The 281,319-nt window shown below is 41.5% G+C and overlaps 22 protein-coding genes across 41 annotated transcripts; 13 read left to right on the forward strand and 9 right to left on the reverse strand.

Annotated features, from left to right (window-relative positions):
* Positions 1–6,498: 6,498 nt before the first annotated feature.
* LOC128439652 (TRPM8 channel-associated factor homolog) lies at positions 6,499–16,444 on the reverse strand. Of its 4 annotated transcripts, none has more exons than XM_053422014.1 (13): positions 16,292–16,407; positions 13,419–13,462; positions 12,580–13,245; positions 12,026–12,242; positions 11,622–11,913; positions 10,581–10,882; positions 10,224–10,398; positions 9,802–9,893; positions 9,410–9,617; positions 8,563–8,799; positions 8,000–8,223; positions 7,745–7,858; positions 6,499–7,560 (listed from the first exon to the last, which is right to left on the reverse strand). In XM_053422014.1, exons 3-13 carry the CDS (start codon positions 13,224–13,226, stop codon positions 7,327–7,329), a joined length of 2,742 nt encoding a protein of 913 aa, XP_053277989.1. In that variant the 5' UTR covers positions 13,227–13,245; positions 13,419–13,462; positions 16,292–16,407; the 3' UTR covers positions 6,499–7,326. The 4 variants fall into 4 exon arrangements, with proteins under 4 accessions (XP_053277989.1, XP_053277992.1, XP_053277991.1 ...); XM_053422017.1 differs by having other exon boundaries at positions 13,392–13,462; positions 16,292–16,378; XM_053422016.1 differs by lacking the exon at positions 13,419–13,462 and having other exon boundaries at positions 16,292–16,444.
* On the forward strand, positions 15,831–24,591 carry pnkp (polynucleotide kinase 3'-phosphatase). 3 transcript variants are annotated; one of them, XM_053422023.1, is made up of 17 exons: positions 15,831–16,242; positions 17,795–17,841; positions 18,156–18,434; positions 18,574–18,879; positions 19,133–19,212; positions 19,645–19,702; positions 20,151–20,258; positions 20,337–20,408; positions 20,638–20,686; positions 20,937–21,007; positions 21,150–21,242; positions 21,887–21,983; positions 22,075–22,136; positions 22,434–22,543; positions 23,714–23,801; positions 23,886–23,953; positions 24,062–24,591. In XM_053422023.1, exons 1-17 carry the CDS (start codon positions 16,206–16,208, stop codon positions 24,180–24,182), a joined length of 1,746 nt encoding a protein of 581 aa, XP_053277998.1. In that variant the 5' UTR covers positions 15,831–16,205; the 3' UTR covers positions 24,183–24,591. The 3 variants fall into 3 exon arrangements, with proteins under 3 accessions (XP_053277998.1, XP_053277997.1, XP_053277999.1); XM_053422022.1 differs by lacking the exon at positions 15,831–16,242 and adding an exon at positions 16,608–16,728; XM_053422024.1 differs by lacking the exon at positions 15,831–16,242 and adding an exon at positions 16,777–16,826.
* si:ch1073-280e3.1 (complement C2) lies at positions 24,589–32,834 on the reverse strand. Of its 4 annotated transcripts, none has more exons than XM_053422019.1 (19): positions 32,668–32,834; positions 32,449–32,561; positions 31,631–31,778; positions 31,271–31,457; positions 29,572–29,765; positions 29,325–29,423; positions 29,040–29,179; positions 28,533–28,674; positions 28,259–28,393; positions 27,841–27,945; positions 27,553–27,690; positions 27,257–27,366; positions 27,040–27,166; positions 26,087–26,234; positions 25,853–25,926; positions 25,607–25,698; positions 25,363–25,495; positions 25,043–25,092; positions 24,589–24,968 (listed from the first exon to the last, which is right to left on the reverse strand). In XM_053422019.1, exons 1-19 carry the CDS (start codon positions 32,717–32,719, stop codon positions 24,783–24,785), a joined length of 2,373 nt encoding a protein of 790 aa, XP_053277994.1. In that variant the 5' UTR covers positions 32,720–32,834; the 3' UTR covers positions 24,589–24,782. The 4 variants fall into 4 exon arrangements, with proteins under 4 accessions (XP_053277994.1, XP_053277993.1, XP_053277996.1 ...); XM_053422018.1 differs by having other exon boundaries at positions 29,040–29,182; XM_053422021.1 differs by having other exon boundaries at positions 29,572–29,745; positions 31,272–31,457; positions 32,668–32,833.
* Positions 32,835–34,791: 1,957 nt separating this feature from the next.
* mfrp (membrane frizzled-related protein) lies at positions 34,792–40,908 on the forward strand. Its single transcript, XM_053423422.1, has 13 exons — positions 34,792–34,851; positions 35,939–36,047; positions 36,664–36,801; positions 36,933–37,100; positions 37,253–37,472; positions 38,395–38,525; positions 38,612–38,737; positions 38,817–38,893; positions 38,982–39,130; positions 39,350–39,480; positions 40,078–40,212; positions 40,466–40,593; positions 40,684–40,908. Exons 1-13 carry the CDS (start codon positions 34,792–34,794, stop codon positions 40,906–40,908), a joined length of 1,797 nt encoding a protein of 598 aa, XP_053279397.1.
* A 432-nt stretch (positions 40,909–41,340) lies between these two features.
* On the reverse strand, positions 41,341–46,120 carry nudt8 (nudix (nucleoside diphosphate linked moiety X)-type motif 8). Of its 2 annotated transcripts, none has more exons than XM_053423423.1 (5): positions 45,978–46,120; positions 44,495–45,394; positions 44,283–44,415; positions 43,242–43,319; positions 41,341–42,882 (listed from the first exon to the last, which is right to left on the reverse strand). In XM_053423423.1, the coding sequence occupies exons 2-5, from the start codon at positions 45,391–45,393 to the stop codon at positions 42,697–42,699; spliced, it is 1,296 nt and encodes a 431-aa protein (XP_053279398.1). In that variant the 5' UTR covers position 45,394; positions 45,978–46,120; the 3' UTR covers positions 41,341–42,696. The 2 variants fall into 2 exon arrangements, with proteins under 2 accessions (XP_053279398.1, XP_053279399.1); XM_053423424.1 differs by having other exon boundaries at positions 45,927–46,007.
* A 1,950-nt stretch (positions 46,121–48,070) lies between these two features.
* ftr86 (finTRIM family, member 86) lies at positions 48,071–52,813 on the forward strand. The gene is made up of 10 exons (XM_053422637.1): positions 48,071–48,763; positions 49,008–49,103; positions 49,247–49,480; positions 49,788–49,950; positions 50,066–50,158; positions 50,260–50,310; positions 50,409–50,459; positions 50,733–50,798; positions 50,885–51,087; positions 51,797–52,813. Exons 1-10 carry the CDS (start codon positions 48,131–48,133, stop codon positions 52,130–52,132), a joined length of 1,926 nt encoding a protein of 641 aa, XP_053278612.1. The 5' UTR covers positions 48,071–48,130; the 3' UTR covers positions 52,133–52,813.
* A 9,722-nt stretch (positions 52,814–62,535) lies between these two features.
* cbln20 (cerebellin 20) lies at positions 62,536–63,529 on the forward strand. Its single transcript, XM_053422133.1, has 3 exons — positions 62,536–62,542; positions 62,830–62,967; positions 63,099–63,529. Exons 1-3 carry the CDS (start codon positions 62,536–62,538, stop codon positions 63,527–63,529), a joined length of 576 nt encoding a protein of 191 aa, XP_053278108.1.
* Positions 63,530–69,842: 6,313 nt separating this feature from the next.
* cbln18 (cerebellin 18) lies at positions 69,843–71,975 on the forward strand. Its single transcript, XM_053422237.1, has 7 exons — positions 69,843–69,888; positions 70,442–70,541; positions 70,704–70,883; positions 70,970–71,116; positions 71,216–71,304; positions 71,393–71,473; positions 71,596–71,975. The coding sequence occupies exons 2-7, from the start codon at positions 70,442–70,444 to the stop codon at positions 71,725–71,727; spliced, it is 729 nt and encodes a 242-aa protein (XP_053278212.1). The 5' UTR covers positions 69,843–69,888; the 3' UTR covers positions 71,728–71,975.
* Positions 71,976–74,015: 2,040 nt separating this feature from the next.
* Positions 74,016–79,777, forward strand: tagln (transgelin). Its single transcript, XM_053422241.1, has 5 exons — positions 74,016–74,194; positions 78,145–78,333; positions 78,438–78,609; positions 78,768–78,870; positions 78,975–79,777. The coding sequence occupies exons 2-5, from the start codon at positions 78,154–78,156 to the stop codon at positions 79,111–79,113; spliced, it is 594 nt and encodes a 197-aa protein (XP_053278216.1). The 5' UTR covers positions 74,016–74,194; positions 78,145–78,153; the 3' UTR covers positions 79,114–79,777.
* Positions 79,778–81,303: 1,526 nt separating this feature from the next.
* Positions 81,304–96,301, reverse strand: pcsk7 (proprotein convertase subtilisin/kexin type 7). Of its 2 annotated transcripts, none has more exons than XM_053422238.1 (17): positions 96,213–96,301; positions 94,437–94,741; positions 93,818–94,060; positions 92,962–93,096; positions 90,649–90,814; positions 90,441–90,531; positions 90,245–90,299; positions 89,920–90,058; positions 89,724–89,824; positions 88,082–88,249; positions 87,465–87,569; positions 87,249–87,351; positions 84,472–84,628; positions 84,083–84,177; positions 83,830–83,935; positions 82,993–83,110; positions 81,304–82,521 (listed from the first exon to the last, which is right to left on the reverse strand). In XM_053422238.1, the coding sequence occupies exons 1-17, from the start codon at positions 96,247–96,249 to the stop codon at positions 82,249–82,251; spliced, it is 2,397 nt and encodes a 798-aa protein (XP_053278213.1). In that variant the 5' UTR covers positions 96,250–96,301; the 3' UTR covers positions 81,304–82,248. The 2 variants fall into 2 exon arrangements, with proteins under 2 accessions (XP_053278213.1, XP_053278215.1); XM_053422240.1 differs by having other exon boundaries at positions 96,185–96,282.
* A 282-nt stretch (positions 96,302–96,583) lies between these two features.
* Positions 96,584–109,604, reverse strand: bace1 (beta-secretase 1). The gene is made up of 9 exons (XM_053423528.1): positions 108,799–109,604; positions 103,826–103,914; positions 103,092–103,308; positions 100,379–100,516; positions 100,171–100,305; positions 99,977–100,078; positions 99,723–99,872; positions 98,260–98,431; positions 96,584–98,045 (listed from the first exon to the last, which is right to left on the reverse strand). The coding sequence occupies exons 1-9, from the start codon at positions 109,096–109,098 to the stop codon at positions 97,807–97,809; spliced, it is 1,542 nt and encodes a 513-aa protein (XP_053279503.1). The 5' UTR covers positions 109,099–109,604; the 3' UTR covers positions 96,584–97,806.
* A 1,333-nt stretch (positions 109,605–110,937) lies between these two features.
* On the reverse strand, positions 110,938–115,132 carry LOC128440223 (T-box transcription factor TBX1). Its single transcript, XM_053422874.1, has 7 exons — positions 113,320–115,132; positions 113,097–113,198; positions 112,815–112,986; positions 112,536–112,691; positions 112,307–112,374; positions 111,906–112,012; positions 110,938–111,422 (listed from the first exon to the last, which is right to left on the reverse strand). Exons 1-7 carry the CDS (start codon positions 113,382–113,384, stop codon positions 111,226–111,228), a joined length of 867 nt encoding a protein of 288 aa, XP_053278849.1. The 5' UTR covers positions 113,385–115,132; the 3' UTR covers positions 110,938–111,225.
* Positions 115,133–115,277: 145 nt separating this feature from the next.
* apoa1b (apolipoprotein A-Ib) lies at positions 115,278–117,587 on the reverse strand. Its single transcript, XM_053422875.1, has 4 exons — positions 117,491–117,587; positions 116,718–116,769; positions 116,432–116,576; positions 115,278–116,296 (listed from the first exon to the last, which is right to left on the reverse strand). The coding sequence occupies exons 2-4, from the start codon at positions 116,758–116,760 to the stop codon at positions 115,693–115,695; spliced, it is 792 nt and encodes a 263-aa protein (XP_053278850.1). The 5' UTR covers positions 116,761–116,769; positions 117,491–117,587; the 3' UTR covers positions 115,278–115,692.
* A 5,863-nt stretch (positions 117,588–123,450) lies between these two features.
* LOC128439810 (centrosomal protein of 164 kDa) lies at positions 123,451–139,779 on the forward strand. 2 transcript variants are annotated; one of them, XM_053422233.1, is made up of 26 exons: positions 123,451–123,668; positions 125,786–125,869; positions 126,081–126,192; positions 126,689–126,923; positions 127,337–127,495; positions 127,572–127,694; positions 127,777–127,857; positions 129,816–129,869; positions 129,988–130,103; positions 130,945–131,460; positions 131,761–131,892; positions 132,711–132,906; positions 133,888–133,965; positions 134,206–134,328; positions 134,854–134,997; positions 135,200–135,283; positions 135,368–135,436; positions 135,533–135,792; positions 136,027–136,212; positions 136,531–136,711; positions 136,849–136,956; positions 137,194–137,296; positions 137,472–137,858; positions 137,945–138,017; positions 138,118–138,237; positions 138,785–139,779. In XM_053422233.1, the coding sequence occupies exons 2-26, from the start codon at positions 125,791–125,793 to the stop codon at positions 138,879–138,881; spliced, it is 3,816 nt and encodes a 1,271-aa protein (XP_053278208.1). In that variant the 5' UTR covers positions 123,451–123,668; positions 125,786–125,790; the 3' UTR covers positions 138,882–139,779. The 2 variants fall into 2 exon arrangements, with proteins under 2 accessions (XP_053278208.1, XP_053278207.1); XM_053422232.1 differs by lacking the exon at positions 123,451–123,668 and adding an exon at positions 125,246–125,395.
* Positions 139,780–140,527: 748 nt separating this feature from the next.
* On the reverse strand, positions 140,528–156,276 carry sidt2 (SID1 transmembrane family, member 2). 3 transcript variants are annotated; one of them, XM_053422235.1, is made up of 27 exons: positions 155,880–156,276; positions 155,431–155,701; positions 155,216–155,337; positions 152,404–152,568; positions 152,203–152,248; positions 151,679–151,780; positions 150,989–151,072; positions 150,712–150,877; positions 149,234–149,327; positions 148,857–148,915; positions 148,603–148,629; positions 147,304–147,342; positions 147,143–147,220; positions 146,473–146,588; positions 146,261–146,334; positions 145,669–145,735; positions 145,480–145,553; positions 145,242–145,365; positions 144,789–144,906; positions 143,926–144,062; positions 143,701–143,809; positions 142,896–142,972; positions 141,778–141,824; positions 141,575–141,680; positions 141,357–141,467; positions 141,155–141,268; positions 140,528–140,755 (listed from the first exon to the last, which is right to left on the reverse strand). In XM_053422235.1, exons 2-27 carry the CDS (start codon positions 155,680–155,682, stop codon positions 140,693–140,695), a joined length of 2,571 nt encoding a protein of 856 aa, XP_053278210.1. In that variant the 5' UTR covers positions 155,683–155,701; positions 155,880–156,276; the 3' UTR covers positions 140,528–140,692. The 3 variants fall into 3 exon arrangements, with proteins under 3 accessions (XP_053278210.1, XP_053278209.1, XP_053278211.1); XM_053422234.1 differs by having other exon boundaries at positions 155,431–156,276; XM_053422236.1 differs by lacking the exon at positions 148,603–148,629 and having other exon boundaries at positions 155,431–156,276.
* Positions 156,277–158,428: 2,152 nt separating this feature from the next.
* On the forward strand, positions 158,429–196,651 carry sik3 (SIK family kinase 3). Of its 3 annotated transcripts, none has more exons than XM_053422217.1 (26): positions 158,429–158,699; positions 169,653–169,769; positions 170,364–170,427; positions 170,799–170,960; positions 171,139–171,263; positions 171,468–171,591; positions 172,312–172,430; positions 172,695–172,805; positions 172,908–173,042; positions 173,823–173,903; positions 174,808–174,917; positions 175,502–175,658; positions 175,817–175,966; positions 176,078–176,151; positions 177,238–177,372; positions 179,566–179,707; positions 182,253–182,372; positions 187,233–187,291; positions 187,495–187,604; positions 187,824–187,993; positions 188,111–188,238; positions 189,030–189,787; positions 189,965–190,119; positions 190,516–190,645; positions 192,116–192,242; positions 193,181–196,651. In XM_053422217.1, the coding sequence occupies exons 1-25, from the start codon at positions 158,490–158,492 to the stop codon at positions 192,235–192,237; spliced, it is 3,768 nt and encodes a 1,255-aa protein (XP_053278192.1). In that variant the 5' UTR covers positions 158,429–158,489; the 3' UTR covers positions 192,238–192,242; positions 193,181–196,651. The 3 variants fall into 3 exon arrangements, with proteins under 3 accessions (XP_053278192.1, XP_053278193.1, XP_053278194.1); XM_053422218.1 differs by having other exon boundaries at positions 173,826–173,903; XM_053422219.1 differs by lacking the exon at positions 177,238–177,372 and having other exon boundaries at positions 158,430–158,699.
* A 4,277-nt stretch (positions 196,652–200,928) lies between these two features.
* Positions 200,929–205,085, forward strand: LOC128440706 (transmembrane protein 25). Its single transcript, XM_053423506.1, has 8 exons — positions 200,929–201,007; positions 201,813–202,157; positions 202,248–202,538; positions 202,720–202,851; positions 202,944–202,977; positions 203,891–204,000; positions 204,813–204,902; positions 205,012–205,085. The coding sequence occupies exons 1-8, from the start codon at positions 200,929–200,931 to the stop codon at positions 205,083–205,085; spliced, it is 1,155 nt and encodes a 384-aa protein (XP_053279481.1).
* A 4,022-nt stretch (positions 205,086–209,107) lies between these two features.
* LOC128439976 (T-cell surface glycoprotein CD3 delta chain) lies at positions 209,108–213,821 on the forward strand. 5 transcript variants are annotated; one of them, XM_053422518.1, is made up of 6 exons: positions 209,108–209,167; positions 210,063–210,156; positions 210,452–210,652; positions 210,862–210,999; positions 213,206–213,264; positions 213,425–213,821. In XM_053422518.1, the coding sequence occupies exons 2-6, from the start codon at positions 210,102–210,104 to the stop codon at positions 213,485–213,487; spliced, it is 516 nt and encodes a 171-aa protein (XP_053278493.1). In that variant the 5' UTR covers positions 209,108–209,167; positions 210,063–210,101; the 3' UTR covers positions 213,488–213,821. The 5 variants fall into 5 exon arrangements, with proteins under 5 accessions (XP_053278493.1, XP_053278495.1, XP_053278490.1 ...); XM_053422520.1 differs by having other exon boundaries at positions 209,118–209,167; positions 210,060–210,156; XM_053422515.1 differs by lacking the exon at positions 209,108–209,167 and adding an exon at positions 209,711–209,865.
* A 2,688-nt stretch (positions 213,822–216,509) lies between these two features.
* LOC128440306 (T-cell surface glycoprotein CD3 epsilon chain) lies at positions 216,510–222,732 on the reverse strand. The gene is made up of 5 exons (XM_053422985.1): positions 222,458–222,732; positions 221,900–222,085; positions 221,668–221,811; positions 221,098–221,150; positions 216,510–218,399 (listed from the first exon to the last, which is right to left on the reverse strand). The coding sequence occupies exons 1-5, from the start codon at positions 222,549–222,551 to the stop codon at positions 218,340–218,342; spliced, it is 537 nt and encodes a 178-aa protein (XP_053278960.1). The 5' UTR covers positions 222,552–222,732; the 3' UTR covers positions 216,510–218,339.
* A 3,693-nt stretch (positions 222,733–226,425) lies between these two features.
* On the forward strand, positions 226,426–244,433 carry LOC128439892 (myelin protein zero-like protein 2). Its single transcript, XM_053422388.1, has 5 exons — positions 226,426–226,781; positions 239,990–240,159; positions 240,551–240,761; positions 241,139–241,310; positions 242,740–244,433. The coding sequence occupies exons 1-5, from the start codon at positions 226,727–226,729 to the stop codon at positions 242,900–242,902; spliced, it is 771 nt and encodes a 256-aa protein (XP_053278363.1). The 5' UTR covers positions 226,426–226,726; the 3' UTR covers positions 242,903–244,433.
* Positions 244,434–249,588: 5,155 nt separating this feature from the next.
* Positions 249,589–261,070, forward strand: mpzl3 (myelin protein zero-like 3). The gene is made up of 6 exons (XM_053422389.1): positions 249,589–250,019; positions 252,406–252,572; positions 256,115–256,328; positions 257,758–257,914; positions 259,761–259,830; positions 260,073–261,070. The coding sequence occupies exons 1-6, from the start codon at positions 249,950–249,952 to the stop codon at positions 260,151–260,153; spliced, it is 759 nt and encodes a 252-aa protein (XP_053278364.1). The 5' UTR covers positions 249,589–249,949; the 3' UTR covers positions 260,154–261,070.
* A 6,657-nt stretch (positions 261,071–267,727) lies between these two features.
* Positions 267,728–280,409, forward strand: gap43 (growth associated protein 43). The gene is made up of 3 exons (XM_053422390.1): positions 267,728–268,010; positions 275,119–275,767; positions 279,223–280,409. Exons 1-3 carry the CDS (start codon positions 267,981–267,983, stop codon positions 279,300–279,302), a joined length of 759 nt encoding a protein of 252 aa, XP_053278365.1. The 5' UTR covers positions 267,728–267,980; the 3' UTR covers positions 279,303–280,409.
* The last annotated feature ends 910 nt before the right edge of the window (positions 280,410–281,319 follow it).

Consider the following 281,319-nt stretch of genomic DNA (forward strand, 5'->3'; position numbering starts at 1 on the left):
GACAAATCTAAAAGAGGAGTGACTTCAGTGACACGCTATTAATGCCAGCAATGATAAGACATCAGCACCTGTCTGCTAACATTCTCATGTGTGAATAATAAACTTCATGGTGGTTTTGCATGGGCTGGTTGGACATGCTGAGAACGTTTAATTCTCTGAAGTCAGAGGGTGGAAGGCAGAAAAACAGGAAAAGAGTTGACTCAGATATAAGTAGTTCAGGTTAATTACACCTAGCTGTACTGTATGTCCAATCAGGCTGTCCGGAGGGAATACACAGACGAAAAACGAAATCACTGATGACTTTGTATAAATGCACATCTTTTTCATTACAATCAAGTTAGTCACAGTCAAATATAAATTTACAATTAATAGAAAGAAAAAAAAAGATTATCAGATACTCTCATTAACATATACAGTTTTATTTGCTTACCTGAAGTGAAGGTATTGTTCTGCTTCTATTATCAGACTGGAGTCAAGACAGGCAGTAGTAGCTATATTTGCCCCGACACACCGATATGAGTTAGACCAAGAAAAAAAGGAGTATTTCAGGGATATAACAAAAAGAGGAGGGACTTCAGTGACATAACTCACTGACAGGTTGTCGTCAATCAAGAGTTTATACCCATCTCTTAACATTCTCAGCATGTCAACACCTCTCTACTACATAGAAATGCATCCTTGCTGAGAATGTATAGCTTTCCTGTTTGGTAAGAGTCAATATGTAGATGTTGACAAAATAATATTGTGTAAAGAACCACCAAAGGCCTTTGTGTTTTTGTACAGTGCACCAACCACACCAAGGCAATTTCCTGTATGTGCAAATATACATGGCAATAAAAAGAATTCTGATTCTGATTCTGATAATTACACAAACATTTGACAAGATGAGCATGTTGAAACACCGTATATCATTTGATCTGTCTAACAGAAACCTATATTATAAATATTAGTCTGACTTAAATGTGAGAATTACCGGGAGCATTTTGATAATCAGTAATCACGTATCAAGTATTTTTTATCATTGTCATCTGAATATATTTGAGATTTCGACATTCCACTGTACTAGCTTTATGGTAGCTCTGCAGGCTCCAGTCAGAGAAATGTATGGAATCTGTCCAAAATCTTATCTAAGTCTTCAAACGTAAATTTGTAGCTGTAATTATGAAAGAGGATATTAGCAGTTATACAATAACTATATATGTTTAGTCTTTTTGTATATATATATATATATATATTATTCATGTATACTGTATATATTATGTGTTTGCATAATATATTTTCAATGGTTATTTATATTTGTTCTTGGTCATGATAGCATGCTCTGTTGTGTATATAGTCCAAGCATTGTCTCCTTCGTGTACATAAGGGCACAATTTGTTTTAGAACTTAGGATAAAATGGAGAATATCCCTTGAACGTTTGAAGGTCGTCCGCATCAGTTTGATGATAAGTTGCCAACCACTAGCAGATATTAGTGAACATTAGTGGACATTAGTGACATATCCTCAGTTGTGTACCCAAGCATCATCACCTAGTCCAATGAGCAACCCGATGGTGGATGTTGCGTTGAAAACCCTGCAGCCAACCTCCACAGCTAAGCTGCTCTGCCTCAAATGCCATGTTTGTATACCACAGCCTCTTCCTCTCATTCACTTCATCAACAGCATCCTCCCAGGGTACTTTCAATTCTACGAAGTAAACAACACGCAAGGTGTTGAACCAGAATATCTGGCCTGGTCTTTGGGTGGTAGTCACAGTTTGTGATAGGAATGTAAGCCGCTGGAATACATCCACCAGCATTTCTCAGTCATGGGCTTGCTCCAACTGACCACTCCTAGTCAAAGGAGGCCCTCTCTTTTCCTGTTCCCCACCCGGACAATTTTCAGTAATTGATTGTGTCTCCATGTGTACATAAGTTGGGAGAGACTTCGCATACAACAATTGAGGATGTGTCTGAGGGTAGCTCGAGTTAAGCATAGTTGGTGGGATAGATCTTCATTCAACCACTGCTGGAGGTTAGTGGGTGAAGGAAGGCTGTCAGTCGTTGCTCTACACCAGTGGTTCTCTAAGTTCTCAGAGTGTTCGCACCCCAGGGCGTCGCAAACACTCTCCAGGGGGGGCGCGATGTCACAGACGGAGAAAAAATTACAAAAAAAAAACGACCGCCGACCTGTCAGTGGTTAGAGAAAGCTCCCTCAGTGGTGAAATGCTAGGGGCTGGACTGACACAAACAAATCAAATCGTTCCTGATCCACCTATCAAAAGAGGGGTGTTATAATTTTAACGCGAGTTGCACGTACGCTTCCGAGTATAAAAGTAACTGCAGGCATGGTCAGCGCTAACCCTCACTGAGACGACACCCTGCAGAGTTTGTGCGATTGCTCTTGTTTCCTCTATCATTCAGATATTCATTGCTTTATAATCAGTATTTTTTTAAACTCACTCCTTTCTTAATAATACCTTCCTGCACTTGCAGTAGGCCTATTCGTAGCCTAAGCTTACGCCCGGTTCACACCGGACGCGGAAGTGACACCATAGCGTGGCGTAAGCGCTAATCCCTAGCGTGCCGGCGCTTGGCTGTTCACACCGGACGCTGAAGCCACGCTGAAGCGCCGGGCAGCGCTAATAATATCACCCATTGATCCAGTAGTATAAAAGCATATACTTACTTGTTGCTCCAGCATTAAGCAGCAGCGTCCCAACATTTGTCTTTTTTTGTGTTGTCTTTATAAAACATGTTCCGAGGATCATACAACTCACTGTACTTCTCCACTTCAATTATTAATTTAATGTCATGTCGCTGTTTGCTCCGTTAAATGTCGGGTGTCGAGGGTAAATTACGTATTCTCCACTAAAGCCTATGTGGAGAATACGTAGCCCCCCCCTCACTCTCTTTTTATCTTTATCACTGCTTGTGTGGCTGTAGAGGATGGGCAGAGGGGGACATTTAATAATGTGGTTGGTAAAAGTGGTAAAATTAAAACTCCAAGACAACAGAAGGTGAATACAAAGTATGGGATGCATATTTGATAATTTATATCATATAAAATATGTCATCAATATCGTTTAAAATAATTTTTCAGTGTGTTTCCTGTTGCGATACGCTCGCATCAAGCGAAAAAAATAGACTCGACGCCGAAACGATCGCTGCACTGCGCTAGGCAGCCGCAGCGCGGCACTTCAGTGTCCGGTGTGACCAGCACAAAGGTTTAACATGGGAGTGGATGGGAGCCAGCTGTTTTTTAAGGCTCTTCAATCCTCCACCGTGTTGCAAACAAATAAAACACCAGCACTTGAATACTATTCTGTGCGGTCCCTGTCTACATTGTGTAGCCTACTGTTCGTTTTGTTTGGAACCATTGCCTAGCACAGCCTTATTCATTATTCATGTGCAAGTCGCTCACAGCCACACATACAAACACACTCACAAGACCACGACGTTGCAATTAGAACTTCATTAACTTCACACACACTGTATCAGCAAACAAACACAACTATGGACAAGTTTCTGATCAATCTATCTATATCTCTATCTATCTATCTATCTATATATATATATATATATATATATAATGTGTTGTAGTTGAAGGTGGCCAGCTTTGGGGGGGCCCAGCTTGCAAAAGTTTGAGAACCACTGCTCTACGTAGTAAGCTGATCAGATGGACTTCATCTCCCACAGGTCTCTTCCATCTGATTTATTTTTGTCTATGCTCTCCAATTGCATCCTATTCATCTGAGTTGTCTGTGCGATAGCCTTAGCACATAGGTTTTTTCATTATATCATCAGGTTACAGAGAGACAATTAACCAGCTGGGTTTCTGTCCAAAGGATTTGCTAAAGTTACCCACATTTTAGAGAAACAGTAATGTATTATGCAAAGCATGTGAATATTCAATGTAGGTCAATATTTTGATAAAAACTTAACATTTCAGTTTGGGGCTATTGAACATTTACAAATAAGAGGGTACAACTGAAAGAGTACGAGTCATACTATGCAACATGTGGACTGGACACTTGGCTACAGTATCCTCATCTCCACACAGATGTAATCTGGCCCAGACATTGGTAAGGATATATTTCTACTATCCATTTCCAAATTTATTCCTAGAGGTGACAGATGGGAAACAGTTGTATACTGTAACTTAAAATAAAAAATTACTTTAAGAAAGATGGCGATTACAGTCCACCTTAGTCTCTGTCCCAGCTTTGCACATCTAGAGATGGAAAGGTTTGTCCATTCTTCTTGGCAAAAAAGATGAAGCTCATTCAGATTGGATGGAGACCGTCTGTGAATCGCAATCTTTAAGTCTTGCCATAGATTCTCTATTGGATTGAGGTCTGGGCTTTGACTGGGCCATTTTAAGACATTAACATTCTTTAATCCAAACCATTCCTTTGTAGCTCTGGCTGTATGTTTAGGGTCATTGTCCTGCTGGAAGATGAACCTCCGCCCCAGTCTCAAGTCTTTTGCAGACTGCATCAGATTTTCTTCAAGGATTTCCCTGTATTTGGCTCCATCCATCTTTCCCTCTATTCTGACCAGTTTCCCTGTACCTGCTGAAGAGAAGCATCCCCACAGCATGATGCTACCACCACCATGTTTCACTGTTGGGATGGTGTGCTCAGGGTGATGGGCAGTGTTGGGTTTTCGCTACACATAGCGTTTTGCATTGAGGCCAAAAAGTTCAATTTTGGTCTCATCTGACCAGAGCACCTTCTTCCACATGTTTGCTGTGTCTCCCACATGGCTTCTGGCAAACTCCAAACGGGATTTTTTATGGATCCCTTTCAACAATGGCTTTCTTCTTGCCACTCCTCCATAAAGGCCAGATTTGTGGAGTAGACGACTAATAGTTGTCCTGTGGACAGATTCTCCCACCTCAGCTGTGGATCTCTGCAACTCCTCCAGAGTAACCATGGGCCTCCTGGTTGCTTCTCTGATTAATTTTCTCCTTGTCCGACTCTTCAGTTTGGGTGGACGGCCTCCTCTTGGTAGGTTTGCGGTTGTGCCATATTCTTTCCATTTTCTTATGATGGATTTTATGGTGCTCAGAGAGATGTTCAAAGCTCTGGATATTTTTTTATAACCTAACCCTGCTTCATATTTCTCCACAACTTTATCCCTGACCTGTTTGGTGAGCTCCTTGGTCTTCATGATGCTGTTTGTTCAGTAATGATCTCCAACAAACTCTGAGTCCGTCACAGAACAGGTGTATTTATACTGAGATTAAATTGCAGACAGGTGGACCCTATTTACTAATTATGTGACTTGCAAATGTGACTTGTGAATGCAATTGGTCGCACCAGATCTTTGTTAGGGGTTTCACAGTAAAGGGGGTGAATACATATGCACTCAACACTTTTCAGATTTTTATTTGTAAATAATTGTGAAATCCATGTAATATTTCCCGCCACTTCCAAATGATGCACTATTTTGTGTTGGTCCATTACATAAACTCACGATGAAATAAATTTTAATCTGTGGTTATACCATGACAAAATGTAGAAAAGTCCAAAGGGGGTGAATACTTATGCAAGGCACTGTATATCCTGAACCCTCTGGTCCATAAGTTAAGATTTAGGCCCCGACTGTCAAGAATTGATGAAAGTATTGACAGACCAGCTAAAAAGAAAATATAGTATCATATTAGTACCCCTATTTAATTTTAATTTTTTTTGGTTGTAATTACTTGAGCATTGCTAGAAGAGAGCCTGTGACTCAAGCATTTCATTGCCAGCGTCTGCTTAATGTTATTGTTGTGCATTTGACAATAAAAATCTTTAATCTTGAATCTTGAATCTTGTTAGGGAGAGACTTTGCCATTTGTGGGTCTGGTCAGATTCACGTGTATCAACACACATTTTTCAGATGTGTGAATAGACTCATAGTTATGGAGGGTTTTCTGGGCCAAATCCAATACATATAAATACATAAATAATTATATGAATACAAAAATAAAAGGATGAATTAATAAAAGCTTGATCGAAGACAGCTGAATCGAACTGGTTGAGACTGTTGGGTCTGTCACACTTTTCACTCTAATCAGAAGCTGACCTCTGATGACTGAAGTTGAGTCTTATTTTGTTCTGACCAGCAGGTTACGCAAAGGATATATAAAAGTATACATAAAAGTATATATAAACAAATAAATGTATAAAAACATAAATAAAATTCGAAATAAATGTGTAAATAAATATATGAACAAAAATATATATATGTATAAATAAATGCATAAATACACATTAAGTCATTTATTGAGGCATTTAATTAAATAATTATGTATTTATCTAATAAGTTATCCTTTTTTTTATGTTTAAATTTTTTTTTATGTATTATTGTTTTTGCTTTGGCCCAGAAAACCCCTACATACATAATAATTTGGATGAGTGATAGTACAAAAAATACCACTACTACAGCCTGTTAACGTTTACATCATAAGAACATTCAGCAAGAAGGCAAATTAAAAGAATAGCTTAAACGCAACAGTTCCATCCTCAGTTTGGAGAAGTTTAGCCACATGTAGCCTTTTATTAACACCAGTAATACATATTATGGTCAACAGTAAACACCTTTCAAATCATCTTTATTTACATCTCACACCCTCAGTTTGCATGACATTTTAACTTTAGTTAAAACAATAAAGAAAAACCAAACCAATGCATCAGTCTAATATTTAATCACAAATTCACAACCTTTAATTAAGGTTATTTTTTAAATATATCCAGATTTAATTATTTAGTATACAAATTTGTAAAATTGTCTAATCAATAATCAACTGGCACAGCCATTTCACTAATAGCAACATTGTTAAGCAAATAATTAACTGCATTATAAACTTTGGTTACATGGTGGTTGAGCGGAATTATTGGATTTACATAGATTTGTCTTAATGAAGATGCTTTAGAAGGGCCGGCTTATTATGCATTTGTCTAATTGATCAACAACATCAGGAATAGCTTTTAGTGATCCAGCCATCATTAGACACAGTTGTATAAACTTGAAAAGTCTATTTTTTACATTAAATCCAGTGTGAGGGAGAAGGACCATCTCATTTAGTCAGACTGACTTATTGTTACTCAGTAAGAGGTTCAGATGAACCAAACTAATTCACCCAAGAGCTACTAAATAAAGGAGCTGTAAATATACCGTCAGCTATAAAACATTTTTCTCTTATAAAATATTATAGAGACATGGTCAAATACATCAAAAACAAAAAAGAAAACAAAGGCAGTTAATTATATATTCCCACCTAAATACCCAAACATTCATACTCTTAAGACCCATCTCTCTGCACTTCAATCAGCATCATACTGCAGCTCAGTCATACTAGACCATGGGGTGGTCGCTCCAAGAGGGCAGGTTGGAGAGTTTCTCTTCTGTGGCTGGTGTGATGGGCCAACCCCAGCTCTTGAAGAATCCAGTCAGGTTCAACTCCACAGTCCGGGAGAAAGTCTCAGCGTACAGGTTCATCTTTCCTTTGTTGTCATTGGGAAAGTCGCTCATCGTGTGGTAGGCAGCAAACACCTTCTTAAAGGCGTCCCAGCCAAACTTATCCTGGAGCTACATGCACGGAGGAACAAGTCAAGGAAATGTAAGAAAATTCCAGTGTTGATGCCTCAATGTGCTAACTTGGTTTAGAGACTTTCAGTACTATTAACATTTTTGGCAATTGGCCTGTGTGTGCGTGTGTGGTTTTGTTCAAATGGTATTTATAAGGGGTAATACAAAAATTATTCTCTCTTACCTGCATATATGTCTCCAGGGCCACCCACATGTGCCATTTGCCGAGTTGCCTGCCCTCCTTAACAAACTCCGCTGCTCGACAGTTTCGGTTTGCTAAAGTCATATTTGGGTGAGCCTGCAATGAAAAGATGATTAAGAAACAATATAATATCCATGGACACCTTAATACTTCTCTAAATGTAAGTGCTGCTTTTAGTTATTTCTATGAATATAAAATATATCATAAATACACTATAACAAAGCAGATCTACTCCACCTTTGCTCTGTCCATCCCAAGCACCTCTTCATGCACATACACTGACCAGAGGTTGCATGTACACTCAGTGGTATTGGGTGGGAACTCCCAGCACCCTCTCTGCTGGTTGTGTCCCAGTTCATGGATGAGCCCCCATATTCCTACATTCCTGATATGGTCAACACTGACCAGTTCACCCGCAACAGTGCTGTGTATCATTACAGGGTAACCTGCATGCATCCAACCTGAGCAGGACAAAATCAAAAAAAGCACAGAGTTTTGTATTATTGCTATGACGATTACTATCATAGGTATGGTAGAGAAACACTTTACAACTTGCTGTGCATGCAGTCTCACCAAACTACACGTCTCAATGTAGTATGTTCTGTTACAAAACTCAAATTAACATAATTAACACTCACTCTAACCCTAACTCTATTTGAATCTTTACAATTTTTTAAAAGGACAGTTTTTGCTCCATGATAGACTAATGATCTGTCCATGATGGACACTGCTTTTTTCAAGCATGAGTTGTTACTTGCTCAATTTCTCACAGAGTCCTTTACCATTTCAAATACACTTACCGTGGGAAATCTGCACGTCTGCTACATAGCGTTCTTTGCGGGGAAATTTGTGTGGTTTTGCAGCCAGGTCAGCAATGGCCCTCATCATTTCATTCCAGAGCGCTGCCAACTCGTCAGGGCGATCCAGGCCCCGAACCACATTTGATTGCACAGTAAGGATGATGTTTTCAAACTCCAACTCGGCCCAGGGTGAGGGAGCATTGCGCAACAAGGACCACTCTGCTGCTGTTGTCGCACCTGAAGGAAACAGACGGTGGGTATGTAAAATTTCGCATGCTAGGAATAGTATAAACCTGTTTTGTCAAAAAGAGATTAAACAAATAGGTCCTAAAAAACTGATGTTCATGATGTAAAGTCAGTCTGGCAGGAAATATAGGCCATCATCCAGAGAGCTTAAGTTTCATCTGCACCAAGTCCCAATCCCCTCTTTTGCCAGTTTTCCATGATCAAAGCCTTCAGTCTCCACAAACCCAAACCCTACCTTACTTCCTCTGCACAGGTTCACCTGCAAATAAACCTTTTGAACCTGACTGCTTTGCCAGCAAAACCTTTGTTAGAGTCAGCACTACTATATTAGTACAGTCCACTTAAGAAATTGAATTATCAAACATACTTATAAACTTGCATCTCTTGTATGGATTTCACCTTAAGAATCTGAAAATACCTAAGAAACATTAAACTTTATATTCAACATAACTACATTATCTTACTGTATGTCCCCTTGAATCTCAAAGCAACCATACTGATCCCATAATATAGGAGACGAAACATCTTACATTAACCCCAGGAACACATAGAGGCACACATCGGTAAACATAATGCACCTTTCAACCTCCTAAGTACTCACCAAATTTGTAATATGGCGCAGGTACAGCCATCTGCACTATGATCTGACCCTGTACTTGTGCTTTGGCAGGGGCCACCAGGTAGAGGAGTCCACCCCAGAGGTTGTACACCTGCATCATCTCTGTGGTTATGGGAAATTGTTCATGAACACTTGGTGCTCTCTTCAACTCTCCATGATTCAGCCTGTCTGTTTGACAGCCTATCTGGATCTGAGGAAGACAAGGAATAGGTTTTACCACTTTGAAGACGTGGACTATAGAGCAGTCACTATATTCTTTGATGCATGACTGCTAACAGTCATTAAAATGTCTACTGAGTAGGAAGCAAAAAGGTGATTTACTTGTATTAGCAAACTCATAACCCTTAATGTCTTAATGGATTTGTGGGCTGTACCTTCCATCCTTTGTTGACCATGTCTGCTGGTATGGCAATGTAGGTCTTCATGCCAGGAGCGAGGTAGAGACCTGTACTGATCCACTCCCAGGCTAACACACACACACACACACACACACAAATTACACACACACACAATTTTTTTTTAATGCTTTAAAAAATACAAAAATAAAGGAGGAAGTTGACCCCTTAAGATGTTAGTGGTTTTATTCGACCTTCCATTGTTACCAGGCTGAAATATTAAAAAATGTGCTATGCCTAATTCAATTTTTTAGCCTGTCTGGGCCTGGTCTAAGATTTGTAATCTCATCAGAACATTTCAGGTTCAGAAGGTGTCAAATTAACTAACGGCAAGGTCTGTACAATAGCGCATATACTGTACACAAGTTGAGCTCATAACATCTTCATATATTTGGTCTCACATGTTGTGTTAACGCTGATCTGGATCCTGTGGTTATAGATAACTGGCATCAAAGGATTATCCTTAATGAGGTAAGGCAGGAGAGCATCTGGATTTGGGTGAACCTTATATAACTCTGTGCCCACATTGAGGAGCAGGTGGTCTTTGGAGTTCTTCACAGGACAGGTGTCAGACACCTTGAAAGAAGATGAACAAAAGACAAAACATATCGTGCTGATTAATAAATGCTGATTAATCGTCATATACATATTATATGATCTTTTGCTTTGGCAAAGATCAGGATCACAAGAAGATCAAACAAAATAGCTTTTTTGCTGCTCTATTGGAAAATGTTAAGTTACGCATTTTGTTGACTCACCTGTGGCATGCCCACCCTCATTATGATATCAGTGAGGGCGGACAGGAGCTGTGCATAGAAGGAGCAATCATGAGCCTTCATGGTCAAGTAGGTGGAACAGTCCGTGCCCAGCTTTTTCAGACATTCCTCTTCATGCTTTGTGAGATCTGTTCCTGTGTTGACATGTCCAGCAAAGCGGTGAAGAAGGTGGCGGAAGTGGTAGGTGTCTTTGACGGCCTGGCTGGGTATAGGGGCCTTGTATACACCACCGCCGATTGTTGCTCCCAACAGGCTCAAGCCCATTTTAGTCAGGATCTTGTTCCCTGAAATACATTAGAACAACCATGAGTTGATATTCTGATGTGATTAGGATATTTGAAGCCCAAATATCAAGTAGTAGCCTATTAAAAAGAAATTTGTTTAACATCACAAGTCTTTTGATATTTTCTTTAGTGTGTTTCCAAGTGCTGCAAAGTAACTTGTTTTTTGTTGGGTAGTCCTCTTTGTTATTATGTTAAATCAATACTATGGAAGTTTCTGCTGTCTCTAGACTGCAGCAATTCAGTCCCCTACATTGTTGTATGGACCCACGCACTTTCATTTCCCTCTACCCAGGTTTTGTCTGAGCCCACCATTTTGTCAAGTTCAGCAGCCTTCATGAACAATTAGTACACCACTTACTTGGTGTATCTGTTGCTGCAGACAATTGACATGTTATCTTCAAAGTTTACTTAAACAATAAGTTCTCAGTTTTTCGGAACATCCTTGAGTGTGTGTGTGCGTGTGTGTGTGTGCGTGTGCGTATGTATGTTTTATGTTGTTATGTGTTTAGGACTGCAATTCTGTCTCGCTAAATGATGAATTCAATGTGTGGGGATATTTAACTTTATGCCTAATATGAGTTTATATTTAGTACATTACCATGTGGATTTGTTATTGTATGTCGCTTTGGATAAATACGTCAGCTAAATGAAATGTAACAATTTGTACAGCAGTACCTTTAACAGTGAGGATGCATTATGTTATGATATCATGAACTTTGCAGGTGGTGCATTATCGTACCTACGAATTCTGTTAATACGTTTTGTCCACAGTGTGTCTGTGCCCAGTACCAGGCATGTCCACCAATCAGAAGGCCTCCTCCCTCTGCCACAAAGTTCTGGATATCCTCCATGTGATCACCGCTGTATGCTGTGCACACGAATACACTCAGGTCTTTCCTGAAGTTTGTCTTCTCACACTTTAACCCTGACTTGCTGAGGATTCCTAAGGCTTGATCCTGCGATACCCCAATGACCCCATTCCGGCCTTCATCCAACCAGTGAACGGCATTACTCCAAAATTGCGTCAAAGGCTAGAATGAGAAGAATTATTTCAAAACAAAAACTGTAGTTAATCAACATTGATAAGAATTCTAGACATTAAACTTTTTTTTCTAAGTCAAATCATCAATATAGACTTTTTACCTCTCGGGAAAGAATTCCTTCATGTGAAATCAAAATGACCCGTCCCTGTCCATAGTAGGATCCTGCCAGGAACGCGTTTCCATTCGCTGTGGTCCCAATGGGAAAGGCAAGAGGGCCATGGACCAGAACCTCAGAAAGTAATGCTCCCTCTTGGATGTCGAACTCTGAAACCCCCTTGAGTAAGAACTCCAAGTCATCCTCAAAATCCTTTCCGTTTCTGTGTTTGAAAGGGGGAGAAGTAAACCAGATATATATGACATTTACAGTGAGTTATAGAACTTTAGGAAAGCACCAGTAACTGTTATAAATCTTGTTTTTCTTAACCAAAATTTTTAAAGTACAAATAATATTAATATTTTTTCACTATAAATAATATTTATTAAAAATAAATTGGTATTATAATATAATACAAACAATTCAGTGATAGCTTCAGTGTTAGCTTCACTATTGTTAATAATGTCATAATAGTGCAGAAAGTTTTCAAAAAGGAGTAGTCTCTTTATAAAAGTGAAATCTTTCTAAATGTGCAATAATCGATAAGTGTATTCACTCACACTACAGCCATCCAAGAGGATGGGATTTTAGGATAGACAGGCAGGTACTCTGCCTCAGCCTGATGATCAGAGAAGTAGATTCCTGCCACACCAGAAACCTTGTTCCCTTCAAACAGAAGCAGTGTGTTTTCTTTTGGGTAACTTGCAGCCCAGCTCCACGCCTGACCTGCTATCAACACTCCTCCTCCAGCTTTCATGAATGCCACTAGATCCTTCTTGTGTTCACCCACACTGTAGGCATCTGTCACATACACACCAACCCCCAGATTATCACTAAAGGCTCCCACCACTTTGGCTTGGAAGCTGGATTTGCTGAGGTTCTCAGCGACTGACATAACATTTTGATGGATCCCTACAGACAGGTTATCGGATCCATCTCCTCTCAGCCAGATCAGAGCATTCTCTACAAGAGCTGGGAGGGTCCACAGGTAACTCTCATGACCCAGAACTACAACCCTTCCACTGCCGTACAGAGACGCAGCCATCGGGACCTGGCCTTTGCTGTTCATTGCCAAAGGAAAGGCATGGTCTCCAGTCAGAACCAGGTCACTGGGAACACTTTGACCACGGAGGTCCAGCTCTTTCAAGCCTCTCATCAGAGACATGTAGACCCCTTCATGGTGGTTTTGCATGGGCTGGTTGGACATGGTGAGAAAGTTTGATGCTCTGAAAACCGACAGAAGGTGGAGGGCAGAAAAACAGGAAAAGAGTTGAGTCAGACACAATACTGACTTTGATAACATATGAGCCTAGTTAGTCTGTACTGTGGGAAAAAATAAATATGATCCATTACAAAGTCAATTTCAACTTACAACTGGAGACAAAAGGCTATAACGTACTTTTGACTTGGTTTCAACAGAGGCCAAAGAGTTTGCAATAATTACTGAAAAGAAAGAAGGAAAGAAAGAAAGAAAGAAAATAATCAAATTTCTTTTACCTGTAAAAAAGTTTCTGCTTGTATAATCAGACTGCTGTATACATCAGAAGGTTTTCAAGAGAGCCACTCTCATGCAACATATATCTTACCGAACACATGAGACAATATAAACGAGAGAAGCAGTATGGGCGTGGGTATTTAAGCGACAAAACTAAAAGAGGAGTGACTTCAGTGACACGCTATTAATGCCAGCAAGAATCAGACATCATGACCTGTCTGCTAACATTCTCAGTGTGTGAATAATAAACTGCTGGAGATACACCCTGAACGACAATACATAAGAAACCAGTTTTTCCTGTTTGGCATGATGAGGAAGCATAGGAGTGGATGTTGACACAACATTTAAATTTAGCTGTGAGAAGAACCACTCAGGGCATCTGTGTTTTTATCTCTTAAACAAACTTATGATGATTATATATTTGTAGATAATGGGATTTTGCATTTAGTGTGTGTATGTGTATGTGTGTGTGTGTGTGTGTGTGTGTGTGTGTGTGTGTGTGTGTGTGTGTGTGTGAGTACTTAAACCTTTGTGAGAACAATTTTAAGCATAGCTTACAGAGTAAGGACATTTTGACCAGTCCTCACTTTTTCAATGGTCTGTTTGAGGGTTAAGACTTGATTTTAGGGTTAGGTTCAGAATTAGGTTAAGGCAGTGGTTCTCAAACTTTTTTTGTCATGCCCCACTTTGGGTCTAGAATATTTTTCATTCCCCACCCCACAACAAAATGGGCCCAGTTTAACATGTGTATTTACATTACATACACATGAACATGTGTTCAAATAAAAACAACAACTTTTTGTGACCTCTGTCGCTTTTTTCAAAGAATAGTGCAATAACTTTACTTAAATTCAACTTAATTGAAGTTCTTTTGGGGACATTTATCACTACATTCCTCCATCAGTCTGTACTTTTTCAATAATAGAGAAAACATTTATTCAATTATAATCACTTTGTTACAAAGATGATAAAGCTCAACCAGAAAGAACACATGCATGTGATTGTGGTGTAATGTTTCTAAGTGTCATCTTAATTTGTTGGGTCTAATAGAGTTTTAAGACATAAAATCCCCACTGGTCTCTCCTCATGTCCTACCCCAGGGGTAGGTAACATTTACTATCCAAAGAGCCATTTTGCCCCCTCTTCCCCCATATTAAATCTGTCTGGAGCCGCCCTGATAACACAGGTTATAAAGTTATATAGTTATATAATATATATAAAAACTATAGTTAGTTGCATTTATTAAATTATAGAACGACAATAAAAAAAACTGCTATTTTTACCCATTACAAAAAAGGAAAACATCAAACTCTAATGAAGAGGAGAATAAAATACATGTGTAGGCCTACTTTGAAATAAATGAAGCACAGAACTATATGCTTTTTTTGCTCGTATCCAGCTTGGTACTTTTCAGCAGATGCTTTGTGCTTGCTCTGGAAATGTCTTTAAGCATCACATTTTTTTTGTTTGCTAATTCCTCGCCACATATCAAGCATACAGGTAAACCTGCATCGTTGGCAGTGATAGCAAATTAACCTGTCCACGCAGAATTAAACTTTCTATTTTCCTCCCTTTGTGCGTGTCCGCTATCTGGGAGCGCGCGCGCGCACACACACACACACACACCCGCTCCTGTTATTTCATGACGGCCTAATACGATGATGATTTAAAAAAATGAACGTGAACGGTACGTTCACTCACGTTCATCATATGAAAACTGATTCGTTAAGTTCACCGTTCGCGAAAAATATGCGCAACATTCACAGCACTGTACAGGGAGCCATTGCAGAGGGGCTGAAGAGCTGCAGGTCTCCGACCCCTGTCCTACCCCATTGACTGTGAACCCAAGAGCAAGACAGGCTTCTTCGTACTTTCTTCTCAACTTGGTTTTTGACCACCGTCTCTTGTTTGTCCCTGACGGGCTGCTGCACGTGAACGAGCTCTGATCTCCTGTGTGCGTCTCTGAGCGAGTGAGCGGGGTGGGGGGCGGAGCCCCGGGGCCTGAGAGTGTGCGCTGTACAGGGACATAGACTGTATATGGGAGCCACTCCAGAGGGGCTTTAGAGCCGCCCGCGGCATCAGAGCCCTGGCTACGGCGAAAGAACAATTTGTTTACTACTCCGGCGCCCACAACATTTTTGGTCGGGCAGTTCGAACTGCCCGACCAAAAATGTTGTGGGCGGGGCTAAATTCGTCTGGCATCCAGGCTAGCGGTAAAGTGATACGGACGTTTAAACATTGGTTCGGCTATAATATAAGTTCCGCCTCACATTTCCCCCTCCCGGTCGCGCGCCCCACCTGTTATGCGTCCACGCCCCACCAGTGGGGCGCGCCACACAGTTTGAGAATCACTGGGTTAAGGGTTGAACAGGAGTAAAACTTATAAAAAATATCATTGCAACATTCAGATTAGGCTCTACTAGAAAATAACACCTGCCTGTAGGCTACTATACATCTATAGGAAAAAACGAAGTACATATGTAAATAAAAGGAATCTCTCAAACAGGCATGCTATGAGGAAGACAGGAAAAAGAAACATGACACACATCACAATAACACGAAAAGAGGAGGAACAGGTGATTATACATATTCGAGGAGGCCGTTACACAAAGACACATTTAGTCCGGGAGTTTATCATCTTGTCCTGTTTTCCTCACATTGGATTTTTCCTCTTTAAAGCGTTCCTGTTCGATGCTACTTCAAACCCGGAACTCCTCAACATGTACAAGTAATAACATTTATTTCCAAAAACTAAATAAATAAAACAACTACTTTACCAAGCCGGTATCGTTTACATTCGTCGCACAGAGATGTCAGTCGCTGTCAGTCTGTGCTGGAGAGTAAATTATACAAGGAATACCGGAAAAGTAAGAGCGGAACCATCGAGCTGGGCCGGTTTCAGGTCGAGTGTATTTTTCAAATGGACCGCGGGTACAGCGCTTAAACGAATCCCTGCTTTAACACAAGAAGTTGTGATCAAAAGTAGTAACGCTGATTATATTAATATTTATAACACAGTCAGTGATTAGAGTGATTAACAGTGTGAGTCATAGCCCCCGTCAGGCTGAACGCGGAGCCGCTGCGGTCACTCGGATGTCGTGCACGCTAGTCGGCGCCTCCGGGGCTCGGGTCCCGCTGCTGGATGGCCGGGCTGTGCTACTGGGCCGGGGTCCGCAAACCGGAGTCACCGACAAGGCATGCTCCAGGCACCAGGGTGAGGCGGATCCCATCATACTGCAAACTGACGCTGCTGGTCGTCATCTGAATGCAAAGGGCTCTAATGGTTGGGAGGAATAGCTTTAATTCATAAAAGTTAGTCATTTTTCTGTTCTTCTGACACATTATAACTATGGGAAGAAAACGGAGTCCTCCCACTCCAGCTCACTGAGATTAGAAAACCATCATCCCTGATGGGTTAGTCTCAGAATTGAGGCCTTGTGTCTGTTACCAAAAATCTATTTGAATTCACAGGTGACTAGGATGAAGTGTCACATCAGCTTTCAAATAAAGAGGGCAGAGGCAGACTCAGAGCCTAAAATATGAGTTTATTAAACCATTAATGTAAATGGCTAAAAAATATATAATCAAAAGTTGTTTTGAGACCATTTTTAAGATTGCAAACTATTTGCATATGGTTTGCTTCTTACTCCTTTTTTTTACAGTCATCTTGACTTTTATCTTTGACTGCTGGTATCTTAGATGTGTGAAGATGAAACAATCCATTGAGAACATAACTGGTATAGTTCAATACAAAATATAAATGACACCGTGAGAAATGTATCATCTTTACCTTTTAAGGAAATAGCAGTTTTTTATACACTAAGGGGCCAGTTTGTTAGGTACTCCTTGATAAAAAAGATACAGTCTAATATAGTCCTGCAATAACAGGCAAGACGAGAAGCCTCAATAACATAAATATCCATCCTGTAAATTCAGATTTTTGTTTAAATTGTTTTAGGATGTGTTGATCCACCTATCATTTTTGAAGACACAGTTAGCTGTGTTGTTAAACAGTGTTTTATAAATACAGAGTGATGTTTCTGCCCTGATTGATATGCAACAACCCATGTTCACATATTGAGGTCCTATGCCACAATGTTTTTGGTTTGCCAAGACATGTAGAAAATAACAGTTAAATTGTTGCATAAATATGAAAAAGGGAAACTAATCTATTTTTCATACAGTACTTTGACTTTTCAATGAATATAAATGCCAAACTGTAAATGTTTCTGTGTGTGAATATATGTTTGTGGTGACACTTACCTTTGTGTTTTCTCCAGTGAAAGTGGTGGCTTGCTATCCAGACCAGGATGTGGTTGTTACTCAGGTATGTTTGTCACATGTTCACAGTTCATATTTATTTAGTTTCCCTGTGAAGTGCTTAAGCTAGAAACACCACTGCTAAAATACACTCCAAAATGCATTTAAATACAAATAAATTATAAAATGTTTTATATTGTTCATATTATATAGGGATTTCGACACTACACAATCAAAGTATCAGAAATGTATTTTTTCTATTCCAACCTGAACTCTCACTCTCGTGTCTTTACTGCCTAGACTCACCCAGGTTATTGTACAATCAAAACACCATAAAATGCCAAAGTTCAGTGTTGGTACGTGTCCTGTTTTGCTTCACAGCTTGGTGCCAATCCCAGTTTCCTAGATGGTGAGAAGCTTGGCCGAGGTCAGTCTGGTAAACTCACCCATGGAGGCGTTCTCTACCTGGTTAACAACAACCATCCATTTAAACTGCACTACTCCCTGAGCAACAAAGGTACAACCTCCAGTGCTGAACAGAAAGTGCTAAAAGCCAACGATAAGACAAAAGGAGGAAGGAACGGGAAAGAAAAAGAGACGCAGTCAAAGCTGGCACCGAAACGCAGTATAAAGGATTTCTTCCCTACCTCTCCCATGAAGGTAACACAGGTTTCACTGTTCGGTTATTGAGTTCTAATCTGAATGTCTTTTCCTGAGTCATGTTACAACACATATCATTCATGTATATCATCAATGATATGCAGTGGGGTTTTTTTCTTCTTTTTTTTCTTCTGTTCAGTCTTATAAAAGACAACTGAGCCCAGAGAGGGGACACCCTGACGTGAAGCGCCAAAGGACAGATGAGGAGGTGTCAGGTGGATGGATGAAGGAAGAAGAAGAAGAAGATGAAGAGGAGAGACTGGCAGAGGAAAAGCTCAAGCAGCTGCAGGAGTTGGCAGAGAAGTCTATGACAGAGATGAGTAACAGCCCCCACCCTTCATCATCATCATCATCATCATCGTCAAAGGCCTGTCTAAAAAGCAGCTGGCAGCAAATAGGCAACCTGATGCTATACACTGCTGCTGGAGTCAAAGGGAGTGACAAGGTGGGGACTGTTTCAATGCTAATGACGTTTTTCTTTATTCAAGTATTCATCTTTTTCACCACTGTGACGGCGCATTGTTATAGGCGAAATAAAAGCTGTGTGGCTTTAATATTGTATAAAAATCCCAATCAGTGAAGATCATGTGTTTCAAACATTGATGTTTTCCCCTTTTTGACGTTTGAATTACAAGTTAGGTTGAGCATATCATCCAGCGCCGGGGAAAATGACTGAATATTCCTCTTCTCGTCTCCAGATTGCTGGGTTTGACATAGATGGCTGCATCATCACCACCAAGTCTGGGAGAGTCTTTCCCACTTCACCAGATGACTGGAGGTATGTTTAACGTTTGCTACAGCTAAAAATAGGGATCATTAAGCGTCTGTTATGAGGGTTGGATAAAGGACTGTCTTACCTGGTGTTGGGTTAGTACCGAGGGGTTAGTTTTTAACTTTGACCGAGGTTTGTCTGTCAAAATGTTTGTGCAGACTCTCCTTTACCAAGTTTAATGAATACAGAACATTGGCTTGAGTGTGTACATATGTGTGGTTTAACCTTAGGGACGTTCACAATGATGCTTTCTTAGTTATAACTTCTCTTCTCTCTGCATTGTACACACACATGATACTTTTTACTCACTTGTGTGCTTGCTCCTGCATTCCAGTGTGCCCTGATATGTTATCCTATCATAGACAGTGACTTATATACCACAGATTATATCTCCCAACTACTTGCTTCGTTGTAATCATTCTTTTGTTTAAATCCCAGGATTCTGTTTCCAGAGATTCAGCCCAGACTGGCCACTTTGCTTAAAAGAGGATATAAGGTGAGAAGGAGAAACACAGCAGCTGCTAATAATATTTAGTGAACTTTGCAAGATTCAAGGCAAGGCAAATTTATTTTATAGCACATTTCAACAACAAGGCTCAGGAGGTAGAGCGGGTCGTCCACTAAGCAGAAGGCTGGCCATTGGATCTCCAGCATCCGCTTGCTGAAGTGTCCCTGGGCAAGAACTGGCATTGAACCTCTAATTGCCTGTATGAATGATGTATGATAAACAACTGCTGCACATAGATGCAGTGTATGAATATGTGCGTGTGAATGGGTGGATGGAAAAAACTATACTGTGGAGTGTATGAAGTGAGCAATTATATGATTTTACGAAAGGCCGTGTCAAAAAGGAATATCGTCCGCGTTGATTTTAAAGAACTAAGACTTGCAGTTGAATGTTAGTATTTACCACTTGAGCTACTGCTGTGGCTCTCCCTTTGTAGGTGGTGTTCTTCACAAACCAGATGGGGATCGCTAGAGGCAAACTGAGACCAGAAGCCTTTAAGTCTAAAGTGGAGGACATACTCGCCAAGCTGCAACTACCTGTGCAGGTTAGCTGGGCTGTATATAATTGAGTAGATATATTACGTAAAGCAGATATTTGGATGCTGCATGTTTCTTTGTTACAGGTGTTTGTAGCGAGCGGCCCTGGTATCTACAGGAAACCAGTTTTGGGAATGTGGAATCACCTGTGTGAGAAGGTAATTGTCAACTGACACACAGACACCAAGGTTTTGAAAGGTCCACACCTCATTCCATGTCTTTGAGAGGAGGCTGACAACACAAAATAAAAACAACACTGACAACACTGAGTCAAAGAAAGTGCCCTGTTGTCACTCCTCACAACATCGTGTACTGCTGTGCCTGCATGATGACACTGTGTGTCTGATATAATTGAAAGACATGGTTGCATGTTTGTCACCTGCTCAGGTTAATGATGGTGTCACCGTTGATAAGACAGCAAGTTTCTATGTGGGAGGTGAGTAGAGATATGGTCGTGACTGTGTGTGTTCTCAGTTATCTGATTTCACACAAAAACACATGTGTTACATAAGCTACATATATTATGTTTTTTCGGAAAAAATTCAGTTCTTTTCTCTTGAACCTAAAAATGTGCTCGGTAGGCTATTTGTTAATTTGAACTCTTAATCGCCTATTTTTTTACTTTTATTATTCTTTTATCTGTTATTTAACTAATCGTGAGCTTATGGCTTAACCTCTGTGCTCAGATGCCGCCGGGAGGCCTGAAAACTGGGCGCCAGGGAAGAAGAAGAAGGATTTTTCATGCAGTGACCGACTGGTAAGACATGAAATTCTTAGTCTGGTTAAGTTTGACCACTTTGTTCCACTTCTTTAACCACATTAAGCTAGTCCTCACTGATACATAAATCATCTAAAATCAATATGTGTAACAGTTATTATCTTATTTCTTGTTCTTGTAGTTTGCTCTAAACATGGGGTTGAAGTTCCAAACCCCAGAGGAGTACTTTTTGGGCTGGAAGAGCGCCCCCTACAGCCTGCCTGATTTTGACCCTGTAAGTCCAAAGACCAATTTGACATGAATAGTCTCTATTTTCTATATATATATATATATATGTATATATTGAATTGTGTTGGTACAATACAGTATTAGCTCCATGTTGAAAAAAAACGTGTTGTAAATTTATGAGGGAAAAAAGTCATAATCTAAAGAGAACTCATTTTAGAGTACGTGTTATGTACAGTGCTGCACCCTAACCCTAACCTGGGTAAAATGAGGAATGTGGAGCATCTTGTTAAGTTACACTTGAGTATAGATTTAGGAAATTACTAAATACTTCATCCTTTGGCACATCAGCACCACATTCTCATAAGTATTCAGGACCTTAGAAAGATTGTGCCATAAACTCAGCGAGAGGGCAAACACAGAGATGTGATTGAGTTCAGTGTGAGAATGATGGAGAACATCAAAGTTGCATTTTGTGCAAAGTTTTTGAAAAGTTTCAGAAGTTAAACAAACCTTTTGTCTTTACTGCAGAAGAAGAATAGACTGCACCTCTCAGTATCGCAATTAAAAGAACCACAAAGACTTGGTTGAAATGTCTTCTTTTGTGGAGGAGGAAATGTTTGATTGTGTTTCGGTAATGTTTTGTCTGTTTCTGCATTTTTTGTAAATGTTTTTCTTCGTGTGAATCGTCAGAGGAAGCTTGACTCGGCTGCCAGGCTGTACGACCCTCCATCGGCCTCCCTCACGTCCAGCAGGACAGAAGTCATTGTTGCCGTCGGTTTCCCTGCTTGTAAGTGAGCTTGGATGGTTTATCATGGGTTTTCTGGTCTGTCATTCGACAACGCCCTTATCATGTTGTTCTTTGTTCTCTTTGTCTGCAGCTGGTAAATCCACTTTCTTCCACACCCACATCATTCCACAAGGCTACTCGTACGTCAATAGGGTGAGTGGATATTTTAAGAACAGGACTCCAGACGCCTCTTTTGCCTGTGTATCTTTATTTTATTTCAATCTGGAGAGACTTTGATTCAACGCTTTAACAACATTAACTATATATATATATACAATTCCTTCTTTTTTCTCTTTTTTTTTTACAGTTATTTGTCAAGTCAATAAGATGTCAAGAAAATCGAAATACAGACAAAAAGAGATTCCTTGATTTAGAGTGAGATGCATACGTTTATGTTACACGGTAGAAGCAATATATTGATCCTTTCATTGGGTTTTATTTCTGTCTCAGGACACACTGGGTTCATGGCAGAGCTGTGTGTCGGCATGTGAGCGCTCTCTGAAGGAAGGCCGCAGTGTTGCCGTGGACAACACCAACCCGGACCCGGAGTCTCGGAAGCGGTAATGCAGCAGCGCTTCATCTCTATTTATTGTGAAGGCACTTTTATCTCTGTGTGTTTCCTCGACTGTTTGCATATCTAGCTCCACCTCACTGGCTACTCCTTTAGACAAACAAAAGCCTCAATAGACAGGCGTTCAAAAGTGGAGAATAAATATACACAAACAGTTGAGAATATTTACAGGCAGGGTGGAGGTTTGTATTGTTGTGTACACTGGCCTATGATTTAAGTCAGTGCTGTCTGCAGTTGTAGCACTCTACCAAGAAGGACATAGTAAATGGCAAAAAAAAATTGGCAACACATCGAGAAAAAACTGAGAAACTTCCCACAGACACAGAAAAATTTGTTACAAGAACGAAAAAGGTTTTAGTCCAATAGATGACGGATCCAACTGGAGACAGACCAGTACATTTCCAAGAAATGTTGTGACTTCACTCCCTGTCTTTTTTAAAGAAATCCTACTAAATGGGGCATTTAAGAATCTGTGTATTCACTCTGTGCTGCTTTTGCTGCACAGTTGCTTCTTCAAAAAATCTGAATAATGCGGAAATGTATGTTTTTTTTGTTGTTGTAATATAATTCAAAAAGTGAAACTCTCCTCCGCTTATGAAATAAACAAAATTCTATGTGTCAGAATATTTTACTTATTCCTAAAAGATTTATGTCCAACTTCTGAAAAGTCTTTTACTTTATGAAGTCAATACTTGGTCGTGGCTACTTTAGCACAAATGACTTTGGCCAACCTTATAACCCTGATAAGAAGCTTCTGATGCTCTCTTGTTAAAGAGTGGCTTGATACTAAGAATGCGACAGTTGTAGTCCATTTCCGTCTGTGTGCGGTGGCTCTTGATTCACTGGCACACCGTATTTATACTGAATTAAGAGTAATTTACTGTAAGAGTATTTTGAGATACATTTTTAATAATGTATATTTTGAGCTGTAGACCACAATCATGGAAATTAGGATTTAAAAAATGCGTGACACATTTTATGTCTGTGAGTAATGGGTCTAGATTAGAATATATAAAATGTTCACTTTCTTAAATGATATAATAGAAAGTTTTTGTAGATGCACCTGTACAGCATGCTGTCTGAGATATGTATATACTGCTGCTGCTTGCTTCTGCATATGGTTTTCTCTGTTTGTGTAACCAAATACTGCATTTGCTAGCTATGTGGACGTGGCCAAAGCAGCAGGAGTGTCCTGTCGCTGTTTCCACTTCTCCGCCTCTCTGGAGCAAGCCAAACACAACAACAAAGTAAGACTGTGCTCTGCACTCTGGTTTGTTTCGTCTGGTCACAAAGTGCGTGTTTGATGATTTTTTTTATACTGTTGTCCTCAGTTCCGTGAAATGGCTCCGTCCGAAAGCAAACATGCCAAGGTCAATGACATGATTTTCCACAGCTACAAGTAAGCATGACTCATTGGGCTTTGAATCATGCCAGTAATAACTAAACAGTGTAGACTTTAGTGTCAGCTGTGCAATGTTTTTCTAAATCTGTGTCTCCCTCTGGACAGGAAACACTTTGTGGCTCCTGCTCTCTCTGAGGGATTCGCCGAGATCCTCCAGATCCACTTCGTCCCAAAGTTCAAAGACAGCCAATCAGAGACCCTGTTCCGACAGTTTTCTGAGGGCTGATTGGACAGTTGGCTTTTAAAAGATCAGCCAACCGACCTGCATCTTGTCTGAGATCCCCACTGACCTATCCACCTTATACGCAATACCGTATGTCTCAATTCAGGGCACGCGTGGACTCGAAGGCTGAACTGAAAAGAGACAGTCTGGTTTACAGAGGTCTCTGTCTTTACTTGTTTGGTCTCGGTCTACAAATGCAGCCCCTGAAGGATGCAACCCCTGAATTGAGACACAGTTTGTATGACTGAGGCCACTTAGTGCACAGTTAGAACCGGGATGTAGTCTAGGCTTGTGGGACAATATCAGGAACTGTACTGGAATGTATGATATATTCATGTATGTGTCCCCGGACGTGGTTCATGCAAACGTTTTACATGTGTTGTTTAGAAAGAATAAAATGGATAAAAAACACTTTTAAATGGTACTTTTATTTAGTATGTTTGATTTGTTAAAGAAAAATTATTCTTTCCAAGTAAGCTTACAGTCAGGAAAATCATTGCTAGTCCATTTGATTTAGATTTTTGTTGTGATTATTCACATATATTGTATAGTAAGTAGTTATAAAGGCCCATGATCTCTGTTGAATTCTCCATTGCTCGGTTATTATTCCAAGTGTTCCAAGACGTCGGGCAGGAACTGAATCTGCTTGCCCAGATACTTTTTCAGCCACGGCACGATGTGGAACAGGTCGACGTGAAAGTCTCGAGCGCCAGGAGGCGGCTTGTCGCTGCTGAACCCTCTCATAGGTGGGTCACAAACGTCTATGGTACCCCAGCTCACTACTGCCACCTGGGGATGAAAGCAGTCGATCTGATAGTGATTCCACTTTGAATGATCAGGCTCTTATTAAATAGAACACTGACCTGAAAGTAGCGCTTTCTTTTTTGCAGAAACAGGGATCCACCAGAGTCACCTTTACAGAAAGAGGCAAAATGTAACTTTCATGTGAATATTTTGAACATGTCAAAAACCATGGGTCATATAACTGTTTTCAGACATGACCTCGTAAGGATGTGGTAGAACTGGGTCTGGAGTTTCCTCCTGAGTTTGCCTTTCACACTTGCACAACACAGCAGAAGATTCTGTGTTCACACATACAGCCCTTACAGAGATTGTCCAGAGGAAACCCGGGATTCAGTGCATGTTTGAAAGCAGCTACACAGTGAGTGTCCAGAGTCAAGACCTTTGCAGGAGACAGCATCCTGATATCCGGAGGTGCCTCCAGAGCAGAGGAATGAATCAGGGACATATTCTTCCAAAGTGACATCGGTGGGTTGTTTTAAGGTCTGCCTGGCCTTCTCCACACAGCCAGGCCTCTGCGGACAGACAAACAACACAGTGTAGATTTTAACTGATATATGTCCACCACATCTACATCTGACCATAAGCATGAAAGCAGCCAACAGTCTGATGATTGCAGCTCTCACCTGTCTCTTCGTGTGTATGTGTGTTTGTTTGCGTCCCGAGTTCTTATGGATGAAAAAGGCAACAGTCTGCTCATGTGACAGTAGTTCATTTCCTGTATACAGTACATACAGGCATTTAACTGAGCATCCAGGAGAACTTATTTTGATTTATATATTCAAACTTATCATATACAATCTATCTGATGTCATATATTCATAATATGAATTATTCTGCTAAACAGACTCATGAGTATAAAGGCCACATACTGTGCTGCTGACAGGTAGAGTTGATGGTTCTCATGGCTCTGCTGGCTGGTACAGTGCACGGCAAGCAGATAGGTCTGTTGTTTGAAATATGGCACATACACTGTTTGTTAGGTGTTTACGTTTTTCTCTTGTTTACATGTAGGTACACACAAGGATGGAAATACAAAAATACACAACTCGCACATCCTCCATGACCTAAATATATGTTGGCTGATAGTTCAAGACTTTTCTTACCTGGCCTTCGAGGAAAGAGGGATACTCTTGTTCACGTAGACTAGAGCAACATCGTAGTCGTAGAACTGGGACACATTTCTGTGTTCGAGTGCGTGGACGTTATACTTGGGGTGAATGAACACTGTGCTGGACCTCACTGTGCCATTACCTGGGAAGCAAAGAAGCTACTTGTTGCTACAGGCGTCAATTCAACACGAGGGTTAACCGTGTAATATTTCTGATGCAACTAGCATTGTCTCCATGTTGATACCTTAAAGGATAACATGCTAAAAACGTTATTTTCTTATCAAGATCCATGAATGGGGAAATGCTAAAAAAATTTAAAACCTCCCTATTTCTCAATGCTAAAGAAAGTAATAAAGACAAAAGTCCTGCTCCTGATCCACACCAATTATGAATTCTTCCCTAACCCATACCACATCCTTCCACCAAGTTTTTGGGAAATCTGATCAGTAGTAATCTTGCTTATAACACACACTCAAACTAGCCCACAAACTAGAATGGCCCTCGGGGAACGCATCCTTCAGCCAAAGCCCAACAGTCCTCTCATGGAATCACATTTAAATTCACTAAATCAGGATTTTTATTTGCATGTGCACCAAATTACACCGACTCATAAATATCTGTATGATATGTGTGGTATTAGTGTAATTTTTTCACCATCAAGATCAGTGAATTACAGTCTAGAAATTAGTTTAATATGTTGTTTTTGCATTATCCTGCTAACTAACTACAACTAGGTTAAAACTTTGAGTGTTAAACTTCCAGAACAAGGCATTTGTCATTAAACATGAAAATAAGCTACACGTACAGACAGGTCTGTAACAGAATATCACCAACCTTTTCAATCCAGAAAGAAAAACCCCAACACATGTTTTCTTTCATCAGCTCCAATTACCCACTTAAACTTTTTCTTCCAGTCTCCATCAATATTGTCCCACATTGACACTGACCGTGTTCTATGTCCACTTGGTAATTCACCCTCTCTGTGCTCGCTTTGACAAAACAGTGGGCAGCTGTCAGCACCCAGTTCTGGCTCAAGATGGATCCAAAACACGACTTCTTAGGCCCCCATACAGGCTGTAAGGGAAGATGATGTCACAGGTGAGTGGTGGTCAGCTTGAAATAAAAACCTGCTGTTTGATTTCAGTGAGTGTGCAAAGCCCTTACTGATTTCAGAGTGACGTGCCAGGGCTTGTTGTAGACTGTTGTCCCACCCTGCTCAAGGTCGCTGGAGATGTCTTCCTGAGCAACCCCACACATCGTCACACTCACGTCACCTGCGTCATGAAACATAGACGTTAGAATTTACTATTAATAGCAATTAACATCGGAAAAAATGTGTATGTTATGGTATTGTTGGAAAAAAATTACTGCCAGACTTTTTGGTTTCTTTTGTGCTACAACAGTCTCAGCCGCAGTTATGAAACACTGGCAGTTGGTGAGGGGTGAGAGCAGTCTCTTACTTATGATGCTGTTGAACACCTCTCCCAGGGTTTTGAAGTCTTTCAGGATGAAGACGTGTTGCTCGCCACGTTTCTGTGAGGTTAATGAGTTCAACTCCTCTTTGTTCAGCTTGTTCCCCACACCAAATACATAGACATCTGATAAAACACATGCAAAGTCACTCAATGTGTTTATGTTCAACACAAAGGCAAGCATGTCAAAACACAAGACGTCAGCACATTACACTTTGCTTTGTAAAAGTAATCTGCGACAGTTTTGTTGATTGCTTTTGAGTGACTTCTTGATACCCAGCATGGTCTCATGTGTGTGATCCTGAGCCGTGCCGCTGTAGCCCAGCAGTTCCCTGATCTGGGCCAGAGCGATCTGAGGCTTGATGCCTGTGTTGGAGAAACCTGTCGACAGAGCCACCCAAGACAAATAGGGATGGTTTTAAAGGAGCTCTTATTTTATCTTATCACTTGACAAAAAGAATCTGCTCTGTTCTTTCTCTGAATTAAAGAGATGGAATTAATGAGATAATAATCTGTTTTCATCAGGAAAAAGATTTCTGAATTAGTACAATTATTTTCATGAATTATCTAAATCATTTTCAGGTAGATTTTATTTTTCTCTACTGAAAAATTTAAATTATCTCATTATCTATTTTTTTCTCAAGTGTATGCAATATGCTTCTGAGCAAAAGTTCGAGCTTTTTTAGTTCTTCACCGTCTGTTTCTATGATGATGATGTTCTGAGTCTCATTAAAATGGTTCTTGGCGCTGTTCTGCCTGAAGAAGTTTATCACCTCACTGACACGGTGAAGCGCGGCGTGGAGGTTAGTGCCCGTCTTATGACCGTGGCCTGCAGATAGAACAAAGACAAAAGATTGAGTGATGGAAACTTAGAAGGACCAGAAATTAAATGAACTATCAAACATATTGGTTCATCCTGGATCTCGACTTCAGGCCTTGAATAAATAAAGATTGTAGCAGAGTCCTACTGTCGTAGCTGAACTGCTCCAGATTCCATATGACGTCCTCAATGCTAGTGCTTATATCCGTTTCTATGATGTTTACGATGTCTTTAGCCTCACTGGCAAATGACAACACGTGGAACTTCAGCTGTACCTCGTAACTGTCCAGCTAAAAAAGAAATAAAGAAGACATGTTAGTTTCACATGTAGACTATAATAATTTGGTCGACATGACGGCTCCTTATAAGTGAAACCAAAGCGTCTCGGTCTGCCCCTGGTGGCTTGCTGCAGTATGGTTCATAAACCCCGCCTCTTCCATATTAACATATGGGAGATGGACCAAACTGGTCAAAATACTCATTGAGTACATATTTGTAGTTTCTGTCATTCGGGATGATCTTGACATTAACGAATATTGTGTAGTTCCTGAAAAGTTAGGTTTTAATTAGTTGTCACAGGATTGCACAAAATACATATTGATGCATTACCCACATCTCTGTGATTCAAATCAAACTGAGCTCAACCGGTTCAGACCTTTCTGATGAGAGCAATGGTGGCATCCCTGGAAATGTCAAAGTCCTGCTTTGTGATGCTTCCTGAAGTGTCCAATAAAATGTAGATATTCATGCGACTGCCTTCAGACACACGGATGGTTCGGCCAAAGGATCTTGTTGCTGCTAACACACAAAAAGTGTTTTGTTTTTTAATTGGAGTTGGACTCCTCAGAGAATTTGCTCATGAAGTTTTTGTGCAATCACTTAAAATGTTATTTGTGCAGCAACATTCAAAACACTGGTTCAGGACACAGATACAAGATACTTTTCTTCTTGGAGTTTGGGGAGACTACGTCCATGACTCCAGCAAGTGAGCTCGCCATGGCTTGGGCCACAGCACTGGGCGAGTCAAAGGTGTTTGGACCTGCAGCAAAAACGCAAAGATAGCACACATTAATGTATATATTGATAGTGCACTGTTTTCTGTTACGGTACTGCTGTGATAATAACAATTGGGTCGGATCAGATTAGCTATATTTTGTACATCAAAAGACGTTATTCTTCTAAAACACCTTGGCAGCGTGGTGATGAGCCGCTCCATTCCCTATTCTCCAGGCAAACCCTTACAGCCGAGCCGAGCAGATTCAGACCGGCCTGACACTGGTAGAGCACCTTCTCTCCAGTGTGGAACAGGCCCCCTGACCTTTGGGCCCCCGGCGGGATCCCTGGGTCATCACAGTCGTCAGCTGCAATTAAAAACAGAGAGCCAACAAAAAACCAAAGAATAGTTATTTTTTAAGGTAACAACAACATTTTGGAATTGTGCCCCAGGTTCTAGAAATGTTCAGAATCTACCATATTCATTCTCCAAAAGCCTGTCTGTCTGTGTTTGGAGCACATATCTCGTGAAGTATTCGACTTATCAGCTCCACACTTGTCACTTGTAAGATTTTAGTAGGTTATTGAACAGCACTCTGTAGCAGTCAGTGGGGACTGGGCAGTGTGCTTTCAGTCTGTGGACCGAGATGAACATGTCTTCTTCTACCTCCTCTGGTAAACTACAGCAGCTTCTTGTTCACTGGGTCAGTTTTATAATTTTATTATTTTGATGTCACCATATAGGACTCAGACACAAGAGTACAGCAAACGTGCCGATCTACAACATGGCTACAACATTCATATAATCACGTCCTTTTTAAATTGCATTTTGTCTTCATAGTAAAAGCACACCATTAATTTTGTTGCTGCAATGCTTCATATCGAGCTGATTTTGAGAGTTTTATTTTGAAAAGTTGTGAACTTAGGACTGAACTTTGTGTTTCAGACTTCTGAAACATCCAAAATGCAATGTGTGTGGAAAAAAAGGCAGTAGAACAAACCACACAAGAACAGTAATAAAGCGCCAAGTGAAAGTATATTGTACAACAGTTTGAGGAGGACTCACTAATGACAAGGTATAATTCTGAAGTGGTTTTGGAGCTTTAACACGGATATCTGCAAACAGGCAGATGTAGAACGAGCACCTCACTAGTAGAACTTGCAACAGAAGATTATGTGGTGCTTTGAAATTATGCACACCAGCAGAAACACATTGTAAACACATGTCTGAAAGCACTGAAACATATAGCTAAGTAGAATAAATACAAATTTTGGTCACTGACCTGTTTCTGTCACAGTGAAGTACTGTGTCATGTTACAATCTGTTCATAGAGATCTTTTGTGTGTTCATGAAAAGCTGCTTTACATTGTAAAGCTCGGTTAGTGTGAGCTTAGTCAGTGCATGCTCCCTCTAAGTCTCTATATGCTCCAATACGTCTGACCAACTGGGCTCAGGGCAACATGGAGGTAGATACTCTCTCATTTACTCTCTACGGCATGAACTTAAGATGATCAAATTAAACATATATTACACTTAATGAAATACTTTATCAACGTTTGTAGTCCTTTCCTTCCTCACCAATCCAAACTTCTGATCATGTGTAATTATACCACTTTATCTTATGTACTTTAGTTTATATCTGCAGCTTTTTATGTATCTCAGGACTGCATTGTATTGTTTGGTTTTTGTAATGTAGTTTAATCATGGGTTATCTGCTTGTTTGTTTGGGTGTAGTTTTCATAGGTTTGTTTTACACTTATCATTTTATTTTAGGTTGGTAAAAACTGGTGAGGGACATTGGATGAAAATTAGCTCATACAGCTCACTCGCAATAATGGTCTGATGATCAATGAGCCCTGTCTGTATCAAATAAAAAAACAATATACAACATACCATGGTTGTCGCAGACGGGTGTGTTGCCTGTCCACTCTCCAGAGAGGGTGCAGTTCCTCTGGGCTGACCCGTACAGGGTGAACCCTTCCATGCAGGAGAAGCTCTGCACTGTTCCCACACGGAACCACTGATCTCTGGGCCAGAAGTCGCCGTGATCCAGCTGGAGCTGAGCCGGACACAACACATCTAAAAGAGGTGAAGAGCAGTTAGGAGGGAAAAGAGAACAGAGGATGCAAGGAAGAAAGGAAGGGGGAAGGACAGGAGGAGGAAATCACAGAGGGAAATATCAGTTTATGAACAGACAGCAAAGTCCTTTTGTGTACAAATGACACTGAATGCATCAGTAGTAACAATATTACCTTTGCATGTGGCCTGTGACACTTGTCTGCCACTGACTAATCTCATCAGTGACCATTCCCCATCAGCACCACAGATCCTGCTGCTGACTGGGAAAGGGTATTTTCCTAGGCCACATTGAAAGGTCAGCACACTGCCCTCCAGCCCCCCCTGTGGAGAATGATGGAAACACATGATCACTTTTGGAGTTACGTTAAGAATGCCTTTCCCTTTCTGACATGACCAGAAAATGACCTTCCTAAGTTGTTCCTCAATTTTACTTGCACAATTCATAGCATACTTTGTCTTACTTCATGATTTTATTATACGTATCGCATTACCTTTTTTGAACCATTAAAATTAATAGATTATTGCTAGTTGAGGAAACTGAACAATACCCACAATAAATATATATATTCATGTTTTGTCATTAAATGTCTAATTTGGTCTAGAAACAATCCAAATACGACAAGCACATTCAGTTTGAAATGACCGATCGGTGAAAAACAGGAAGTCCTCATTTTGGAAAAGTTGCGATACACAAAAGTTTTCTTTTCTATTTCAAAAAATATCTGCCTACTTCTTCCAAAACATCCAGCACAAAACAATACAAAGTGACAGTATATTGTAGAATGGTTTGAGGAGGACTCACTAATGACAAAGATAATTCTGAAGAATATTAACACAGAACAAGAGAACAGCCCAATCCAAACAGACATCTTTAGAATACGCACTGCACTATAGTATAATCAATTACCAATCATTTTAACTCTGAAATGAATCAACTGATCAGTTTATCAAGCAACAAATTCAGCTCTAATGTCCAGTTAATGTTTTTCACCTGAGTGTAGGTGACGTGTCCACCTTTGATTCTCTCTGTGGTGGAACAGTTCAGAGGCTGTGGATTCTCGAATGTGTCTCCATAATAATTATACTCTTCCTCCTGCGGGGACACTGATGCACAAACAGTAAAATGCACAGACTTATGTGCAGGCATGTGGCACAAACCTATACTCTCACAAAAACGTTCTGAGAATGCACACAGCGTTTAAATGCTCACCCTTCTCGACAGATATGAAGAGCAGGATCAACACTGTTGACTTGACGTACATGACCACACTCTCTGGCTGGGTTTGTGTCTATTAGTGACAAAAACAGCAGTAAGAGCGTTTGTATCAAAGTGCAGCGAGTTGCTTAATTCGATGAATGGTTACCCATTGACACAACAGCACCAAACACAGAAGAAGGGATTGAGAAATTTAGGAAAGAACACAGATTTGAGTTTACTTTCATTTCTGGTTGTGCTATTTTTGACTTTTTCTCTTCTCAGCAGTCTGATCTTTTTTATATTTTAAGGCTGCTTGTAAACATGTACTAGGACTCTCAGCAGCAGGAAGCCTGGCATCAGCTGACACAGTTTAAAATCTCACAATAGTACATCTTGCTATTGTTCTTCATAGTTCTCAAACCAAACCTCATCCCAGCAATGTTGTCATTGTGCAGTTCATCTCAGTCATTTACTGTCCCGCTGGTGTGAATTCAGCTTGCAGTAGAGCACAAATAAAAACACCACAATACAACCATACACAAAAACAACAACACTCACACAACAGCTCAATTATTTAAAGGTGACAGACTTCAGTTCTGTTCTGTTGCATATAATTCTCATGTCACATGTTTTGCATTTTTATGATCCCCAAGGAGGTTGTTTTCACCCATGTCCTCTTGTTTGTATGTGAATTTGTTTGTAAGTAAGATTCCGCAACAACTATGAAACCTGGTGAGAGGATCCAGTACAACAGGGTGAATTTAAGTGACGTCTAAAACTGACTTGTGATTAGTCCATCATGTTCAATGGCGGGATCTTGATGCTAAAGCTCCTCTCCATGATCAGACAACACAAAAACAACTGAATGTATTTCCAAGAGAATTGGTAAATTAATGCGGTCTGGGTCATGGAATAGAACATTACATTTTGGTGTGGATCCAGAATCAGAATCAGAATCAGAAAGTATTTATTGCCAAGTAGGTTTACACCTACAAGGAATTTGCTCTGGTTATTGGTGCATACAATGAACATAGAAACATAAAAACATAAAAACACAATAAATACAACACACATAAGAAAAGCAATAAAAAGAAACAATATATATTTACTCAATATTTACTTCTTATTTACTCCCTTTTTCTAATATTTATACAAAGTAACACTTATTTAGACATAAATATATCTAAATATATATAATAGATAAAAGATATAAAAAGTGAAGTAAAAAGTGAAATGCAAGATGAGAGACAGTGAACAGTGTCCAGGACCTTTGTATCACTTCTCCAACGTTGTGTTAACATTTTCCAAATTTTCGCCTGTTTCCAAGATAATAATTCATGAATCTTGATGGAAAAATCTGGTATATTTAGGGAACTGATAGCTTTGAGTTTGAAATTTGGTGCAGCTCGATTCAGTTTACGGGACCTGTTGGGCCTTGTATGTGCTCTACTGAGTCCCAAACGAGTTGTGTTTGTGTTCCTGATCGCTCTCGGTTTGTGCGTGCAAGCATTTGTGTGATAAACATTTTAGGAGCTTAAAAGATCATTACTGGGATTATCAAGATTTAAGCGGGGACCCAGACCTCCACCCTCACCCCTTCTCCCCCATTCCATGCCACCTCCCTCCTCCTCCTCCTCGGTGCTCAGTCCTCTCAGCTGACTCGGCTTTGTTCGACACTATGAAGTAGTTTCTGAAACTCTTTTGTAACCACTCACCCACCATCAGGGAACAAGAGAAATACAGGTTGATGCTGCTCATGCTGAACTGGGCAAAATGGATAAAAAGGAATAACTGCTAACATGGATTATTTTTAGAACTGCAGTTTGACAATTCTTGCGTGTGAATTGTGTTGAGTTTTTATTTTAATTTTTTCGATCCGGATTGGGTTGACAGATGTTTCACATTGGACGATATGCTGGAGGGTTGAAGGCTGTTAGCTTTCTACACCGCGGTGGAGGCATATAACCAGAGCAGAAAGTGGAGAATGTTGAGAAAACCCAGGAAAACCTCATCATCGCTCCCTCACAGAGAAATGTCTCTCTCCCACTGCCACCCTGGATGCTTTCGTCACAGCATCAGGCTCTTTGAGACGAGGGCGACTCACTAGATTTCCCTCTGAGGGGACAACAGATTAAGATGTCTGACCTCAGCCAAGTTGCTGTATACTCCGACTCCTCAGATATCTATAAGGTGAGTGTGAAGATGACAGGGTTGTAGAGAAACTCACATCAAAGTTAAACCTCTTTTAGACTACATCTGTGAAGAAAAAAAACTGATTGATATTACAGGCATTTTTACCTGAAGGTGAAGGTTCCCTCTCTTGACTGTTGCTAAATGATGCCACATCATATTAAATAGTTTCATTTCAAGCCACGCAAAGCTGAGACCATTCCACAGCAGTGTTACTTGTGAAGACCTCACAGTGGGACAGGATTAACACAGGGTCATAACCCCAGAGGCTCCAAAAGCAGAACATTGGTTATTTGTAAAAGTGTCTGATTTCGGTTGAAAAATTCAGTTAATATCTTTAAAAAAAAAAAGTTTTCTGATAATTCACGTACCTGTTTTGTTTCAAAATAAATAAATAAACTAAACAACTTTATTTACCTAAACCTTCTGGTTTTTATGTTACCTCTCTTACAGTATTTTCCAGAGTTTTCAGTCATTACCACATGGTCTACAGCTCCAGACTGTTGATGGATCTTTTTGGGACTGATATCATTTTATATGGTTGTACTTTATAACTTCTTTCCGTGATGAAAAGCATGTGATGTGGTTCAAATCCCAAGAGAAAGCCAGTGAGTGAACTGTTGAGGCCACCTACTTCCACTGCACATGTGTTATGCAATGGGCAGAGTGTTAATAACAGTATTTGGGTTATATGAGTGTACGTGCGTAGACGACAGACATGTTTGTATGTAAATTAGCATGTTACTGTTTTTAATATACAATTTCCTTCACTATAATATTCTTACTTTATTATTTTCCTATTATTTTGTTATAATGCATCATGGGGTCGGTCTGTCAGAAAATTCTTGGCTCAGGGCCCCTGATTGGTTGATTTAACCATGCTCATTCTACAAATCACAAACCTGCTTCCTCTGTGGTTTGAACCAGACGGCACAACTAGTTTGTATTTAAAGCCAGGATATTTAAAGGATTATCTTTCTCTTTCAAAGGTTCTACCCATAAATCAATGTTTTGTGAGTTACCATATGAGGTGTTTATGTTTTAAATATATTTAGATGTTGTCCTTTATTTCCCCCTGTTCTGCTTTCCACAGAATGTTTTCTGCAACCCTGCCTTTGAGCTGGAGGGGGAGCGAGAGGAGCGGGTGGAGGGCTTCAGGACGTCCTTGTCCACCCCTGAACCGATCAAACCACCAGCGGCTCGTGAGTCAATCATTCATTCAGTGTGTGCATATGCATGTATCACTTGGAGTCTGTCGAACAAACCATAACCAGTAAACTTTTCAAATTGGTGGATGGTTCAGTCAAAGGCACGGTTATCCATGACATCCAAGTTTAACACATAATGGTAGAAAAGCAGCTTCTGTGAGAAAACAACCAGTGTAATGAATCCTGGGAACATATAAGACCAAGTGCCTTCAGAGTTTTCCAGAGTCCATTGTGGAGGGTCAACAGGAGAAATCACTGAAGAATAACAAAAAACTTCTGTTCTTCTGCAAGGTCGCAAGAACTAGAGTCATCGTTTTACTTTAATTTTGATTCAATAGAAAAACTTTCACTAAACGGACTGAGAAATCATTCTCAATGGACTCCTGTAATACTAAATATGATATCAATAAAAGTAGGGAAAGAAAAATAACATCCAAATAAACAACACAAACCGTCTTGAATACTTCCTTCTTCACCTGTAAAGGTTTTACAAGATTTGAAATTTTCGATATCTTAAACAGTTGTGTTGAGGTCACAGCTGGTAATTTCATGCAAAAAGAGTGCGTATGAATCGTGTTAATATGGACAGGTATTGTGCTCTATCGTTCAGGCCCGGGCTGGGGTGTGCTTGGGGTGTGTGTCATGCGTCTGCGTGCTCCAGGTTGTGGCTGGGGGGTGGTGGTGGTCTCTGCTGCTGCTCTGCTCCTGTTAACCGCCCTCGGACTGGCGCTGGCCCTCATTCTTACACGTGAGTCGCTGTTGCACCTTGGACCATTCTTTGCAGTAAAATACAATACATGTAATAGAATGGGTTTTCACGTTGGGTGAGAGAGAGGTGACATCCTGTCATCCTGTGACTTTATTTTCTCCCTGCTTTAGAGATAAAAGGTCAGGCAGTGGAGGATCAGCTGTCGTCCACCAGCCCTTCAGACCTATTGAGAACAGCAGAGGGTGATTCCCATACTTTACCCACAAGCCCATTCAACAGAAGTCAATGGGATAGTACAGCACCACCACACACTACAAGGATCCCCTTGTCTGAAACACGTAGGGAGTTCAACTTATATCTAGTTTTGTCATGTGTTAGCCGGGTCCCATTTTATGTCTAACCTCATTGAGTTCAAATGGTATCATGTCTTTCTTTATCTGGAAGCCCGTTTCTTGTTTCTGAGAAAAGCTTTTTTGTTTATGTGTGTCAGGTTGTGGGGGTGTACTGACAGACTCTGAGGGCAGTTTCAGTTCCCCAAACCACCCCGGCCCCTACCTGCCCAACTCCCTGTGTGTGTGGGTGATCCGAGTCCCGCCCCCCTCCCTGGTTCAGATACACGTGTCCTCTTTGGCCGTGGAGGGGCCCTCTCCCTGTCTGTTTGACTGGCTGGAGGTGCAGGAGCAGACAGAGCTGAGCTCTGTGGTCACCAGGTTGGTCCGTCTCAAGTGACACGAACCCTTCAAAGACATATTTACCAGATTCTACTCATGACACAACTTAAATATGGGGACCTTCATATTTTGGTGCACTCAGAAGAGATGTCACAGAGACTTGCTAATGTTATATTTCTGAGTGTTGCAGGATTTCACCAAAAAAAGAGAGAGAAAATGTAAATGTATGTTCTGAATCACATCTGAGTATTAAAACATTACATAAAGTCCTGAAATTGAACTCAGATCAGCCTGCGTGTTAGTTTTCATTGGCTGATTATGAAAAAGATGACTTGGCAATGCAACAATATATATCGCAATATAAATTTCATTCATAACTATAAAAAAAAAGTTCAATGTATATCGATATATTGCTTTTCTACAGTGAGGAGGTATAACACAGTATATAAGGTTTAAAACCACAACCTTCGTTCAGGAAAAAAAAACATGTGATTAAACTTAAAACTAATAATAATGTACCATTGATCGTAAAAATTATCAATACCTACTGAAATTAACATTTTTATGTTGATATAATTTGTGGCCACCCATTTGGCCAGCCCATTTCATTTACACATGTTCTGCCCGAAGAAAATTATAAGGGGTTTATGTCATTACATTAATTTGTTGATAGATGGCGCTAAAGGTCTTTGCATGATTGTAAAGAACGTACTGGAACTCAGGGTTTCTGTGAAAGATTTCAACCCTAGAGAATACTTTGACCTGTGTGGTTATTTGCATTCTTGGAAAGTGTTGCAACATGATTCCCCAAACTGAGGAAATCTTGCAAAACTAACAAAGCTCCCAGTTGTTTTAAGAATTCACAGTGCAAAGTTGAAACTCCAGTGGAAACCCTAAAGCTGTCATATGAAGAGTAAAACTGATCATTCTGAAATAAAAGCTCTGTACTTCTCTCGTGCAGGTTCTGTGGTAACGTAGCTCCACCGACAGTCAACACAAACAGCAGCACAGTGTGGGTCACCTTCCGCTCTGACAGCAGCATCAGCGGGGCCGGCTTCACAGCTCAGTACAGGGCCCTGCAGCCTGGACACAGTCAGTAGTCTGCACATGGAAGTTACAAGTACATCCTTATATGCAATATTGTGCATCTGTGCATGTATTTATATATGTTTTCACAGAGAGCTGCTCCAGAGAAGAGTTCCTGTGTGACAGTGGACGCTGTCTGTTGCCCGTGTCCGTGTGCGACGGTCATCCAAACTGCCACGACCAAACAGATGAGGAAAACTGCAGCCATAAACACAAGGGTGAGAGAACTGAGATAAGGAAACCAGAAATGTAAATAAAAAAGACCATAAGAACAGTGGACACTGACTCTTCTTACAGAATGTGGCGGGCAGAAGTCAGGATCTCACGGTCACCTGTCAAGTCCCAACCACCCAAAGCCTTATCCTCACCAGCAGGTACACTCAAAACTGCCCCAGGTCGCTACACACACTCTGACTCTGGCTATTTTGTTACCTGACCACACATTCCTCTGTTTCCCATTAGTCGTGTATTTGGTATATATCCGTTGAGAAGGGCCACGTCATCACACTGAGTTTCAGGAACTTCAGCCTGGAGACTCAGGATGTGTGTGAGTTTGACTACGTGGAGGTGCACGACAGCGTGGACACCGGAGCTGGAAGAGTCCTGGGAAGGTGACACCCAGCACAGCTTAGACCTTTTATTCTCTGCAAATCAGATCTTATGTAGGATGTTGTTTGGGGGGGGGCCCTGACTCATGATATTATCAGCGGCCTCCGCAGTTACCGTAGCCTTCTTCATTGTGAAAATCCTCTATATTAATGGTAAATTTGGGACGTTACATGGCCACAATGCTATTAAGCTTCTCTTTGTCTGTTCTGCATTTGTCTCAGGTTTTGTGGCACCACCTTCCCACCTGACCTGACCTCCTCGGGCCCCCACATGACTGTGGTGTTCATGGCTGATGAGGGAGTGGCAGACAGTGGCTTCAACGCAACGTACCAGTCTGTGTCTGTACTGGACAGTGAGTTTTACAGTGCAGGATTACAGCAATATCACTCAACTGGTTTCCATTATATATTGTGGAGGGGTGGTGCATGACCCACGGAAGAACCCATTATATGTTGGTTTGGATCAGATCAGGGGGCAGATCCATAAATAGCTTTTCACTTTCTGTAACATTGTGAGTTTTTCAACATTTCAATTGATTTCTCAGAGAATAATTAATGGATCTTAATGAAAAAGTAAGATGAATTAAATAGATTTAAATGTGCTTTCATACGGGTACTGCTGTAGGTATGAGCTCCTTGGAGTGGTTTTTCTAGTTTCCTTTGCATCTGATCCTTTTTCTTCTTTCGTTTCACTTCCTGTCTCCTCTTTTTTTCTTTCTTTGGCCCTTCTTTCAAATCGTATTCAAAAAACATCAATCTTGTCTTTTACGATTTCTGTTCTTCTCCCTGCTTTATTAGTTCTACAAGGCCAGCATTTATTCAGCAAACCACATTTACATCTAACCTTTTGTTTAAGGGCCATAATTCTTCCCCATTGCTTTCTTTATTCCATTCTTCTTGCTTTCCTCTCGTCTTCAGCCTCTCTTATGTATTTTATTTTGAACCTGTAGGGACATGTGGTCCCAGCCAGTTTGTCTGCAGTACAGGGATGTGCCTCCAGCCGCAGTGGTTGTGTGATGGATGGAACGACTGCCCTGACGGAGCAGATGAACAGGGATGTGGAAACTCCACCTACCCTACCTTCAGTAAGTACACCTGTTATCTTTGACCTCGATCAGAGTCACAGATACACTGTTTACTGTCTCTAGAGCTCTGCTGTTGAAAGCGTTAATAAAAGAACAAGCCATCATAATAAAAGCATGCAGGATAGAGCTGGTTTGTCAGTTGCAAAGGTTTTATAAAAATGTTTGGGTGTTGACCTTCAATTATAACTTAATTGTCTATGTATTGGAGACAGTGTCTTATGATTCTCTGGGTGTTTGGTCTCATTATCCTCAGCTTCATCATGTGAGGTAATAGAGGTGGAGATGTGTCAGGGCCTCAGTTACAACCTCACCTCGTTCCCAAACATCTGGCTTTCTATTGCAGACCAGAGAGAAGCTGCCACAGTCCTGCGACAGTACCGGGTAAGAGCTGCATTCATCGAATTCACCTTTCTTTTCTTTTTGAATGCTTAATGATCTTCAAAACCTGGAGTCTCACGTGTTGTCATGCAGGTGCTTATGGAGCTGGCCTGCTTTGAGCCCCTGCAGAGGCTGGTTTGTGGGATGTTTCTGCCCCTGTGCAGCCCCCAGGGTGGCGTCCTCCAGCCCTGCCGCTCGGTTTGCTCCTCGGCTGAGCAGCAGTGCAGTCAGGCCCTGGATCTCCTCTCCTTCAGCTGGCCCTTCAACTGCCACCTCCTGCCCGACTCACAGGACCCTTTGGAGTGCTCGGTGCCTTGACGCTCATCTCAGCTCTTGTCGAGTTTTTTTCAAGAAACCTTTCACCGCATTGTGTAAGGACCAATATGCATTTTCCAAAATGCATTTTTTTTTCACAACTGGAAAAGTTTCTTCTGGACCCAGATCAGCTGTACCACAGCATTCAAGTGTGTTGCAAAAATGAGATGCAACATGACTGCAAACCTCACTGCACACTCCTGCCTATAAAGCATTTATGGTACATAGAGAAACAGGTGATAGTAGCCATTTTATATTTAAAAAATAACCTTAATGTACCTTGATGACACGTTTATCATGTTTTTGTTTGATTCACTGAACTAAATGAAAGGCTCCCTCGCTGATACGAAAATCCAACTGTTATAAACTAGCTTTTTGCACTATTTATTGCCTTAATGTGATGTACAGTAAATCATGTAAAACAAACGAGGCCAATTGAATACAGAACACCTTTATTGCATCATTCTTCAACAGAGCACATTTGTATGTGCCTCAATCATTTCAGTGCTCATAACAGTCCAGGCCTGATATGGTGAGAGATGCAATATGACACAGACATGAGTTGAGTCAAATCATGAACTACAGGACAAGTAAATGCAAACCTCATTTGAAACTAGTATGGAAAAGGTTATTCAAGTTAAAAACCCACATAATTGGTAACTGGAAGAAACCGAGATCTAAAAGGTGAACAAATTTAGAATTTATGAGCATTGACAATTTACATTTTATATAAATTATACCACTATCATACTTAATACTGATACTATTAAATAATACTAATGCTGAAATATGTAAAGCATTTTTCATAAAATAACACTATGTTTTTTACAGAGGAAAATGATCATAAATCATTCCTTTGCAAAGGACATGTAAACAAATACAAAATCATAACGATTAAAAACAAGTGTTTTCAATCATGTTAAACACTACTCAAAGGAAAACAAAAACTAAATAATAAAAAATGAATAAAAGTCAGAGACGTACATAAATAAATAACATGAATACAATTAATTCAAAGCCAGACTGAAAAGTAGGTCTTGAATTTGCTTTTAAAAGTATCCACATTCTCTGCTGCTTTGGGGTCTTTTGGCTGAAGTAATGAAAAGTTGTTTCACCATGGGTTTCAGTTCTGACTCTGAGTAGAATTAAAAAGGCCATTAAGGTACATAGAATAAAAGGCATTGAGAAATGTATAAACATGTAAAGTGATCTTAAAAAATTAATAAATTTGGAAGCAGACAAAGTAGCCAATGCAGGGACCTAAGAACTGGTGCAATGTGTGCTCTCTTATTGTTCTTGCTTAACACACGAGCAGCAGAGTATTAAAGTTGTAGGTGAGATATGTTCTTGTCAGGCAGACCAGAAAGTAGAGTGTGGGAATAGAAACGGTTGGAGCTGTAATGCAACTGTCACCATTTGATGAATTGATTGTAAGTTGCTGTTTGAGTGCCCTGATTGGTCCGAAAACCTAATTTAATTGACACAGAAAGCTTCTACAAGCTTACTTAAGAATGGTAGATTGGACATTGGTCTATAGATATTAAATATGGAGGCACCTAAATGATTTATCTTCTGAAGTGGCTAAACTATGCCAGTGTTTTGAACAGTAGAGAAGACACTCATTTAAAGAGAATAAGTGATATAGTTCGAAATAAATACAGACAGTATTCACATTGATTCCTGACATGGTTCTGCTACACAAAGTTTGATTGCACGTTTCTCATAATCACATCTTTGAGTCACAGTTTGTGCTATAGACATCTAAACTGTAAAGTAACAGTGAAAGAGCTGTTAAGGAGGAACAATAATTTTCAGGGTTTGGTCTAAAGCAATGGCAGTCAAACCCCACACTCGCTTTTTGTCATTGTGAAACACTGGGAGTGTGTATCCATACTTGTCACCGGAGCGAAAATGTGTGTAGCCACAGTTCCGGGGGTTGCACAAGTGGGACAGGGGCAAAGTGAAGATTTCCTCCACCTGTGTCAGAAAGAAACAAAAGAGGAACATTACATCTTTGGTCCAAAGCAACAATCCAGAAAAATATGTGTCTATGTTTTATGATTGTTTATGTTTTTTTTTTACAATAATAGTTTATAAATTCAGAAAAGATAACACAGACGAAACAGACAATAAAAGCAGAGGGATGAAATATATTTCAGATTTGAAATTGTGAATTAACTTGCTTCTGAAGGCCATTTGGTCCAAAGAGTAAACAGTGACTGTTGTGTTTAAATACAAAAGAGACACATCCAAAAACTAAATCTCCGGTGGTGTACACATGTGGAGCCCTGCCCATTTCAAGCAGATATAAAATGTAGGGAAGAGGACGGCTGTACCTCTTCAGGGTTTGGTTTGAACGACAACTCCTCTACAGGCCCGAGGTTAGCCAGCACAGGAACAATCATCATCCCTGTCTGGAGAGAGGGACAAAATGTGTAAACTCAACACATCCCTTTTTTACCATTCAATATGAACATGTTTCCAAAGAAGAATGAGACACTATGACAACTGCAATGAAATGTTTAAGTAACATGACACCATATAGCATTTTCTTTTGTAATGAGGAGAGATTTGTCTTTGACAAGGCAGTGTCCGTGCAGCAGTGGACATAGAAAGATAGAAGGCCTGATACTGGATTTATGGCTAGTCTGGGAATCATTTCTTGATATATCTGTGAGTTGATTATATATTTAATAATCCACAAACATGATAACAATTGTTACAGCTGCTGATCAAAGTTTATGAAAGGTTTTCAAGTCCATGCTTCTAAGATGGTCAAAAATGCAGCATTTTGGGGTTTTGAACGGCAGGGCAGAAGAAACCAGCATCTTTACAATATCAACTACAAGGCTTGGAATTAGCGATAACTATTTTTTCATATCTCACAAACATTTACAGAGTTATACAATGACAGATTAATCTATCACGATAATAATGTTTTAGTTATTTGCAGCACTATTTTAGGATTTTTTGAATTCTTCCATTTTTTCCCCAAAAGCTATGTGAATGATAACTAAATATAAAGAATACATTTTCAATCAGGAAAGATTGATGAAACAAATAAAAGCAAGGCGGCTGAGGCTCAGGAGGTAAAGCAGGTCCGGCTGTGAGTGACGCATGACAGAGAAAGTGCTGCAAATAAAAGCATTGTATGAATGTGTGTGTAAAGGGTGACTTCCAAAACTGTCCTGTAAAGCTCTTTGATTAGTCATCGAGACTTGAAAAGCACCATCTACCACTTGCATAATCACAATTTTGCCATGCTCACCATAGATTCGTGAACATATCAGTTCAGAAAATAAAAAGGGGAAGAATAATCAGAGCACTCTACTTAATCACCTGACCCAAATTCTTAAAAACTAAATTATCCAACTCACATTGTCCCTGAGAGGCTTCAGGACACCCCAGACCCTGTCTGCTGCCACATTAACACCGAGCTCCTCCCAGGTTTCCCTCAGCGCTGTGGCCACCACGTCTCTATCTGATGGATCACTCTTTCCTCCTGCAAAGCTACACACAAATGAAAATAAAGACACATACTCTACTGGCAGTCTAACACAATTTAAACAGTCTCAAACCAGCCACAAACCTGACATCTCCTTTGTTCCTGCCCAGTTTTAGGGAGCGCAGGGTGAAGAGAAACGACGGCTGCCCCTCAACAGTGCAGAGCGTGACCAGGACAGATGCGTATTTCAACTGCTTCTCTCCTTTGCTCTGACTTGCTGCTTTGCTCCACCTTGCTGTGTCATAGAGCTTCAGGTTGGCCCTAAGACTCTGTCGACACCTGTTTTCATTCTCCGGGGATAGACAGTCTCTCCAGTCATCCACCAAATGAGGGGAAGCCTGATGAATACCTCTTTTTTGCTGTAGAAAGTGGCTGGTGGCTCGGGATCTACTGTGAAAGTGGTTCAAGATCTGTGATGTAAGAGCTGATAAGCTGGCTATGTGCCACCTGTGATATAAATGGCTATGTGGGTTACACTGCGACTTGTTGGTGAAACTGAGTGAAAGATGGAAAAAGTCCAGAGGCCTCCTCCAGGGTAGGAGGCAGCATGTGTTGGTCAAACAGACCTGGTGAGGGCTCACAGCTTGAGGGTTCTGACCTGAAACTTTCAGCACAGTGGATTTCCATGAATCAGAAACTGGTTTAGTCGAGGTAGAAAGTTGAGAGGTCTGATGACGACTGGATACAATTGTTTTGGCTACAGAGTTATGAAATGAAACCTCTCTCAGATGATGATTATCACCCTCCCAGTTGAATACACGTGAATGGATTGAATGGGATACAGTCTCTTTGGATAACGATGATAACCCCTCATTGCTTCGTACTCCTCCAGGAATCCCTTCACACCGGTTTCCGCTCACATGTCTTGCACCCTGGCACACAGCAGCTGTGTGCTCAGAGAGCGCAGCCAGGGGACATGCTCTCAACAGCAGCCATGACCTGGTTGGACAGGACCATGTCAGGATTTGAGGGGCCCTGAACATCCTGTGAAAAAAAACCGACACGTCCAAAGACAAGTTCAGAAAGCATTTAAAGATTGTACCCGTCAGCTAACTAGACCACGTAGCTCTGGTAAACATGAGCATACCCATACCAGCAGAATGAGGAGGAATGATTAGCTCTTCTGTGAAGTGTTAGCATGAGCCAGTTTGAGCTTTGTCCATTCAAACCCTGGACCTTACATGGAGTCAAGTACTGGTACTATCAGGACTTTGGGTCAAACTTTGACTGTTAGCTACAGCTGTTTAGTTACTTGAGCTCTGACAGCGACCTCTGAGACAGAAAAAAACACCACACTGCGTTTGTTGACTCTATGATAACAACCTAAACTAACCCAGGCTGTTTTAAGAGCCGTCAATGTCTCCTTCGGGTAGTAAAAGCTGTCATTAAGCGCATGCTAACTAGCTAACGTAAACATTAGCATATCACGAGCAAAGTAGACAACTAACTAACGTCAAATAGCCAATGCTGTTAATGGTGAGGAGTCGTGCTGCCCCACAGGAAGTCGGACACACACCTGGCACTGACCCTCGTGTGGAGATGGAGTCTGGACGTGGAAAACACTCACCTTCAAAGTGAACAGCCGCTCTCTGCCTCAGCTAACCGGTCTTCTGCCCAAAGTCAATATGGCGCGGAGCAGCGTCACGCGCGTCACCTCTGCCTTGAGTGCGTTTACGCCAACCACGTGTTTCACAACCACCCCAGTCAGCTGCCGCGAACCGTGTGCAGAGCTGCCAACTTTTCAAAAAAACCTTGGAGTGAGATTTTGTCGGGGGTGACCAACATTTTGCCGCGCACACAGCCACACACGTTGGTGGCTCAAATATCAGGGAATTGTTGGAATTTGGCGTTGTATCCATGTTGTTCGCTGCATTCTGGTGGCCTTTGGGGCCCGAAGTCGTTGATAGGAGCGGCCGACTGGAGATGGACAACATTGGTTACATTCTGTGACGCAAAGACATAGCTGAAGGTCCACCCCCAGGAAATGTTGGTTTAAGTAGATGTTGTTTCCTGCATTCTAGTGGATTTTTGGGTGGTATGCTAAAGATGTGCAATACCTGAACTTCTTCTGATTCATGTTCCTCTGATCATGACTTGTAGGGCCTTCTAGCCTTGAGCTGAACATTCAACCAGAAAACTATTGTTGTGCCTCAATGACCACAATATAGCCTAATTAATAGACCTTTGTTTAAGATTTGACCAAGGTAGGTTGATTGACATTTTGATTACAATGGTTTTCAACTAATTCTGAACTGAAACCTAACCTATATTTTAAATAATTGTATTCTTAAGAGCAGTTAATGATTTATGTTCGCCTCCCACCACACTTTCCATCAGACAAAAAAGTGCAACAAATAAAGTGCTTAAACAGTAGCCTTTTTAAGCAACACAATGGACCCTCTTCCCCAAAATAAAATTTGTCTGGAGCCGCAAAACATATTTGATAACAAAGCTAATAAAGTTTTATATAAAGTTATACTATACTAAACTATGGTTTGTTGCATTTATGAAATTATCGAACAACAATTAAGAAAACTGTTGACATTTGATTGATATTTTTACCTGTTACAACAAAGGAAAAACCAAACGCTTATGAAGAGAAGAAAATACACAGGCAAGTGTCGGCCTACTTTGAAATAAATTAAACACAGACCTTTGTAGGGTTATTTGAGTCCTCCCCGTATTTGTGGAAAATGTATGAAATAAGAAGTACCCTATTTTTAAATAAATAAAAACATATAGCTGCAGCCTAATAGCTTAAAAATATATATTTTAGTTGGCGAAATATTTAAACGAAAAGTGAGAGCAGGTCAGGCTGGAGGCGGACACAGAAACTGCAGCTCGGTAGAAACCAACTGCAGCTTCTGCTCTGATCAAGATGCTGAGCTCTGATCAGCTGAGACCAGAGAAACTCTGTGTTTTCACTGTTTCCACTGAGCAGCCGGTGAATCAGTGACCAGCTCCTTCACGTGAAGGAGCTCTGGTCTTGTGTCTCTGAGCGAGTGCGCGGGGCGGGGGGCGGAGCCTCGGGACCGGTGCGCTATCTGGGGCACACACACACACACACACACACTCGCCCGCTCCTGGTACTTCATGACGGCCTGATACGATGATAAAAAATGATCGTGACTTAGTCAACCACCAACATTTTCGTCAACAAGTTAAAATAGATTTAGTCATGCGCTTCACTTAAAAGATCCAGGTTTTTTTTGGCGTGAGAAATTGGATGTGTGGCGTGAGTGCGTGTGAAAACATGCAAAAGCGTGTGTCACACGGCGGAAGCGTGAGAGTTGGCAGCTCTGCGTGTGTGTGCGTGTGAGCGTGCGTGTACTTTAACACAGATGACTTCATAGGGAAAAAACAGCCATTGTTGGACATTTCCATCACCATTCACGCCCCAGAGAGAAGAACCAGTCTAACCTCTTTGAATCCCTATGAGTTATTTCCTATTTCACTGGGTGACATAAAAACACATGTCCTCAGTTGTTTTAGTTGTTAAAGTGCTTAATATGATCAATTTCTTAATACACTATAATATGATTCTTTTGTTGGCTGTTTTCCAAGTGACGTGATGTTGCCCGGTGTGGATGAGGCCTCATCTGTAGGATTTCTCCAAGTTGGATCACCTATGACACAAGAGAGAAACTCCTCACCCCACCTGTTTTACCAGCTCAGCCTGAAACCTGGAGGTTGCTTCAGGTTTTGAGCAGCATGTGATTCATGTCATCTGGCATTTCAAACTTGCCATCTCTGTTCGTGTCACCTCACTTGAACAGGGAGCCGAGTGGTTGTCCGTATATATCCAGCTCTGATCTCCGTGAACTTCCTTCTTCAACCCAGGACCATATGGCTTCTGCGTGGACTGAGGAGGAGACCTTTGTCTGCTCAGTGTGCTTGGACACCCTGAAGGACCCAGCTACTCTACCCTGTGGACACTCGTACTGCCTGTCTTGTATCCAGAGCCACTGGGACAAGAGAGACAGTAAGGGTGAGTACAGCTGCCCCCAGTGTCGGCAGGTCTTCAGCCCTCGGCCCTCGCTGGCTAAGAGCACGGTCCTTGTGGAGGCCATGGAACAACTGAGAACCAACAGCTTCAAACACAGCTTCTCCCCCGCCTCCTCCGCCCCACCATCCATGCCCATCTACCTGGAGGTCCTACCACATTTAGGGCAGCGACAGGGCAGCATGTACCCCCAGCTTCCCACGGTGGACCCCAGATCCTGCCCTCAACACAACCAACCCCTGGTGCTGTTCTGCCGTGAAGACAAGGAGTTTATGTGTGAGTTGTGTGGCCAGCATGGACACAAAGGACATCAAGTGCTCAAACCAAAGAAAGAGAGGAAGGAGAGGGAGGTACGTAATGGAAAAGGACCACCCGGGTTAAATGTGTGCTGTTTTATAGTTTGCCATGATGCTCTGTGTGTGAAGAATGTGAAGCATTTTCCAAATGAACCTGAACATGATGTCCTTGTTAAACAACTGTCTTTAAGGTTTACTCCTGTCACATGTGGTGAATTTGAAGTGTTCTGGTCTCTTTTCTTTACTAAGCCATGGATCTTGTGTGCGTGTGTGCGTGTGTTTGTGTGTGTGTGTGTAGAAAGAGCTTGTTCACATGCAGGCAGAGGCCCAGAGGAGAATTCAGGAGACTGGAAAGAAACTAAAGGAGCTCCCACATCTTGCTCGCCAGCACAAGGTATTTGATCATGTCTGTGTTACGTCTCTGTTTCCGATATCATACACGTAGATCAGCTTAAGACATACAATACACGACTACTGCTTTAGTATTTTCATAATACCTCATCTGTGATCCCTGTCTTCCTCTCTCTTTACTCCCAGGCGTTGGTCCAGGCTCTGCAGCAAGAGAGCACAGATTTATTCACAGAGCTAGCCCAGACCGTGAGTCTATCAGGCACCCAGGCTGGCGAACTCCTCAGCACCCACGAGACCTCCATAGGCAGCCAGGTGGAGGTGCAGATCCACAGACTAGAGCAGGAGGTGGCACAGCTCGGCTGGAAGAGTGAAGAGCTGAGCAAGCTGGCCAGTATGCAGGACCACATCGGCTTCTTGAAGGTGTGAAGCAGGGTTATCCTGGAACTCAGAGTCTCACAGGATTAATGAATTGATGCAGGAGATTGACTTTATTGTCCAGCTTATCCTGGAAATTTATCTTTGGCTTCTAGTAAAATGCAATAAGAGTTAATAAAATACACACACGACACATCAATCAATACATACCATTAGTGCAAATGAACAGGTAGCAGCCAGTAAGTTATATAAATAACATAGCGGTATTATAAGATAACAGTATAAAATCATAAGATAACAGTATAACAGAGACAAGAATTGCTGTTGAAAGGTTATCTAATTTGTTCTCAAGAATTTCCTAACCCTGGAGCCACTGGGTAAGATGGGCGCCTCAGGAGAGTCAGTGCTGGGTCAGGAGGAAGCGGTGGTAGCCTCCATCCGCTCAGTCATGCAAGATTTACAGACATCGGTACAGGAGCTCTGCAAAGTCAGTCTGGCCAAGATCAACACATTAGGTCAGCATCTCCTCTCCTCTCCTCTCCTCTCCTCTCCTCTCCTCTCCTCTCCTCTCCTCTCCTCTCCTTTCCTCTCCTTGCCTTCAGACAGTAAAAACTTATCGTGTCTTTGTAGTGAATCATGTCCCCGTGGATTCAACACCCAGTGGAGAAATAGCAGGTGCAACAGTAACTGATAACTGTGGTCAGGATAAATCACAAAACACAGGTACGTAAACTTTATATCATGCAGTGTATTGATTATTATATGTGTACTTAAGAAAAGGACACCTGATGTATTGCTCACAACTCATCCTCTCGTTTCTGTAGTGTATGAAATGATGACAGACGCTCCACCTTTGCCGCCTCCAAGACCTCAAGGTAAGTCACTTTAGAAACTGTGTACATGTGTAACTCTTATAAAAAATTAATTTCCTAACATAATATTTGCTCCATGTAACCGTACTTTATTCTCCCAGAGCATGAGTCTTCAATAAAATACCCGGCTCTACATCCTGCATGTCCTGAAGGTAAGAATAAGAGGGCCTGCTACAATGTTAAAAGTGTGTTTTAAATGATATTAAACTTATTGGAGTTGAGGTGTTCATTATTTGCTTTACATGTTTTATTTCATCCCTTTCTCCTCCTTTCTGTGGACATGAAGCTTCAGCCCCTCCCCCACCCTTACAAAGGCTTTGTAAACTGCCTGCAGATAGTAATCTATTTACTTTACTTTGAGGATTTTGGAGATTTGGTGCAGATGAGTTTTAATCCTGATTTCATAAACTTTTGTTTACTCTTAGCACCTCCTGCAACAACAACAGGGCTTGTTAACCCAGAACCAAAGTCTAGAGGAGAATTGCTGAAATGTGAGTCCATCATCCTCCATAATATGAAACAGATCACATAGACCACAATGTCAAAGTTCTCACTTAAATACATCCTGTCCCTTCAGTTCGCTTCGAACCCACCATGGACCCTAACACGGTGTATCGCCACATCCAGTTGTTGGAAGGAGGTCATAAGGCCACGATGCGGGCTGAAAACCTGAACCCTCCAGACCACCCTGAGCGCTTCCACTTCTGGAGACAGGTTCTCTGCCGAGAGCCCCTGGCTGGGAGCCCCTACTACTGGGAGGTGGAGTGGACCGGCCAAAAGGTGGATTCTTTCGATTTCAGTCGTGACATGGATGGTTTCAGATATAAACATATGCCATATACAATATATGAATGGAAATCACATATCCCATTTGTCTGATTTAGTTAAAGGACATCTTTTTTTACATTACTCTAATTGAAAAGACATCACCCCCCTAAAAAATCTGGATCATTATCCAGATCCACACCAAATGTTACCTGTTCATAGATATAAGCACTCTACACACGCCTGCTTTTATATTTAACTAAAGATTGCTCATTTGAGAAATTAACTAGAAAACTGGTCATTATATCAATATTAGAATTATTTGCTCCCTAAATCAGCATTAGATCCATGGGCTGTTTCAATTGGATTTCATGTCCTCAGCCAGAATCACAATCACTGTAGGTTATGATGAGGTCTTAATGTTTTCAATGAGAGAAAGTGAGGATACCAGCTGTTGTTTGTGCACTGGACTCCTCTTAACAAAGCATTATACTTCAACATTCTGATCCTTTTTACCATACTAGCAGCGTGGTATAGGATTGGTTAGTTCATAACTGTTTATCATCTTAACAACGCCTGTGAGCATTGCAGTGAATATTTGTGGTTCATTTTTGGATGATTATTAATGAATATTAATTGGTGATCCTCTCATTTCTCCTCTGCAACCATCACCACCAGGAGTTGCTTCCTTTCCTAATCTAATTTTCCCTGTCTCACCATGCAGATCACCATTGGTGTGGCCTACAAGGAGATTGAACGCAAAAGTTCTGATGACAAAAGTCGTTTGGGCCATAATCCCCAGTCCTGGAGCCTGTACTGGACTGGCACTGGCTTCTCCTTCTGGCATGATGGACAGGAAAAGCTCCTCGGCTCAACTAAGGCCAAAAGGATTGGTGTGTATCTTGACCAACATGCAGGGACTCTGGCCTTTTACCGCATCACCAACAACCAGGTTGAGCTCATCCACCAGCACCAGACCCACTTCACTGGACCACTGTACCCAGGATTCAGATTCTGGGCAGGAATAGGGGCCACAGCGACGGTCTGCCTACTGGATTAAGTTGTTTATTTTTTTGATACAACCTTGGTTGAAATCATGACACTTTAACCCATCTTACATAAGAAACTTATTGTTTTCATAATATGTTTTTGAACCAACCTTTCATTGCCTGATGTAAAGTTTCTAAAACTGTCTATGTAAGTGAATAGAGGAGGAATATACACATATTATCATCATTCACACTTGTGTAAAAGTACCTAGTAATTCCACAAATTTCTGTCTGTATGTGGAACACATATCTTGCGAGCTGTCTAATTAGCTTCACACTTGGCATGTGTACTTTAATGGCCGAGGAAAGTGCAGGGTCAAATTTGGAGTAATTTGGACATGTGATACGTTCAATATTAAAAATCCTTTGAATGAACAGGCACCACGCGCTTTGTAGTGGGTTGCATAGTGGGTCAGTGGGAGTAAGCCGTCGTGCCTTCAGTCTGTGAATTGAGTTGAATATGTCCTTCCTGTCTGCTGATAAACTGCAGCACCGGTTGACAACTGTGTCAAACCACAGGTCAGAATCGCTGCCAGATCATTTTGATTAGTGGATTATTTTTATTGCAACATATGGAACTGGGACAAAGACACACAACACAGGTGCTGTTATTCATCATGGCAACAAAATTCATAGAAACACTTCCTGTTCGCAATTTGTCTTCAAAGTAAAAGAGTTGATTTATTACTTTATGTCGAGCTGATTTATTGAGTTTTTATTTTGAAATGTTATGAACTTGGGTCCAAAGATTGAGTTGATTTCTTAACAGAAGTAGAAGATATACAATGTATGAAAACCCTGTTAAATAAATAATTTAAATTTATAAATTGACCACACGTAAACACTAATAAGGCAGATTCAGTATAATTTCACAAAAACATTTACTACAACATCTTTGTTGCAGAAAAACCAGGAAGGATGAACACGTTTTCAAACTTTGTGTGATGTTCTGTCATTTAGTTTGTGGATTTCTGTCTCTTTGTGTTTTCTGTTTCCTGTTTTATTTTGTAGTCATGCCTTCCTTGTCTGTTATTTCCAGCTTCTCGGGTGTGTCACTTCCTGTCTTGGTGATTGTCTTTCCCAGTCCTCATGTGTTGCACCTGTGGCTAGTTACCCCAGCCTTCCCTGTGTCTCTATTTAAGCCTCTGTTTCCTTTTGCCCTTGGTCGGTTCGTTGCTCGTTTCTACACGTCGTCAGATATGGTTTGTCTTGTCCTGCTGTCTCGTCCAGCTTCCCCTGCTTATCCTTCCTTGTTCTCCGTGCGCCTTGTCGCCAGTGGTTACTTATAGTGTTCATGTTTTGTTTTTGTCTTGTTTAAAGACTCCCTTTATATTAAATAGCTTTTTTCGTTATAACCTCTGCATCCTGGGTCCATCTCCTTCCTCAAACCGTGACACTTTGCTCAGTAATAAAAACTATAAAAAGTGACAGTATATTGTAGAATGCTTGAGGAGGAGTCACAAAGACAAGCAATAATTCTGAAGTAGCTCCTTTCTTCCTTTGTTACTAAGGGAATACCAAGTCACCTGCTGATCTTATCAGTGACCCCACACCTCAATGACCTGGATCATTTGAAGCCCCCTTCCATTCTTAAGTTACCTCTAGTATCTTCAGTATTCCCACATGGATATGCAAAGATTCCTCTTACCTGCATTGTTCTTTGTTTCCCCTCCGATCTTTTCACTGGACACAGGATAGCTGTCATCCAATAACTTGCAATGGCAAGTCCACATTTGTGTTCAATGACATATGTATGATTTCTCAGAGCTGTCCTCTACCGGAAAACAAACTTTATGAATTTTTTTCAATCATTAATTCCAGGGACCCTAGTCACAAGCTTCTCCCACTTTCCACATGGAGACAACAAGTTGTGTCCTAGCATGGTTGAAGAAGTTAGGAAAATTTGAAAGATGTCACCTAACGAACACTGGACCTGTAGGTGCAAAATAACTACCTTGAATTTCAAAATATTTTATGTGAACAAAACCAGATGACAGATCCTTCTATTTTGGATGCACAATAAAGCTTGACCCACTTCCATAAACACAGAGGAAAGACACTATCTATGTATGTCGATGGAAACACTGAACCACTTGGACAAACTTCCTCAGAGGGTAGAAATGACACCTGACCTACATCTACAGAACAAAGATCTGGCGGGTGTATATGTATATCTGACATGTGAAGCCCCAAGGCATAAAGAAATGAGTATACAGGTATAGACGTTCGAATGGCTGAAAAAAGGGGGTGGACTGCTGAAGAAACAGGGAGGAGCCAGATGTATTGAGTTGATGGTGAAAGTATATAGCTGTGACTCTTGACCCTGCATCAGTCTATCACACCTTCTGCCCCTCTGACGCCAACATCACCTGCCAGCGTAACCATGCGAGGTGAGACAGCTCGTAATTAGAAGAAACTGTTAACAAGCTGCAAATATAAATGCAACAAGGAGACGGATGGAGACTAGATGCATAGGAGTAAAATGATCTTCTCTCCTAAGAGGCAATGTCGATTTTCTCTCTGTTGCTATATATTCCTTTGCTTCTTTCCTCCCAGCTATTGTACTGCTGTGTCTGCTGGGAACAGCTATGCCCTTAGAGGACAGTTTTACCTGGGGTGGACCTGGTGAGAATGTCGTTGATCCGACCAAGGACAACGGTGAGAGATTCCTCAGAAAACAAGTTAGAAAACATCTGCCCATAATGTGATTTACAAAGCTTCAAATTGGTGCAAATGTGTGTGTGTGTTTGTGTGTGTGTCTGTATACAGAGTGTCTCACGGACCAGGCGTCATGTGGCTGCTGTCTGATGCAGCAGCAGATAAACAGGATGGGGACGTTCCTCAACCTGACTCTCGACGAGCTGGAAAAGGAACTCATAAAAACAAAGACTGTCCTCAACAATGTCAGAGGTGAGGCTGGAGCATGTGTAACACACCATAATGCAACTGGACTTTTCAGTTGCGGCTTCAAAATAAGTCTATTTCTGTATCCCACTGCACATCCAGACAGCAGAAGCGCCTTCTCTGTCTCACTTACCAATCGAGTCAGTTTGAACTGCTTGGGTCCCTTCCGTGACGACAAGCTCATCGCCTACAAGCACGTCTTCATCAACCTCGGAGACAGCTACAGCGTGGACACCCTCTGTTGTTCATGTACCAACCTTTCTTACACCTGACCAACATCGCACATATATTATCTTTGTTCTTAAAACTGTATTCTTCCAGCGACTGATGTACTGTGATGGAAATTGTGATTGAAACGTGTGATCTGTTAAATTCCAAGAAAATAAACTGGATTTTGAACAAAACGGCAGCATTTTGAGATGTTTTCTTTTTTAGGTCCTGACAATAGCACACTTCAGAGTTAAAGGTTCAGTGTGTAGAATTTTGTGACAAAGTGGTGAAGTTGAATGTTTCAGCTGAACTCCCATCACCTCATCCTCCCCTTCCAAACATGAAAGAGAACCTGTGGTAAACTTCCGTTCTCATAAAAACTCAAAGGGTGTTTGATTTGTCCAGTTTGAGCTACTACAAGAAACATTGCGACCTCCATAGGACCCCCCCCCCCCCCCCCCCCCGACGTAAATTTAAAGTAGTTCAATATAAAGGGTCCATTCTAAGGCAAAGAAAACAAAAGTTTATATAATATCGATGAATCACACTCGTGAAAATATCATTAGGATTATTATATATAAAATGTCTGTCAATAGATCCCTTTAACCTAAATCCTACACAATGAACTTTTAAATGAGTTGACTATAGATTTGGCATTGCGCTCCTCTAGCACTGTCTGTGGAAAGTTGTGAAAGTGGTGAAAAATAAATGCAGCAAAACAATAAATCTTTATTTAATTATTTAGGTATTTTAGGTATATTTATTTCTTGACAAAACCTGAATCCTACATTACCCACAATGCAAATGCAGCCACAATAATTTTAGTTGGAGATTTTTGTCAGTTAGGCTAGTGTCAGTTAAACCTCAAACACAGCTGAGGACTCAACACTCTCTTTGTTTCAATTTCAAACTCGTAGTCTTAAGCCACAACTTGCTCGGACTCCATTTATCAGACATGCGGAAAAAATCTCTGTATGTTGTCCTGCGTTATGAAGACCTGTCCACGGTGTACCACGCCTCTTGTCCAGTGTCAGCTGGGATTGACTCCAGCTCCACCCTCACCACCATCATGGATGGCTGGATGAATGTCAGTTATCCCTTTTGGGATGTGATGCCCAAATATGAATGATTATTGGAAAACCACAGAGCAATCATTTTCAGGTCTGAACTTTCAATTTCATATTTTTTCATTAATACACAAAATTGTCTTTGAGCCCTAGAGTTATTCAATTAGGCACAAAGAAGAAGAACAGTGTTTGAGGTGGAACAAACAAAAGAAAAGATATATGTTTACCCTACTCTTGCTGAGGTCTAAGGGCAGATGATGTCATATGGGACCATTATTGCTGTAAAACTATTGACAAATCTGAATATTTTTCTGTCAATTGAATTTGAAAAAGTGTAAGGAAAACCAAATATGTAATAAGATCTGAAAGTGTAATTATATCTGTAAATGTGTAGAAAAATCTGTAAACGCATACATGTAGATTAATGGTCAGTCTAACAGTCTTAGTCTCAATTATTTTGAATGACCCTGACCATGTGTGAGCAGTTACAGCACCCACCCTTGACTGTTGCACATGCACTGCACAAAGGTCAAGTGTGTGGTAGCCACCACCTGATGAATGTATTGACCATTCCTCCTCAATGGACAGGATGGAGGAAAAATAGTTGCGGCTGTTCAAATGGGGTTTGATTAACGTAGTGAAACCAAAAGTAAATAAAAAATCCAACAACCTTTTTGCTTTTAGGACATACAGTTTGCTTTGATTGAAAGAAAAGATGAATCCCACATACACACAGATAATTGCAATATTGTTTTGCTTAGCTAACTGAAAGCGAAAGATAGTATAATGATATTATTATAGTGCAGTGTCTGTTCTAAACTTTCCTGTTTACTTGGCCTGTGGTAATACTGGTGGCAGTCTTCTTTCCGAAACTGTAATGGTGACCTGCAGTAATTGTACTGCAGAAAGCAAAGACCTGCTGCTGGACTCAGGCACCAGAACATGAAGCTGTAACACAACTGTTTCACAAAGAGCTGTTTTATTCAAAGTTCAGTAGCTCGACTCAGTTCGCAGAATCCTCAACTGGAGAATCGTTTTTTGTGAATGCACTGTTGTCATACAGCTCTTTTACAAAATACATGTGCATGCACAGAAGCAGGCAACAGCAAGTTGCAGAGAGCTCCTGTTTTTATACTCTTCCTCCAGGAGAGCTGATGAGATGATGGCTGATTGAAAGCAGCATCCACTGCACAGTGGAGGGAGAAAGGAATCCTGAGCTGAAGCCTGAAGGAGCAGCACAGTATATATATTAGGGCAAGTACGTTCTTCTTGAGGAAAGTAACACAGACAGAGATTATGCCAGCGGCATTAATTCGTATGGCAAACTTAGTGTTAGAATTTCAATTGCGGAGAGATGCTGTCCCTGTAGGTCATCTGATCGTCCTCGTTTTTCATCAAGGGGATTGAAAACACCTGATGCTGTGGGTCGTACGAGGTCACAGAAGAAGACAAGTTCAACTCGGCCCACAGAGAACCTGTTAGAAACACTGCCCTGCCCCCACCCACTGCTATAGAGCGCGGTTAGTCATCCTTCATCCCTTCTTTTGTTAACCCAAACTTTGTATTTATCTATCTGTGACCCGACAGTGATAAGACTGACAAATTTGTCTTTAAAAGAACCTTAGGGTCAGACTAGAGCCCAATGACCTCAGTGTGCATGGACAGAATCACATTTTGGGGGTTCAAGAAGAGCCAGAGACGTGCATTCAGTTCACATTAAATCTTTATTTAAATATGGGAGGACTAGAATGGAGGACCTGAGAAAGGAAAAAAGATAGCGGATCATAAGTAAATGTAAATAACTTTTAGCTAAAATCAGCTAAAATCACAAATACTGAGACCAGAGATATAACACACTTCAGGCCTACCAGACTGGATGTAAAGTGGTGTGCCTCCCCCCGACTATTCCCCGTAGCGGCCTAAAGCAAGTCAAAGAGTGAGACTCAGTTGGTTCAGGGTAACAATAAAATATCATAAAAAACAATTAATACAATTAAAGGTCAGCCCATCAGCAATGTAATGCATGAGAAGTCTGACAAACAGTATAAAACCAATGCAAAAAATCTATCTATCTATCTATCTATCTATCTATCTATCTATCTATCTATCTATCTATCTATCTATCTATCTATCTATCTATCTATCTATCTATCTATCTATCTATCTATCTATGCCAAAGTGTTGTGGGCTAAGACGCTGAACCCTAAATTGATGGTTATTCCATTACAGTGTTAATGTCTGATTGAAAAGTGCAGCATGTAGTGGTGCCATGTGAGTCTGAATGAATGGCTTGTAAGATAGAGCTCTTTGAGAGGTTGCTTAAATTTGAAAATTTGCTAAATATATGCAGTCCATTTACGATGTTAGCATTAACCTTGAAGCATGTCTGAGCCTTTACAGAGCTGCTAGTATGGCTGCATTCATTAATTGAATACTAATGAATGAGAAACTAACTAACTAAGTATTTCACGCTGTCAGGCATTATAGATAATGCCTGAAACAAGGAGTTACTGTAGTTTCTTCTTTTTATTCCAAGGAAAGAGTGTTATCAGTGGCACCTGTGGACCAGACACGGTGCATGACTAATAACAAAACAAAATGCAGCTCTGTGAACTGTAATACTCGATTTCTGATGAGAGCACTGAACTCCACACCTCATCTTAGGTGATAGATGATACCTGGGTGGCATCAACAACAAAGCCAGGAGGGTGTGTGTCTGCTTGAGAATGAAATTTAGGAAATGAGAGCCCCTAGTGATGAATGCATTTCCAGCTATAAAGTTATAAAGGGAAATGGGGCAGGCAATAAATAAAAATTGGGAGGAGCGATGTCAAAAGAGGAGGAATTAAACAGAGAGTTTTAAGGGGAGGGGCTCCTAGAATAATATATAACCACAGTTTATGTCTTGTGATAAGTCTACGGACTTTCCATCCTTGTGAAGCTTTTATCGCCGACCAGCATCAACATGAGAGGTGAGAACGGACACAAGTTGCACCTACAGTGGCATTATATTTAGTAAGGGGTAATGATTGGACCTTGGACACCAGTGAGATACTATCAAAGAAGTAGTTCAGAATAGAAGTCACTTGCCTGAAAGTTTCATTATTAGGGATTATAGTGTCAAAAACGTATATAATTTGGTCAGATTACATGGTTAAAGCTTTTTCATAAATATTAAAATTAAACATCATCAATAATAGAATAAAAGTAAGATTAAAACAAATGATGGGACACGGGAAGAATAGCGTGTTTATTTCTGATGGTCTTTATTGAGGCATACGCTTGTATTCCCTTCAAAATTAGAGGAAGGAGAAAGCACCTAAGATCTAACGCAGAGGCCTTCATTGATAAAAGCTTTTGCTCTTTTTCCCCCAGCTATTGTATTTTTGTGTCTGCTGCTGGAGGCTTTTTGTGACCAATCGAGTTACAGCTGGTCGGGTGCCGAAAATGCTGCCGACTCAAACTTGATTGGCACCGGTGAGAGATTGTAAAGAAAGTCTGTCTTCTTTGTTAATATATAGGTCTGCAACCTAATGTATGACTGTGTGTGTGTATGTGTGTATGTGTGTTTGTGTGTGTGCGTGCGTGCATGCAGAGTGTCTTTCGGCATCGTGTGGCTGCTGCTTGATTCAGAAACAGATGACCAGGATGAAGATTCAATTTGAACTTGTCACTGTTGAAATGAACAGGTACCTGACAGAATCAAAGACGGCCCTTAACCTGACAAGAGGTGAGCGATACATACATGAGTCACACAAAACCAACAGACAATCCTTTTATAACAAAAATTATCCATGTCATTTACCTCTAACTGTTTCGTCTTCTCTGCGTTTCCATCAGGTCGCAGCGCCTTCTCCGTCTCACTGACCAATACTATGTCCTGCACTGTCCCTGCCAGTAATGACCGGCGCATCATCTATGGCAACGTCCTCCTCAACCTGGGAGGCAGCTACAACGTGCAGACAGGTATCTTCACCGTTCCTCAATCTGGTGTCTACTGCCTCACCGTCACCATCCATGCCAAGGCTCCTTCTGGCACAAACGTGGCCAGCTGCGCTCGTCTGCAGGTTAATGGCAACACGGTGGTGGCTTTGCTCAGTGAGCAAAAGGGCAACGACCCTCAAGACAGCAGCAGCATTGTTGTTACCTTGAAACTGAAGGCTGAGGATGAGGTGGATGTCCTCCTGCCCAACGGATGTGTGGTCTGCAATGAAGACCAAGGCGAGCACTATAACACCTTCACTGGCTTCCTGCTCTATGCTGCAAGCTAAGTCTGCAATGTGTAGCTGCTCCGGCCTTCTGCTCGGTGAAAACGTTCATGGTGACAGTCATGTATCCAATAATCTCTGTCTGATTTCATGTAGTCTCATCCATCGTAACGCAATGCTGTCCTTCTTATTTTGTCCCGAGAACACGTCCCGTCCATTATCATCTTTTGAGAGACACTATGTTTTTAATCCATTTTATCTGCATTCAACCAGAAAAAGTTGATCAACCTTTTTCATGTCATTGTCACATATGTAACAGCTGTTGATCTTTCATTTGCTGAAACAGTGTCATGCAAGTTGTGATAGAAATATGAATTAAAAAAATCTGTGTATGAATGGTAACATAAAAAATAAACCATTCTTTTGAAGGAAATAATTGGTGTTGTGAATTATGTCCATCCCTGACAAATAAAAAGATGCAAACATGACAAGACTGCTGTTGGTATGAGTTAAATCTTTTTTCAGCCACATAATAATAACAATAATAATAAACTTTTGATTTATATAAAAATACTGGCAAACACTTGAGGGGTTTAAAACAGAGAAAATCAAACAACTAAGAATAGGAAACACACATCATTAATCACCCATTACAGCATATCAGAAGAGGTGGGTTTGGGGTATTGTCTTATGGATGGGTGGGCAGGTCGAAGCAGTCATGGGGGAGTCAGGACATTGACTGGATCCCCCTGTGTCATTGTTCATGCACAAAAAGAGGATAAAAAAAATGCTCTCCTCCAACATATGTCAAATTGTCTCTTTTGAACAAGTGAATAATTTGCATTTAAGTTTGTATATGTTTGGAAACATTTTTTTTGTTAGATTTGGTTTTGCTTTCCAGCCATTAGTGATGGTTACCAAACCCTATACATGTTTAACATTTAATTTAAGTATTTTATATTTATGTAAACTAAACTAAACCAAAAACTATGGAAGAGAAGAAGGATGTTGAATGAAGCCGCTGTGTGACTGGAAGCCAGTGAGGTTTGTGATGGACAGGGTGTTACGTGATCTTGGGAGGGAGAGCGGGTCGTCCACTATGAGGTTCAGCAGTTTGATCTCTGTTCTCCCCATCCAGCATGCCAAAGTGTCATTGGACAAGATACTGAACCCTGAAGTGCCTCTGATGGATGTGCAGAGTGAGCTAGAGAAAGTTCTACACTGTATGAACGTGTGTGAATGTGTAAATGTCAAAACTGTACTGCAAAGAGCTTTGAGTGATCATCAAGACTAGGACAATATGTAGGAGCAATATATTAATATATTTTGAATACACTGAACTTTAGAAAAAATGATCACAGTCTGTATTCAGGACACATCTGCAAAATGAAGTGAAGAAGATCTTGTCAGGGTTAAGTAAGATGTGACGTATTATGCATCTACAGTACATGATATCCCTATTTTTCTACAACCACTCTGAATATAATCTATTATTTAACACAACAACAGGATGTATGATGCGTGCAGCCAATATATATAACATATTTAAAATCAAGGTGCAACCAATGGAGATATTTTTGACCTATATGTTTCCAGAAAAATGATAAGGACTGAATGTAAAATATTTTAAACTGTAATGGACCGTTTCAAACTCTATCCTTGTTGGTTAATGAGAATGAACAGACACCGCTTCTCAGATAATAGATGATACCTGGCCTGCATCATCTACACAAAGCCCCGGAGGGTGTGTGTGTGTGTGTGTGTGTGTGTGTGTGCGTGCGTGTGTGTGTGTGTGTGTGTGTGCGTGTGTGTGTGTGGGTGGGTGTGGGTTTGTGTGTGTGTGTCCATTATACACTGACACAGGGCAAATTATAAATAATAAAAAAAACAAGGAGGTGCAATGTCAAAAGAAGACGGATAAAACTGAGAGGTAATGAGGGAGGAGCTCTAAGATAAATAAATATCCATGGCACTTCCTCTCTTGATCCAGTCTATCACACCTTCCATCCTTCAGAGGCCGTCATCATGAGAGGTGAGAATAAATACATTTGTAGGGGCAGCAATGGTTTGCATACATAACAATACAGGAACAGGAATGTAATGCAAAGGTCTTTTGGTGCTTCTTGACCTTTCTCCCCCCCCCCCCCCAGCTATTGTGTTGCTGTGTCTGCTGCATGCAGCTTTTGCTGAGTGGCCGTCTTTATGGCAATCGCTCAAATCAGTAGACGAACCAAAAAACGGTGAGGAATTGCTGGAACATGATCACGGTTTCCTGATATGTTCTTTTCTGCAAGTGTATTTATGTGTGTTTGTTCTCAGTGTGTGAGGAGCCCTACTCTTGTAGCTGCTGTCTCATCCTGCAGCAGGTGAGCAACCTGAGCTCGCACATCAACTCGACCCTGAATGAGCTGGACAAGGAGTACTCACAAACACTGCAACAGCTCAGCAAGTTTGAAGGTGAGTAACGTGCACTACACAGAGCAGGACAGACACAAACCCTTGCACAAGCAACTTAGACGTGTTTCAGTAATAATGAGATAACACTGATCTACTTTTTGTATTTCCTCTTCTTCCCTCTGCGTCTGCAGCCAGCCGCACTGCCTTCTCTGTCGCTCTTCAATATTCAAGCTTTAGGTGCAATGGCCCCCAGCCAGGAGACTTCACCGTCATCTACAAGGAAGTCTTCCTTAACCTGGGCGGTAGATACGACGTGGACACGGGTATCTTCACTGCCCTCTACCCCGGCGTCTACACCTTTGCTCTCACCATCCACAGTGACGCTGGGGCTGCTGGCTCTCTCCTGGCCGCCTGCGCCGAACTGCTCCTTAACAGCAACGTGGTGGCCAGTTTGAATGAGGTAAATAACCAAGACCAAGAGGATGGAGCCACTATTGCTGTTGTCCTGCAACTCAATGCTACAGACCAGGTGGCCGTCAACATGCCCAGAGGCTGTTCCCTCTGTGATGACAGCAACCACTATAACACTTTCAGTGGCTTTTTGCTGTTTGCTACTAATTAAGTTAGAGAGTTGTAAAATGCTGGGTTGTGTACTCTTGTCTCACTAACAAGTTTAGAGTCTAGATGAAATCTTTCTGTGGTGCCCGTCATCTCATCTCAGTCTGTCCTTTTCGATTGACCCCAGGTCTTAACTATCCATCACATCTGGATTCAGTGCATGTGATCTGAAAGCTTGCAAACCACTAGCCATGAGTATCTGTTGTTGTGGAAAAATGTTCATGCAGGTGTTATTCGTGATGTTGATGTCTGCATTGAATTGAATTAAAGTTTTGAAACATTACCTTAACGTTGACGTCTTTTTTAAATATATTTTTAAGATTTTGGATGCAACCCTCAGCCTCAGGAAAGCATTATATAAAAAATTGTGTTTACCACGGGTATGATCCCCTTGTTTAAAGATAATATGACTATTCAATTTATATAATTTCACTTGCCAGGTAAAAGAAAAGTTTATGATAAGTTGAAGGTTACAATACAATGCATATTGTAAACAAATAATTAAAAGCCTAGTGAGGCAGTAAACTTGTTTTACTTTTCTAATTTCTTTTTATCAGGTGCAATAAGCAGTAGAGTCCAAATTTAACCAGGGAGGTCCATGCATTTGGCCATTCTTCATAATGTCCAGTTCCCATTCTCAAAGTGCAACAAACATCCATGAACATTGACACGTTAAAAAGTAGTTAAAAGGTAATTTAAGGTCTTAATGCCACATGTTCAGTAATATCTGTAGAGTATAGAAGGAGGTTCAGCATACATAGTACATATCCTTCTGTATATAGTACAGTTTTAGCAAAAGTTCATCAAAAAATATGATTATTGTGCCAGTATGGATATTGAATCCAAACATTACACTTGATACACTGATATAGTGTATTTTTGTGGAACAACAGTGCAGCTATTGGAGGTTAAATAATTAATTTAACCCTTCTAGAGTGATTGTATTTACACATCAATGTCATAAACCCTGCCTCCTCCATATCATTGGATTGGACCAATTTAAAAAGTCAAAGTACAAAGATGGTTTCTGTCATTTTAGGTAGTTCATATCACATTGATGTTTGCCCAAGCCTTTATTTGTACAGTAAGTTTGGTTTTAAATAGTTATTTGATACTTGAAAACGAGTTGAAATGTAATGATTGACAGCTGAGAGTGACGTTCAAATCTGGGATATTTTAAGTTCATTTCTGGGTAGTTGGGGAAAGTGGAAATGTGTCGGTCTATGACATCATGTTTCGTCATTAGTTACTAAAGGCATAACCCACTTGAATCCACAAAAATAAGATGTTGGCAGTGAAGTTGCATTGTTTCAGATGTAACCATCAAGATTTGACAGGGAAAATGAAGGTGAGTGTAAAAAAAGATATTTAGACATAAAAACATGTTTAAAAAAAAGATATCTTTAAAAAAGATTGGACAAATAAATGATGGATGACATAATTTTTGCAAATTTTTTGTCTTCCGACGAGGTTCATGTGTGATCGCAAATGTCCAAGTGAGAGGCTTCACTGTACCGCCTGGCCTCCTAGTATAAAATTTGTGAAAAGTAAACTGTTAAAGTGGAACAAAAAGTCAACCAACTTAAAAGGGACTCTGTTCAATTAACATTGACTGTTAATTTGAAGGAGGACACAGTTCTCCCTCTGACCCACTTTTGCTCTGAATGGGCCTCAGTCTTCTCTCTGTTGATGCTCATGGCTGCTTTTTCATCATTTAATACAATCATTCAGATAAATCTGAAGTCTCTCTTGGTTTAGAAAGTGCCCCCCACTCGTCAATAGTGATTAAGTTATCAATCAATCAATCCAATTTTATTTGTATAGCCCATATTCACAAAACACAATTCGTCTCATAGGGCTTTAACATGGTGTGACATAAAACCCTTTTACAGGGTAAAAATACGTTGAAACCTCAGAGAACCACATGTGAGGATCCCTCTCCCAGGACGGACAGAAGTGCAATAGATGTCAAGTGTAGGAAAACTTCATCAAGATTAAAGTTTTTTAGCAGCATTGATGAGGGTAAAAATTTTGAAGGATAACTTCAATACAATATGTCAAGTAGTCAAGCTGCAATCATAGTCCATGGTCAGCAGCCAGCAAGATCATGATCCGCCATCAAGATCGGATCCACTATAGTCCACAGTCATTGTCCACTGCCGCTTATTAGGTTCCATCATCAGGCGCCGCCTCGTTCCTGGTCCACCGCCCGTATCTGATGCCAACACGACACAGGATCCTCCATTACCACTACGATCAGCAAGCACGATATAGAATCCGCCATACTGAATCCACCATTGCGACCTGTGATGCGCAATCCACAAATCGTAATCCATGGTGCGGCCACAGAGGCCCTGGATCTGCAGGTGATAAGGCAAAGGAATTCCGGGGAAGGGGGATAGGGATGGAGAAGAGGGAGGAGAAGCTGGAAAGAGAAGCTCCGTGTGTCATGTGTCATAAATTCCCTTTGCGTCTTAGCATCATCAGGGGTTTTTACCTTGTAATCAATGATACAATGATACAGGCCGAACTTGAGGCTACACTGAGGCTCAAGGTAAATCTGGATGGCTACTGGTTTGTATGGTAGTACGATGAATACCATGTGGCCCACTCAGTAGATAAGACATCAATACCTCCATGCCTTTTTAGACTAAACGCTTCCTATTTAAGAAAATAGAACAATTAACGTTCTGCCGCACTAATTAGCTCTAACTATAAGCTTTATCAAAAAGGAAGGTATTGAGCCTACTCTTAAACGAACAGATATTGTCTGCCTCCCGAACTGAAAGTGGTAGATTATTCCACAGCCGAGGGGCTTGATGGCTAAAAGCTCTGGCTCCTACTCTACTTTTAGAGACTTTAGGGACGACAGGTAGGCCTGAATTCTGGGAGCGGAGTGGGTTGATAAGGTACTAACAGCAGTTATGCACTCCGCTCCGGTCAACAAGTGATTCTGCTCTTTTCTAATCTCTCACATTTAGAACTGATCTTATTAACAACACTGTGTGTTTGTATTTATGCTTCTGGACAACCTGGCGTCGCTTCTTCTGAAACAGTGAAGTAAAAAACTCACCATGTTTTGTGATAATCGAAGGAAAGAACTTTTTCCTGTCGGCAGCTTGTGGGTTTGTGTGTGAGTGTGTGTGTGTGTGTGTGTGTGTATGTGTGTCGGCACATCATTGGTGTTTATTGTTAAAGGGTAAAGTGAGCACAGGTTAGTGGGAGGGAGCACACTTGAGACATCGACATGGTACAAAGCAAACCTATAACGTCTGTCCTAATGCTGAAACAGCGTCAGTAATAATAATGCAGCAATGGAACACCGCTACAAAATGAACGTGGTGGAAAACTTGAATCGATTATGTTCACTGCATCGATGCATCACAGTTGAGCGAACCGCAACACAGTCTTAAAACCAAACACAGTCATACCCATGCACTGTTGTGGTGTGGTCCATGCTAGTGAACTCATGGTTAATACATGTTGAATTGTTAATTGTTGCATCTTAAATGACAAACTAATAGATGCTCAGCTTTATTTTAAGGCAAACATAGAAACTGCTGAGTAAAGAACATGAAATGATAAACCAGCCTAAATTCACAAAGGAGAGGAGGCCAAGGACGGAACACAAATCCCTCTTGAATCAGCCACTAAAAAAAAAGAGGCCGAGCTTGAGGACAATGCTGTCACCTTAAATGACCGCTGAAAAGCAGCTTTGTCATGATTATGAAAACAAGAGTAGCAGTGGCAAACAACACCAGCCAGTGGTAACACATCCCATGACCAGTGGAGGTACATGGTCAGGTAAAAGTGGGAACTAAAAACTTTTTCACAGCTGATATTTTGACAAATGAAACACAGATATAACTTGTGACATTATTTAAATTTTTATTTACAGTCTCCAGCACTTTTCTGTTATTGATATTATATCAAAGATCTACTGCCATAAAGTAGCCTTGAATAATTTAATCCAGAGGGACAAACCAGCCATAGAGCTCAATGTTCATGTGCAAGCCCCCCAAATAATTAACCCCAATTTCCAGGAGTCCCGTGGTCGTTTTTTGGCTTCTCAAAAAAAGAACTGGATATTATTTTGCGCCTTGATACCTGTGTGCAATGCAGACCTCATACACCTGATACATCGTGGCCTCCATTTAGCAGATAACACTATGTGAAGAACTAGTTCAGGTGACTTGGGACTGAATACATGCAGGTGGAAAGCACAAAGCCCTGTCCCAGGAGCCATGACAGCTCTAAAGTAGCTGTCAACAAAGGAGACACTTTGTTATCTAATAGGACTAGAGGAGAAAACAACCTCCGGTGAAAAACATGTCACATAGATGAATGACAGTATGAGCAGTGGCACACACAGCTGACTGACATTTTGGTCTAGGCTTTGAAAATATGTAGATCGTCACGCAAAAGAAAACCTACAATAGTACTACGAAGATTTACAAGTGCGTTTGCTCCATCACAAAGTATTATGAATGCCAGCAGGGTGTTGTCACAGTAACATCTAAAAATGCTATTCAGAAATTGTATTTCCTCCAGTGAACTATTTTGTCATAATTGGTGGACAAATACAACTTTTGACGCACAAGATGGAAAGACAGAGGCAAGAGCACAATAACTGATTCTGAATGAATCCGACAGCTTCCTGCAGATCACTGGAGACACCTGTTGATTTAAGAACTTGTTTAAGTTTATTTTCACTAATTATTTAAACATGCCTATCGAGCAGTAGTACTATAACAGCCCACTTCATGCCCAGTTCAAAGTAAAAAACAATAAACTGATCCATGCTCCCGGATAAGATAAGTGGAAATGGAAGTCATGGTTCAGAAGGAGCCGAAGTAGAGAAGTATTGTGAGGCAACGCAAAAATAATCTTCAAAATGTTTTAATTGTCACCAGAACTAATAAGATTCATGAATTTGATTACCGTGAATGTCTTTAAGATGTTTTACCATGCCTAGTGCCAAGCCAGTGTAAGTGTTTCATAAACCCTAATTATCACCAGATTCTTTAGTTATCGGTCTAATTCTTCATCTATTCCATTTCCATTTTTTTTTCTCTCAGTATTCTGCTGTGACTCCAAGTTTATTGGCCATAACAGTTAAAAGTGGGCCCACTGTTTTTCAAATAACACCCAAGAACATCCAAAGCCTTTGCAGAGCCTGAGAGCCATATTCAGCAGCATTCTTTCAGTCAGCTAACAATAAATGTGGGACAACCGAGCCCCATGGTTTCTGAATCAGGATGAAGGTGGCTCCCAGGCTGTTTGTTTGACCTGTGCAACTTAATCTGCACGGATAGCTTGGATGTCTTTTCTTGAATCGATCCTTGAAAAACAAGATGAAAATCTATTTGTGATAGTTTCATTATGAACTACTTTGGACCTCAAAACAAGATCATTTCATTCACATGAAAGTGGGTTGAGTGTCAGCCTCAGCTCAGTATCACTCCTTTGTTCCTTTTGTCTCAGCATGAGAACTAGGCAATGATTTATAGCAGTGTCAGATCAAGGCCTTTATCGATGAACTGTTAACATTATCCTATCAGCTCCTTTTGTCATCTCATCTGTAGGCCATTCAATCATCAGGGAACTGACAACAATGTTCACCACATCAGCATTTGTGAGCTGCCGGTATCCCCTGGACTGAATGACAACCAGACACCTCTGTCCTAATTACAGGTATAATGGTCCCAACAATAGGGAGCTGAAAGGTTCAACATTCACACTAAAGGAAAACCATTGACTGCACCAGGGATGCACTTGCCTCTATTGGTGAAGGGAAGTAGAGTGTGATTGTTTGGCTGTGAAAACCTACCCCATGGGATTGTGGGTAGGGTCAAAATGAGGTTAAGTTCAGGGCTTGGGTTTGTTTTAGGCATTCAGATTGGAGGGATGAAGTTTCGGTAAGGGCCCTGGTGAGTGTCCCCCACGTGTGTGTGTGTGGTGTGTTTACTGTCCTTGTCTTCCTTTGGTTATGAGGACAAATTTGAGTTCCCAACCATCTTTGTGAGGCTAGTTCTCACAACTTCAATGGGCGTGGAAAGTATTGACTCAGTTTTAGGATTGTGATTAGAATTAGGTTTAGCTTAATGTGTGTGTGTTTGCGTGTGTTTGCGTGTGTGTGTGTGTTTGTGTGTGTGTGTGTGTGAGTGTGTGTGTGTGTGTGTGTGTTTGTGTGCATGCACCTGTGAGGCGGAGCTTCTGTCAGTCACCTCCTCAAAGGGGAGGAGGATCACCTGTAGCGCATGAATAAGATGCTAAAAACCATCCTCTGCTTCAAAACTTTTCATTTCACAAACTCACAAGAACCTGAGTCTTTAGGAACAAGGAGAGGGAGGAACAAAAACAGTAAGTCTTATGTTCTTACGTCATATACTATATTGTTCATATACCCATATTTACCCTGCTCATGATCAACCAGTGCAAAAGAGTCGGTAGAGATTTTGACAAATAACAGCTTTGGTGGGCTTTTGTCACACAAAAACACACTGGACAAGATGGCTCTGCAGGTGTTGTTACTTAGAGTCATTCTCTAACTGTGGTGAGCTAATGTTAGATTGTTTTGATCAAAGCACAATTATTTGATCTCTATATATAACTTTTAGTTGGATGTCATTTGCAGCTGCATTAAGTGACATTCGACCACTAGGGTTAACGTGTTTTAGCTGCTCTCTGTCTTTATTTCTTTAACAGCAGTCACCTAACTTTGACATTGAAAGCTGGGCCGATATCAAACCATATTTAGATTCGTGAGACAGAAGATGAGCTGGGTGATTTATGGAGCAAAAGTTGGCTCGAGTTTGAAAGTGTTTAATACTCAAATGTAGTTTTGTCCTTCAGCCTCTCTTGTCTGTGCGCTACTCTGTGACTGATCCATTACTGAGTACAACTGTTTTTGCAGATGGTGGTATTTCCAGTGTTGTTCCTGTTGGGGTCACTGATTCCCTATGGTCGTGGGGAAACTGAATCCACCATGATCGGCTCATTAAGAGAGGCTGCACGTAAGCCACAATAACTGCTTTGTATTATGTGTTCACACAGAAAATGAGAACACATTTCATGTTCATAGTTCAGACTGTCCTGTCTGTGAATGAACGTTGATTGATACTACAATCATGTTCGTCTGCAATTTCCCTCGTCACTGTTCTTCTATCCTATCCCAGTGAACTATCAGGGAAAGCTGGAGTGTGGCAACTGGGACTGCGACTGCGTTTTCAAACGAGCGCGCGGCTGCTGCTGTGGAGCGAATGACTTATACCAACTCGAAGACAATACCTTCCATAGGATGATGAATTTGTGGGAAAATCTTTCCCAACTGAACAGCAGAGTAAAGGCAGTCACAGGTGAAGACACTGATATTTCAGAATTCACAAAAAGTTGGGCACTAAGCTTTGTTGTGCAATTAATCTGTCCCTCTCTATTATCACAGGTAACCTCAAGATTGCCTTTAAAACATGTCTAAATATCACCCTCCCAAGATCTGCTCTCCCATGCTTCGGTCCTTTCAACACTGATGTGCCGATCCCCTTTGATTCTGTCTCTCTTAATGATGGCATGGGATACAACCCATCCTTGGGTAGGAAGCACACACACCAGAAGAGGAAGTGAACTGAAATAAAAGCTTTATGCATCTTTTTTAATGTTTTTCCCTTAAATGGCTCACCTTTCTCTCCAGGTGCCTTCACTGCCCCTTGTGCTGGTGTTTATGCCTTTTCCTTCACAATCTACTCATCTGTGGGAGCGGACGGGCGCCTCTACCACAAAGTAACCAAACCAGAGACACTTGGCATATCGCTGAGTTTAGAAAACATCCTTCTTCTTCATTCTTTGTTTTGTTTTCCTCTATGTGTAGGTCCAGCTACTTCTGAACAACGATGTAATAGTCAGTGTGTGGGAGGACAATCGGGAGGATGGTGAAGACAGTGCAAGTCAGGTAAGAAATAAAGCTACAAATGTGCGAGTGACGCAACAAACTAATATAGTGAAATAAAGGGGTTTCCCTGTGACTCTACAGGATTCTGTGAACATGACACTGTTGACTATGTATGTTCTTAGCTTGTGGTGCTGCAGTTGAACAAAGGGGATCAGGTCTACCTCGCCTTAACGACTGGGAGGAAGCTCTGTGGAAACCTGGCGTCCAACAGCTTTACTGGTTACATGTTATACCCTCTCAACAATGCACAATAAACCAGTTGGAGATCCAGGTGACTGAACCTTCATCACTCCGTGACTGAGATGAACAATCCTAGTGGTCACATGTTGACCTGCCTGATGTAGGTTCCAGGGACCAGCCCCCGATCCACAGCAATAGATAAAAACAAGAGAAGTCACACATTCATACAGTAGAATCATGCATGTGTATTGAAGCATTTATAATCAGATGCAAAGAAAGTAACACATATTTTTGCATTGCATTAAAAAAGCTGAAACATCGATGTCACATGATTGGAAATGTTTGCATCGTTTAAAAAACCGGATGTGCTTGTGAATAAAGTACTGCAAATTTGAAGAAATGTTCTGTGGATAGAGTAAGTGTGAAATTGTTTTAATGAGGGCACAATGAACGATTATTTTACACACACACCCACACAAATGATGTTCATGAATGGAAACAAGTAGCATTGAGAGGCTTTGGGAATCATAACAGTGCTGCTGCTGCTGCTGATGCTTGGCCTATGACAGTATTGTCTAACACTGTAAATAAATGCCTTTCATGGAAGCTCAGTACAGATGAATATAAACCACTGCCAAACTCAGTGAATTCCTTCAGTTAAGTAAACACATGATGTAGGAGTTTACACACACATGAGCAAATAGGAACACACACACAGACACGCTATGAGAGTCAAGAAAGGCATACCAGTCATTCTAGAAGGAATCTACTATATGGGTCCTTGTTGTTACTTTAAAGGAATAGTGGGACATTCTGGAACATACAAGATGTTTTTCCTACATGGCAGTTCAAATAATCTCCTTTCCTACACGTTGTTCCTTGACCCCGATGGAATACATAACAAGGTCAAAGAAAGATGTGTAGAGGAAGCCATAAGGAGGTCGGGAAGGAGAACCAGGATGCGGAGATAATCAGACTCCACTTACACTAGGGGTTTTAAAAAAACGCATTTATTTATTACTGATAATATTAGGCACAACATGTATTTTACTTTGTGCTGTATGCTGTGAACTGACAGTTATAAAAAAAAGCAGAGACATAAGAAACATTTAATCATCACCTAGTAAGAGGAACAAACAATAAAACAGATTTGATTGAAAATTTAAATTAAACAAACATGACTGAAATGTTGAAATAATAAAATAATGTGAGGAATAACGATGAGAAAACCTTATATAAGTGGAATCAACAAGGTACTTCTGAAATAAAGAGATCTGACAAGGTTAGATCTCCCACACTTGTAGTTAGGGATGTACAATACGTGGGACACTTGTATGCATTTATCATTATTGCAAAAATGCCTAGAAATGTCCCGACCAATCCGAATGAGCCGGCCACTTCTAGGCACTTATCCTTGAGGCAAAATGCCTAAAATGTCCCTCTCTTGTGGTTAGGGATCTGTAATACGTGGGACACTTGTAGGCACTTAACAATATAGCAAAATGCCTAAAAATGTCCCTCACTTGGTATTACGGAAGTACAATACGTAGGACACTTGTAGGCACTTAACATTATAGCCAAAATGCCTAGAACTGCCCACACTAATGGTTATGGCAGTGCAATACTTGGGAAACTATAGTTCAAACATCCCGTACATTCAAACAGGAGCACTGATGGAAATGTCACACACACAAATCCCACATCGTATTGACCGATTTCCTGGAGACTTACTTGTCAAACCCTAATCCTTACCTTAACCTACAGCTTAACCTCAACCTTAACATGACAACATCACACACAACATCACACACAACATCACGCACACACACACACACACACACACACACACACACACACACAGTGCAAGTATTGAAGAGCATCCAGGACTTACATGGAATTCTTTGTCTGAATAATGATGACTTTGTTACTCGTCCTAATTTCTCTGCCTCTCACCTCTCCTCTCCTCTCCTCTCCTCTCCTCTCCTCTCCTCTCCTCTCCTCTCCTCCTTCTTTCCTCTCCTCTTCCTTTCCTCTCCTCTCCTCATCATCACCCCACCTTCACTTCCTCCAGGCCCCAATCTACTCCTTCACCTCATCTCGTTTAGCAGCTTTGAATGAGTAAGGGATTTAGTGAAACTATTTGAAGAATTCCCGCTGACCAAACCTGGCGGCCGTCTCCCTCCTCTGCATGGAAAGACTCTACCCAAATAAGGCTTGGCTTTTTAAACTCGACGTGAGGGGAAGAGACGCACAGACAGGCAGAGGGAGCTGCTGAAAGGCCATGCCTTTTTAAGGATGAAGTTTCCTTTTTTTACCTTCCCCCCTCTTCCTCCTACTCCTCCTTCATTCTCCCTCCTCCCTTCCTGGGAGTCTGGTTCAGTAGGCTGTAGTGAAGTCATCTTGCCTCATCTGCTCCTTTTAAGCCGGCATTTTTAAGAGGGAGGTTCCTGGGAGGCATATACAAACACTCAGTGAAACAACCCACAGTCACCCATAAACTGCACTAGTGGCCAGCAGAGAAGTGACCTATTCTTTAACACAGTGAGTATACTTTTCTTTTATTCCGCTTTAAAGAATAAAACTGCTGGTGTGTCTTTGGGATGGACAGATAGACATATCAGCTGTGGCTATCACCTTTATAGGTCAATCAGTCCGTACTTTTTATTATTTAAAAAATGCTATGCTTATGTCTCCATTCGACAGAAATACATTTTTGAATCTAAAATAACCATAGCACTTTATATTCATGTGAAAAAAATCGCAATGTTCCAGGTAAAGGTTGATGAAGTTCTCTTTCTGCAAATGACACAGTTATTTACCATGAGTTTAACTGATGGTTACAATACACAGTATATCAAAGGTTGTTTTACATATGCAAATTTCAGGTCACTGAATTTTTTATTGCACAAGCTAATGATCCACTGCTGTCCATGGATTTTGGGAGCATGAAGGGACACCTGGATGAGGATACAGATGCAGATAGAGAGACGAGAGACGGCTCTATTTCCACAGACGACATTTCAGCCTGGCCAGTCTTTCATTCTCTGTATGTTAATGAGTATTTTATTAACAGAAAAATGCTGCAAAGTCTAAAAGCGGGTGGAGACATTTCTCTTATTATGTGGTTGCAGTAAAAGCAGGCCAGCAGTGGAAGAGGGGAAGGACCAGTGGGCAGCTGGGTTTCTATAGCAGCAGATAACGTTATCTACACTGCCAATCCTGTGGCTGCACATAAACACAGCCGAGCCCAGAGGCCCGGCAGTTTATAAAGCCAGGAACTAACCACGTCCATGTAACAATGCACCGACAGAACAGTCAGTTCAGCCCTCGGTCAGTAGAAAATGTAATTAAGAAGTTTGTCAGAATAATCAGAAGCATGAAGGCTCTTGGCAGCAGTTTGTGAAAATTCTTTGAGTGATAAGAAAAACTTGGCAGGTGAAGCAAAGCTGCAGTTTTCTGGTTAGCCAGCGTTAAGCAGAGCCACATAACAAAACAGCTCTGTCAAGGTAAAGTACATCAGCTGGCAGGGAGAATGTCCTTCAACCAGGTGACTCAAATAACATTAACACTGTTGATCTGTACTGCACCAAGATGTCAAGCTTTAACTATAATAATATAATACACTGATAATTATAAACTTTATTTTAATGGAACCTCTCAAAACCACAGATACATGGTGCTTTACAAAATAAGACATTAGTAAAAAGATGGCAAATCATCCTCAACCCCAACTCCTACCAAACTTATATTGGGGGATAAAATTATTATCACCATTATCTGAATAAGTCCCTATGCATTTCCATTTATTTCAAATCATTATATGGTGGTTAGCTGATACACTGGGGAGGAGGCAAGGCCACATGATGCCACTTCCCTTCAGGCCGCCCCAGCAGCCACGGCCCTCACACTGGTTTCCTGTTCTGGCGTTAGGCAGACTCACCATGGTAGCAGAGGAAAAAACACAACTGTGAGAGATGGATGGAAAGAGAGACTTATGAAGTCATGTTTGAGGGATACTTCTGAGAGGAGATGTTCCAGGCTTTCCTTTACTTTAATCTGTGGCTTTATCCCATTATGCCTCATTTGCCCATTGTCTTTTCAATTTAATCTTTGTGTTTCAGGTCATTTCTTTGGTTTCATTGCCCCTTCACATTTTAGTGATTCCTTTTTACCTGGTCAGGGTTGTAGTTGCAGGAATAAGATTTATTTTAGGAATGGTTTCTAATACAGGTAAAAGGGTTTTAAATTTGTACATATTTAAATAATAAAGATATTATAGAAAGTTTGTTAAAAAGTGCTTATATAATAAATGTCAAGTGAACTGTGACTTGAGTATTTGAGGAGATGCAGACAAACAGTACAGAAGGTTGTTTAGCAGATAATCCTGCGTTATTGGACCTGGGCCGGGTCCCAAGCATAACAGCTTGTCCCTAGATAAACATAAACCAAATATAGAGACCAGGTCCTAACTTCCCCAAATGTTATGTGATATTTGTACAGGTCTCATGCAATACACACATAGTGTGATACAGGACAAACGTTGTGGGAGAATTAGTACTTCTCTTCTCTTCTCTTCTCTTCTCTTCTCTAGTCTGAGAAGGCATTGAGTGCACAATGTGGTGGGCATAGCTTCTGTCTCCTTCCTTGCATAGATTGTAGCATGAACCATTTGCATTTGTGGTCCAGAGAGTAGTTTATGAGGCTAAAAACTAGAGGCCCATGGAAAACAAGAGAGCTTAAAGGCATACCAGACATGTGTTTAATGATTATGTAATGATGTACGTCAGTGAAAATAGCAAGGGAAATGAGTGTGTGTGTTTGCCAGAGCGAGAAAGAAAGGCAGACAGACAAAGTGAAAATATATGTGAACCCATGGTTGTGTATAAATGAGCGGGTTGCCAGCATGTGTGTTTGGTTTCCTGCGGTCTGAAAAAGGACTACAGGGAATGCAAAGAATTTATAATTAACAGGGTTGGTAATAATACTCTGCGGACAACTCTGGGCAGGAATCCATTAATGACATTGCCATGCACACTCTAATATGCAGACATGCAGTATATCATTTTGCAGTGGTGGTACGAATACTTTATTGAACAGTTTTAGGTACTACTGATAAGTAGTACCTAAAATGAACAGACAAGCCAAATTTATTTGATGTGTACTCAGAATTTTTTGTTTGGTTCATGTTCCATCGCCTAACGTTCAGGAGGTGGGATTTATGACTTTTACCGCAGCCAGCCACCAGGGGGCATCAAGATGCATTGACTTCACTTGTGGGGAACTGACATGTTATAAGGCTATAATCTCTCCATCTCTTCCTGTGTACCGGCGTTGAATAATGGCCAGAGTGTCAAGTGGACCACAAGGAAATCACAGCAAGGTTGACCTGTAACGTTTTGGAAATAAATATAAGAACGTTATGGTGGATGTTTGTGTATAATTATGTCATAATAAGCGAAAACATTATTAGCTAGCCAAAAAATGTGCTTTGCAACAGTGACCTTGACCTTCATCTCCTAAATCAAATCATGTCATCCTTGATTTCAAGTGAAAATTTGTATTCCTTCCCGAGGATGGTGAATTGATAAATAGACGATATGGTTGAGACTAAAACAAACCAAAAAAAGGTGTTGTTGTAGATTCACATTCATCAAGTTGGCCCGAGGTACTTCCCTGCCCTATGACAGAGAGGAGCCACTTACACTCGACTCTTGGCTTTAACCTTTAATATTTGAACTCCCCAGGAACAGGAAGTTGAAGTGACCTGACATCAAGATGGCTGCAAAGGTTGGATGGTGCAGAGAGCACTTTGATATGGGTTTTGCACTTGGCTGATGGCCCAAAGGCAATACAGAAGCATAAAACAAAAGAAAAAAAAGTGCTAGCAGTGATATGTGTGTATGCACTGACAGAGAAGTTTGTGCGTGTGTTTGAGTGCATAAAAAAAGAAACTATGCAAAAGAAAAGAAAATCGGGCTGAAACAGAGCTCCCATTGTATATCACTTGCCTCTGGTCCTGATGGGGCTTAATGGTGTGCAGTGGGAGACAACACTGTTAGTGCTACTGTTTTACAAAAGGTATTCAAATAAGTGCTGAGCATTAATGCTTATATACACACGCTTTTGACATGCATGTGGTCAATGTTTGTAGTGGTGTATGTATATACATGAAAAATCTACCTGTGTATGCAAGTAAGTATGATTTAGTGTAATATGTATATTCACATCCCATGCAGGCTGTGCATACAGGAAATGCTTTTTGTGCCGACAATTTTTTTGGACTGAAGGGGGATTGTACCTGGAAACTGTATGTTGTATGTCCATGAATACACAACGTGTGGTAAATTGTCCAGATGGGGGATGATACCAGTGAAAACCCAACTACTATCTTTCCTTATTTTGTTTACTTCTCCTGTTTGTCCCCTTATCCCTCCATATTTAAACCTCTGTCAACTTCCCCTTGTCTCCACCATTTCACCCTCACCTCTCAGGGAGTCGGCATGGCTAACAAAGGTCAATCGTATGGCATGAGCCGACAGGTTCAGGATAAAATTGACAGCAAGTATGACACTGAGCTGGAGCTGATCCTGGTGGAGTGGATTTGTCGTCAGTGTGGTTCTGGTGTGGCACGACCAGAGGCGGGAAAAATGGGCTTCCAGGCCTGGCTGAAAGATGGTTGTGTGAGTACTCTTTGTCTGTTTTGCTAGAATTTGCTTTAAGATTAACGATCTTTGTTTTTTCCTTCTTGTCTAAACTCTGTCACTCAATCTCGTCTTCTCTCCAGGTCCTGAGCGAGCTGATTAACAGTCTGTTTACTGGAGATAAACCTGTGAAGAAGATCCAGGGTTCAACCATGGCCTTCAAACAGATGGAGCAGATCTCCCAGTTCCTCAATGCTGCCGAGAAGTATGGTGTCACCAAGACCGATATGTTCCAGACCGTGGACCTCTGGGAAGGTCAGTGGGGTTCTTCTCCTTCTTTAGTAACTGCAAACAATAAACACAAGTAGATAAAACGCGGGTTTGGTTTGAAGAGCTTCGGGCAGATGATGATGTGACAGAAAATAGGATTGTTGAGAGGGATAATAATTGTGGCTGTATATGTATTGGGACAGCTAAGGACCTGGCAGCAGTGCAGAGGACCCTGTCAGCTCTGGGCAGCTTGGCCATCACCAAGGATGAAGGGACATATAATGGAGACCCTAGCTGGTTTTTCAAGTAAGTCTCAAACTTGAGTTGGAAATTTCTTTATCTATCTGAACACCATATTGATATAAAATGTCTTTTATCTGTTTAATGACATTTTCAATGACATGTTGCAGGAAAGCTCAGGAGAACAAGCGGGATTTCAGCGACGAGCAGATAAAGGCGGGAAAAAATGTTATTGGCCTTCAGATGGGATCCAATAAGGGAGCAAGTCAAGAGGGCATGAGCTATGGAAGACCCCGGCAGATCATGTAAATTCAATGAGCCGCGATGACCCAAAACCTCTGCATCCCCTAACACCCTCTTAGAGCCTGTAAGCGTCTGACTGGTCCACGACAACTTTCCTTTCATACTAAAACTGTCTCTGCTTTAGAGTTTAGTCACTTTCTAAAAAGTTCCCCCTCCTCCTGAGTTTTAACACGTACCCTGAACCCCCCGGTAGATGAACCACAGTGCTCACCATGCTTTGTTCCTCCCACTGCAGTTAGTTAGGTCCAGTACAACTCATTGTTTAAAGTCTTAGAAATTAGAAATCAGAAGTTTAAATTCTTTGCCATTGATTTAAAAATACCAAGATGTTGATGGAAACAGTCACAGCACTCATACGACAAATAACTGACCACTGTTCCATCTCTAATAGATAACAAATGTCTGAATTATGGCAGCAGTTTTCTTAAACTTTTCTTTTTTTGAAATATTGGCTCTTGATTCTGACTCGAAGACTGATTTGTTGTAACTAGTAATTTACAGAAGGGACAGTCTTTTCAATTTGTGAGGTGACAAAAATGACAAATCAGTACTCCTTAATTTTACTTTAAAAATATTGTTCTATACTTCCCACTTCCCACAATGCAACGCCTGCTGTATCAGCACCAATATTTTTGTACATTGTCTTATTAAATAATGACTTTGAAATACATCTCTGACTTGACTTCTGAATGATTCTGGGTATTTTACTTTTTTCTATGTCAGGAAATTAGAAGAAGGGTCTTGCAATGAAATATACATCTTATTAGAGAATGGCTTCAGTTTTTTCATGTGTGTTAATTATTCTCACATGCCCATAGATAGTCGACTGTATAAAACTAATGGGACAAAATCTTTGAGTCCTACCAGTACATTTGTACAAATATGCATTCCTATCTCTTTCATTGAAGATACTTTATAAGGGATTATAGAGCATAATCTTCCTGAGGTGTAAAAATATTTTCAAACATTACTTTTCCATTGTAGCTACTAAATGTGTGTGTTAAAAATGTGTCAGTACTTTACCTGAGGAAAGTTTCTGTCCCCCGTTACTAGCCACTTGTGTCTTGTGTTAACCCTTTTGTAGTGCTTCTACACGTTAATTTGGGTATCTGGCATGTCTACCATCCCAAAAACTCTGGGGAAAAAACAACTCCCGCGATTTGTTGTGGTTCCTCTATTTCAAAAACGGTACGCTAGAGTGCGTCAAAACAGGTCAATCTGAGGAGGGCTGTTTTAGACAGGGTAAAGGGGGTACTGTTTTAAATGATCCTTGTGGTATTTTGACCAAAATATGTTACAGACATTTCATTAAGACCCCAAGGAACCATATCAACTATTGTAAAATGGGCATACGATGGGTCCTTTAATGCTCAGTAGCATTCTTAAACCAGCTTAAAGACTGACCAAGACCATAGCTGTGTGTCAATCCAGCGGCCGCATCCTTCAGAGGCGGCATTTGAAGACTATTTGTGACTCAACTGTCTCAATTGAAATGTTCCTCCAAATGTTGCCACCAACACATCCTTCCATCCCCGAGAAACTAAAGCTCAAACGGATTGATCCTTCCCAGCGCAGCCTATCCTGGGGTTAATTTATCTTTGGTAAGGTTACGGTTTGCAAGGAGGTAATATCACAGGCAAGCAAGGAGATGTCCAGTTCTTTCGTATCACACTTCAACTTAACAAAGTAGTACACGTTAAAGAAACAAGGAGCATTAAACATAACAAGAGCGTGACTAGCTAGTGACGCCGATCACAAGAAGCCCCTGTAGACTACGGCTATACCACGATCCTGAAGGATACATTCCCTCATGCTCATCATGCTAAACAAGTTAGCATGGTGACATTAGCATTAGCTCCTAGCATCATGATGGATTAATACAGTATCACAGTTGCTGTCGCCTAGTCTGAGCCCTGTTAAAACCTTGTTTGGGTTTAAATGATTTATAATTTTTTGGGGCATTTTACCATCTTGTATTGACTGAATGAATTAACTTCTCATTGGCCACAGTGAAATCGCTAAATATTTCAGTGCTAGAGTTGTTACCATGGCTATAATGAATCTTTCCTTAAACTTTCTTGCTGTACAACGCACACACACCACAATCTTCCAAGACTATTATTAGCAGGAGTTATAAAATCATAGCATCAGTGATATCTGGTCAATCAAAATCCACATGAATAATCTAACAGCATATCCCTTTAAGTCTTTTAATGTCATTCACGTCATCTGTGACTTGCACAGCAAAACACAGTTTCCAACTCACTTCCTTACATAAAAAAATTAAACTCTTTTAATACATTCTTGAAAAAACACAATGTACAAATCCTTATAGTCGGTATACATCCGTACAGCAGACACACATTGTGTATATATTACAATTTGTAGAAAAAATACATATGCAAATCCCACACTTAAGAATACAACTTCAAGTTTCAGTAGTTGGGTCAATAGCCCTCAGATAATAACCCCAGTCTTAAAAATCAAAGACACCTCAGAAGATACAAAATCTTGATCTTAAAATACAGTACTCTCTATAAACCTCACATTTGAGGAAACTTTATGATGGAAGACTAAGAAGCACACACACACAAGGCAAACTCAAACAGTTTCTCACACACACACACACTCATGCACGCATAGCAGATTCGTACTATTTTGTAGTGCAAATGATGCATTTATATTTCTTATGATTGGTGCACTGTTAACTACGGACAACCCTGTATACACATTTCCCCACGTGCAAATACACTAGTTCTATTATGTAGTATTAGGTCCATCTCCAGGTCATGTCTGCTTTTACTCTAATTCAACCAATCTCTGAGGGGATGTTTTTACCTCAAAATATTTTATCTTAGGACATTTGTTAGATGGACAAATGTGCTAAACATACACACACCCACACACACAGTCACAGTTCCAACATATATTTTCATACAAGGCCACATGTTTGGTGAATGCAGAGAAAGACAGATTCCACTGTTGAGTCAAGTTTATCAGCATTCCACTCCGAGACATCACCACAGTTATTACTGACCGGTGACAGAACCGTACAGGAGGCTGGGTGGGTGGGGAGAAGGGAAAGAAGCCTGAGACGTCCTATGAGCACAGACAGTGAGAGACACATCGTTTGGCTCAGTGCTACGTTAACAGCCGCTCTCCACTGAACAACTGTGCTTTGGCCACTGGGTCCAGTACAGCGTGCAACTCCACCCCTGAGTCCACTTCCTCGTCCTCCCTGTCCTCTTCCATCGCTTCCTCCACTCCTCTTCCTAGGCGCACCCTCCTGGCACGGTGACCTCCGCGCCTCTTGCGCAGGCAAAGAAGGCCCTTGAGGTCCAGGTGGGACAGTGTGACCTCAAGTGTGTAGTAGATAGACCAAAAGAGAGCAAAGCATCCCAGCAACAACAGAAACTGCAAGGGAGAAGGAAATAAAAAGCAGGGTACAGAGAAGATCAGCTCCCGTAGCCAAGGACAACAATAATTTGCTTCATGAGAGGTTCACATTAGAAGCACCATAAATAATAGATTGTGAATGTTTATCGAAACATGGCATTTGTAGCTGCTGCAGGAGCCATGTATTTAATCAAACCGAATCCAATGTCACTGTATTTTAACATAGCACAAATTAAGGTCAAATCTTCCTGAGTGCACCTGGATGGAAAAACAACCATGAATGTTAGAGCATGTGCAGTAGCCTCACAGACACTTGAGTTGCTTTTAGACATGCCAAAATTATTTTCAAATTAAATAATTAAATTGTTATAGACTTAACTAGATAGATAGGAACGCAGTTGTAGCTACTTGTCAGATAGAGATGGCCAAAACAACACAAAGACAAATAGGCACCAACACGGTAATGGTGGTGCGTGTTGCCAACTTTACCTTGAGGTTGTTGGTGGTGAAGGGGCTGACGATCTCTTGAGGAATGTCGAGGCCTGGAGGGCAGGGCAGAGAGGAGCTGCTGTTCAGAAGTTCGCCACTCATAGCCTCATCCACAAGCCTGTCAATCAGTGCACAGCCAATCAGCATTCAGATCTATCCTTCAAGCCCACATGTTAGTCGCAACACTGAACACACAAAAGGGCGACGACCTACATGCAAATTGGTGAGCTGTTATTCAGTGGAGAGACCACTGGGAGTTGAGAAGAGGTTGCTCTGTTTCTGCTTGACAGTTGTGTAAAATTAAAGGGATAGTTCATCCAGTATTAAAAACGCACTCATTACTTACTCACCCCTATCGCGATGGGGGATTCCGGACACTTGGATGACATCACAAGAGCAGTATGGAGGCATGTTATGTTTTTTTTCTGTTGTTTTATTACATCTGAAGAAGGACTCCCCATTGACTTCCATTGTATTGGATTGCGCTCTAACAAAGAGACTCCAGAAGTGTTTTGTGGACTCAAACACTTCACCCACCACTCCATCAGCATAGGGGTAAGTAGATAATAAGTGCATTTTTGTTATTATTTGGAACTATCCCTTTAATATTCTTCTGCTCACATTTGGACAGTATTGTGTCATCTCATGTAGCTTATGAAGGTCCAATGAATTAAGGGGTGGGATTTAATTTTATAGAATCTGCTATACTATTAAAAAAAATGGTAACAATTAATTATAATGTGAATAAATCAGAGCACAATTCTAGTAAAGAAACAGGACCACCAGGAAAGAAAACGCATCTTTAAGCAGATCCCAACAAGGCCTGCAAGGTCTTACTTCTGTCTGTCCTTGACCTCACTGAAGGTCATAGAGGAACCGTACAGCGTCAGCTTCCACTGCTTCAACACTCCAAGAGCTGCATACTGCTTAGACGACAGCTCTTCTACGAGAGCAAAGAGAAGGTCAGTGTGGGTGGGTAACAAACACTATGAAACAACACAAACCCAAAGACATACAAACATAAAAGACATAGAAATGTGTGTATTTGTGCTTTAAAAGACATTTGTGTCCCTTTGTAGCAGCGTCTTACTGTGGTCAGATATCTTTAGTGTGTACAGGCCTTCGGCTCTCTCTCCCCAGCAGCGCACAGTGGAGAAAGTCCAGTCCTCGTAACCTGCAGGGTCTCTATAAGGACAAACACACATTCACAAATAGTTTGATGGGACAGCAGTCAAAGATACTGATATGAGGACAGTTTAACATATGAGCATAATTATAAAGATGAATAATGTACTTGATGAACAGTATGATCACTGCTCCCTCCATTAAGATTATTGGCCAATTTCTTTATTCAAGCATAGTAATATATGTATCGACACTCAACTAAGTGAATTTCACAAATTACAATCTCCTCTGTAAACAAATTCATATTTTAATGTATTTAACATAATACCAGAGCAATTCTATGTTTGTATGTACCTATCAATGGCACGGCGTGCCCCGATGACTGAGATCATACCGCTTGGACAGACCAACAAAATCTCCAAGTTGCCACGACAAGGGTGGGTTATTGTCATGGTAACAGCCACATGCTCGAGTGTCTCCATTCCGGACTGTCTCAGGTCAGCAGCAGAGACTGGGGAAGAGAGAACAGGGTGTTAGCATTTAGCTTAATATCCGTTAGCACCCAATCCTCAGCATTATTCAGGCGAGAGATGGAGCAGCCAGTGTCTTATCGCCACGAATTCTCTAGACATCTTCATCAGCATCTTCCACTATGACACCGCTTTTCCACCAGGAGACATTTTTTTCATTAAATTTTTTTTTCTATTCGTTTTAGTGTCTATCGCATGTTAGAAGCTTGTGTTCTCAGATCGAATTCTCCTGACTTTATACTAGGAGGCCAGGTTGAGTAAGTAACGTTAACATTAACATTAGAGTTCACACGACTGCAGAGTTAAGTGCATGTCTGAAAGCAACTCAAGTGTCCTTGGGCAATACACTGCAGGCTGTGCTGGCAGTGTGTGAGTGATCGAGAAAGTGCAAGAGGTATGCACTGTGTTAAGTTTGTGTAAATTGGTGCAAACCCATTTGAATGATTCACAAAGACACAAGCATAAAGCACTATATGAGAAATAATGGTACAATCTTGGCCAAGACACTTCTGTAAAACAGATTTTTCTTTTAAATAAGGTGAAATACAATATCTCACCTTAAACTGAGTTAGTTATAATGTAAGTAGGTGATATAATGTGAGAACTTTTCATGGTGCTTTCGGACCATGTAGGGCTGCACACATCCTCGAGGCAGGGAGGGACGCGAAAGGGACGAAGAGTGTAAACAGAGGTTTGGGCAGACAGAGTCGGGAGGACATTTCAAAAAAGGGGAAGGGTGGTAAGGAGAACAAAGCTGCAAAATGCAGTGTCGAATGAAAAATAAAAGAAAGCAACCACCCAAACTGTTGTCAAGGAGGAATATATGTAAGATATATGGGACTGTGTGGAAAAATACCTTCGGCCCCCATATCAGCTCCAGAAACAAGTAAAGCATCCTTGGGTCTCTTGAAAGGCACTTTATAATTATAAATAAGTTATTATTTTGGTTTTTAATATTATTATTATTATTATTATTATAATAAGGCAGCTACCCTAAAACATCAGCAGAAGAAAATGGTAAATTAGTTTGAGAAATTATGAGTGGAAGGTTGGACACTGTGAATGGCAAATTCACCAACAAAGAAAAGGCTGTTTGTTGAAATTATACAAAGCAACTGAGTGACTCTTGAATTACAACAAACCAGGAGCAACACTGGATAGATTTCCATCAAACTGAGGCAGCAGACGAGACAACACAGACGAGGGGAGCGTCATCAAGTGTTCAACCTCATCTAACTCTATGGAGAGGGAATCTAACACATTTAAATGAAGTGACTGTGATGATCTTGATTTATATAAAAAGTGAAAGCCCTACTCTGGAAATCACACAAACCTGTTGTTTTGATCTGCACTGGCGAATAAAACTATCACAAAAAATATTTTTGGATTAGAGGGGAATAAATAATTCAATGTGAGCTCATAAACACCAAGCATGTTCTGTTCACAAGAAAAAAGAGGTGTAGTGCTTTCACTAGCTGTACATTTCCTCCTTCCCCATGTGTTGTTCCCCTTTGAGAACCAATTCCAGCTGAAGCTTGTCACATTTTAACCAACATTTCCTTATATATATATACATATACATATATATATATACATATATAAGAAACACTTATTAACTGCCAGTTTAACCATCGGTACAGGAAAGCATACCAACACACTTGAGCGGCAGAGGTGTTCACACAAGAAACCAGCAGGCAACGAAAATGCATCAACATAAGAAAACAACCACTGCTAATGAGTGTGTCAGACATACTGAACAATCCCACTGATTCAACAGTAGGTCTGGGATTTATCCAAGACAGATTCAACTGAGGGGATGAAAACTTGTATTGTAGTAGTTTAATGTGACTCCATTACTTTTTTTAATGAAGCCCAGACAGACTTTTTCTGAGTCTGCTCTGTTACCATAAGCAAGTCCATGAGACCACATACACACACACACGAAACCTCGCACACAAACAACTTTATCATTCTTAGTCAGGACGCTTGTTGGCATAATGCATTCACTAGTCCCTTAACCCTTGCCAAAAAACCTTAACCCTCAGGGTCTTTGAGAAACTGACGACCAGCCAAAATGTCTTGACTCTGTCGTCTATGCTTATAATGGTCCTCACAATGATGTGTTTCTAAACTCTGGCTGAGCTCCTGACTCCTGGCTGTTAAGAGCTTTTATAGATACAGATCGAGAGAGGAGAAGAAATGTTTCAGCTGGTGTGAAGTCACCACCATATGTGAGAAAGTGTGTGTGTGTGTGAGAGAGAAAAAACCACAGATCACGTATACAGATAGAGAATTGGTGAGTAATGAAAAAAGAACAGAAAGTACTAAGAGCAGATGTAAAATGCAGAGACAGTTCAGGAAGGAAAAGTGAAGAAAAAAGAGAGGAAAAAAAAGAAATGGCAGCAATTTCACCCAGTATTTGAATGTAGACGTAGGAAGACACAAACAAGAGGACTTTACCTAATATGGACTGGGAATCTGACTGAGGAGCAGGCAGGGAGGGAAGCAGGGAGTCAGCTACAGAGAGCAGCGTTTAAACTCAACAAGCGTCTGTCCAACACAGACACACTGACAGAGGAGCCAACAAGCAGACATATTCACCTTTCCAGGTTCGAATCAGCTCATCTGGATAGTTCGGGATGGACGCCTCCTCTCCACTGGCTGAGCTCTGATAGGATACAAGGAACGGCACGGACTCCCACACCTGTGAAACAGAGAGCCCTTAGAGTTCTAGCGGTAACTTGTAGTATCTGAATTATGAAAAATATGAATAGTGACGACAGCTCAGCACTGATAGTGTGTACAGCATGCACATACATTTGCAGCATTGACTAGTCTCCATGCGTTGAGCAGACCGAAGCCGTGCTGGTGGCTGTGATGGAAACCTGCTCCGTTCACCCTCCAGTCTGCACTGTTGTCACACTGTTAACACAAACAAACATATACAAACATCAAATTAAACTGTGGGAATCCACAGGGATGACATTCTGTAGGATCGTGTCCATATTTAAATAATATGTCTGTTGTCCAAGATAAAGATAAAAAGAGGATCGGAAACAATTTCAAATCATGAATTGTTCTAAAGTCTTCTCTGGGAGCCTTGGAGAGCTCATATAGTGAAACAAATAATGTCATGTTTTTCATCGTCTTGGGAACTGCTGCCTTTTGACCTAAGTGGTTCAAAGATGAGCAGTCAAAACGAGACCATTGTAACCAGAGTAACACGCGTCAACTTTCAACTTAACCTAGACCTTTAGAATTCAATGGTTATTACGTGTTAGTTAAAGTTTTTTAAAGTTTTTTAATTTATTGTGGCGACCACAAACAAATCAAGGTTTGGACAATGAGAAGCGTAAAAATCCATCTGATTCATTGTGAGACTGTAGTTTAGAATTGCTAAGAAATGCTTTCACACAGCAAAAAGAATGTGCTACCTTGGTGGCAGTGAAGGTGATAATGTGCTGGATGTCCCTCCAACTGAGGCAGGGACGGACCTGCAGCATGAGGGCCACCATTCCAGCCGCCAGTGGGGCAGCAGCAGATGTGCCGGTGTGGCCTTCCGTGCAGCCTGTCCCCTTCTGCAGGGACCAGTCTGACGTCACCTACAGAGACAGACAAACGGGCTGAAATTCATCTACAAACAGTGTAACGGTAGTAACTTCTCTATGCTGTAATCAAAAGCCACTTACGTATGTACTACAGGTACACATTAACAGACACACACAGAAACCCATGTCTTTCATATACACATACTACTCCAATCATTAGTGACAGCTTGTCGGACAGGCGGACCACAGCAATGTTCAGAGAGGAGTTCCCAGCTCACTGTGCAGAGTACATGCAGACATGTGGGTCTTTTCCAACAGCTGTTGCAGCCATGTAGAGGGTTTTCAAGCGACTCCAAAGTGTTGTGCATGTACTTAATGGTACCAAGTTAGAAATAATGGTGAAAGAGGAACTCTAATCTGATATTGTGGCCGCCAAAATCTAAAGCAAGATGTACCCCGACGCACATCCGCCGCTCATTTGCCATCTTTGATACACTGCATTTGTGAAGGCAGCTGTTCTCAGCAGACTCTAAATGGCTTCTACAGAATGAATCCACTGATGAGCAGTGTGCGGTATGTACTGGGCCTGTGGGTACACTGTGGTCAGTGGTGGGTCATTCTTGTCCAGAGAGAACCCAATCCTGGCTCATTTTCTCTCCCACAGGCGATGACATTCTACTTCCAAACTGCGTTACCACAGTGACACCCCCAAACAGCAGCAAACAGAGGTCAGTAGCTTTCAGTGGGCCGTTACTCCCTCTTCAACATAGTCTCTGCTCCTCCTGATGTGGAGCAGCTCTTTAGTTTCTAAACAGCTGTAAACCACATTAATAACTGAAGCTTGCAGAACACAGAGGGTGTCACGGCACAACTTAGACACGGTGTCACACGCCATGCTTTGAAACATTGTATCTGCACACTTCAAGAGAAAGTAAAAGCAGCTGGATGACTTTCTTGGCATTTGGCAGCTCAACTATAACTGAAATAGCACAACTCCTTTCTTAACTTGAACCACAGAGAGACAGAATGTAGCAGTAATGTAATGTAGAAACTGATCCTTATAATCAGAAATGCATATAATACTCATTTGGACTATATCATTTAAATGTAAATATGAAATGATATGGACTGACAGCTTCATTAGCAGATACCTGCAGAATGGAGGGACATTTTTCATTTGTAGGGAATCCTATTACTGTATGTGAGTCACCTTCATGAGAATGGCAGAAGCCAAGCCTGGGCAGGTAGTGGACAGTAGTCAGAAACCAGGATAAGATGTATACATACAACAGTATCCCAGTTACTCACCAAGCACTCTACAAAAATCAAGTTTCCCAAAACCGAGATAAGGGCTTATCTAGGATACTGAGATGGGGATATTACGTTTACATTCTTAAAACACAAACATGGGATACTTCAAAAAGTCCCAAATGACTGCTTTTAAGTTGTTTGTTGTGATAAATGTCAAGTACTCTTTGAGTCTACTCATCATTTGTGTGCTGTGCCTGTGTGTTCCAGAAAAACCTACAATGCTCCTCAGCTTGCTGGCCCCACTGCTGAAAGTAACGGCCAGCATTGCTGCACACTCCTCAGCATAGAAAGGCATCCTGCCATTCTCATCAACTGCTCCTGTAACAAACACACACACACAATTTATGGCCACTTGTTCACACCCGAAACACATAATGCAGCACATACCTAAACACCCGACCCATTTGCCTTACCAACTGTGATGGTGTATATGGAGTTGGCATAGCCATCATAATTGCAGTTGTCGTTATATTGACCTCCGTTGCCACTGGCAACCACAAAGATGCTGCCGAATCCTCGTCTACCTGCGATCACCCCGTGCTGCAGCGCCGCCTGTGAAAAAAACAATTAATGCCATGAGGAAAAGAAAGAAGATACAATCAAGATGGGGAGAAAAATACACTGAATGAAAACAGTGTAGACACAGTTCTAAATCTACTCTTCAGTAACTGATCTGCTGCTGCCTACTGCCCTCTGCAGTGCAGAAGGAGTATCGCACACAGATGGTCTGGGTCTCACCTTGCCCAGGGGATGCGGTCCGTCCACAGTGTGCCCGTCATCATCTGGACCCCAACTGGATGAGAAAGTATTTGAATTAGAATCCAAACTCGCCTTTCACAATATGGTGTATTTTTAAGAAGTGCAGACTTTGCAAACACAAGGTCATGGGCTCACAGACATAACTAGCAGAGCCAGACAGAGATGTGTTTGTTACCTGCAGCTGTAGATGTCATTGACCTGGTAGTGCTTGTTGAAGGCTATGGCCTCCAGGCTATCTGTCAGAGGGCCATCCAGGACTCTGATACCTGATGACAGAACAAATGTTTGTTTTACCACACATATTTAACCAGTCCTTTTGTGTCAGAAGTTCTTAAATCTGAATTTTGATCAACAGTGCCAAAAATTAATTCTCCTGTCCAGACCTGCCACTTTGCTGCCGTAGGCCACCCCCACGGCACAGTAGCTGTTGTTGGGAACGGCTGCAATCTCTCCAGCACACCGAGTCCCATGGTGGTTGTCGCTGTGGATGTCAGGGTGGGGCATGGGGTCTGGGTCGTTAGAGTTCAGGTCATAACTGCCTTCAGGGCTCTAGAGGGACACAGAATTACTTTGAGTAAAAAGGTTTTTAAAAATTAAATAAAGCTTCATTGATTTAATAGGAAAAATAACATTAATACTAGTACTTGAGAATGTCACAATTGACTTAAGTGCATTGAGAAATGCACTGAACTAGCAAACTATAGATAAAGCCTGAATGAGCCCAAGTGCGAAAAAAAAACAATGACAATATCTCAGGATGAAAAAAGGAGCCACACACGTGGAAGACGCCGACAAAAATGACAACTTAGGAAAATAAAAGGTTTTGAGAGCTTCTGGAGAACAGGACAGATGCCTGTACCGACATGCTGTAAACAAAACATGTGATCCCTGCAGCGGTATTCAGGTTTCATCGTGGTTCCTGCATGCTGGGCCAACCCTCATCCAGTCTCTCTGGAGATTTTAGCTGTTGTGAAAGCGTGTGACGTCAATATCCTGTTACGCTGCAGACATTTTATGAAGTTCGTGTCAAAAATGACCTTGGAATCCACGTTCTGCAACATCGTCCCTTTTGTGCTACATTTGTTGAAAAACAAAAACACTCCAACTCAATATGTGATGTGAGAAATGTTTCGTTTTTTCAGAATGATTTCACAATCAGCTAAACTTATTCCACAAACATCAGCAAAAAAAAACACAACTCATTAATACCTATAAGTACTGGAGTGAAACTGGTCTCTTGATGCGAGTGTCATCTTCTATTATTAAGAACATTGCATTTCATTTACCCGATGCTTGCTTTTACAATACAATAAGTGTATTGAACCATGAGGGTACAAACCCAAAACAACAAGAATCAAGAAAAATACATTCTCTTCAAAGAAAGCCATTGGGGAGCTCGTTCCATCATTTAGGAGCTAGGACAGCAAACAGTCGTGATTTTTTATAGGGGTTAGCTCACAGTGAGGGAGCAACAAGCCAATGGCAGATGCAGAGCGGACTGAACAGGCTGGGGTATAAGGTTTGATTATGTTCTGGATGTAGACTGGACCCTGATCTGTTTGCAGAGCGTAACACAAGTACTAGTGTTTTGAAACGGATCTGGGAAGCCACTGGTAACCAGTGAAGGGAGCCGATGAGCGTAGTAGTGTGAGAGAACTTAAGCCTGAAACATGCTTCTGCGTTTTCACGGGCCCGTAAGCGCAAGAGCCCTTCCGGGTCCCTTACGTGCTTATGTATCCCTTCTTACGTGCTGACGGGCGTCGCCCCACTTTTCTAAAATTTACGGCAAAGCTCCGCAAGCTCACTCAGCCCGCAAGGCTGTGATTGGTCTGCTCTACATCCCTTCTGGAGCTGCATTTCCGGTTTCATGCCCCATAATACAGGCAGAAACAACGGGAGATTTAGAAGAATGAATATGGACCAAATAGAAGAGCGTTTGGCAGAAGAGATCCGAAAGTATGTCCACTTGTATAACCCGTCACTGACTGGCGGATTTGTCCGCCGGAAAAAGGCTACAAGGAGCCGCAGTAGCTATGTAAATAAACAATCGATGAAGAAGAAAGAAGGCGTCTCTCAGGTCGTCTTCGACAAAAAGCATTACTCCGCCTAGTGTTCTGGCGCGGAATTGCTTTGTAAGACGCGCAACAGTTGGGGAAGCATGAATGACAACAGGTCTTGCGCCACAGCGGCGTGAAAAGACGCAGACGCAGTCGCAGAAGCATGTTTCAGGCTTAAGGTTAAAGACCAGTCGAACTGCTGCATTCTGGATGAGCTGCAGGGAGGGAGTTACAATAGCCTAGGCATGAGGTGACCAGAGCCTGGAGCCGAACCTGTGCTGCCTTCTGAGTGAAAAGGGTACGTATTCTCCTGATGTTGTGCAGCATGAATCTACAGGAACGGGTTGTTGCAGTAATGTTGCCAGTCAGGGTCGGGGACATTTATCTGCTTTCACAGATGCAAACCTCTATCTGCTCACAGGAAAGACAGGTACAGCATTTTCTTCTCCGTAGTAGATGCTAGTTGATTATGGTATGAAAACCAACTGATGGAACAGAATGTAATGTAGTGTAGTAGACAATATCACTGGCAAAAAGTGACGACAACAACCAAACGGTTTCATTGATTTGTGATTAACACTTTCCATAAAAATTCATTATTTAGGACAAAACAAAGGTCATGGGTTGGCAATAACTTACATAGTTGGCCTGAATGTCCTGGTGTGTGTGCTCCACTCCGTCATCTACCACAACCACTGTGACTCCTTGGCCAGTAATGTTGCGCTCCCACACCCCTGTTAAGTTGATATCCATTCCTTTATTGATGTAATTGTGCTGTAAAGTAAAGAAAGAGTTTAACAGTTAAGAAGAGGAGAAGATTTATTGTTGGATTAAGCAACCTGTACCGAGCTCGAGAATATCAGGTGATCAATTCTGAAATCCATTTCTTTTAGATTATATCTTAATCTGTAGTTAATCAAACCTCAATTACCCTAAAATTCAAATCTGTGTGTTCTAACTACAGCTTCATGAGTGCTACAATCATCCACAGTGCTTATCTTGAGTAAATTGTGCACAACTACGGACAGGCTCTTTACAAAGAAAACACACTAATGGCTTTACTTTTGCAAAATATCAACAACTAAATCATGGCTACGTACTCTCTCTATTATTTGTTGTGAATCACTGGCTAAAAGAAACGTGACAACATTTTTAAACCAAGTGAACTGAGTAATTTCACCACACCCATAATGCAAACAAACAGGTGTAACTGGAAATTAACATGGTGGTTATGAAAGTTTGATTCTTTCTAAGCTGTTAAAATAGTACATGATTGTTTGTGACAGTTCTTAAACTTTGCCCCTGGTACGTACTATAATTAAAGCACAATAATGCTCTGTGTCAAAAACATGTTTAGATTATAAGAATGACGCTTACGCAAATAATGCATACTGATCAATTTATCAATTTAACATTTAACATTTTACTATCTATTAATATTAGAATGTGAATGGGCAAGGTGAGAATAAAAATAGACAGTAGTTTACATCCTCACCAAATGCCACTGCTTAGGATATTGGGGATCATTGAAGGCCATTGATCTCTTCGAGCGGCTGAGCAGTCTGTCTTTGGAGTACCACAGGACGTGAGGGTGGGCTGCTAGAATGGCCCCGGGCTGGAGACTTTTCCTCCAAATACCCCCCCCAGATCCAGCACTGGGCTTTACGGAACACAGCAGGTAGTGGCCTTGCAGCTGTCCGATCTGACCATGGTTCTGCAGCCCAGTCTGCTCTGCTACCTGGGATGGAAGATTTGAGAAGTGCAAACAGATCAGAAGAGACTTCAGTGACTTCTTCAGAGAAAGAGTAGTTGCAGTAGATGAGATATAAATGAAGATCATTATACATAAAGCATAAAACTAAAGCATGTTGAATTAAAAAGCTTAATGTCAATATTAGGGATACGAAGTGAAAAATTAAATTTTTTAAATGGACTATAGCTTTGTATGTAAAACCTTTTTATAACTAAAACCAAACAGTGATAAACACGTAAATACTAAATGTATCAGAGTAAAAGTAATTGTAGGGAGTAAACCTTTTGAAGCCTTCTAAGGAAATGTTGTTCTGAGAATTTGAATGAGCTTTGGAAAAGTCTGAAAGTCTGTTGCACTGTACCCTGTCAGCTATTACATCCAATGGCTCCAAGCCTTGTTCGCCATCCTCTTCCTCATGGTGTTGGCCAGCATGGAGCTGGACAGCCCAGGACTGACCTGAATCACATGAGTGCTGCGGCAAAGGTGAAGAAGAAGACGGACGAAAGGGAATCGATGGAGCAGCAGAGGGCAAGAGGGTCACCAGCACGAGGGTGAAGGTGCACAGCAAAAGGAGGAGTAGGAATTTGGGAAAATAGGACGTTGCCATAGCAACGGGGGGTGACACACACGGTTGACCGGGCAAGTCCTCCTCATCGGAACAGCAACCTGGATGCGGGACAAAGACAGGGAGAAAAGACGGTCTCGTTAGTAGTGAGGACAATCTGGGAACGAGTGGCTGGTTGCTTATCACTGGTGTGCTGCATTCAGAGGCCACTTGCTAGATTCACAGCATCACACTAACTAGATGTCAGTTCAAAGAGCTGTGGGCGCAGCACATTTAATTCACACTCTGGTTGTTTACATCAAAGTTCTCGCACTTGACAACTGGGAAGAAGAAGCTTTCATAAAGACTGCTTCTCTATTGGCACTACTGAAACCTAAACAAATGCCTTGAACTTGAAGCGAAGCATTAATGTTTTGACACGAGATGGTGGAGAATGCAGGCATACAATACACATCAACTAGGATTCTAATACAGCAGGAAAAAAATGTGATTAAAAAGGCACAACTGGATTATTTGTTTGGAGAAGCATTAATCTCCTGACTCCCAATAGAAGTGCACTCAGCAGATCACATATGGCAGGTTATGTAATTGTCAAAGCAAACAACTAGCTGACTAACATGTTATCAGTCAATCAACGTGCCAATGTAATTAAAAACAGATTTATTGCAGGCTACGTAGAGTGTGAGCCTATGGGTCTGGTGGCGTCCCAATACAGTTGCTGTGGCCACTTGTTAATCTGCTTGGTGTAAAATACAGACTCCTTCTATTCATTATACAAACTGGAATTCAAATAATAAAGAACTGAGTCAAGAGTCAACTCAATTACAAAGTCAGATAGATGTCAGCAACACAGAGCTCTAATCAAAACACACCCTACCAGGAAGGGACTTTCTGAAGGATTCATTGTGATTCTCATCGATGCATTTTAAATTTAACAATTTAAACAACCCCATATCAAACAGTTACAACTTCCTGAGTATTCTAGATATTTAAAATACAGCGAATGATCCTAGTCCTATGATATAAGCACAAATTAGATTCATGGATATGATTCTGCTCAGTAGCCAAATATACTGACTGCATTATGAATTATATTACATATAAACGGTCATAAATGAGGAACAAATAACGTTATCGACAATGTGCATTCACACCTGTGACTATCAACACAGCGACTGATCAAACCATGCTTCACTCAGCTAATGTTAGCTAGCTCACTATTTTGCTGATTGCTTAGTTTTTATTTGAACACTGGGTCAGCGAGCAACAAGCTAGCTCCAGCTAGTCAGTGAATGAGCTGTTCCTGGTTTGGTCAGTAGCTCTGGTAGAATAAACGAGCCCGTACGGGTGAAAACAAGAGTAACCCAACAGAAGAGGAGCTCGAGTTTCAGTCGGAGCCTTGTTGTTGTCATAGCTGAGTGAGTTAGCTCCTGTACTGACGCTAACTACTGACACCGCTGCTCTGCTTAAATACAACACGTTCGATAACACGGTACCATTCTCAGCTCGAGGTGGTTTGTGACTGGATCAGAAACATTTCATACCTGTGCACCGACTTCTTCTTCCTCTCACCTGATCGCTGGGAATTGTGTAACGTTGAGCTTGTCATCTCATTTCCGCAACCTGCGAGTCACAATGCGTCATACGTCACACAGTCGAGCGTGAACGTGTTCTGATTGGTCCAGAAGAACAGAGGCCAGTTCCTGTACCTGCCCAAAGGTCCTGATCATTGACTGTGGGCCCAGTACATTAAAGTCTCTTTACATGATTCAATATATCTTTATACAATACTTTATATGATACATGCATCCTGTATATATATTGACAGTGTCAGTGGTCATAGATCTAAGGATTCTCAGATGTCATAGAGTTGAAAAGGTGAAAGATTTCACCTTTTTTTTTTCAAGTAGAGACGTCTCTCTCTCTCTAAAAAAATAAAACTATTTGACAGTCACAATAAGTACTTTATTGGTTGAACAGTGCTGCCAGCGCCTGACAGATAAATATACAGTTTTAAGTTTTCTATATACAGCTTGCTGAGACACATTACAAACTGTCGCTCATAGACATACATATATTTCTTTAATGTTATAACATACTTTGGGCTGGTTTCCTGGTCCAAGCATACTGTGTATGGTCCCCATTGAAAGATGTGTTGAGTTAGGTTGTTTGTGTCTGTGAAAGAAGCCCTATTAAGTTAATGAGTGATGTTCAAATCATCAGATGGTGCAGCAGTTTGGTAAGCAATGTGTATTCTGTGTGTGAGTGTATGTGTATGTATGTATGTGTGTCTGCGCAAAACAGAAGACCTGGAATGCATTCTGTACAATAGATTTAAGATATCAATATAAGAAGAAAAAGTGACATCTGATGTTGACTCTGTCTCAGTAGTCTCATAAAACCGGCTTTATGTAATAAATGCTGTAACAATCGGATACTTCCATACATTAGCCTCTTTATGCTTACTTGATTTGCGTTGCGGAATTCTTTGCTGGCATTTGCAAAAGAGTTTAACTTCATAGATGCTAGTATCGTTTTTTTGTCTTAATTTTCATTAAATCTTTCTGTATACTCTTCAATGACAGTACAGCTGTGCACACTTACAGGCATGCTCACACTTATCAACTTGTTTCATTCACTCGTATGCCACAAAGAAAAGATTTATAAACTGTATGTTCAAATCATACCGTCCCTCATAACTGATGGTTTCACATTGTTGTATTCGGTCACATTCAGTTTATTCCTTAAGCCATGTTTGTAAATGAGGTTTTTGCTCCCATATGCTGTGTGGAGTTCTGCAATGCGGAGATAAATCTTTCAAGATTCCAAATCCAATTCTTCCCTGTGGTCCATTCATACACTATTTATAATAAAGACATAAATTGTTTATTTCACATCTGACTCAATTTTCACCATTCTGTTCCTCTAACCATGCAGATCTGCATAGGTGGCTCAAACAGGAAAAGTTTGAGGTCAGTTATGGATCCTTACATACTGTCACTCAGCATTTTCTGTACTTTATATATTATATTCCTGAAAAACCTTTTCTAAAGCTCTCCTTCAACAGAAAACACTTGTCATACATCCCCTGTTCCCAAGATCCATTTCTCTCCTGTGATTCAAGTTAAGGTCTCTATGACCACTTTTGTCCCCTTCTTCTCCCTCTTCACTTTAGGAGCGATATGTCATCAGCAAAGTCCCCGTGTGGGTGGAGGCAACGGGCGAAGCGCCACTGGCACACCATGAGACACAGCGGCAGCATGAAGAGAGCACAGATTCCGGCCATGATGTAGGCGATGGTCATGAGAGTGGACTCGTCCGTCTGAGGGATGTTGTAGCCGCAGTCCTCCAGGTCAACGCCGTGGAATGGGCCCTCCACAGAGGCTGTGCGAAACTCATCGTGCACTAGAAATGGGAGGTTGGGATAAAAGGTATTTTACAAACAGAAAGATCCACTGAGATACTTTTTCAACTGTAAATATTATTTTATTAGTCCCTCTATTCCAGGTCATCTATAATTCCGTATTCATGTTTATTTTTTCACACAAGAAAACTTTTTCATTCGGTTACTTGTCCCCTCCCTCCTCCCCTCATCATCCCTCCTTACTATCCTCCTCACCATGGCAAGTGCTAACAGCAAAGCCAATTCTCTTCTTCTCACGGTCAAAGACCACGTAAAAGCCCTCCATGATGACAGCCCCCATCACTGTTCCAGTGCTCGACTGGGAAACGGCAAATTTATAGCAGTCCTCCTGGGCTGAAGCCACATCCTCTACTGGCCTCAGGTATTGCTAAATATGAGCAGAAAGAGAAAAGGATCAGAGGGCGGTTGGATTAGAGAGGAGTCACAAACACACACTCTTGTTGAAGTCCTTACCTATATTAGAGTAACGACTAGTATGTTGTGCTTAATTATGAACAGGATTGTTTGAAAAATATATTTATTTTTATGAATAAATCATTAAATGGTTATAGACTCCACTTATATAGCACCTTTCTTAAAGCAATAGTTCACCCAAGGTGAAAAATCACTTATTATCTACTCACCACTATGCCGATGGAGATGTGGGTGAAGTGTTTCGAGTTTCAGGGGTAAACAGTGTTGCAGCCAAATCTAATACAATTGCAGTAAATGGTGAAAACTTATTCAAACATATGTATCATTATTTGGCACTGAAAAATGTAATACTAAAGTAGCAGAGCCTTAGAAAGAAGAAGTCTGAAAAAAAATGCCGAAAATCCCCCCAAAAAGGGGAAGAAAACAATGAATATTTCCTCTGTCCTTGCTTCTTTACTTTCTTCACGACTGACTGAAATTGACCTTTATAGCCTCACCTGCCTGGAACCTACCACCTACGCTGGTAACTATAGGGTGAGCTCAACAGAAAGACAAGTACAGAGACCACACTCAACTTGACGAACACATGACCAAGTTAGGAGTCTGACCTACTACTGACCTCACAATTCAATCTATCTGCAAAAATACAGAAAATAAAGCCCCTCCTTTCCCCGAAGCCTGGTCATGCAAACCTGCTCTCACTCTTCCTGATTGACCTGCTGATCTGACCCAACATATCTGGCAAAACAACATCCAAACAGGGCAACATCACAAACAGAACAAAATAAACTGTCAACTCATACTTGCTTTAAAATAATACAACACAAAACTCAAAAGGATTATCTACATAATCTAATTGATAAATCAAAATTCAAAAACTAATAAAATAACCAAAACTTTTAATGTAGGGAGACCGGGCCTGGTGAGACCATTAACTATTTACTTCAATTGTATTGGATTGAGCTGCAACGCTGTTTACCCCTGAAACTCTAAAAGTGTGTATGGTAATATATGGTAAATCTTTTTCATCTTCGGATATTTGTTTTCGTCTTGTTTTGTTTTTTCAGTTTTGAAATCTGTAATCTGTTGTGTGTTAAAAACATTAATGCCCCCCTTTCTCGCAGTGAATCTGTCTGACAATATCTGTTTTTGCATTGGGCTACTCTGGAATTCATCCAGATTTTGGACCTGGCATGTGAAACTCCTGTCCACTAACACTTAATTCCAGATAATCCGTATATTACCTGCGGTAGGATGGAGATTCGGAAGGACTGGTTGCGGTTTTCACTCATCAGGTAAAGGGAGATAACTGGGAAGATGTGCCAGGGTGTAGTGCCGACCTGCCAACATACCAGCTGCTCCCCCAGCCAGAATCCAGAGGGAAACTGTTCAGTCTGAAATACAGAGGCAGGAAGACAGATTCATTCAAAGATTCCAAATAATGATCAATTACTTAATATTGACTGAAAAAGGTCTGTGTGTTACTGTAAGGACTGACCGAAGAGGCAGCTTCAATAGCCTTGACTGCAGCCTGGAAGACTTTTCTAGGCAGCCGAAGGTTGGTGGTGCCACTGTCTACAATACTCTTATCATAGTTGTACTGTGAAAGACAGAGAAATAGTCACAAGTTACAAATGTCTTGGATGAAATCAATGACTGACCGTTAAATAATTCATATCAGTTACATCTCACCTCTTTACAGTCCATGTTGAGGTCCTGCCCATTAACCTCAATACGTACAATGATGACCTCATAATACCATTCCCTGCGGATAGGAGTGTACCAAAGATCTCCTACATACAGTGATTTGTCCACTCCACCGATGATCTGTTAGCACAAGGGGGAAATATTCAAATATGATACTGTATGCCGAATGTGCATTTGTGTGTGTGTGTCTTACCATGCTGCCACCAACAGCAGCGCTGCCGAGGACGTCGTTTTGGGTGGAGCCAGCTCCACACAGCTGGAGAGAGAAGAGGTTGGGGACCGGGGTCTGACGAACCAGAGAGTCAAAGAAAGGCTCCAATGTCTCATCAGGCTGGAGAGAAACAAAAAGGGTAATGATAGGATGATTCCCGTCTGAATGGTTTAACCAAGCTGCTGTTTATAGCGTCACCTTCAAATTTCTCCTCTAAAATAACATATCCTTGTTCCATCCGCATACATCCGCTCACCCTGCCTTCCTTTTTCCCATCTCTCTTTCCCAATGTTCACAGTTCAGTACTTTAGATCAGAACTAAGACTTGTAACTGGAAACACACAAAGTTTTGTTACACATTCAAAAATTACTATTACCCTACATGCCTCCACCAAGCAGTTGTTAAACACTCCGTCCTTTTCCTCTCTCATTTTCTCCCCCTTACACTGAGGTTGACTTAAGGGAGGCTGGAGAGTAGGAGCTCTCTTAAGATTCAGCAGCCTGGCACTGAGGCAAAATAAAGTGTTATTTTCCTAATAAAATTTTTCAGATGTCAGATGATTGAATTATTAAAGAACTGTATCCACTGCCCATCCCTAGATCCAATGCCATTATAGCATAGTAGCATCATCATAAAGGTATCATCCTCTTACACCAGATTAGGTATTCAGGCAGCTACAAAAAGGAGGTGAAGTATTCTCTGTAGCTTTTAACAAGCTCAGGGCTCATAGGGGCTACCCTATTTCACTGTCTCGATCATTCACAGGAGACTGAATGAACACAATTTTGAAACTATTCTAACTACCTATGTTTGGTATGCTGGAAAGAAGTAATGTTAGCAAATATGCACAGTAGCAAATTACTGCTACAGAGGCATTATGAATATCAAACCTTTTAACACAAAGCATTCGTTTTCACAGCAGACAGTAAACACAAGCACCCCCACATTCTTCCTTATATACTTTTATATTTTATATCTTTCACAAGAACAGAATCAGAAAAACATCACTGTTGCCCACTGAAAAGTAGTTTCGTTAAAGCACAATAAGCATTTAGGAAAGAGGGAAAAAAAACTGTGAAACAAATAAAATTACTATTAACTATGAATAATATATACAGACTACATGGATTGAAAGAGGCGCCCAAATGAAAATGTGTGAGGTACAATATCCAGGCCGGATTAACATGAGCATATACAGTAGCAGGTCACAGTTTCAGTCTCCTAAGGAAGTGAAAGTGGGGAGACCTTTGGCCAGTGGACGATCATGAAGAGAGCGCTGTGGTCAAGAGTCAAGAGTCTTGCGGTAACAGAGCAGATGACATTAAACACAGTTGCTGGGTTAACAGAGAAGCGGATGCAAACATAAAGCAAGATGGCGCGTGAGACCTCCCCTGCAATGTGATATGGACATATGGCAAAAAAGTTAAATTTATGGGCTTTAGACACGTTCCTCAAAGCCCTAGATGGCATTGATGGCACCTGGAGTATCTACTCTAGTATAGATACTACTAAAACTGTGTTTTCAAACCATCTCTGTCCAAACAAGTTTTGACTCTGTATCAGTTTTAATCCCCATCCATGCTAACACTCCTGACAATCAGTGTTAATTTTGGCAGCTATTTTTGATTTAGTCTTAGTCTTTTGACGAAAATGCATATTAGTTTTAGTCACATTTAGTCATTTTTATCCTCATTAGTTTTAGTCGACGAAAACGAATGACATTTTAGTCTAGTTTTAGTCACATTTATTAGCCACATTAAATCCTTTACTTTCAAAAGAGTAATTTTGCCCCTCTTCCCCCGAATAAAATTTGGGGCTATAAAAAAGGGCTATTTGAGTCCTCCCAATATTTGTGGAAAATATATGAAATAAGAAAAACCCTATTTTGAAATAAATAAAAACATATAGCTGCAGCCAAATAGCTTAAAATATATATTTAGTTTTAAATGTGAAAACAAAAATGAGAGCAGGTCAGACTGGAGGCGGACACAGAAACTGAAGCTCGGTACAAACCAACTGCAGCTTCTGCTCTGATCAAGAAGCTGCTGCGCTGATCTCTGAGCAGCTGAGACCAGAGAAACTCGGTGTTTTCACTGTTTCCATAGTTAAGAAGCAGTCAGTCACTGAGCGGCTGCTTCACGTGAACGTGCTGTGTTCTTTTGTCTCTGAGCGAGTGAGCGCGGCGGGGGGCAGAGCCTCGGGACCGGTGCGCTATCTGGGGCACACACACACACACTCACTCGCCCGCTCCTGATACTTCATGACGGCCTGATACGATGAATTTAAAAAAAAAATTTGTGACTTAGTCAACCACCAACATTTTCGTCTCGTCTCGTCAACGAAAGTTAAAATAGATTTAGTCATAGTTTTTATTTCCAAAAATCCGTTTTCGTTACGTCCTCGTCTCTACTTCGTCATGGAAAAAAGTTCGTTAACGAATATTTTTCTTCATAGTTTTCGTCAACGAAATGAACACAGCTGAGAACTCATATCAAGTGACCACTATCGTATGCATACGCGTGCTGGTATACATAGGAAGGCATGCGTGTTCTGCTGGACATGGGAATTGTCACAAATCGCCCTAATAACAGCACGTCTCATACACATGCAAGCAGTTGTATCATTGTAAAATACAGAGACAACAGGATCAGCAATGCTTGGAATTGATTATCCATGTGTGGTTGCTGCTCTCACCCGGGCTATGTCAGCGTAGGCCAGTCCCAGGATTCCCTCCCAGTTGGATCCATTGATGAAGAAGCGATCTGACTGGGTGATTGCAGCAATGTTGGCACGCAGGCTGGCGTTGGGGCCGTGTGGGACAGAGACTAGGTCCGTGCCCAGCTCCCCTTCCCAGCGGCCTTGGGTGTAAGGAACGTACACGCTCCTTCCGAGGTCATTGTATGACCCGGAGCTGTGAGTGTATATAGAAGACAACAGAGAGGAAGAAAAGAGTGAGAGGTGAGAAAATAGTAATACCTCTAGTAAAACAAAGTTAGTGGGTATACACAGGTTTTTTAAACAAAGGTAAATCTGTTTTAAAAAGGCGATTGACTCCCTTCGCAATGCCAGTAGAGGAGTTTGCCTCTGCTGCATAATCTACGATGTCCCAAATGCACCGACAAATTAACAAGTTCTGAACAGTTGTGGTATTCAAGTGAAAAAAGGAAAACAGGTAAATGACCACATTAAAATGCATTTATTCATTAATTCATCTTTATGTTTTCTCAATGATAAAATAAAGTAGAAAGAAATGAACCATTAGCAAGTATTCTATGGTAAATACTTTTTAGTACACAAAAAAGAATCTCCAAAGCATGCTACAGTTAAAAAAGAATAAATGTTCGGTTTGAACTTTTCCATAAAAATGAATTAGTGATGGAAACATTTTTTGTGGCTGTTTGTATACTTTTACATGTGTTTCTACTCACAGTGAGCGATGGTAGTATCTGTGCAGAAAGGGATGTGCAGCCGCTCCGACAGCAAAGTTACTGCTTCCTGTATCCACCAATATGTTCAGCTAATAAGATGGAGAGAGAAGGAGAAAGACATAGAGAAATTATTTTAACATATGCAGTGTACCTTTTGGGGAAATCAATAGATTGGTAAAACTGACGCTTGGCTGACACTGTAAATTTGATTACGCTCAATCCCCGAAGCCAAAGTGAAATCTCTAACTGCTCCCTCTCTGACAGACTTGGCCATGTGTAAAACAATAGTCTCTGCGTTTTATGTGTGTTATTGATTCATTTGATATTTTTTCAAAAGTTCGGGCTATTTGTTGGAGGCCTGTTGTCAGTTTCATCTCTCACTGTTTAAATTTCTCATATCAATCTATTTCTCTGTCCCTCTAGTGTCCTGTGGCATGTCCCTGTTGCCCTACATGTCCTTCAGCATCCCCTGCGCTTTCTCCTCTCTAGCTCTCCCCTCATCTTGGGTTGCCCCTCTTACTCCTCCTTTTCTCCCATCACCTCCTCTCCTATCTGCATCTCCATGTGAGTATCATATTTTGCAGTCCAAACAGTGAATGTGTAAATGGAGCACAATGACAGAAGACAAGACAGATGTATTGAATGACACTACTTAATATAACTGTGTCCCATTCATCAACTATTTAATTACATTTGTATGCATATGGCTCTAGAAAGCAACGTTGTGGTTGTTGCTTAAATTAAGATTCCTGATCTGGCAACACACTGGCAAAGGAAATAGATGGATAGAGGAAAGCCATAGAGCAAGGTGCTCAATAATGGATTGGCTCTTTAAACATTCACAGAACTGCAACTGTCTCAAGGGCTGTGCCTGAAGTCAAAGAATAAATACTAACTCTGTCTGCTTCCCCCTTCACCTCATGCATACCTATACTATGATATATATATATATACACACACATATGCAGTACTGTTCACACCAGTGCTAAGTGATAATGCTAGCTACACACACCACACTTTCCTCTGGAATAGTTTTTGCTGACTGCACAGGATAAATCAGTTTTTGGTTCTATCCACACACACACACACACACACACACACACACACACACACACACACACACACACACACACACACACACACACACACACACACACACACACACACACACACACACACACACACACACACACACACACACACACACAAGGCTGCATCCTGACAAAGTGAGACGTCAAGTCTTTCTCTCCTCTCTCTCCCTCTCTCTCTCTTCCTGTCCTCCATGGCAGAGTTCCTCTCTCCCACTGGCCATTATATTTGACCTTCACCCTCAATGATGGAGCAGGAATCATTCAGTGGATACCAGAACAGGACGCGACACAAATGAATGTTACTGAAAATGACTCGAGGTCATTTCGACAACTTGCCATTCATATGCATGGCGTTCTAAATGTGAGCCAAGTCATTGTTTAGATTTTTGCTTATTTTGCCAAAGCACAGTCAATCAAACATGATCAAACCACATCCCCACGGTCTGGACGAAGCAGATTCACCTTTTGAGTCTCAGAGGCTTCATAATGAATTTAAAAAAAATCCATTTATGAATATTTTGTTAATAAGAAATAACGAAAAGCTTTTTATGTGTGATTTTCCATCTTTATTTTTGCAGCCTAAAACCTTTGATTTTATGTATTATTAAATCAGGCTTCAAGCTAATAAGGACAAAAGACATTGATATGGTACTTACACCTTTGATATCCATTAAATATACGATTCTTACATTCAGATTACGAATACAATACGATGACGCTTCTAACACGCGAAAGACACAAAAATGAAAAAAACTAAAAGAAAACCAATATCTCCAGGTCTAAAAGCAGAGCAAGACACCAACAATGAGTTTGAGGCGATAAGAGCTGACACCGGTGTATGTCTGTTGTCAAGAAATCATGGGATCTGGGCAGTTGTATTAATAGGTCACTTCCTGCCTCTGTCTGCTGCACCCGGCTGCTCCAACTCTCACCTGAATAATGTGGAGGATTTGTTGCTGCTGTGAAGGTGTCTCTGCCTCACGCTGCATTGTGCATGTGTGAGAATCAAACTGCAGGTAAAGTCTTTGGCTTAATGTTGCACATCAACAGCAACACAAATGAATTGCATGAAACAGCTAATAATTCTGAGAAAAATTTGGAAATCCCTGACTATTCATACAGTGTGAAAACGAATGCTTCAGGTCATAGTTAGTGCCCGAGCACCGATGGCCCTATTGCTTTTCGCATTTTTGACAGCTTGAACGAACTCGAAAACTCACTATATTTCGCGGGCACGTCAGACCTGGTGAAATGTATGTATTCTGGAGTTATTGGAACTGGGCGTGGCAAAAGGGTTTCTCAGCGCCCCCTAAAACTTAACAATTCAGTCTAGTTTAGCCAAACTTCATTAAAATTTGTTTTATCTCAACATGTGTCATCTCAACAACGTGGAGATTAAAAAGGAGTTTTTTCTTCACACGGCGTGACCATGGCTGGGCGTAAAATTTTGATGAGTCCCCATCAAAAAACAAGGTTTATTATTATTAACTCAGGGTTATAGCAGCATCTACTGATTTGTTATGAGCAGAAAGTATTGTTTAGCTCCACTGTGCATTGTCCAATAAGCATCAACATTTTCACCTATGATCACAGTCAAGGCCTAAACGGCTCCATACGTCAAAATCAGCTCAGGGTCATAGAACTACCTACTGATCAGTGTGAAAATTAAGGTGTAACTCCACTGTGCATTGTTCTATCAGAAACTAAATACTCACCTATGATCCGAGTCCCGGTGTAACAGACCATTAACCTTTAAAGGGGCCTAGGCTAGATTATACCCCAGGTATATTATGGCCTAGGCCAATTTATACCCCCATGATATCAGTAGTGTTGAGTGATATACAGAAGAATTACTTAATTTTTCAACATTTTATTGGGGGATCAGCTTTGTCAGGTAAGTTAAGGGAGAAAACTAACTGACTTAAATCTTAAAACTCTAAAGCATAGACTTGTATCACTTCAACCAGAAAAAAATAGTTTCATGCATGCAAGTTTCAAAAAAATTATTAATAAAAAATGTTTTGTCCACTTGACCCACACTCGACCTATACCCATCAATGCGCTAGCATGTTCGGACAACACCTAGCCTGACGTTGTCATACTCATGATTCTAGTCAGAATATGAGTCTGATACCGCTCCATTGGGCTGTGATTATGGGGTGTGTTTCAACCGAACCAGGGAAAAAAAGCCTCTTCGCTCAATTGGATAGACCTACAACCAATCAGAGCACAAGTATGTGACGTATGTTAAGCAACGCATAGTTGTTGTCAACAGAACTCAACTGCACGCACGCTGGAAGAAGTAGAAGAAGAAGATCAGTTAATTTCCTGTGTTATTTCATTCATGGCTGGGTGTTTCTTTGTTATATTATTTTATACTAAGAAAGAAGAATAAGCTTTAAATGTATGGCTTATTCCTCCTTCTTCATTTAGGAGAAGGCTCCTTTGATGACATATTTTATAGTTTAACCATTAATTTAAATAAAAATCTAAATAATAAAAAAATTTAAATACAACCAATTATGTAGAACTTGAATTAAAAAATATGCATATTTTATATAAAAACTTATTTATTTGCTTTTTTACTTTGTTAATAATTGGAGTATAAAAGTTTTTATAACGTGCATATCAGCAAATAATGACTCCAACATCCAACAATAAATCCAAAACGTTTAAATGGTACCCAAGCCTCCAGCAGGGTGAATATCCGCTGACACCTGGTTAAAGGACACTTTAGCTTCAAAAACCTTGTGTTAGGGTTAGTCTGTCTTTGCTGATTGTCCCCAACTGGCTGGCCGTCAATGTGGTGTCTCCCTCCTTGATATACTGTAGGAAGCATCTGTCTCAGTGGCTTTGTGACACTTCCATTTTGCACCTTAGAGCCCTCCATCTCTCTCATCATCTCCTAATAGCCCATAGTCTACCTCCCACATCATCTCTCTGTCACACACTCTTGGTTTGTCTCTACCTCTCTCAGACTCACTGTCTCCCACACTTGCTCTTGCTCTAATGCACTCCTGGTTGCCCTCCCCGGTTGTCTCTCTTTTCTTGCCGTTAATTTCATTTCACGCTCTCTGTCACCTTTGTCCTCTCCTCCTTCTCCTCTTCGTCCACCTCATCACTTTCTCCCTCCTAAATCTATCCATCGCCCTCTGTGTGCCAGCCTGTACACCGCAGCTGCACACAGCTGGCACCCTTCACTCCACAGAATTAATGGTTCCATTATCTGTCTGTGTCATTCAGTCCTCTTTCTCACTTCCACACACACACAGACTCACACACAGACCATCTGTCACTGCAGGGACATCAACAGTATTGGACAATCGGACTATGTTCAAAGCAGGTTCTTATCAATTGTAATCCAAAAATAGGGTCTTGTGTATTCATTCCACTTTATCTTACGTGATTTAGTTTAAATATCTGTGGTTTTATATTGCATGTATTTTTATTTGTACAATGTATTTTAATAATGGGCTACTTTATTATGGTTGGGTGTAGTACTTTAGTCATTGGGTTTGTTGCACAGTTAACTTGAATGGTATATATAATAGTAAATAATTATCCATAGCCATATGTAATATATATAATAGATAATTATATTTTATTTCAGGGGGCTCAGAACAACAGTTGAAAATGATCTCATAAGACAAACTTTATTGTCCCCTGGGAGATTTGCTTTCTGCAGCCTGCAGTTTCAAATAAATAATACACATTGACCACTTCAACACATGCCAAAGTTCACACATCTGCTGACAATGACGACATATTGCATAACCTTTTTATACTACAAAATGATTTATAAATGACCCATCACGTGGTTATATTGGTACATGAAGCGTGCTTTTGACACCATATGGATCATGGTGTATATGCAACCTTTACCTTCTGCGGAGGAGAACCCACGGCCATCTCCACGTAGTATCCCTGTCCGGACTTCCCCCGCAGGTTATCGATCATATCCACGAAGCTGATGCCGCTCGCTGCCGCTCCTCTCCTGCGCCGCGCCGCGTGTATCCCCGCGGCAGGCGGCAGCGGCAGTAACGGCTCAGCTCGAGCGCCTTGCCGCAGTGGCACGCGGATGGCCCGAGGCAGGCCCGAGGCTTCAGGCGCCGAGTGACCGCAGCCGAGGCAGCACATAGCCGACAATATAACCAGAGCGCCCCGTAACGAGGGCGCCTCCATGACGAAGAGCTTGCGTTTGTCTCTGTGTGTGTTTTGCTTTGACTCCGTTCACTTTGACGCCCGCTCTGCCGCAGCGGCGCGGAGGAGATCCGTTGGCAACGATGCTAAAATGACGGCTACACTCATGCTGGTAGCTGAGCCGCGGAGGGGGACGCGCTCACTGCCGCTTCCACTGCGGGTTTCGTGACGACAGCTTATTCAGAAGAAAACACTATGCGACCACAAGGATACATCCAGCGCTGGAAGTCAGACCGCCCCCACGGTTAAGCCCTCGCTACCTCCACTCGCCATGTCTCATCAACCCACAGGCCCGCGCTGTTTCCTCCGCACATCCTCACGTCAAACGAGCCCAGCCATGGTTGTTGGGCAGGCTGTCCGGCGAGCGACCGCGATCCGCATCCTCCCTCTGTACTTTCCCGGCCCGGTCCTTCTGTTCGCCGCCTTCCAGTCTTTCACCTCCGCCTCCTCCTCCATCCACCCCGCTGCATCCTCCGGAGATGAGGCAGCGAGCATCACCGCCGTCAAGGTGAAGCGTCTCCCCACGTGACTTCCTGTCAAAGCTTTCAAAATAACACTAAAGGTCCAGTGTGGAAGATTTAGGTGAAAGGGATCGATTGGCAGAAATTAGATCTAAAAGAGTCGTACGGATTTTGTCACTGGTGTGGGATCATCCTACAAATTGTTGTTTTCTTTACCGTGGAATGAGCCCTTAACATTTAAATACTTCTAGAGCGGGTTCTCTCTGCAGAGGCCGCCATGATTTTTACAGGACAAACTCAACACCTTTTGAGTGTTTATGAAAACTGAAGGCTTCCACAGGTTCTCTTTGATGTTTGGAAGGGGATGGAGACGTGAGGGGTATTTAGCTGCAACACCGCATTTCACCACTAGATATCACTGAACTCTACACACTAAACCTTTAAAACAACCTCACTGTAGTGTCAGAGAGCACCATTAAAACCTAGAATGGCACTCAATCGAGTACTCTTTTTAAAAACTTCTCAGTAAAGCCACTTTTAGGATTTCAGTGTGTAATTTAATTCATATTGTTTTGTAATTTTGAGTCTAAATTGGAAAAATGTCATGTCATCTCAGCACACATCTCCGCCAAAGCCTAACAATCCCCTCATGAAACAAAATTTAAGTCACTGGATCTGGATTTTTATTTGAATCTACAAAAAATTTCACAAACTCATAAATATCATTTCCCCAAACATGCTTATTTTTATCTGATCCAGATCCATGATTATTTTATGAGAAATCAACAAATGTGTCAATAAATGCCATATCTCTCTTTTCTTTTTTTTTTATGGATTCTGTCTTAACTCATTCATAGCCTCTCCACAAGGTTTCATGGGTATCGATGAGTCCCCTTTTTTCATAATCCTGCTAAATAATAAATAAATGCGGATGAAAACATAACCGTGGTGGTAAAGTCGGTTGTAAAATGAAGCTAGTTTGCCTTGTTGGCTTAAATCCACATTTGAGCTCATATTAATATGTGTGATAAAATAGGCTTCTGTATGTTTCGTTAGGCATATACACCATCATCATTTAAAATCCAAATTGACATAAAAACACATTTCTCTCAAGATTCCTTGCACCAGCTCTAGCAGTGTGTATGTCTAATACAACCAACCCCAATACTCACAATTATTGACATTTTCGATTAGTTCTATTATTTTCTCTGGGATTACATGGTGGGTTCTCTCCCATTTTATATTTTTTTCTCATCGAGAACAAATAAAACCAATCTAAAGATATAAGAAAACGCCCACAATTTTGGGAAATGTTATTTTATTAATTCAGACAACAAACATATAAATTTCTGTTGCACAAATGACAGATTACAATTGAGCTTGTAGGGATTAATACAACTGTATGTTTTATGTTCTTTACTGTGACTCGGTAGTGCTCTAATTGGATATTATGTATTGGATATTATATATAGTGTACGGCGTCACTGCAGTACATCTGTCATGTTGTCATAGACATTATGCCCTTGATGTTAGACTGCAGAATTCTTAAAAATCTATTTGTTAAGGTTATCACAAACGTTTGCTATAAGCACACAAGCTGTATGATAATAAATAAGGTCACATTTAAGTCAAAGCTCAGTCACTTTGCTTAGTTTTCTCTATAGGGCGGATTGTCTCTGTCTTGAGATGATCCTGCACAGTCGCGGTAGGAAGTGAGAGGGAAGAATGAAGCAGGTGCTGATAAATTGTCCCCGTCTCTCCTCTCCACGGTCAGTTCTGCAGACTCTTTACAGTGGTGGAAGGGTCCATTCTGCTCCACCAGAAACAAAGCTGTTTCCTCCTGTCCTGTGGATGCAGAAGAATATGGTCGGACAGGTGCAATTGATCACCAATTATTTGTCTATTTGGCATTTAAATCTGAACCATTTTCTCACTGCTGACTCAAATAATTAATATTAATCCAACCAGCTGTTAGATGATTTTTCTATAATATTGTAAGGGCTCAGCCTTACTATGTATAGGCCTTGAGATAATGCATGTTGGACTGTTGTAATTATCTCAAGCCACTTAACATAGTATGGTCAGGCTTTATAAAATGATAGAGAAAACCAACAGTTCCCACATTAGTATATAGTTGTACAAGCATTGGTATTGAAATTGAAATAGGCATCTGCACAGCAAATAGATTTAAATAAAAATGCAGAAAATCATTGTCCAATTCAACCAACCTCAAACAAATGTTTTGTTAAGAGAGTAGTGTTAACTACATTAAAACTCAGTATTCTGAATTTGATTTGTATCTGAGTCATATATAACAGTGAGACTCACTGATTGATTTCGAGCCCCAGCTTCTCTGCTCTCCAGGTTTAGCGGCAAGGAGCTCTGTTCTGCCCTCTGGTGGACACCATACTGACGGGGGTCTGGAATTCCCCACCCTACACACGCACACACAAACACACACTCATAATCATTGTGGACATATAAATGCCTTAACCCACAAATGAACTGCATCCCTCACAGTTTACCTTACATGGTCTGCTGTGCTCCATACAAAGGTCGAAGTTTAGTTATCATCGAGACTGCTGCCATATGACTTTTTACCAGCTGATAATAGTAATAAAGATACACAGTGATCTAGTTGTGATTTCCAGTGGCCCATCAAAGGGAAATGTGTTTTTCAATCAGGCAAGCTGTATTCACATTTGACTGAGTGACAAATGGGCACTCACCAATCCTGAGGGTCTGCAGTCCTAAAGCCTTTAGCAAACGGGTTGCTTGCAATTTTTAGCTGGGTAATCTGAGAGAAGGTGGGATAATAAATGATGAAATTATTTTCTAAACATTTGCTCATTATATCATTTTAAGCACAAATAATCTGCTTGGTTGAAGTGAGTGGGATGAATGTCTGATGTGCTGGGGTTAAATTGATTTTGAAGCCGACTGATCCTGAGATCCTACCCGGTGGTTCTGATAGGCGGTGACGGCCATGAAGCGTGTCTCGTGGAAGGAGAAAGAGCTGAAGTTTCTGTAAGCATTTAGGTGGCTGTTGGGTGCCGGATCCACATACACCACATGGAAGCGTGGCTGGTAACGATGCATGGAGTTTAATATCATCTGCCAATGAGGAAATAGTAAAAAACACATGATTAGTAAATCCAAAAAGGGACATTTCTGCATGATATTTAACTATGAAATTAAAACCAAAACACTTTATCTTGTTTTTTAGGTTTAACTGACGTGTCCATTGTCATCCAGCAAGTTGTTGGTGAGTTTGAGAGTATCGAAGGACACCGTCTGCTTCATCCACTGGGCTCCACGGGCAGGTGAGTCCGGGTGGAAATGCATCCTGCTCGGAGCTGCAACATCTGCTCGCCCTGCCACCAACCACGAGGAACTATGGAATGCATATCTAACACACACATAAACACACAAATGATAAACCTTAGAAATAAGCAACGATCTCTGTTGCACAGTAAACACTGCAAACCCGTTCTTTGTATGTGTGTGTGTGTGTCTAACCTGTATCGTTTATCATCAACAGGGATGAAATCCATAAGCAAGACATATTCAGCAGTCGGATCCATCCCAGAGATTTGCACCTGGAATGTCGGAAACATCCTTCTGCAGCACATGAAGGCATAAAATTAAAATAATGGAGTAAACGAGAGAGATAGAGAAAAGGAGAAAGGATAAGCGCAAGAAAAGGTCAGCTGTTGATAGTGTAACAATGTGTTATTGTCACCTTCCAGTTTTGGTAACAATCATCTCCGTGCCCAGCTGGTCAAACTGCTGCCAAAGCGCATGCATCTCCAACTGAACTCTGACCCCACTGACTTGAGGGGCCTTGGTGCTCAATAGTGACCCCCCATCTGCACAGCAGGTTAGAGACAGTGCACAGCTTTGAGACAACACAGGACCTGAGGAGAGATAGGTGCTGATGTGAATAATTTGAAGACGAATCACCGATACATTTGCCGGTAATCATTATCATCAAATGAATGAATATCTGGTCTCCAGAGCTTGCATACATTTGAACAAATTACTTACCATCCATTCCTTGACTGTCTTCAAACAAAAGAAAAATAGTGAATTTTGCAGTTTTTTTTATATTCTTTTACTATTTTCTAAGTCCTGTCTGTTTCTCCTCTTCTGAACAGAATTAGTAACCCCTGTCATGACATTAGGACCAGCACAGAGTCAATCCAAAAATGTTGTTTTGCAATATAAAACTGAAAGCAAGAATATTGTATGTAGTCTCCCTCCCAGTTCTGTATGAGCCACTTGGATAGAGGTACATCCAAGCATTAAGCATGAAGAGTGGCTGTTGTGTGCAGGAAGACGCTGGTTTTATACACCACGAGTCTCTCACTGGGGACCTCCAAGCTGCCCTCATCCATTACAATACTCATAGTGCCCCTGACATGCACTGATCACAGCTGCACATGCATGCGTGCATGTGGCCCCAAGTGATGTGCACACGCACGTACACACCACCTTTTGGAGCATCTACAAATCCCTGCTTGCACTTGCTATTTTTTTAATAAAGTCTAACGCCTCAGGTCGAGCTTGTTTTGACCAATCAGTAGCACATTAATAACATCCTAATCAGCCCGGTGTTACTGGGTGTGGACAGCTGGAGACAGCAACCAACTGCTTTTATTATTCATAGCCTAATTTCTTGGAGCATAGTTTCAACACCATCCCAATTAGAGAAGCTTTCTCCCTAAAACTAATAATATATTAATACAATAATATTGTTTAATGGCGGTATTATATATCAAACTGGGTCAAAGATGCAATGATAACGTTTTGGATTTATTTTTGCTTGCTTCTAAAGCTGAGGTTTCATGCAATGTAAATGTATGTTTGAGTGTGCTCCAGGTATTAGTCATGTTGTGGGGACCAGCGTCTGTTTAAATCATAGTATGGGGACAAAAAGGAAGTCTACAATGTAACATCCCCCTGAAATGTGTGTTGCAAAATTACCTGACAATAATTAATTAGACCCAAAACAAGACCCAAATGATATGATATATGAGCTTGATAAATCAAAGCTGTCTAATTACTGAGGTAAGTGGAAGTATTTAGCGGTGTCATAGCAGATGTGAGCATGTGCGTGTGTGTGTGTGTGTGAGACTCCATCTACATCCTCATGTGGCTCTATGATAGGACAGTGTTGAAGGATTCTGTCCTGAAGAATCGAAAACAGATAGGGGGATTTTCCCGAACAAAGCACAACAAGACTTAAATTTATCAATAGGCCAATTTGCAGCCCTGATCGACTCATTAATCATGGGTTTCAGGATCACAGCAGAAATACTTCACATATTATTGGGTAACTGTCTGAAGTAGAACGGATGCATTAATATTGTTCTTCTCCAATGGACCTTTTAATCAATGATGACCTCTCAAAATGCTGTATGTGTGATATGACCTTAGCGGCTCACTGAGGCCAAGAACACCCCAATAAAACTAAATGTGTAGTGATTCATTTCTGAAAAGGAATGTCTTTGCTTTTAAGCTTATTTATTTTGACAGTTTGGATCAAATCTAATTCCGATCAGGCAGATGTGGATGTAATAACTCAGTGAACTGCAGTGCCTTACATATTGTTGTGCACATTTTCTTGTATCATTGGATACTGGGCATTTAGAGAGAGAATCCAAGTGTTCAAGTTAAGAGTCAGCGAGAAAAGTAGTATAAAGAGTCAGATGTTTATTGAGCTGTATTTCGTCAAAGCACAGTTTTGATCAAACAAGCATCATATCACAGAGGTTCAGGCATTTGTGATCATTCACATACAATTCCTACACAAAATGTAAGCAGCTGGCCTTGGCACATGAAGAGCAAAGCATGTTTGTGCTGAGTTATGTGAGATTCTGTGTATGTCTTCGCTTGTGCTTGAGCATGTGCGTATGAAGTTGTTTGCTTGGTGGAGAGAGTGAGAGCAAGAGTCCTGCCATTTGTTGCAGTGATGTGCATCAGTTAGGTATTGGCTTCATTTTGGTAGATGTTCTGTGTGTGCATGTGAAGAAAAAGGAATGGGGAGAAAGGTGGAATGGATCTATAACAGGCAGGCAGGTAATGTTAGTTACAGGAACACGGTGGAGAGGATTTAGCTCTTCTGGAAGGTAGCAGCGATGGCCTCGAACATTTCTGTGACCTTAACCTTGACTTCCTCAGCCATTGGTGAAATCTTTTCCTTCAGGGCAGTGAGGTCTTCGGGTTTGACTGCTTGTGCCTGGCTGTAGGCCTCCTTCAGCTGATCCTTGTATTCCTCGACGTAGGGAGTGGCCATCTCCTTCAGATTCTCAAGACGCTCTGAGAGCTTAGCACGCACAGATTCCAAAATGGGCATCAGGGCGGTCTTGGTCTCCTCCACATTGGCAGCAACACTGGTCTTCATTGCCTCCACCACAGGCTGCAGCTTGATCTTCAGGGCATCCATATCTTCGGTGTGCTTGGCATGGTACTCTTTGATGATGGGCTCCAGCTGACGACGGTATTCTTCAATGTGCTCGGTGATGACTCTCCTCAGCTCAACACGTTTGGGCTCGAGGTCGGCCTTCAGGGCCTGGATATCAGCATCGACAGAGGCACGGAACTCAGCGGTGGCCTCAGCAATGGTAGTGACAACATTGTTAGTGATGGGGATAACTGAGGACTGCAGAGCCTTGATCTGAGTGTATGTGTCATCCAGGCGCTGAGACAGGCTGGCCCTGAGTGCGAAAAAAGTTACATGAACGTTAGAGAGTAAATAATAACCAGAGAACTGTAAAAAGGGGCCAATGCAGAACGTTGAATGAACCAGTGACTGAAGTTGGGACTGAATGAGGAGTGTGACATAGCCTTACTTAAGTTCGCTGTACTCAGTTTGATCGAGCTGGTCCAGGACTTTGTGGGCACTGTCCTTCATCTGAGCCATGTAGAGATCCATGAGGGATCGGACATGCTCTAGCTGGCTAGGTGCATCAGGTTGCATGGACGCGGCATGAGAGCCTGACAAGGACAAGAAGAGAAATGAGGAGGAAGATAGTGGAGCAGAAAGAGAGATAATGGGAGGGAGAGACAGTACACAGTTAGAAAATTCTAAATGGAATTTTTTTTTTTCCTTAATGAAACAGCACATTGAGTACTTACCGACGGCCAGCAGAAGGGCAAGAGCAAGAGCTACGAATTTCATGATGGTGGTCTAGAGGAGAAAAAGAGGCAATAGTTGTTGATTATTCAGTGAAAATTTACACTCAAAGTAATAATGTTAATCAAAACCTTAGAATTTGCCGCTTTGTCCTTTGTATGAATATATATATATTTATATATATAAATGTTGTTTTGGGGATTTTTATGGGCTCAAATTAGTTTCAATAAAAAATACACAAAGAAATTAACACAAATCCAATTGACCATTGATCAAATAAATACCCCACCTAAAGCAATTTGAAGGCCAGATAAGTAGACTGAAGCTACACACTCATCCCTGCATTGGCCTGAATAAGTTCACACTGAACATATGGCTGTCAATTCAAAGAACCTGTAATCTCGGAAGATTAGACACACAGATGAAGCAGATTAGCCCTGGACTGCTATGTAATCCTGGTTTAACGATAAAACACAGTCGTAGAATTAGCAAATCAGCTCTTTTGATCCAAAATTATATTAACTCAGAGGCACTTCGGTTTTGAGCTAGTTTTTTCGATTTCCTTGAAGAGGGGTAACTCCTGGACTAAAAAGCATTAACCTAAACTTAAAAAGAAAATTCAGAAATAAAAGTTAACACCAGAGTGTATCTTCCTTCAAACTTATTTGAGGGACTAGCTCACAACATCGTCAAAAGTAACCCAGTGCACAAAGCTTTCTAACGAATACTCTCCACCCCAAGTTTCAGTGAGAGCCACAGCAGATTGTTTTCTTACCTGGAGGAGTTGTTGAGACTGAACAACTTCAGCAAGAGCAGACTTTTTATAGTGCTCAGATGAGGGATGAGCCCATGAGGGGTGGAGGGGGGTGGAGGTGCTAGGGCTGTGTGTCTCCGTGGAGGTGGACCTCACCCCCCAGCCATCTCCCTCAGCAGGGGGGACTGGGCTAAGAGTTCAATAGTCACCTGCTGAGAGATCACTCAGCAAGCAGACGCACACACACACACACACACACACACACAGTCTCTCACACACACACACACACACACACACACACACTCACACGCACGTGCACACACACACACACACACACACACACTGATCCACACAGCACCAGACTCACAATGGATTAGTGGCATCGAACCTTTACCGAAGTAAAAACTGTTCCTCGTCTAATGAGAGGACAGCAAAGAAAAAACTAATGATCCTCTAAATCCACCATAATATTTAAAACAATTTTAACTGGTCACACATCTAGGATGCTGCTTTTCTAACTTTTCTACCTTGTCCTGTGGCCGAGCCTGTGCATTTGTGTGGGAGACGTGAGAAGCACACATAAACAAAAGGCTGCGATCAAGACGATAGAGTGATTTTCTTGCACACCATTTTCCAGGAAAACCAAGTTATTTACAGTCTTAGTGCTTCCAAATGGCTTCAAAAGGAAACACGAGCAAACAGAAGATGGTGACTTAGTTAAATGTAATTCTATTTGACATTTATTCAGTAAACTGTAGATACAAAAATGCACGCACATGCACAAATTCATGTGCTAAAACTACCACAACATAATGCGTTAAGATAGATACAGATTTCATCAAAACTTATCTCAGGTAACGGTTACTAAAATGTGAGTCTGGTGTGTGTGCGATGATTAATGGGTCAAAGTGTGGTGTGTGCCATGCTGTTGTTTGTTGTCCTATCACCAGTGGACTTTGTCACCATGGCTTCATGGTGTTTGAGGACAGAATGATTATATTACACAGAGTTGTCTCTAATTATAAACATATATGTGCACATCATTGAAACTCTAATGTCTCCTGTCAAATAAATAGGACTCAAATACAATTATTGCCCATTTACAGGTTGATGTTTAGAGTCAATCACTACCAATTTTATTGGATTTTCAGATTTTACAAGATTTCAAGAGTCAAAACAGAGTGAAAGCAGTAGCAAATAATTCAGTAAAATGTTATCTACTTTGACATAAAACAGGGGTGATATTTGTTTTATTAACCCATGTGCTCTAGAAATATCAGCACAACTATCTGCATGAGAGGATAGTTGAACCATGATAGAAATAAATTATCTTCTCAAATGTCAGATCCAAGGTAACTCTAGAGTGAAATCTAGTCTAATAGTGCAGGGTTATTAGGTGCAAGGTTAATCATTGTCATCACTGGTCAGTGGCAATCAGCTGTAACCAACAGACAGGTCTGTACCTCTTGCATAAGGTAGTTCTGATAGCCTATACAGTATAATGCAATCAATACACGTTTCTCTGAATGCCGTCACAGTAGAATTCTGGTACTGTCAATAATTGCTCTGTTATTTCCACATGACCAGTTAGTGACAAGATACAATAGCAAGGGTCAACGCAGTATACATAGAACATATATATATATATATATATATATATATATATATATATATATATATAACAGATGTTAATAAAACAGATGAACAGTACATGAAAAGAATGGAGATGCTACATGTTCCAAACCTGCTCCCAGACCGACTTAAGTTTTTCAAGAACTGTGAGAATAGAGAACCTCTATTTAATGAATAGAGGTTCATATATTATGTTCCAGCCCTGTGAATAAATGGTGAAGACAGGGTTATTTTGTTTCTTGATTTGGAGCAAATGTTTAAAATTATTCAAAGTTCAGCTCAATCCGCAATTCCCCAATAATGTTTAGGATATTGACATATACCACATACATTACACATACATTTATTGACTACACCAAATACATTCCTTTGACCTCTTTATTACACTCTGCAGAACAGTCAACACTTTGTACCACACATCCCAGCTCCCTGTTTCAATTCACACACACACAAAGTAGAACACCAACAGCAGATAATGAGCAGACCTTGGCCTAAAATCTCTCTCCCCCACAACACACTAAGGCAGCTGCTTTGAGACAGGAACATTATGACCTCTGGTAGCCACGACAATGGAGTGCACGTACGATATCTTCATCACGCGACATTCCAAGAGGATGAGGCACTGCCCCGTCTAGATGCAGCGGCCTCCATCTAGTTTTGACCAATCCAAGACGAACCCCAGTCACGCCCAATATATCAATATATAACCTATGTGCGCACTCTGTTTAAGCACCTCTTTTTCTGTGTAGCCTTCTGCATAGAACTAGAGACCCATGCATGTCCAATTGCTGGACACCGCGTTTTCCTGACCTGTGACCTCTGAATAAACTTGCTTAATTTCAACTTGAGAATGACGACTCCTCTCCTTTGATTTCCACACGCAACAAGGACCATTGAAAAAAACGTTTCAAATTAAGATCAGTCATACACTAGTTCGATAAGGTATAATACAGTACAACATCCTGGAACTATACTAATGTGACTTAATGGGCAAGACAGAACCTGCCACTACAATCCATGATCATAATCCATGAACCATGTGGGGACTCTGGGGAAGAAGTCAAGTCAGTAACATGTATGAGACATTAATGTGATGAAGAGGAAGAGGAGGAAAGAGAACCTCCATGGGGCGTTTGTTCCCAGACAATCTGAGTCTTGACCTTTAGCAGCATAACAAAGAACTGGTGCCGGCAGACCTGAGCCAGCTCTATGAGCTTTATCATAAAGGAAGGTTTTAAGCTAACCCCTATAGGGGGTCGGCCTCCTGAATGAAAACTTAACAGGAGAAGAGTTTGAGAGCTTGATAGTTTTGTGATCGAGTCTGCAGCTTTTCCTCTAGGCCTACTTAAAAGCAAGATCACACTTTCCCCACTTCCATTTGCCATTGTTATTTATTATCTGACCCAGAGTTGTGTGTCCTCTCTCTCACGCCTGTACATCAAACTCATTCTCTCTCTCTCTCTATCTCATTTATGTGAGCAGGAGCCAAGCTGAGCCTTATGACCAAGTGAGGACAGAGAGGTGACAGAACAGCCACCTACGAGTCTCATCGACAGACGTCTGCAAGGTACAGAATGCAGATTCTAACTGCAGCTATTTGACTGACACCAGCTAGTAAAATACAGAAAACCAATGAGAATGGTGTAATGATGGAAGCGCTGAAATGCTTCCAATAAGTGCCTAATTTCGCCAAGCAGATTAAGAAAATGGCCCAGCAATAAATGTTAGATTACAAATATAAAGTAAGTATACTCTCCCTCCCATGTATATGGATCTTAATGCCTTACTTTAAAACAATACTAAGACTGAATAATTTGACAAATTAATAAACAAATAATTTGGAAAAATATTTTACAAGAAATTTAAATGAATGAGTTTTGGTCGGCCAAAACAAGCAACCTGAAGATGCTACTTTGGAAATGTGTTACTTTTTCTGACATCTTTCAGACCAAACAAGTAAGAATTATTTGTAGGCCTCAACTATACACACTCAGTAAGAGGCAGAACAAATCACAGGACATGGCCCCTCTCAATGGCTTCACCTTGTACTGTCATTGTACAGTAGTGATTAGGGCGTTTGAGATAAGAAATCTCAGAGAAAAGAATGACACTTATCGGGAACAGCAACCTTTGAGACTGCATGCATTGCACCACGTTGATTCAGCGTCCTCACTGAGCAATCCGTGGAGATTACTGCTGTCATAATTGTTATCAGGAGGACCTCAGAACTGTGAGCTGGCAAGAAGATTAATTGCTGGGGTTGCATGTTTTGCAAGACTTTACAGGCAACTGAGCAATCAACTCTTATGACAGGAGCTTTAAATGGGAGAAACTCAGAAAAATAGTTTATCACTTTGTCAACAGACGTAAGGCATGTTCCTACAATTTTAAAAGGGGGAAATTATCATATTATTTTGGGGTAATTCACAGAGGGCGGTGCCACTATTGGGTTTGCGGGCTTTATATGGACTGAATTTAAGACAAAATAAATTCTAAGTTGAAACAGTGGTGTCCTGAATGAAGAACTCATTTCAGTGGTTTCTGCTGCAGTTATGCAAAGTCAGCGAATATACATGATGGGATTAACTGACACTCCACTAAGAAAAGTAACTTCTTTGTTGATGATCAAAAACCAGTATTATTCAGTGAACACCAAACAGCAAGACAGATGTGGGGTAATTGCCTGGAGCTGATAAATATTTAATCAGTAAATTCACCATTTGATCAGGTGCTGACTGAGGTTCATAGGTCAAGTCATTGTTCCAGCTGCCTCCATGACAGAGCACTGTTCTCAAATCAGCAGGGGAGGTTATCTCAGCTGTAAGCAACACCGTGGAGCTCTCTCTGTCACACACACACGCACAAACTTCAGAATGCTATACCGCAGCCTACTTAACTGTCGTGATGTTGTTTTGCAAAGTCACATCTGTTGGGGTCGCTTCTGCTTTAATACAGATATTTGGACCGAAGCCCTGGTCATAGTGTGTCACTGTAGGTTGCATGACCCAGCGGGTTGTACAGCTCAACAACAAAGCAAGAGAATCAATCCTGAACTCAGATAACCTAAATCACTCGAGGAGCAAAATGAGGCTGATACACAACCTCCAGGAACTATTGTTTAATTTAGAAATAATCCACACGCTCTCACATACACTCACATAAGCAGACAATAACAAGGATGTGACTTCTGTGCCAACCAACGAGCACTGAACTGTTGTGCTGACCAGAGATACCTTACATTATCTTACAACGTTTATGAGGCTCTGGAGCAATCTGCTGCTCTTAAGACCTCTCCAAAGATAAGGCCGTTTATTAAAGTGCAGAGTTAAGTGCTGGCATAAAAAGTGCATTTTTCTGATGCAACAGCAAATCTTACATGAAAAAGATTGTGAACACACAATATTATGTTATTCTATTGAACAGGTCACAGTGCATGCTGTTCATGTTCCCTCAAACAGAATACTGCCAGAGGAGGATATGTTACAAATGATGGTAGAAATGAAAAGAGATTGAGACATATTGTGTTATGCTGGTCCCAAATTTTCAGAGAACAATATGTATTCTTCTTATCTGATTGCAGTATGTAGTGGAGTATTCATATACATTAACAGTATTTAAACTGTGCCAGTTTTATACTATAGAAGTGGGGTTTTTTCTTCTCCAGTAAAATTTGGTCTGCTTTTGTTTTACGTTCTAGCCTTTTAGATGTATTGTGGATTTACACAAGATTTAAAATTGGCAACCCTTTTCAAATATTAAAAAGGTCAAGTTTGGGTTATGAGGACCTTTCTCGAGACATATTCACTATAACATGACAAAGTGCTTGTCGAACACTTGAACACAGGCCATCAGTATTTTCAGCAAACACCAAATGAGGGAACATCTTTTTCACCCTTCACCCAGTAAAGAGTTCCACTACTGGATAATGTTTGCATGTTCTCAAACCTTTTTATTGTTATATGTAAGTGTCATACTGGACCTTATAGAGGGATTTTGTATACTATCGACCTAGGCTATCTTGCACTGTTTGGCTACATTTGGATGTACAATGACGATGTTTTGGGACATTTTGCATTTCATCAAATGGTCATTAACTGCATGTCAAATCTAAGGTTTTTTGACAACAGACATCAAGCATCCACCACCATCATAAATTAAAAAGGCAGAGTTGACTCAAACCTTTAACATTGAGAACCTAACATGCAGGGATTTCTATCATTTAGTTGAGTGCGTAGGTATTGAGTTGATCATCTGAGTTTCAAGGCCTGTTTGTAATTCTAAAGCTATCATTGCCCAAGATGTAGAGGTCTTTCACCCTGATACTAGAACCAAACCACCCACACATAGATCAAACAAGGACAGGATGGGGAGATAGATGATTCATACCTGATTCCAATCATTGGCAAAAAGCTACGCAGAATCCCCCGATATTTTTGGTGCCATTAGTCAGTGCAACATACTTACCATTAGATGATACATAAGACAAATGCTGTACATGAGAGAGTAGGGAAATATATGTTGAGTAATGAAGAAAATTTGGAAATCCACCAAACACCACATTAAGGCGGTGAGTAGAAAATCTTCCCTCAATTCTGGGCAGCTGATATTTCTCAGAAAGGTCAACTACTTGTTAAGTAAACTAATCATGTTGCCCTAGTTCTCCCCTCGTCTGCCCTCTTGTGGTTAAATCCCTGGATAAAGAGATCAGGACAGAAGCCAAACCAATATAATATACAATTGAAGCCATGTGATCTTACTCTGTGCACATATTCAACTTTATACCATTTTGTGAACGCTTGTAGACAAGTAAGATGTGTTAATTGACTTTGTCGTAGACAGCAGTCAACAAAGAAAGTCTGATAAGACACTGTGGCTCCGGGACTCAACAAAAGCATCATTTAGCAGCATGGTGCTAATGCAGCTCCCAGCTGTGAGGCCTGGGGGACAGAAAGTGTTATTTAACACACCACAGGGAGCCTCGCTTTACGATTACAAATGCAAAACACATGGGTTGTCAAAATAAACCCACTGCGACTAAAAGTTGTGAACACTCACTTTAACCAGAGGAGCTTACTGGAGTACAAGTCACAAAAAGAAACAATAATGTATAGTTTATAGGTATAAGTTACCTTGAGTTTAGCATTTTCTTTTGATAATAATTGACTATTTGATGATAGCTGCACAGCCTCCATTAATCTTGAGTGGTTTTCTTGTAGTGCGTGTGTTGAGCTACTGGATGTGTAAATTCGAAAAAGTATCTATCTACCCACATACCTCCCTCCCATCCATCTATCTAAATATTACATTTCTCTGTGACATATGCATGCAAATGGCTGTGTTGTTTCTACACAACAGTGTAAAACGCTTCCTCTTTAATGTACTGTAGACGGTGAGGGAGAGTTCAGGAACATCTCCTGCCAGCAGAACACTGACTGACAGAGATGCATGGTGCAAAGGAGAACAATTGAAGTTTATCGAAAAGGAATTCTAATCTAAGAAGCTTCCTTTTAAGTAGAGGTCACAGAAATTACTGTGACTTATAAGTTGTGGACAGAATGAGAGGTGGATCTATAACCGTCTTGAAGCCCGCGTTAAAAATGAATGCCCTGTAACGTACCTTGACAATTTTTCTGCTGTTGCGTAAAGCAAAAACAAGTGGACAGTGGTATTTTACAGTGATTTGTGCTTTTGAGTGCAATACAACATATTAGACACCTGGAGATTCACAAAGAGCTACCAAATCAAATGCACCGACACCTCATAGTGCACAAACTCCATTTGATATAAGCTGTCGTCGTCACTCCAGATGCTTGTTGATGGAAGTTAATAACGCATTAATATTGGAAAATCTAAAAATACATAAATTAAGTGTTTCATTGTTTCTGTTTTCCCCCCTCTTGTGGATTTTTTTCAGTACTTCAACATTGAAAGCAATATGTTTATACATATATATATATAATGATAAAAAATATATTTTCATATTGTATTATAGATATTATGATTTTTATCTGATCTCTGTGACGTTTTATTATCACACAAAAACCACTGAGAAAATATTTCTTCAAAGATTTGCGAGGGAAGTGAAACGTACGAGGAAACATGAACGCCACATCCGTGTCGGCCAATCAGAGCTGCGTGTTCATCGTCAACAGGAAGCGGGGGAAGCGTCCCTGGATATGTTGCTAGTGGAGAAACTCTTGCATCTTTCTGCCTACACAGTTTCGCTGACAAGCAATTATCAACTAATCCATAAAACCAAAAGGGCGAATGAGTAAACGATTAAAAGTGTGGAAGGTAAATACATTCACCAAGAAGTTATTACTCAACCATTTAGCAGCTGGAGCTAGCTAGACTGCGGCAAGCTAATGTTGAAGTGGCTTATATATTAGCTTCTTCCCGTCCCTCGCTTCCCCTCGCATAAATTACTGTAACACGATTTTCTAGTCCATTTGTTTCCTTTACAAATAATGTGAATGTTGGTTTTGCTGCCGCACAGGTTGTCACACATTCAGTCATGTGTAGAGTTTAATACGCCCTCGTTTATTTGTCGAGCCAAACACGAGAAGTTAATATGTTAATCTGATTAGCTGAGCACACTGGCAATCTTTGGTTTTTGCTCTCAGAAAGCTGGGCGCACATTGCACCTCCCGTTGTTTTGCCATTCATCCTCTTGTGTCTCTACAGCAACCATGACTGCAACCGCCCCCTTGGGAGGCCAGCTGATCCTTGAAGAGGAATACGATGAGAATTATACACCTTCTGAACAAGGTAATGTAGGGGTACAAGGCACAGATGATTGTACATATGTATGTATGTATGTATGTATGTAACATGTGTAGGAACTCTCCAGCCACAGCCAAAATCGCTATCACCTCATAGGTGTTACATTCACAAACCCACAACAGTGTATGCTATGTGATACTGTAGGGTTACACTTAGCTCTCCTCACATCCCTCCATTTCTTTTTCTCACTCATCAGAGATTCAAGAGTACGCAAGAGAGATTGGCATTGATCCTGGCAGTGAGCCGGAGCTCCTGTGGCTGGCCAGGGAAGGCATCGTTGCACCATTGCCTCCAGAGTGGAAGCCTTGGTAAGGAAGGCTGGGTAATGAAGTCCCAGCAACATGCTCATCTACAGAAGTGTCATTGTGTATGAGACAGAGAATGCTGCAGTAGTGAACCACTGTCTAAATCCGTATGGATATGGTTTGATGTTGCAAATGGTCCTGGTGATCCAAGAGGAGACAGCTGCAGTGAAAATCATAGTCTCTTACATTTTTTTATATTTATGATTCAATGAATTCACACTCAGGTTAAAATGGATTTTAAGGATGTAAACTCTAAATAGTTGCACATTCATTACATACAAAATAATTAAGCAGCTGTAATTCTTTATTAACCAATACATTTAACAGATATGATTATATAAAATTTGTATATAGAATTGGTTCAGCATTTAGTTTCATGTGATTTTGCAACCTCTAGTCTCACTGTTCACCTACCCATCTCCCCGGCGGTCCTGGGCCATTTGTCTTTGGAGGTGCTGAAATAACCCCCCCCCTTCTCCCCCCTCTTTCTCCCCCACAGTCAGGACGTGACAGGGGAAATCTACTATTTCAACTTCTCCTCAGGCCAATCCACCTGGGACCACCCCTGCGATGAGCACTACCGCCTCCTGGTGGCCCAGGAGCGTGAGCGCACTCAGCTCACTGCAGCTACAGGAAGCATGGGGGCAAAGAAGGACAACAAGAAAAAGAAAGAGAAGAAGGAGAAGAAGGAGAAAAAAGAGAAAAAGAAGAGAGAGCCAGTAAAGACTTCCGGAGTGAGTTGTTGTTGTATTTGTTCACAGTTTTAATATTTCAGTTTTTTCTGCTACTGCTACATGGGGAGAGCAGAAGAAACTTCGACATATGCAAAACATAAAATAGTGTAATATTAATAAGGTTTTGTTTATTATAAGACAGGGGGTTCATCTTTAATAAATATCAAAAGTAATGAAATCAGTTCAATATTTTTACACTGGTGAGTATTCATTGCTAACCTGATGCAAAATCTTTATTGGAAAGATGTTATGGGAAACAGTCTTAGTTCATCCCTGACTCAGACTTGCTTTCAACAATTCCATAATCAACCTCTGTTTGTAAATTGTATTAGTTATTTATTGTAACATTTTTTGCAGTTTGAAAACTCTTGATCGATTTGTTTACTTCTTTGGCTGTTTCTCTTTCCCTTTAGGCACCGACCTTGGGATCCTTACCTTCTCTCCTGGGGGGCCTGGCCCCTCTGAGAGGTCTGGACACCTCCGGCCCTGGCCCACTCTCCGGATCTGCCCCTCCTCTTCGAGGATCCCTCAGCAGCTCTGGTGGGCTGGAGCCCCTCAAGACTTCCCTAAGGGTAAGATCCTAGTTCTCTTTGACAGACCATTTGATTCAAAGTACATATACTGTACTTACATTGCCTACTCTGCTAGGGTCCTAGAGGTAGTGGGGTGCCTAGTGTTTTAGGCAGCAGGCAGAATGAGAGGGTCTCCCTTACTCTGCCCGATTTTGATGATGACGATGACAATAACAACGACAAATTCTCTGAAAATGAGGTACAGTGCATTCTGAAGATGATGAACATTTCTTGTTTATCTGCTTTCATATTTTAAACTTTTATAATCTTCTATTTTCCAGCTGAGTCCTCATGGTTCAGACAGGCTGTTGAAGAATATTCACCTGGACCAGGATGCCCTGGGAGGAGGCCTTCAGTATGAGGTAGAAAGAAATATTTGCTCTTTGCAGTACTCATCCTTTGTGACACATCATTGTAGAAGAAATCATATATGGAGAGAATTGGCTGAATAAGATTAACCTTGCTTGCACTGAATTACTTCGGTAGAAAATCCCCCATTCATTGCCTTCTACTTGTGATATGACTGATGATGATTCAGTTTGTATGATCATGTATTCATTCCAGAATTGTGCAGAAGTATTCAATGGTGTATCAGCCGCAGTGAAACATTTTTTTCTCCTGTTGCTGCTCTGCGGCTGGGACATGTCCAGGCTCTTACTTTGTCTTCCTCTCTGTCCTGCTGCCTTCTACTGTCACTGTTACTGCTTTGCTTTCTCAAACTAAATAGCAGAAACACCTTCAACTGTCCCCACTTGCGGGCATCCGAAACCATGTCAATGAGGAGGGTCCAGGTCCTATCAGCCCTGAACCTGGAGACTCGGCTGAACACTCAGCAGAGGATTTGAATGAAGTGGAGGAGGGTGAGGAGTTGGAAGATGGGGATGCTCAAGGAGAGAGGGGGGAATATGAAGGAACAGGCGAAGCGGAGGAGGGAGGCAGGAGGGGGCAAGGGGAGGAAGGACACCGGAAAAGCAGAGAGGAGGGGGATGAAATGGAGGAAGCTGTCAAAAAACAGAAAGAGGAGAAGGAGATAGGGAGTGATGAGGTAGAGGAGGAATGCTGTGAAGGTGAGGATAAAGAAAGAGATGAAGGAGATGGCAGAGTTACAGAAAATATGAGGTGCATTAAGAAGCAGAAGAGCAATGCGGGAGAGGAGGATGACAGCTTTGAGAAGGTAGAGAGGGGCCTCAAAAGCCAGGATGATCAGGCCAAAGACAGAGAGGAGAATATGGAGAGTTTCGTGGAGAAGAAAGAAGAGATGCAGGGAGAGGTGCAAAAAGTAGATGGAGAACAGGGTTTTAAAGAAGACAGCGACGCAAACGTGGAGAATTTCTTTAAAAGTGATAAGGATGAAGGGAACAAGGAAGAGGACAAAAATGACAAAGGCAGAAATGAGCTGGGTGGAAGCATCAATGATGAAGAGGGGCAGAGTGGAAGTAAGGAAGAAGAGTCAGAGGTGAATAGCGAAGGAGAGCAAGAGAAGGAAAAGGAGGAGGAGGGTCGTGAGAGCGAGGAAGCTTTAGAAAGATGGTCCCTGAACCTGACGGGGAGTGACAGGGACATAGAGAAGTGTGCACTGAGCGAAGGAGACACAGAGAGGGAAGGAATGAACGTTGAGGCTGAATCAGATGCTGAAAAATCCCCAGCCGCATCGGAGAGTGAGGCAGACGCTGTGGAGGTTTTGGAGACAGAAACGGCTCAAGTGCAACTGGAAAACCTAGGCCAGAGGATGATGTTGGGTGATGTCAAAGCGCTCACCCAAAAGAGAAAAACTATGAAGACTGAAAAATGCCTCCTTCCAGAAGAGGTATGGTTCGGTGTTGCCTCTGTGCCTGCTGACTACCGCTCCCATCTGTACCCAGTCACAACCTGGCTCTGCTTTGACCTCTTCAAAGCATGCATGGGTCCAGGGCAGATCCCAGAATCCAACCCCACTGCCTTAGGGGCTGTCTCGTCCTCTGCCTGGATGTCATCACCCACATACTGGAATATAAATTGGTCAAAGGGCAATCTATCAGAGCCCCTCAGGACTGGGTTGGACGGTTCTGATCCTTCTTCCCATTGGCAGTGCTGTCTGTTGTTGGTAGTCTATCTGCTTCTACACTGGCAATTGATATTACAGATTGCCTGCAAGCTTACCTGCCTTGTCTTTGTGTACATATACACGCCGCTTCTATCTCGTGCTGTGTGTGTTTCTGTGTCTATTTGCAAAAGACAGTGCGCTTTGATATTCAGTGTTACTGCAGTTTGGTCACTTTGTTGTTGTTCATTCACAGCTGTTTCCTTGTCGATGAATGTGTTTGTGTTTTTCTTACTTTAGGAGTCTGAGACGGATAAAAATGTTGAGGAGGATTCATCCTCCATTGATGTCAAGGTAGATATGTCAAGCAGTGTGACACCCATCCATCACCATTCATTCATTTTTTCATTTACTATTCATGCAGCTGTTGATTCTGTAATGTCTCGTAATGGTTCTGCCTTGTCTCCCAAAGCTTTTGGATATTGTGGACTTGTCTGGCGCTGTCAGTCCACTGGAAAAAGATGAGAGTCAGGGAACTAAAGGCAATGAGGAGGGGGCAGAGACGAAGGTTTCAGAAGCTGCCAACAGGTTTCTTATTGTTTAAGATTTTCTTTAGGTAGAAGTTCTTTCTCTTAAAGATGTTTTTATGTCTGACTGTAGAAATTATGTGGAGTTTTAACCATTGGGAATAGACTTGTGAAAACACCAGTGTTACTGTTTACCCTGGTATATTAGATTTCACAGTGAGCAGCTTTACTTGTTAGCTGCACTTGAAGTTGTGTGCAGTATTTAATTACCTAGACTGTGATGGTCCACTTCTCATATGAACATAGAAGTTGTGCACTGTTGCTTATGTACAGCGCTCTGCATTGCTCTCTCTCCCCCAACACACTGACCTGTCTGTGGGTGTCGGGGACCTTCAAAACATCCATTACGTTTTTACCATCTTTTAACACCAAATCCTCTTCATCTTCGTCGGCCAACTCTCCTCTGATTATGTAACAAGACCCTGTTACTCTGTAATGTGATGAGTGACTATCTCACTTTTTCTACTTTATAATTGCAGTTTCTTACTAAGTATTGATAACTGGCGATGTGGGTGCTACCACTGAAACATAATTAGAACAAAATTACTTTATGAATATAAAAAGTTAAACAGACTGTGTGGCTGGTGGGCAAGTTATATAATCATGGACACAATGTAACACAATGTAACCCAACAATCCTATCTTGGTGTCTATAGAAGAATAGTAAGTGTTTAAATTTAGATTTCCAAAAGGTGTGAAAATTTGATGAGCAAGTCAAAAGTAGTGGCAGTGGATAAAATACCCACAACTTTATAGATTAACATGGTAAATTAGTTTCCATATGTTTTAACATTGAGTTCTTCCTTGAACTACTATAACACTCCGTCTCGCTCTCTTTTTAGGTATATGCGGGCTAAAGATGGAGGAACCTCTTTAGCCATTAAAGTTGACCGACTCGTCCTCCACCAGTCCAGCCCTTCCAGCTCCTTCTCCAGCCCCTCCGACTCAGAGCGAAGTGGAGTCGAGCTCCGACCCAAAGCCTCTCTGGGGCTCCAGAGGCCTGGAACCGCTAGAGGTCGGACGATCCGCACTTCCAACACCAAACCTGGAAATGCTGAAACCCCCTTAAAAAACCGTGACAAACCACTGGATGAAGCGCCAAGCTTGAGAATCAGGAAAGACAGAGAGAATAAAGACAGAGAGGAAGATGAGGTGGAGAGTGAGTGGGAGGGGACGAGTCATAGAGAACAAAAAGAGAAAGAAGGAGAGAGGAGGAAGGCTGATCAGGAGGTAGAGGAGGAGAAAAAACAGTTGATGGGGGAGAAAGAGAAGAGGATGTGTCTCCTCCAGGAGGAGCTGAGTAGGGAGGAGGAGGAGGAGGAGAGGAAACTGAAGGAGGAGAGTGAGGAAAGACTGAGGTAGGCATCGGGAGCATGTTGTCGTCACCACACGTTCACTGCTTTATCAGATTACACCCCACCCACAAATCACATGTATCCTCACATAAGTCCACACTTTATTCAACAGAATTTCTGTTTATCAGAGTTTACCCATACAAAGATTGTATACTGTACTTCCCACTGTTATTATCATGCGTGATATGAGGCAAATACACATTAAAGTGATCAAATGTTAGGTAAATAAAGGCGCTTTAGTCAGGTCTCACCTAGGCACATCTTCATTTGACTAAAATGTGTGTACATAACATGTCTCCTCAGGGCTCTGCGGCAGCGTCTCCTGTTAAAGAGGAAAGAGGAGGAGGCCAAGCTCACTGAGGAGTCTGACAGGATGCTGGAGGAAACCAGAGAGTCTATCCAGAGGGAGAGAGAGACGCACAAGCACAAGCTCAGGTCAGACATGCACAATAAAAAATAAAATATGCACAATAACAAATAGAGCAAAGGTGCACTAGACTCTAGTTCACCTCTAGTGACTAGAGCATCCCTCCATCCATCCATTATCAATACAACTGTGGGTATTGAGGGTCGCAGGGGAATGGAGCCAATCCCTGCTGACACCTACAAACTTTTGTGTAACAGAGTTATTCGAATCTTGACTACGTAGACTGAGTCAGAATTGGATAAACTACTATCCCCTAGTTGCAAATGCCATCCATCCATCAATCCATCCATCCATCAATCCATCCATCAATCAATCCATCCATCAATAAATCCATCCATCCATCAATCCATCAATCAATGGTCTGTACAGTTTTGCTTGGGGAGTTGGAGCCTATCCCAGGTGACATTGGACAAGTCGTCAGTCAATTAAGTGTCTCCAATTAACCTAACCCCAATCTGCATGTCTTTGGACTGTGAGAGGAAGCTGTAGAACCTGGAGAAGGTGTTGTGAGGCGACAGTGTAAACCACTGCACCACTCTTCCACAGTGCACTATAGAGCAGGGGCTCCAAAACAGCAGATAAGTCAAAACAACACAATCTTGCGAACCCCTCCAGGGGTCCCGACCCCTAGTTTAACAACCACTGCACATGCACTGTCCAAATGGGTGTGTATGACTTAATTATGGTCTTATTTATTACTACACATGCAGTAATGAAACATTTGAGAATTTCGACTGAATAGAATAAAGCCTTTCGAAAACAGCTACAGTTTAATGAGTTCCCCAAAATAAATGTGTGTGTGTGTGTGTGTGTGTGTGTCTCTCAGGGAGGAGAGCGAAGCCATCCTGAAAGATTTGCAAATAACTCTAGAGGAAGAGCGAGCAGTGGAGCGAGACAGGCTGGAAGCCCAGAAGAGACAGGATGTTGAACTCCTTAAGGCTGAGCAGGGAGAGGAGCTGGAAGCAGAGAGGAGGAGACTCCAAAGAGAGCGAGAGGAGAAACTGAACTCTCTCAAACAGGAGGTAAAAGAGGATGATAACCTGACTCTTATTGTCATAAAAATTTTTTTGGGCTTTATACTTTCCTGCATGACTAATAATAATGGGACATTTCACTTTAACTATTTCAGCTAAACACAAATATTTGGAACAACAAACACAGAGCAAATAGCCTGACAAACATCAGAATGTGCTGTTGCTTCTGTAGAGGGAATCAATAGAATTAAAGCAGTGATTTTCAACCTTTTTTGAGCCGCGGCACATTTTTTACATTTACAAAATCCTGGGACACACCACCAACCAAAATGACACAAAATGACTGTCTATGGCCTAACACAGTACATATAATACATATAGTTAGTAATATAGTTTCTAAATGCATTTACACTCACACTGGTTGAAAATCACTGAATTAAAGTTCAGTAAATGTTCACAGGGGATTCATGGAGCGTCTTGATCACTGCTGGATGTTAGAAGGTTGGCATATTTACCTGGATCCCTCGTTTGAAGGGAAAGGTCTACAATACAACTCCTACACCAAAATTAGCGAGTATACGCAGGTTGTTCTCCTTTTAACTCAGCAACAATCGAGGGGCTCTCTCGCCTCACGTTTCGATCACTACAGATAGGAGCCAATAGAAACCTGCGTCTACTGCAGAGTCAATGATGAATTTATCCATTCCCATTGCAGACAAAACCCAGATGTTACTAGGTCTTAGTTTTTGACCAAATATCTTGTGTTACAGAAGTTTGTGAACAGTGTTGAAATTAAGTTGTGAAATCAGTAAATGATTTAGTTTATTCTACAAAGATGTTATAAAAATGGCTTGACATAATTATTGCTCACTTGGTGACAAGTTATATTTCCTCTTTCTAATATTTATATAAAAAACAGCTGTAACTACCGACATTTTGATGGTAAGTGGTGGCGCTTGACTTTAGGGACAATAAATGATCTGTCTAATTGTTTCTGTCTCTGTGTTTGCACCATTTTACTGTGTAAAGGTAAAAAGCAGAGATATGGGCAAGGAGCTTTTGATGAGCACACGATCTGAGCAGCACCTGACAGACTACCAACGAGATGTGAGAGAACACACACACACACACACACACACACACACACACACACACACACACACACACACACACACACACACACACACACACACACACACACACACTTACAAACACACAAACACTGCACAGAGTTACATCATCATCATGTGGAGCACTGTCTGAATAGGTTCTAAGGCTTTAATTATGAGTGAATCAGTGGAACATAATTTGTTCTGCTCTCAGCTGACCTCTTCTTCATCTGTGTAGCTCACTGGTCTGCTCAAGGAAGTGCGGGAGGCAGAGCAGCGCGATCACGAGAGGAAGCTGGAGAAGCTGAGGGAAGACCACAAGAGAGAAATGAACAACATCAGAGAGAAATACCTGGATGAGGTCAGAAGATGTTTTTTTGTTTTACAGTCAGCTGTTGCATTTACCTATCACATACAAGTGGCTATAACAGGAACCTTTAGATGTGTTGAAATAATTAATAGCTAAGCTAAAGGAGAAATGTCTATCCTGGCTCCCTACAAAGGCTGTGTGGTTTGTCCTCATCTCATATTTACACTCTGTTAAAATTTAACAAATTAAATATAAAGTGTTAATAATGAACTTAAAGCAGCCATGAAGTTGACACATTTATGCTTCCTGAGTATAGGAAAATATATGTTTTATTTGTTTGGGGGGTTAATGGATAAACAGATGAGCCGAGCAGCATGATTCCTAACTGAGTCCATAGAATGTTTGCCATATGGTAAATAAAAGAGAGGTGTGTGTGTGTGTGTGTGTGTGTGTGTGTGTGTGTGTGTGTGTGTGTGTGTGTGTGTGTGTGTGTGTGTGTGTGTGTGTGTGTGTGTGTGTGTGTGTGTGTGTGTGTGTGTGTGTGTGTGTGTGTGTGTGTGTGTGTGTGTTTTCCAGGAGACCATACAGCGAGAGCGCTTGCAGTCCACTCTGCAGGACGACAGAGAGCACCTCCAGGCCTCCCATGCTGTCCAGCTGGAGAAACTTCAGCTGCAGCTCAACACTCAGATACAAAAGATGCAGCTCACACACTCACGCAAGGTGAGGCGGCACAGACACGTATATTAACTTACGATGATGAGCCTTTGGGAACATAACGACACCTTTCAAAGTGCCAGTTGCTCAAAAAGGACTCCTCTTCATGTCTAGTCAGATCGAGGAATACATTTTTAGTCTTGCAAATGAAAGCATCAGTGAGAAATTAGTATTACAGAAAGAATAAATGTCTTATTCTGTTTTGTAGGAGTCTGAAATGCAGGATCTGGCAGATCAGTTGGAGCTGAAAGTCAAAGAGCTGAAGAGCCAGGAGGCTATGCTGCAGATCAAGGTCTTAGATCCCACACTTTCATGTACGATCAATCAGTGATACTCTTACCTGAACCACGTGGAATAATTAGCTCTTTCTTATCAGGTAGTAGATCTGAAGAGAAGGAGGAAGAAGCTCATAGACGAAGGAGAGGAGTTGGACACAGAGATAGAGGTGTGAGGCCCTACTTTTTCTCTCTATTTTATGCACCCAACCCCCCCCATCAAGAGTATCAACCTCTCGTGTGTGTGTGTGTCTGTGTGTGTGCAGGCCTTACCCCGGCTGAACCAGGAGAGAGACCAGCTAAAGGACCAGCTGGAGAGGATGAGAGAGGAGAAACATCAAGCCCGAGAACTCGTCCAGAGAGCCAGGGAGGAGCGGAGCGAGGCAATCAAGGAAAAGGAGAGGCTGAGAGGGGAGAGGGACAAAGCCAGAGATGAGAGCAGGAGAGTGAAGGAGGACAAGGAGAAACTGGAGAGAAAGGTGACGCTGCTACATGAGAGATGCGACAGTCTCAGCCGCAGAGTCAGGTACAGTTCACCTTCACGAGGAGGAACAAACAACAAACAAACAACTATCTTGACTTAATTTATTGTCCTGCTTTTCAGTTAGTGGGTTAACTACAATAGAAGTAAAATAGAACCCTTTTAAGACTCGATCAGATTTGAGTATTGTAGAAAAACATCATCATTCCTAAGAGTTCATTAACAGCAGACACGTGTGACTGATAACAATGCCGGCTTGTTTGCATTTTGTGTGTCCAGGGAGTTGGAGCAAGGTGAAGGTGCAAGTACTTCCACCAGACAGGAGCCAAGGCAGGTCAAAACTAAGGGAGAGAAAACCGAGATGACGGCGCCCTCCTGTGACAGGAGAGACTCATTACTGCATTTAGAGGACCTGAACGGACCTCCTCTCTCCCCTATACCCGACAGCCAGAGCAGCGTGGACGAGTAAGGAGAGATATAGAACAGAAAAGTAGTTATACGTGCTCATTTAGTATTTACAGGGTGAAACAATTCTGTTTTTGTCTCCGATCAAAACAGCTGTCTGATTATAGCTTTATTTAAAATTGAAAATAATTATTTATTGTGGGGTTGAATGTTGGAGGAGGTTTAAAAATAATGTCAAACATTACTTGTTTGCTAAATAAAAATTTTAAATAATAACTAGTTTATTGTACATAAGAACACTGTATTAATGAGAATCTATGAGCCAGCGTCACGCTGTATATCCACCTTAAGCCTACATTCATACTCCTCTGTGTCCAGGTTCCGACGCTACATCTCCTCACAAGGCACCTCCATCCAAAACACCAAACTCTTCCTGCAGAGGGAGAGCAGCCGGCTGACTGAGAGACAGGCAGCTCTGCGGGCGGCCCAGACCGGCTCCTCACAGGACCCGAACCACAACACCAGGGAGACTGAGGAGATGACTAGACGCCTCATGCAGGTGTGTGTGTGTGTCTGTGTGTTTGTGTGTGTGTGGGGGGGGGGTAACGCCCACCTTCTACAGAATGACAATTGGCGGGATTACTGGTGAGATGGGGTCCGTTAAATACTGGTCGCTTTTTTCCCTCACTTCGTCAGGATGCCCAAAATATGATGGAGCTGCAGCGGGCGGTTCAGACAGGGAACTCGCTCCTGAGGAGGAAAGAGGAGCAGCTTCAGCAGCTAGAGAGTTCGATTGCTGAAGAGGTCGGTGGCACAGTGTTCTTTGCTCTCTGTGTGGCAACATTTGTGCTTCTAGTAATTTACTGAGCTGAATTTAGGTGCACCAAAGTCAAATATGACTTTCAACTTCATCACTAAAACGAATGTGAAATTGTATGTATTCATTTTTGCTAATGTTTGTAAGATTTCCGGTCACTGCTAACAAAACCAGCTGGGTCACAGTGTCGAACCTTAAAACCTTCTCTCTTTTCTTTCCTTCAGCCTCTGTCAGAGGATGTGTCTCGGCTGGCGGGAGAGAGGAAGGTGACCTTCGATGTGACCGAGTCGGACCTCAGCAGCACTGTGGACCCACCGGTCGGGACAGGTAATACACACTGGTCACTGAGTGTAGAACACAGAAGCATTCATTTATTTACGCTATTTATATTCAGATCTCTGACGTTCCATACAACTGCCTTAGAGAGTAAACGTTTTTCAGCTGCAGCATTGTAGCGAGACCCTCTCTGTCATCTCACCTCTACACCTCTCTCTCTCAATAGGAGCTCATCCCACGGTCCCGGCCAAAGTCCAAGAGTTAGCAGACTCCCTGCAGCAGATCTCAGGCCAGCTCAACACTGTTCTCAGTGCACTAGTTTCATTAGCTCAGTGGCCACAGAGTGCCACACCTTACACAGCCTTCACTTTGCCTGTGTCACAGCCTCTCTCCGTGCCAGCTCCCACTCCCACCTATAATCCAGTCGCGTCCCACATGCACACCCTGGGCCACAGCTCTCTAGCCCCACCTCCCCCACTGAGGCACTTGAACCCTTCGTGGAGCTGGGCGACTGGGAGCTCTTCAGCCAACGCCGTCTACAATGCCCCCATCAGCAGCGGGCTGAAGGCCTCTGAGGATCTCTTCAACAGCCGGTGGAGCCAGATTTTTCCTGGTATGATCCATTCTGCTTATAAATGTATGGAGCAGCAATACATTTGTAATTGATTGTTAAACCTCAACTGTGGCTCTATTCTTCAGGAGCAGCTGTGGACCCAGTTGCGTCCAGCACCATGAGGACCAGCTCAGCCTACTCAGCTTACACTCCTGTTAGGTAACTTGCAATGCACCTTTCATCTTGATTACAGTGTCTATACACGTCCTCTCTTTCTCAAATCTACTTACTATACGTAACCTGTGTGTGTGTGTCTCAGTGAACACAGTCCCAGCCTGCGGTCCGTGCAGAAGTCAGCAGAGATCGATGGTAAGAGGCTGCAGGGGATGATCGACGGCAACAAGAGGTGGCTGGAGACGCGCAAGAAAGACCCCAGCATGTATCCTAGTGTCAAACATATACACACACAGTTGTGTCTCCATGACTTACATTGATTTCCTGGCGACTCTTACCTTCACTATGTTGTAAAATATATAAATATAAATATTTGATAAAAAAACTAAATTTAGATAGAAATAACTGAATACATTTTATTCTTGTATCCATTTTGCACAAGTTTATTTTAAAAGTCTCCCTATTATGGGACCTTGTCTTCCTTATGGGGACAAAAAGCTAGTCTTATTGTAAATCCCGTTTTTAGGTTCAGGGTTTGCGGGGGATTGTGTGTGTGGTCCAGGTATTACTCATATTGTGGTGAAATGTGTTCAGACTATCCTCTTATAAGTCCCCATTATGTCATTAAAAATCATTACATTTAAAGGTGAAGACATTTAAGCAGGTTATAGTCAGATTTCACCGTGTGTGAGAGAGTGTGTGTGAGAAAGATAAATAGATCAATTAAGATGAGAGAAATCTTTACATTGCATTTTTTGCTACATGTCAGATGATATTGTCACGGTCATTTGTCTTTAACGTCACTTTTCCAGACCTCTATTCACTCGCTATCAAGCTCCGTCCTCCAAGAGCAGCCTGGTCCAGCTGGGCCTGGACGATAACAACCAGATCAGAGTCTACCACTACTGAGGACATTACGCACTGTTCAGTCAGGTCGTTGTGTCTGCCACTGAGGACTTTGACTGACTTTAATGACTCTGTCGGCTCTGAGCTGTGACGTTTACATGCAGGGCTTCACATGAGTCGTGTCGCATCTGTGATTCATTCCTTTTTAAATAATAAAAAAACTACTTTCAGTGTAAAGGTTTTCAGGGAAGGTCCGGCCTCCTCTGCTTTGATTGGAGGAAGAGCTGACAGAAGAGGATGTGGTACGTTCAGGGAGCCACATGTCACGGAGGCCTGAGGACTTTTATCCCCCTGATTGGATATGGCTGTGTGCAACAGTCCACTTCTAACACCATGTTTACAGATTTGAGCTCCATGCCAGACCTGAACTTTAAAGAGATTGTACAAGAAAGAAGCACACAGACGTCGAGGAAATTGCGTCTTTGGTGGAGAAATATTTGTTAGTGCTCGATGTTGGTTTCATCTGTCGGATATTGTAAGTGGTTTCGTAGTTTCTCCAGAAACCTCAAGCAAGCTTAATATTTGTTTCTTTAATATGGCCCTAATACTCTGTTGTAGAAGTCAGACAGGAGTTGGTTACTTTATGTTGGACAATCAAAGATACTCATGTACATGTCTAAATATGAAAATGTCATGCGTCATCTTGAATATATTCATCAGCACTAAATAGAATGATTTTACAGATGCACCGAGGTCAAGTTTTATGGCATCAAATGTGACACCTTTTGTAATAATGCCGCTCACTTTGTAAATTACTTGTTTGAAAACTGAACATGTTTTTAAAATGTTTTGTCATTTCAGGTACATAGACAAAAAATACTTTGTGCATAAACAATATAGTGTAAATTCTGTATTTTTTTTATAAAGTATTTTAATAAATCTAGTTTTATATATATATGTACCTATAAATATCCTGTTTTATTGATTTTAAGCTAGTGCTATCGTTGGCCTCTGTTGTGAAGCTGCACATTCATGGATGAAGATTCAAAGGTCAAAGGTCATCGCTGAAGGGCAAAAACAGTAAAAGGAAAAAATTTATCTGAAAATGAAACTTTATTTAGTAACCGCTGATTGCACCGACATTGACATTAAAATCTGTTTTTCAAACAGGACAGTGCAAAATAAACCTTTGCAGTCGAGAAGTTAATACAATCATCGTCATCAATGTTCTCTAATGAGAAGGATGGCTAGCTCGAGCAACCGACCAATAGGAGCACAGTATGTGATTAGAACATTAAAGGCCACTGACAGAATTCATGTTGTCACAATGTTTGTAAACACATGCTCTCCAAACACACTCACGCACGCACACCAAACACACAGCATAGAAACAGTAATTTCAAAATGCATTGTTGATTTGTAAGTCAAATGTAATGTGGACAGTATAAAATAAGTTAATATTTCTCTCTTTTAGCAAGTGTGTACATTGTTATCTTAATCGTCAGCAGTAAGTAAACATCAAGTACTACATTTATATCGACGGTGACAGCAAGGGGACAAAACACGTCAGCATCGCTCCATGTGGATCCAGCCCTTTATTGGCTCTTCATTGGCACATTAGTGTCTGTATAAGTGGAAAGGGAGGGGCTACACCCCTGCCCTGACTGGCTGATTGGCCGTGGGGGGGGGTAGGGGGGGGGGGGGGGGGGGGGGGGGGGTAGGAGATACGCCCGTCGAAAAGCCTGGGAAAAACACAGGCTACTGGCTGTGCTCTTAGAGGACATGAAGGAGACGCAAACGGAGCGAGAGCGAGAGGGAGGAGGGCAGTAAGGCAGAGAAGACGAGCTGAGCTCCTCACCGGAGGACCGACAAATCTAGAAGACGAAGATCTTGTCTCTCGGGACGCGGTCGACGTCGTCATCCATAGTCAACAGAATCTGAGAAGGAACAGGAGACGTTACTCATAAGAGTTCAGGAGCCAAGATATTAAAGTGTAGTTCCACTGACACATTTGAACGTTTTAGTCATTTTTTACTTTTAGCACCTTTGAATGACTTTCAAAGTTTAATCAGTTAACCTCAATTCAAATGGAAGGACTACGACTCAATGGATTGACAACACAGCTCGTCTATAAACCAATCAATGTCGAGTACAAGTAGCCGCAGCCCACGTAGGTGTTGACAAGAGGATGTACACGTGTTTAGCACGCCCCCTTTAATTGCAATGTGAAACCCCAGCTAACTGGATCAAATGTGTTAGCTGTAGTAAGACAGGGCAAAATAAATGTCTGTTGTTCTTTATTTCTATTTGATTGTTAATATAAATTCCCCTCATACCAGGAAGGATCCAAACATGGCGATGGACGAGAGAAAGTGCCAAATGTCGTGGTCGTCAAAGAATGAAAGCAGGATGCAGTCTCTGTTGTGCTCACGAGACTCTGCTGGGGTTTTCTATGGCAGACGAGAGAAACACACAAAATGAACTGCTGTATAATGAAGTTTCTCCTCCTTTGTGTGCGTGTGTGTGCGTATTACTGACCTGCCAGGTGCTGAGACCCTGGAAGAAGAAAAAGAGTGCAAATCCCCACACCACAGCCGTGAAGAGAATCAACACCAATGCCAGACACTGGATTCTCTCACCACTCCGCAGCTAAACACACACATACAAAATAAATAAAACTAGCTTTAGATGTACAGAAGGTGTTTATAAAAACTAAATCTAAATAAACCTTAATGTATGGATACACTCCAGCACACCTTCATGATGATGTAGAAGGCAAAGTAGAGCAGCAGGTTGCAGATGGCGATGGCCAACAGGTAGGAGGCAAAGTCGTTGGGTCTTTCCAAGAGGCCGTAGGCAGCTCTGTGGAGAAAAAAAGATTGTATCTGTCCTTTTCTGCATCCTTCATTCGCATTTATATTGTTCCTACTTCATTTCCAGCGCATCAGTGTCGACTTACAGAGACCAGTTGACTATGTTCCCCATCACAAGTAGAACCATGCGGTCCTGAAAGACAGACACAAGCACCTCATCTGGACTTGTCCGTGATCCGTTCAATATGGATACAATTTTCCCACATGGGACGGGACTTGTGTAGAATGTATTTCAAATGGTGACTGTGAATTATCCTTATAAAACTCCAATAAAACAGAAAAAAAGAAGGAGCCATCTGTGTATACCAAACACGTACAAGTTGCGAACTGCTTTCTATTGTGTGTGCAATTTATGTTATGAAGATGGAGATTTTCTGCAGATCTTATAGATATCAAGTCAGTGTTCATTGTAGTGTTAAAGCCCAGAAGTGAGCTCTTAATCTGAAAACCTGTCAGTGAGTGGAAAATGTGTTTGAGACCAGGGACAATTTACTTGCTGTATAATGTGGCAATTCCAATATCCACAAATTTGTAATTTTATAAATTGGAAAAATCATGTTATTAATATTATTATTAATATAATTATCATTATTATTATTATACTTATCATTCTTTGCTCTAAATGTTTTTTTTTTCTCAACACATTAACTGTGATTATGCCTGCAATTGAAATGTGATACATGCTACATTGCTCCTCTAATTTACTTTATCATGAAATGTATGTTTAGCAAAAAAACAATAAAAAACAATAAAAAAAAGATAATGTTCAGTAAAGGCACATTTTTAATTTAGATGCTGCAGTGCTTTATAGTGAACAGATTTATAGAGCTTTTACTTTCAAAAAGTAAACTTGGGTCGGAGGATTTTGTATGTTGCTTAATAACAGACCTCTGAAATGGGTGATAAGCAATGCCTTGACAGTAGGTTGTAGAACAGTTTGAGGAGGACTCATTAATGACAAGGAATCCCTCTGAAGCATTAACACAGGTCACAAACAGCCCATTCCAGGGAGACAGGTTTATAACAGGTACTGCACTAGTTACAGAATCATTTCAATATTTTCATTTTCACCTTCACTTTTGCTGTATGGACTAACTAAAACAAATGTAATGATTCCTTGTAACGCAGGATGATGGGGGAAACTGCATCATTCTGTGTTACCATGAAAACTCTTCAGCATAATGATGCACAAGTTATTACTCACGATGTACATAGGTGTACTGCACTGCCTGATGAAATCTGTGTAGATGACATGCACCATCCTCCGCATGATCCCAGAGTCTGAGACACACACACAGAGAGATATTATAGCTGCAGTCAAATAAGCATGGGGATGAAACAGCCAACACTATCAATCTGCAGTTAATTTGTGTAGTTGGAGATTTCCATGACACACTCACAATTCTCCTCTTATGCTGAACATCTATTGTAAAGCCTTATGTTATTCAAATATTCCACTGATTCTAAAGCGATCTAAACAGATTTATTTAAGAATGAATGCATGGATTTCATTGTATATAATTAAAAGGAGAAAGATAAAGTAAGTACGTGTCAATGTACATGGAGATAGCAGTTTCCAGACATGAACTACGGAGAAAGTCGTGAAAATTTGGTTTGGATTTTCTACGGAGTTGCTACTAAGATACGTTCACAACAACACAGGCATCTCCAGAACATTCAGGGGAGAGGTGGAGCAGCAGGTAGAGGCAGGAGGTAAAACATAAATTCCCCTGCAGAGATCAAATGCTTTTGTCTCATCACCGAAAACCCTTCTGCATGTGTGGCACCTCTTCTTCATCTGAGATATTTCTTTTCTCTTCTTTTTTTTCAGTTTTGCTTCTATAAAGTGTTAGAAACGTCATCAACTCGCCCACTCACTCGCTGTGAATCCTCTGGAGGATTTCCTGCCATTTTCTTTTTAATATGGGGCTGGCCAGAGAAACTCTAGAGCCTCTCACTCAGACATTTGCGTTTCACATACAGCCCCTCTGGATAATGCCAGATCTTACCCAGCCTCCACCGGCCCATGTAGTAGAGCTGTGTGCTGAGGAGGAGAGTGGCCAGAATGTGGATCACTGAGAAAACGATCCAGAAGACTGTGTTTCCCCTCCCGAATACCTGCAAACAAGCCACAAACCATCATCATGAAATGTGTTGGTTTTGCACAATAACGACTATGAACAAAAAACAATAATTAAAAACAATTATAACTGTTTTGTGGTGTGTGTACCTACCACTCCAAGCACAGAGAAGAAGATGACTGCAGCCAGGCAGGCATAGGCCGTGTAAGCACTTGCATTGATGTCAGGGTGTCTCTTCTGATACAGCTTCAACATACACAGCCCGGCAATCATGTACATGAAGGAGGTGTCTGCAAAAACGTAAAAAGGGATATTACGACACACATTTACTGCTTAATCATCCGAAACCATAAAAGGATGAGAAGCAAGTCGTTGCAGATGGTTATCACTGAATCACAGCTCCGATTTATTGTCTTAATATCAAAGGAGCCGCTTTAACTTTCAGAGTCATTGTTTTACATTAACAGGCTGTCTGGTGAGAGGGATTCTCTGCATGTGAGCCAGAGCACAATAAATCAAAAGACTATTTCCGACGCCATATATCTTCATAGACAGCTCAGAGAAACTACACCTAGCACCCCCCACATCGTCTCTCAAAATGACAGTGCTTTCCCTCTGCAGTATGCAGAACTCTGTGGTGCAGTAGTATCCTGCAGGAGTGTCCTCCCTCCCCACTCCCCCACCGGCCTGCACTCACGTTGCACTCTAACATTAAACATACCACACTAATAAGAAGCTATTAGGACCTGCCCATTACTTGAAGTTTATTGTGTGTTTGTTTTATCCGCTCTAGAATTAATGAGGCACACATTTATTCATAAACACAAAAAAAGTCCATGATTTTGCGCAGTTCACCTGCCACGCACACCCTACATGAGACGTGCACAGCCAGGGAATTGGAGAAGGTACAGACAACACAGTGTTCCTTTGCCCCTACTGCTTAAACAAATTCTAGAGGAAACACTGCTAGTACTTGTTCTCTATTGTAAATAGAGGGAAGAGAGGCACACACTTACCAAACTGGAAGTTGGTGTAGTTGGGACAGACATGGTAGCAGGCACTGAGCAAGCCCTCCATCATGAGTGCAGTTCCCATGGCATAAAACAGACCAAAGTGTTTTGGGATACCACATTCCTGGGGAGGGTGAAAGAGAGGGACGTTGAAGTAATAAATGAGTCTCACTTGTTGATTCCAAAAGTACTGAGTGTATCTGGATGTGCCTGTTTCACATTTACTTATAAAATAAGCTTTGGTTTAGGAAGACAAGCAATAGAAGAAAATGAACCGAGGGGTTATTATAAACATCACGGTACCATCACAAATGAGGCAAACATTCATATGTTCAACCACTAATAATTAATATTCAGTATTGAAAATCCCTTGAAAATCATTCTTACTGTACAACAGAGTGTGAGCTCATAAATCTGATCCTTACAGTGTGTCTGTCTCCTTGTGTCCATGGGCCTTACCAGAGCATTGTGGTCGTTGCGGTCCAGAGCTCGATAGTGGACAATATCTCTCTTGAGGACAATAAGAAGGAAGAGGAGTCCCAGCATCACGTAACCAACGTTACTGAGTATGTTGTTGAATGCACTGTGTAGGACAATAAATGATGACATTAGCATGCCATCTATGAATCATTATGTGCTGTAATAAATCACTAATACATTTTCTACAGCCATGCTCAGCCAACAGCCAACTCCTTACCTTAGAGCTCCCAGAGGGTGGGCACACAGGAAGTTGTAGTAGCAAATGTCCTGGTTTCCTGTGACATTGACAACCTGCAGAGCAAAGAGTCGGTTTAACATCAACGTACAGTGTAGGTCAATGTGTCGATGTTTTCTTACCAAACATATGAAACGCACGCTAACAGGAGGAAGGGTTTACTTCTCTTACCGTTTGATAGGTGATGACCAACTGGACGACTGGCAGGGCGTAGAACACAGCAATGGTGGCAATGTTCCTGGAGAGAGGATCGATTGACGGTTAATAAAACGGTGATGACCGATTTGTTTAATTATTACAGACTCATGCAGGACCCGTTCTAAACCTGTCTGTTTGGAATGTTCTGTTCTCTTCTCCTATGTTAATACTGTGGAGCTTCTTCAGAATGATCCCTTGTCATTAGTGAGTCCTCCTCAAACTGTTCTACAATATACTGTCACATTTTATTGTTTTGTGCTGGATGTATAAATGTAATGAGTTTTTCAACTTATTTTTTGAATATTTCAGAGGTATGTTAAGGAATCAACACAATCTTCAGTCCCAGGTTCACCACTTTTTTTAAATAAAAGCTCTGTAATTCAGCTCAATACAAAGTATTGCTGCAACTAAACAAATGTCCTTTTACAATGTAGACAAATTGCTAAAAAGGAGGTAGGAGGAGATAATTGTAAACTGATATGTATATAGAAATAATGTGAGAGGACTCTTTGTTATTGATTGATTATTGACAATGTTATTTGTCGTTCTTGGTCTGTGTCCTCACCAGAAGTATATTTGATATTTCTTGCTGAGGACCCTCTTGTCTTTGCGGGACAGGTCAGACACGTACAGAAATTTCTAAAATCAGAAAAGGACTTCATATTACTGACAGTCAACAGGTCAGAACTGGCAACAGTGAGGAGAAGTAACATTCAAACATCAAATACAAGCAGAGCTGACTTTGCAATTACCAAACATTTGAGTTAGGTGCCTGACCTTGGTGCGGACTATGTTTTTGTCTGAATTGATGTCATCCAGTGTGTCATAGTCATCCTCCTCCACAGAGCTCAGAGACTCCCGCCTGCTTCGTCCAACACTGTCCAGTGATCGCTCTGAAGACGGGGGGAAGACAGAGGAGGAGGATGAGACCCAAACAATTAAAAAAAGGTTTGTGTTTAATGGAGAGACAATTTGAGCATTTATGATGGCTGTCTAGATTTAATAGAAATGTTTCAAAGAAGAAAAGGCAAACATGTCACACCACCAATCAAATTTTAAACATGTCAAAACAAAAGATCAGAACGATTCTGGGTTCTTTCATTTTTGCACAATCAATATTGTTTTGCTGTTCATTTCAGACTCATCAGATTAGGAATTCCTGGCAGAAAACATCTATCTGATATTATTTATGATTCACAGAGTGCTGATTTGTTTTGGTGTAAATCTTGGAACTGATTCAGCCAAATGCAAGCTGTGTGTCACCGATACGGATGGCTATGTGGTGAAGGTGACTGATGGTAGGTCAACGTCTCCTGTCCTGATGAACAAAGATCAAAGAGCCAGTGATCTGCCTGCAAAGAAGCCAAACGGCAAGCCAGGCTCTGTGGACGTGTTGCAGCATGACAGAGGTGGGCAAGAGACAAGCTGTGTCCATGTATGTGCATACCCATGTATCCGTAGTTATTATCAGTTGAGGTGGCGCTGTCAGTGATGGCCTCAGAGCTCAGAGTGCTGCCGTTGTCAGCTGTTGAGCAGCAAGAGAGAAACAGAGTATTTATGAAATGTCCACACAAATAAAGACTTCCAGGAAAATAATCCAAAACTCACCGATGGAGCCATATTCATACGGTGAGACTGGGGTCTTGCCTATAGAGATGTGATGAGACACATTTTAACTCCACGGTGAATAAATGTTGATGAATGCACATGCACAAACAAGCCATGATACTACCACTGATATCTTATTGCTGCATACTAACACAACTCTTTAGCTCAATTGTTAGTACATAAACACAGGAAGTCAAATTTGGAGTACAACGGTTTTTCCAGGCTCAAAATGATTAAAAACAGACATTTGAAATGGCGGTTTTAGTGAATGGGTGAAAATTTGAGTGCTAATGGCGCAGTAGTTGCCTCGTTGTGCAGTGTTAAATAAGTGTTCCTGCAGTTTAAATTCAAATCATATCAGCGTCGATGCAGATACATGCTGAGAGGCGGTCAGGAGCTGAAGAAACACTTCAACAGGTAGTGTACACATTTAACTTAATGATCATCAGACTACTTTTTCATGGAACAACAGCTTTTTCGGCCCATCATGCTGTTAACCTTATCAACTCAAATGAGTACACTTCATCAGTCAATTAACAGTATAACTGTGAGAGGAAGTATTAGGATGAGATTGTGATAAAAAACCTTGGTAAGAAGGAAAGTGAGATTCATTTGCAGACACTTCTGCTAAACGCGTGGGGCTCACTGGCTGCATGGTCGTGTCATGCTATCAGGTTAGAGTGGCCACACTGTGCCTCAGACGCACGTCTCAGGCGCATCTCACACGTGTGGGCCACACTGCTCTTGAAGAGAGTCGAGGTCTGTTTCAAAATAAAAGCATGCTAGCGTTTCTGTTGAATGAACTAAAAAAAGATAAGATTGAATTGAAATACATTAATTAGTTTTAACAAGGTTTTCATGGTTAATCTAGGAGCAGAATATGTATGACTTGAGTCCTGGCATTTAATTGAGTACATAGGCTACTTTTATTTGTTTTTATTAGAAACAGAAACCTCACGCAGCACACAGGCAGCAGGCAGTCTCCCTCTGTAAGACGCCGCAGATCGGCACCGCAGCCGTCATGTGATGGACACGCAGCCAGTGTGGCCCGTGTTTAACAATTGCTCAGCTGAGTCGTGTCTCTATGATGCAATCCATTAAACATTAACATACTGTCATAATACATTGCCACGTTATATAATTAGAAAGTCCATCAAAGCACTAGCCAAGAATATTACTCTTTCTCCTTCTCTAAAAAAAAAGAGCAATAGTATTCGAGCTAATGCATGCAGAGCATCAACAGACAAGTAACACAGAAAAGGCAGCAAGATCACATAAGGAGGAACAGTGTTGTTATACCATCTTCGTTCTTTCCAAGCAGAGAGGCTGAGCCACACATTAGCAAGAGGGAGAGAGAGAGTGAAAGAAACATTTAGTACACACAGGTAAACTCCATACAGAAAAATTAAGAGCATGTTAAGTGTAGTTGAACATCTTGCATAGTGTGTTATAGCATATAGTGAGTTCAGAATATTGGTATGCTCCACACATACCAATGGGTATGCTAAGGAAACCCTAATAGAACCTTCCATTATAGCTAGTTGCTGGGTTACCTGTCTCAGCAGGCGACATGTCAGCAGGATTCAGATAGTCTTCTCTTGTCTCTTTCATTCTGCAGAAACAGACAGGAAGAGATGCAAATGAACAGAATTTGTATTTAGTATAGTGTTGGTCTAAATAAATACATCAGTCAGAGATTTAAACCTCTGGGTTAAACTGGGCTAGAGATTTAAACAGCTGATGTAAACTTGTGTGAGCTTTTTCCATCGTAATGAGCAAAGTCAGGAGTGGAGACATGAGGACAGACACAAGAGATAAGTTCAGACACATGAAGACAAATATTTCAGCTGTGAGAGGAAACAGTGTACATGAAATGGATGCACTAACTAAATGTTTTTCGAGTTTGCTGATTAAAGCTGTGAAACCATACCGCTTTTTCTCCAGACAGGCCCCAATGAAGGTGAGCAGGTAGATGGAAAAGAAGATACCCAGACAGAACAGCATGCCCATCACATACACCTTTGCTGTGGAGTGAAGAGGAAGGAGACATATTTCAGGCTGTTCACATGCTGCATGACCTTGAGTCTTCCGCACAGTGCAACAATACTTAGGGCTGGGCAGTTCACCAGTGTCATCGTCATTCTTCTCCCTGAATTCCCGACTCACTTCAATATTGATTCAGTTATGGGATATAACACCAATTTTAATTTGTTTCAAAAAGAAATTCTCAAAGAACTAAAGCTGTAAAATGTGCAATGAAACCTCTAACTTGGTGCATTATTAAAAATATCATGGTAACATATTTTGTTCCAAAAATGATTGTGATAAATTGAAAAAATTTATATCACTGAAAAAATATATAATATTAGAGCAAAATCCTGCAAGAACATCCTTTTAAAGGGCAATGAAGTTTCAATTATTAAGAATATTCTGTCGATCATTTGAATTAGAATTTAAAATATTATAATATCATTAATAAATAAACCAAAAACACAACCAACACAATAAATAAAATGGACTCTCTGGCTCTGTTAACACAAATATTTGAATTGTAAAATAATAGAATAAATATTAAACATTTGGCACAAGTTATGTGTAACCAGCTCAGTAAACAGGGTGGGATTGTTATGATTTTAAATGACAAACTTGCCATCATGTATTTATCAACGGTGTTGGATCATAAATCTGGAACAGTCACTTTAATACTGATTCCTGGCTGCGTGCCACGTCTCGTGATGTACTGAGCGCACACAAACTGATGACGGCTTGTTGACGAATGTTTAAATGCAGCCTCATAAACTCTAGAGCGAATCGTGAGTAAACTTCAGGTACTGATCAGGTCCGATTATACTTGTGATGAGTGTTGGTGTTTATATGTGAATGCAAGTCAGCAGGAGAGTGGAGGGAGGAAACAGGAAACTCCAGCCAGTTCAAACTAACCGCTGCCTCTGCTCTGATCATGAAGCAGCGACGCTGATCATTGTGCGTGAGTGAGGGGGGGCGGGGCCCCCGGAACAATGACAGGACTGGCTTCTCCTGCCAAAACTTCATTATAAATGCCTTAATATAATGCCATCACTTTCCAAAAAGTGACAGACACTGTAATATTGGATCTAGGTCATATCGCCCACCCCTAAAAATACACCATTACAGAAAGCTTAGAAGTGAAACACACGTTAAAATTATGCATGAATTCTTTCTTTAAAGTCTTCCAGTTCTAGAGAACTTTTATCTGCTGCTTTTAAGAACCATGCGTTGGATAAAAATATTGTCCTGGGAAGATGCACCGTCAGGTTTGCAATCCTGAAACTGCAGACAAATTAAGAAAATAGTGCCTGACGCGTTAGCTTTTTACCTGAAGATTGTTTTCAAATGCACTTTTAATCCAGCAGTTCATATGCAACTTACAATCGATGGCAGGGGTGACCACCACATCGATGCGCTTGCTGCGGTTGCCGGCATCCATCAGCTCATCAGGACGCAGAGGGTAGAACCGCAGCGGACCGCCACATGCCTCGTCCTCTGTCTTTACCACGACCACCACATAGAAACTGTTGCTTGGAAAATCTTTTCGCTGAAAACAAACACCAAGAGATGTGGGAAGATATAATAAGATTCCGTTCATGTGGTTATGGCATCAACACTCTGGCTTGGTCACAGGAGCTTCCACATTGAGAAACACTACCTGCACAGTGATGGCACCTTTTTTGGTCATAGTCTGGTACATCCCAATGAAGGCCACGTTGTTGTCGAGGTCATATACAGGGCACTGATAAGATGCAGAGAGAAAAATAAGAGACAAATAGCATTAAAATATTTAAAGTAAGTGGAATTAAGATATTAACGAGAATACGACACTGACTGAAGTCGAGATCACACATGAACTCCAGAGAATGTCCAAACAACTGGGTCCTCTGAGCTTTCTCTGGCGTTTTCTTCTCACATACGAACAACACAGCAACAGATCCTCTGCTCAGACACAATCACAACACAGACATCTCTGGAGCTGCTTAGGTTATAGGTGGAGCAGCAGGCAGAAGCATGATGTAATGTATCAATTTGTGCGCATCACATTGACACCAGCGTTGGCTCTTATCCCCAAAAGCTCTCTTGACATTTATGAGATATTTCTATTATTTTTTGTCTTTTTTGTGTCAACACACCCACTAGCTTGCTGTGGTGAATCCTTTGGAAGATCTCATGCTGTGTTCAGTGCATGTCTGAAAGCAGCTTGTTTTTGCACTGCATTGTTGCAATGAACCCAAGAATGTCCTCGTGTGGTCCAAGAGTGGTTCTACATGCTGACCATTCTCATAAGGCCACTTGAGGACAGCAGACGTCTGGTTGAGGAAACAGGGACCAGAGTTATTTTTACCTGGATGTCCTGGACGGACATCACAGAGCAAGGGAAGGTCATGTCTGAGTTGACCTTGACGATCACAGTGTCCACCCCATCTCGAAAGACATACTTGAAGTACTGAGAGAAAGGACAAAAGGGGAAGGAAGGGGAAAAGAGGAAGACACAGAGGGAGGGAAGTAATTAGAGGGGAAATGATTAGAAAGGATGTGTTGTATTTGCAAAGGAGGTCACACTTTCTTTCTATCTATTATAGCGTGAGATAACTTCCAAGACTACATTACAAGGTTTACTTGAAAGGTCAAAAGAAAGCGAAAGTAATATACAGACAAATTATATAATTTTACAGACAAGCAGCGGAGGAAAAAAAAAGTCATTACATGTTGAAAAATTGTGTCAAATCAGAAATTCTCAACAGCCTTTTTCTTTTGTACTTTCTCACGCTTCTTTCACGTGTATCTATCATGTCATCTGTAACTTATGTTTTGTTAAGTAAAACTTATTATCATAAACACACAAAACAATGGCAACAAGCTGTATACCTGAGGTTGGGATGGTGATGCAGTAAAGCTGAATTTCTTGTCTGTCCTGTAATCGAATGTCACAATAACATGTTAGACATACCAGCAACATCACTTCACTTGTTGATCTCTTCAAAGCCCAACCTAAAGGCAGAAGCGTTGAGCTGATACTTAAAGCAGCCATTGCAGTGTGTTTGGGTAATTTGATCAAATATTACTCACAGAAGGGTGAAGCTTTCCACACGGCTGACCCTAAGCTGGTAGTTTGTACCCTGGCTGGATAGGGTAGAGACATCTACATAAAAGTACTGGGTTTCAGAGGCAGCCCGGGACGGAGGCTGGCACAATGTCCGGCCCACATGATCATAAGGGTACTTCCTCTGGTAGCTGGAGACAGAGAGACAGAGAAAAGGGTCGAAAAATTGGAGGACCTTGAATTTGTATCAACTGAAAATAAATTGTATTAAAGTATTGAATGATAACTATCTATTCAGTTCCTTTTATTTGTTGCTGCAATAACCAATCGATTATAATCTATTATCAAAATAGTTGCCGATCAATTTAGTAATCGATTAATCAGGTCCGATATAATACACGGCACACACGCCGATGTGGGGGCAGCAAACCAGCCAATGCAGTGCGTTGTGTAGCTCACGTGACGATGCTGTCTCCTCTCTTGAGTCAAAATGGCAGCGACAAATTCTGCTAATGATACAGCGGAGACATGTCGTCAAAAGTGTGGGAACACTTTACATTAAAGTCTTTAGATAAGACCATTAGCTGTCAATTGTGTAAAGCTGATTACGCATGGAACAGCAGCACAACATCACTGTGGAATGAACCTGAAGAGAAAATGTGTTGTATCCTCTTCTTCTCTCTGTTCACTGGTGGATCGTAAACAACTTGGAGTTCTTACCACAGTGATCCGGTGCTGCTGTGTCTTGTGAAATCATCTTTACACATGTTTTTCTCTGAGACTTAAATGAAAACTCACACACTATTCACCTATTGAGATAAACTTAAGACATGTTGAACTTGGATTATAACAAGTCAGATTTAAATTGTAGGCATCTGAAACTGGAATCATAGTCATAGTTAAATTGCAGATCCCTGTTATACATAGATAAACAGCATTGTACAAGAAGTCGAAAACCAAAAGTGGGCCTAACGTTAGCTCAATCAATTCTGTAGTTCCGTTGGCCACTGTTAACCGTGGTACGTTTTCTGAGCTACTTAGAACGATGCCGTATAAACAAGGGACTTTTTATTAACGTTACACAGCCTTACAGTTATTACGTAAATCTAGTCACGTTATTGCTGACTGAGGTAACATAACTAATACCTAACCCTTACAGTATTATCTTTATGAACACAGCAACATGCTACTTCTCTAACACAGATTCCCTTTCTGCAACAAACCCACTGGACTGCATCACTCACACTACTGCACTGTGTTCACAGGTAAAGCATGCATAGAGAAAACAAATATGGAAAGCAATAATGACATAAAGAATGTAAGCCCACAAGGTAGGGAAAACATTAAAGAATAGTCAAGCGTAAAATGTTGAGATAAGCCCACAGCATTGCTCAAAACAAGTAGACTGTCATTTCAAGAAAGCATGTGACCACGGCTAAATGAAACGGAAGTAGCTCCATTCAGATGAGTTTATGTCACCTCCGATTTGACCGGGTAGGATCTCAGAGGAGGAAGTGAAAGTCCAAGGTTGATTACAGATCTGGAGACTGTTTAAGCAAGACTCTATGGACTTTCTGATGTTGCACAGCCACAGAGTGTGGAAGATTCCGGTCAATTCACAGATACACTAGTAGCTAATGGCTAATTAACAGCTGAACTTCTTACCTGTTATGTAATACCACCTGATTAAGTCAGGTTGCAAAAGCTTCTTGCCCTGTAACTGCAAAGGTACAGTCGAGGGCATTTTGGAGACTATGATCTGATGATTCTATTTTATGTGATTGCAATTTTCACCAAAGTTACACTTGCTACATCTCCCTAAACCACACTGTGATAAGAGCACAGCTACCATTAAACATCTCCTTCTCTTATAGGGCTGTTCATTTCACACACACCAAACCAAACAAGGTTCATCGCATGAACTGGAGTCGTAATTATTTACAGTCTAAGCAAAAACAGCAGCAACACCAAGACGCACCCAAGGAGATTTTTTATGTCATTTGAGGTTACTGTGTGCACAGTAAAAACATACAGTCAAGGCCAATTAAAAACTAGGTTGGGGGGACACATGCCTTTTCGCTGTTGTGAATAATTAGTCCATTTAGAATCCATTTTTTTCAGTGAAGGCATTCTGACATAATGCCATGACACACGACTAATCTACAAGTACAGCTATTGTGTTCCCCTTGTTTTCTTGTTCTCTATGGTGGATGTGGAGATCAACCTTCTCCTTGCATTTCAGCAGCTGATTGTGTCATTGCTCCAGTTGACATACATAAACCACCGAACATGGATCGCTTGTGTATGTTCACCATATGCAGCAGTACCTACAAGACATTGGTGCTACTAGCTGCTTTGACACATACTGTGAATCAATCGCAAGTTTAACTGCATGCTCTACTCTTTTGGAGGTCTATTATATCTTTATTTATATAGTAAATATAGTAATACAATACAATTAACCGTAACAAATAAAAACTCAGCTATAAAAGTATGAATAAAAAAAATAAGAGAGATAGAAATTAAATGAGCAAAAACAGATCAAATCAGGGACTGAGGCTCACGCTTTGATTTAAAAGAAGCTAGTCACTCACTTATTGTATATTATTTACTGAGAGTAAAATGTTGGCTAATAAGCAGTTACTATGGCAGGTGGAGGGCTATGAAACATTATAGTGGCTATCTCATGTAATAAAACCATAAATATTGTTGGATAGTCAGAAAGACTAGGACACGCTGAATAGGAAAGGGTAGGTTTTACGAAGTGAGGAAACAAAACACCATCTTGTTTCTACTAAATGTTGAGTGCTAAATAAAGATATCTGGGGGGGAACTTACAGGCCTCTCAGGATGAGGGGGACTTGGAAGGAGAGCACAGCTTGCTTCTGCCGCACCACAAACAGAATAGGACTCTCCAAACCCTCTGACAGCACATCCACGGACACGCGTACTCCCTCCGTCTGAAACCGAAAGAAGGGACTGAGTTACACGCCGTGCTACTTGTCACCTGTACCCGAGACATAGGAGCCTCTGGTGCGGGCATGTGAACTCACCTTGTTCCTGGAGACGGTTTGGTTGAACGCGTAGATGGTCTGGTTCTCACTCGTGACCGTGTCATTGTAGGTGACATCAAACTCTGCATCCTTCTGCACCACGTTCTTGGTCACCCCCATGGCCACCCCGCCGCAGACGAAGTGGGTCACACACACCCAGAGCAGGGCGGCCAGTCCAGGTCGGGTCCAGCAGGCAGCAGCAGGTCCACAGCTGTTTTTATGTCGAGATTTCCAGCAACTCCTGAACAACATTTTGTCCGACACCGTCCTCCTGAACCGCCGACAGATTCCTCAGGTTACTCGAGCCTTTGCGGCAATACTAATTAAACCTGCTCCCCATTCAGCAACAAACACCCTGATAGCAAGCTGGCTAGTTCAGCTGTTCTACTTCCACCAGAGACAAACACACAGATGCTAACAGGCGAGCTAAGGACGCAGTGGCTGCTCACCCCAAGACGGACTCGTTCCACGTCCTGTTCACATCCGCAACAACGAACGGTCAACAGTGCAGCGGATGACGAAAGTTACAAGACCACACGATGATGGCGACACCCAGTTCCCCTTTATCTGCAACGCCGAAGCCCAGCAGGCTGCTAGCCAGCTAACGTTAGCATCGTCTGAATAACGTAGCTCCTTGTTTTGAAATCTCAGTTCAAGTCCACCATCGCGGACTGAGCGGAAAATAAATACAGTCTATCGTTGTTGTTTCTCTCAGGTCAGAGTGAAGGGCTGTCACGGCGTCTTGGCTTTGTTCAACAACATTTATCATGCTCAGTGTTTACAGTGTGGAAGAATCTGTGCGATTAGCGTCCCCCCCACCCAAGCACCACATTCAGACAGTAAACAAACCTAACGCGACGTCATGACGTCATGTGGCTGCCCTCTGCAGGTGCAGTACCTGTTGTAAACCTGCCTTTTCGTCCTGTCGTTGTTTCTCTGGAGCTGCATCACAATTACTCCCTGTCATTAGATAGATAGATAGATAGATAGATAGATAGATAGATAGAATGTTTGACTAACTTTCCATCTATCTTTCTATCTATCCATCTGTCTATCTAATTGGGTTGGTTTAAAACCTGTTAAACCGCTTTTCTTGTATGACACACTGAACAAACTGAACTCTGAAAAGACAATTTAAAGCCAAATCTATCCAACAATAGCTAGTAACACAAGCCAATTTATAAGAAATTGTACACAGTAAATCTGTTTATTGACTCAAGGACACTAAAAAAACTACTTGGTTGGTAGAAGTCAACAGCTGAAAATATTCTCTTTAATAATTTATAAGAAGGCATTAATACTAATTACTAATGTCTACAGAAACCCAATGTGTCCTTGTCTCAACTGTCACTCAGACAACGAAACATACATTACAGAGCCTTACTTTCCAATTAATGGTTGGAAGATAATGTAAACCTTTATTTATTGAATATATGATCAATAGGGCCTAATTTATCCTGCTGTTTAATAATGCAGGACCTGCCTTTAGAAATATAGGCTCATTTCATCCAATAGTGTTACTTCTAAATGCATTTACTAAATCAAGTTTGATTGACAAATGCCACCAATCACACTGAGAAGCTGCTATTTCTCACAGCACCTGTCTTATGTGCTTAGCTGGTAATTCATCTTGACGAAACAGGATGCAGCAATGCCTCTTGGACATGGAGTGGTGCTGTTTACATCCTGCTGAGAGGGCCATCGAATAAAATAGAATAGAAATCAGATTTACCCACATGGAGTCCAGTTATAAAAACAAGCCCCAGTCTAAAGCATTTTTGTGTAACAGACAAAACTGCTGTTTGGTATGAAATTCTTTTAATTTACATATTTTGTAATACATTTGTATTGTTGGTGAAGTATAGGTTACAAATATTTGGGGGTTTTGTGATGTTTCAACCCATATCTATTTCTTAATTTATTGCTGGTGTCTCTTTTGCTCTTTTTGTTCTTTCCAGAGGGGCTCATTAGCAAAATTTTTAAAAATACACAGAATTAGCTAATCAAGTTGAAAGTCCATTTCCTGATGAAAGCACAGTTTTATTGCTAAGTTGCTGAAATGCTTTGCGGAATTCTATTGAAAATGCATTAACATTTCGCTGAAGTTGAAGAAAAGGATATATGAGCTGAGTTTGCTGAAAAGCAAAGTTTAAGCCAACTTAATAGAAGTGTGATTTTTGGGGAAACAGTCCTCCAAATGTGCCCATAAACGTAAAATGAGTCAAAAATTAAAATACGTTGGAGATAAAATTAAGAAAATTGGCATATATATTTGCTTATTTGCAGCCTTTTTTCACAATATAAAAAAGTTGAATACATTTTAAGTAGCTGAAAGTCTTTGGAACCGAAATGGTTCGATAGGAGTTTCAACTCAATTCGACAATTTCTTTATTGTGAAAAACAGAGTCAGTCACGAGGTGATCCTTCAGGTAGTGTGACATTTCTCAGCACACCAAATTACATCTGAAGACATACAGTGAATCTACCGTAGCAGCAAACAGGACAAGGGTCGAAAATAAACAGTCTCAACGTTTCATTGAATGTAAATATAAAATACAACAGAACAACTGGTAAGATCTGCATAGACAACATTGTGGCAGTGTAGACTCAACCACAATAAACTGGGTAAATATAAATAATGTCACACATTTATTCGATGTAGGGGTGAACTTGAGAACGTCTGTATGGCTCAGCCTGAGCATTGTAAATGATCATAGTGGTTTTGCTGTGTGATCACACAGTGCAGCAGGAATCACTGAATCATGGGAACCACAGTGATAATGCGCACTTCTCTGTCGTCAAGGCAACCACAATACGTTACTGTGGATGAAGTCATTTGTTACGCTGATCGTTGCCGTGGTTACAACCTGGAGAGGGCGCTGCGGAGGAGCGTTTCACGTAAAATGACGCAGGGCGGGGGCGTGCCCGCGCTGCGCGCTGCGCAAGGCTGCTTGTTGTTCCCGCAGAGAGGCGAGAAGATGGCGGCCGTGTCAAGCGGAGGTGCTGCGGGGTCCGCTGCGGCCGGGATTACGCACTCTGCCCGACCGACCCACGCAGTCATGGGCTCCCAGAACCGAGCCCAGCCATCCTCAGGGATCAGCCACCCCAGTCGTACCAGCACGGCCCCCGGGTGCATCACCAATCCTGGCCACTCTTCGGCCACCAGGCCCCCCCCAGCCCGAGTGGGCCACTATGAAATCGAGCGGACCATCGGCAAGGGAAATTTCGCGGTTGTTAAACTCGCCACACACATAATTACCAAAGCAAAGGTAAGACAGCGCATGGCCGAGCGTTAGAGGTGAACAAGTAGAAGTTGTCATTGTTTTATTTCAAGTCTTTTCGACCATTTAGTCAGGATGACGCTGGGGCCTTTAGGCTCCGGGGAGACAACGGCCAGCCCGCTTTGGTGACACCGCTGCTTGGTGTTGGACGGGGGGGGGGGGCGTTCGACACGGGGCTTCTCTTCTAACTACAGGAGACACACACATTTAGCACCAGATGGTTTCACATACGTGAAGTCGTAGTGTTGTAAGAGAAGCCACAGAGGCCCGGGTGAATGTGTGGCAGAGGACGGAGAGAAGGGTATCGACGAAGATGAAAAAGGGGAGACTCAACGTTCCGACCGGAGTCGCTAGCTTAGCTTGGTAGCTAATTAGCTATTTGGTTAGTCAGAAATCTTCTAGAGGCAAGCCTCAAGGTTAAAAGTTTGCAGAACCCTGTTGGGTAACTAAACATCTATTAACAACACACCCCCGAAGCTAATATGTGTAAGTTGCCCAAGTATTTGAAACTATCTGTGAAATCCAGGCTAGGTGCACTATCTAAGACTGATTTAGCCCTTGAATTCGACGCTGACCAGTTGACACACACTCATTTTGAATAAACATGGAGCTTGTCTTGTTATCGCGGGGTCTTGTGAAAGTTGCTGACGTCTTTCTAAATTCAATTACGTGTCGTCTTAACATGGTGTCAGAGCTTTAGTTCACCGTCGTCTACCAGCTTCTTGTGCTAGCCAGATATCTCAGTTAATAGGCAGATGACAGTCTCACGAAGCCGGACAACAAAACAGTGACACTGCGAAAGTAGTGGTTTGAGAAAAGCCACAGCACGTTTTTATTGTGAGGAGAGGCTTTCACCAAGAGCTGGGAACTAGTCATCAGTACACTGTATGATGTGACACATTTACTAGTAGACACTATTATATAACAAAATATGTATGTGCTATTCAAAGAAGATAAATAATCCAAGAAAAAACAAAACGGGAAGACAATAGTGTGTATCCTGAAAAAGCATTCACTCTATATAAGTGCAAAATTCTCATATTCTTGATGAATATATGCGTTGTATTGGTGTCTGCCAGATGTCGCTTGTATTCTATAACATCTCTGATTGTGACACTTATCATGAATCCCAGGCTTCTTTCTAAATGGGCCTTTTAGTGTTTTTGGCAATTGGAAGGTTTGCATCTTGATGGCAGGTAGAGTTTGGGGCACTTCAAGAGGAATGAATTGCTCCAATATGCCAAGATGTGTTTTTTACTTTGTGGTGATCTATTTGATGAAGAGCCTCACTGGTTTAATGCTTTATTTGATTTCAAGCTGTCTGTTGTGACTTCAATATGTTGATTATGTCCGGGCCAAAATAAATAACTATTCCGAAAGCCTCACTTAGAGCACTTGGTAACAACAGCAGGTCGGCGCTTTGTTTTCCAGTCTGTTACAAATGCTTCTGCTGATGGCCACACTTTAACTATTGTGACATCAGAGGCATGGCTCTCTTGATTGTGTGCATCACTTATGACGGTTGAATTTGTTTAGCGCTCAAATAGTGGTCGCTGAAGTCTAAACTTACCGACTACTTCTGCAATAATTTAGTTTCATTACATGGTGAAGATCCTTTAATTCCAATGGCACTAATCAAGGTGTGTCAAGGCAGCTGAGTGTGCAGCTTTTCCTCTGTGCCCTTGTTGACATACACACAGACCGGCAGACGTGGGTCATTGTCTGCTTTGCCTAACGTAGCCCAGGGAAGCTTTCATTCAGTTTCAGAGAGACAAAATAAACAGGTAAGTAAATGCTATTGGGATTGGTTCCATGTATAAATTCTATTGGGTATGAGAGTGGATTGTTTAACCTTTTTTTTTAGGGGGAATAAATACATAGACAAAGAAACATGATAGTGACAGATTAATGAGCTGGTTATGAAGCTGTAGCACTTGTGTGTTTGTCAATGCATGTGTGTGTGTGCGGCTGTTTAACTGAGAGTGAGAGACGGGACAAAATTACAGTCAAACCTTGAATAACAGAATGAAAGAGACGCCTTGTTTGTTGTCTATTGGTGGTGGTCTCATACAGGCTCATGATTTTCATCATCTACTGCAGGGGTTTCGGCGGCATCACCAGTTGCTTTTGAATGCCTGTGGATGTCCTGAATATGGATACAATTACCAGTCATCAGAGGAAATGCACTTTGGAGCCTTGTTTTATTGCCTAGGTTTGATATCAATCCAATGAGAAATGACTCGACAAAAATAGATGCATGATACCCTGCAGCGCAGTCCCACTGACGAGAACCTGGTTATTTACTTTTGATTGCCTTAGAAGTCCAGAAAGGAACAGTGCCATTATGTTCTGTTGGATTGTTAAACCTAAAGCAATTTGTTTTAAGTTCATTTCCCCAACACACACACACACACACACACACAACCCTTTCAAGCATGTATTTCAACAATAATTGTTGACCAGGGCTGCTGGTGTATATTCTTACTAACATAGACGCACTCATACAACCAAATCATCAGTGTGTGCTGCACTTTTAATAGTGAAAGTTCATCTTCTCTCCACAAAGGTCAACTAGTGGAGTGGAAGTCAAAAGAGGAGTTTTTATTCTCACACACATGTTATATTAGTAAAGGTGTGGCCATGCATAAGGTGTGGCCATGCATTGCTTCCGTTTTCATTAATGTTGATTTCATTACACAGTCTCAAGGTGATGCTCAAAATAACTCCTTTAAGGAGTTCCTCTTATACTAATTACTGTCTGAATTTGGGAAGTCGATTGAGATTGAGCAAACATTCAATACTTTTGCTTTTCTATTATTATTTTCAATTATTGCAGCAGCAAACAATAGCCAATTATTTTTTGGGAAAAAGTGTTGATGAACATAGAGACGAACTTAGCTGAAGCTGTCAACACATAATGTTTAAATGAATTAATAAGTGTTTCCCATTAATTAACCTAGAATGTGACTTGTTTGATAATGTTATATTTTTTTTGTTGCATTTCTTAAAACATTAGTAGTTTCTGCAATGGTCATACTTTTCAGTGCAGGCAGGCAGACCGGGACATCACTCTTGCCCACCCATGTTACTTTTGGGTTTGCATGTGAGTGCACACACCCACATGCTCAATATATAATTATATATTTTACTATGATATATTCTGAGTATGTGTACATTCTGTGATTTAACCTAGTCAAGTCCTTTATAATGGAAAATGTCCTGGATAATGTCAAAACAAATTTCCAACCATTTTGAAATGTTATGGCATTGCACGCATTGATTCTAGGGAATTATAGAAAGATATCAAACTTGTTAAAAGAGTAACTTTTGTTTAACATTACTTTATGTGAAATGATAGTTCAAGTTTATTGTGATGCAATCAGTTGTGCAGATGTCTACTTGTTGACTTTACTTCTAGTATATTCTGCAGGTGAAATATTATTGCACTTGTCCACTGATAAATAATAAAACATTTATTTGTTGTAACTAAAAATAATAATAAAACTACGATATCCAACTATGGCGTGTGTGTGCGAGCCACTGAAATGTTAGTTGAGGAGAGGGAACTGACGTAACAGCCTTATTTCCACCAATGCTGGAGAGATTTTCCATCGGAGGAGTTCACATCCAGAGGAGAATCCTTGTTTACTTTCGGTTTCTGGCCAGCTCCGAAGCAGCTGCGGACAAATTTAGTTCATTAGCTATATATTGCTTGTTGTTTCTCTGCCTTCTATAGTACCGATAATCGTGAAAACATGATATTTCCTCTGACAATAAACGTGACACTAGAATTTCATATCGTGACATCCCTAGTCATTGGTAGTAATCACTAGAAATGCAGCTGACTAACGATCAAGTAAAGATTTGCTTTTGAAGAGCCCTCTATCTTTTTGTGCCCACAGCAAGGTGAGCATGATTGGTAAAAGATGGCACTGTGCGGCGTGTCCTGACCTGCCTCTGTGCGGAAAAATTGTTTCCCCCCTGTTGTTTGTCTGTCGTCTCCCCTTTCCTCTCGAGTGTTTTTCAGGCAAGAAAAGGATGAGCAGGAGGAAGAGGGCAGGCAGGATGGCAGGCGTTAGGTAACAGGCCTAATGTACTGTGTAACAATTTGACTCCCTCGCTCGGTCACACTCGCACACAGTTCCCTAACATACATCATCCCCTCTCTGTTTCTCAAAACCATGCAGAGGCATACTCGAGCGAGATTTTATCTAGGTAAATAATATGACAAAGGCTGTGTTTCTGCTTCACTTATCTCCTTGCCCTCTGGTTGTCTGTTCCTACACATCAGTTGTAAGAATTTGAAGCAAATACCACAGTCCAAACTGTGTGTGAGGACACTAAAGCCTTTATCAGTGTTATTCTGTAGTGCACCCATGGTTATATTACCCCCTCTTTAACAAAGTCTGATCAGTTCAGGGCTGACTGAGCATACACTGTTCAAAATCTCAACTCTGCTCCATCATCATCATCATCATCCGCACTATATGTTGTCAGAGGTGATTTGTGTTGCCTAGGCTCTTAGTTGGGGAAAGGTCGTTCCGTTGAAGTCTTGCTGGTTTCCATAGAGATCACGATAGTTGCAGACCCCAACCACCAATTCTGAATGGGAGAGACTTGCCATTGTCTGCCATTAAGTAAGTCTAGGTAGATTTGTTCACGAGCAAAAGATTCCAAGTAACGGTCCAAAAAGTTAAAGACAAGTTCTTGTGCGTGGAAGTTTACTTTTTGGAGTAGTACTGCACACAGCTATATAATGCAGCAACGAAGCAAAACACCAAGTTAGAGATGTGTAAAGAGAGTTTTTGGTTCATTATGAGAATGTTCATGTTATTTGCTAAATGAACATGTACATTGTCATGAGCATCCGATAAACAGAGAGGGCAGGTTTGTTGTGCCTGCTAGGAACTATAAGCTTGTTGTTGCAAGAAAGTGAATAGTCCCAGCAAGTTCACGAATGTTCAGAGACGGTTATAGAGAGTTTGTTCTGCTAAATGATCAAAAGGCAAGCCCTGAAATTTATATTCGACCCGAAAAAGGTCACATATCACTGAGTTTTAAGCCTTAAAGGGGACATATTATGAAAATTCCACTTTTGTAGTGCTTCTACACGCTAATTTGGGTATCTGTCATTTCTATCGTCCCAAAAATTCTGGACAAAACGTTAGCTCGCTAGCGTTAGCTCGCTGCTGCTACCCGTCATACATCTAAGTGGCCGCATAAAGATGCCGATTGTCACCTCTAAACGTTGACTCAACAGTGTGGAAGGATGCTGCTGCTGAGCCAGCTCCCACTGCGGGGCTGAGCTGGGGCGCTGGGGCTCTCTCAGCCAGGCTTCGGCCCACCTGACTCTGGTTCAAAACGATATGGTTGCAAGATTGTATCTTTTTCTCCAGTAGCCATATTTCTACAGAGGTAATGGATAGCTAAAAATCTGGGCGCTTGTATCTTGGAGGGCTGTTTTAGACAGGGTAAAAAGGGTTCTGTTTTAAATGATCCTTGTGGTATTTTGACAAAAATATGTTACAGACATTTCATTAAGACCCCAAGGAACCATATCAACTGTGGTAAAATGGGTATACGATGGATCCTTTAACATTTGTACAGTGATTTGGAGGAGATATCAAGATAAATCTATATATATACAAATATCGCAATATTTTGAGGCAATGTCTCTCTCTCTCTGTCTCTTTAGATATATATATATATATATATAGAGAGAGATATTGCCTCAAAATATTGCGATATTTGTTTTAGGCCATATGGCCAAGCCATACATCAAGGAAAAAATGCTAATTGCAGAAAAATGTGTGATGCCCAGTTTTGCCACTATATAACATGTCCCCAGTCTTGTACTTTCATCCTGACACAATCGACTGAGTCATTTCCACACAATCTCGTACACACAACAACATCTCTGAAAGGCATGGAGCTGACTCATACTGCATGTGCCCATGCATACTACAGTCATAAAGGAGTTGAGCTAGTGCTGACCTGCATTGGTCCTTTGTAGTGTGTGGTATTTCGTGACCTTTTCTCTCTCTATCATGCGCACGCACGCGTGCACACACACACACACACACACACACACACACACACACACACACACACACACACACACACACACACACACACACACACACACACACACACAATAACCTTTGTTTATTAAGAAAGTTCTTATTAGCTATTGTAAATAAAAGGTAGCCATAATCCCAGAACAAGTATATGTGTGCATGTGTGTACGCATGTGCACATTACATTCTCCCATGCTCTGATAAAGATTAAGCTCAAGTATTATACCTCTAGTGAGGTGTTATCTGTGTGACCTCTGGATGAAGGTTAACCTCATGCATTATGTCACAGCATCTGTGGGTGTATTCCTGTAACTATATATTTGTGAGGACCATTTTAAGCATAGACCCTACAGACGGAAGACATTATTGGAAAGTGAGGACATTTTTGTCAGGTCCTCAATTTTTCAATGGATTGTTTGAGGGTTAAGATTTGTTAGGTTTAGGTTAGGGTTGGGGTTAGGCATTTAGTGTGGATGGTTAGAGTAAGGGCCTAGGGAATGTGTTATGTCAATGAGTGTCCTCAATAAGATAGACAGACAAGTGTGTGTGCGTGTGTGCGTGCGTGTGTGCGTGCGTGTGTGCGTGTGTGACGATACACCAGAGACCTAATTCTCTATGTAGGATTAGCCACACTATAGTTATGTCATGAGAAGGTTTTCAAAATCTGGAGAGTTCTCAAGGTTCCAGGAAGCACCATGAACATTAAACATAAAATCTTAGTCAACTTTAAATAACATATATCATTTATTTGTACTTTTTGGCTGTGTTCCAATAATATATATCTACTTTCATTATTATTTCATCAGTGACTATTGGAATAAATGTTGCATCATCCAGAACTGTCATTATATTTATCAAATCAAGTCACTGATTTATGCACACATACATTAGCTACAACTAAATGTAAATACTTCATATTTGTTTTGTGCTTTTCTAGTCTTGATGACCAGTCAAAGCGCTTTACAATACAGTTTTTCCATTCACATATGCTGGAAAATTCATTCAGAGAGAGTGAGAGACTAATCAAAAGAAAGACTTCGTGCAGCTATGAAGAAAGTTTAGTAATTTAGGGAAAGGACCCATCATTATGTAGTGATCTGTGTTGATATTGTGGCTGTGGTTACAAGCAAATCAACGTTTAAACTGTAGTTGGTCAGAGACGCAAGCTGAGTTGGTGTGTGTTTGTGTGTCAGCGAGAGAGTAAGGTGCGTGATCTGCGTCAGAGTGAACTGAATGAATGAATGTGTGTGTGTGTGTTAGTTTGTATGCAATTTATACAGTTAAATGAATTATCTGAGGCAGACCGTTATATTAGCAAAATTAAATATCTCTCAAATAATCGCCCCACCTTCAGGAAGGAAATGATGATGTCTTTGTGAATTTTTTTTTACATGGGTCGAATCACCTTAATTGTTCATTTTGGGGCTGCTGCATGTTTTATTGTTTCATTGTACTATATTATACTGAGAGGGGCTTTGAATATTAAGTGTTATATTTGATATATATGTAATCGTTTTCAGCATGGCTCACTGAACCACATTCAGCTAGACGGGGGAATTTGAATTACAGATATTTCAACATGTGGTTAATACGTTCAGTTGAACTCTGAAAATCCACATTATGCTTTCCTCTGTAAATGGTTTCTTAAGAACAAGCAACATGGCGAAAGTTGTGCCCTTATCTGACGTGTTGGGATACACATTTAATAGGTCAGTTTAATGTTTGTCCAAAATAAAACTGGGCTGAAAATGCAGGTACTTTTTTTTACTCTGTGTTTGGTGTTAATTTAACAAGTACAGCTCAGTGTCTACCTCATCCAGTCAATGCTGTGTTGTGTCCATGTGCAGGGCATCAAGACAGTATTTTTGATATACGTTGAAACCTTAAATATCACTTTGACACAAGTATTAAGACCGTTTAATGCCACAATTTAATCAATCACCTGAAATCTTGTGATTACAATACATGTCATTTAGCTGACGCTTTTGTCCAAAGCGACTTACATTTTTAGTACACTCAACATTTATGAGGGGCCATTTAGGGGTTCAGTATCTTGCCAAGGACACTTAGGCATGCAGATGGGAAAGAGTGGGATTCGAATCGGCAACCTTCTTGTTGCAGAGCACCCGCTCTATCCACTCTATCCCCTAGGCCACGCTCTCCTTGTGATGTGTATACTGAAGGCCTGATACGTGTGTGTCAATGTACAGGAACTGGTTGAGACTCTTGTCACCAGCTACTCTGGTATGGTGCTATGTTGAGGTCATAGTCTTGTGATCTAAGGGCCTATGTGACACTTCACCTCATTACAGTCAGTTTCCCGTGTGTATGTGTGTGTGTGTGTGTGTGTGTGTGTCTGCGCGCATGCATGAGGGTGGGTGTTTGTACGTGCACGATCTTCTAAAATATTCCAGAGTCATTGACGGCAATGCAAAGCAGATGGCTATAAAGGTACTCACTCTCACTCACAACACATTAACTGTACCTATGCTGGTTTTAAAGCTCGGGGCTCAACCTGATCACTTGCTTGTTAGTAGAGTACAGTTTACAAGGTAGCATTACCACTGATCTAGTCAATCAGATCTAGTCAGGTCTGGGTTTATTACTTGATGTAGGGCTGGGCCATATGGCAGAAAACAAATATCACAATATTTTTGGGCTATATTTACTCGATACACAATATATATCTCGATATTTTGAAATCTCCTCCAAATCACTGTCAAATCGTCGGATCATGAATCTGAATCGTTCCGGTCACTTCAATCCTGATGTCCTGGCTTTGTGCGTCATGTTGCGTATGGAGTTGTGAGTAATCTGCGTGGGGGCCAAATGTTGGACTTTTTTTCAAAGCGAATCAAACAACGCAAAGTAAACTTCAAGTCCTGTATGTTTCCCAAATACAGATCAGCGGGGGGGGGGGTTGAGGAAAGACATGCTGTACAGTGATACAGCTCCCTTTCTGCCTTTGACACTGTCAAGACTTGATATTTACATCTGCCCTGAGTGATCTGATCACAAGTGGACCATGTTAACTAAGTACATGTGTGAATTCAGCAACATACGTCCTGAATGCTTCTTGAAATCTATCACTTTTGATCATGCTCAGTTTGACTTAGAACGCTTGGCTGTGTTTAGCGCGAATGATTTAGACACCGAGAGTATAAGAACATTACTGTCAGAGACGGTAAAAACTGAAAAAAAGAACATGTATGAAAAGACCCAAGTGGACTACTTGAGCTATAACTGAATTTTACTTTACTCTCGGCTTGAAAAACAGTGCAGATGCACTGCTGTAACTTTCACCAGCAGGAAAGCTAGAGAGAAAATCACAGTGATGAAGGTAAGTCAGTTACTTTGGTCAGAATCAGCACTACTGACTATTTATATGACCACATACAGGCAGTTTGACTAATTTTTATTTCTCTCTGTGAAACTTTCACTCTGATTTTCCTTCAAATTTTTTACATGGATGTAACCTGCAACATTCAACTGCAAAGCAGTAATTCTATGTATATTTATATATATATTTACCGATTGTCAGTACATACAAACAAATAAGACACTTAACACAATTTGTATTTGTGTAAAGTGTCACCAAACTTTTTCATGTTGAAGTGCAGATTTATTTCACACATAAATGTCCATTTAGAGGAAAATTAAATGTCGCTCCTCCGTGTCTGATACATTCAGGACAAGAAGTGCAACAAATAGTAAAACTAACATTTACGGGTACAAACACACAAAGTTAGAACACTTAAACTATAAAGCAAAAATATGGACTGTCTCCTCATCTTTTAAATTTAGAGTTCTTCTACAGAGTTCTGTATAAACTGTTCAAGAACCATTTTTGGTCAACTGACCTCTGTTTACCATTAACATAAAGGAAGACATGAACTAAACTAAAAGGCTTGTTTTCCAAAACTTTTGCACACTCCTCTGGATTAATGCCAGTTAGATGTGGCTCTGTGTTCTCCTAGGAGCCTCCTCTTTGCTCTCCCTCACTTCCCCTTCCTGTCTGCAACAGGAAGTCAGCCTTGTCGGGCTTCAGATAGACTCATCATCTTCATGTCTCTTATCAGGAAAAGGGGAGCTCAGGGTTGCACTCATGTATGTGTTTTGTTTGTGTGCGAGAATGTGTGTGTTGATGCAGGATGCATGCTTTTCATTTTTTTGACACAGACTGAGCTCGATCCGTCTATTTTTGGCAGGAGCTGTGTTTTGGGGCAGTCCCATTAGCTTCGCTTGATTAAGTCATTAAAGTCATCTACCCATTCCTAAGTGGTAGAGCAAAGCCCCTGTCACAAACCATCACTGTCCACACTGCCGAAGCCATTGTCGAGGGCTCGGCAGTTACACAATATTCTTTCTTGCAGTCGAAGGTCATGGCGTAGGTCAGGTTACCCAAACAAGCTGGAATGCAAAGAAAGCACTATGTTTGTATTTTTAGAGTTTGGCTGTTCATCTTAAAAGTGTAAGTGTGTAGTTCTAGTATGTTGCTGCTACTGTTGTTGTTCTTTTTCTTGTTGTATTTAGTGTAATTTGTTATATATGTGCTGTGCCAGGTCAGGTTAGACTGAGCCTGACTCTGTGATCATTGTGTCATCACAGCATTTACAGCTGTGTCCTGGAGTTACTGCCTGTAGTTTAGTATCATCTACATACCTCTACCCCAAACGTATTGTGTACTTTTGGATAGCTCAAGAGGACTTTACATGGTTAAAGCAGAATTTTTTCTTTTCTCTCTCCCCCTGTCACCTACAACTACTCCATCCCTCACCATTCCCATCGTAATCCTGCGCTTTCATTTCACCACTTCACCCTCTCTTATGATTCATCCTTTTCTCTCCCTTGTCTCTGTCTCAAGGTGGCTATAAAAATAGTGGATAAGACCCAGCTGGACGATGAGAACCTGAAAAAGATCTTCAGAGAGGTGCAAATCATGAAGTTGCTGAAGCACCCCCACATCATCCGCCTCTATCAGGTACACAACTCAGCCCACGAAGGCGACGAGGTATATGTACACTGCTCAGATCTTACACCTGAAACCTGTGGCCCAATAGACAATAAACAAGTAAAATGTGTGTTGGTTAAGGAGGACCTGATGTTACCTGCCCTTTTCTATTTTACTTATTTGCACGAAAATATTGGCTATAGCTGTAAAATAAAAGGAACAATTTTGTTTCACATTCACTGATGCAAAACTGTGGGCTGTGCAGTATAACCATATTCTTAAGGAAAACAGGGTTTTTTTTCTTCAGGTGTATGGAGACATTTCACAAAACGTGCCCGGCAACTTGTCTGCCGTCAGTGTTTCAAACATAATCTAATTAACCTGCCACTTAATCACAAGAACATGTTGTACTTAAAATTTGGATGATTAATGCTGACTGTAAATCCTCACACAAACATGTACTGAGCACCACACTGGCATTCTTATTCTAAATAAATCTGCCTGTTTTTATGCCAAAGAATGCTTACTCATTCTGTTGTGTAACGGGCGAACCACCAATCACTAGATGTTGGTCTGTCCAATGGTCTGTACGTCCTGTTTGATATCCTTTGTTTATGCCCTAAGGTGATGGAGACGGAGAGGATGATATATCTGGTAACAGAGTATGCGAGCGGTGGAGAGATATTTGGTAAGGGAGTTCCCCACTGTTGCCTTGTTTAGGACTTCTTTTTTGTTATTGCCTGTGCTTTTTAGTTTGCGTTTCGGTTGTTAATTTAGTGCTGTTCACATATGCAGTTTGTCCAATATGTCTTCAGAAAACTTGCAGGCCATCATCTTTCAAATATCTTTTAATGTTGCTAAACAAAATCTAAATCTAATTTGAATTTTGGTTATGAGATCATTTTTAATTTCTCTTAATTCCTTGTTCAATCTTGTATTACAGCAACATTTCTTTGATTGATACTGCTTTGTTTTTTTGTTTTACGGTTATCTTTATGCACTTTGGCCTGATACCACAAATCTCTGAGCTGTACTTTGTCTGTGTACCTGTGTGCGTAGACCACCTGGTGGCTCACGGGCGGATGGCGGAAAAGGATGCCAGAAAAAAGTTCAAGCAGATCGTGGCAGCAGTTCATTTCTGTCATTGCCGCAACATCGTCCACAGAGACTTGAAGGCTGAGAATCTGCTCCTGGACCACAACCTCAACATCAAAATCGCAGGTGTGTGTTTGTGTGTAAGAATGTAAGGGTGGTTAACTTTATTTAGTGGTTTTGGCCGTCCTAGTGAGTAGGTGTAGGCAAGAGACAGCATGTGCTTTGGGAGCTATTTCGTTATTTGATTCAATTTTCTCTGCTGAGGAGTGTGATAAGATTTAATAAACTTCTCTTCCCCTGTCAGATTTTGGCTTCAGTAACCTGTTTTCTCGAGGCCAGCTGTTGAAGACGTGGTGTGGCAGCCCTCCCTATGCCGCACCGGAACTCTTCGAGGGAAAGGAGTATGACGGGCCAAAAGTAGATATATGGGTGAGTAGACCTTTAGTAAGACATGAGGCCCTGCTTGGGTGCATTGCAGGATGTAGCTATTTAACTTGAACTTTCCAGAAAGAAAAGAAGAATCTTCAATAGGCTGTCAACATTTGATAATCAAATTTAACTAAAAATTATTTTTTGTTGAAGCCTGCCTAAAAACTAAACTCATACTTTTGTTTCCTGCTGTCTTTTCTATAGAGCTTAGGTGTGGTGTTATATGTATTGGTGTGTGGTGCCCTGCCTTTTGATGGCAGCACTCTACAAAATTTACGGGCACGTGTCCTCAGTGGCAAGTTCCGCATCCCCTTCTTCATGTCCACAGGTAGGACTTCTGTCAAACCTGACTCCCTCTGCCCACCTTCGCCAGCACAAATCCCTACTGCTTCACTATGTAACTAAGCAAATTCAAACACAACCAATAATCTATTTCTTTTTTGTGAAGCACTCCTCCTACTCAACATTTACATTTAATCCCAACAGGGACATGATATCACATTGGCAAAGAATACGTATCAAGCATTACCTGAAATAACTCCTGCAGAAATATAAAAAAGTGCAGAAAATATGGTTTTAAACAAAAGGAGAGAGTGGATACACAGAAGAGAATATGACTAATCTGCATTCAAGGGTTAACAAGTGTATGGGAGATTTGTATTTATGCTATTATATGATTTGATTGGACTCAACATTAACAACTTTTCTCTATACTTGATACTTTTTGTCACCACCATCTTTTTTAAAAGTTAGAATTTGGGCCTACATGGCTCAGTTTTTGATTAAACGATGGTTACTGCAGTTTTATTTTCAGTATACTTTAGATATTTTCTAAACAAATGGCATTAAGTTTTCATTATTATTACTAGTATAATGAAGCAAACAACTTGAAAATGGCTTTTCATTAATGATTTAAGCTGGTAAACACTTTTTCCTGGTTATTATCACTATCTCTTAAGCCGTAGTTTTTATAAACTATACTGTACACTCTACTATATTTATGTGTAAGTGGTCTTATGTGAGAATGCATGTTTCTGTGTTGCCACAGACTGTGAGTACTTGATCAGACACATGTTAGTTCTGGAGCCCAGCAGAAGGTTGTCCATGGAGCAGATCTGTAAGAACAAGTGGATGAGACAAGGAGACCCGGACCCTGACTTTGACAGGGTAAGGCCCCTATAGAATTATTTCGTGAAAAGAAATCTCTACCTGCCTAATTTTCCCCCTCACTATTAAGCAATTTTGATTTCTAACACACTGTTTTTGGTTTATCTTTTTTCTGGACTATTTCCTATTTTTTGGGGAATTTTACAAGTGGTTATATGTTTCAAATTGTGTTCGTAAGAAAGGCTTTGGATCTTTGCCACTGCCGTTCACAATTTTGCTCACAACCCCCCATCGACTCTTCTCCCCATTTCTTCTGTCTTCCAGTTGATAGCAGAGTGCGTGCAGGTGAAGACGGAAAGAGACACAGAGCTCATCAACGAGCAGGTGCTCATAGCCATGTCAGAGATCGGCCTGGACAGAGAACGCACACTTCAGGTTGGACACAAATACGCCGTTATGTATTTTAGGTTTTCAGCACTTCTCGTCTAAAGTCATCTTGAATTTAACATAATATGTTATTTTCTTTTTACTGCATAGTCTCTACAAACAGATGCATATGATCACTACAGTGCCATCTATAGTCTGCTGGCCGACCGCCTCAAGAAACACAAGACCCTGCGTGTTGCCCAGCCTCCGCCGCGCTCCATTAGCTATCCCCTTAATGCTGTGCAGGTGAGTCATTGTCCTTTGGTTGTGCCATTATATGATGGGGGGGGTTACAGCCCATTTATCCGTGTTGACACTACTTGACAGCATTGTTAATGAGTTTGGTTTATTCTGTGACATTTTTAATGACTGTGAACATGGTTTCTAGAGCCAGTGGGTCCCAGCATTGTCTAAACAACTTCTGCAGTCCACTGATCATGTGTTGATGGTGTGAATAGATTTTTATGTGTTAATCAATTATTTCTGTACATCAAGTCATTATGTTCATGGTTAATTGGTGTGACGTGAAACATGCGCAATTTGCTTGAGTTGTAATATTTGAGCTTGAACGATGTTGTGAAACCAGTCGGTGTTCAGAATGAAACTCACCAGAGACTAACTCTGCCACCAACCCGAACTAGCAGGTCATCAAACTGTCCCTTCATAGAGTAATCCTCTTCTCCTCTTTTCCGGAAGACAAATATTCATGGTTTGTGTTTAATGCTGTTAACGCAAGAGATTCCTGATTGGTATAAACGTAGAGTTTGATTTGTGAGACCCGAACGTACCATCAGACAGATTTATTCACTCTTTTTTTTTTATTAAAGAAGCACTTTTCTTTTTCTGAAGAGTGTAATGTTTCACATGACTGTTACATCAGCCTGACCTACAGTAGGCAACATGTCTGTCCACTGAGTGGAGGGGATTGACTTTAACCCACATCTGCCAATCCCACTGCACTAAGAAGATTATTGGCAAATTGGTGCAATCGTCACATCACCTGTGTGCTTGTGTGTGTCCGTCCAGCAGACAGATCCACAGGGTAATCCAGTTAGCATGACCGTTCCCCACGTCCAGCTCATCAACCCAGAGAACCAGATTGTTGAGGTAAGTTGACTATGGTGTCCACCGGCTTGGGTCCGCGTAGCTTCAGTGTGCGGGCAGCATTGATCCTGTCTGATACTAAGCTGAGATCATTCAGAAACGTTATTCATCGAGCCGAAAATCCCAATCATAATACTTAGACTTTGACAAGTAACAATTTGTCGGAACAGCTCTTTGCAGCATAAGTCAGTAAGTTTTTGAAGTCACTAGGGTTGGGTACTGAACTGTGGACTTTTAAGGGTACCGACTGATTTAACGTTGGTACTACCAGGTACCGATTAACTCTTAATATATCTGTGCCAAATGTCGGTACCTGTGAGTGTATCTGTGTAAGAGAGTGTGTAAACGTGAGTAAGAGTGAAAGAGAGAGTGTACATTAAGTAGAGAGAGAGAGAGAGCAAGATTATGTGGCTTACCCCTGAAACGTGATCATTTTCGATCAGGGCGCACAGTCGGAACAATGATTACGTGGTGGTCAGTTCAAACAAATCGACGATTAAATATAGCGGATCAGATATGCCAGCTGACATGGCTACCAGGCCCGGTACCGGTTTAGATGTGATCGGTACCTGACCCTATAGGTCACTTGCTGTATGTCCATTATTTAAGCTTTAGCAGTGGAGTGTACAACTGTTGGTGTAACCTGAAATTCATCTCAAGACTGGTCAGACACAATCACACATACGTGTACACATACAGAGCCTCACAACAGACTCACAAACGCTGTGAAACATAAGAATATGTCAGATTGCTGCATCGCAGCAGGGATTTTAATAGAAGACCTGGACTTTGAATCATGTATATTATATTCGGATTAGGTTTTACTTTAGATGAATTTTTTGCACTACAGACTTTACTGATGACAATATGTTTATATGTGGTCATTTTTATTTTTTTTTATGTTTAGCCTGATGGCAACATGGCACTGGACAGTGATGAAGGAGAGGAGCCATCTCCTGAGGCTATGGCTCGCTACCTCTCAATGAGGCGGCACACTGTGGGGGTACCAGACCAAAGGTAACACATTTTGTTTGCAAATAATCAAATTAATAGTATTAAATATTCAGTCACATATGGGAAATGTTAACCCTTTAAAACATAAGGTGCCCAAATTAAAACGACCTCTAAAACCTAAGCGAAACCCTGAGGGTTTTCTGAAGAGCTGACAGAAATGACCGTTTGATTTTATTTCTCAGACACTTAAGCAGATAGAGACCTTAAATAAAAATCTTTGACAATTAAACAATGACTTCTATCGTAAATCCTCATTGTTATTTTCATCATTGTTTTCATGAATAAAAAAATGAATGTACCCTGCTTCAATAACGCTCCTGTCGATAGATTGTCAGCCATCGTCTGAAATGCTACTTTACAATCTCACTAAAAATCCACTACATATCCCATAATGCTTTTCTCAATCTTGCATCTGATCTAAATGGGTTAGTTGATGGTACGTTGATACAAGGGTAGTGGCGTCTGGGTTATTTAAGATAGATTTGAGTAATTTGTCCCATATAAACCATCAACTCATGTATGAGCTTAGTTCTTGAACATAACTTAAACATTGACTAATCCTGTAATTATTTCTCCTCCTACCACAGGACAGAGATGCAGGAGGACCTACAGAAACTGCCACCGGGTTTCCCACGTGGTGCCGTGCCACAGCCCCCTTTCCCCCCACTGGCCCCCATTATGGGCCAGATGCACACTCTCATGCCCACACAGAGCATGCAGCCCACACAACAGCTGGAGTACAAGGTACAGTGAGTCAGGGTCTCTCGGTTAGCAATTAGAGGGTTACTGCTGTCAATCAGTTTACCTGCAGAAACCTCTTATGTATGTACTGGTTGAATCTAAATATCAAGTTCATTGATTTTTGCCTTTGTTTTAACTTCTTACGTCTGATGATCCCACAGGAGCAGTCATTGCTACAGCCACCCACTCTGCAACTGCTCAACGGCATGGGGCCTCTGGGTCGAAGAGCTTCCGATGGCGGGGCTAACATTCAACTACACGCTCAGCTCCTCAAGAGGCCCCGGGGGCCCTCGCCGCTTGTCGCTAGCCCGGTGAGTATTGGTGTTATTCCAAAGGGTCTGGATTTCAGTATTTGTGATTTTTGTTACTCTCCCATCATGGAAGCTGTAGGTGCTGACCAGTAAACTATTTGCCTCTCTCAGCACCCTATCCCTGCAGTAGCTCCCGTGGACGAGGAGGGTTCGGATGGAGAACCAGACCAGGAGGCAGTACAGAGGTAACCCACAGTGATGGTTTTGGGATATTCTTTACAAAGGTGCTGTCTCTACTGGATCCTCTGGAAGGCCCATAGCCTGTGACAATAGACTGATGGGCTCACTATGAATGTTAAGTTAAGGATTAGGATCTATAAATTTCATATTGCTAGTTAGATTTACATTTAAGCCTTGATCTCACATTATTTAAATATTTTTTTTAATAATTTACAAAGTGTACATCTAAATACACATCTGCATCATGTCTTTCTAGTTCGAGTTTAAGCTCTTACAGGTCTTAAATACAAAAGGGCAGTGACATGCAAACATACTTTTTACATACCAACAGCTTATCCTGATAAATTTTGATTACGGAAGCTTTTTCTGATATGCTGTGAAAAAGCTGTAATAGAATGAGCAGAAACTATAGTAAGGGTTGTTAAAGAACTGGTTTAACCATTGAAGAGCAAGCCACAGGTTTGTTCTATGGAGATAAGGCTTTGGATTCAGAAGTCCAGGTTAGGGTTTCCCAGTTGGTCCTCTTCAGACAGTAGCCTCTGCAGACTTCGCTGGTGTCCTGGGTTGCTGGGAGTGAGTACCTTTAGGCTGCTCTGCTTTTCCTACGGGAGGTGGCCACTCGGCCGTGGTGCTTATCCCATCTCTCCTCCTTTGTCCATCGCGCAAGTGCCTTCTGCAACAATTCCAAACTCAATCTGCCACCAAATCCAGCCCTCCTATCTCTCAAACTCTTTGGCCGAAAACTTCTTTATCTATTTCATAAAGTGCCAAATAATTTCTTGCTCTTTCTCTCACAGCTTTGCTAACTCTGAAGCTTGCAAAACCAGTGATTACAAAAGGCAACCCGACCAGTCCTTAAATTGGAAGCTGGGGGGTTGTGGGATAGCCTCAAGCTTAACATCCATCTATGGTGTAATTTAACTGTTTTTCTGATTGGCTAAGATGATATGAATGATGGCACCAATTGGCAGAGGTGGGAAGGGGCGGGCCTCTCCCCCCCTCCATCACCAGCCAATAAGGACAGAGAGCTGACCAGCGCTGCTTCCTGTCTTTCACCCTCAACCCCGTCCTCCCCCCTCCCTGCGGCCCAGGTACCTGGCGAACCGCTCCAAGCGGCACACGACGCATGCTCTCATGAGCACATCGCATGGCGAGCCCTCAGCAGAGTCACAGCGACCCCAGGGCCCCCGCCAGAGGGGGGGCTGGGCCCCCGACACATACAGCCGGTGAGGGGACACGTCCGCTCTGAGCTGTATATGCACAAATACACACACAAATACAAGAACCCACAAATAAAATGTGGGCATTCAAGCCTAACTCTTCTATCTCTTACACACAAACCCACACCCACACCCACACACACCCACACACGCTTCTATTGCAGTACCTGCAACAGGGGACTGTTGTGTACCTTCCAAAGAAGGATCTTTTTTGAAAATAATGGCATCGTAGTAGTGTGGCACATGGCAGACATATCTCCATATTACTAGTAAACCTCGATTCAAAATATATGTTTCTCCCCCAAACCTGGAAAGAGCAGGTATGTGACAGGTGTATACCTGTTTTTGTACAAAAGACCCCTGCAATTTAAATCACCATCTCTTAGGGGTGTAACGGTACATGGTTCCAAAACAGAAGAATTTCAGTTCAGTTTATCAGTCAACTATAATGATGACGGACATAGATGAGTGGATTTTACAAAAGCAGACATTGAGCAACATGTCCACTAACATAGGGAATAACACTAACATTAGTTGGACAATGAAAAAAACAAGTTCCGTGCAAACCCAGCTCCCAACGACATTAAAGCTGCCGCTTGCAAATAATTCAGACCGTACCAAAGCAATAATGAGGTAATAATGTGTTTTCATAGCAGCGGAAATGCGACCGCTCTGTTGTTGTGAACCCAGGGTTGAAACACACAGAAACTAATCGAGCAGCGTTACAAAGTTCCCTCTTGTCCGCATTTCAGCCAGCGAGTCACACCAGCCCTTTATAAACCTCTGTCCCTAGGGTGAGAGTGTTCTCCACAGTGGAGACATTGTTAATTCCACCAGGGCATCAAACCCTCTCTTCAAACTGTGTAGTAGTTAATAATTTTTTGAAGAAAAGACATATGTTTGATAATCATACTCATAGAATAAACTAACATTGCAGCTTAAGTACAGTTATTTTTTTACTTGTAAAAACTAAGGGAAGGAAGACAAAGCTGTAGTTAACCAGGGCTGAACAAAATAGAAATCAGTTAATATTTTCTGTTCCTTGTTTCTACTTTACCAAAAACATACCGAAACCAACCGAATCGTGACCACAAAACTGAGGTACTTACCGAACTGAGATTTTAGTGTATCGTTACAACCCTACTATCTCTGTATATTATCTCATGTAGTGGCCATATTTGTTGTGTTGTCCATTTAGTAATTCCTAGCTGTCAGTCCATGAGAGTATCATCTCCCTCCAACTCAGTTTAGAAACTGGGTAAACCTTTTTGTGTGAGAAAAGTGAGTTTTTGTGTTTAGATGCAGTAGTAGCCCGGACCTTTTATCTAATAAGGGCTTGAGTTGAGTAAATCTGTGCTCGTTGAAGAAAGCATCCTCTGTCAAGTAGAATAGATGTGTGAAGCTAGGGGCTTTTTATCTTTGTTCATGGAGTACTTTTAGAAAAGCTGACTCTTTTTTGGAAAAATGTTACTTCTTGATGAAAATCACTGCTGTCCAAAGGTCATCTTGTCCAGTAATTAGTGTTCTATGAATCAAATCACCATGTTGTAGTTGTTTATGGGGCATTTTCCACATCTATCTGCTGTGTCCTAAGCACAGCACAAAGACTTTAAAAATGGTAAGTTGACTTAGCTTAAAATCAAGACTGTTTGCTGTCCTGGTTCCCAAATGCTGGAATGAGTTCCACATTGACAGCAGACAGTCTACACATCTTCCGCCGCAGACTAAGAAACAGAAAAGTTATTTGCACATATATATTCCTCTTATATGTACATTGTACATATAAGAGGAATAATTGTACTTACATGATTCTTGCTGTTCAGGGTTTGTACCCTCATGGTTAAATGCACTTATTGAAAGTCGCTTTGGATAAAAGCTTCAGCTAAATGATATTTAATAATAAAGTAATAATACTAAAAACTGATGGTCATCCTGTCATAAGAACTGGATTTAAATTATTTTACATGGATTCATTCAACCTATCAGCTGTGTGAATCAGATTTTCTGTTTTATACACATGAAATGTTCCACTCTTAGATACTTGCTATGATTGGCTTAATAATTTTTTTTAAGTTTAAGGAGCTCATGTCATGTGTTTGTGTCTCATATGTGTGTGTCAATGTGTCTGTGTTACGTTGTGTCTTTCTGTGTGTCTGTGTTTGTGTGTGTGTGTGTGTGTCCCTGTGGTCCCCTCCTCAGATCCAGCTATAAGGACTGTAACACCCTTCATCTTCCCATGGAGCGCTTCTCACCTGTCAGACGGTTCTCTGATGGCGCAGCCACCATCCAGGCTTTCAAGGCTCATCTAGAGAACAGCAGCCTCATTAAGCAGCTTAAGCAGGTATATTTCTCTATAGCTTTTTTCGCTCTGGTAAAACGTTGCCTTGGGTCTCATATATGAAGAAATTTGAAGGAGTCTGTGTCAGATGCATTCATAACAACAGGGAAAGGTCAAGGGGTGGCATCTGGGTAGAGCATGCAGGAGACAGGAAATTTCTGTATAAATTCTGATGCAGAAATCAAGTATTTTTGTGTACAACAATTCAACACCAGCATATGCCCTTATCACAAAAGATCTCGTTGTTTTTCCAAATTAATATCTTAATTGGCAATCTCCATGGGTATGGCACCTTATTCATCTTGAGATATTTGTATTATTTTTTTTTATTCAAATTTTTCCAGTTTTGCATCAATTGCATGTGAGAACCTCCATAAACAAGCCCACTCGCTCATTGCAATTTACTCCCCACTTTGATATTTTATTAGACAGCTGCCAAGAAAAGTTCCAGAAAATATATAGAGCAACTACCGACTCTGAGGTTTGAATTCTGACATTCAGCCCAAGGAAACTGTCAAGAGTTCAGTGCATATGTGAAAGCAGGAATGTAGACAAGGAGCTAGGTTCAAGGATACAGTGAATAGCATTGTGATGTAACATTACATTTTGATATAAGATATCATTATAATAGGATTGTAACAAACAATATATATATATACATATACGCAATTATTATACATTGCACAAACCTGTCGAAGTGTGATCCATTATTTGCTTTAAAACCACAGGTAACTGTTTGATTTCCCAAAACTTCCCCCAGTAAAAAAAAGCTGTCTGAAAACTGGGAAGAAATAATGATTTCATATTCTTGTGGTAAAAGTAAATATCCTTTACACTTTATAGTTAAAATGGGGAATGCTTTCCTGATGGTCTTAAGGCAGATTTTGCAGAGCAGGGACCAAGCAATAAGGACGATTGGCATTAATGTTTCTCTGTTTTTAAAGATTATGTTTTGCCGATTCCCCTTTAATGGCCGTCATGAACATTGCAAAGATTGTCAGTAAAACACGGAAACAATTCAGACTTGCTGTGCACTCTTTTGACGCACAGCAGAGAGAGTTTCTTAAGATGAGGTCAATGGAAGTCTTTCACCTGAGAAAACCTCAAGCTGCTTCCCCAGACATCACATCATTCTAAGTGACACTGCACTCAGATTACCTCACCCAGTAGGAGGCGTAGGAAAGGAAGAGATAATCATCATGTTCGCAGTGGGTGCTTCATCTTAAGCATGAACTGACATGCCCGGATTATCTTAACTCTCAAGTGTTAAGAGGGTTAATAAGGATAGAGGAGAGGTTAACACACATGACCTACAACCAGCTTGGGACCCCTGAAAACCTTTAATATTTAAGATACTTAGTGTAAACAAGCGCATGGATAATGTTATGACCTCAGTGTGTATTATATGTGTTAAAGCAGGTCATACAAATTGACAAGCCTGTTGTTTTCATATGTCTGGACTTCACAGAGTGCTTAGAGGCAATAGGCTTTCCCATCTCAATCATATGCAGCAGGAAACTGGTTCAGACTGGAATTCTGTAGCCGGATCTGCTTTTATAATTTGCAGAACAACTAGTTGAATTAGCTAAATGTGATTAGTATCATTAGCCTAATTGTTTGAGTGCACCTGTGCTGGTCATGCCATTCGAGCAGCTTTAGGCCAGGAGGTGACGCATGGTGTTAAACTTTGGTTCCTTTGAACACTAAACAGCGTGAACTAATTACACCAAGCAGACTGGTTAGTGCTGAGATCTGCTGCAGCAGGAATTGCTTGCAAGATGGGAAAAGCTTACTTCTGATAAATTTATGACTTACTGTTGATAAATAATTTTGTATTGTAGCAGGATAGAAATAATAAATACAGATACATAAATAACTTTACCCAAAATTATTCACGTTAGAATCTCCATCTTTGATTATGAACTGATGACCATGCTTAATTTCTACTCATTTGAATCACTGCGATTCTCTCTTCACCTGCTTGAGCCAACAGCGTTGACTTATCACTCCAAAATGCAATAGCCAGGCACCTCAACAAATCTGCAAAAGAGAGCATGTTACTTGATTTTCACCTTCTGTTGATGGGCTTCCAGTAACTTTTAAGGTTTATTTTAAGATTTTATAGCTTACTTTAAGGGTCGTTCTGGACTTGCAGCTGAGTACATTTTAGATCTGTTGACACCACATGTGCTCGGTTGCAACTCCAGTTCCTCAGTGAAGGATGTGCTTGCCATTCCATTGTCCGGGCTGAGGACCAAAGGTCACCGAGCCTTTTCTGTCATGGCTCCCGGCCTTTGGAACAATCCCTTCCTGAGGAGATCTGTTTGGCAAACTCCTTATCCTCTTTTCAAATCTCTCTTGAAGACACATTTTTATAGGTGTGCTTTCTCCTAGTTCTGATCTTACTATTTTAATCAATTGATAGTTTTATTTGATCTTCTTTTTAATACCTCCTCATCTTAAACATTTTTTTTTTGTCTTTGCTCTATTGCAGTGTGATTTGTTTTTTGTTTAATATTGTTGCCCTCCCTGTCTGTGTTTCCTACAGGAGTGTGAGCAGCTTCAGAAAATGTATGCTGCCCAGCATGATGAGCGATTCCTGGAGCACACCCAGCAGCAGCATATCCTCTACCAGCAAGAGCAACATATCCTCCACCAGCAAATCCAGGTATCTGAAGCTGATCAAGATGTTTCCTGAAGTTGTTACAAACCAAAACTACGCAGAAACTGCCATGATATTTCATACAGACTGGAATGAGCTGTGTTACAGCAACTCATACATTACTATGACATTATGCATGTATATTGAACTATGCTGGAATTTATAAAGCTCAGATATAAGCTACAGTCCAGCCCCTGGTTGGGTATCTATAAAATATGTGTTATGGGTCAAGAGTACATTTATATAAATTCATGGGTACGAGTAAAAACTAGGGCTACGTTGTAGCACTTGCGGGCCCGAGCACCCGCACGTTGAAGCCTGTTGCGGTCGGTGGAGAGAGCGATCGATGACTAAGCGCACATCATCGATCGAGCATGCACTTCTCCACGTTGCATGCGTTTTGCGCTCTGCGGCAGTAGGTTTGCCAGTAGGTGGCGCCATCACTATTATTACACACAGACTTATAGATCTGTTCAAGTAGCCGCTCTGATGTAGCGTGAGAAATTTTGTGTCAATTGGACAATGTTTCCGCAACTTAATTTTCACACTGATCAATAGGTGGCGCTATGATCCTGAACTAATATTCATATATGGAGCTGTTCAGATCAGTATTGTGATCATAGGTCAGAAGTTTGGAGCCGGTTGGATAAGGCAGTGTGGATTAACAAAGTACTTCCTGTTTCATGGATAATCAGTAGGTGGCGCTATGACACTGAGGAAATATTGACACATAGAGCTGTTCAGGCTTGGACTCTGACCATGTGACAGAAGTTTTGTAGTGATAGGACAATGCACAGTGGACTTATGATAACATCGTGTCCTTTGGCGAAGGAAAATCCTTCGCCGCACATCAATGTTTACACGGTTTGAGGAAACGTCACAAGTCTGACCATGATCTAATGACTTGACTGATCTGATTTGAGCTGTATATTGTAAATCAGCCAGGAGCAGTTCATCAAAGTATAAAACATGTCACTTCCTGTAGCCACCAGGGGGCGCTGTAATTTCAAGTCATAATTTCTGTGTAGATGTCATCAGGATGGCACCCTTGTCTTACATGTCTAGTTTGGACTCGATTGGACAATGTATGTCCGAGATACAGAACCTCGTGTTTTGATGGCGTTTAATCAAACTCAAGACGCCACGCCACGGTCACACGGTGTGACGAAAGGTCAATCTCTTAATCACTTTTTATCTCCATCTTGTTGTGATGGCACTGATCTTAATTTGAAGTTAATCTGATGAAAGCCCTGGGACAAGTGCATCAAGTAAAAATGTGGAATATGGAAAAAAAATGGCCACTTAATCCAAAATGGCGGCCTCCCTGTTTGGTCAAGCATAAAGATCCAAGATATTTTTTTGTTTGTTATGAAACGACACATGTCCCGATAGATTTGTATAAATGTCGGCCATCGTAGTGCCGGGGTTGCCCTATAGGGGGCGCTGGTCAGTTTTTTTGCCACGCCCATTTCTTAAAACCATATGAATATCTTCAGGGGGGGGCTGTTGTTACACACATGTAGTTTGAGAGAGATAGAATCATGAACACTGAAGTTACAGCAATTTCGTGTTTCACGGCGAGTTGATGAACTTTAATGCCACGCCATTCATATGGCGTTTGACGAAAAGTCACGGTAATCTTATGTCTTCATTGTCAATGTCTTGGGACCCATTTGATACAGTTTGACATGGTTGAGGTCAGTGGATGAGGAGAAATTCATCCAAGTGTAAGACAAGCAAAAAACAAGACATTTCCTGTTGCCACCAGGGGGCGCTGCGGTTTTAAGTCATCATTTATGCATAGATGTCATCAGGCGGGGACTATTGTCTTACATGCCTAGTTTGGACTTGATTGGAACATGTATGTCCGAGATACAGATGCCCGTGTTTTGATGGCGTGTATTCAATTTTTAACGCCATGCCACGGTCACACGGTGTGATAAAAAAAAAATCCCTCAATCATTTTTTATCTCCATCTTGTTGTGATGACACTCATCTGAATTTGAAGTTGATCTGATGAAAGCCCTGGGACAAGTACGTAAAAGTAAAAATGTGGGATATTGCCAAAATGGCCACTAAAAGCAAAATGGCGGACTTCCTGTTGCGTTTTTCATAATGCTCCATGAGACTTTTTTTCATGACTGGTCACGATACACCTATATCCAGATTTTGATGAAAATCCGTTATGTGGAAACCTAGGGGCTGGTTCCAGGGGGCGCTGTAGAGCCATTTTGCCACGCCCAATTCCAATTACTCTAGAATACTAAAATATCCGCCGACCTTGAATTTCCTGCAAAGTTTCATAACTTTTTGAGCATGTCTAGACCCTGAAAAAGCCCCCCAAAGGGAAATAATAATAATAATAATAATAATATTAATAGAAATCCTTACAGATTCAATAGGGCCCTCACCATTCGGTGCTCGGGCCCTAATAATAATAAAAATCCTTACAGATTCAATAGGGCCTCTCACCATTCGGTGCTCGGGCCCTAATAATAATAAAAATCCTTACAGATTCAATAGGGCCTCTCACCATTCGGTGCTCGGGCCCTAATTAAAGAAACGTGGGCAGATGGCGGGTGAGGACTTAAGAATAGTGTTTTTATGAATAAACTAGAAATTAAAATGATCAAATCAGTTTATAGGAATCAATTAACTTCCGCTCAAATATATGTCACTACTCCACCGACCTAGCTAGTAAATTAAAACGGATCACATAAAGACAGAAATTGCCAGTAGTGAATACTTCATGAGTATTTTGCTGCTTTTAAAAAGTGCCACAACTTGAACAGGAGGCCATAAACAATTTAATGTGTGCGGCTGTGTATGTAATATGTGTGTTTAATCACAGGTGGCAGGTCCGGATTTGACTTGGTGATAATAGCAGGTTACGGGTCAGGTCTGTTACAGAGCTGTGCGGGTGCAGGCAGGTGTGGGTTTGAAAAAATGGACCAGTGCAGGACTTTAAATTGATATCGTCATAGAAGGCACTGTTGATTTGGTTCACCTGAGGCTTGGACTAGGGATGTCCCGATACAACTTTTTCACTTCCGATACGATACCGATATTGTAGCCTTGAGTATTGGCCGATACCGATATCAATACGATACGATATAGGCACAAATCATACATATATTTATTCCTTATTTTGTTGTGTGGAATGTTAGAAAAGGCTTGATAAAGTGATGTTACTGTTACTGATGTTGTAGTGATATAACAGAAAACAATAGTCAGCAACAGTAGGTATAGGAAAAACTGACCCATGTATTATTAACCAATTGGTTACATAAATTTTAACCTTCAACATAAGAGTATTACCTCAACAAATCCAATGAAAACAAAATGTTATATTTAAAGTGCAAAATAACCACTGGTTACCAACATCATTATACAATTGAATAGAATAAATTAAATTTTAAAGTGCAAACAATTCAAGTTCACTTCAGTTATTTTTCTACTGTCAGCATATGTTGGAAACAACTGTGGGCAGGGACAAAAACAACAAAAACTATAGGAATAATGTAGCGAGGTTCGAGGTGCTCCATTAAGCGTTTAAACCCGACATTACTCACCACCGACAGGGGCTGGTCATCAAGCACAATAAACTGGGCTATCTTTTCTGTTATGGCCATTGCCTTTTTGCTGTCCCGTGGTAGTTTGTCATAGCCTGGATGCCAGACGAATTTAGCCCCGCCCACAACAGATTTGGTCGGGCAGTTCGGTCTGGGGTCGCTCCATTGGGAAAAAATTATGGCCGGACTGGGCCAATCAGATTGTCAGGGCGGGCTTTATACGATGATTGACAGATGATCAACGGTGACGTAATCAACCACGTCACCAAAGTGCCCTCGGGTTGAATTCGTTTTCAACAAACATGCCTGCCGCTGGCGAGCTGAGATGTGTAGATGCTGCCATTGAGTCTGTTTTAGAAGACATCGACAGCGCATTCATTTTGAAAGAGGAACACAGAACGTGGAGGCGACGCCAGAGCACCGCGCTAATCCCTATCGCCCCGGCGCTTGGCTGTTCACAACGGACACTGAAGCGACGCTGAACCGCCGGGCAGCGCTAATAATATCACCCGTTGATCCAGTAGATCGCTGCACGGCTTTGTGCCGGTCACACCGGAGGCTGAAGCACCGCGCTGCGCCAAGGCTGCCTCGCGGTGCTTCAGCCTCCGGTGTGACCGGCACAAAGTTTTAACATGGGAGTGGATGGGAGCCAGCTGTTATTTAAGGCTTGGCGCTGCGCTGAAGCGTCCGGTGTGAACCCGGGTTAGTAAATAACTCACAATGCGTTGCTTAGCATACGTCACATACTACGTTGCTCTGATTGGTTGTAGGTCTATCCAATTGAGCGAAATACTTCCACACAGCCGACATCACTACACCTTGCTGCAGGCACACACGTTGTCGTTGTTGTGATCACGTGGGCTGTGCATGCTGGATCAGAGACGCTCTTCTTCCGCGGCCGGCACCAACGTTAATTAAGGGGCATTACCACCTACTGTGTTTGAGTGTGATCAAACCAGAGTCACCTATTATAGAAGTCCTGTAGCGGTAAATGGACAGCTTATATCGGAGCGCTTATATCGGAGTTTTTAGATTCAGTCCGATAAAATCCGATATTCACTTTTTTGGCTGATATCGGACTGATTTCCGATATCAATATCGGATCGGGACATCCCTAGCTTGGACATTTATCGTGGCCTCATTTATCTCATCAGCTTGTGTCCATCCTCTGGGACATGCATGTTTATTATTGGCAAGTTAATAATTTGATGCAATAGTCGTACATGGTCATAATTACAGTAACACATCAAGTTACATTGAAGCTTTGAGCAATTGAATTTCTCTTTCTCTGCAGAGTCTGTCTTTAGGCCATGGAGAGAGCCAGCCTAGTCACCTAACCCACCAGCTTCAGAGGTGAAGACATTAGCTTACACACTCAAACACACACACACACACACACACACACACACACACACACACACACACACACAGACACAGACACACACACACATTACTCATCAGCTATTGAACGGTGAACAATGGACTTGATACCGTGTTACATCACATCTTTGTCGTTTCTCTCTTCTCCTCTCCTACACTGTCCTGTCCTCCCTCAGGTTGCATATCCAGCCTTCCAGCCCTCCGCCAACACATCCCAGCAACCACCTCTTCAGACAGAACAATCAGAGCCCTCCACCTTGCTCTGCAGGCATAATGCAAGGACATGGTTAGTAATACCATTCCTAGAGGGCATAGTGCAATACCTCTCATATTGTAGCTGGTGTAGGTAAAGTGGTGCATTTTACTGTCCAGTCATCGGTGGATTACTATTAATCATATGTTTAGTTTGAGATCATACACTCACTGGCATTTGTTATCTCTATACAAGTACTGACTTTAATTTGGGGAAAAACTTCCAATTTTAAGTTTCTCCTCTCCTCCCTAGGAGGTCCATCACAGGTGCAGTACCAGCACGGCGCTCCAGCTATGTACCAGGGACAAAGTGGTAGCCCTCCTCCCACAGGTCTGGCCCGAGGTACATTACCAACCAATCAACAAGCAACATCCACCCGCTCCACTGTCCCATTGGCCCAGGGTGTACCTCAGCAACAGCAGGTGACTACAGAGAGCCAATCAACTAATGTTCTTGTCATATTTAAACTTCCATGGGACTGGGGCTCATAACCCATTTTCCTGATCAACAATGAGTATTAACATTGATTGTTTGAATAGGTGACCATCCAAGTGCAGGAAGTGGAACTCGGAGGTGGGGTGCAGAGACAGTGCAGCTTTTTGTCCACGCCAGGTGGACACAGAGTCCTCGGGAAGCAGCTGAGCGCAGACAACGCCGAGATGCACAGGTGACCCCACCCATCCCTTCACCACGTCCCCCGATGGCTGCCAAACCCTTCCAGCAATACCCTTGGACTGTTTCTGTTTTGGTGTCTTCTTCCATCTTTTTGTTTTATTTTGTCTTAATACTCATGACCTCACCGCCCTGAACCCTGCATGCTATTTAATGTATTTTTACGTTTTTCACTGTATGTTTCTGTTTTTGTTTTTTTTGCATTGCCATTTCCTTCAACTTTTTTTTTATTGTATTTTGAGACTTGATAGTAATACTGATACTCCGCCCAGAAATGTTATGTATGAAGGGGCTGTCAATGAGGATATTATTTGTTACTTGTATTTAAAATAACTAACATCCTACTTCGAGTTTGCCAGAGATGATATCCTCGACAAATTCTCCACTACAGTGGATGAGTAAGGGTGAGTGGTTGGATGTCAGTGTTTTAGGAGCAAAGTATATGTTGAGTTCCCAGCAGTCGGAGTAGGAGATCTGTCATCCTGTGATCCCTGATATCACCATCCCATTAACATTCCCCGGTAACCAGGACTGACTTCACTGAGAGAACATGCAACAATCTTTAAATACACACCAATCAAAATTGATCACTTGAATTATCTTTACATCTCTTAGTGAACATTTATACCTGGACCGAACCTGAAGAGAAGTGTCTCTGTGTGCAGTGACTTAATGGAGATTGTTGAAAGCAAGGTGTTGGAAGTTGCACCCTAAAGAGGAGTAGGAGCATGTTGCTGTAAGACAGCACGTTACTAATCATCCTGTGAATTCCCTCTTCCAATCCAGTCGCAGTCTTGGCCGCTTCACATCAGCCTATGAGCAGGCACATTTCAATCCCCACATCTTCTCTGGTGGTGACGCAGCTTCCCGGGGCGCATCTTTCAGCCCATACCTGCAGGGAACCTCCCTTAACGTCCCCAGCCTGGAGGGTTACCAGAGCGGGGCAGTGGGGGCCGGCAGCTATGGCCCCCCCTCTACACTACAGCAGGCCCTGCTCTCCCCAACTCCTTTGGACTACCGCCCGCCACAACAGCACATCACTCCTACTCTGCAGGGCCTCCTCTCACCCCGGCACTCTTTAACTGGCCACGCCGATCCCAGGTTGCCCCCCCAAGACCTAGCTGCCCTGCTGAAGAGGCAGAGCCCTCGCCCGTGCCAAGCAACCCCCACACCACCCAGCGGTCCACCCCAAGAGTATGGAGAGATGCTGCTTCTCCACCAGCTGACTCAGGGCGAGAGCTTGGATCCCCCGGCGCCGCAAGGTGCCTCCGGAGGCCAGCACTACCTCCATCTCCTCCAGATCCGACCCCCAGATGTCCAGCCGCAGCAGCACCCAGCACAGGCACCTTGCCCCAGCTTACCTCACTCAGAGAGCATGGAGGAGGATGACGTGCCGGCTGGCTACCACCACCCGCACGAGGGCCTGCTGGCCAAGGCAGGAGAAGGTCATGAGCTCCTGGGGCCTCCCAGAGGAGGCACCCCACCCTACAATTCCCCAACACACAGGCATGGCGGCTTCATCAGGAATGCTCCCACAACAAGAGGTAAGACCTGTTGACAAGTGTCCTATAAAAAGGGTTGCATTGTCTCTCCTGACTAACAAAAATATATTTGTTTACCTTGTGTTGTTAGCGTTCTTTAAAAAACACTGAAAGATAAACATCAGAGCATTTCAATTTTTTTATTTTTGTACACTATAATGTACTTAATGTTTCTTTTAGAATCTGAGCATGTGGATTGCAGGCCCCAGGGGCAGGCCATGGAGGTGCCTGATCATAACGGGGTTGGATATTCAAGGGGTCCCCAGGGTGACGCCTGTAGGACACGTGGACATCTACAGCGCCACCACACCATCCAGACCTGTGATGATGCCTTTGTGAGTCTGCTAATGAGCTACTTAATCCAGATTTCATTATGAGAAGCTGTAGTGCATAAAAAGTGTTTGATCAGACTGGGCTCTAATGTACGTTAAGGGTTATAACCTGCAAAAACAGCATGAACCATTTTATTTTTAGATGGCATGTTAATATTAGTTGTTTGTGCATTCGAGTATTGGCCCATTTTCCTGACCAGTGCTGTGCTATAGATACATGAGGTATCCTGTTTAGGATGGTAGTTTGAAGGAAGAAACCAAATGTTTGTGTGACTGGCACTCCAACAACTACGTAACAACTGTGACAACTTTCACTTTTTGGAGGCAATCATCCAAGACAAAGTCCTTAGTTGAGTAGAAGCTGTTCATTAAGCATCGTCGTTTTTACCTCCTGCTCAGGACCAGGCAGAGCCGATGTCTGGAATGAGCCTGTTGGCTGGGAAGGCATTAAGCTCCGCTCGCATGTCAGACATCCTAAGCCAGACATCACTGACAGGAAGCCAGCAGCTGCACCACCGGGAAGAGTCAGGTCAGTAAGAAATATGAGATAGTCGGAAATTATGTGTGGATTTTTCTTTGTGTGTCTAAATCAGTGATTTTCAACCAGTGTGCCGTGGGAAATTATCCAATATCTAGTGTTGCACCGAAGTATCGTCCGAACATCGGTAGCGGCCGATATTCACCTCATTTACCGACATCTGCACATCGGTAATAAACTTGACTTTCACCGTTATCATTTCTATTTGTGGTTAAACCGCTGGGCACGTGCCGCGGCTGGGGGAGCAGTCGCCCCGTCGCCCTCCTCTCCACGCCTTGATGTTTTTTGGGGAGGGAGGTCCTCTTCCGCGGTGCCTCACGGCGTCCGTGGTGCGGGGGCTTTCTTTCTCTTGGACCGCGGAGCTGTGTCCGTCGCCGGTGCGGATGCGGGCCGTTGGAGGGGACCGGGTACAGCGGTCGGCGGCGGCGACTCTGGACTGCAGTAAAGTGAGCCGTCATGTGGAAAGCCAGGCACCACTCGGGTTTTTGTTGCGCGTCTACTAGTGCCTCATACGGTAAAGCGGTATAGATGGTCAGAGCGCCTAAAAAGAACGAAAACACAACTCTATTTTAGTTATAGTCTCTCATTTGATTATTTTTATTTTTATCTTCATGACGTTTCTGTTCATGTAAATTATGTATTTTTACCTCAAATTAAAGGGCAAGTCTGTAAAAAAGGACTAATGTATTCCTAATGTAGCCATATTTAGATGCTGATTAAAAATATTCCTTGAGAGGTTATAAGTGACTTCGAGTGGATTCCTGTTCATGGGGTCTCTGAGTATGGTCCTACACATTTTTGTGTATTTTTACTGCAGAATAACTGAGAAAATTCGGCTGGCGCCTAGCAGCTGACTTAGAACTGGTGCGGACCAGGGGAATCCGACTGTTTAATTAAAACAAAGCATCGCGGAGGCCCACGGTGGGTGTTGACGCGATGTGGTTTCTGCCCAGTGCTCTGAATGTCAAAGTGAAGAAATTCAATGAAGCGCGGGTAAACGGCGGGAGTAACTATTGGCACTCAAAACAGGTCAATCTGCTTTAGACAGGGTTAAAAGGTGCTGTTCTAAATTATCCTTGTGGTATTTTGACCAAAATATGTTACAGACATTTCATTAAGACCCCAAGGAACCATATCTACTGTGATAAAATGGGTATAATATGTCTCCGTTAAATAAAGTTTAGTTAAATCAAAGATTGTTTCATAAATCTGATTCAATTTGTGCTCATTAAAAGATAAGATTAATCAAGGGCTGAAATAATTTAAAATAGTGCTTTTTAATACATTTAGAAAATATATTACTAACTATATGTATTATATGTACTGTGTTAGGCCATAGAGTGTCATTTTGTGTCATTTTGGTTGGTGGTGTGCCCCAGGATTTTGTAAATGTAAAAAATGTGCCGCGGCTCAAAAAAGGTTGAAAATCACTGGTCTAAATTATAAATGTTTCTCTTGCAGGATGTGATGTTGAAGGGGAGCTCCATGCAGCAGCCTGCTACCCTTCCTCCTGCACCAGTGACATGCTCCTCAGCTACAAGCCCCCGGACCTGCAGTACAGCATGGAGCAGGCTGGGGTCTAGCACAGGTACACACACTAACAGAGCAAAAGGTTTATCTTCACTTTATATACCAGAATTAGTTGGATAACTACAAATGCATGTTACCCATCAAGACCTGAGGAACTGAATGAAAACACATTCTAACATCTAAGCAATATTTAAAAACAACCACCTTAAATCTGAGGGTTTTCTGAAGAGCTGAGAGAAATGCCAGCATTTACAAAAACTTGAATTTCTCGTCCTATGAAGCTTTTCATTGTAAACCATTGCCGTTTCAATAAACTTTGTCAACATTTAAAAATGAAAACAAAAAATCCATCCAACTTGCAGAGATCCTTTCTTACCTCCTCCTCCTCAAACATTTCTCTATAGGACTGAGCTTTGGGCAGCAGGATAATCTTCTGGGTCTGAATCTTCTTCATTGTTATTTCCATTGATGTTTGAGTCAGTGAAACTATGCTGTGGTCTGCCTCAATATTGAAACGCTACATGAAAAGATCATCTTATTTGATATATATAAAATCATTCTGACTTGTCAAAAAACTTAGTGTTTTAACTACTCAAAACATTTCTGCATCTGTAGTTACACAGTAAGATTCAAACTCCTTTTGTTATAGACGTCTGTGTGATCAAATGATAGATAGATAAATCATTTATCTAAATAACCTTTAGATTCAGCCGTATTGGGAAACTGCAGATGCTTCCCGCAGTACACGCTGAACAGATGCTTAGCAGACACACATCTTTCCTTTCAAAATGTCCTGTGTCGATGTTGACACCTTTTTGTCTCAAAACAACAGTTTTTTTATGCGAAAATGTCTTTGTTGTGAAGATAAAACAAAACAAATGGACTGATATCACTGGAGAGTCCTATTTCACTTTCGATAATATGAAAGACTTGCAGCATAATTATTTTGTTAAACTAATTATTCAGTATTTTTTCTTTCATTGTGTCTCCCTGCAGGAAATCGTGTCTCCTGTGTACAGCGGTCCATATCAGCCATCCTGAGTTGTGTTGACTTGTGTTGAGCAGCATCACGCCAAACCACCTTCGTCTCCCTAAGCAGGGGGACACTCTGCGTCTATCTGTCTGTCTCCATCTGTCTTTGGGAGAGCAGTTTACGCGAGAGAGAGGGAGTGTGGATAGGTGTAGACATCAGATGGGAGGGACGGGGGGGGTCACAGGTAGGGTCACAGGTAGGGTCCTGGGGTTCAAAGGTCAAAGTGCCAGCATTTTCTGCAGGGACGTCCAGCGTCCACTGCTGCAGGATGTCTCCTCTTTTCACCTCCCGTCGTGTTTGTAGGTAGATCAGGTTCCTATTCCTCCCTCTAACACTTAGTGATCATTGACTTTGCCCCCTCCCCCCCACCTCGCTCCCTTACAAACCTGTACCCTGCCCCACCCCCCACACCCACCTGCTGCCCTGACCTTCTTCTACTTCTCACCCTTCATCCTGCTATTAACTGTTGGCATACTTCGTTATGTGCCGCATCGGCCAACGCATCGGTGCAGTCACACTCACAGAACGCATGGAGTCCAACACACACACACATACATACACACACACATACACACATACACACAAACACACTCACTGCTGCCACAAACCCAAAGTATTCACATAAGGCGTGAGTGTTCATGTGACTCAGAAGGAGGCGTGAGCGGACATGAAGGTTGTCTATGAGAGTAAGTCTCCCCCCCTGCGCTGGCCATGCGGCAGATCATGCCGACACGGGCCGAAATCTCGACTGCTGCGACCCCTCCCCCCTTTTTGACCGAGTGGCAGGGGGTGTTTTGGATTTGGCTCTGATCAAGCTCCAACTGGCAACAAAACCGCTCTCTCTCCAAAGACAGAGCTCAGTGACATCGCACAGGACAAACCAGCTCTCATAGATTTTTTGGTTTTGTTTGTTTGTTCTCTTGCTCTGGTATTTTTCTTTAAATTTTCTTTTAAAATTAATTTTTACGGCTGATGTCCATGTAGGCATTATGGTCAATATTGTTACTCTTGTTGTTATTACTGTTTTCTGTAAAAGAAGTTTTATTCTGATGAATATTATTATTATTATTATTATTATTATTACAGTTCTGTGTTGCGAGAAAGACAACATTGTTCTTTGATTACTTAAGTAATTCTGCACTTTCGGTTAAAGCTATCTCTATCCTCTCTCTGTTTCCACCCCTCCTCACAGTTCCTTATTACCCGTCACGATGTTACCCTGCCTCTCAATTCCACCCACACCCCTTTTCCAACCCTAACTTTCCCCACCTTGTGTTCACTCTTTTCTCCATCCTCCTTTCCCCTACGTCAGTGACAGTGTATTGCATTGTGGGTAGATTTACCAGACCTTCGCTCCTTTCCTTGTACAGTGATGCCATGTATAGAATGCTATTGCAATTTCTGTATCAAACATATTTTTTTTTGTGGTTACTTTCTTTTTGTTTTTAGATGTTGCTGGGGAGGCTTTTTTATATTTGTATTGTTTCATCATTTGTACTTCAAAGTGTTTTCTTTTTGTTTAGTTTTTTTGTTTTATGAATCTTTGAGATTTCTAGCCAAATTAGGACGGAGAGAAGAGACACTGCTCTTTCTGTCCCGTTAAAAACGATTGTTCTTATTTGTTCTAATATTATTATATTGAGACACTTGAATAAGAGGAGAGTAATTATTTTGTGTTGCTCTTTAAAGTATAATTTCAGTCGTTGTTGTCGTGACTGTCATTCTTGTTGATGTTTGGGCCTGTTTTCTGTAAACGTTGTAGTTGCGGCAGGCTATACAGGATCAGGCTTTGGGCTTTGTCTGGGTTGGCTCGGGTGCTACAGAGACTTGACGCTCTTAAAAAAAAAAAAAAAAAAGAAGAAGAAGACAAATAGAGGGAATAATTTGTAAAATAGCTGACATATCATCCTGAACATCACAAGTGTGGACATGGACAAACCCACTTCTCTTTCTCTCTTGCTGCCCTTCCTGTCTGCTGTGATCCTCACCATCTTTACTACATCAGCCTCTGATTAGATGAAGCATCCTGGACATGGCCCTCTCCTCGCAAGCTAATCTTTTATTATTGCAACCAACGAGGAAACTACAACAGCTATTACTCAACCGCCCTCATCCCTCTTTTGGTTTTTCTTTAACTTATGTTAGCCCCCTCTCCCTCCCTCAAGCCTGGAAGAAACGATCCCAGGAGGCAACAGTTACATTTCATGAACGGTTAATGGATCCTGTCTTTGGACGAACCTCCAAAGCCTAAAAGGGAAACATTTGTTGCAGAAGCGACCATAGATGAATGAAGTGTTTGCGCCGCGGAGGAATACAAGGTTGTGGCGAGTGCAGGGCGAGGTGTGCCCACCTTAAACATGTCTACCAAGGTCTGTGCACCCTGAGCATAGTGGAGCTTGAACACAGCCACATGGAGGCTACAGCAACCTGGGGACCACAGACAAGGATTAAAGTCCCCCCATTAATTTTCTTTATTGTTTAACATCTTTTTATCCTCCCATATAGAGTACAATACCCCTGGATATAGAGTCTATATTGGGCCAGCAAGAGACTGGTGCAAAGAAATATTGTTCCACTTGTTTGTGTTTATACTGCCCAGATTTCACAATACCTGGCTACATGGTTGACAAACCAGAGAATTGTAGATGTTGTCATGCAGCGCCTGTTGCTTTCCATTCCCATCGCGTCACTTCCTGTTTACCAGCAGCTGCTCTTATTCAGACTGGATGGGGTGGGCTATATCTCTGAAAGTAAGAGCAGGAGTAAAGTGGGGAGAGGAAGAGATTCATGGATCTGATGCGTTTTTTTGATTTCTCTCTCAAAATCAATGTCTCATTCGGTAGGAAAAAACAAACTTCTCACTCATTCCCCTTTCAGATCTAACTTTATACTAAGCCCATAAAGTGAGATCTGGAATAGAAAGAACCAAGTACTTTGACGTGTTGCAGAGGAAATGTCTGCACGTCTCTTGTCTCATGACAGGATAGAAACTCTAAAATTAAAGACGAGCGGCTCCACAATGTCTGATATTGTGACCAGTGGCACACAGGAAAGGAGCGCTGGAGGGAATGGAAAGCACTGCACATGATTCAGAGGTTACTGGGAGAGAGCTGCTTCACACACACATCTCCTGCCCGATCAGACCGACCCTGCTCCCTGACCCGGCCTCTTCTTTTCTTTTCTGCCTGTCTCCATCCCTGACTTTGCTTTTTTATTTCTCTCCATCCCGGCCTCACTGTTTGGGCAGCCAGCTCTCTGCTCCTCTCATTAGGTTCATTTTCTTTTCAATTGGTTAATTTTTTGTTTGTTTTTATGTTCATTTCTGTTGAGTACAAAAATACTAAAGTGCAACAACAATGATTAAAAAGAATATCAACCAAACTGAGATGAATAAATAAATATATATAAATAAAGAAATAATTTAAAAAGGAAAATGTCTTGTGTGTCTTTGTGTTACGAGACACAAACCTGTCTGAACAAATAACATAACAATCCCAAGCTTTCATAGATTGAAGCCATTGAGTGTCGCACTCCTGTGCAGTGCATGTGAACTGGTTGTGCACTGGAGGCGTTAAAGCTAGGGTTGGTGCCCTTTAAAAATGATACATCCCACCCCTTCCTATCAGCCCTCTTGTCAAAGCTACAGTCCCAAAACACATGAACGTGCACTGACCAACGACTGCTAGAAGCCAGAGTTTGTGTAACTCGCTCGCTAACTCTAGGCTATCGTCTGCTTCAGGGGTGTATGTCTCTCTAGTGAGAACATGGAAACGACACACACACACACAGGCAGGTCGGTCATGTGTTCTGGATGAAATGATTTGTTTATTACAGTCATGCGAGGGCCACAGATACCGACTCTTTTTGAAATGATAAGCACCGAGAAACGTTCCACTGACTTCAGCAGCTGAATGTGAAATCAGCCTCTAGTGTAAATCTCTGCATATACTGTACATCTCAAACATCCATGTGATGCAATAAATATGTAGAGAAGATCTTTAAATGAAAGTGTCTTGAAATTATATTCACCTGAGGACAACACATGTTGATTTTTGAAAATGCTAAGAGTATGATTTTTCATATCAACCTATGACAAACAATATGAAAGCAGATTCCTCAGATTTATTGATGTAAAGCTTTGTCAGCATTCGCTGTATATAAAGATGAAAGAAATGACTGATCCCCAAAAGTAAGAGTATCCTGATCGCCACCTGGTGGCTGGCTGCAGTATACATCATAAATCCTGCCTCCTTTTTTTGTAGTGGATGGGACATGATCATACTAAAGTAAGTACACGTCAACCATCTCTGGGGGATGGTTTCGTCATTTAATTAATTCTTATGACACTGTCCAAGTCTTAATATTTCTGGTAAGTTTGGGCTGAAACTATGATTGACAGCTGAGACTAACTCGCGATTGTTCAAGCACATGTATCAGCACAACCTTGATGCCGCGGTTCCATCCTCTGGTCGTTACAGCGCAGACTCTGGGAGAAGAGGTAGTGTTCACATCTGGGATACTTTGGCTTCATTACTGGATAGTGGGACTAGGTGAAGACACGTCTTCATATACAGGACTCACCATTACTCAATTCAATTTGGTTGCAACGCTGTTAACCCCTGAAACTCCAGAAGTGTTTGGTGGAATCAAACACTTAAAGATTACTTTTTGCTGTTCAGTGTGTGTGTATTCTTTGTTAGAGGTATTTGCCGTTTCATCCAGCAGGTTTAAAGAAAGGAGATAGCTGACTGTGTCTCACACCAACCAGTCCTCTCAACAGTCTGAACACACAAGTGTGTGTTCTGCACTGTCTCTATCTGTTTGTGTGTCTTCATATGCAGCTGATTAACCTCCACTTATAAAATCTTGATGTTTCCCCGACCCCTGCTGACCTGGTTCTCAAGGTGGTTCCATGTTGGATCAGTATTGAGTGTAAGGACGTAGTATTTGTTAGATTTACATTGGACTTCTCATTAAAGCATGTTCTTGGTCTGTCTTATGGCTGCTGTGTTCTGCATGCTGCTGCTCTGGTCTGAACAGCTGCAGTGCAGAGTCGTTCCAGTCTGAAGTAACTGAGCTCAGACAGCATCAGCCCTGTAGTGTGTCAGCGTTTGGGTCTCAGGGGTTGTTTTAACACGCCTGATGACGGACTGGAGAAGTGGATGATGGGAAAAGATGTGTGTTGTCCCTCTGAACTGACAGTTTCCTCTCTTCTATCCACCACAACACCATGTCCTAGATCATTACAGACTGATGCTCTACACAGAGCTCCTCTTGTCTTCAAGCCTGTACGTCCTCCTCTCCTCTCCTCTCCTCTCCATCTCCCTCTCTGCATCCCCTGCTACTATAACCTCTCCCTCTTCTCTTTCCCATTTCCCTTCATCTCCTCAGCTGCCTCCTCCTCTTCTCCTCCTCTTCTCCCCCTCCTCCCTTCCCACTCTCTCAGAGTGGCGACAGCGTGACTGCCTGCGTCAGCCGGCTCTTGCAGCCCCTGCCAGCTTGTGGATGCTGCTACTGGAGCTGCCGTATACCCTGCAGAGAACCCTGTGTGTGTGTGCGTGTGTGTGTGTGTGTGTGTGTGTGTGTGTGTGTGTGTGTGTGTAAATGAGTGTACGCAGATGGGAGAGCAACTGAGTCAGGGAGGGCTGCCTCTCATCTCTCCGCTGTTACCACAATCCTTCACTCTCCCTCCTCTCCTCCTCTGCTGCCATGGAGCTCCAGCAGGCTGAACCACAACAGCGTCTGCAGAAAGGGCTGAGGTAATACTGTGTGTGTGTGTATTGTGTAGGGTGTTATTTCTGCATGTAGTTGCACACATCTCTACTGTAATGCCTTCAAGCAGCCTTGCAAAGCGCAGTATGTGTGTCTTGGTGTGTGTACACCAGGACTGTAATGTATCGCCCCTCGCAGCCTATCAGATTGCCCCAAGAGCTGTAACACCTTCTATCATGTGTGCATCTAGTGAAGACAATTGTCTTGCTTCGGCCCATATTTGTATATTTGTGTGTGTGTGTGTGTGTGTGTGTGTGTGTGTGTGTGTGTGTGTCTTTGTCTTTCCTTGATGGCTCAGTTCCTGTTTTCCTGCAAGGTGCTCACACTGATCACATGACCCGGAACGCAAGCAAGTACTAGACATGGCTAATTCCCTTTACTTGCTGTATGTTTGTTGGTGTGTGTGTGAGATAATCACCATTGTTCCCTCCAGGCCTGTGAATGTTTTGTATTACACTTTTTGTCTTTACTGTCTTCTGTCTTAAACATCAGAATCTTGAATCGTGTCTCCAGGATGAATTCACTTGAATCACAAACTGACACCTACCTCCTCCTGTTCCCACAGTGGATTTGAGCTCATTCTGCTTTAATGTGTTTATGTTTCGCTGCATCCCTCTCTGAGAGTCCTGCTGGTGGTTCCTCTGGATAATCCACAGACCTCATTGTGGTGTTTCAGTGTCACAGTGGAAGCTTGTCTACAGTGTGTCTGTGGACTATCCAGAGTAAGTAAGGTAGAGTAACAATAGTAGTGCTCCACTGTTGAAGGCTGCACTTCAATAACATTGTTGGACTCGTGAAGAACAGCTAAAAAGTTTGAATGGGGGTTCTGGAAGTAAAACCCCCAGAGATTTTGAATATCAGCCTTAATGTTGTAAACATCCAAGGTAGACTTACCACAAGCTACAAGATTGTGAAATTATGTTATAAGCTCCTGTAGAAGCCACAAGTCTGTATGATAAAAAAAAAAAAAACTGGTTTATTAGGATGTCAAGGAGAAATACCAGAGTAACCACAATCCTCAGGTTCAACGATGACGTTTCTGATTGGTGGAGGGTGCTGGAAATGGAATAGAAATGTTCACCACAATCACGAAAATCTGGTCGGCTACGATCAGAACGTTCAGTGTTGACCACAGTGAGTAATGAGGAAAGGGTCCTGTCATGTACTGGAGCATAGCGCTAGTGAGGGCCAGCTTGTGAGCTTGCAATGGTTTGTGGGATGCGTGGGTCCTTTCTTTTCTAGATAATTATGCACACAATCTTGTACCTTTGTCATTTTGCTATTATTACATTATTACAGAGTCATTTTTGTTCCAAATCAAAGGTTTTATGATCTTGATTAATCTTGTAGCTGGACGTCCTGGCTCCAGGAGCTAAACTCCGTCAATGGAGAAAAATATATTATGGACTAGAAATGAAAATAAATAAATGTACTTCTGGAACCAGAGTTGTTCTAAAAGTGGATGGTAACTGTTTCGCTCTATTTGGTGACTGTAAGATCAAAGGTTCTGGTGCATTATGCTTATTAGTGCTAACATAGCCCTGAGATCCTAGTCTCATACTGAGTGAAGGAGCAAGCAAGCTGAACAGGTCTGGTAAGAGCTCACACCAACCAGCAGCTAGTTAGGTAGAACCAAGAGATATGATCACATCATACTCAATATTGAGAGTTTTCCTGATATTTCATTTGCGAGACTTTATGTATCTTAAATTAAATACCTCTCCCTTCACCCTGTATTGAGATGCTGACACCATATTTAAAAGCAGACATTGAACAACCTCAGGGGTCTAAACCCTCATTATCTCCATGGGTAACTGGCTGTGGATTTGGTGAAGTGAATGTTCAATCCTATGTTATCATTGCTGTTGTTCACATTATGTGGTTTCTTCTTCCAGCAGGTAGTTGTGGCAGTGTGTACGCGGTGCTCCGCTGGGCCAGTATGGAGTGTGTGTGTCTGAGGAAGTGGGCGTCAGGCTCTGCTGTCGTGTTCCTTCACACTCTGGCCTTATCCTGGACAGGTGAGGTACACAGGAAGTGTAATCTGTTATACAGCTGGTGTTCCGTTCAATTCAAGGGTTTTTGAGGTTATTACACCACAACTATGAATGCGTTCTGTGATCTTACTAGATGGTCTAATAAATCTTTGGATTAAAGGTTAATGGATAAATAGATAAACATTAACTTGAAGAGTTGTTGATATAATTTGTGTTTGGCCAGGGTCTGCAAACAGACTGGGATTTGAACACCTTTCAAGTATTTTTTAGATGTTGATTTGATACCACTCTCATGCTTGTTGGACAAATATTATGCTCCTGCAAGCAGCTGGTTAGCTAAGCTTAGCATAAAGACTGCTGCTTGGCTCTGTTGTACAGTCACAAAGCAGCACATCTACAGCTCTCTATTGAACTCAATACAGTTCATTTGTTTACATTTATAATATAATGTGTTTTTGCAGGAGGTGGAAATAGCTAATTATCTTGAATGTGTTGCAGCACAAATTGTTGATTTAACACTTTTTTTCCCTCAGATAAAAGAAAGAGATAATATCTTGATTCTAGAAATTTATAGGTACCAGTAGGTGGATTTAATTGTGACCTTAGACAGGATTAGCTGTTACCCCCTGCTCCTGTTTTTTGTGCTAAGCTAAGCTAATCAGCTTAGTTGAAATATATGTTTTGAAATGCGTCACATAGGCTATAAAGTCAAACATATAGAGAAATTGATTTCTGCTATCTTTACTGTCAGGGTACATCATTTAAAAAAAAAAAAAAAAATGAATTCATACCCTTGTTGCCCTTACAATCCAACATTACACACCCACAGGTGCGATTGAGCCCGCCCCAAAAATTGATGGATGGCACCGGGCAGCCGTGACACTGCAGGAGAACAGGACACATCAGTTTAACTGCCAAGCGGACGGCTGGGATCCTCATGCTCCACCTTTGCTGACTTGGTACCTGAATGGGGAGCAACAAGGATCGCCATCACCCAACCATGGACGCCTGGTGATGACATCACAGGAAGATTCAGTGCTCATGAGACCAGGAACCAATCACAACAGCACCTTCTCTCTGCAGGCCAGAAAGTGGGACAGGGAGCTGGTGTGTGTAGCATCGAACCCCCGGACAGGAGAGAGCTACAATGCCACAGTCACACTCAACGTCCAGTGTAAAAGTTTCAGGATAATTCCAGGACCCAGGTAATTTCTGTTGATACGATGAATAAACTGCTGAGTCCTTCCTCTCCTCTGTTCCCCAGTTCAGCCAGAGATCCTCAGGATGAACGCCCACTACACTGAAACCTCAGCCCCCGGCCTCTCTCTGGTCCTCTTTGCCCTGGTACGGTCCAACCCGCCTGCCACCATCACCTTCGTTGACCAGTCTGGCCATCTGGTGGCCAACACCTCCGACTTCTTCATCCTGGACTCGCGAAGCTACCCTTGGCTGACCAATCACACGCTGAGGGTGACGCTCAGTAGCCTATCAGGGAATTTATCGCTGAACGCAAGCAACAGTGTCGGAGCGGTGCAGAACAACCTCACACTAGCAGGTCAGTGATGGTGAAAGGCAAAGAGGGACCAATAAGGCCACACTTACGGTGACCTAACCATCTCATGGCTGCAGCTTCATATTTACTGCACAAATATGAAAGTGGTACTCAACTTCTATGACAATGAATAAGCATAGCTCCCTGGAATCATTCCTTGTACTCTCTCTCCATGTCTCTCCAGAGTTCCTGCAGTCTCGTGTGGAGGTGCCCATGCTGGGAATAGTGACTGGGGGAGCCATGGCTTTCATGGCCCTCCTCATCCTCAGTCTAATCGTTCTCTGCCTCATGCAAAAAAACAAAAGCAAGTCTATTGGTGAGATGGCAGTTTGTGTTTGTGCACCGGAAAAATTGTAGCACATGATATTCATTCAGCAGGATAATGCATCTCCTTGTGTTGTGCTACAGATGAGCCAGTGGAGATTCTGATGACCAAGAAAAGGTAAACAAAGTAATCAGACTTCTGTCATTAGATCACATTGTAAAGCAGCCAGACAGTAAAGATTGAATTCCAGTCAGCCAGGGCACGATGCTAACAACTACAACTTATTCTCCAGTTCAGTGTTCTGATAACTGTGTTAAGCTGAATATAGAATAGTGAAAAGCTCTTTGTGAAGCAACAGTGATGTAGTGTCATTGTTCTGTGGACTGAGTCCAGCAGCAGGTCAAGTTTAGATCAGGCGCAGCACTAAAACTTTAATTTTAGGTTAAGTAGCTACCTCTAGCAGTGGAATCGCCTATTTTGGCGAAGGGTTTTAAGTTTCCTGATTCTGACCAAAGAATACAAAGCTAACAATGAGTCATATTTTCACTGTGAGATAAATAGAACAGCCTCGAAGGAGTGACTGCACAAGGCCTGACTGAGCCAGACGAGCTGCTCCCCTTGTTTCCAGTCTACCAGTCTTCCAGTTATCTAGATAACTGGCTCTCAGCAAGAAAGTGCACAAGTTCATGTCTCCAAAATGTTTACCTATAATGTGCAGAAGACCTTCAATCGACAAGGGATATTTAACATGGATTCAGTCATGGTCACTGAACGCCTCACACATATAGCGACACATAGTCACATAATCACATCTACGTCTCACTTGTAGAGAATAAAAAACGCCTTCGATATATAGAAATAAACAAATTGTAGATTGAGTATTTCTTTTTTTTCTCGACACCACCTTCCTTTCATTGACACCACACTGACAGAGTATCACACACCACTATCTGACCCCATATTTAAATTAGATAGTTATAACCTCAGCACAGAAGGGAAAGTCTGATGAAAGCATTTTGTATTGCTCTTATAATACTTTTTTGTGCATCCTGAAGGCCAATCACACGTCTAATCCATGCTTCTTGCACAGTAACTCTGCCAACCTGAAAGCAGAGAAGGGCGATAAGACCTTCATCCCGAGAGAGAACATGTCTCTGCCTTCAAACATGCAGCTCAACGACCTCAGCACTTTGAGAAAGGGTGAGAGGTCCCTACTCTACGATTCTTCATATCAAACATTGGTGACGATATTGCATTTAGAAAATCTGTCCACAAACAAACTTCCCGCAACACTGTTTCCTAGATCACATTTTTTCCGTGATGACACACACATACACACAGACATAGACACACACTCTAGTCGCTGTTTATCTCTTGGACACAGAACAATGTTATAGTGATAGAATTATAAAAAAGAAAAAAAAGAACTCAGAGTCTTCTAATACAAACACCAATTTAAATTCAGTAGTACCAAAATGTAATTGGTTCTTCCTTGGGTCAAACCCCACCCTCCAGATTTCACGAAAATCGGTTGGGTAGTTTTTGTGTAATCCCGCTATGTAACAAACAAACACAGACACATTTTGTTTAAAAGGTCATATGATTTGCTTATTGTGACAGGAAGATGTGAACTCATAGGAAGATTCTTTGAAGGACAGCACCATCATCATCACATTCACGCATTGGTTTCTTCATAAGCAAAAAGATGACCGATTTAAAGAGAGCCTGGAAGTGTTCTCATCTGTGACTGATGCATGTGAAGGTGACTTGAACACCAAAAAACAAATACGACCGCTTTAAGATTCAGGGATGGCAACAGCCTGACTCTGAAAATGACCATGCACTGTATCCTTCCTCACATGGAGTTGAGGAAGGATACAAGACAGTGATATCAATTGCATCATCAAACAGAGAAATATAAATTATAGAAATAAAGGTAAGCTATCCCTTCTAACTAAATGTTAACGTATCTTTTACCATCTCCCCCATCTTTCCTGCATTTCTCCTCGAAGCCCGAGAGGCTGCCCAGCAAAACAGTGTTGGAGAGAAGAAGAAACAGGAAGAGGAGGAGGAAGATCTGTCTTTAGCCTACGCCGCCAGAGGTCAGGGAACTACACTTTTCATTATTTATACTTTAGCCTCGTTGTGGTGCAACGGCAGCATTTTTCCGTGACGTGTTCGCTCTGTATTCTTCTCCCTGATGATTCTCAGGTTTTGCCAGATATCCAATGGTGGGCTACATCTATAAGGTCAACAGCTCAAGCAGCGAGGAGGTCTGGCTCTGACTTACCTCACACACATGCACGCACGCACGTACGCAAGCACGCACGTACGCACACACACACACACACACACACACACACACACACACACACACACACACACACACATACAGTACATGCATGCATAACTCCTTCCAACAGATGCAGTTGTCCAAGAGGAAACTAAGAACAACTGCCAGTCAGTCATTCAAACACTCATCAGTCCCCTTTGAGCTGGACAGGAACGACCAGGACCCTCAGACCATGTTGTTGTTGAGCTCTTACATGTTTCCAGGCCACATATTATAACAACACACTCTGACTTTTTCTCTGATTCAGTCTTGTTGAATGTCATGTCCATTTAACAAACCTGAAGTCTGTACTACGAAGCTTGATTTGAGCTTATCGGTGTAACTTCAGAGTCAATTTGGGGTTTCCGGTCCTATGAAGCTTGTTTACTTCTTATTGGGGTAAATCCCCATGGTAACCTATGCCGTACAGTTAACCTGGTCCGGAGCAGGTTAAGTTGCAGATAATAGATCGAGCAATATAAAAGCTCCGCCCACTGACCAATCAATTCCTTTGAAACATGACATCAGCTTTCTTAGATGTCATGTGTGATCATCCGTGGAGCTGGGTGTGGAGAATTAGAATTTCGGGGTTTTCAGAGACCCACAATATCTTTGCAGCTATTCTGATGAATATCATTATGAAAGATATAGATTCTCATCAGAGGGAACGATATACTTTTTCAAAAGCTGGAGCTGAACATAACCAACCTGACTGAGCAATGTGCTCACAATGACACAGACTGTCTGCATTGATCTATGGTTCTTTACTTGTGGGAGTTACGGATTCTGATGCACTTGCTGTGTTAGCGGCAGAAAAACTAGACATAGTCTATTTAGGTACATCTTTTTAAGTACCTCTCTCCCTTTAAGTAAGTTTATTTATTTGGATGGGGGATATATAATTTACAGATTTACCTTGTAAGGGTGCCCCTCCCTCCTTCCCACTTCTCTATCTCTCCGCTGCTAACACACCCAGTACATCTCAATCTCTCCATGTTTCCAGAAGCACATCCTGTCACCACAGTGACACATGCGCACAGTCACGCAAATAGGTCCGTATGTGTATATTGACTAGAAACAGCGTTTCCACAACAGTGTGTCGCCAGAGTCAGTGAAGACAGTGTGTGTGTGAAACTAAAGCTCATTATAGAGGCTACATCATGTGATTAAGAGAAACGTAGTAAAGAACAGATTCATATCTCCTGGCCCAGAGTTATTCATCTCATTCCCACGCGTTATTATGTCGTGGTCCTGTTATATATTTATTTAATTTCTTACTATCAGAGATGTTTAACCAGCTGTTCTTCCTGCATTCACAGCTCTAACTGTTTCTTTTATTCTAGATAAGGTGTGTTTGGTCTCCTCGTATTTTTTAATATTACAGTTTGATCCAATTTGATTCCTTGTCCCAAATTTAGTTGGGACAGAGGTGTAGGGTGTAAGTGATATTTCAGTATAGCCCTCGAAAAAGAGATTTTTCAGACCCACACTTCAAACTGAGGGCTACGAGAATTTCCCAGAATGCCTTGCGACTCACTGGCAAGCTGGGAGAGAGACCCAGAAATGTAGCAATTTCTCCATTAATAATAATTATAAAATGAATAATGATTGTAATATATTAGTTTAATAGCGTTTCATTTTTTACGATGTTATTTGGATATTATAGGTTTGTCAGTTTTGTAGCTGCAAACAATAGGATTGGCTTATTTAAGATCTCAACGATGCTATTATAATGACATACCCGGCAAAGTCTTTTTGTCGCTTCAGTTTAACAGCTGTCGTGGCAATTCTGCAATCCCACTCTGACAACGAATAAAGAGACTAAAATCTCTTACAGTATTGTCACACTTTAATGCTCAGAGCATGGTGCACAAGACAAAGGTTGGTTTGAAATATGCACACCAATCTGAAGCTGTTCTTTCTCTTGATACATTTGGCTCCTTCCTCCCCTGTCAGAGGTTGTTTCTAAGCCAAAGGTCAGGATCTTCTGATGACATCAAGGCAACAATGCCTTAGTTTAGGCCATCAGGCCAAGATTCATTCAGTTGTACAGGATACAGCATGATCAAGGTTACATTGTATACGATTCAATCATGATCAATCAAAGGGGAAATGAACATGATTACATTGTGCATGATCAAAATGTTGCATTTCCCTCACACAGCTCATGGAAGGGCTTTCCCTGTTCCTAGGGGAAGATTCCAACCACTACCCCTCGCAACTCCGTTTTAAGGGGAAAGATAATCCTCAAAAACAAGGGATAGGGAGAAGGGCCAAGGGGTGAAATGGGATTGGCCCCATGTCTGTGTTTGGTCATAGGCAGTAAACCCCTGTCATGTGCACGCGCTCAGATCTTGATTAGGAATCCCTGGGTTGACTTAACAAGTTGATAACCAGCTTCGTGTGACCGCTTGACTGTGATTGTTAGGTTCAGTTCAGCAGGATCTCGATATCCAGGGTATGTTGAACTCACTTCGTAGCACAGACCTCTGATGCTTTTCCTCTCTTGGGTATTTATACTGCTGCTCTGTCTGTCTCAACAATGCTGAGTGTGATCTGGACATATTAAAGGCTCATATTATGGGATTGCTATGATTTCCCCCTGTAACCACATGCTCATAGTGTCTTCCTTCCTGTTGCATTATTTGAATGCATTAAATGTTCTATGCTAACACCAGAATGTCCAAAGTATCGTACTGTAAGTGAATTATACAACCTGACCAATTGAACCTATATAAGGTGGAACATAATAATAGAGTATGTATTTGTACATGGACATGTTACATGTCGAGCATTGTATATTTGTATGCATTTGTATATGTGTATAATAAAGGAAGTCCAATAAAGAGTTGAAACTGTATGAAGTACATTCTGGACTTGCTGTGGTTTTATGGGTGCTCACCAGGGGGCAGTCTAAGACGAATTACTAGGTGGAAACAAGTCAAGCTTAGAGGTTGATTGGTGTTTGAAAGTGTGTTGTGTGATGGTGAAAGTGTTGTTGCATTCAGTAGCAGGTGTAAGCGATTTTTCGGTTTATATGTGTGTGTGTGTGTCTGTGTGTGTTTGTGTTTGTGTGTGTTTGTGTATGTGCACCAGGTGTTGACTCTGGGTTGTTGTGGCTTCTCTTCAAACAGGAAACAGAGTTGTGGTGTTGCTGGAGCAATGTTCTCTGTCTCAGCTGCTTCTTCAGCGCCTCACAGGGAACGTTGTCTGTCACAGATAGTGGGACAAACATTTACATCATGCAGGGAATTCAAATGTTTATCTGAACACACCCAGTTGGGCTCATGTCCCTGTTTTACCGCATGGAGCTGATTCCTGCGTCTCCCATTGTACCAATTGTAAATATGTCAGATGTCATTACATTATTTCTTGAGAAAGTACCCGGGTACCACCCCTCCTCCAAGTTTGGTGCAACTCGGTTCAGTACTTTTTGGAAACCTGCTGACATACAGTATAAACAAACTAGAATATCACTCAGTAGAGCGCATCCCTCCGCCAAGGCCCGACAGTCGTTAAATTCAATCAAACTACACCAAATTTCACACACAAATATCAGTCCCATAAATATGCCTATATTTTGTCTCATCCAGATCCTTGAATTATTTCCTGGGAAACCGTGATAATTTATTGTCTTTGGTCTCAGATGTGTATCTATGCATACATGCTATGTCTGTAAGGATTTCAACTCATTCTGGGTTGTGTACTAATCACTATTTATTATCCACACATTAAATTATAACAACAAATTAGAATAAATAGAGCTCAGTAGAGCATATACCTCCACCGAGGCCCAACAGTCTCCTCATGAAACTACATAAAAATTCACCAGATTCAGATTTTAATTTGGATCAGCATCAAACTGCAAACAGTCCTGAATCAAAAATCCTGGTTCACAAGCATGCACCAACATTTGTATTTGATCTTCCCTAAACCATACCACATCCTTCAATCAGGTTTCAGGGTAATGCATCCGGCAGTTTCATAATCCTGCTACCTAACAAACGCAGATGAAGACATTACCTCCTCGACAAGGTAAGAGACATGGGTGAAACATGGCTTTTCACCTTATCTGGGGTAATGAAGATGTTCTGTTCTTTACAGATTGCTTTCTGTCTCTTTTTTTAAGAAATGTAAAAACCGCTTTGACAAAAATAACAGTGTCACAGTGAAACAATTCCAGTTTCTTGATTGCATTTATTTCCATGAATCTCCCGACCATGAACATGAGGCCCTGGTTAGCGTTGAACAGATAGTAAACTATTTTCTGTGGTTTTCCTGCTGCGAATGTCCTGTATATTACATTCCTGGCTTACTTCTATTCTTATTACAGTATATCCTAAGATTTGGAGGAATATTCTGATCTTTGTATTGAATTATCTATTTTCATTTAAAGTAAAAGTCCTTTTAAAAGCACAGTGAATGCTACATCAGTAAAAGTATGTAAGTAACAAAATAATTAAACAAAAGTATCAAAAAGAAAAATGAAGGGACGAACAATTAGATGAGTATATTAAACTATATTCCACCAATGTCACACAACATTAACATGTGGTGTCATTTGCTTCAAGTCACAGTGACACCATCATCCAGATGTAGAGGCTCAACAGAGACGGAAAATCCACCAATCACACTCACTTCCCTCTCACTCATTCACACACACAAACACACACTGACACATAAGACACTGAACGCTTTGAGAGCCGAAACAAGGCAGGTCTTCTTATCTTGAGGTCTGTACTTTTGTTTAAAATGTCCTGCTATGATCATATTGTGTTATCATATTGTGTTTGTCTTTTATGATCAACTATCCGTCGCAGTAAGTTAATAAAATGGTCGACCGGGACCAGAAAATGGCGCCTTCCTGTTTTCTGTCGTATCCTCGCTTTTACTAACAGCTATCTGAAATATCTCCACCTGTCATCAGCAGAACTCAGAAGAAAGAGGAGAGCACACACACACACACACAATGATATTTAAATCATTTGTGCCTGCGTGTTTGCTGCTGCTTTGGACACTGCCAGGTAAGGCCTCTGTCATAAGTAATGTTTTTCAATTAGATGAAATTATAATTAGTTGGATTTATATAAAAATAAAACCTTTAGTTATTTGAAAGGCTGCCGATTGTGAACCAGCTTCATTAAAATAAACACTTTTTAACAGCTTGGGCAGATAAATGGTGTAATGCAATAGGGGCTACATGAGTGAAATCATGTTTACATTTGACTTAATGAAAGTTTGCCTGCAGAGAATTGTTTACGAAGCCGTTCAGTAAGGAGCACAGGCTTAATGTGTTTAATGTTTTTGTTTTCTACACAGACACAGCAGCAGTTGAAAATATTACAGTCTCAACAACATTAGAAGGGATTAAACTGACTTGCAAGGGCGTAAATGCCCATTTCCCAATAATCAATAAGGCATCTCAGAATCTGCTCTACAAAGATGAGAGTACAGGAGAGTACAAATGCTTCAACAAGGAATCGAACGACACAGAGGCCACAATCTTTGTGAAATTTCGGAGTAAGTTCCAAACAAGTATCTTGTTGTTATGAAATGACTCATGTTGTTGTGCATTATCATGGGTTTAATGTTATATTCATTACTCGTCTTCACACTGGGATAATATTTACAGCACGAGTACAGCACGAGTACAGCACTTCTTTACATTGATCATACTGTGTGTGTGTTTGTGTTTGAATGTGTATGTGTGTGTGTGTGTGTGTGTCAAGCCTGTGACACCTGCATCGAGCTGGACCCTGTTTCCATAGCCGGCATCGCTATTGGAGATGCGGTGGCAACAATCGTGTTAGGAGTGGCTGTCTACCTTGTCGCGTCTCAGGCTGGTCCTCCTGCCTCTAACAAGAAAGGTATATCTATCTATCTATGTATCTATCTATGTATCTATCTATCTATCTATCTATCTATCTATCTATCTATCCATCCATCTATTTATCTATCTATCTATCTCTGAACATTCCTTCATATCAATGAATCTAAAATCATACCAACTACTTTTGTGTAAGCCCACTGTATAATAAGTACAAGGAACTACTTTCTACGGTAGCTCTGAGGGTCAAAACACAACAACATAATACTGATAATCACAACATTTCAGAGTACTCTCAGTGGATGTGTTCACTTTGGTCGGTGATTGGTTATTTCCATTGGCAGTTTTTTTTTAAATTAGGGGCGATAAAGGGGCCACAATTTATCAATCAAATTGTTTTTGTAAAGCCCATAATCACAAATCACAATTTGTCTCATAGGGCTTTAACAAGGTGTGATATCCTCTGCCCTTAACCCCCAACAAGAGTAAGGAAAAACTGCAGAAAAAATGTGAGGGATCCCTCTCTCAGGACGGACAGAAGTGCAATAGATGTCACGTGTAAAGGAGAAAATCAGAAAGATAAAGGTTTTAGCAGCATTGATTAGAATAAACACCGTAGCATAATGGAAGGTCAATGAATTGATGGATTATTGTCAGTAATGGTCGAATATCTGAGGAGAAATATTATATATCAAGCAGTCTTGTTTAGGTCTCATTTAGGTCATTTCTTGGTTACTGTCAGCTATGTATTTGAGCACAGTCACACATCTTTAGATATTTTGAAAACTGTTCCTTTTTCAAACACATTGTGAACTTCAAAAAAGCTAAGAAAACAAAGGTTCTTAACACATTTTCATATTTATTGTTCACATTGTTTGTCAAATCAACAAAGGTACAGGGGCACTCCAGGACCAGTGCCCCCTAAGCTCCAGCCCTGGAATTGCCCCTGGTTGTTTGGCTGTCAGGCGGCTGTTGACCCTCTGGGGCATGGTTGGCTGTACAGAAGCAGCCTAACTGAGATGGCTAACTGGCCAATCCTGTGGGATTGTGTCTTTACTGAAATAACTTCACCTTGATGAGTCATTTAACAGACATATTGAGAATAAGAGGGGTGCCCTTAGAGCTCATACCCCTGCCAAGGCTACTGCTCTATCTCGCGATGTCAAAGAAGTGTTTCTCATTACTCATCTAGACTATGGTGGCCCATATTCTTATTTGCCTACCACAGTTTTCACAATGAGCCAAAACATTTCTTACACTCATAATAAGATTTGAGATCTTTAACTTGATGTGCTCCACTGCTGCATTGTAAAGCTCTGAGAAGCCCTATTTGCTGTGCGCTCATGCTATCGTTCATAAAGTTGTATTCATTCACCTCCTCTTCAGTGTGTACTTGCTATAGTTTGAATTAATTCTGTGGGAAACACTGCAAACAGCGAAGTAAATAACGAATCCTAGATCTGCTGATCATTTCCATCTCCTCTTCCATCCATTCAAACTCCTGCAAGGACGCTGCTAAGAAAAGTGAACAATAGAAACAGGAAATGACTTTGAGCTGCTGTCGGGAAATTGGGTTCTGTCTGGAAACAAAAAGCAATGTTTCACTTTTTCCATAATCTGAAATGTTGACGTGTTTTGTGAAATGCTGTTGTGTCAAACTTTGTGTGTTTTTCATGTTATTATTGTTATGTTGATTTTTATTGTTGTGTTATATAATTCAGTGTCACTTTCTTCAAATGCACCAGATTGAAAAAATCAGTTTATATTAATATAACCATATTCAGAGCATAGACTGTATGTAAATAAGATTTGACAAAAATAGCTGTTTCACTTAAGTGTAGCAGTTTGTAGTTTGGCTTTTTTAAATCTAATGTATTCACATGATTCTTTTTTTAGGTTTGTACACTTATGGTTGAATGCACTTATTGGAAGTCGCTTTTGATAAAAGTGTCAGTTAGATAATTTGTTCCAATCTTTGTGTTGGGCTTTGCTTACCGGTCCTGTGACTACGTACATATTTTTGTTTCAGAGACGTTCCCGTTCTTTATGAACTAGTTCTATTAATTATTGTGCGAAAGTAATACATTTTCCCTTACCACATACACTATATATATATATCATCCAAATTAATAACTTGGTCTCATTATGAAAAATGGCTAATCCAATCTTAATAATAATCAGAATAAAAGTACTAATACTCCTGAAGAAAACAGTATCAGTGTAATCATCAGTTCGTCTGTCCTCAGCTTCCAATCGGCAGCCTCCAGCTGAGACGCGCAGCAGAGCCCCAAACGACCCATACCAGGTAAGATGATGTGACGACCTTTCCGCTGCCATATGTGATAATCTCATTTAAATTAAATGAATGGAGGATATGTTTTGATTAATTTGAGTTTATAATTATAATATATATATATATATATTATCATTCTCTTAATTAATATATTCTATCCCTTCTCCTTCAGCGTCTGAGATTCAAAAATGGTGCTCGGAAGGACGAGTATGATGTTATCGGCAACGCTAGATAGAGAGATGGACCCCCCCGCCAACAGTACGCTTCTTAATGTGTAGCATGAGATGCATTGTCGCTCAACCCTAACCTAATTTGCTCTTTATGTTACTCTTTAAAAGAAAATTGCGTTTATTTTCACTGTGCTTGTTTGATGAGCTTGTTGCATGTGAGATTCAGTAGCAGACATCATGATTTTTATTTGAGCAGTATTTTGGACCATGTGTTATTTTTCTTAATTAGCCATGTTCTCTCTCTCATATATGGGGCTGCTACAACAGCAGCATCACAATAAACCTTAAAAATGTACCTGTGTTACCGAAACTTTGCAATAAATAAAAGCTTGTCTTGTCCGATGACTCCTGCAGCCACTGTCGTTGAGTACATTTTCTCACGGTCTGTATTTTACCTTGGAGGTACTTATGCTGCTAATACTCTATACTCATACATGAGTTAATAGTTACTAGTTCAGAGAAAAAAACAAAACATTGTAAAACATTAAACCACTGGTCTTCAATTCTTTGAAAAGCAATGTCTACCACAGACCCCATATCAGGTGTCTGTGAATTTTTTTTATCGGGTGTATAGATAGTTAAGATAGCTTAAGATAAATTTTCACCATAAATTTCTCACATGGTCAGACGGATTATTTCATACAAAGCAGAGATTTGAGAAATAAGAATGAAATTTATATTGTGAGGCCCTTCATCTGCAGAATGCGTTCTTTTTCGCTTGACACTCAAACGCTCAAATCTTTTTTTATGATGGCACTTTCACATCACTGCACTGGTAGTCTTTATCTAATCTGAAAACTTGGACCACAACGAGCCACTGCCGCAACAATTATTTGCTGGCGGGGGGGGGGGGGGGAGTGGGCTTTTCACACGTCTATTTTAGTCCGTTGCACCAAAGATACAAGTAGATAAGAGTATAGAGAGTGAAGGAGAGAGAAGTAGTAGAAATAATTACACAGCAAGGCACATGAGGAGAGGCTAAAGAAAGGTTAAACATTTAGAAAGGAATAAAGAAGAGGAGAAGGCAATGGAGGAGCTCAGAAAGTGACTTAAGCTAGTTTTTGACTTCACAACGCTGCTGTTACAAACTGTTTGCTGCTGCCGAAGCTGAGGAGGAGAAGAAAGATCCGGAGCTTAGTCAAAAAAACCACGACCCTGATCAACCACACACACACACACACACACACACACACACACACACACACACACACACACACACACACACACACACACACACACACACACACACACACACACACACACACACACTCACACACGTGTACTTTCATGCACGGATGTTCGCGACCGCACACACTCGTCAGGCAGATGTAGGTCTGTGTGTGGGAGCTGTTTGACTCAAGACAGTCAGAGAGAAGATCACACCTTACACCCCCCACCACCCCCACCACATCCCCCTTCACCTCTTTGTTTCTCTGTCGCACAATCAGACAGCAGATGAAGATAACTGAGCAAGTAACTGCAGCGTTTCCACTAAACCCAGCACGTCTGAGCTCAAACTCAGTTTAAGTTATCACCGTCAGTCTGCAGAAGAAAAATGAATATTATGTGACACAGTCTTTCCCCTTGTCATTTCCATCAGTGCAGCTTTGCTCAGGGTAAAAAACACACACGCACACACACACACACTCAGAGAGACACAAACAGGAGGCCAAATTGTGACAAAACATTTCCACTCTTTCCTACGTTATTAAACATGTGTATATACATTGTGAAATGTTTCCCAGACGTGTGCAGCGACAGAATGTCACTCACACACACACGGCTGATGAAGATGCATACGGATGATGATGGCGTGCTTTCTGGTGTGCTGCGGATATGAGCTGTGGCTTTAGGCTGCTTCATTTACTGCATACTATCTATAAACGCATCTCAGTACTGTTTCCAACCATGAGCACAGAGGAGAATGTGAACAATGTTTATTTAGTAGAGACACGTCTTGTTTCCATTGCATTTCACATAAAATTTATAAGTACAATTGACTGCTGTTTATTCAGAGTTAACAAGTCAGAATTTACGATCATTTTTTTTGGGACTATTTTGTAATATGTAAACTGTGGTGGTGTTGAGCTATTTTGTGATATACAGAGAGGTATTTCTGTAATAGTTAGTCTCAGTGGACATAATAATCTACAAACTTATATAAAAAAAGGAGCGATTATAGATCTCCCATTCAGAAACGTTGGGGCTGTAGATTGTGTCGGTTGCTTAACAAACTTCTGAAATAGCTGATGTGCAACGCATGGAAACACCTGTCAAGTATATCATTCAAACTTGCATATAAGCCACACACATGAACATTATTTAAAAAAAATCATTCCTATAAAATCTTCCCTGCAGATAAACCAGGTAAGATGAGAACGTTTTCTGACTTCACTCTGCACCATAGACTGTTTAGGAATAGCTCTGCACACAATGTTCAGCACACAAGCAATACAAAGTGACAGTATATTGTAGAACTGTTTGAGGAGGTCTCCAGAGCATCAACACAGCCAAGAAAACCGCCTATTTGGATCAGCCAGGTTATGAACGGGTGCTGCACTAGCAGAAACAATAACCATAATGGCATTCAGTAGAGCTCAAGGCCCATTAGTCCCTTTAACATAAATCCATCTGTCTTAGATTGATTCATTATCCTCAGAGAAATCAGTGAAAATGCTCTGTCCTACAATTTGATAGAAAGTAAAAAATGGATCTGCCCCTGATCCACATCGGCAACAACCTTTAATGGGACCCAAACCTCATCCCTCCAACAAGTGTCAAAGTAACCTGTCCAGCAGTTGTTTAATCTAAGAAACAAACAAATCAACCAAAAAACAAGGTGGAAACTTAAAAATAACAGAAACCTCTTTGTGTGTAATGCAATACAGCTTGACAGCATCTCAAACTGCAGTCTGTGAAATGAACATGAAGTTACAACCAGAAGCCAACACTGTAACTTGTGTTGTGGTGCCGTGGTACTGCTACATGGGTTTGGTGAGGTGCACTTAATAAACAGACAACTGCATATACTGGAAACACGTCTATATCTCTTTATTCAAATGAAAAGTAATGATTTTTACAGTACCCTCTCTAAACTTGTTATATTAAAGGGTCAGTACACTCAAAAATATATACACTTTACAAAACCTGACAATGAATGGTATCATTACAACAGATTAACGGCAGAACAGTTGTATTGGATTGCAGGACTGTAGAGAGGAGTGAGTGGATATTAAAGAGCAACAGAGAGATTGCTGGCTACACATAGATATACAAAGGACATGAAGGTAAACCTGTGTTGCTCACTGCTTTCAAATAATTCTTCCAAATTAGTTGACAGCGTTAGTTCTCAAGCTTTTTTTATCTGACCTATCACACAGTGCCTTTTTAGATGGGCTCATGTACCTGTGAGTGGAAATGGGAAGACTGACCCATAACCTGGACTCATACTCCACTAAACTGAGTTTACTCTTTGTGGTTAAACACGGTTTAAAGCACCTTAGTTTTGTTAAGGTGCTTTCAGACATGCTCTGAACTAAGAGGGTCCTCAGGACATTCTCCGTATGTGTGAACACAAATGTCCCAGTGAGAGGCTTCGGACTTCCTGCAGTCTTTTTAGGAAGGAAGTCCGAAGGAGCAGATGCACAGCAGAAGATCGAGAGGGTGAGTTGATGAGGTTAACACACGACAGACGCAGAAATGTACAAAATATTTCAGGATGAAAAAGCGGAGCCACACAGGTGTAACACTTCAACGAAGAAGGCAAGAGAGTTTTGGGTGATGAGGTCGGAGGCCAGTGTGGATGTGCTGTAAACAAAAACACTCGATCTCCACAGGGGAATCTATACGTGACGTCCTGCCTCTGCCCGCTGCATCACCCCTTTCCAGGATTTGTTGCTGTTGTGAACGCAACTGTGCAGAGAATCTTCCACTGTGTTGTTCATGTGTGAAAGGAAACCTCTGGAGAATCCAGACCCAATTCTAATGCCTACAACATTAGAGCACCAGTATGTTTTCTAAAATGAATTATTATTCAGTGTTGATGATTGTATAACCTTTTAATATATAAATATATACATATATATATAAATTTACTTTTTTCTTTATAAATGCTTTTTATATAGTTCTGACCAAAAAGTTAAATTTTTTTTGTTGTCATTAAAAACAAAGGAAGTATTTAACTACCCCTTCACTGTCCACTCTCCTTCAATAGCTATAGATGTGAGGGTTTAATAGAAGTGTACCGTTTCATTAAACAGCAAAGAAAACAAGTAGATACAGTGAGCATAGAGATGCTTGTATTTTTTTCCCTTGTCTTTTAAAGGTTAGTCATGACACAATAGAAGTTTTAGCCGTTCGTACTGTTCTTGTACTTTGATCTATTTCTAGACATTCTGCGTACTTGTTTCCATGAAGTCTGTGTCAAGGAATTACAGCTGATCCAGGAGAAAACTGTCTTGATAATTGTTACAATAGAGACATTTGAGATTAGCACTGCACCAAAATGAAATCCTACGGCATTTGTGTTATTTTCCTTCATAAACATAATTACAATTATTATATACATTTTCAAATAAGCTGAGCTGCTGAACAGCCTCCAGGTTGTAAATGACTAATCTACAGCAACATACAAAAGCAATGTGTATTCCTCTGAATCTACACACACTTGAGACGGATTCCATAGGGATGGTTTCTGGAGAGGAAAGTCGTTTTTCAGTATGATTTGTAAATACTGAGATCACCACAAACTAAATTCCAGTCACCTCCGCGCAAATTGGGACCATGGGAGCATGCTGTTAATGCTTTTGTCTGTGGCGCCTTTAAACCAATGTCCTTCTGCAGCCAGGTCATGTGACTTTATCCCGTCCTGTTCACACTAGAGTAAGGGTCCTCGGAGCGAGTGTTCGGGTTCAGTGCCTGCCAGAAGACAACGTAAACAGGGTTAGGTGGATCACAGTCATATAAGCACTACTGTGGGATAGTTGTTTGTTTAAGATGGTTAGAAAGCAATACACCATATTATTGGTAAATGGTCTATGTTGACATAGAGCTCTTCTTCTCTGGATGGCCAATCAAAGAGCTTCACAGCATTGCCATACACCCATTCACACACACACCCACACAGTGTATCTATGTGCGTAGCTCTCTCCGCCATACATCACTCTGCACAGGACTCAGGGGCAATTTGGGGTTTAGTATTGTGCCCATGGACAACCCGCTCTTCCTCCTGAGCCATCGTTCCCACTAAATCATAATCAAACTTTGGCATAGGAGAGTAATGGAACTTGTTGATAATCCAAATGAACCTTGTCAGGACGAAGATGTTCAATGATTTTCACTTTATCCATTTTGAAAATGAAGCAGTTTTATTTACAATGAAAAAGTATTGTACATTAATTCTGGGGCTGAACCCAACGTCAGCTGGGACTGCCTTAAACAAATGAATGGCCGACATAAAAAGTTCCAACGCTCCATATTAATGAATGCAAACCCACATTTCTCTATGCTGAGTTCACTTTTTCAGATCTGTTTAGTTGCTCTTTACCATCATGCAGCCGCACATAGAAGTTCATCTCACATACAAAAGGCTGTGAATGAAAGGCCTTTTAGAATTGTCCTTTTTTCATCACCTTTGGGAGGCTGTTACAATATAGTATATGTATAGTATGGCTCAAGATACTGAAATAAAAACTGTGCTTGTTGACCCTTTCTTCTGCATTAAGCAACACAATCTCAGGTACATTGCTGTGAAAAAGCATTTGCCCCCTTCCTGGTTTCTTATTTTTTTGCAGTTTTGTCACACTGAAATGTTTCAGATCATCAAACAAATTTTAACGTTAAACAAAGATAACCCGAGTAAATACAAATGCCATTTTTAAATGATGATTTCATTTATTAAGGGAAAAAAGCTATCCAAACCTACCTGGCCCTATGTGAAAAAGTACTTGCCCCTTCTTGATAAATCCTGAATGTACTGTGATTAACCACATTTTTTGGAGAGCTGATTTAAATGTCACTAGCCAAACCCAGGCCTGATACTGCCAGACCTGTTTAATCAAGAAATCACTTAAATAGAACCTGTCTGACAAAGTGAAATAGGCTGAAAGATCTCAAAAAGTAACACATCATGCCGCGTTATAAAGAAATTCAAAAACAGATGAGACACAAAGTAATTGACATGTATCAGGGTAACGAAGCCATTTCTAAGGATTTGGGACTTCAGCGAACCACGGTGAGAGACATTATCCACAAAAGGAGAAGACTTGGAACAATGGTGAACCTTCCCAGGAGTGGCCGGCCTACCAAAATTGCTCCAAGAGCACATCGACGACTCATCCAGGAGGTCATAAAAGACCAGAGAACAACATCTAAGGAACTCCAGGCCTCACTTGCCTCAGTTAAGGTCAGTGTTCATGATTCAAAAATAAGAAAGAGACTGGGCAAAAATGGCATCCATGGGAGAGTTCCAAGGCGAAAGCCACGGCTGACCAAAAAGAACACAAAGGCTCGTCTCACATTTGTCAGAAAACATCTTGATGATCCCCAAGACTTTTGGGCAAATATTCTGTGGACTGATAAAAAAAAAGTTGAACTGAAAAAGGGTTGGGTCCCGTTATATCTGACGTAAAACTAACACAGCATTTCATAAAAACAACACCATACCAACAGTCAAACATGGGGGTGGTAGTGTGATGGTCTGGGGCTGCTCTGCAGCTTCAGGACCTGGATGACTTGCCATAATTGGTGGAACCATGAATTCTGCTCTCTACCAGAAAATCCTGAAGAAGAATGTCCGGCCATCAGTTCATGACCTCAAGCTCAAGCGCACTTGGGTTATGCAGCAGGACAATGATCCGAAACACACCATCATGTCCACCTCTGAATGGCTAAAAAAAACACCAAATGAAGGTTTTGGAGTGGCCTAGTCAAAGTCCGGACTTAAATTCAATTGAGATGCTGTGGCATGACCTTAAATAAGCAGTTTCTGCTCGAAAACCATCCAAAGTGGCTGAATTAAAACAATTCTGCAAAGAAGACTGGGCCAAAATTCCTCCACAGCGATGTAAAAGACTCATTGCCAGTTATCGCAAACGCTATATTGCAGTTTTTGCCGCCAAGGGTGACGCAACCAGTTATTAGGTTTAGCGGGCAATCACTTTTTCACAATGGACCAGGTAGGTTTGGATAGCTTTTTCCCCTTAATATATGAAATCACCATTTAAAAACTGCATTTTATATTTAATCGGGTTATCTTTGTTTAATATTAAAGTTGGTTTGATGATCTGAATCATTCAGGAGTGACAAATATGCAAAAAACAAAAAAATCAGAAAGGGGGCAAATACTTTTTCAAAGCACTGTATCTCCAAACTTATGTCTTCTCTTTAGTACACCTGAGAAAGAATCAGATCACTGTAAGCATCAGATGAGATGTCCAGGCTTTCACCTTTAATTGTTGCGTAGACGGACATCTGATCACGTGGCTGTTGGTCACAAATTTTCTTGAGAGAAACTATCCCCCTGTGGGGGGGTTTCTGACACCTTTTCTCGCCTGGCACTACTCTTTCATTGAGGTCATCAAGAAATAAATGGACAATGGACGAATAAAACACCTACCTCATAGTCAGGAGATGGGACAGGTGGAGCACGGCCTCCTGCACGAGCTGGAGCTACAAGGCAAATACAACAATATTGTGACCAAGCACAGATTTACTTTGAATGATGCTTCGCGCTTCATGGTGCATGCAGACAAGATGTCAGCTTTTATTACATCAGTGTAAAATGTCCCTGGAGCCAAAATCTAATCTATGTGACGAGTCAGCACTCTTCAGAGTCAGACATTATTTTCAATACCTGAATTAGAATTTCAAAGGGCTGCATCAGCTGCAAAAGCTCCCCTAAAAATAGGCATGCATCAAGAAAACGTGCATTACATGTGCCTCGGTCCAACACCAGCAGTGAACTGACTCTAAATATTGTGTCAATTGCTGAAGAGACATCTGAAATTGCCGATATGCAATGTATGAAAAATAATAGCAGTTCAGTAAATCACTCAAGCTTGTTTATACATTTTGTGATAAACTAGGTAGGATGAACACAATGTTTTCTAAACTCACTCTGCACCATCGACTGTTGTTCAAAAGCTCTGGAAACAACGTCCAGCACACAAACAGTGAAAAGGTTTACCTTTTGAGGCATGTGTGGATCCAGCTGAGCTTTTCTTCTTTGTGCACGTATAGATGATCATCATCAGTACTATCGTCCCAGCCAAGTCCACAGTGATGGCCAAGCCTAGCCGAGTAGCCTCAAGCTCGATGCAATTTGCGCATGCTAGGGAACAAAGAACAGCAGTTGTAAAAGTTTTTGCTCAGAAAAGGACACCTGACTCAGATGAGACCTGAAAAGACCCTTTACTCACCCTTTCCTTTCACGTAGAAATAATATTCTTGTTTTAGTTCGCCGTATACACATTTGTATAAGCCCTTGGAATCACTGTTGTAGCTTAATTCCAATTTATCCGAATTTTCACGCACTTTTGCGTTACTTTTGTACCATGTCCCATCCTCTGGACAGGTCATGGTGAAATTTTCCCCTGTGAATGTTACTGAAAAAAGATATAAGAAGAAAAACACATGGCAGGATGTTGAGTTTCAGCTTCATTTTATCACGTAATCAACATCCTTACTCCACGTTCCTTTTAAGCGGCATCAGGTGGATGTCCAAGACTAAACCTCTCTTATGTAATTCTGAAATCTCTTTTGGATTGATTCATTTATCATCACATATTGTACAGCAACTGTAAACAATGTAGACAGTGTAAACTGTCTTAAATTATATATTGAGTGAAAAATGTTATGCAGAAGCAAATGCCTCTACATGCCTTCTTATACTCAAATACACAATACAATACAACTTTAGAAAAGTGGACACTTGCAGCTCTAAAACATCATTTTTGTAAAACATTACAAAATCTCACCTGAACCTTTAGGAGCCTGGTCCTCACTGCCAGCTACGGACAGGAGGAGCGCCATGGCGAATACTCCCCGGACAACCATGCTGTGGATTTTCATCAAACGACCCTTGACTTTGTTCTTAGATTCTATAAGTTAATATTGTTTAAAACAGATACGACAAAGTGTCTTCTACAAGATACAAACATCAAACTGCCTGCTCCGTAACACAGACGACCTTCTCTCTCACCCTCTCGCTCTTTCTTACTCTCTCTCAACACACACACACAGACACACACAGACACACACACGCACGCACACATGCACGCACACACAGGAAGTGTTATTTTTCCTCAATTCAAACCTCAAGTAAAATGGAAAATATTAGTTATTACTATTGATTTAAGTGTAGTTCCTAAATATGTCTTTTACAAGACATATTAGTACTTTCAAGAACTTTTCAGACAAGTTAGAGACCTGTCTGAAAGGTTCTTCACATGCTGCTCAGCACAACTGTTGAGCTCACATCTTAAATGCACTAATGCAACTCAAACACTTCTCATGTCCAAGTCAGGATCAGTCAGGATCGCTGCATTATACTATGCATCAATTTTGTCTCTGAATTAACTTTTGGTTTATTTCTTTGGCATAAACCAAAACTAAATTACAAGTAAACAAGTCAAGTTCGTTATTGCATTGAGTGTGCTTACTCATAATATAAGTTAATAAGTTACATATGTTAAGATAATAAGTAAATTTTTTCTTGGAATAATTCTGAGTGCAGAAAAATTAATTAGTAAGTTGCAGTAAAAACAGAATGAGCATCCAGGGAACGCGTATACCTCCACCGAGGCTGATTGGCCACTTTATCTCCACATTTTATACTGAGATGTACTGTATATTATTTGTTTCCTCAAAAATTTCACATGACTGTTGGGCCTAGGCGAAAGTAAACATTTTACTGAGGAAGATATTTTTATCACATCAAATTGGGATTTATCAGCATTCCAGTCTTATTCATAGTTTTGTTATTAAACCCTGTTGGTTCCTGGAGATGAAGATGAGTTTCAGTCTCAATCCAGAAGCTATTTCTTAAAACTGTGTTGCATTTGAAACATAAAGGATAAGTAAGTTATGTCAAAGCTATAAACCCGATACCAAATAAATTCTGTTGTTATACATTTTTTGCTGCTCTCAGCTCATGAATGTTACAAAACTGATATTTACTGTGATATTTACTGTATAGTAAACGTAAACTATTTTGTGTTTTCTGTTTGGGTTTTTACACATCTTCCTGAAGCTGAACATAGTTTTAGGTGCACTTGTCGTTCCACAGTGTTTCACATAGTGGGACTATAGTTGAGTGAAATATGTTGACATGACAGACATATAGAGCAGAGAACTGCAGCGTTTGTCATCTTTCTGACAGGCTTCAAAGTGCAGCTCTGCCCCCATGTGGTTCAAACCAGTAACCAGTTTCATGCAGTAGTGAAAAACCACACAGTCCTCTGGTGCTCTCACATCACATCAGCATCCCATCAGTGTTCGTTCTGATCTCAAAGATGTCTCATCACTTTTCGCTGTCCCCTCTGTGTTATTGACTTTCACATACATTCACTGGGTAAATGAAATTCTCCTTTTAACCATCTGATAAAATGTGAAGAACTCACACCCTGTGCCTTAATGAAAAGATTGAAGGATAATTGAAGTCAAACATTTGAATAAAAAAAAGTCAGTCTTTACTCTTACAGGAGAATAAACCTGTCAACACCAGGTCACAGCCTTCAACATGAAGTCAGGTACTATGTAACATTTTACAGCAGTCATTTAGGATGACTGCGTATTTAATAACCATTTATTGTGTTACCGCACATCAGATTGTATAAGATTGAATCATAAATATAAAATAAATTTGCTGATGAAAATTGGAAGGGGAAAGCTGAACTGGTGAAATGCTTTGCAGAGTCATGCAGGAAAAAGCAAAAAGAAGACAGCTGAATATGAAATGAATGTTAAAAAAAGGTGGACGTCTGTACCTAAAGTAGAAGACGACTGAAATGAACTCACTGGGAAAATATTATTGAACAGCAGAATTGATTTTAAGTGGAAATCCAGTGAAAATTCAAAGCTGTACTATAATTTCCAGAATTAGCTGAAACACATGGCTTTAAAATGTTAAACGAGCTGAAGATCATGAGTTGAAGAAGCGGAGTGGATTCAAAGGGAAAGCTATCTCGTCACTTCAGAAGAACAAGGCCGAATACAATACGCTTTTGTACATTTCTGCTCATACACACCGAAGTAAGAGACACGTAGAGATTATGAAGTCAGGGAATCAGTTAATGTTCTTCATCTTCCATTGTTCTTCTCTACCTATTAAAGGGATAGTTCACAAAAAAATGAAATCATCTACTCACCACTATATGCCGATGGAGGGGTGGGTGAAATGTATGAGTCCCCCAAACACTTTTGGAGTTTCAGGGGTAAACAGTGTTGCAGCCGAATCCAATACAATTGAAGTAACTGGTGACCACATCTTCAAACGTAAAGAATTAAATATATAACACGCCACCACACTGCTTCCTATGGTGTCATCCAAGTGTCTGTACGCATCATTTACACAATCTTTGAGGCTTAAATGTCCTCTGATATCCTCCTCACGACCCGCGCACACAAGCCCCCGCCAAGGGTACGCTCGGGGGTTTTGAGATTGAATGTCTGTGCTGACGGACACTTGAAGGATACCACAGGAGGAGTATATGTGCAACTTTGTATAGTAGTTCATTTTTACATTTGAAGAGGGAGTCACCAGTTACTTCACTTGTATTGGATTTGGCTGCAACATTGTGGTGAGTAGATAATGAGCGAATTTTCATTTATCTGAAAAACTGACTTCAAGGCTTTTGTTATTCGCATGTCTGTGGTCAAACCATAGACTGTACACAAAGAAGGAAGATATGACTGTTCCCCAAAAAGGGAAGCTCCCTTTTGCCACCTGGTGGCTGGCTGCAGTATAGGTTATAAATCCTGCCTCCTCCACATTAGCAGAAGGGACGTGGACCAAACCAAGAAGTCAAAATACACGTCCAATAAATTTTGTTCAATTGCCAGCTCTTTCCCTATATAAGTTTGGTTTTAATAAGTTATTAGATGATACAAAAGTGGGTTGAAACTATGTGACTGACAGCTGAGACTGACTCCCAATTGTTTGCCAAAAACTCTGCCCGGAAATGCACAGGATGGCAACATTTAAATTCTGGCTTAATTTCTGAATAAGTGAAGAAGTGTTATCCATCGTATGTCCTGAACAGTCAAGCCAGCTGCTGCTACATGGACTGGGCGGCTATTCTGAACTCCATAGTGGAGTAAGGATACATTGTTATCAAATAGTAAATAAGACTGTTGTCCTTAACAAGCGCTGGAGCGGACACCTCTGTCAAGGCCCAACAGTCTCCTTAAATCCAAACGAGCTGCACAAAAATTCCCAAGTTCATAGACATTAGTCCTCTAAACGTGGTTATTTCTTTTCATCAAGATCCTTGCGTTATTCTCTGAGAAAAACGTCCTATCTCCATATTGTTTAAGAAAATCCAGTATCCTCCATGATCTGGATCTTCACCAATATCTATTGGTTTTTTTCCATGACACCAAAAATCATCCTTCCACCAAGTTTTGTGTTTAACAGTGCAGTAGTTTTTGAGTAATCTTGCTTAAAACCAAGCAAACGGAAACATGGGTCCTTAGCGCAGGAGATAATAAAGAATGGACTATTATAGTTATGATCAAAACTAAACAATAGTTTGACTGTTATCAGCATTCACACTCACAGAATTAGATTATACTGTATGTGGTGTTTCCACACCTGAACAAGTGTTTGCGCAACAGCTGTGGCATGAAGCCACGCATTTTACGCAGCAGCAGAACATGTTGGGTGACCATCAAGAATTTGCTCGCTTTAGCTTTGACTTGTGCGTGTGTGTGTGTGTGTGTGTGTGTGAGAGAGAGAGAAAGAATGATAAAGGCAGCGAGGAGAGGGGGTGACTTTGTTACTCCGCCCGAAAACTCTAGTGGGAGGGTGCTCAAATGTAGTGTATGAGGACAGCGGCGAGTTGGGACGCGTCTTTGGAGAAACGAGGTGGTGGAGTTGACTCGGCGTAAACACACGTTTTCATCCCCCTCGAAAAGGCATCTGGAGAGTCGTCCTTCGTGTGCCCTGTCTCTGTGAACCAGCGGCGGAGGAGTCTCTGTGCGGTTTAGTTGACTCCCGGTGTGTTGGTTGTCGGAGCGTTCATCCAATGTGCGTAAAAGGGCTCTATTTCTTCACCGTCCTGTGCGGACTCGCAGCTTCAGGTGAGACCCTGTGGTTTGGTATGAGTGGAGTGTAGAGGTGACCCTATTTTAATCTGGGCTGGTGCTCAACACTTTTGGAATAACATGTTTTGTGTGATGGATCTAAGTGTGTGTGTGTGGAATGGTACAACTTAACTATTATACAGTTAATACAATGAATCAAAACATTGTTAGAGGTATACACAATAGCCTAAATATAATGACCAAACAAAGATAAATATATTTAGGGCAATACTACCAATTTAAACTGGCTGTGTACTCCAGCTGTTTACACCTCCCCAGAATAACCTAAAGACACAACCGGATAACCTTCAGACACGCTCCCGACAATCATCATCCAGAGGAGAAGAGAAACCCGGATTAGTGAAAGCTCCGCAGGGAGTCTTCAGCCTCCATCTCTGCGCGCCCGCCGTGCGTCATTGGGAAGTGGGGAACTTGGCACGGGGGCACCGGGTGGGCCGCTGGAGCAGCCACCGCGGGGCCCACTTCTGACCCATAATGACTTTACAGTAAGCCGTTTGCCGGCAACAACTCCTGATCGCATTGTTTATGCAAACTCGCTCCTTTTCCTGCCTATTAATGTGCATCCGTGCTGACGCCCACAGCGGCTGTTAAGTGGCCCGCTGGACGCAGATAAGTCCACCTGCTTCCCGTGCTCTAGGATACATGTCAGCTGGATCATAACAACTTGTCAGACACACAACATCCAGGCAAATAAACACTAATAGATCAATTGTTATAAATGCTCTCATCGCAATGCTTCAGGTTAATGGCTCTAATGGAGCATGCTCTAATGTGGATCATGATTTGCCATCAGAGGCAATTCATTCCGCAGACACCAGGTTGTTTAACCTTGAAGTTATCTGTGTCCATCCCAGCTAAGTGGATTATATTGATTGAATGTGTCCATCCACTGCCAAAGCATCATGTAAGGATTCAGCTGAGTAGCAAGCTGCTTGTGTTGACAGTGTGCATGTGCTCACAGATTAGACAAAAACACAGGCACAGGCTGACACACACAGAGTGATTACATTCACGACTGTATGTACTGTGTGGATGTTGTAGAGGAATAGCTGATCACATAAAAGCATGTTGCTGAAGAAAGACATGTTTGAACTGATTACAGCTCTGCAGCGTCTCAGTTCTCATTTTTCTGTTGGTAAAACGGCACAGCATGAAGAAACAAGCCAACACACTCATCACGTACACAACTGCAACTACACTGAAGTACCAAAAGTAATTCTCACCCATTTTCTATCTCGTCTGATTTTTGTCCCCTCACGGACGTATGGCATTATCACGTTTACCCATCAGCCCTGTGTTGACATCCATTGCACTGATCAAAGACAAAGTTATCATTCATTTGCAGACTTGCTCTGAGGAGTCCAGACAGAGCAGAGTAATCACCCCCCTCTTCTCGCTTCTGCAATCGCAGCAGGTTATGAGGTTTTAAAAATCACTCTCAAAGATAAATTCGCTGCTGTTAAAGTGCTTTCAGGGTGAACTATATGAAAAGGAGACAGTGATGTTTGAACAGCCAGCGTACTTAAAGACAATACATAAACAGGATCTGCAGTACGCACTGAAGACGTTTAAATCCCTTTTTTTCAGCCACGCTGGGACTGGCTAATGAGGAACCTCTAAAAATGCTATGTTTTACACACCGTAGGAGATTTAAGTATTTAAGCCCTCTGCTGTTGACAGTAAGTTCTTTCCCTGCTTTACTTTAATTCCTCTTGCCTTCATCTGCCTTCCTTTTACCATAAGCTTGAAATGTTCACAGACAGAGACATGTGCAAACCTGTCCTGATTTACTGGTTTAGCACCCCCCCACACACACACACGCACACTCACACACACACACACACATTTGTGTCTTAATGACTTCATGGACTTACATACATTTATGGGAGTCTTACTCAAACCTTAACCATATTTACTTGCCTAACCCCTAAATATAACCCTATCCCCAACTCTGACCTTAACCTTAAACTAGCCATGAAACACGTCTTTACCTTAACATTTAAGGATTGACGTCACAGGGACTGGCATAAGGAAGGTCCCCACAACATGAGTAATACCTGGATCGCACACATACCTGCATACCAGGTAAATAAGAAGGCTGATTATTAAGTTGAAGTCTATCAGGTTCACAGTAGACAAGCAGCTTGTGTCTGTTACCCGGGATGATGGAGTTATCTCCCCGCCACAACGTCTCTAATCTCGCCACAATAATGGGTCAGTGTAACACAGTGCAGATGTGGTTTTTCTACATGTCGCTCACGCGCCGTGTGTTGACACAGCTCGGAAGATGTCTGGCCTTTGTGTTGGGCTGATGTGATTGCCTTGGGGTGTGTTGGGTTGACAATGACGTACTCACATGCAAGAACACACCAATCCTTAACACAAAAGGGCTCAGGGTGAGTCTGTGTCGCAGTGTGAAGGTGAGGCACTCCGTGCCTAAAGTTTAAGTCATAGGACTGTGCCCCGCATTAAATGTAAAACAGAGATTTGAAATGTCTTCTCACTGAATTTAAAGAGTTGTGTTTGAAGGGTTATTTAAGGTCATAGTGTCTGTACACTGTTTATCTGTGTCTGCACAAATGTAAGCTCGTCAACAGCATGGGTTTCTGTCAGTGTCGTGACATTCTTACATCACTCGTTCTCAAAACTATTTAGCTACGGTAAAAACTGGTAGATCTTCCAGCGGAAGCAAAACCACTAGGTTTAGGGTATGTGGAAGGAACCATGATGTTGGAATTTCCCAGGCTGGGAGAGTTATGCTGTCAGATTTAGAGACGACAGACAAATGTGAATTATTAATCCGGTTTTGAGGGTGTTAGCTAGGGAGTGACAGAGGAGGGGTTAGTGGGTGGAGTGGACGAAGGAAAAACTTCAAGGGTTTGTTCACACTTGAGCTCTGAATGACTTGGGCTCTCATACCTGTTTCGCACAAAGGAGAAACTGATTGTAGTGCTAGACTGGAGGTAAGGCTGGTTTGAAGTTGATTCAAGTTGTGAAGCTCTGAAGAACCAGTTTGCTAGAGCCTCCAGAGCCACGTCATCACGTCACTGAATGTGTCTCTGATCTCATATTGCTGCTTTACCCATTGGGGTCCCTGTACCCCCTTTTCAGATTCTATAGTTTGTTCATCTGTCACAGAAAGGGCCGCTGCTGCCTCGCTTTGGCATCCATAAAAATATTCAATTTTCGCAGACTACACACTACATAAGCTGTTTAATGGTGGTCACAGTGTTTTGGTTGCTCTTATTGGTCTTGTTGGTCATGATTATCCTGCCCCCAGCCCATGACATAAAAACGGTTCTGTCTTGTAGACCAGAAAAGTGTTGGTGACAGAATCTAACCAGTTTTTCTTTATGAGAACCAGTTCTTTGGCTGTTGAAACACAAACCTGCCCTTAAAACGCCCCAAGTCGAAAAGGCTTATGATTAATCTCATATCGATTGAAGTACACATCACTGACACTTACCAGGCTGGTTTTCTGGGTTTTGTACCAGTTCAAGTTATAGCATTGGGACACTTGTAAAAATAGCAAAGCAGTCCAGTGTCCAGCCAGTTTCCCATTCTTGGTTAAATATAATATTCACAGTGGCTACATGAGGGAGGAATACTTCTCTTCTCTTCCATTGCTATTTTTGGTCCACTCTTGCTTTAAACACTCCCTTCAGATCCACAGTAAACATTCAAATGTTTTCATAGGCTGAGTATAGAGTCAACTGAACTGAACCTTATTTGTAAAAATTGGTGGCGTTCGCCTTGAAGTGGAGAACAAAGAGCAGAGGTCAGTACCTCCTTCTGATCTGTGGACATTTGCTGACCTATTCATCTGCACATGAGCAGAGGTAGAGGTCACAGTGGGCCTGACTCATACCACTGTAGAACAATCAACATATACGGCCAGTCCAGCATCAGACTGTCTTTCGAGGGTCGGATTGTCAATACCCCAGAAGCCATACCCCGTGGGCTAACAGCGACATTGATCGAAACATATACACACTGGAGCAACCCCCCACCCAATAGTTTGTAATCCTGTGGGGAGAAGTTGTTGAGTCAGCTGCGAGGCGGGAGTGGAAGAGGTTTGATGGATTAAACTCTTATCCTCACTCACCCGCTATGTTTCCTCTGGACGCTGCTGCCTGATGAATTACAATTGCCCTGGAGGAAGCAGGGGGAGGGGGTAAAGAAGGACAGGAAGAAAGAGTTCCAGAGAAAGAGAGTGATGTTCGGTCTTTGTTTGGACTGAACTTTAGAGTGTTTTCTACGGAAGCGTAATGCATTCACCTGAATACAAATGTTTTTCTGTTTTTCTGAGATAATTATCTCGGAAATTCCAAAATAGGTTCTGATAAAGAACGCTCTGTTTTTCAGAGATAGTTATCTCAGTTATTTTCAGAGATAGTTATCCAAGTGAATGCACTACACTTCCCTAACTAACAGACATGAACAAGCATAGTCTAACTCTGAATGTGGAAAGAGTTAGACTCTGCAGTGCCACTTGCAGGCAATCAAACTCCCTCAGCAGAACCTCCAATGAAAGTCCCGCCCACACTGTTGACAAGTGATCTGCGCAGAAACACCCAAAAAACTGTTCAAATAAGAAATAAAATGAAATCAAGGAATATCTTTAAAGAAGAGAACTTAATATAGGTTCAAAGTGAATGAGAGACAGTCCTTATGTTATAGTTGCTTGTTTCCACTGGATGCCGAAAGCATCCAAAAATGGCCAAAGCAGCCCAGGGGTGGGTTTGATTAACAGTCTTCACTGTTCTTGGAAGACGAGGAAGAATCCGCTGTATGTTTTAGAAGCTGGCTGCCGATTCTGCTTCCATTTACACTCAAGTGCATTAATAGTTTTGCTAGTGATGTTTATATTTTTAAGTTTGACCTTCAGTTACCATTTACAGCCATCCCAAAGGTGTTGGATTTGGTTTAGGTCAGGCTTAACAAGCACCTAGTAGAGCACATACCACGCCACGGCCTAACAGTCCCCTTAAATTCAATCAAGCTGCACCAGATTTCACACACTTATAGATATCAAGTGCCTAAGTATGCCTGATTTTGCCATCAAGATTTATGAATTATTCCCTGGGAAAACTGTGAAAGTTTGAAAACAACAACAAAATTTATAAAACACTATCTCACAATGTTAAAGAAGCTAATGGAAATTCCTGGATCTGCATCAAAATGTTATGGGTTCCTCCCTCAACCATGCTGCATCCTTCTACTAAGCTTCAGGGAAATCCGTTCTGTTGTTTTTGTGTTATCTTACTTCAGACAGACAGACAAGGGGTGAAAACAAAATCCCCTGTGTGGAGGTAATCAGGATTTAACCATCATGTTGAACCAGAGAAGGGCCTTCTACTTCTGGAGACTCAGGGGTAAACTTTGTAAGAGCAGAATCCAATACAATTGAAGTCAATGGTGAGTCCTTTTTCAAATGATATAAAAAAACAGACAAAAACCACAACATGCCTCCATACTGCTCCTGTGGTGTCATCCATGTGTCCGGAAGCCCCGACATTCATATTCAACCCCGAAATGAAGTCATTTACATCAAGTTTTAAGCTTAAAAGTCTGCTGATATATTCCAATAAGGTGCATTCAGCATTGGAAATGCTAATGTTTGCTAGCTTAGCCACTTTGGTCGAAATTTAGGATTTAAACAAAGCGGATATGACCTTGATTCGAGTCGTTGTTGGGGCTTCCAGATCCTTGGACAAGAGCAGAATGGGGGATTGTTATGTTTTTTCTGTTGTTTTAATATTTCTTAAGATAGGTCACTAGTCAGCTACACTGTTTTCCCCTGTAACTCCCAAAGTGTTTTGTGGACTCAAGCCCTTTACCCATCGGCATAGGGGTGAACTATCCCTTTAAGCTGCAAAGTAACACACACAAAATTGTTTAAAATATAATTTAGATTTCCCTTTACTGGAACAAAGGGGCCCAGACGATGAAAGACAGCACCAGAACAAAAGTACACAAAATAAGCACATACTGTACCTTCAGCCGTATAGTGCATTTGCTTTTTTTGGCACAACTGTATGGCCGTTGCAAGTGGAAGGAACAGAAGCCTGCACAAAGAAAATATACAACTATAATACAAAAACAGTTGTGTTCATATCAGGGGCTCCCTCTCCTCCAACCACTCAACTCTCCCTCTGAGAACCTAGTGTTACCTGAACCTACTATTCCCAGCCCTGAGTCCAGCCCAACATGAAAGATCTGCATTGTATAAAAGAGAGGAAAACTAACCTGAGCTTGTGAAAACTCTCACAAAGAGGAGAAGAGGCTCTTTGTGATCCTCTGAGCTCTGTGTGCTTGGTCCTGTCCTAAGTGTTTCCTCCAAAACCGGTGCAACACAAAATCCGACTTCCCCCTGGTGGTGCCTTTGTTCATGAGCCATAATGAAAAGAGGACAAGTACAAACAGAGACCATCGAGGAAATAATGTAATGAAACCAATTTCCTGATTCTGAGAGTTAGGCCAGCTATTCTTGAGTTCTCCCTTTTCTTTAAATCTAGGAGGCCTTCAAGTCAGGGAAAAACTGTGATTTATAAATGTGTATTCTTAGGGCTGGTGTTGCAAACTATAGGATGTTCCGACCCGATTCGCCGGCTGGGGCGGGCTGTCCCGCTTCAAGGCCAGTCCCAAATTAATTAATCCAAATTAATCTTGAAGTGTGAGGGGTTTACAAAATAATCTCTATGCTCCAGTTTGTGTCATAAAATTTTGATATTAAGGAAAATTGGCTCAGACGGAATACTGAGCATAAACCTGCTTCGCCAATGAGTGCGAGCTGCCGGGGAAGCATTACAAACTAAATGTTGTGTTCTCATATTATTGCGACAAAAACTTCCAACTGGTCGTCGATCCTCCTTAGAAACTCTCTGGTGTGAACCAGGCCTTCGATATCTTAATGTTGTACCTGCTCGTCGACATTATCGTTCACTTATTTACTACTGAAAATAGCTCAATTCTCTCTGATTCCTTATGTATTTACCATATTTATTTTAGTAACTGCATCCACAAACCCTCAAGCTAAAACTAGTGATCCGGATAACATTGACAGAGATCTCGATTGAGCACTGAGGCGGAAGTATTTGTTCAACCTTCACAACGGGTTTTAAGATATTCCCAGAAGAAATATTTGGAATACCTGAGAGTGTTTGCTGAGCAGTTATGAAAAGAGTTCAATATACCGAACATGCCTCTCTGCAGTGTGAAACACTCACAACAGCCTAAAATGCGAAAGCTTTTGAAATGCCCCCCTTGGTCACAGTTACTAAGTAGAATAAATTCATCTAAAGAGACAGTTCTGCTTGTTTGTGTGTCCGTTGGCAGAATGTATGACTTAAGTGGAACATTTTTACTTGGCGGAAGAAATAAGCAAATATTTTGTTGTTTAGTCGTGACATACAATGAAATACACTTGAGAGACTTTCCTCATGGCATAGATACAGGCAGGAAGTTGGTAGTGAATTTGAGTGAATGTAATGCAGAACATGTTCATTCAGATTTGTATCTAAAAGAGGAGCTAGTTTATTACGTCTGCCGAGGAGGTTCTGTTTTCTTCTGCCTTCGATTGTTTTTTCCTTTAGTTAGCAGAATTGCGCAAAAATTACTTGAAGGATTACCATGAAACTTGGTGAAACGATGTGGTATTGGTCGAGAAAGAACTCATTATATTTTGGTTCAGATTCAGATCATTACATTTTTTTCCCACTTTCGTCAACATGAGAGATAGGGTATTTTTCTTTTTCTTTGATTTCTCAGCAAATAATTGATGGCTCTTGAAAACAAATCATCATTTTTGGGGAATGATATTTATGAATGTGTGCAATTTGCTGCAGATAAAAATCTAAATCTGAATCTATTGAATTTAACTCTGGTTTCATAAAGGGACTGTTGGGCGTTGGTGGATGTAAACACTCTCTAAGTGCCATTCTAGTTTGTTGATCTTATTGAAAATGGGTGTTATCAATTCTGACTAGTGCCAAACCCAGGATTTATTGATTTAACTATAGCAGAATAACAGGCAGCCTGTACTGTATGTATGCGCAGCTACATATTTTACACTAAAGACACAGTTAATCATATGGGTATTGTTATGTGCTTTATTGCTGCCGTCACTCTTTGACATTGGGTGAAATATTATATGGGCAGGTCAACCACAACTTGATATTTTTCCTTCCGCCTTGGAAGGCTTTTAGAGACTCTTGGGAGGACTGCCAAGCCAAGCAGACCTAATCACACTCTCCTGGGCTTGCTTTGATTATTCTACTGCAGATTAAAGTATTTGTCCTCTTTGGCTTCAGAAATGAAAGTGAACCTGTGCAGTTTTTATACCAAGTCGTGTTGACAGGTAGAATAAAGTGCTTCTAAGGTTCAGCAAGTTCATTTTACGGTGACATAATGGACATAGCAACAAATACATATCATGGACTAATGCCAACACTGGTGGGCTACATACAGTATAATGGAGTGTGTGTGTGTGTGCGCTCTTTTGTCCATATGGATCCCCCAGAAAGATGCCAAGCCAACACACACGCACGCAGAAACACACACAGTCATGTCGCCATGACTTCAGAGGATATCGCTTTGACCGACATTGATTTGACTTAATCACTTACCTCAAAATGTAATCATCACATTATGGGGACCTGCAGTTTTTTCCTTATGGTGTGAGATGAGATTTAGGTCCCCGCAACATGAGTAAAACCACATTAACACAAATACACACACAATGGAATGTAATAGTTTACTGCCTCCTCCATCTGGAGTTTACATTAACACAAATATTGACAAACACACAAATACACAGGAGATGCTTACATAATTCCATGAGGGAAAAATTTATATTTGTTTTAAAGGTTCAGTGTTTAACATTAAGGTGAAAAAAGAACCAATGGAGGAGAAATTCAATATAAAAGTATCCTTCTGATGTTCCACTAGTATCTTTCATTTAAACTGTACAAATAGTTGTTTTCTATACCCTAGAATGGGGCCTTTACGTTTAAATACTTTATATTTACATTGGGAGCGTGTCCTCTTTCCGGAGGCTGCCATTTTTAGAAAAGTTGTCCAAACTGGACAAACTAAACACCTTTTAGTTTTTATGACAACTGAAGGTTACCACAGGTTCTCTTTCAAGTTTGGATGGGGAGGTTAAGATAAGGGGTATTCAACTGCAACATGCAACTTCACCACTAGATGTCACAAAACTCTACACACTGAACCTTTAAGTTCAGGTAACCAGGAATCAAAGTGTCAGCACAATGAAAAAATAATAATTAAATAAGATGTTATTTAATTATATCTTTTGAATCACCAGAATAGAGTGTAATTGATCAGATTTCCCAGCATTTAATATCTTTAATATGTACAAACATTGTGACAAATTTTGTCAGTCAGTGTCTGCAATAATGGGGACATCATTTGGACAAATTCATGAATTTTTCGCAAGCCGTCCCTGCCCCCCTCTTGGGTAAATAACTCCATCTTAATAAGCCATGAAAGCTCCCTCTCTCTGTGTCTCTGTGTGCTGGGTGTGGTCAGCACTGGCAGGATGTCCAGACATAAACAAGTCAGGGACTCAGACTGGACTGAGAGACGCGCTGGACTGGAAGAATGGACAGACAAACAAACAAACAACAAATTGGCATTATCCCTTCATTACGTGACTGCACTTATGGAGAAAAAAGCATTTCAATCATTTTGTTCTCACTCCAGCTTCACCCATACACCTCGTACTCACTCATCAACTCCATCACCCTGCTCTTGCTCACCACTTTAGCTCGCTCTCTCGTTGGTGCTTATTTATCTCTCTCCTCTCTTTCTCTAATTGTGCAAAAAAATCTGCGCTTAAATGTCCTCACTCATGTAATGGCACACATCCCTCTTTTCCAATTAGTGTCTGCTAATGACTGATTTAATAGCGATTGTGTACTTTTTGCCCCAGGGACATATTATTGTAGTAATTGAGGCACTGTACACAGCCCTCAATGTTCTGTCATTCCACTAATATGTTCTCTGCCTTCAAGAAGGCCCAATTAACTTTAATTCGTCATCAGCTGAGCTTGTGTGAGAAGAGAACGCAGGGTTGAAAGCAAGGATTTTTGTTGTTGTCAATAGGAGATTAGCGACGCCTATTTTAATTGATGTTCTGTAAACTGAATGGTTCATTATAATTGGGGTGCATCGGCCTTAAGGACCTGTTTTTTTTTCCTGATTTACGCAGCGTGATGAATCTTTTCAGCGTGAGCTTTTAAATAATTGGGTAGAGGAGGTTCAGCGTCATGCTACGTTGGTACGATAACCACGTGCACTATGCTCTGACATAAGGATGCTTAATAGATTGGTTGCTTTCAGTCTTCAGCTAGCGAGCGACTCCATGAAGCTACTCCCCTACAATGCTGTGGGGCTGAATGCAGATGTCACCATGCTAACATGCCAACAACAACAATGTTAACGTGTTGATGATCTGCAGGTACAGTGTTCCCTGCAAACATTTGCAATTTGTTTTCCCTTTTACAGGAGATAGTATACATAATAATAATTAGAATTAGAAAAATAATACACTTTATTTCTATAGCACCCTTCAAAACACAGTAACAAGGTGCTTCATCAGTTAAAAACGAAAAATCAAGCATTTTGAAGATCAAGCAGCATGAGAGCATTAAAAATAGATTCTCATCACATTTGATGTCATAATAATGAAATTATGATATGGGCATTTTGTGATAATGATGCTCATATCAAACAAGTAAGAAAAAGTAAATGATGACGTGATGAACAGACCAGACAAACATTGCCATGTAACCCAAAACCAACAACAGTTTGAAATTAAACACTTGCTTGTTTACAGGGCCGATGTTTTTGTGAGACATGCAATTTCTATATACAGTTTTATTTCTGGACCCTACTCCTCCATTCCCTCTGTTTGTCTTTGTCACATGGAATATGAGACCTTTACTTTGTGGCTCAGATGCATCTGCTGACACACACTTACACACACACACATACACACACACACACACACACACACACAAACACACACACACACACACACACACACACACACACACACACACACACACACACACACACACACACACACACAGAGACACTCATAACTAGGTACAGCCAGATACAGCCAGCGCTGAAGCATCACATGAGGTTTGATTCACTAACATCAGTGCTTTTACACTGGAGGCTTTCTCCCCTCACCTTTTCTATCAGATCAAATTATATATCTTATTTCAATTCATACCAAAATAAAGTTAATGTCTTATTCTTCTTTGAATAAGAAGAAGGCAGCGATGCCAGCGGAATAAGACGTGTTGCAAACCAAACCGTTTCAACATCTTTCTTGAATCATTCAGGAAATTATTGATCCAAAATGGATTCTTATCTTTAAGATGCTAATGAGGAAATATCCCCAAATAAGCAAATATACATCAGTGTTACTGCACCAAAACCTTCTCTTCCATTAAAACGTTTAAAACACTTATAGCTGCTGGAGCTCTGTCAGGACCTGGCGATGAGAGAGAAGCCTGTCTGTCTAATGGTGTGCGGGGGCCGTCTGGTTGCCCCACTCTCTCATCCCGGGCCCACAGGAAACTCTTTCCAGTCTGATAAGGAACAGGACACGTTGCCAGAGGAGCCAAAACCCTGCGGACATTATCCCAGTTCCTCCAGACTTAATGCTTGCTGTGATTATAATGCAGGGGAAGTGATAGGGCTCAATTTGCCCTCTTTCATGACTTGTTATATGTCTGGAGCCTTTGGGTATGTGGCCAATTTGCATTGGGATGGCCAACCTTAGTTTCTTTACCTAGATTATAAATTGGGTAATGGATCTTATTCATCTTTTTAGGGCTGAAGTCATTTAAGATTCGATTCATATCCATTTTAGAAAGCAACTGTTGAATGTATTGTACAACCTTTATCTATCTTATAAAACCGATCAATAAAACTGGAGCCGAGGATGAAACGTGTATATGAGGTGACAACCCTAGTCAGTGTTCAACTTGTTCTGCAGTTTCCTCCTATGCAGTGTGCTGATGTCGACAGGACAAGTTTTGGCTGTGCTGAAGCACACTGGCTGTGAGCTCTGCAGATGGACGCTCTGCTGTGTGCCAGTGCATTGACTTAACAAGGCTAGACATGGCTCCTGATAATATTGTGGCATATGGAGCTCCACCTATAAATAGTACAGGGTACAGGCTGATCTGAACTGGACAGCAGGCCCACAGACATCCACAGAGTCTCATACATACATTCTCACCGGGCTGCTTCAGAATAAAGTTGAAAGTGACTTGATCAAGAGGCTCAACAACACAATAGGGAGACATCATCGGCTGGTTTCTGACGTGATTTAGCCCAGCTGCCAGGCAGAAAGTCAGCTTGAAGAATGTCTCTGCTTGGGAGGGGGCATGCATGTGTGTTTGTGTGTATCTCCGTGTGTGTGTGTGTGCGTGTGTGTTTCTGTGCGGTGTACTGTACATGTGTGTTGGCGCTCACTCCACTCTGGGGAGCTCCATCCATCATTATGTGGAAGAGCCAAATTGTTGCCAATAGCTCTGTCCGCTCTTCCAGTCCATTCATTTTCCATCTAATAGGTCCATCACATAGTGTAAAGATTGATATAGTCCATATCCATATAATATACAGCAGACTTTCAATTTCAGCCTCGCCTCTCTGCTGCAGTAGTATGGCTAGAGTGGCTATTATTCATTAAGTGTCACAGAATCAGCCTACTGACCTGAAATCAGTTTGGACTTTTGAGATGTAATGAAGCAGATTTTTATTCAGGATGTTCACTTACTGCTGGCAGATCTAATCTTGTATACTTTCAGCCTTAGGACCAGTCTGTAGGGCTTCAGTGTGTTATAACACAGTTACTGCGACAACTCCAGAGTTAGTGATTTTTCTTGCAGCAGCTCTGCGTAGGCAGAGGTAAGGTCAATTGGTTCACTGCATGCATTCACAAGGCAGGGAAATATTGATGAGGGTAAACTCAAACTTCATCTTTTGCTCTGTATTCTTGTAAATTTAGTTGTGTTTCTTTTCAAACGCTTTCGTGTAAGCTATATGTATGTATGCATGTATTGATTTTGCTACTGGATAGAGGGCATTCTTCTTTGAAAGTAACCTTTGCTACTGTGCTATATGTTTGTATTTTGCAGGCATGCTGCAGGTCAGCGGGATGCGTATATACACATATGGGGAAATGGAGGCAGTCAACGGGACGGACGCTCGTCTCAAGTGCACATTTCAGAGTTCCTCTCCTATTAATGCCAAGACAATTGTCATCTCGTGGAGCTTTAGACCCCTCAAAAAAGGCAGAGAGGAATCGGTAAGTGTGTGAGTTTGAGTGTGTGTGTGTGTGTGTGTGTGTGTGTGTGTGTGTGTGTGTGTGTTTGGAAGACAGAGCGATCAAACCTCAAACTACCCGTATTGTGTCAGGGCGGATCCACCCCCTCAACCAACTGAGAGAGGAGTTGGTGAGTCATCGGGCTCCCTACGGAGCATCCAAGACAGCCTGTGTTTGTGTACGTATGTGTGTGAGTGTGTGTGAGTGTGAGTGAGTGTGTGTGCGCATAATGAGGTCTGGGTTTATGTCTTGTCTTGTCGTTCTCTCTAAGAATAAAATATCCTCCTTCCCCAGCAGCTCTAGCCTTTTTTTGCTATGACTTGCTGTCTTTTTGTTGCTAAAAGCAAATCTGCTCTTCAAATTCCACCTGTAGGTGTTCCACTACCAGGAACGACCCTATCCTCCTTTAGAGGGCATTTTCAGGAAGCACGTCTTCTGGGCCGGTGACATCATGGGCCAAGACGCCTCCATCATAATTAAAGAGGTCAAGTTCACCTACAACGGCACTTTCATCTGCCAGGTCAAGAATCCGCCGGATGTCCACGGATCAGTTGGAGAGATTCATCTGCGTGTCGTCGCCACAGGTTGGCAGATTTAGACTCAGACAGTAATGTATTTATGTATAATATGAATATTGTCTTGTTTTATCACAGCCAAGGACTCTGGCCATTCCAATACATGTGCCAAATTTAATGGCATTTGTTAACTTTTCAATCAACCATCAAAACTATGAACTTCATGCTGGTGCTAGAGGTGAGAGGAAATGTTAGGGTAGCACCGTGGTCATTGGGATTTATCCTCTGAGGGCCATGAATGTGTGTATAAACAGTGGTCCATACAATATTTCACTCTGGACCAGAGTGACTGACCAACTGGTTAAAATGTATTTTTTCGTGAATGTAGAACAGAGCAGTAGCAACATTTCTCAGTCTGGATTCCTTTCTTTCTTTCTCACCTACAGCCTCTTTCTCCCAACTTCTCCATCTGGCTTTGGCCATCGCGGGCGGCATCACTGCAGTGGTCCTCCTCATCATGCTCATCCTGTACTGCAGGAGGTGCAAGAAACGGAGACAGAGGCAGCCGGAGGGGAGCGAGGAAGCTCCCCGCAAAGAGAGAAAAGATCCCACTGTGTGGTAAGACCAAGAGAAAGACAGAGGGGGAGAGAAACAGAAACAGGGGGAGCCACACACACTCTCTCTCTCTATCTCTCTCTCTCTCGCCGTCTGACTCAGGGCATTTCGGGGTCGGTGGCGCTCTTTCTTGGGTCGTGTGGCTATATTTCTAAACAGGACACTTTACTTCCTCCCTCCTCTCCCACCACGATTCTGGCCACAGCTCCCAACCTGGACCAATCAATGGGCAGCTGTCATTAAAGCAGAAATAAAATGAAAATGTGTCCTTGGGTGGAAAGCTATAGTATGTCTATGTGTCTTTTATCGTTCAGCTAAGTGGGCTTCCAAACATATTTCCTGTTTAGACTTAATGTTTTGATGATGTAGATGTAAAACAGCGATTGCAATTTACTTCCCTACTAATACATTTGACCCCCTCCCACATACCAATGCAGTGCAAGTCCTGTGTATGATACATTATTTCATCCAAACAATAGAAACTGAGTGAGCAGTTTCATAACTTCATAACTTCGTAACTGAAATTTAATTTTAGTTACCAAATGACGGGAAACAAAGCAAAGATTTTTTATCAACTTTAGTTTTAGAGGTCATAAATTTCAGCTGTTGTACATTTCCATTTTGATTCACTGCTTAAGTAGTATCGCTGTATTTTTCTGATATCCTGTGGTGTTATAAGAGTGTTTTTTTGTGGCTGCTGCAAAAGAAAGCAATCAAGACCTGATGATGACCATTTGTTGGAAACAGACATTTCATACTTTTATGAAAAAAACTAGCACATAATTAAATGCAATTCTAAATCTACATTTTATTCTATAGTATTTACATTTCATTGAAGTTGCAATTTTTCCTACCATATATGAAGGCCTTTTGTCTGTTTCAAACAATGAGCTATTTTGTCATAACTGCCTTCTTCTGGACATGCGGGACTTCTTTGCTTCTATTGGGTTTTCAGATCTCTCTGTAATGGGTGCTATACTGTTTACCTTGCTGCGGTAATGTTCGCTCCGGATTTCAAAAGCCGAGCCCCTCAAGGAAAAGTTGACAACTTTGCTGTGATCTTGTTGCGATCTTATTTATTCAGACTCCAAACCGAATCTGTTACCGAAAAACTTGGGAAAGGAAGGAAATAATTTTACCCAAATCAGATGAAGATGGGTAAACAGATATTCTAAGCTGGCCTTTGCTCTACATGGGACTTAACCTTGAGTGATTCTAACCCTTTGTCCCTGCTGGTGTGTGTGTGTAGCTGTCTGCTCGTCTTTCTCCTCTCCATTTGTGTGGGACTTATGCTCATGCACGTACATAAATAATTCACAAATATGTCAAGCATGAATGCACATCGCTGTGTGTGTGTGTGTGGTTGTGTGCTATGTTGCTCATTCCTCTCCTTGGTGGATATCTCCCTGTCCAATCTGTGTGTGTGTCCCAGCCACCCCTTGAGGTCCATACACCTTTACATGTCAGAGACGTCCTTAGAGATTGACAGCTCAGATGGCATGATCTCAGAGGCCAGCACCAAGGACCCAAGCTCCTCAGAGGACGAGGGCCCGAGCTCAGACGACGAAGACGACGGTGGCGATGACTCCGACTGAGGAAGTGGCGACAGAAAAGGCATCACTGATGTGAAGATAGCCAGTAAGCTCGCTGGAGGGAAGCCCAGATGGCACCCTTGGATTTAATTCCAGGGTTCTGCTGAGTTGTGCCAAATGAAGAGAGCGCTGCTGCTGCAGTGTCAGTGACAAGCACTTTGCTACTGAATTGGAGGAAAATGGAAAGAAGTTTCTGCTTAAAAGTTTCCAAACAAGAACAAAGAAATTGGAGGGATGGTTTTGATAATGATCAAGGCTTTTGGAGCAAGATCAAAACTACGGCAACACTGCCTTAGAGAGAGGGTTAGGGTTAGGGTTAAAACATGCTGGATAAAACCAGCAGGGTTTATGAAGTGAGAGGCGTTATGATCCTGAAGCTGGTGCGGCCACTGTCGTGAAGGAGAAAGGAGTCCATCTGTGTCCAATAACTGTCTGTTCTTCTAGACGTTGACCTTGTTAAGTGTCAGAAGTCAATATAGAAATCAGCTGTAGCGAGCAATGGATTTCACCCAAAAATCCTGACATGGAAGTACTGTAGCCTGAGGACAGTGTTGGCTGCTGTTACAGCCCTTTATATTTAAATTGGCATTTATAATGTTTGCGTAAATTAGACACCTAGCATAAAAATTTGTATTTGTCCAATAAATTATTGGCGGCCCACAAGCAGTGGCTACAATGCAATCTAAGGGGCAACCACGGCAGTTCATGGAATGTCCAGTCAAAGTGCTTTGTTCATGATGAAATGCTCAGATTGTTATTCTGGGAAGAGTCTGGCAACATTACACGTGTCTTTCTTAAAGAGAAAGAAAGAAAAGTCCCTGTGAACCGTGCAGCAGCTAATTGTCCCTCCTCTGTTTGTTGCCACCATTTATTGATCGAAAAAGCACTTTTATTGGACATTTCGTGGACTGTCGCAGTTGCCCCATAAGATTACTTGAGTCCGTCTACTGGATGGATTCCAAAAGTTTTTGTAAGTGCACATTATTTTAGACACGTTTATGACCCAGGTTGAAAAAGAATGGAATTCCCTTGTAAAGGACAAAGAGAAGGCAAAGGAGTTTTTAAAATCACCGTTGTCCTCCAAAGGAAAAGGGCCTTACAAATCTTCCCATCAGATGACTTGGACTAAAAAAGCATTCATATAATGTTTTTTATATTTAGCATGAAGGCCCAAATACCTGATCGGTGCGTGACAAAAACGCATGTATGCAAATATGCTGTGTTGTGTTGAGTTGCGTTTGGGAGTGCACTGTCAGATCTGAAAACCCTTTGATGCAAAATGTCCTTGAGATCCTTTTTCCTCACCGTGCATCTGTGAATGCATCACGTCTACTAACAAATGATTGTAACTGTCTTCTTTCTGTGACAGAATTTTGTACTTGTGACCTTATACTGAGCAATATGTTTGTAGATTTCTCTGTCCTCCCTATTTTTATAGATAATACCAGAAGTATTTTGCACTGTTTTTTTAATGTCACTGTTTGTTTTAGAGATTTTATAAAAACAAGGTTTTCTAATAAAAAATGCCTTTAAATCCTCTTTTTTTAATGAATTAAATGTCACTACACAAAGTTGATCAGTGCAGACACACCAGTTGGCCCCGGACGCAAACAATCACAAACAACTTGACGTGATTTGACAGAACTCATCTATTATTTAAGAAAGGAAACTCATTATCCAGCATTTATTATGCATCATTATTTGAATGTACTATCTCCAGTTGTGTGCTTATGGTGTGTCTGACTGCAGAGCTTAGCTTGTTTACCTGTTAAAGTGGGAAATGTTTGTTTAATTTGTTGCAGGCTCAATATGTATTACGTTAGCTATGCTGTCTGTGTGACTTAAGTCTGATATCGTTCATGCCCATGAATATGTTGCTTCACACTTTTGTGCGAGTTAGTGAGTGAGTGAGTGAGTGAGTGAGTGTGTGTTTGTGTATGTGCATTGATCAAAGTCTGTCCCTCTGGGTCCAAATTTAGTTACTGAGTGACAGAGTGTGTGTGTGTGTGTGTGTGTGTGTGTGTGTTAAGATTGGGTCAGAGCATGGACAACCAACACTCAAAAGAGGGCAGGGTAGGCGAGAGGCGTGTTTATCCAAAGCTTAATAATGACATCTGCAATAATGTTGAACTGGTTAAACGACAGTGTTGTTTCTAGATAATCTAATTTATATCCCCAAAGCTTCTTTGGTTTTATTTTACAGAGCTGGAACAGCGGCCTTCGAATGATTCTCCTTCTTCAATAATCAACTGTGGGTGTGGGTATGAACATGTTCAGATGTTCAAGGCTTATCTTATTAGCAAGTATTAGAGCCTTTGCTTCAAAAACAGTATGAGAGTCAAATGAGTTATATTTTCTGTAGCATAGCCCGGCTAACCAGGTTTCATGTTTAACACAGAAAAAAACACACGTCATTTTCTTCATTAAGAACATTGTCATTTACCCAGAATGCAGTGCAACTTGAGGTACACTTTGTATTATGAGTAAGAATGTGATTTATTTCCTTGATTGCAACTCTGTTATCGTCACTTCTATCACCCCACTCAAACAGAACCACACCTGTGTGTGACACATTCTTTCCTGTTCTCTAGGGGTTGCCAAAAGGCATTCTGGGATATGTAGGAAATCAGACTGGGGGGGAAAATGGAAATAATCAGCACTGAGCTATAAGCTGGAACACCAGCTCGATATTAGCTATTGCTTCGACCATTATCACCTCCTCATGAGGTTTTTAGCAGTTAATATCACATAAAAAGGGAACCGTACATTTTTTTATTTTAACCATAAATGACTGCATCTACACATATTTTTATGTTATCGTATCCAACTTTTTTACTCTCACTTCTCCAGGATGACAGCCATACTCTTGATAGAGCTGTTCTCAACCATTCCTTGTTCATGACTCATTTAATAAGTTATTGTTCTCCATTTTGTGTTCATTATTGCAACACACGCAGCCATTTCCCCAAAAAGAATATTATGGCCTTTGTTTCATAAAGAAAGGAACGGAAACTCTGAATATATCCTTCCCACTCACTGTATTACCTGTTATATGTCTTGCTTCATCTCTCTCTTGGTCCAATCTGCATTCCACACTTCAGGATGGCCGTACCTGGCACAGTATCATGGAGGAGTACTGAATTCCTTTGCACACCCTCACGTGTGTGCCCATGTCTCCTTGTACTTATATCTTTGTGAGGACTATTTTGAGTAATTATCTTACATAGTGAGTACATTTTGGGAAAGTGAGAATTTTGGGGGAATGTGAGGACATTTTTGGTTGTACCTCTGTCAAAGGGCTCTGTGAGGGGTAAGACTTGCTTTTAGGGGTAGGGTCAAAATTAAGTTTTGTCGCAGAACTTTGTTTTAATGCTTAAGGTTCGGTTAAGGGTCTCAGGAATTAATTATGCCAAATAGTGGCCTCACTAAGATAGTAGTACAAGCATGTGCTTGTGTTTGTTTGTTTTCGATCAAGGTTTCACTGATCATATCACACAAATCTGTTTACAGTCACATTATGGGAACTGCTCTACCTTCTAGGGGACAAAACAACAAGTCCCTTTAATGTACAACCTTTACATTCTGAGGTGAAGACATGTTTTAAGGTTAGTTTCAGGTTAGGTTTAGGTCAGGGTTAGGCAAGTAGTAGATTAACTATTGTTAGAGTATGGCTCTCATAAGTCTATGAAGTCATAGAGACACAATTTTGTGTTTGTGTGTGTGTGTGTGTGTGTGCGTGTGTCGGCGAACAAAACCCAAAAGCATGAGCTTGAAACAACAGGTTTGCAGCAAGTCAACTCACTGAAATGTACTGTACCTATGAGACCAAATGTTCGACTGACTGTCAGATGCAGCTCCCTACGCACATATACACACCCACATGCACAAACACTAATCCATTCAGTCTAAAGGCTCAGATTGCCTCGGTGAGTCGTATAGAAAGGAGCCTCTTATGGCTATTGAAGCTACTGAGTAATGCTGCCTCACCTGTTTGTGACAGGGAAAACTAAAGTTTCTGCTTGTGAAACCTTCAAACTACCCTGAGATTGCTGGTGTGTAGCAATGCACCTTTTCATCAACTATTTAGCACATAGAGGGCATATAAACAGATGAATAAACTGCAAGACTCTCAGGATTTATTTTGACGAAGGATAATTGTTGCCTTCACCATCTGACGGCAGAATTCAAACCACCTTTATTAGTCACCTCTAGTGTTGACAACAGAAGAACAGGCCTCTTGTTGATCAGAGTCGCCAGAGAGCCAGCGAGTGGGGAGAGCCTTCATTGTGACCGAGACGATTTCAGCTGAAACTGAGAACATGCTACTGTAACCAAACAGAGAGCCCCTGTATTCACTCTCACAATGCACAACACAAGGTAGATCTGTGGGAACATATCCAGGTAAGAGCCATAGGACCTTATCTTCCAAACAGAGGATGGGGCGTCTCTATCAAATTAAAGCAGATAGTGTTATAATATGGTTTAACACAATGCAGCACTGTGCAACACAGTAATTACGAATGCTCCGTCAGTATCTAGTCAACCAAAGAGGAAATGACATCCCTGCCTCAGCGTGGGAATTGTTACAAAATATTATTAACAGATACAATGTAAACACTGTACTTGTGAATGGATGCAGGGAGGTGGACGCCTGTGTCACTCCACCACATCTTTATCTCATATCGGAGAGGATGTTCACAAAGGGTTGCAAAAAAATTTCAGTTTGGAAGGAGCAAAACACCTTAATCAAAGTAGGGTCAGGTAAGAGCATTAAAGAAATGTGTACATTATTACATCTGGGAAGTTTAATTTGTGTCAAAGGGTAAACAGCGACCAAACGGAGAAATAATTAACATTTAATTTTATCCTCCAATCATATCTCACAGGATTCATTTTCACATGGTGACATAGTCCATTAGAGTCTCAAGGTGGCCTGTTCACTTTAATGAATTCATAAACAGCACAAGACTCTAAATTAGTTTTCACGACACAATTTGCTTATTTTCTTCAAAACTGCTTTGACTATTGTTTTCCCCCTCATGACGCCACATTGTTATCTATTCAGCTCTAATAAAATATTTTCTTCACGCATTACGTTTCTGGCAAATATTGATTGAGTCTGTGGCACACAGCTGCACCACGGTGTCACAGAGAGCAGAGCCCACAGTAATGGGGATGCTGCTCTCATTTGCTATCCTCTGATGTGTCATGAAATGAAATGAGGTTATGCAGCACGATTACGGCGTCTCTCCTGTCAGAATTGAGGAAACGCTCCAGGCAGACCAGATGGATGCAAGGATGTAGCCGACAATCGCGGCTAAATAGAGATGTAAATAAACTTCAAAAGGACTTTGTACAAACACGGAGAGGAGATATACAAGCATTACACCAGAGTGCAACTGAACCAGCAAAGACTAGTAAAACAAATATCTTCTCCCATTAGGGATAATTACAACAGAGAAGACTGAGATCGGGGACAGGGATTGTGAAGTAATATGCCTAGAAATAGCAGGGGAGACCCATTAGAGCATCCATGGTTTAGCAGAGGAGCTGACTGGGGAGAAAACGCGAGGAGGACCTGGGCCTCGGGCCTCAACATGGTGGGTTCACATGATGTTATGGAGATGGGACACTGTATTATATTTTAAAAGGGTGTTACTTTGGCACAAGCCTGTTTTAGATGTTTTATGCCTTTGCTCTAATTATAAAATCAACATCCTCATCCAAAATAAACCCAGTATAATTTTCCGAAAGGATGCTCCTTTCCTCTCTAGTGACTTGTGCAGGTCCGACTTTGTGAATGCAGTGTTAACATATTAGCCAAAAAGAATGTTACATCATTACATTCTGCAGCAATTTAAACCATAGGACACCATATTATGATGCTGATGATAACAACATTGTAGCAGTAAAAATAAAGCCCCATAAACTCCCATTGACATTTGTATTTTATACAGAAAGGTGTTGGTACTCTCATTGGTATAAATAGAGTGTACAAATTATTAGAAATATGTCTTTGAAATAGAATAGAATAGAATAGAATAGAATTAATGAATGAGTACTCATGAAATTATTGTCTTTGGCCAAAAAGCATATGGGATGATGATGATGTATGATAAAATGGTTTAAAAAGGCAGATGACAATGACAGTTGATCCACACTGGTATACATATATACAGTACATAAATACATGGGATTCAACCTCTAAAATATCTTAAAATACATAGAGAAATAGTGACGTACAATAAGTCTAATACAATTCACTTGTACCACAACTTGTGGCCTAAAAGTTTCAGCAAAACCTGAACATTAAATTCCTTTTGAAGTTAGAAATAGTTGAATGCAGTACCGCTAGCGGTGGTTTAATGTAGGTGTACCTAATTAAATGGCAATTAAGCTAATTTTAACAATTTAGTGTTGGTAATTGTTAAAAAAGCACATTTGTGCCAGAGAAAGGTAAAGAAAGAGGAATGTTAATTCTAAATTATGGGATTAAAAGTGGGAATTATGAGAAAGTGAATTAAAATGTTTAGATACTAATTAGAGTTACAAAGACATAATCGGATTTAGTGACTCATCTATTGAGTCAATATTTTCAGGTAATAAGTCACTATTTAAGGTTTCGTCTTTACTTTGAGAAAGTTACTCATTATGATGACCTGCAGGATTTATTGTAACACCGTGTCAGAGAGGAGCTTCCACAGGTTGTCTTCTCTGAGGTGGCGGACAAAGGATGGCAGTGAGGTGGTTTTTGGTTGGATTATAATCCCTCTGCGGACTGGTGACCATCACAGTATCTTCTCCTCTTCCTCTCCTGCCTCTTCCTCCTCAGCTGTGTAGTGATTGTTGCTTTTCTCCCTTTGCTCCAGTAGCGGCTCCACTTCCTGATACACCTGTTTATCAGGTAGGATCGGGAATGTGCCTCCGCGGCGGACACTCTGAGTCATGACTCCACAGACTATGGACGCAAACTCACCAGCGCCTTGACGCAGCTCCGTCTTTTCCTCCATTATTATTATATAACTATTAGTATTATCGTCTCGGAGTAAAATGCGTCGACTGCGCCAGGGGAACTCCGCTGTGACCGTGGTGTGGCTGCTGTGTGCGCTCGGTTGTTTGGGTGAGTAAACACACGAGAGGCCGCCGCCGCCGCTCCGCGTTCATGTTTCAACAAAAGTTTCACCAGAGGAACCAGGTCCGGCTCCATGTTGGTTCTTGTAGCAGGGTGCTGCCAGTCACCTGATAGTCAGGAGACTTTTATTTACGTGTAGTTCAAAGTTTTCACACAAGTTTACAGTCCAATTGGTTCATTTGAATTAAACTCAAAGGGAAGACCAGGTTTACTGAGGAGTGAAGTCTACAGCTCTTTGCACTCAAACGCCATTTTAAGCCTGCCCTAGTTTTACCAGTAAGTGACAAACAATGTATCCACACCTGGGAATAAAAGGTCCCAAGTCTTGTGCGTTTCACATGCATGCACACACACACACACACACACACACATGTGGTGAACTTCACTAGGAAGTTGTAGTAAACTGGGCCTCAAACACGAGACCTATTTGTTTGTCAATTCTTTATTTTAGTTTTGTGGGATTATGTCAACACCTGACCTCAGGTGTCAAGTCAGTCTCCACAGAATGGTGTCAGGGGGATTCAGACAACTTGTAATTAGTACGTCAGGAACTGTCCCTGCACCAAGGATTACTCCCATTTAACAGGCTCTAAACTGTATCATCATAAAAACATCTGTCCAATACTGGCTTCAGTGTGTCTGTGGCTCAGTCACAACACAAGCCACAATGTGAGCAGGGCAGCACAGCATGGTGTTGTTGTCCTCCTGACTTCTTTGTTTATTTTTTCTTTTCTAAATATAAATGTCAAGATATCTTGTGGTCGGCTGTATCAGCATCACCACTGACGAGCTTCCAACTTCCCAGTCCCACTGCTTATCACCAGATTGACAGCATCTATCCGGTCTTCAAGTCAAAGAGCGCCTCGGTCTGCTTGATATCTACCTCTACCAAGTGATAGCGTTGTTCATGCTCCCCCTGGGGGTCTTTGTAGATGATTGTGGCTGATTGCATGATATCTCTCACACTATTTTCTGTAAGATAAACTTTGTCCTCATCATGGCTGTGGGGTCTTTGATGGAAACAGTGGTGTCAGTCCAGGATCAGATATATCTGCTGATTGCCGGGGCTCACTTGGCTCTCGGTTAATCCTCAGTGAGGAGATGGTTTGAGGCCTTTGCTTTGAAATGGGATGGGCTTTCATTTATGCTCAGAAAGACTGTGTGTGAAACTCTCTGATGTTGTGTTGATGCTCGAATACAGCAGTTTTTATAGCTTCATGTTTTAAGGCCATGAACCAAGTGATACATTTAAGGTTATAATAATTTGATTCGTATCAATGTTAGCGGCAGGGTCTTTCAGTTGATGAGTTGGTGCAATAATTGGGTCTCTACAGCTTTTTGATGGAGAGCTATGAAATTTGCGTCATATATTCAAGGTCCCAGGGGGGTTAATTCAAATGCCATTAGTGCTTCGCCAACTTTTCATCCAGGTTATTTGTTTTCAGGGAAATAACATGTTATCCACTTCATGGAGGGCCAATTTTTTTGCAGATATTCATGGTTCCCAGAGGATGAATCCCACGATGTTCACCATCCCCTGGCTTTATTTGCCTCTAATCCATCCATGAGGTGGGTGTCTTCGGTTTTTGGAGTAAATATGTTGAGGTAATTGAAGGAACATCATGACATTTACTTCAGGTGCTGCTACCGTCAGGATGAATTCTGTCGAATTCTGTCACACCCTGATTTTTCATGTAGAGCCAGCACCACATGATATTTCCCCCAGTGCTTTGCTTTAAGACAAACACATGCCAAATTAAAGCATGTCCATCTTCTCAACTGTACTTTGCGTTTAGTGCTAATTAGCTAAATTGAGCTCAAAGCACGACTTGTGTATTTTAGTCTCACGGAGCTGCTAATATGGCTGTAGAGTCTAGCTCCATATTTTCCATAAGATATGAATTCAGTCCTCATGGCCTGGAAGCAGTCTGTGTCTGTAGTGAGTTGTGGACACAGCTCAGGTTGGCCTCCCTTGGCGTTGTGAATGAAGTGTAACACGAGGAAAACACATCTGGTGACAAACACGGGAGCAGAAGCTTTGTGTGGAAGTGAAGGTCCCTGATCCGACAGAGGTGTAGCACAGGTCTGTTAAACACAACAAGGCCGGTGGGAAACTTCTATCAGACTGTTCTCAGTTCAGTGTTTACTAGGAGGTATTTGCTTTGCTGACGCTTCATGTTACCACAGTGTGTGGGTATTAGTTGATGCTATCATCTTTGCTTATATAATAGATTAGTAAAATGTCACTCCCATGTATTCTCCCTGTCTGCCTCTGCTCTCTTCCTTACTTTCAGTCTTCCTGAACACCTTTTGACATGTAAATATGCACATATCAAATATCATCCCTAACCTTCTTTCTGCTCTTCACTTCCAGTCCCTCCTCTAGTCTCCTCCATCTTGGTGAGTTCTCCGGCAGAAGTCCATGCGTCCAGCGGAGACACCGTCAAGTTGTCTTGTGCTTTCACTTCCACCAGCAGGCCAACCAGTAAGATGACTGTCGACTGGTCTTACAGGCCCCAGAGTGGAGGCCCACCACTGACAGTGAGTATTCATTTATCAGAACAATGCTGTATTATAGACCTGGTGGCAGGAGGTGTTTAAATTAACATGTCTATCCGAAGTCTATCCGGTCAGTCGGTCATAGAGTGTTAGGGTTGCCATCATTACGGGTTTAAATAACCGGGCACCGATATCCTTTAAAATATGAGACTAATAACTACTTAGAGGAGTGGTTACCCGTTTGTCAATGCACAGAATGGATTGATCTAGAAAGGTGTGAATGTGAATGTCAGCATCTGACGTTTATTAATTGGTAGACCAAAGAGTAAAGCATTTTCTCTATGACACTCACTTATTCAAGTTAGTGAGTTGTATGTATAAGTGTAACATTTACACAGTTTAGGATTAGTCAATAATCAAGAAAATAATCAGCAATGTAAACACGCCTGAGTTTCAGCATGATTCCAGCCTTATATTATTTCCATTTAATCTTTTAGATCTCACACAGATTGTGTACAGCTATGTGACTTCCTATGCTTTCTTCTTTGACCCTCTTCCTTATCTTAACCTACATGTTCACCTGTACACATACCCCTAAGAAGACTTAGCCTAAGTTGCACTCTGTTTTTAATCTAGATACTCTATACATTATTAAGTTTCCTCTACCAGCATCACCCGTATTCAGCCCGCCACCTTCCAGCACATGCTTTTGTATCTTGCGGAGGCTCCATCAGGAAACCCCTGCTGGTCAGGTACCTTAATACCCCTTCCTCTGTGGCGGCGTTGTGGTCCTGAAATGCGTTCGGATGTTTCCATTCCAACCCATAACTGCACTCAGTCCTCTAACCCCACACATAGTCTGGATTCAGCTTCAGCCACATAATTTAAGCAGCTCCATTTGGACTTGAGGATAGCCATGATGTGTGGTTCTGCGAAATCGCATTTGAGCACAAAATCCATAGTGTGGTAGCTGCAACTGTATATGCCATCATCTCCTATAGGAGCACTCAGACTTAAGTGGAGGCTAATGTTTTGTGGCTGTGCTGATATGGAGTGCTGTTGGTTTAGTCATTAAGATCCAGTTGTCTTGTTTTAAAGAGTGTAGGGGGAGGAGAAGGAAAGGAGTGCATGGTATATCAGTGTTAGTTTGTGTATGTATGCATGTGTCAGCAGATAGTGGGGCGATACCTCACAAAGTTGCACAACTACAATAAAAAGGCATGTCGGTAAGACAAAACCACAAACTGTCTGCATATCCTTTCACAACCACCCCAGCTCGTTTTTTACTCTTTATCACTGATAAATAATGAGAGCCAGTTTCCTGATGCATAGATGGAACCAAGTCTGGACGTTTCTAATTTCAATTTCCAAGGCTGCATTTGCTCTCCATCCAATTTCATTAGGAGTTTTGGCCAGTTTTTTTGGCATGTCTGTCCCCCCCTGGTCGTATATCACACCGGGAGAGACCTTGAATAAGCATGTGAAAAAGCTCCGTCAGAAAATATAATTTTTGCTGCCAAAGCTTTAGTGTCAATCCGAAGTGCTGCAGTGCTTCAGTGGTTTGTATAATTACCTCGGACCTGATGAGAATACATTTGGTAGATTGGAGAAGAGAGGCTGGATGTTCAATCAAATATCAGTGGGAGCTGCTGGTTATTGGAGGATTAGGCAATTGAATTCTGCTGAATAAGTCTAAAAATAAGTCTATTATGAAGATGTAAAAGCTAAGGGAGACGCTGTTGTCAAGTCAGTTGAAGCTTTTGTTTGAAATGTCTCCGATTTATGGAGTAGTTGGCCCCAGTCTAAAAGTGTCTCTGTCGTGGTCGTACTGCAGTTTTCTTCACAAATTTAAGATGGCTGACATGTTTGTTGCAGACTCGTACGTCGTCACTGGCTTCAAGCTGCTCTTGTGTAGCTTAGCTGTGCCATGTCCTCAAATGATAAGTCATGGATGAATAACTGTGCAGGGAGATACAAGTGTTTTTATCTCCGACCAGGTTTTACAGTCGGCCTCTCAGGAAAATGATTCAGATAGACACACAGCTGTAAAACTATAAAGCCGTATCAGTGTCTGTTTTCATTGATTTCTCAGAGAACAAATCATGTATCTTGATGAACAAAATCTGGCATATTTAGGGGCTGAGATTAAAAGTTTCTTGCAATTTGGTGCAGATCCACATAAAGATGTGGATCTAGTGAATTTAAATGTGGTTTCATAAGGGGATTGTTGGGCCTTGGCAAAGGTATGCACCCAACTTACTGACATGGCACATCCACTTGAATCCATCAAATGAGTAATTTGTATCAATATTAGCTCAAATAGTTTCTCTCTCATTGCAATGACCGAATGTCTTGTGAAGTTTCAGGAGCACGTGGTTTGATAGTTTGATGTGTGTGAAGGCATCTAGTGTGGTATTGGGATTTCAACATACTGTTGAATCCAACATGGTTGTGAATTTGAATAAATGCCTTTTATACAACAAGTGGTGGTGAGAAGAGCATCGTTATTCAATATGCTGATTTTATCTTTTTTCTTACTTTGCATGCTTTCTCCTCTGCTTTGACCAAAACATTTCTCTGTGGGATCATTAAAATGTATTCTGATTCTAATACCTGAACCTTGGATCGGTGCCACGTACAATACATTTTTTTTATTTTTTCACTTGTGTCGTCTTACAGTTTGTTTTTCAGCTTTCATTAAAATGAAGTTGAATGTATATTAAGTAAACAAATGGTATAAAACAGCAAATATATAGTGCAGCACAGAAACAGTATCTAAGAGCAATGAGATTATTTGGCTAGAAATCTTTTTTCAATCCTCTTAGTCTCATGGTTAGTCGTGACTAATCAGGGACTTACACAAGTCAATAAAAAAAGAAAACTCAGAAATCCTTGGTTAACTCTCTGATAAATATACTGTATCTTCATTCCCCCTTCACCACCCACAGATGTCTTTCTTTTGAGAGGTCAGCTTGATGTGGGAGTAATGACGGTATGGAGTTTAGTTGTGGAAAACAGACTAATACATGATCAGATTTGTATTCATACTAGTGCAGTGTCTGTTCTAAACCTGCCTGTTTGGAATGGTCTGTTCTCTTGTCCTGTGTTAATGCTCTGGAGCTGCTTTAAAAGTATACCTTGTCATTAGTGTCATTGCTTCCAATCCAACTGGTGCTCTGCCCTTTGCATGTGCAGGGGGGTGCAACAATAACACCCCGACCTCACAGCAACACACCAATGATTCTGCTATGGAAGACCTAAGATATAAGTCATTTTACATATTTATCAACAAAGATATTCACTAGAAAGTAATTTCTTATTTTTCATTAACCTTTTTAACTTAAAATGTATTTAATGAAATAAAACTGTAAAACTCACTCTTAATATCTGAGAGGAGACAGTGAAATAAGGAATGTCTCAGTGCATCCCTTCACATAAGTGATTTTTCTCTTATTGTCCAGTTGTGTAAGTCACAGAGTCAATACATTGTGTGTTAAGTAAATTTGTATTAAATGAAGGCAAGTTGAATGTCACGCCATCAGGAGTAAAGGCACAAGTCAAACTATCTTTTCTTTTTCTTTCAGTTTTTCCACTTCTCCTCAAAGGCGTTCCTTCCATCAGACGGTCAGTTCGCTGGTCGTATCGAGTGGCAGGGAACCCCGGCGCGAGGGGAAGCCTCCATCTCGTTGATCAACGCCACGTTGAGCGATAACGGGACCTTTACCTGCTCAGTTAGAAACCCTCCTGATGTCCACGGGTCTCCAACTTCACACACAGTACTCACAGTCACACCAAAAGGTAGGATTGCACACACGTATGCTGGAAATTCTCCACGTTTCACAATAAAAAGTACACAATTATTTGACTTCCTGCAGCCTCTTCAAAGCTAACTTGAATGCATGTAACATAACAGTGTATTACAAAATCAAATCTCAACTCTTATAATGTAGTCCCGATGCATTCTTGATTAAAATTCATATGTCTAAAGGTTCACACTCTACTCAATGCTTGTGCTGATTTCCCCTGTTGTCTGTGTTTGGCTTTGCCCCACAATAAATTGTAAACTGTATACTATGCAGTCTGCTCTGGGAGGAAGTAGCTTCTACTGCCAGACCCATATTTTTTGCAGCAGACTAATCCAAACATGTCTTCAGTGTTTGTACAAGCTTGTCATGATGTTGCCTGTGTGTTTGCCTGCCTCTGCTCACATCACAGGGTAAACTGGTTTTGACATGCATTTACATTACATTTCATTTAGCTGATGCTTTTATCCAAAGCGACTTACAATAAGTGCATTCAACCATGGGGGTACAGACCCGATAAACAAGAATCAAGAAAGTACAGTCTTCTTTAAGAAAGCCAAACTACAAAGTGCTATATGTAGTTTTGTAGAAGGCATCATACTAAATTATATTAAGGGAAATATTTTGATACTTGATTTTCTTGTTGAAGGGGTAATATAGATATCAGTCTCTCATATCTGCAGTAAATATGAAAAAAAAAAAAACTTTTCCACTGATCAGAAACCCACTACCACTTGCTGGCTGGCTTCAGTTTGCAATGGTAATGGAAACAATCATAATTCACTCTCGGGTCAAATGACTCTGCAATAGAAAAAAAATGTTTATCTACTCCCATCGGCAGTGATGGAAAGGTGACACCCAGGTAAACCCTCTCATTTGACCAGACGGCGAGATGAGAGAGCTTCCCAGTTTGTGGCATGGTTGTGACTTCAAACATAACACAGCTGGGGGGAAAAAACTAAAAGACAAACTCCTCTACTGGCGATGGGAAGGGAGTGGTTTGCCTTTTTTTTGTCGGGTTTACCCACGGTTAAAATCCCTTCTTTACACACTAATTTAGTTGTGAAGGGGATGGAAGTAGAGTTACTACCAGCACTGCTAAAGAATTCTAGCGTCATCTTTTAATTTCTATTGCGCCAGGCAATTAGGAAATCACTGGTCCCAGCTAAGACACAAAACACCATGTGTAGTAGAGACATGTTTACAGAATTTGTAATTTCGTGTTCACTACCATTAAATTGGTTAGACTTTAATTACTGCAAGTGCAAAGTGACTTTTTCTGTATATGGTGTGAACAGCTAAGATCTGTATAATGAATGCTTTTTAAGTGTGGATGATATCATGATATGATGTCATGTACATGTGTGTCTGTGTGATGAACAGCTTGTTAATGCAGGTCATGTGACCTCCTACCTTCTCCGCAGCCATCAGCATTCGCTTCTCTGATGTTGCCGTCCTGCTTGTTTTCATCCTCCTCCCCTCTGGTGTCATCACCCTCATTCTGATTGGACGGATAATCTGTCCCAAGAAGAAGCGCAGCCAATCAAAGGCCTACAGATCACCCATAGAGGTCACGGAGGGGTGAGTAGATTTATTCAACCAATCACTGCCGGGGGTCTCCGGGGAGTAATGATAGTTATTGCAGGCTTAAATGGTTATAGATGCTCTCCTGGGTTGCTAATTTGATAAAGATTACTGAAGAATTTAAAATGGAGGCCGGGGTTTGATTTCAGAGAGAATGTGCTTTTTGAAGACAGGTGCTGTGAATCAATGAAACGTCCAGCAGTAAAATTTGAAACGATCAGATCTATAGACAGGTTGATAGAGTAGCACACACACACTCTGAGGGTTGAGGCCACACGGGAGCTGCATTTTGCTATTTTGAGTTGTGTAACACAGGAATATATTTAAATATATATGCTTTTACAAGTTGCATTCAATACACATACGTGACGATTTAAGGAATAATCAAGAACTCTTGATTATTCAGTGAAAATAATTTTATTTGTATTATTTTGATCGCTCTGGAACAATATAATTTTTCCGGGAACATTTGGAGGAACTCTATCTATCAATCTGCAACATCTCTTTTTATTTATTTTTCCTTCCATTGTTCTCTTGTTCTCTCTCTCACATTGAGGTGACCCTATGAAAATGGCTTCTTTCATCTAGAAATGTAAAAAAGAACATATTGATGCGTACCTTGGCATCGATCGAGGCCTGTGGTTAATCTATGAACCCCTTAGTTTGTCTTTCGCATGTGAAGAACGCTGGAGGAGATTGTACGGGTCGGATAGACATCAGGAAAATGTCGGAAACCTATAGGTGTAAGGTGGAGCATTCAGGAGCCGGGATATGACATATGGGTTTCGCTGCGTGTTTAGAGCACTCAACACCATTTGCTGTTGAATATTTCAAAGTATACATCTTAGTATGCGTCTAGTTCTTGTATAACACCTCTTTTTCATCCTTAAAGGCCGAATTATAGTCGGGTTGCACGCACGCACGCATGCACGCAAGACACGCAACACGCCCCTTTCGTGCCCTCTGCGGGCTCGCGCGCGTGCGCCAATTTTTCTAACTACACGACAAAGCGACGCGAGCCTCACGCAGCCCGCAAGGCTTGTGATTGGTCTGCTTACTACATCCCGTCCGGAGTCTAGTTTCCGGTTTCATGCCCCACAATACGCGGAAATCACGGAAGATTTAAAAGAACGAATATGGACCAAATAGACGAGCACTTGGCAGAAGAGATCCGAAAGTATGACCACTTGTATAACCCGTCACTGACTGGCCGATTTGTCCGCCAGAAATAGGCTATGAGGAGCCGGAGTGGCGATGTAAGTAATCAGTCGACGAAGAAGAAGACGTCTCTTCTTTGTGTGTTTTGTCTATGATAAAAAAATGTTACTCCGCCTATGGTTCTGGCGGTGAATTGCGTTGCAACACGCGCAACACGTTGGTGAAGCATAAACCAAAACGAGTCCGTCGATGCAGCTGCGTGGCCTTCCGCGGTTGCAGTCGCAGGACTATAATTCAGCCTTTAGTTATTAGTGTGTCTGGTGAGTGGAAGAAACTCTTACTTTTCCAGAGTATTAACATTTTTCATGACATTTTATGAGGGTTCTGAACTGAAGATATCTGAAACGACTGACTCATACATTTGCATTCTCACATAAAGCCCCTCCTGTTTCCAGCTTTTATCTGGACTCATCTGACTCTTAGCACAAAAGCAAATTTCCGGTGTTTGTGTTTGTGTGTGTGTGCGTGCGTGTGCGTGTGCGTGTGTGTAATGAAAACGAAAAAGCCTTGTTCATTAAAACCCATGAACAACATAAATACTGTCTCAAAATATAACAAACAGATTGTTTTCATTGTTATTTTGGGTGTTGTCATTATTGACCATTACTTTTGTCCAATTCATCAGAGAGGAGTATGGCGTCCAGCCGCCGGGGGTCAAAGAAAAGGGGGTCTCATGCTGTGACCTATATTTGATGGTACAGTACTGAACATTTCATTATTGCACATTGTCATCCAGCCCATAAATAACTTAATGAGACATGTCTGCCAGATCCTTTTCACGTGTTTAATTTTATATGCCCTCTATGTCTGAAGACAGGACCTGATGGTGTATTAAATATTGATCTTTTTTTCCAATGTAGTTATTTAGTGTCTGTGTGTGTGTGTATTTTTATAGCTTGCTCTGACTGTCTCGTTCTCTGCTTCTCTGTTTGTCCAGGACTCGGACGATGAAGAGGAGTATTACAACATAGACAAGAAGCCTCCGGTGGATGAAGGCTATGCCGAGTCTCAGTTCTAGAGAACCCTAGGGGCTGAGAGATGTAACTGTAGAAACCTGGACCTTTTCCTGACGAAGGGGAGTTACAAAATGGAAATCAATGCTGGATTCATGTCGTCTGTGCCATCGTCAACCACTCACGGAGCCACTCTGGTGATTGAGTTTACGTTTTGTGGTGACCCCCTTTTTATATTTTTGTATTAAGACGATCAGAGTTATCTGTGCACAGCATGATATTCACACTATTAAATACAGTCTAGCAATAATTTGTTTTACCTTTTGTTCACAAGCCCCGAAATATTCTAAAAGCTTCCCAAAAATCACTTCACAGCTTTTATACCTGCGTGCCCTGGGAGAGCAGAGGTATAAATTCTTATTAAAATCTCAGAATCCGGGGTTTTGATTAGATATTATTTGTTTATTGTGCGTGTCCAGGTCAGTAGCTGGGATCATCTTGGCCATTAAAAACTGACCCAGTGCATGCAGACACAAGCACATAGACGAGCACTATGTTTATTTTTATATTTTGATGATTTCAATGTTTCACTCTTATTTTGAAGGAGATAGATCTGTTTTGTCTAATTTATTGCCTGTGTCAAAGCGGCTTTATGAAATGTGTCCGTTCCTTTGTTGAGCTTTAGTGGAATATTTCTGTTTATATTCTTAATATTTGGACAGAAAATAAATAATTTGATGTGCAACATTAGCTGCAACCACTATAGCACTATTTATGCTATAGTACTGTATATAAAGTATATTTGAAATATCCTCAGTCCTCTGTATATTAGTGTTATGCATGTCTGAGTAGAGTGTGTGTGTCTGCCATCTTACTATACTTTGGGGATGTCTGGACTGAGTCTTGGTTTTGGATTCATAGTTTGCTTGTGTTGATTCATTTTTTGAAATGTTTTTGCTGAAATAAATAGTTTGAGAAGCTTCTTGTGGCTTTGTATGAGAATGAACATGACAATACAAAACGATGCTTCCAGCTAGTTAATATAAAAAAAATTGTTAATTTCATTGGTTAACAAAAAGAGATAATTTGTTTGTAAAGGGGAGAGCAAACAGCCACCGTTTCTCCTCTGCACCCGCTGCGTATGGTCTGTTGCACTATTCATGAACGGGTCTATTCCACTATTTATGAGTTCTTGAATATTCCTTTAAAAACTCTTAGGACAGGCTGGAGTCTCCGAGCTTCTCTCGCAAATTGCAGCAGCATCTGTCTCATCTACGCGGTCGTGGGACTCGAGAGTCATGAAAATTGACCGGATAAAAAGCCTCCAATGAAAGGCACAAGTCCTCATTCTGTGTCATTCTTTCTCTTTTTCTCATTCCTCTCATTCATGCTCATTCAGGTTTCAATAATTCACACCTAGCATTGTGAGACAATTATTATCATTCCCTCTCCGTCTGAACTACCATGGCAACAACTTACTGATGTCAGGCAGAAGGAAAAGAATGTGTTTAGAAAACAGATTGAGGACAAGAATCACTGATATCTCACTACCTGGATTCGAGGGATGATTTGTTACTATTAATATTATTTATTTTATTATTAACAGGTGTTGTTTACTCTCTCTCTCTTCCCCCCTTTTCTTCCTGCTAAAAGACTGCACATAAAAACTAATGGACACTAACAGTAAATTAATGAATCTACTTATGACAATATGTTTAGCAGTATAAAGATCATTCCTACCATTTGACTATTGTTGTATTCCTGACTATAATCTGTCCAGTTCCTTATTCCAGAATAATTGAATGTTCTTCTGATCTTAAATTGATCCTGGGTGCACCCTGTTTAATTTTCTTACACAACACATATCTTTGGTTCTTTAACTATGAATATGTAAGCATTCAGGATTTTGCCCTAAGCAGAAAACCTGCGCACAGCCACTTTTTATACCACAATCGAATTTGTTGTCAGCTCTATGAAGAGTGACACTTGAGGGGAGCAGACTGATGTGCCTGCTCAGCATAAACTGTAGAGAGGGGCTGCTTTAGGCAACCTCTGGTGTAGATGGTGGCGCTCCATCAATAGATATCCAGCACACAATATTTTACCCCAGAGCAGAGACCAAACTTGCTTCCTCCTTTTACAAAAAGTCAAGACATAGTATGATATTTCCATAATGGGTTTTCTGAGCATTTACCACATACAGCAGAAAATACTATCTATCACTGTTTTTCACATTTCTGTTTCACTGGCTAAACAGATCCACATAAGTTAATATAACCACTATGTTGTTATAACCATTATAGTAGTTTGTAACAGGAAGACTCATGAGACTGAATCCTTTTCTTCACACTCCACTAGCACAGACTTCTTCTTGATGTTTAGCCAGTCAGCCATACACATCTTAGTCGTGTCTTTATCGTGAAGCTTTCCTTTGACCATGGGCCTTCAAGTTGTTGTTTTCATTGATTCCCAGCTGTGGTTTCTCTCCAGCGCTGCTCAGTGAAATCTGCTCAACTGTCAATCACTCTCTCATTTCTGATGTCACGGCAGCTTCCGTTAAAATTTTTCCACACAGGTATTATTGGTGTTAAACCTGCATAACCCATAATGCACCACCTCGAGAAAAAGAGTACCCATCAGCCTGCAGGGCATGAGTTTTAGTGTGGTAAAGGTCACTTGTGGTAACTGTTCACAACACTTACTTGCACTGTCCAGAAATTAAGCTAAAATGTCCTAAACACTGCCATCTTGGTGACAACTCATCATGTTGTTATTGTATCAAATACATTACATTACATCACATTTCATTTAGCTGATGCTTTCATCCAAAGCGACTTACAATAAGTGCATTCAACCATGAGGGTACAAACCAAGAACAGGAAGAATCATGTAATTTCAATTAGCTTCAAATAATCCAAGTGCTACATGTAAGGCCAATATTTTTTTGAATAGATAGCTGACCCTCACAGTGAGGGAGCAACAAGCCGATTAGAGATGCACAGCAAAGTGGACGGGCTGGGGTGTAAGGTTTGCCCATGTCCTCCATGCAGACTGGGCACGGTACGAAAGTACTGGTCCCCTTGAAATGGATGTGAACAGCCACTGGTGACCAGTAAAGGGAGCGAAAGAGCAGTGTAGTGTGTGAAAACATTGGGAGGTTAAAGACCAGTCAAGCTGCTGCATTCTGGATGAGCTGCAGAGGTCGGATGGCACTAGCAGGCACACCAGCCAGGAGGGAGTTGCAGAACCTGCCTGGAACAAAACCTGTGCTGCAAATAACTAATTCTAAAACAATTTGTGATAACAACTAGGCAACCTATAAGGACAGAAACCATACTTGACATGTCCTTTGACTTCTTAATTATAATCCATGCCCCACCCATTAGCATGGAGGAGGCCGAGTCAATAAAAGGATTTGGCTGTTATGTCAGTCATTATATGGTGTCTATGGTGTAATCTGCACTGTTACTGTCCAGTATGTCTTTAACCTTATTGTTTACCCGAGCATTCTATAGACTCCTGTTTCTGTAAAAACCTAAATAAGATTTTATACAACACCATTTTCTGCCTCTAAACATGGTACAGTTCATTGATCAATGGTTATGGTAAAATTTGATGTTATTTTCTTTCAGCTTGATATTCCTATACAGTTTATTGGTGGATTGTAGTCACAGATGCGGTGACCTTTCACTGTGCAAATGAGGGGCTTCATCACCATCAGTCTAAAAGGACACACTGCATTGGTGGTGTACAATGCAGCAACTATATCATGCAATATATGAACATATTCAAACAAATTAAAGGTAAAAATGAGATCTGCAATGCACCTATACTCTCCCAGGTTTTCTCCCACAGTTCAAATGCAACACCTACATTATGTTCTACTGATATATAAATAGTTCACTGAAAGTAGGACGACTGACACTGCACCGAAAGGAAAGCACACTCAAATAGAGAGAGAAACAAACAACTCATCATTAGAAGATGATGGTGACAAAGTCTTGTGGGTAAAACAGAAATGGAAGGGGTTAGGGATTACACGTTGTAAACCGGGTGTCCCATTTTTTTGGATAATAGACCGCACTGTAATCGCAACAAAAGCAATCACAGCCAGTAGCAGGGGGACTCACAGCAGAGTGTTACCAGAACACACTGTACCTTGCCTGTTTCCTGGATATTGGCAGGACAGTGTGACGTTATTGATCTCTGTCGTCTGTACAGCAGCATATTCAGCTGCTTAACAGAAAAGAATCCGATAGCTGGACATAGATTAGCATGTTAAGACAAAAAGGCCATCTACTTTAGGCTGGGTCAGTCTGCTGTCAACTGCTGGCCAAACTGCTGGATTGTTTTCAAAGATCATCCCACACACTCCCATTCTTTAGCTTCATGAGGCTACTGGGGATTTGTATTTGTATTCTTCATTTAGAGAACCACAATATTTTGTAACAGGGGATTTCAAATTACTATTGAGGTTTTTATTCAATTATTTCTTACTAGTGCCTTGCCGTTTCTAAACCTGCCTGTATGCTCTCTTGTCCTGTGTAAATGCTCTGTAACTACTTTAGAATTATTTCTTATCTCAAAAAGTTCTACAATATGCTGTCACTTTGTATTGTTTGTATGCTGGACCTTGTCTGCACAGCTTTTTATTAACAGTCTATGGTGCAGAGTGATGTTAAGAAACTGTGTGTTAATCCTACCTGGTTTATCTGCAGTAAATGTTTTATAGTCACCGATTATTATCACATTAAACATAATTTGCTGTATTACTTTTCAGGTATGTGTTTTATATTTAAGTTTGAATGATTGACAGAGCTGGTGTTATTTTTTCATTCATTGCATGTTGGCCATTTCAGAGGTCTGTTAAACAATCGACACAATCTTTAGACCCACGCTCACTGCTTTTCAAAATAAAAGCTCTTTCATTCTGCTCGGTATAAAACGTTGCAGCAACAAAACAAATACTGTTTTGATACTTTGTGTGGCTGTCTCTCAATGCGATATGGTGATTATCAAGATCATCTGGCTGCTGTAGTTTATAAGAGGACGCAGAAGCAGACATGTAGAACTCGGTCTGTGGACTGACTGCTAGTACACAGCGACGCCTCCACTAACACTGAGCACTGGTCCCCTGTGTGTCCAAAGTCTCATGTCCAAATCAAAGACAACTCAGCACTGCACTACCCTGGACAGTTAACAATACACATGTCAAGTGTTGAGTTGATAAGATAAATGATTCATAAGATATGTGTTAGAGTAACTGTCAAGCATTTGTTAAGATTTTACTTATGTCTTTGGATCTAATAATATTAAGTTAATGTGATAGAGAAGCAGAAAACCTATAGTCATATACAGAAGGATGACAAACAATCAGTGTATGAGTCAGTTGCTGTGACCAACTCCCCATCATCCATTCTCTAAGTGTCTGAAACTCTTGCTCAGGGACTTTGATGTTTTAACAGTGGTGGTGGATGGGGCTCTCTTACAAGCCACTCCAAAGCCTCTCACTGGTGCACACTAGGAAATACATCTGGTGGTGCAGCAGACAACCAATCTTCAACTACTTTTTTAACCAATTGAAAACTGCTATAAAATGCCCAAGGTAACATGCTTAAACTGCCTGTTATCCAGATAATATATTCAAATTGATACAATAAAAGATTAAATATTCACATCTAGGAAGCGAGAGCAAATGATTGTTTGACCTGCTCAAGAAATGACATAATTAAATAACCCACTTGAAGCATTTTAATTTTCTGTAAATTATCTGGCTAATTGACTATTGATTTCATCTCTGCTCTGGTTACTAATGAAGGCCATGTCACATGATTCATTAGAGTTTCATTCTCATCAAACTCATATCTTTATTTCTCTACTCATTAATCAGTTCTTTTGGTAGATACATGTGAGAAGTGGGGTCTCAGACAACTTCAGAGGATGTGGACAAAGTCAGCTCTGCTACAGTTGTTCCAGTGGGGGACAGTGAACTGGCATCTGTTAAGTATGAATGTTAAAGCAGGGCAAGCGTTGAGGAAGATGATGCACACTCAGCAGAAGATGATTACAGCGTGTGTGTCATACAGCCACTCTACGGAGCATGATGACAAATAGTGATGATGTAGTACAGCCAGGCAATGGTGCCAGATTCTCCTGTGTGGTGGCAGGCGACCACCGGGAAAGCTGTGGCTCAGCGGAGGAGGTTAATGATTTCCCCTCAGTGAACTGGATGTGGAATAATCCTGTAAAAGAGAAGAATAGCAGAGCACAACAGGATTCTTCCTCTTCCACCTCCTCCTCCTCCTCCTGCTCCTTCTTTTATCCTACCCTCCATCCTAGTCTACATCCTCCTGTTACCCATCATCCCTCCCTCCATCCTTATTGTGTCTGTAGCATCTGCTTGGTGCTCACCAGTGTCAGAGCGGGGGTGCTGGCTCTTCTGACACCACAGTTTGTGTTTGTGTGTGTGTATTAGTATCTGTGTGTGTTATATGAAAGACAAATACAGTGTGTGGGTGTTTGCTTGAGCATGCGCCTGCCTACTACACCATAGGGTAATGGTTATAAATGCAGTTGTGGGAATAATGCATGCGTTGTGTCTGCCCACTAAACTAGACTGTGCAGCAAATGTGGGCACAGAGGGAGAGAAAAAAAGGGGGGAGGAGAAAGAGAAAAGCAATTCGGCTGCCTGTCTGCCACACCCAGCCCTTGCTTCCTCCTCCCAACTTCATCCCTCCTGCTCCATCTCTCTCTCTCTCTCTCTCTCTCTCTCTCTCTCTCTCTCACTCTCTCTTGCTCTCTCTCTCTCTCACACACACACACACGCCATCCTCCCCCTCTGCTCTTCTAGTCTATCTGTTGGTGTTTCCATGAGAACAGAGAGCGCTGGGTATGGGTGGGTGGGTTGGTGGTGCGGGTGACGTGTCCTGAGAGCACAGTTCTGTGCGTGTGTGCACGTACACGGTGCATGCGCCTCATCACTGCTCTCTTTCACACGTCTCTCCTGGCAAGAGCCGCTCCTGGCCATGCTAGAAAACATGTTTTCGGCTTTGCCGTGGCAATTCGGACACAGAGCTCACCGGCTCACCGGCTCACAACACACTCATCCAGAAGAGTGTGTAACACAAAGTCTGAGAGGGGGCATTCAGAGGATTTGTATTCCATCAGGGAGTCTGTTTGAATTGTAAAGACACCTCCTTATGAATGTGAGGGGGAGGAGGGGATGCAAAAAAGAGTGGTTAGGATGAACAAAAATAAAGCACAATGAAAATAAAGATCTATCAGTGCAAATATTGGAGGTATCCAGTCAGTTATTAAGGGAGAGTCTTTTTTAGGGTGGGGCCGCAGCTTTTGATGGAGCCAGGCTAAAAGAGAGAAGGAGGAGGAGGAGGAGGAGGGTGAGAAGATGTAGAGGAGAGGAGTGCTGATCTAAAAGAGGTGGTGGGGGGTTCATAACTATGAGTGAGAAGAGGAGGAGGAGGAGAATGAGGGGGGGGGGGGTAGTGTGAAGCGACGAGGGGAGGAGAGAGGGGTGGTTGGAGTGAGGGTAAGGGAGGGGTTTAAAGGGTGGGCTTTTAGTCATTGTCAGGCAGCGGGTAGGAGAGAGAGAGAGAGAGAGAGAGAGAGAGAGAGTTAGAGAGAGAGAGCGAGGTGCATCCAGGCAGACCAAGTGAAGAGCGTGTGTGTGCAAACTGGGATGAGTAAATGCACAGAGCAGCTTAGCTGTTGATACAGCCAGAGACAGAGGGAGAGAGAGAGTGAGAGAGAGAGAGAGTGTGTGCACGAAAGCAAGCGAGAGAGAGAGAGAGAGAGGGTGAGAGTGAAGAAGTGAAAGGGAGAAAAGGGAAGAAAGAAGCAGAGAAGAAAAAAGGGAGGATACTACATCTACAACTATGCTGTGCTGCATAAGAAGAACCAAACCGGTAAACTGCTCTTTTGTTTTTGCTTCACCACTGAATTCAGCTCACCTTCCATGACAGAAGGCTGCAGCTCAACTCTGAACTTTGGGACTGTGGGTGTGTAGTCAGATGAGGATGCTCGAGGTGGGATCAGAGGAAAGAAATGTGGGTGTAATTTGTGTTGGTCTCGAGGCCCTGGCTTTGACAGGAGTGTATCCACACAGCCCAGACACGCCTAGTTAATGTGATTATCCTGCATGAATGGATGTTGCCACGATTGCCGCTCAGACCTCACACTGTCCTCGCAGAGAGGCACCAGGCTGTAACTTGATCTCGGGCATTCCCTCGTATTGATCAAGCACTTGTGTGAAAAAGTGAACGATTATTGATAGACTCTGTATCGTCTCTGCTCTTAAAGCCGGGGTGACTCCCCTCGTTTATTCAGGAGCTTCTCTGAACTCAACCCAATGCACCATTGTGAACGATTCTGCAGATTAATAAGGGCGAGTGACAGAGCTGCTGATTGACGCCTTGAATGTTAGAAACTGAGCCACTTCTGCTCTCCTGAAGCGTGCGGCACAGGAAAGTAAATTTCCACAGTGAGGAGCGAAAAAAGGGTGGGGTACGGACTGAGTGAGCAGCACCATCATGTCAATGGCCTCAGGGGAACACAATGGGAATAAATGAGACTAACTGGATTATCATAGCCCTCCAGCTTTATAAGTGGATCCTGTCAATGGAGGGTACCGTGAAGTGTGCACTCATTTAAAGGGTGTGAAAGGGTGGTGCTCGGTAGTTTAGAAAATCCCATTGCAGTTCTCAGTTGCAGTGAATGATAAAAAAAGGTGTTGCATGGAATTGGGTGGGTCTGGACAGTGGGGGGGAAGGTGGTACTCTCCTGTGCTTCCAGCAGCTATCATGGGGGCTCTGTGTGTGATCAGGTCCGAGCCCCTCGTGCTATCTCCAAACCCTTTTTGATTTTATCGGACTCATAACACAAACTGGATTCTGATGGCACTTGATTGGTTATTAAATGTCAGCCTGCATGAGTCATATCAGCTGTGGCAGGGAGCAGGGAAAGAGAGAGAGAGAGAGAGAGAGAGAGAGAGAGAGAGAGAGAGATAAAGGATGCACGGCTTTAGAAGAGACATGCAGGAAGAGCAGGCAAAGGGAGGCAGGCAGAGTGGAAGGGTGCAGTGTGGCTGGTGCACATGGAGGGGTTGCCTAGAGTGAGGTGGAGAATGAAGGGAACCGGGCGGGCACAGAAAGAGAGGAGGGGAAAAATAAAAGCTGGGGTGTAGGGGGTGCAAGGTATGGAGGAAGGTGGAGAGAGGCAGGCATGCAGCAAATCAAAAAGGGGAATTAAAAGTATATGGTGGCTACAAGAAACGGGATTTTGGTCGACAGAGTTGAGCAGGCGTGAATGTGAGGAATATCAGGGGAGGTGGGAAACACGAAGGAACAGAAGCCGGCGTGCTGCACACTGCAGCCATGTGGGTGAGGCACCGGCTTTTCCCTCAGAGTGCCGTCGCTGCCTCGAGCGTGCGCATCTCGCCACAGGGGGAAAAGAAAAAAAATCTGCCCGACCTGCAAGCACTTATCCTCCTGCTCCTCCTGCTTTTCACGAGCAGGGGCATAAATGAATCCAGACACATTGGTCTTCACGGATGGGTGAGCGAAGAGCGTGCCTTTCTGCCTTCAAACGCGACAATGCTGCTGAGGGTGCTGCCATTGTGGAGTGTTAAGTGCTGTTGCAACATCCTCACTATTGGAGTGGCTACAAGCACTTAATTCAACACGCTTTTAGCAGTGCAGATTTCTGAAGCTTTAGGTTCATGGAAATTAGAGCAATTCCCAACCTTATTGCTTCAAGCACCAAACACGCCGCTTATCCTTGATTCAGGTTTTTGGGGAAAGAGCAAGGATCAAGCTCTTAAGTCTAGTTCCATATGATGTTATATTCAAAATCATGTCGTCCTCCTAGCTCGGCCTGCTCAGAGCTGCCGTTTTCCTAATGATCGAGGCCTTCTTACCACATCCCGCCCATGTCTGCTCCTCTCGCTTCGCCCCACCTCCTTTCCCAGTTATCCTTGCACCAGGACCATACCTACGTCTACCTGAAGCTTCCATCCTTCTCGACCAAACTCCAAATATCAAACCCAGACTGCCGACTAGGAGAAAATGATCTCCTCTTACACTCTGCCTCCTCGTGCCCTTTCCTCAGAGCCCGGCTTCAGCCACAGCCCATGTTTCCTGATCCTGCCCCCCTCCCCCCCCCCCCAGGAACCATGCATGTCCAAATCCCTGCCTGTTTCCTCGAGTTCCTCTGCACTTGCCCCTCTCCCTACATCCACACTGCCCGGCCCCTGTGGGATCAGTGGCGATTGCGGAGCCTTTGTTCAGGCAGAGAGCCGGCATAATTGAATTAAAGGCTGCTCCAGAGGATGTAATGACGCTGGCATATGGCTGCGGTGCATCTTTTCCTGGGCCGTCGTAAAAAGAAACAGCGCATCCTTTACCATCGCTCATCAATTCCCTGTCAAAGGGGGGGGGGGGGGGGGGGGTGAGATGGTGAGCGAGCAGGGGCTGTGGCAGTCACCACCTGAGCCCCCCTCTCCTCATATGCAGGAGATAGCTGGCTAAAAGGGTGTGGTGCTCCGCTGTGTCTGGCTGCATGTGTGTGTGTGTGTGTGTGTGTGTCTGTGTGTGTGTGGTGAGAAGGGAGATGTGAGAATGAGTGGGCAGCAGCTTGTTCAGTGAGAAAAGAGAGTGAAAGACGACCAAGAGGGAGAAAAAGGAGATATTCTGCAGTAGCAGACAGCAGCCAGTCTGAATGGTTCCTGCAGATAGAGCAGACAGCCATTGGAATCATGCTGGGATTTATAGGTGTCTTTGCAGGAAGTGTGAGTGGCTCAAATGATCCCTCTGGCTTCCTAGTAATAATATGACAAATGTGAAGGGAGTTTTTCCTGTTATTTAAATGAGACCTACTCATAGCATATGTATCATATCAATCTGCAGTAATTTTCCATTGAAGTGACTGATACAGAGTAAATTCGGCTGCTGCACTTGTTAGGTGTGTGGTAGAAAGGGGCCTCTGCAAGGCGACGCTCTGTGACTCCGGCATTGTCAATGCAAATATTACCTTTAGTATTCCTCTCCCCCCACTAGCCAGCAGCGTTCGATCTGAAGCCGGGCTGAGCGGCGAGGTGAAAAGGGAGTGTCCCTCTTGAATGGATCAGGATAATAATTAAAAAGAAACTGATCATATGCATCCCTGATGTGTGCACTAGAGTGAGCTGTGGCTCTGTGGTAACTCAACCAGCACCATGTCTTCCTCCGTTTCTCCTCCCTTCCCCTCCTCCTCCACCCCCCAGCCTGAAACAAGTCCCTAATGGCACTGGCAATGAGGCAGTGCGAAGGTGGCGGATTGTTGCTGTGTGTCACCATTGGGGGATGGTGTGTGTGTGTGTGTGTGTGTGTGTGTGTGTGTGTGTGTGTGAGAGAGAGAGAGAGACTGTGAGCACAGTTATGGATCTGTCGGTAAACCATTGACTCTGGGGTGTGGTTCTCACGACAGCCGGTGCCCACCCAAGGACAGAGGCAGACAGGGGAGAGCGGGAGCACAGGTTGCGGCCGATAGGCAAAGCTGTAATAGACACATCTAGCAGTCAGATAATGTGCTCAACACATTTTAGCACAGCCATTTGTTACCTTTACAGACAGGGCAGACAGGCACACTTGCATTCGGATGAATTAACCTGTGATATGCTGTACGTTCAGATTCTGAACACGACGATGGCCGTCATTATTTGTTCACCTAGATGTGTAACCATGTAAGTGTGTCCCACAGAAAATATCAAATTTTCATAACATTAAACTGGATCCATTATAATCCAGGAGATCCTTTTGCAATCATGCAAGAAAAGCCCTATTGAAAACACACTTTTTCTGCTGGATAATAAACAATTTTCATCGGTTTAATGTGGCGTATCTATAGCAACCAGCAAAGACCATGTTCAAAGGGGGAAAGCACCGCAGGCTAATTGTAATAAGTCATTTGATTAACCTGATTTGCAAATATGTTGTCTCTCTGCAAATTAATCAAGGACCTGGTGGAGTCTTGGTGTGGAGTGAGTTGTGTCTTGTGGTGTGCTGCACCTTTGGGAGGTGCTGCTGTATTCATGAATGAAAATGTGTGCCGCACAGACACCGGGAGGAACAGAGCCTGCAGGAGGGTGCGTGACCGGAGTTCAATTAACAGTCAGAGTCTTTAAGAAGCCAATCTCAAAGCATTTGCTGCAGTTTCTTCTGCGTAGATGATGAGAGGTTTTAAGCTATTGCTCCACTATAGGTCTTAAATTACAATAAATTACTTGTGACAAATTTGAAAGAACCCCTGTAATGATTTTTAGAGTCCATGGTAACAGATGACAGCAGTCAGATATTCACAGCGTAGCACTTTTAGATGGTGATTCACAGACAAATGTCAATAATTCAAATGATGATGCTACAGCTGTGGTCAGACCGTGCTCTTTCTTCCCCTTGTCTCCATGCACTGATATGAGATCACTTGGCACTCTGCTGGTATTTTATTACATTTGGACACATACACACCCAGATCTCTAAAGTAAATGACATACCCCTCCGTTCCAGAAATGATGTCATACCCCCCCCCTCTTTCTCTCAGTCTGACTCACTCATCGCAGCCAGTAAGTAATTCTATTTAAGTTAAGTGCTTGGGTCAAAATTTTGGCAATTGTGAGCACCTATGAGATCAGATATAATAACGGCCCAATAAGTCATCAGAGGCCAGCGTGTGTTTAAGAGCAGAGGGTGTGCCAGTCTGTCTGCATCCATGTTGGCTGTCTGCTCCAACAGATCTGCACTCGCTGAAGTTTATTTCAAAGCATAGTAGTTAATCGTTAACAAAACAGCCCCGCTTTGGATTTCAAGCATAAATCCCCAGACTGAAGGAGCAGCATAAATTCCCACCAAAAAACCTATAGATTTATAGAGGTTTTTAATATTGCATTTCACAAAATTGCTTCAGAAATATGGCGTGTCGGACTGCTGGACGGCCCAGGGCAGGATTTACACCCTGAACCCAGGAGATTGCATGTGAATAAAGGTGGAGGAGGTGAATATACCAACACAGCTGCACCTTGGCCTCGCTGCTCCAATATTGCACTGACACACTGACCCTGAAGGGGACATGTTGGTTTAGGGCCTCTGGCTCTTTAATCATGTCGTGCAGATGTGATTCCTCACGCAGGCAGCTGTCCAAGTCAAACCTCATCTCTGATGTAATGACACTGGCAGAGGTAGGTATCAGGACACAGACGGATGGATGCAGCTACACAGAACACTTCCACATCAATTCCCTGACCTTAAGCATTACCGCGCTGTGACACAGACCACTTACATACTGATATACAAACATACATATACACTCACAACCCGGCTGTCCAGCCCGGCACCGCGCCCTGCTGCTACCCCCCACAGCCCCTCCTTACCCATGCTGATTGCTCCCCCTGATTTACGAGTTTCTATTGGGCCATTCCCCCGGGGGGGTCAGGTGCACTGCCAATCAGGATGACATATAGTCTTTCATAGCACCAACCAGCAGACAGCGTCGTGATGAGTTAGCACTCTGGTTGTCAAGGTAACCTTTGATGGTTGGAAGGGGTATGGCAGTGAATGCTGTGGAGATTCCAGGCAGCTCGTTCCCTAGCAGCCGGAGATGGAGCAGTAGTATCTTACAGTAACTCAAGAGATAGGCTAGATCTTTTTGGGAGAGAGAGCCTACATTTTGGGGATATACTCACTGTTGTGAGGATATCCTCAACAGATAACACTGACACTGACAGAGCAGTTCTACAATTAAAGTTTAATCATCTACTGATTCTAATTCAGCAGCGTTATCAAAAAAATATCGACGTCATGCCTGGATTGAAAAACCACAATAAATGCCGGGAGTCATTTGTCGAGCCCTAAATCCCAGCGTATCTAATTCATTATGTTCAGAGAATCAACCCACACACAAATCTGTTGTTCTCACGATTCACCGTGCCACTAAATCTCCCTTATGCTGCACACATGAAATGGTACATCATTCATTCCACTGTCAAAACAAACACTGGCTTCTGACAAAGCCGTGATCCCTGGAAGGACAAAAACCCTCAAACCCATTTAGCTTCTGTTGTTTTTCACCTCCTTATCATTTGGCTACCTTATGCTGCACTGCCTGCATGCTCTTTGACTATTTCTGTTTTGCTTCATATTGCTTATTCACATTCATTTAAAGTGCACATTTGAATCTTTGGGTCAGTTGAACCTTGGCTAGAGGATATTTTACCTTGATTTGTTTGCCTGTTCATTTTGAATGTACTGATTTGTTTTGTTTGCCACTTTCAGTGCTCATCATTCATTCCTTTATTTGATTTGATTTCTTTTCATTAGATTTTTATGACTCATAGCACAACCCACTATTTGATGGACAACTATGGATCCACTCACCCAAGGTAATATCATGGAACCCCTTTCAATGTTACATCATTTACTATCCTATTCCTAACTCTGTTCCTTATCCGCTCCTACACTTATTCTAAAGAAGTCCTGAAACCCTAATCCAAGCTTTCCCCAGTCTATAACTCTCCAATGACACACCAGTTCATAAATTAACTAACAGCTCTCTCTCTTAGCACATACATATGTCTCTTTCTGTCTTTTGACCTTTCAACTCATGACATATTGTATCTACCATTGGTGGGATTATTAATCCAAATAAAAGTATGCCAGCATGATTATTTGGGATGATCATCTCCAATCTACCGAGCAACAGGGACACGTTTTTAGTGTAGCAACCAGTCCCTTTGCTGGTGTCCAGTGGACCTCCCACTGGAAAAAGAAAAATATTTACCCATTTTGAAAAGAATACTTCAATCGGTGACACACAAATAATTAAATTAAATTGTGTTGATATGAATTGTTAATCTTAATTTGAGCAAGCCTAATTCATTTGTGTGTTGCCAACTGAGGTAATGTTCTAAATTGGTAAACGATTTTCTTTTTTCAGTGTACACAGAGCTGAGTATGATGTTAACCTGCTGTGTTTTCTCTTGCCTGCCAGGTGGAGAAGAACGAGGACGCCGACCAGAAGATTGAACAGGATGGCACCACCAACAAACCTGAGGACAAGGCCCACAAGGCTGCCACCAAAATACAGGCCAGCTTCCGTGGACACATAACTCGGAAAAAGATGAAAGATGGAGAGGAAGAGAAGGAAGAAGACAGTCCTGCTGGAGCAGAGGAGGCGACAGAGGGAGGAGACGAGGTCAAGAAAGCAGCCGGAGAGGAGGCACCTGCAAAGGAGGAGGAGGCTGCGGGAGAGGAGACCAAGAAGGAGGAGGAAACCAGCCAGGCCAAGAGCCCAGTGGCGGACAAGCCAGCTAATTCTCCAGCAGCTGCTGCTGCTGCCTCTCCTGTAGGCGCAGCAACGTCTCCCGTAGCAGCCGCCCCAGATGTTGCTTCTCCTACGGCCGCCACAGCGTCCTCTGAGCCCCAGAAAGAGGAGCCAAAGGCTGAAGAGAAAGCTGAGGAGAAGCCCAAAGAGGTAGAGGCCCCAGTGGCTGCAGCCAAGACTCCCACCATAGCCACAGCTGAGGAGAAGAAGGATGAGGAGAAGACTGAGGTGAAAAAGGAGGAGGCCAGACAAGCCGACGTGCCTGCTGCTGTCAGCCCGACAGTTGAGAAGGAAGAGCCTAACCAAACAAAAGAAGGTATGCTGATTATTCCTATAATGTCAGACAAGCAAATCCCAAATAAAATAAGCCCACTCGTATAGACACTACGAACACTGAAGTGTGTACGTGTTTGTGAGGGCACTGAATTCTCAGACAAAAATAATTCCAGACACTCTCACCAATCAAAAGGCAATTTAGTGTAAACATCTTATAAACAGAGAATACGAGAGCCCTCCCTTAGACTGCTTGGCAGGCACCACTGGAAATAACTGCTTGTTGGGTCTTTGGGATTTAAAGATCTTTGGCAGAGCTCCACCTCTCGCTGGTTAACAGAGAGACGCAGCTCAATATTAGATTAGACAGAATTGCGTCTTAGCCTGTGCAAGATGGGAACTCCATATTGATGAGGTGTGGAGATACGCAGGGTCAGCTCTGGTAAAGAATGAGAAATGAGAACTTGGGAATGGTCACATCTCAAAGTTATTGTGAAGAAGTGAGATTTTATTGTTTGCTCGATGAGAATACATCGCTTTGAGACCCCAACATCTTGGATGAGATTTTCATGATAAGAGAACCTGTTATTCTTGCTGCTACAGACATTGACTCAAAAGAAAACAGTTCGGTGAAAACACTGGTGTCATCCCTGATGCCTGGGCATCCAACAGCAGCTAATAGATTCCAGAGCATACAACCATGAGATGTCCAATCATAGCAGAATGTGCCTGTGAGAAGAAACTGGAAGGTCGTCAAATTACATGTTGATAAAAGGCACTTCCACAACATTCAGTTGACATGAACTATATTTCTGGTCCAAGGACTCTCAGACTGGGTCAGACAGGTAGTTAATGGAGCTTGCTCAGAAGCACACACTCTCTCTCACACATACACACACACACATACACACACACACACACACACCAACTGGAGAACTACATGGAAACTAGGTCACCTAGGCAGCAGTCTCTCTCTGTTGTCATAGTTACCGCCTCAATGGGATACCTGGCCTGCATGAAGCCCAGTGGCGATAACAGGTGCTCTGATTTAAATGAACGATTAATGACTGGTCACAATCCACACAAACAAACACTCCTCTCCACAAAGGAGCTGCTAATTAAAACCCCACCGCTGCTCTTAATCTGCTTTACCAACTGATGTGACTCAGAGAGCAAATTAATATTTATAACAAAGTCACTTGGTTAGTTTCTTTCAACACAAGGGCTGTGTTACACGCACAAGGACGTAGGTACTCGGATCTGACTGAATAATTCATGAGCCGGCCTGTGTATGATCCACATTCTCCGCCAAGGAGGGTCCTTTGTCCAGGGTTCACTTAGTTCCATCCGACCAAGCTGGTAGATGTCACCGAGTGATGATGTAGCAACTTACATCCCTATAATTGATAGCAAACAAGCAGTTTAAAGACAGTTAAAGTATTAAAATGTATTAACCAGCCAGAATGCCTGTCAGTAAAGCACACACCTCAACGAAGGCGCAATAGCTCTTTCAAATTCAATCAAGCTGCACTGAATTGCACACACTCAAATAAAGTGACAGTTTCCAGAGTTCATGTCTGAAAACAGATTGATATAAACCCTTCCTCTAAATATGACAGATTATTCTCCATCAAGGTCGATGAATTATTTCCTGTGAAACGTTTAAAAAAACGCCATATTTCACAATGTTAAAGAAATGATGAAAGAAATTCCTCGGCCTGCCGCCTGATCTGGTTACTTTTCTTTTGTCTTTTTTAATTGCTCTCATAAGAAATACAGCAAACTCAAGCATAGCATGTATGGTAGGGTGTACTGTGTAAGATAAAGGGTGAACAGCATAAGGGAACTCAAAGTATTCAAATAACAGAACAAACAAAAAAACAAAGAAAAAAACATATATACAGACAGATATATGTAGTAAATTTACGCTGCTCTCATACAAAATAGAGCCTGTGTTCTAAAGGAGCATTTAGAAAGGTGAGAGCAAAACACCATATCAAAATAAATAATATAAATAAGAATAGAATACAAAAATCTAAATGAGCCGCAACTAAATTTAGTGAGTTTCTCCATGACCCATACCACATTGCTTACAAACACAAACAAAGAGACAGGGGTGAAAACGTAACCTCCTTGTCGCGGAGGCAGTAAGACTCAAATGAAAAGAAAGACTTCGAGTGTAAATACTGGTGGTACATTTTTTATTATAGGGTGACTACAAAATACTGATCATGTGATGATTGGTGCCGATCCTAGTGTTAGTTTTTATTTTCTTATTTTCTTTAAAAGGGTGATTGTTTTCCCGTCACCAGTGAAACTAAATCACCATTTTAGTCTGTAATATCTCAGGGTGTAGTGAACTGGGGTGACACTCCTGTCAGATAACCGAGAAGCGACGAGCCCGGCACGGAGCTGGGTGAAATTGCATTTGCATCTCACAGTTCAGTGGCTTCAGAAAAGGACATGTGGGAGTCTGTCATACTAGCTAACAAGCTAATTACCACTTACCTGGAAGCTCTGCTATGACTCATGCTGTCTTGAGTCGCACACACACACACACACACACACACACACACACACACACACACACACACATACACACACACACACACACACACACACAACCACATTAGTAAAAGCATTAAAACTGACATGATCGTTTCCACTTCTTTCTCTGTCTCGCTTTCACACACGCATCCACACGCTTACACATACTGGTTCATACACAGATGCCCCCACTCCATCACTCCAATTCCCAATGCAATGATGTCATTCCTTGATATCGGCCCCTTCTATTAAAAGAGTATGAGATCACCAGGGATGAGATCACCCGCCTTGGTCAGACACAATAAAACAAAGATCCCACAATCAATGTAACCCATTTATTTATTTTATTATTCAGAAATGACGTATTTTTACTCTTAATCTCAAAGACAATAGATAGATATAATAAGAAGAATGAATTTCACAGAGTGCAGGGCTTAAAAAGAGGAGTTGCATTGAAAGAAAAATAGAAAGCATCAGAGCGACCATCCTGATTTCTACTGAAGCCACCACAGCATGTTCTTACAGCGCAGCACACAGTGGGCATCACAAAGAATGAGACGTGACAGGCTGAGATGCTGCTGTTAGCGGCGCGATGTCAGTTAAAAGGCTTCATGGGTCCATTAGGAGCACTCTCTTTATTATTTACACAGCCAATGTGGGACTTCAGACATCAGGTTGCGCCTTGTGGCTGCCCTGCTCTAAGTTTCACTCCAGTTGTCCTTGTGTCAACATCATGGAATTGCGCACACTGTTGGTCCTCCTGTGTTTTCTATCACAATGAAGAAGAAGCTCCTCTTAACGTCAAACCTCCCGGCCACTGGCTAATTTTCTTCTCTTTGCCCCCCCCCCCGCCCTTTTCTTCTCAACCTTACTTGTCATTTTCCTCCTCACCCTTTGAATTTTTTTCTCTCTCTCCCTCTTTCCCCTGCGGCTCCCCCTCCCTCCACACAGATGCTGCAGAGGAGTCTAAAGCAGAGGAGGCGACCCCAGTGGATGCAGCGGCGGAGGCCACCGAGTCCAAGGACGACTAAAGCAAAAAAGTCGAACCTGAAGAAATTAAGAGTATGAAGAATAACACAAAAACAAAAATCTAAAAAGGTTGCTCTTCGCCTTCCCAATGAGAGGGCAGTCCGTTTCTATTTGTTTGTCATTTTTTGTGTGGCAATGATTTTCTCATGTTGGGGGGAGTTTCCAGCGTGAAGTTTTTTGGCTCAAGCTAATACTATAAGGTAGTGGTGATGATGATGATGATGATGATGATGATGATGATGATGATGATGTTGATGATGAAAAATGATTGTTCCATTGACGATGGAGGATTTGATTGGGATCTTCACTATTTAATGTAGGTGAAATAATGGTGGAACGATCGCTCCCGACTGGATGTTCACACATTTAAGATGCGTCGCGGATGCACCATAGTTTATTTGCATTGCAACGCACTTTCTTTGTCACACTTAGTAAAATCCGATCTGCAATTGCACGCACAAAAACAAACTGGTTTTAAAATGCAACCCTAGTTTTCGACACGGCACAAGTGTATTGAGAACACAGCGAAATAGTTAACGTACTGACACATTGAACGGAAAATAGAATGTATAGTTAAATGTGTGATGTGTCCAGTTGGGCGGCTTTATCCTGAATCCAAAAACCACACATAGGACAAGACTGTCACACTCTGTTCTGCTTGAGTCATTCAAGCTTGGTTTACACCCCTTTTACAAACTCTCTGTTTACTCACATTTATAATAAAGGACCTGTTGCCATTTGAATGGCATGATCATATTATAAGCTATAGGAATCTGCTATAGTATTGATGTAACTGGCTCTTACATGACGATTTGAGTTCTGCCAACCAAACGTGAGAACAGTAGCATGAACCATCGAACCAGATGCATGATGGGAACTCTCCCTCTGAGAGGAAACTTTTTCGCAGTCACAAAAACTTAAGAGGTGTGGCGGCTTCTTTTTGATGTCTTTGGTGTTGTTATGACAGTTTATATGAATTGGAAAAATACTCTTGCACTGATGTTATGGAAAAAAAGAAAAACGCTAAAAAGAAAAATCAAACAAAACGAGCAAAACAAAAAATACTTTTCCTATGTTCCAGTGAGTGCAATGTCCAGTTTCAACCTTATCAAGGAGTTCAAACTTGTGAGAAAAAAACATGAAAAATTTAAATGGTTTCAATGTCTGTTTTCAAAATAAAGCAAATGTGCCAATTACCATCATAAACTGTGGCGTTTGTTTAAAGCTGTGTGTCTCATTCTCTATGAACAGTGGCCCCATGGTTCTGTTGAATCCTCCCCCCCATGCTATTTCCTAGCTTTCTTTATCTTTTAAATTGTTATGAGATAAATAACAAATTTGTAATGAAACATTTTATAGATATACACAAGGTTATCGTGCATATCAAGATACTTTGATTATCAAATCTTCCTTTAAGTTTTTAGAATAACATTGTCGAAAAAACACACATCAGCTTTCAGCTTTCCAGACCAAATATTAGACGAGAGGATTGATTGATATTATTTAGGTCATATCAGTCTGTTCAATATAAGCTGGAGACAGTTAGCTTAGCTTAGCATCAAGGTTCTCAACAGGCAGCTAGCCGGCATCTGTCTAAAGTTTAAAAAATAAATAGTGACAGTCCACCGTAAGGCGGGGCTGTTTAAAATAAGGGAATAACGATCCCATTCGTTGGACTGCAACCAGTGGAACATGTTAAAAAAGTGACACAGGTCTTTGCATAATAAATGAAAATGAGAGCTACTGAGAGTTTGAATGATGGTCTCTCTCACCTCTGCGTTTGGATTGTTGGTATTCACATAACAGGAAGTGGCCCAACCCTTCCCACTTTTTTTTTGTGTGATCAAAATGATGGTGCACAGAGGTCAGTATCTGGTTAAACCTCAGGATGAGGAAACAACACAACCATTTGGGTGTGGAAGTGAAGATAATATCTGGAAGATCATTTCCCCCCAAAAAAGGGCCTGATGTGTTCTTCATTAAAAAGGTTCATCTCAGGATGGGAAAATATTTAACGTG

Source organism: Pleuronectes platessa, chromosome 5, assembly GCF_947347685.1.
Source record: "Pleuronectes platessa chromosome 5, fPlePla1.1, whole genome shotgun sequence".
Classification (NCBI taxonomy): Eukaryota; Metazoa; Chordata; class Actinopteri; order Pleuronectiformes; family Pleuronectidae; genus Pleuronectes; species Pleuronectes platessa.

What these genes read in the sequence shown, in the direction of transcription:
- pcsk7 (XM_053422238.1), bottom strand. Translation starts at nt 96,249, where the DNA reads ATGACAAGCTCAACGTTACACAATTCCCAGCGATCAG. An exon ending in TGGATGTAATAGCTGACAGG is followed by an intron (nt 94,061 to 94,436) that starts GTACAGTGCAAC and finishes CTTCCATCCCAG; the next exon opens with GTAGCAGAGCAGACTGGGCT. An exon ending in ACTAAAGATATCTGACCACA is followed by an intron (nt 83,936 to 84,082) that starts GTAAGACGCTGC and finishes TTGCTCTCGTAG; the next exon opens with AAGAGCTGTCGTCTAAGCAG.
- pnkp (XM_053422022.1), top strand. Translation starts at nt 16,608, where the DNA reads ATGTCGTGCACGCTAGTCGGCGCCTCCGGGGCTCGGGTCCCGCTGCTG. An exon ending in GGAATCACCTGTGTGAGAAG is followed by an intron (nt 20,409 to 20,637) that starts GTAATTGTCAAC and finishes TCACCTGCTCAG; the next exon opens with GTTAATGATGGTGTCACCGT. An exon ending in AGCAAGTTTCTATGTGGGAG is followed by an intron (nt 20,687 to 20,936) that starts GTGAGTAGAGAT and finishes CTCTGTGCTCAG; the next exon opens with ATGCCGCCGGGAGGCCTGAA.
- LOC128440306 (XM_053422985.1), bottom strand. Translation starts at nt 222,551, where the DNA reads ATGAAAATCCACAGCATGGTTGTCCGGGGAGTATTCGCCATGGCGCTC. An exon ending in CCAGGCTCCTAAAGGTTCAG is followed by an intron (nt 222,086 to 222,457) that starts GTGAGATTTTGT and finishes ATCTTTTTTCAG; the next exon opens with TAACATTCACAGGGGAAAAT. An exon ending in TCCCATCTCCTGACTATGAG is followed by an intron (nt 218,400 to 221,097) that starts GTAGGTGTTTTA and finishes GTCTTCTGGCAG; the next exon opens with GCACTGAACCCGAACACTCG.
- mfrp (XM_053423422.1), top strand. Translation starts at nt 34,792, where the DNA reads ATGTCTGACCTCAGCCAAGTTGCTGTATACTCCGACTCCTCAGATATC. An exon ending in GATCCCCTTGTCTGAAACAC is followed by an intron (nt 37,101 to 37,252) that starts GTAGGGAGTTCA and finishes TATGTGTGTCAG; the next exon opens with GTTGTGGGGGTGTACTGACA. An exon ending in GCTGGAAGAGTCCTGGGAAG is followed by an intron (nt 39,131 to 39,349) that starts GTGACACCCAGC and finishes CATTTGTCTCAG; the next exon opens with GTTTTGTGGCACCACCTTCC.
- LOC128439976 (XM_053422518.1), top strand. Translation starts at nt 210,102, where the DNA reads ATGATATTTAAATCATTTGTGCCTGCGTGTTTGCTGCTGCTTTGGACA. An exon ending in GCTGCTTTGGACACTGCCAG is followed by an intron (nt 210,157 to 210,451) that starts GTAAGGCCTCTG and finishes TTTTCTACACAG; the next exon opens with ACACAGCAGCAGTTGAAAAT. An exon ending in AATCTTTGTGAAATTTCGGA is followed by an intron (nt 210,653 to 210,861) that starts GTAAGTTCCAAA and finishes GTGTGTGTCAAG; the next exon opens with CCTGTGACACCTGCATCGAG.
- cbln18 (XM_053422237.1), top strand. Translation starts at nt 70,442, where the DNA reads ATGGTGGTATTTCCAGTGTTGTTCCTGTTGGGGTCACTGATTCCCTAT. An exon ending in CTCATTAAGAGAGGCTGCAC is followed by an intron (nt 70,542 to 70,703) that starts GTAAGCCACAAT and finishes ATCCTATCCCAG; the next exon opens with TGAACTATCAGGGAAAGCTG. An exon ending in GTGAAGACAGTGCAAGTCAG is followed by an intron (nt 71,474 to 71,595) that starts GTAAGAAATAAA and finishes GTATGTTCTTAG; the next exon opens with CTTGTGGTGCTGCAGTTGAA.
- si:ch1073-280e3.1 (XM_053422018.1), bottom strand. Translation starts at nt 32,719, where the DNA reads ATGTACGTCAAGTCAACAGTGTTGATCCTGCTCTTCATATCTGTCGAG. An exon ending in CTTCATATCTGTCGAGAAGG is followed by an intron (nt 32,562 to 32,667) that starts GTGAGCATTTAA and finishes TTTGTGCATCAG; the next exon opens with TGTCCCCGCAGGAGGAAGAG. An exon ending in CTCTACCTGTCAGCAGCACA is followed by an intron (nt 25,699 to 25,852) that starts GTATGTGGCCTT and finishes TACTGTATACAG; the next exon opens with GAAATGAACTACTGTCACAT.
- tagln (XM_053422241.1), top strand. Translation starts at nt 78,154, where the DNA reads ATGGCTAACAAAGGTCAATCGTATGGCATGAGCCGACAGGTTCAGGAT. An exon ending in CCTGGCTGAAAGATGGTTGT is followed by an intron (nt 78,334 to 78,437) that starts GTGAGTACTCTT and finishes TCTTCTCTCCAG; the next exon opens with GTCCTGAGCGAGCTGATTAA. An exon ending in GACCCTAGCTGGTTTTTCAA is followed by an intron (nt 78,871 to 78,974) that starts GTAAGTCTCAAA and finishes GACATGTTGCAG; the next exon opens with GAAAGCTCAGGAGAACAAGC.
- LOC128439892 (XM_053422388.1), top strand. Translation starts at nt 226,727, where the DNA reads ATGTGCGTAAAAGGGCTCTATTTCTTCACCGTCCTGTGCGGACTCGCA. An exon ending in GTGCGGACTCGCAGCTTCAG is followed by an intron (nt 226,782 to 239,989) that starts GTGAGACCCTGT and finishes TGTATTTTGCAG; the next exon opens with GCATGCTGCAGGTCAGCGGG. An exon ending in AAAAAGGCAGAGAGGAATCG is followed by an intron (nt 240,160 to 240,550) that starts GTAAGTGTGTGA and finishes TTCCACCTGTAG; the next exon opens with GTGTTCCACTACCAGGAACG.
- bace1 (XM_053423528.1), bottom strand. Translation starts at nt 109,098, where the DNA reads ATGGAGGCGCCCTCGTTACGGGGCGCTCTGGTTATATTGTCGGCTATG. An exon ending in CTGCTGTTGGTGGCAGCATG is followed by an intron (nt 100,306 to 100,378) that starts GTAAGACACACA and finishes TTGTGCTAACAG; the next exon opens with ATCATCGGTGGAGTGGACAA. An exon ending in TCAACATGGACTGTAAAGAG is followed by an intron (nt 100,079 to 100,170) that starts GTGAGATGTAAC and finishes TGTCTTTCACAG; the next exon opens with TACAACTATGATAAGAGTAT.
- sik3 (XM_053422217.1), top strand. Translation starts at nt 158,490, where the DNA reads ATGGGCTCCCAGAACCGAGCCCAGCCATCCTCAGGGATCAGCCACCCC. An exon ending in CAGAGAACCAGATTGTTGAG is followed by an intron (nt 173,904 to 174,807) that starts GTAAGTTGACTA and finishes TTTTATGTTTAG; the next exon opens with CCTGATGGCAACATGGCACT. An exon ending in CGCCGCTTGTCGCTAGCCCG is followed by an intron (nt 175,967 to 176,077) that starts GTGAGTATTGGT and finishes TGCCTCTCTCAG; the next exon opens with CACCCTATCCCTGCAGTAGC.
- mpzl3 (XM_053422389.1), top strand. Translation starts at nt 249,950, where the DNA reads ATGCGTCGACTGCGCCAGGGGAACTCCGCTGTGACCGTGGTGTGGCTG. An exon ending in GTGTGCGCTCGGTTGTTTGG is followed by an intron (nt 250,020 to 252,405) that starts GTGAGTAAACAC and finishes CTTCACTTCCAG; the next exon opens with TCCCTCCTCTAGTCTCCTCC. An exon ending in GCTGTGACCTATATTTGATG is followed by an intron (nt 259,831 to 260,072) that starts GTACAGTACTGA and finishes CTGTTTGTCCAG; the next exon opens with GACTCGGACGATGAAGAGGA.
- LOC128440706 (XM_053423506.1), top strand. Translation starts at nt 200,929, where the DNA reads ATGGAGTGTGTGTGTCTGAGGAAGTGGGCGTCAGGCTCTGCTGTCGTG. An exon ending in TCTGGCCTTATCCTGGACAG is followed by an intron (nt 201,008 to 201,812) that starts GTGAGGTACACA and finishes ACACACCCACAG; the next exon opens with GTGCGATTGAGCCCGCCCCA. An exon ending in TTTAGCCTACGCCGCCAGAG is followed by an intron (nt 204,903 to 205,011) that starts GTCAGGGAACTA and finishes GATGATTCTCAG; the next exon opens with GTTTTGCCAGATATCCAATG.
- apoa1b (XM_053422875.1), bottom strand. Translation starts at nt 116,760, where the DNA reads ATGAAATTCGTAGCTCTTGCTCTTGCCCTTCTGCTGGCCGTCG. An exon ending in TGCCCTTCTGCTGGCCGTCG is followed by an intron (nt 116,577 to 116,717) that starts GTAAGTACTCAA and finishes TGTCCTTGTCAG; the next exon opens with GCTCTCATGCCGCGTCCATG. An exon ending in ACTGAGTACAGCGAACTTAA is followed by an intron (nt 116,297 to 116,431) that starts GTAAGGCTATGT and finishes TTTCGCACTCAG; the next exon opens with GGCCAGCCTGTCTCAGCGCC.
- cbln20 (XM_053422133.1), top strand. An exon ending in ACAGCTCAGCAAGTTTGAAG is followed by an intron (nt 62,968 to 63,098) that starts GTGAGTAACGTG and finishes CTGCGTCTGCAG; the next exon opens with CCAGCCGCACTGCCTTCTCT.
- LOC128439652 (XM_053422016.1), bottom strand. Translation starts at nt 13,226, where the DNA reads ATGTCCAACCAGCCCATGCAAAACCACCATGAAGGGGTCTACATGTCT. An exon ending in TCCTCTTGGATGGCTGTAGT is followed by an intron (nt 12,243 to 12,579) that starts GTGAGTGAATAC and finishes TTTCAAACACAG; the next exon opens with AAACGGAAAGGATTTTGAGG. An exon ending in AGACGTGCAGATTTCCCACG is followed by an intron (nt 8,224 to 8,562) that starts GTAAGTGTATTT and finishes TGTCCTGCTCAG; the next exon opens with GTTGGATGCATGCAGGTTAC.
- LOC128440223 (XM_053422874.1), bottom strand. Translation starts at nt 113,384, where the DNA reads ATGCATGCGCTTTGGCAGCAGTTTGACCAGCTGGGCACGGAGATGATT. An exon ending in TGCTGGATGACAATGGACAC is followed by an intron (nt 112,692 to 112,814) that starts GTCAGTTAAACC and finishes CCTCATTGGCAG; the next exon opens with ATGATATTAAACTCCATGCA. An exon ending in CCGCCTATCAGAACCACCGG is followed by an intron (nt 112,375 to 112,535) that starts GTAGGATCTCAG and finishes ACCTTCTCTCAG; the next exon opens with ATTACCCAGCTAAAAATTGC.
- LOC128439810 (XM_053422233.1), top strand. Translation starts at nt 125,791, where the DNA reads ATGACTGCAACCGCCCCCTTGGGAGGCCAGCTGATCCTTGAAGAGGAA. An exon ending in AGCTCACACACTCACGCAAG is followed by an intron (nt 134,998 to 135,199) that starts GTGAGGCGGCAC and finishes TCTGTTTTGTAG; the next exon opens with GAGTCTGAAATGCAGGATCT. An exon ending in AGTCTCAGCCGCAGAGTCAG is followed by an intron (nt 135,793 to 136,026) that starts GTACAGTTCACC and finishes TTGTGTGTCCAG; the next exon opens with GGAGTTGGAGCAAGGTGAAG.
- gap43 (XM_053422390.1), top strand. Translation starts at nt 267,981, where the DNA reads ATGCTGTGCTGCATAAGAAGAACCAAACCG. An exon ending in GCATAAGAAGAACCAAACCG is followed by an intron (nt 268,011 to 275,118) that starts GTAAACTGCTCT and finishes CTTGCCTGCCAG; the next exon opens with GTGGAGAAGAACGAGGACGC. An exon ending in GCCTAACCAAACAAAAGAAG is followed by an intron (nt 275,768 to 279,222) that starts GTATGCTGATTA and finishes CCCTCCACACAG; the next exon opens with ATGCTGCAGAGGAGTCTAAA.
- nudt8 (XM_053423423.1), bottom strand. Translation starts at nt 45,393, where the DNA reads ATGTTCAGGGCCCCTCAAATCCTGACATGGTCCTGTCCAACCAGGTCA. An exon ending in TGAAGCCTCTCAGGGACAAT is followed by an intron (nt 43,320 to 44,282) that starts GTGAGTTGGATA and finishes CCCTCTCTCCAG; the next exon opens with ACAGGGATGATGATTGTTCC. An exon ending in TCAAACCAAACCCTGAAGAG is followed by an intron (nt 42,883 to 43,241) that starts GTACAGCCGTCC and finishes TTTCTGACACAG; the next exon opens with GTGGAGGAAATCTTCACTTT.
- ftr86 (XM_053422637.1), top strand. Translation starts at nt 48,131, where the DNA reads ATGTCATCTGGCATTTCAAACTTGCCATCTCTGTTCGTGTCACCTCAC. An exon ending in ACATCCTGCATGTCCTGAAG is followed by an intron (nt 50,460 to 50,732) that starts GTAAGAATAAGA and finishes GTTTACTCTTAG; the next exon opens with CACCTCCTGCAACAACAACA. An exon ending in TGGAGTGGACCGGCCAAAAG is followed by an intron (nt 51,088 to 51,796) that starts GTGGATTCTTTC and finishes CTCACCATGCAG; the next exon opens with ATCACCATTGGTGTGGCCTA.
- sidt2 (XM_053422235.1), bottom strand. Translation starts at nt 155,682, where the DNA reads ATGTTGTTCAGGAGTTGCTGGAAATCTCGACATAAAAACAGCTGTGGA. An exon ending in AAAACATAGTCCGCACCAAG is followed by an intron (nt 146,335 to 146,472) that starts GTCAGGCACCTA and finishes TTCTGATTTTAG; the next exon opens with AAATTTCTGTACGTGTCTGA. An exon ending in AAATATCAAATATACTTCTG is followed by an intron (nt 145,736 to 146,260) that starts GTGAGGACACAG and finishes TCCTCTCTCCAG; the next exon opens with GAACATTGCCACCATTGCTG.